Source organism: Linepithema humile, chromosome 6 (assembly GCF_040581485.1).
Source record: "Linepithema humile isolate Giens D197 chromosome 6, Lhum_UNIL_v1.0, whole genome shotgun sequence".
NCBI classification, from domain to species: Eukaryota; Metazoa; Arthropoda; class Insecta; order Hymenoptera; family Formicidae; genus Linepithema; species Linepithema humile.
In genome coordinates, this window is record NC_090133.1 from 13,104,518 (window position 1) to 13,345,235 (window position 240,718).

General features: G+C 33.9%; 7 protein-coding genes and 2 long non-coding RNA genes across 20 annotated transcripts; 3 read left to right on the forward strand and 6 right to left on the reverse strand.

Moving 5' to 3' along the window:
- Positions 1 to 15,006: 15,006 nt before the first annotated feature.
- Positions 15,007 to 99,915, reverse strand: Rat1 (5'-3' exoribonuclease 2 Rat1). Of its 3 annotated transcripts, XM_012376708.2 has the most exons (17): positions 99,660 to 99,914; positions 98,176 to 98,303; positions 97,988 to 98,099; positions 97,190 to 97,363; positions 96,482 to 96,644; positions 95,938 to 96,398; positions 94,684 to 94,890; positions 94,305 to 94,436; positions 91,475 to 91,638; positions 88,717 to 88,885; positions 88,523 to 88,612; positions 87,495 to 87,651; positions 86,931 to 87,159; positions 85,915 to 86,121; positions 82,722 to 82,798; positions 18,163 to 18,380; positions 15,007 to 16,544 (listed from the first exon to the last, which is right to left on the reverse strand). In XM_012376708.2, exons 1-17 carry the CDS (start codon positions 99,732 to 99,734, stop codon positions 16,479 to 16,481), a joined length of 2,829 nt encoding a protein of 942 aa, XP_012232131.1. In that variant the 5' UTR covers positions 99,735 to 99,914; the 3' UTR covers positions 15,007 to 16,478. The 3 variants fall into 3 exon arrangements, with proteins under 3 accessions (XP_012232131.1, XP_012232132.1, XP_067214402.1); XM_012376709.2 differs by lacking the exons at positions 15,007 to 16,544; positions 18,163 to 18,380 and adding an exon at positions 44,001 to 44,163 and having other exon boundaries at positions 99,660 to 99,915; XM_067358301.1 differs by lacking the exons at positions 15,007 to 16,544; positions 18,163 to 18,380; positions 82,722 to 82,798 and adding an exon at positions 83,944 to 84,298 and having other exon boundaries at positions 99,660 to 99,915.
- On the forward strand, positions 44,426 to 48,946 carry LOC137000422 (histone-lysine N-methyltransferase SETMAR-like). The gene is made up of 3 exons (XM_067356877.1): positions 44,426 to 44,623; positions 48,012 to 48,173; positions 48,474 to 48,946. Exons 1-3 carry the CDS (start codon positions 44,426 to 44,428, stop codon positions 48,699 to 48,701), a joined length of 588 nt encoding a protein of 195 aa, XP_067212978.1. The 3' UTR covers positions 48,702 to 48,946.
- A 7,174-nt stretch (positions 99,916 to 107,089) lies between the features above and the next one.
- LOC137000674 (uncharacterized) lies at positions 107,090 to 110,869 on the reverse strand. The gene is made up of 3 exons (XR_010890946.1): positions 110,216 to 110,869; positions 108,549 to 109,891; positions 107,090 to 107,617 (listed from the first exon to the last, which is right to left on the reverse strand). It is a non-coding gene; the product is annotated as an uncharacterized lncRNA (long non-coding RNA).
- A 2,261-nt stretch (positions 110,870 to 113,130) lies between these two features.
- Positions 113,131 to 120,728, forward strand: LOC105668105 (Cyclin-dependent kinase subunit 85A). 7 transcript variants are annotated; one of them, XM_012360286.2, is made up of 6 exons: positions 113,131 to 113,281; positions 115,993 to 116,075; positions 118,527 to 118,757; positions 118,952 to 119,063; positions 120,178 to 120,305; positions 120,482 to 120,728. In XM_012360286.2, exons 4-6 carry the CDS (start codon positions 119,005 to 119,007, stop codon positions 120,580 to 120,582), a joined length of 288 nt encoding a protein of 95 aa, XP_012215709.1. In that variant the 5' UTR covers positions 113,131 to 113,281; positions 115,993 to 116,075; positions 118,527 to 118,757; positions 118,952 to 119,004; the 3' UTR covers positions 120,583 to 120,728. The 7 variants fall into 7 exon arrangements, with proteins under 7 accessions (XP_012215709.1, XP_012215707.1, XP_067214116.1 ...); XM_067358015.1 differs by having other exon boundaries at positions 113,195 to 113,281; positions 115,997 to 116,075; XM_067358014.1 differs by having other exon boundaries at positions 113,248 to 113,385.
- Positions 120,729 to 142,865: 22,137 nt separating this feature from the next.
- On the reverse strand, positions 142,866 to 143,994 carry LOC137000710 (sericin-2-like). The gene is made up of 2 exons (XM_067358052.1): positions 143,968 to 143,994; positions 142,866 to 143,423 (listed from the first exon to the last, which is right to left on the reverse strand). The coding sequence occupies exons 1-2, from the start codon at positions 143,992 to 143,994 to the stop codon at positions 142,866 to 142,868; spliced, it is 585 nt and encodes a 194-aa protein (XP_067214153.1).
- A 5,952-nt stretch (positions 143,995 to 149,946) lies between these two features.
- On the reverse strand, positions 149,947 to 159,537 carry LOC105668103 (uncharacterized). Of its 2 annotated transcripts, XM_067358010.1 has the most exons (5): positions 157,563 to 159,535; positions 151,699 to 151,865; positions 151,309 to 151,464; positions 150,931 to 151,164; positions 149,947 to 150,303 (listed from the first exon to the last, which is right to left on the reverse strand). In XM_067358010.1, exons 2-5 carry the CDS (start codon positions 151,808 to 151,810, stop codon positions 150,275 to 150,277), a joined length of 531 nt encoding a protein of 176 aa, XP_067214111.1. In that variant the 5' UTR covers positions 151,811 to 151,865; positions 157,563 to 159,535; the 3' UTR covers positions 149,947 to 150,274. The 2 variants fall into 2 exon arrangements, 1 of the variants encoding a protein (XP_067214111.1); XR_010890945.1 differs by lacking the exon at positions 151,699 to 151,865 and having other exon boundaries at positions 157,563 to 159,537.
- A 78-nt stretch (positions 159,538 to 159,615) lies between these two features.
- On the reverse strand, positions 159,616 to 162,504 carry LOC105668993 (uncharacterized). The gene is made up of 3 exons (XR_001100195.2): positions 160,720 to 162,504; positions 160,384 to 160,565; positions 159,616 to 160,311 (listed from the first exon to the last, which is right to left on the reverse strand). It is a non-coding gene; the product is annotated as an uncharacterized lncRNA (long non-coding RNA).
- A 1,759-nt stretch (positions 162,505 to 164,263) lies between these two features.
- Positions 164,264 to 237,541, forward strand: LOC105667693 (outer dynein arm-docking complex subunit 4). Of its 3 annotated transcripts, none has more exons than XM_067358012.1 (2): positions 164,264 to 164,474; positions 237,177 to 237,541. In XM_067358012.1, the coding sequence occupies exons 1-2, from the start codon at positions 164,334 to 164,336 to the stop codon at positions 237,477 to 237,479; spliced, it is 444 nt and encodes a 147-aa protein (XP_067214113.1). In that variant the 5' UTR covers positions 164,264 to 164,333; the 3' UTR covers positions 237,480 to 237,541. The 3 variants fall into 3 exon arrangements, 2 of the variants coding, with proteins under 2 accessions (XP_067214113.1, XP_067214112.1); XM_067358011.1 differs by lacking the exon at positions 164,264 to 164,474 and adding an exon at positions 209,593 to 209,904; XR_001099972.2 differs by lacking the exon at positions 164,264 to 164,474 and adding an exon at positions 233,563 to 234,030 and having other exon boundaries at positions 237,177 to 237,317.
- On the reverse strand, positions 183,483 to 194,459 carry LOC105675538 (uncharacterized). Its single transcript, XM_067356734.1, has one exon. The coding sequence runs from the start codon at positions 193,362 to 193,364 to the stop codon at positions 191,691 to 191,693; it is 1,674 nt and encodes a 557-aa protein (XP_067212835.1). The 5' UTR covers positions 193,365 to 194,459; the 3' UTR covers positions 183,483 to 191,690.
- Positions 237,542 to 240,718: the final 3,177 nt, after the last annotated feature.

Sequence of the window (240,718 nt, forward strand, 5' to 3'; positions counted from 1 at the left end):
TTGACTAGAATATTCAATGATATACAAAGTTGCAAAATGTTATTAATAAAAAAGTTATGAAAACAGTATTTAGGCATGTCTAAAAAGTTTGTCATAAATAGAATTTACATCACCTAAAATAGTAAATTTTTTTGTTGGTATACAAAGATACACATATTAATAATGTTAATAACTTGATTCTCTTTACTGCAAATTATTTACAAATTATACGATAAATAATTAACAGAGCTTTGATACTAGTTTAGTGTAGATGTTACACGTTAGTAATGCTATTTATAATCATAAATATCTCAATTTTACAAGTTAATAAATCTTTTTATGGTTACATAAATGTTTAGATATTATATTGGTTAATATCTAATTATCAAATTTGTAAAATATCTTAAGAAGTTGATTGATGAGTGCGGTAATTACCTTCAAATACACGAGACTTCTTTATGAATTATTGCCGTATCACACGCGCAGCATTTTGTAATCACAAAAGTAAATCATTTATAATGAGAAAAGATAGTAAGGTGCACAGTGCAGTTTTTCACACAGACAGATGACATGATTTTCAATTGCCATAACGCGCGCAAGGTATTTCTTCGCGATTTGTTTTGTCGATTGTAAATTCATGAAAGAAAAGGAAGCGACACTGCGCCCTACATCAGCCCCAGGTTCATGAATACCGAAGAGACAAAATCATGGGGTTGTCTCGATCTAAGATGCCTCGTAGAAGCAGACAGCAGACAGCAAGGACCGTACTGGCGGTGGCGACGGCAGCAGCAACGGCGGCGACGGCGGCGGCGGCGGCAGCAGTGAGGTTATGGCGGTACATGTCCTTACCGAAAGGATGCTAATGCTGTTGGGCGTCCCCTCTCGCCCGATGCAAGGGGTTGCCTTGTTTGTGTAGAAGCGGGCGAGTCCGCTGCCATACTCGTAATTCATGGGATCGTTAGATTATATTGGAAACCTACCCCTGCGTGCCGCAACAAGACTCAATTAAATTCCTGTCAAACTGTTATTATAGGATTCGACGGGGACGAGCCGGTTCAAATAAAGTTTATTAATTACCGCCAAAATATCCTTTTTCTAACAGTATTTCAACGGTAATAAACAAAAGTGCGTATATTTTCTTTTTTTTTTAATTGTAATTATCTTGATCATATATTTACTATGACTTCCGTTTGAGACTGAACTCTGAGATTTTGGTTCCAAATCTGGTCGGGTTGCTAGAAAACTTTCAAAAGTATAGCATTACTTTTGTAAAATTGGTATTATCAAACTTGCATACATATATTTGCATTATGAGTGTAACTTGCACTATAGTTTTATTAAAAATTTGTTCCGTTCTTCTGACCAATAGATACTTGTAAAATTAAAACAAATTATTAAAATATAACAATATTAAATGAAAAGAAAGAAATATACATTCAATTCAATTTAAGATATCACTTTCCAATCTTTATGATATTTAAGTCTTTATTATCAAAATGTATAATAAAATTTGCCTATAATAGTTTGTTGCAATATCATAATTGATATCAGATTATCAACAATATTCTTCTAGTTTTGGATGTAGTTTTGACAATTATTTTGTCGTATAAAGATTTAACTCTAAAATTTATAACTGTCCAACATCTGTTGTTTAGGAAAGAAGAGTAGTACGAAAAATCGTACCTTTAAATGCATTGAATTTGAATGTAGTCTCAGAAAGTTTTGTGAAAATCAGAGAAAAATATTTCAAAATTAATGATAATTGTCATATATGTATATAATGCCATTTATATGCTGTAGAAGAACACATTTTTGCAACTTTGTTTATACTGTAAGAATCTCTTATGATAATGTAGATAACGGCGGATCAATTAGTGTCTATTTTATGTATGAAGGCGCTAGCCTATGTTGTATATGCGCAAAGCGCTCCGGCGTCGCCGGGAGGGAACAGATTTTCAGAATGTTCGAGAAAGAACGAGAACGTTCTTTCGAAAAGGATATATAAGAGGGCCCGAACAGGCAACGAGGCTTTTTGGCTCTGAACAGTTAAGAGATAAAGTCAGTATATTTTTAAGTGTGTGTATCCAACGACGAGAGGGACTTCGTCAAAGGGACATCATTTTCATATCGCAAAGAGGGACTTTTGCAGAATTTTCATTAACAAGCAAAGAGGGACTTTTGCAAGTTAAAATTATTAGCCAAGAGGGACTTTGGCTTAATTTCAAATTGGTTACGTGTCGCCGGAAAGCACGGTTAAGATAAGTGAATTATTTGGACAATCATTTCGTTATATCACATTTTTATTTAATCTATTATTCGTTGTTAATAAATTACTGTTACGTTAATAAGTTCTATCTCTATCCTGACATAAACGGACCTTACAATACTATCTGAAAATAATAATTTTTTTTATCAAGGATCGATGATTAAATTAATTCCAAAATATAAACTCAGAAATTTTTATATGTCTAATTAAATGTATAATTTATTAATCCTGTCGATTTAAAAATGATTCACCACTTAATTTCGTCAAAAATAAATTTTTTTAATTTAGAATTTTTAGACTTTTGTTTTTTTGCAATATTTTAAACCGGTTTATTTAAAAGAGAAAAAAACAGTTCTTTACATATACTTTTGCATAAATTAATTTTTTTGTTTTGTTATTCCATGCTTTTATTGTGTAAGATTTTTAAATTATATTTGTTGTAAGTTTAAGGTCTAAAACCGGTTAGCCGTGTGAATGACATTAATTCTACTCAATGTTACCCAAACTCTAAATTCCAGAGTGTGTGTATTTTAAAAGAAGAGTATTTTAAGCTGTAATATTTATTGAAGAAGAAAATCTAATTTATTTCGGAACAGCGTAAATATGACCAAAATCACTATTGACACATTTCTTTATTTTCTCAAAGTCCTCAAAATCCTGATGTAATTCATTTCCTCAAAATCCCGATGTAATTCATTTCTCAAAGTTTTGATGTAAACATTTGAAGTCAAAAAGATTAAATTTAATGTATGAAAATCTATGGAAAATCTTCTTTTTCATAAAAAAATGTCCAATTTTGCAGGCCAGTGTAATTTACCATCCATAAAATTTAAAAAGTAGCTGATGAGTCCATTAATTTCTTTGAATTAGCGATGTACATACATGTGCAGCGGTGTGCGATGCAGAAATCGTACTTTTTGTACATTTCGTAGATAAGCAAATTACTCAAACATATATAAGTAAACGTAAAGTATAAATAAACGAAATGTATAAGCCTCGATAAAATCATCACATTTTGTAAGACGACAACAAACTAAAGCTAATTTCTATCTTGTCAGAGGTAACGCTATACTACAGCACAGCATAGATACTTGGCACACGATGCAAGGGCAATATCGCGAATTCCCTCGTCCTCCAAAAGCAAAGGCATCCTGCCATAGCAATTACCTGTGGCACACGGGAGTCGAGTAGCAATATCTGGACCCGTTATTCAGTTCGGTTATCCCGACTGGAATGCTTTGTGTCGTCGACTGGCTGCACTTCTATCCGTATAAATGAACGTCCGCGAGATGTTCTTGTCAGAAATTTTGCATTATTTCAAGTAAGTTTAGATCCATGTTATATAGAATTCCAACAACAATCGATTACAAGAAATTGTGAAGAAAATTCATCTATTTAGAATATCTAGATAGAACTAAGTTGCGTTTAATTTAATGATTTATCGCATTTCTATTTCTTTTTGATGTATTAAAGTAATTTCGAGAACTGTCTACACACTGAAGATCGCCTAAACCCAAGACCGAAACGTTCGTTTTTAACTTTCTTACATTGTAAACATGAGGTTTAGGCACTAAGATCTATTTCATTATTATTCTTTATTATATTGCTTTTTTATATTTTCTATTTTCTATTTAACATTTTCTACTTTTTTCCTTTCTATTATCAAGATATTGGCGCTGATTTATATTTCTGATGAGCATTAAGCAAGCGATATATTTAAATACTTTTTTAAATAATTTTAGCATTACATATTTATGTATTACGATAACAATGTAATAGTGTGTTTAGCTGAACGGTTTTGAATTATCTTGAAAGTGATTAAATTAAATTTCCATGAACTCATACTGAAATGCGTGTTTCAAGTGAATTAAAACTCGAATCAGTACTATGACATTATTAATTGCTCTCGGAGAGATTCAAACTCGCTTTAGTCAAAACGAATATTATCCTAAATGTCGAATACAGTAGAGGAAAGAATTTGTATTAACATATTTTTTTATAGCATTAAAGAATGTATTTGTTATAGCTTCGTCAAAAAATTGAAATTAAGGAATAATAAAGAGAAATTTTAAAACTTTAAAATTTATTTGTTCTCTAATTTTTTTAAAGAAATGAAAAATCTTATATTTTAGATTTACAGCATAATTTCTTCACTTTAGTTCTACATAATACATCTTATAGTGGTGAAAATTATCTTTGAATCTTGTTATCTTTTATTTTATTGTTATCTTATAAACCCTTAAATTGTCTTAAGTTATGTCACTTCGATATTATTATTATCAGTTTTATAACCTTGCTAAATCAAAAGTACCGAGATGTTGAGATGTGGTACTTCTAAATTAGTCCAGAATTGCTAGTAAAATTGTTAGAGAAAATGTTGCAACATTTATTTTCGAGTTATTAGCAATCAATAAGAAAAGTTTTACGCAAATTTTGTAGATTCTAAGGAAATTTATGTGTGTGTGTTGTGCGCGCACGTGTCCATCGACATATAGTAAAAAGTTAAAAATACATTATATTTACCATTGTAATAACTTGATTAAATCTAAACGTTATGACGCAGAAAACTGTTTAAGATATTTTTCGCAAATTACTAAAGATGCAAATAAATGTAATAAATGTAATATAAAAGTAACTTTGAAATTCTCTTGGATATGAATATGTATATTCAATTATAATTATGATTTTGATATAAAAAAAATTTGGGTAGGTTGCTTATTATATAATATTTGTTGTAAATAAAAATCATCGTGTGCCTCTTCTTATTATCTTCATATCTACATATTTTTCAGCTCGTTTTTAAACGAGTTTGATATTATTTGAAGGCAAATTACAATTTAACTGCGATACAAATTTAATTAAAAAGTAAATTACGCTCATGGTTTTCGTTAATTTTTTCTTTTTTTTCAATTGATCGACAACAAAATAGAATTGGTATTTTTTTCTCCTTGCTCTCCTACAGTTTCAGTCTACAGAATCAAAAAAGGATAAATTTCTATCTAAATCTGTATTTCTTACTAGTTTCTTTACGAATAAAATATCCATTCTATAAATATTATTATTATAATATTCTATAAATATCCTTATATTTTTCCACTTTATAATCCTATCAAGTATTATAATGTTTTTAAACTTTACATTGGTATAAATATCTAGACTTAATTCCTGAACCATTAAAAACCAAAAACGCTTTATTACCAAAAATGATTTGTAAGAAGAATCAATTAAGTTTACATTAAATGTTTGCAAGGGTTTTTATACTGAAATCTGCAACCAAAGTTTTTTTCCGAGAATCGTGAACCGAGAATCGTAATAAGAAATTTGATCTATATAAATTTTATATAAAACTTTTAATTATATATTAATATTATAGAGTAATTATGTATAATATAGATTTTGTATTTAAAAAAATTTTATTACATTCAAAAATATTGTAGTTGCTGATTTTTTTTTATTGAATTTAGGTGTGATATGAAATTAATATCTCTTGATTTTAATAATTGTGATATCAAATTCAAATTGAAACATCATAAAACAACCTTAGAAACCAAGTTTGATGACTATAAAATTTTTCAAATTGCATTTATGTGCATATATTAAATCTACCATATTGATTTTGAAAATTTTAATCAGAGATTAAAATTTGACGGTATTAAAAACTTATGGATAGCATATTTTGCGAAAAAATGCCAATTAATGAAAAATAACTCCTTTTTTAAAATGATGCATATGTACATTTAAAAGAGACATTTAAATTTCAAAGAATTTGCCGATTTGTATATAAATTGCGTGATAAAAATAGGAAACTTTAGTTAACGTGTTTTGCAAAAATATTCCATTTCGTTACTGACATTTATGAATATTTTGAACCACAAAAAATATCACTTGCGATAATCGAATGGGTAGCTGGAAGAATATTGTACATTTTATATATAAATTTTACAAAAAACTAAGAATACTCTACACACGTTCATATTTAAGAACTATTTACAATACCTTACTTTACATATAATGTTTTTTTATTTATGTGGTATAAAGTAGAAATAAAATAAAAAACAAAAAAAAGAATGTCAAAATAAAATTCTATTATTTTCAAATATTAGATTAATATAATATTGTAATTAACAGAGTAGCCTATTAAATTAATATGCTTTTGTTTTAAACATAACTTTAAATCAAACTAATCACGATATTCGCACTTATCCACTACCAGTTATATCTCAGATATCAGTATTGTAACATTTAATGTCCTTCCATTCAAAATAAAGGCAAAATTCAAACAGTGAAACACTGTAATACACATTTTTTGAACAAAATAAAAATTAAATGAATACACAATCGTTTCAATATAATCATATTCACAATGTTTTTCCTTTAAAAAAATATTTGTTAAATTTGTAACATTTTTCCAGCCACCAATTCCATTCAATTATAGCAGCAGATTGATGATTCCATATATTTGACAATTGAAAGCCACGGTATCCTATCAAGTTGCTACTATAATTTTTCAGCGTGTATTTTTTCAATAAATAAGACACCAACAGATATTGTTAACACATTATTGGTAACACATTATTATTAACATATTATTAGTGAAAAATTGCGGTATACGTAAAGATTGGTCGACGAGCGGGCGAAAGTAATGAGTTATGTATTCGATCACACATCTTCCCTCGACGATGTTCGACCACGCGACATACTGTCGCAAGGAAAAAAAAGGAAACAGCCGCACTAATAAGATAACCATAAATGAAGTTTATCTTTTTCGGAGAAAAGCGTTAATGCCCGCATACTCGCAATCGAATATGCGCTGGTGTACCTCCGGCCGCGCGGATCGCGAGAAAGAGAACGCGTTGGTGGGAAGATCCCCGCCTATGGTGAGGACTCTATTCTGTCGGTGCACGCCCCCCATGGCTACGCCCCAGAAGTGAATCCGGTAGCGTGGGCGGCAGAACTATTTGGCGGAGTAAATCGTTGGAACATTCCACCTACTGACCGAGACTCTTCGGTTGCCGCGATGAGTGGTTGTTTGGAATGATTCGATTGATACGATATTACTTAAAATAACTACGCTAAAAGAATAGATAACTGCTAATTCTATTAAGTTGCACGTGAAATTGCCGATACTTGACCTAACCAAACCTGTTAAAAATTGACCGCGATTAGAAAAGTTGACACAAGATTTGTTTTTATGTTTAATTTAGATTTTATAACGTACACACACGGTCACAGGAATGCCTTAACACATGAACTTGCACGGGCGTAAATTTCACAAGCCAATTCAAATGTGCCCTGACACCCGTTGACAAATTCATGTGTTAAGGCATCTCTGTGACCGTGTGCGTACAGATCTTACAGTCAAGTTGCGAGAAACGAGCACTTATTTGTCAACTCTTTTTAATTTCTCCAGAATTATTGCGAAAATCGCAAAACAGTAAAGAACTTTTCTGTTCAACATACTCTTCTCTACTCACTCACAAGCGTTGTTGTGGTTATTCTGAGACACACTGTACATACTTTTATTCCTCATATTATTTATTGTTCGTTATTATCTGCTGATTATTACTTATATTAGATTCTGATGTTGCATCCGATACTGTTGTAATTCGATTTATGTTTTTGCGTTACCAAAGAGAGAATTGCTCCCATCAGTAAATAAGTAAGCAACATTATCAGAGCAATCGTTGTATCGAAAGAATCTGAATTTAACGTTTGTAAAATCGCGAGATCGAGGATTCTCTTTCTCTCTCTCTTTCTCTCTCTTTGCCTCTCGTTGATGGAACCAAGGTGCAGGAAGCAGCAGGCAGCAGGCGGCGGTACTCGGAAAAACAGTTGCGAGAGCACAAAAGCCCGTCGCCTCGTCTAACGAGCGATTAAGCTCGACGTCGACAACGCGACGGTTGGCTCGAAAATGTCATAAGATGGCATTGTGCTCGACGCGGTGCTCCTAGCTCCGTTGGCGCGTACACGATGGCACATTGTTTATCGAGCGGCTGGCGTAGAGGCGCGCTGCGCACTCGCGGCTTTTGTCAAATTATGCCTCTCTCTATCTCTCTCTCTCTCTCTCTCTCTCTCTCTCCATCTCTCTCTCCCTCTCCTTTTCTCCATGCTCAAGCTGGAGAGCGGGCGCGCATACGTGTATCACGCATACCTGTCTATCCATCAAGCGTACCGGACCTACCCGGACGGAGGAGAACGGAGGAGAGAATATACCGTGCGCGTGGTTCCCACACACGCAGTGGGCCTGCGGGCCCACCAGGGGCGACGACGGACCCCGCGCACCCCACGACGAAGACGAGTAGCGAAGGCATTCGGAGGCGTTTTCCGTGAACGAGAGTGTCGTTATTTCCGCGAGACTGGACAACTACGGCTACGGAGTCAAGGAGTCAACGCGGTGGGGCACACGTGGGGTGCCTTCGCTCGCACGGGGGGTCAACCGCGGATCGAATTGAACCGGTAAAGAGCCCTGTCTCGGTGCGGGACATTATCGACGGGCGGATGCTCCGCGCGGGAACATTGCGGGGGGCCGCGGGATGGGAGTCAGTCGACGCCCTGCGTCGCGACGACGGTAACATTCGTTCGTCGGATTCGCACCCTCTTCTCTATTGATCGAATTGATTATTTGGATAGAAGTAGGGACACGCGTTAACGATAGTATGTATTAAGCTATTTGGCTGTACTGATATTTTCGTCGCTTCGGTATTCTTTATAAGGAATATATTCAGCGTCAATTGGTGCTTTTCTTTGCAGTGCTTTCTAAATGGACTGTTAATATCTACATCATTTCAAGTTGCTGTTTTTTCAAAGTGACCACGTTGTATTTTCGAAAAAATTTAGTTATGCGTCATTTATTTTTATCATTTGGCATTTCAGATAATATCCCTGCCAGCACTATACGTGAAAGAGACGTTCCATTTTGGTCACAGTCACAAAAATATGATACGTCTTTCGCACGTTACCGCGACGTAATATACAAATAAAATTTAATTAATTATTTGTCTGATTTTCTGTACGTGATTGTTACGTAATAATGACATAACAATTACGTTTCGAACACCAAATGAGACGTTCTTGTAACGTAACGTGCGAGGAGTTAACACGTTATAGTGACGTAATTGTCACGTACCGATGCTGGCAGGGTATATTGTTCAAATTCTCCAATTATTACTTCTGGATTGGGAAGTAAAGCTGCTGCCCGCTCGCTGCTTACGTGTTACCGCTGAGCGACCAAACTTTTCGTTGGCGTGCGACACTCGTCGCTGTCACGCTTAGAACGTACATTCTATGACTTAGCCACACGAAATGCGTATCCCTTCGCCAATATTTTTAAATTAATTTTTCAATAATTATTGCAAAACGGTATAAGTTGCTATTAATTTCAGAATACGATTATTTAGTCATAATAATATTTGGTAATCGTTGGTCTAGGACCAAGGGAAAAAATCTTGAAGAAGAAAGATGTAAAATTACGAATTGTTAACAAAAGCAAACGAAAACATAATAATTATTGATGTACCTGCGTCGATATTTTGCTCTTATGTTAATTTTCATCTCAGTTTTCTAACATGTAGAAGAACAATTTCACAAAAATCAAGGTATTTATTAATTTATGAAGTAATCTAAATGGATTACTTTAATTAGGGTGGACTATCTTACAATGTCAAAGCAGCACTAAAGTTTCGAGTCGAATAATTAATATAAAATTTGAAATAATGCATTTAAATCATATCAAATTGTGATTTAACACTCGATGCGCATTGTTTTTTTTTTTTTTTTTTGTATATGCTATTATTATTATTAAACAGTTAAATACACATACATCTACATTGATCAACTAAATCCCATCACGCATAAATACTAAAAATGAAATTCTATCGATTATCTCTCGATTACGTATTACACAGATCTGTTTATCACCGTAAAAATCGTGTAAATGTCTAAAGTTTTATAACACAAAAAGACATACAATGTAATAATGTGTGTCAGAAAATTAAAATCCGTTTCTGTAGTGATTTATTATTATCACACTACTATATTAAAAATCATGTATTCTTTTGTCTCATTCAAAGTATTTATTGAATACTGTAGATATTTACTGCAGAATGACAGGACCGAATTTGTACCAATAATATGATTAAGAATGGATGATTTTTTAAAAATACGCATTATATAATTTATATATATATATATATAGAGTGTTTATTCATTAAATCTGAAACAATTAAAAATAGTTGTGCCAAAAATAACATCCTAAAGCATTATTTTAATAAAAGTTAACAACAAAGTATAACGCACACAATTAATTACCTTTCTAACACTCACAGTTTCAATCGTATTAAAGTTATAAATTAAAAGTTTATTTATTATGCAAATATTTTGAATCGACAGAGAAAGTGGACTATTAGACCGTTGCCAGTGTATATACTTGTTATCGTTTCGAATATCTTTCGTTAATCTATTAGTTATTACATTCAATCTACAATGCTCCTATTTAACACAACTTGGTTGCAATCTTTTTCTTATTTTTATTTGTTATAACATGCACCTAGCTAATTATATTTTTTCCAATCATCATCGATCATTAGAATAACGCTGCCCTTCTTCGATATAGTTCTTTAATATTTTTATTTTGTACTATAATGTTACGTACACAACACACACAGTTACTTAAAATTCTTAGATCCTAAGAAATTTTTGCTAATATTACCAATTTAAAGACTGATAGAGATTCCGATAGAGAATTCTACAGTATTATGATCAGTCCTTTCTCTCTGATGAATGCTCGCAGTATAAAAATGAGTCTATGATGAATTTAGTTGGATGTGCACTTGTGTGTTAACATTTGTGTACTAATCTATTTGAATGTAAAAACAGTAGCTTGGTGATGATACATACATTCTATACATGTGTGATTATTGTATATAATGTCAGGGTTCAACTCGCTTATTATATTATACATTGCTTTATGTCAATATGTATATGACAGTCTTCAGTAAATAGTCTAGTATGCGCTTCGAACGTATTCAACTTTGCTTTTACAATAAGAGATGAAACATGATTGAAAAACTCAAATGAAGAATTGACAAAGTTTAGAATCTTTGGTTTAAGTATTAATAAAACTTGAGGCTATTAATATGGTATCTCGATCTTTAGAAGGCAAACACGTTACATACATCTCTACCGCATATACATTTCTGATTGTAAAAATCATTTCCTTACTTTTTTAACTCGCATCAAATTCAGTAACTAAAACTTTTTGGAGTTATTTGTTATTTACAAGGTTAAAATGACTTTTTAAAGGTTAAAAAAATTTTTATTTAAATGCACACATGACACACACACTCACACACACATAATACGTACAAATGTAGATAAGGCCTTGAAACTTGGATAATAGTAATATAAAGCGTTGATTCGTCAAATTTTTGCTCTTATAAAAATTTTAAACATTCTCCAAATGCCTTCATCTATTTGGATGGTGAGATTTTTAAATTCTAGCAATAAAATAGATTGTAATAAAAAAAGATTGAAACAGCAAAATCGACTGGCGAATCTGACGAATTTGTTGCGGTGACTATGCTAAACTAGCTGCTTTGTGTGCAAGAAATCGAATATAGAAGCCGATATTTATATACGGAAAGGGGGTACATTTAAAAGTACGGACGCCAAGGGATCCGGGCGCTTCGAGGGTGGGTAGCGATTGAGCTCTTGAACACTTGAACACGAGCTGAGAAGAAATGCGGGGAGAACAATGGACCAGAGGTAACCAGGAGCTGATGCTGCGTCATCGTTGTGCTTGGAGCTCGTCCCTGGCTCGTCGCAGTAACGAGATGCGCTCACGGAGAGCTCACTCACCTTTCCGTGACCTGTCATGAAAATCGACCACCCACCGGCTTTCTCGGTGACGCTCGACTAACTCGGCGTAAATCTGACATTCGTATTGTCATCGACGCGTAGATATTAAAAATGTATATTGGCTGTACAATGTAAACTCAAAATATTATTAAAATTTGAAAATAATATCTTTCTTATTTTATAGTATAAAAAAAATTTATACTAAAGCATTAAATAAATAGATTTGAATTATGCAGAGAATTACAGTATTATAAACTAACAACAATTTTACGTTTTTATTGAAGAAAATATTGGCATTAATATTTTCTGTTTAATTGATAATTAATAGCGAGAGAAAACTTTAGGATGCAAATAAATGCCTGAAAATGCAAGAAACAAAATAACAAATGATTTTGATGCAGGTTTAAGCAATTAGTAAATCCAAATAAAAATTTACAGGAATATTCGTCAGAGTTTTATTAGTGTATGTGAAAAATTTAACATGGCTAACAATGTTTCTTTGTCGAATTTTTGTTGAATAAGCGATGCAGTGCACGATTTTTTTACAAGAATCAATGTAAATTAAGCAACTTTTAAACTAATTAGAGAATTGTGTCTATGTTTTTGCGCCGATATTCTAAATAAATAATAAAATTATAAATCTATGAAATTTTTACGGTGTTGCCGATTGTCTCATTATAGCTGCTATTTTTATTTCAGTCTAAATTTATATTTAAAAAAATGTTTTATTTTTTAACTGTGAAACTTAAAATATAGTGAAACAATTCTACGGATTAGAGCGAAAGTGTGAAATGTGAAGATGAAGTCGGAGATTTTGCATTAATTAAATAAGCAATAAAACAACGTATAAATGTATCAGACGTAAAGTTTTGGAAGAGAAAATGATGCAAATTTGCTGGAAGAATAGAAACGCCTCTTTTCACATATGACGTTATCGTGATTTCATTATTGCCCCTTTGATGAAATAAAGCTCTATCCGCGCCGAGATCTACCTCGTGCTGGTAGTTGCGGTTGCTTATCGCACACCACTCTCTCGATTTCTCTCTCTATTGTCCAGAGCACCGAGTGTTGCGGCGCACAATGCATCCTCCTTACATCCTCGTTGAATGTAAGCCGTCGCTCGCGCGCAATATGCTTATTTGTATGGTCGCTGCGCGGACCTCAAAACAGAGATCACCAAAATTTGATATCAAATGTTGAGGAAAACATCAATTAAAAAGGAAAGTATATTTTTGTCCTTGAAAACAATTTCGATGAATTTTGTTGAAAAAAATTTTGATTGCACTAATTGCAATTTTTTAAAGTTTAATAATTATTTCGCAGGAAAAAATCTTATATCGAAAAATATTATGAAATTATAAGTTAAAATAAAAAACCATAAAAAAGCTCGAGTAAAATTTTGAAGGAGAAATAATTGATACTTCGGTATTTGAATTTTCTTTATTTTCAACCAATACTTGACGTATGTAGATTTCAATAATGTGTGCAACGGGTAAAAGAGAAAGAAGACAGAATATGAAAAAACTTTGGTGTACGTAACTAGAGGTAGTCTGTTGGGTGGTTGAATTGCGGAGTAGAAGGCAGTGAGAGCCCTTGTGCGCACATGGAAAGGAAGGAAGGTCCAGGTGCGCCCTCACCTCGCACGATCGTGCACGATCTCTCTCACACATACGTACAGCTTCACAGCTTCGAAGCTCTCTTTTATCTTTTGTCTCATTCTTTCCTTCTTCCTCGTTCTCTCTCTCTCTCTCTGTCTCTCCCCTCTCTCTTCCTCTCCTTCCCACCCCATGTTTCCGTCTCGTTTCATATGTGCTCACGGAATATATGCACGAGAGAAGCGCATGTACCTACGCTTTTGCCGACTAATGTAAAAACGTGCGTGTACTCGTACACGAATGCAAGCATCTGAAGCTTAGAGAATAGGGGCTAAAGAGCCGTTGTGCGAAATGGATGGTGGATGTAAATGCCAAGTAACCAAATGCTACGCTGCCTGGTTTTCTTCCACCTTTCCCGTTCTTGCCTTCCGTGTCTCTCCTTCTCCTAAGAATACGCTGCCACTGTTTAATAAATAGACATTACTCGAGAATCATTTGTAAGACGCGAAACCACGCAGAAAGATCAAGCAGCTGCCGATCAATTTTTCTAGTACAGCTACAGCGCGCGGCATGTCGAGATCTCTTCTTCCCGGCTTTCTCCGGAACTCGATTATACTCTATCTCTCCAAGGCTTACCACTCGCATTGGCTTCTCAAAAATATTTTTTCAGTCATCTTCTCGAAAACCAGTCCAAATTCTCACCTTCTTTCACATTCATTTCTCAAAAGAGTATTTATTATTACCTTCAACAAAATTATGTGTCTGTAGAATCTGTTCTCAAAAAAACGGTAAAGATAATTAAGATCTTGTTAAGATTTTTTATGCTAATCAAGTACCCTAATTACCGAGATCATTATGTGTACTCCTATAAAGAATAATTCTGTGCAAATATGTTCCAGGTGGCAAATACAAGATTTTCTTCCGTTGAATGTAATTGTACATAAAATAAGGAGTTTACTATTTTTGTTAATTATATTCGCACTTGAAAAGGATTATTATTGTTGAAGTGAAAATTTAATTGCTCTTTTTGCCCCTCACATAGTTTTATTTAAAATAATAAAAAAATCGATACACAAATTACATTGTACGCTATTTTCTCGTATCTTGTGTAGGACATTTTGAGTAAATTTACTTCACTCTGTGTAAGATTTTATTTCTTTATATATTTTATTATTGGATTGATGCAATACTGCAAGAATAAAGGAATCCATAGTGCCTGTGAGAACTAGTATTAGATGTTGCAACAAAAAAAATAACAGGGAAAGTATGGAAATCTACGGATAATATAATTATAAAGCATACACAAATACATTCATTAAAGAAATATCATATATTTCAATACATGACAAGTCTCACATTTTATTCATCTTTCGATCTTTCAATCGCATTGATGTATCATTATATCAATCATTGCATTAGATTAGACGACTGTATTAGATGATACCACATAAAATTATCGATATTTGGCCAATTAAAAAGTGGCCAATTAAAAGTGACTGTGATTAATAAAGTTGATAAAAATTATATATTTTTGATTGTGTTTAATATTTATAACGATAGTGTTTTTCGATGTTTTCTGATCATTGAACTGTTTTTCTCATTTTTACCTGCAGAAGTAAGCAATATAAGCAATATTCTGGAAAGAATGACAAGTACTCTGTATAGAAATTTAAATTAGAACATAAGACTTCTGAGACAAGCAGAAACATTCATTTTGCAAAAAAAGCCTATTAGCAAAAATACTATCCGATGATGATTGGAAAAGAACAAAATATTTTCCAATCGAGAAGCAATAATTGAAAGATTTGAACATTTTATATAGATTAAAAATGCCAAATTTGATGAAAATAGAATATATATCATTAAAATATATTCTACTGCGAAAAAAACTATCGATACTAATGGCTCATATATATTTTGATTAAATTTATTATTGCGCAGCATTTACAACAATGTAATATTTTTATTTTGATCTACGAAAACGGCAATTTTGTATAGTGCAACCAAATATTTAACACATGCTACTGCGGATTGCACTTACTCACGATTGACAAATTTAATGCGATACCTGTATTCCTAATCGATACAATAAACCAATACATTTATTGAATTAATTGTAATTAATATAGATTTTATGATATTTTCTTCATCAAGATATGATGAAGTTCTAATCCTTAAATATAAATAAAATAAATAGCAAAATTAAGCAATAAGCAAATCAGTCAATTACATTCGAACATTTCTTTAGCTCGTTCTTTTCAATTCGATCTGCCATTCCGGAAATTTGCATCGTGATTGATCGCTTGTTGCTTAAGTTTTACTACTTACTTGCCGATATTATGCTTTAATCTACGAGCATTCGCTTTCATGTTATGAAACACACAGCTTTCAATATTTACAGGGTGTTTATTGTAATAGTCCGCACTTTTTCCACATATTTTCCAAGTATTTGTAATAAACTGGTAAAGAAACTGGTAAGTAATAACTGGTAAAAGAAATATACAAAACGATATCTGTTTCCAATAAGTAATAAATTGCAATAAAAAAAATAAAAAAATCCTGCTTTTCCATTAAAACATCAAAATTATCTCAAAGTATTTAATTTCCAGCACCCTATATATTTAAACACTCGTATAAATAGAATACGTATTTTAACAATGATATTAATAATCGTTAAATCTTAAATAATAATTATTATGCTCAGTGATCCTTTAGTAATGCAATCTTAATTATTACATGATGTGCGACAAAGTTAATACTTGTGCCTTTTACATTAATAATATTTACATCGATCGTCGCCAATTGTCACGGTGGCCTCCTCCACCCCCTCCTCGAGTCGAAGAGTAATTCTGTAACATGAGATAAGCATTATTTCGATCAAACTCATTATTTAGATGAAGGTATTATTTTAAGTTTGCAACTGTTAAGAAATAAAAACACTTCATTACCAACAATGATTTCTATGAAAAAATATTATAGTTAGGTTAGGTTCGAAATTTTTTAGAACAATATATTTAAAGAGTGCGACCAAATGCTCATAGACGGTTCGCCTTTCTTTCGCGTAATATTCCAATAAGAGATACATAGAATTGAAGCTTAGGATGAGTAGAATAAGAATCTGAAGCCTTGGTTAACCCTGTCAACCGTTTGGAAGAAAAACGGTCCAAAAGGATGCAATCTTAATAGATGGCCAAAGTAGCGCGTGGCCTGAACTTTGTGCGTTATCTGCTCGACTGGCGCACTCGACTCAAGTTCAAGTTTATTCAAACTACAACTTGTGTCATCTTTGTACAATATTTGCTTTTATTTAACGTTTATAATTAAAATAAAATATTTTTGATTTAGAAATAGCTATTTTTAAAATCTTTTTACTTTTGTAGACAATCTATTGAGATTGCAACCTTTTCCCAAACGGCTGAGAAAATAATACCGAGACTTCAGATTCTTATTCTATTCGTGCTAAGCTTCAATTCTATGTATCACTTATTGGAATATTCAAAGTATGAAAATTTCAATGAAAACTTGGCCGCACTCTTTGCCATCAAAATTTGGAAATTTTGAATCGTTTACCCAATAAGAAATTTAAGCAATAGATTTTATATAAATTTGTTCAAACAGTTTTTTGGTTTTTAAAACCTTTATATAAAAAATTAGGATGTAAATTTAAGAATAAAAAATGAAAATCTAAGGTAAAATATGATTAAATTAAAAAATAAATAGTTGTTGATATTCAATTTAAATGTGATATATAAAATAAAATTACATGAAATTGCAATCAATTTTATTTTGTGTTTTATAAAAATAATATTTTCTTCAATTTAATTATTTTTATTTATTTAGTTTTTTCGACATTTTAAAACTTTGATGTGTCAGATTTAAATACAAAGACCATAAAAACTCTTAAAAATCCAGTTTAATATAAATAGAATCATTTTTCAAATTTGCTCCTGCTATATTAGATCTGTTGTATTGAGTTTGAAAATTTTTATCGAAGACTCAAATTTAGCAACCTTATAAACATACAAATATTTTTGCGAAAAGGTGTCAGTCCTATAAATGAAAAATACCTTTTTCGAAATTACGCATACGTATGCGTCATTATCTTTCTATCTTACATTTGATAGATGACGTTTCTTTCTTTTTCGGCATATGATCACGTAGTTGTACAATATAGTCTGTAAAATTTCAAGTAGTGGAAAAATAACGCGGAGAAAGGAGAAGAAAAGAAACCGAAAAATCTAAGATTACTTATAGCTAAAATTAAAAAAATACTTTTGAACTTCTTTAAGATATTTTAATTTTTACGTGTCAAAACAGAAGCTTTAAATAATAATAGTAGTAGTAAATGTCGACAAAAATATTGAAAATATTTAAAAATAGTGCTTCATAGTTAAATTCTTTCGCGTAACGTTTTCCCAATTCTATCATCTATATTAGAACGCGAGCAATAAAAATAAGAAAACATACCCCTCGTTGATTGTGGTAACTTTGCTGTGTGCTCTGGTAATTGGTGGCATTTCGTGATGACTGTGACTGATTATTGTAATGATTACGATGTTGTTGATATTCCAAAGGCGCGTGAGAATAATTAGGCGAGCGAAAACCAGATGCCCATGGTCCACGTGTCTGACTCGAACTGGCACTATTGTAACCATATCCTGATTGATGGTTACTACTACGATAACCTGAAAACAAGCAAGGGACAAATATATAAAGCATAAAAAATTATGTTACAATATATATAATACATATTGTATATTGCATATATCCATGTATGTGTATTTTTATCTAAAAAATTTTGTCACATTATTCTGGATAATGTAATTCGAAAAAGAACAATATAAAATTCTATGTAAATATGTATATCTGATTTTAAATAATGCAGCTAAATGTTTCAAAAACGAGATTTTTTAGGAAAAAATTTCAGATAAAAACTGTACGATTGCCAAGGATATATAAAATAATGATTCTCAATTTGAGATATCTTGAATTTGAAAAAAAAAATCAACTTTTAAAAAAGTTTTTTAAATATCTAGCGTCATTTTTAAAACATTTAAAAAAATGTTTCTACTTCATATCTTATATGTTTATTTTTTATGAGATATTGACTAAAAACACAAAATACATATGAGAGAATTATTTTTTTCCTAATTTTTATCTCTCCTAAAATCTACCCTGTTTTCATGTTAATAATTACTCTTTTTTTGAGCGACAATGCTTCCATACTGCTTCTCAAAATTGCTTATACAGATTGTTTCTCAAAAAACGATAAAAATTAAATGTTCAAAATAAACTTTTCGCCAATTTTATTATTTGGACATTTAATTAACACTTCAATAAACTTACATGAATTTGTTAAGAATTTTTTGAGCATATTACGTTACTGAATAAGACATGGACAAAACAGACGCATCAGTCCAGTTTGATGAAAAACAACAGTTCGTTTTGAGAATGAATAAAGTATAAATAGAAAAAATTTTGCACACTATTTTAAAGAGATAATAGAAAATATAAAGTTAACTAATTATTTGTAAAATATAAACATAAAAAAGTTTTTTAGTAACCAGTGTTTTTAGAGATATTTTAATCGAGGCATTCTATACGCATATCTAGAAAAAGAAGCACAAAAACAAATAAATTCTATATCATCTCAATTCCGTGATTCTTGTGAAACATTGCGCATAGAAATAATTTAGTAATAAGAAAAGTAAAAATTTATTATTCATCTAATTCCTTAATAAATATTGCCACAAACAAATTGTGTCGAATGCGTAATTATTCTCAATAATTAACACAAGTCGAGACGCGGATAAAAGGAAGGGAAAGGGAGAGACGAACAAGCGCAATATAGCCGCCTAGATGAATGGGAGCGTGCCGGCGCGTGTCCCTAGTTCCCAAATAATATGCAGCGTGCACGGAATTCGATGCAACGTCACTGGATAAGTGCATGCGTCGCGTTTGCCTACGTCATGAGAGACATCATAATAGCGCTTACCAAGCCCGTCGTTAATAACGGATTTTAGAAAGCATACTTTGGGAGCGGGTACGTAATAGCGTAGGTACACACAAAGTTGTGCTGTAGGTAGGTAGGTGGATAAAAACGTTGCGCAGTACGAAATTTATCCAACGTATGTTAACATTCAAAGCTGGAGCAATTGATACTTTGATACTCTAATTTACGATATTTTCCGAGTCAAAATTTGAATGTTATTTTGATCCTTGATTAAGGCTAGCTTACACCTTCGGATATTACTATTGTAGACTAGTAAAAACCTATTTCCGACCTCAATTTTGAAATATTCGAAATGCTCATTTTAAACTGTCAGTTCAACCCTTTTTAACACTATTTAATCTACAATTCCTATTTAGAACTGCTGAATTGCGTTGAAATGTAACTACTTGAAGTTTGTGTCAAACAAAAAATATTATTTTTAACGATAAGAGATAAATAAAAGTTTAACACAGGCAATGAAGAGTTTGACATAGAATTGAATGGATGCGTTACGTTTGATTCTAACGAAATATTTCAATACAACTACTTTGATTACTATTAAATTCTTAATTAAACTTTCACTTTAGTTTTCTTTATATAAATATTGTTCATTCCATTTCGTGTGTGAGACATGAGTGTCACAAACACAAAAAACAATCTAGAGCATTAAATTTTGCTATTAGATTTTATTAAAATAATGCTTTAGGATATTGACTGAATTTTAAAGTGTAATTCTTTTTAGATGATTTTAAATGTTTCAAATTTTTTTATTGAAAAAAATTTAATTAATGAAAAAATGCTGATTACATTCTTTTTAAACATACTGTATCTCACATTGAAAAAAAATTCCATATGAAAGAAAAATTCTATACTCTTAACTTACTTTTTCATATAGCATCGTTGGATTGATCTGATTACATTACTAATAGCAAGCTATCTCCTACATAGAAATAAATGTTACACTTATTTACATGTATAATAACAAAGGGATGTTTCTGTCATCTTGCATTGAACAAATTTTACACATATTGTTACGTGTTGCTCTGTTATGTTTTGTCTCGTTTCAGCCGCCGCTCGCAAATCTAATATTTTTCTCAAACCATCATACCTCATACGTCAAACTTCATATCTCTTTGGATATTCCTTTTACGAGTACGCGAGTAGAGAGTAAAATTGGAAGCAAGATATAATGATCGCGCTGACAAAAGGACAAAACGATTGCTACGTCCCCGCTCCGTCGCGGTTCATGAATCCCGTTTGAATATTTATACCTTCGCTTTCGAATTGCGAGATGGTTGGTGCTTGATGGAGGTCCAAGGGGAATTCGAAATAAGAGAGAAGGCACTGAGAGTACTGGGTAGTTTGTTTGATGTGTTGCTGCGGGTGGAAATCAATTTTAATTGAATTGGTTGTGCACGTGACGCGTATGCTTCGTCGATTTCATGGAACAACCTCGCATAAATCGAAATAACGCTATGCCAGTTGATTTCTCGTTACCTTACATTTTAATCATTTGCAAAATAATTTTTCTTCCAAAAATATTGTCAAATCATATAGTGTGAGAAAGTATTGCATTTAGAAATTACGCTCAAGCAGCAGGTGCAACAGACTATATTTCTTCTTAAATATGCAGATTATAAAATAACAAGATCTCTTTTATCATCATACAGTTTCTAGATGTTACTAGAACCAGATGTAATTCACGCACACATCATGATCATTTATAATATTAATACTAAAATTAAATTTTTATTCGTTAATTAATTTATCATATGAGCTATATACTGTAACATTTAACTCTGACATATATTAAACGTTTAGAGATATTAAATTATCAAACATAGTTTTAAGTCATGATGCACACAATATCTATCACACAATGCGCCTGTTCCAAATTGTCAAATTTATTCAACTTCATACATTAAAACATTGATTCTGTTCATATAACCGTTAAAATTATATCCGATTATATGTAAGCATATACACTCATAAAAGAAAGTGTTTATAAATTTAAAACATTAAAATGTTTTATTTCTTATATATCTTCATTTTTGAAACGCTCAAAAGTGTTTAATTTTTAAACGGACATGCGAAACGTTAAAAAGTGTTTTATTCGGAAACATATAAAGGTGTTTTCGAATAAAACACTTTTCCGAATTTTAAAAAGTTTTAAAATGAAACGCCAAAAACCGTTTTATTTCATTAATTTAATTTTTTTATTTAATTTTTTAAGTTTACAAACAACACATAACATTTACAATGAAAGAATCTTAAATGAGGTCCAAAATTTGGAAAGCTTTTGATTATTGTATATAATTTTGTTCAATAATACTTTATCAAAGAAATCCATCACCGTCTTGTAATTTGCTGGATGGGAGTTCCACGCATAATAACATCCCAACAAACAAAGAGTGGATTTGGCAGCAGTTGGATTTTCAACTCTCATTTTTATAATATCGGCATAAATAAAAACTGATACTAATTTTCCCTCTTCTTCGAAAAATTTTATTATTATGTCATAATGATAAAATCTTCAAACTTTAATTCTGGTCGTCCTTAGCAACGCCTCTCAATGCAATTGTGTTACTTATAACGTCTTGAAAAAAAAACATTTTACTTTAATAAACGTTTAATTTCAGTAAGGTGTTTTGTTTTTCACTTCACTTTTTAGTGTACGCATGCAAATTCATTCGTTTCTTACATTTCCAAAAAAACTTTTAAAAACTCACTTTTAGAATGCAAATTACTAATCTAACAAAAAGATACACAAGCCTACATAGATTGTGTAATTTTTTTAGAGTGATTCATCAAAAAAGAAAAGCATCCCTCGAGAAAAAATGTCTTATTTTTCATATCCTATAAATTTTCTTTCTATATTAATAGATGTATGTAGCAAATTTAATTAGTAAATTGTTAAATGTCGGTGAAACTTTGTTTACATAATATCGAAAATTTAACTCAAATTAACGTAAATTTTTTTACTCGAAAAAGCATAATTCTAAGAATTATTTTTTGAAGCGCCAGTGAAACTTTATCCATTATTTTATAGATTTTAATTTAAATCGTGCAAACATTGTCGGACATATATTGATAATATCAAGAAAACATTTTCCTAAAGTTGACCAATTTTGAGATCGACATAGCGAATATAATTTCTTTATAAATAAAGATATCTCGAAAAGATTTTTCAAAAGCGTTTTCAAATTTTCTATGTGTATTATATATTTTCTCTCTACGTCATGCTGTAGTTGTAGTAGTCACGAAAGCCAAAAAAATGACTGTAATATCCAACTACGTTTTATCAATACATTACTAAATGTGCAGGATAAAATTCTTTTCAGCAAATTTTTTTTAAACTTTATAAACTCTTTGGTTTATAAGTTTGATTTACAAAAATATCAAGACAATCACAGGATTTGAGTTGTAAGAGATTAAAAATAAAAAACTTTTAAAGAGACAGCTTTTAAAAAAATAAATACATGATAAAATCATATTTTCAATTAATTTCAAATAGATTTTATTTTTATAAAATTTTGATGACCAAAGACCAAGACTAAAGTATACGTATAATGTTCAGAATTGGAAAATTGCAATAAATAATGTTCTGCTTCGACATTTTTGCCAAAAAATCCACAATTAAGACAAAGTGCGCTAAATGATTCTGTATTACTCAGCGATTAATTGTTTTATGTTAAACGTTGAGACTTGTCGATCGTATTATATATTAAAGCGGAAATAGCACTCGCAAAGTGGCATAACTTTTTAACCCCTGGGATTTAGCGGCTATACGCATAAAGGCTATCTGACGCACGATATAGTAGATAATCGTATAGTTTGGTGCAATCGAGCTCATAATAGGAAGCGGCAAACACCGTCGTCGAAGATCGAAGGGGTGATCTCGTGCGCGCGCGTTTAAACATTGGTTATATACTTGTATCGTATCTATGCTAGAGAAAGAGGGTGTTTCCTCTTACTCTTCCTTCCCGCCATTTCTTCCCATTCTTTCACGGCAACAATAACATCCCCCGTAGAATTCCAGGCGGTCCAAACTATTCTATCCCCACGATAATCCTCACCCTCATGCTGTGATAGGGGAACGGAAGAAGGGTTTAACAGTTTACATATCGGATCATCCCTCGTTATTGTTGCGTTTATGATAATAATGCATCGCCAGCTCACGCGTTGTTTGGTTCGTTTTTAACCCTATCGCGAACCAAAGTCATACGTATCAAATCACGTGATCATGTTTAGATCAATAATTAATTAATCTCTAGCATTTCGGAGAATTTGCATAACCACGAAATATTATAAAAAATTTTTGCAACTGCGCAATATTAGAGAACATTTGAATTGTTATCAATCTACCTACTATATACCTCGTGCAATAAAAAAACATATCGCATATGTTTTATGATATCTATTGCTTGTTATCACTGCTTTTTACGAAGTTTTATTGCATTCTGTTCCTATTAAAAGTGTCAGAAAAAAAGAAGCACATTCCCAGGCAACAATTTATATGCATCAATGCCAGAATCAATGTTATGGCAAAAGACGGCTCGACAAAATATTGATTTCTTTCAAATCCTTTTATTTTTCTAATATTAAATAGCTATAAGTTTTAATTTTAACGTAAAAAAAGTTTAAACTTAATGTTTTTAAGATAAAAAAACTTATATTAATTATTAAACAATAATTATGTTTTTTTTTATACATTTTTATTGAGTGTTCAATTTTTGTAGGTATTATATTAAATACAACACACTAGCAAAATATATTGCGCTTTTTTAATTTTTTATTTTCAGAATTAAAAGTATTTCAAGAAAAAATTAGGTGCGACTTTTTTGTCGCGCGAGGTGTATTTTACAACAATTAAATCATTATTAAATTAATTCCATATTACATTACAGTGAGATTATGCTTCAGATGTAGCAAATAAATTTATCAGTAGATTATATGTATAATATAATATATAATATTATTATATTAATATGAAGGCGTCAGCAAAATTGGTTCTAACTTTTACAGTGCTTCTATGCAATCTTTATATGAGCATCCCTCATCAATGTCAAAATGGACAAAAAGAGAGAAAAAAAAGATATAAACCAACCCACGCAAGATAAAAAATATTTTTTAAATCAAGTTTAATAAAAAATATGACGTGCAAGTTGTCCATAACATAACGCCGTTCCGCGAAATGGAATAATCGATGGGTGAGATAGCACCATAATTATTGATTTAAAACAAAAAAAACAAAAAATATTCTTAAAGTTAGTAAAATTATCTAGTAAATGAACCTAAAAAATTAAAAAAAAAAGTTCACAAAATGGCCGCACTCCAAAGTTAGAAGTCAATTTTTTGCCCTCTTTGTTATTTTAGACCCATTAAAAATAGTAATTTTTTTAAATTGTTGTATGATTTAGGTTCATGCACTAGTAAAAACTATCTATTTTACAACAAAACAAAACCGAAATTAATCGGTTGACTCGTTTCAGAGATATTACCCCACCAGTGGTGTTGAAAAACATGATTTCGAGAAAATCGCGAGTTCCGAGTACGCGTTTATGCCTTATTTCATTCGATAGCGTGTAATTCCGAGAATATTCCAAATTTCGAAAAATCCCTTTACACACATATTTTAGATACAAATAGAGAATACCTGCAGAGGATTCAAAAAATAAAAAAAATTTTCTTAACCTTTCAAAGTAGAATCTCTCCTTAATAATAAAAATAAGAAAAAAATACCTGTTTATAATTGACATCGACATAGAAATCTGCCTATGGAGTGGCAAAAATTCATAAATCTGGTATTCACTTGAGAGAAATAGCGCTTATAAATAGCCCGCTATACACACACAATTTACATACATAACATAATTTACAACAGTATTTTTACATAATTTAATATCAAAATCTACTTATTTAAAAGTCCTAATATCTAATATATAGGTAAATAGCTATAAATTTGTTAAAAAACTAAATCATACTAAATTTGAAGACAACACAATAGTATTACTTAACAAAATATCATGTTCACCAATATAGTAACAAATCTAGCAATATTTAGTGTTTCAAAAAGAGAGAAGTATATTTTCAAAAATATCTTTATTAATATCCGAAACATGTTTGTTAAAAAGTTATTAACAAAAAAAGTTTACTGAATAGAACGTAATTTTCTGACACTATGTACATTTAATAGATCATATTTTTAACAGATTTATTTATTTAAACTTGGGTGGTAAAATGTGAATGTGTGTAAGCAAGGTAAGAGCGGAGCCCCTGCACTCCCTGTACCTTCTTCATAAAAAAACCTTAATCCAACTTAATTTATATCCGAGAAGCAAAGCATTACTCGGAGTAAACTGAGTAATTTCTCAATGTATATGCAAAACAGCCATTTTATTTCATACTTAAACAATCTAAAATGGATACATAAAATACATAATTTCAAAAAAAAAATATCAATACACTTATCATAATTGTAGAGTTTTTTAAATAAAAATTCTGCAAAATAGTACATGAAACGGTAATCACGTGCCGTAACGTGGAATATTTGCTTGTATCTTTCCATAGCCCGTTCTATATTTTATATGAACAACTTTTTTTCACGTAAGAAATTCTATAAATGATAGAAATTAAGTATAAGTTATATTAATAAATGTGTAAATGCATTGTGAAATACTTTAGAATCACTCAACTGACTATGTAACGTACTGATTGAGTAAAAATGCCTAATATATATGTAGTGTGCATAATTATATTATATATAGCATGCATAATATTTCTTTCTTAAATATTGTTCCAAAATTACGAGGAATTTTCGAATTTCGAGAAATTATTTACCCCAAATAATGCTTCGCCTCTCGGACATAAGTTAGGATGGATTAGGGTTTTTTCGAGGAAGAGACTTTGCCACGCATTTACTTTACCACGTTTAAATAAATAAATTGCTAAAAATACGTTCTATTAAATGTACATAGTGTCAAAAAATTACGTTCTATTCAGTGTAAACTTTTTTTATAACTTTTTAATAAATAATGACCGTTGACTAAAACTTTTCATTGCTCTGGGTAATGATCTTGATAACATATGTCAAGATTAAGGTCATTGGCAAGTGGTTGTCTATTCAGCAGTTTCACCCAATCAACTTCTTTAATGTCAATCTCATTGTTCAATATCAGGAAATTATATTCGATTGACATATTTTGGATACTTAAATTAGAGATGCTGGAATCTGTATTCTCACCATTCGAAATCTCATAAAAAAGGCATCGTCATAGGTTTAATGGACAAAACTATTTTATTATTTTATCCAAACTTCCATCAAGAAAACCTTGAATTAATAATCGAAATTCTCAATAATAACGATTAATCCCTGCCGTTCATATTTTCTATTATAAAAGAAAGACTCCAATATCGCATTCATAAAATAAATAATATAATGCAAATATCAACAAATAATTAAAATAAAAAAAAAAGATTTTTTACGGTACCGTATGTCAAGTCTATCTAAAAAAAATTTGCTTCAGTGGTGAGAAAACACAATTTTAAAATAACACGCCAAGATTGTGACGCTATATATGTACGTAAGCCAGACAGGAGGAAAACTACAATTCATGAACATTATACGAACATAAAAAAAGCGTAATTCAAATCCTATAATAAAGAAATAAAATTTTCGACACTGAATTCAAACATTGAATAGTATTACACCGACAGTCGAACATTGCGAAACAAAATGACATTTAACGTAAAATATGATTAAACAATTAATGTGTGAAATCAAAGTTATAATCTAAATCTGTAAAAATCTCAAGTGATCTATAATATTTCAAGTCTGTAGATTCGCAATATAAAACATGATCAGATTTCAAAAAACTTTTGTTGTCTTTCTTTTTTTTTATTTTTATTAACATAAAGTGTCACTAACATATAATTACAGTTACACATATTGATAAACAATGACATACTAAAAAATATTTTGGCACCACCAAATGCGGCAGACTGTAGAGACACACTATGTATTAAAGAATTTTCTTTCAACTTTGTTTACGCAGTTAAATAAATGTAATTATGCAACATAAAATCAATTATTTTTAAATCTTTCAACTATTACAAAATGCTCCATAGATGAAGTTATATTACAACTGGATAAAACACAGTAAATCATTTCTATGTACTAAATACAATTTATGTGCTAAATATAATTAGTAAACTTACGGATAATAAATTTAATCCTTGCCAAAAAAAAAATTATTAATAAATATATAACTGACCAATCCAATTACAAGATGGAATTTCTGCCAATTTGAGTGAGAGAAGCAAAATTGTATTGAAAATCAAACGGAAAGCAAGCAGCGGCCGAGAAAGAAGGACGAACCGTTCATATGTATGTATATGTGCTACGTAGGCATTTACTCGCTACGAGTATTGGATTGGATTGGATTGCCGCGTCAGCAGTACAAACACTTAAAATCTCGATGTGGGTCGGCCTCTTCCATTCCCGTTTCAAACTGAAATTACATTTTCCCGTCTGCGTTCGACCCCGTCCGATATAGCTTCGTTTTCCCTCTTAGCCGCATCTTTTGTCCATATCGAGTTTATAAATGATATTCATGAACTAGTATCTCTAATCCCTCAACTTTTTAATGACGAATTCACGTATCGTGTCTAATAACTAACTATAAAAATAGTATCATATATAGAATTATCGTCATTATTATAGAAAAAAATCTATTATATTATAATATATTTTATCTATAGAAAAAAACTCATATATTTCATATTGTTGAAATTAAAGTCCACTGGCGCAGATATACTTCAATGGATGAAAAACCACATGATTAATAAGTAACTTGTGAGAATATACTGTTAATAACATGTGTTTATTACAGCCGTGTAAGATACAACTTATAAATCCGTTTTTAATAACAACCGAACAACTAAAAAAACCATTGAATGTTGGAGGGAAAAACATAAGAGAGAGTCACTAGCAATGAAGCAAAAACTTTAGGAACAGAAAAATTGTATTCCTAGAATCAAACCATAGAAAAATAACTAAATTTTATTTTATGTAAATTGTCCATTTTTCAACATTCATCTATTTAAAAAAGCTGTTGTATATTCTATTTGTATCATTCTATAAAAAATATATCAGAAAATTATGTCAAGTGAGAATAAAAATTATATCATTACTACAGAAATAGAAAATTGTTTTATATTTTATACAAAAAATATATTATTAAATTATTAAAAAATGGACGCCAATAAAAAATAAAAAAGTATTAAATGCAAGAAAGCTTGGCGCACTACTACACCGAATAACACGTTAACTAACATAATGTTAATTAATGTGTTATTAATTTTGAATTCATAAAAATGATAATTTTGTATTAAAATAAAGTAAATTAATTTTACGACATAAAAAAGGAGTGCGGTTCTCGAAAGGTTCAAAACAACAATACAAGAAATTATAATTTTTTGATTATATAAATTATTTTCAGCAAAGTATGAATTTGTGTTTGAACATCATGATCATTGATTAGCGAAATAACCCAAGGGCTAACCTTGACCTCCGCCTTTTCTTTTTAGAAATCGTTATCCTTTTCTCTTATGCAAACATTATTCTTATCAAGCAGTTCTCCCGGTCTTATATGCTTAGGTAGGTGTAAGTAAACATTGCACAGCACGTGTGTCTAAGTAAAAGGTAAGCTACATAAACGTTCTTTCTTCTTCTCTAGACCTTATCCTCCTTTTATTACAGGTTATGCGAAAGCATGTACGGAGTATCTTTTATCGATGAGCGACCTAACAAATTATACCTACTTTCTAATATCGATCATTATATATGCTAAGAAAATTCTCTGGAATCATAGCCGGGACTTGTACATGTATATAGGATTATTATATTATATTTGATAGTTATTATACGAGCCTTTCCCTTGTATGTATTTAAATCACGCGGGTATAAAGACGCGTCTATCTCCCACAGAATTGTTTATTTCCTTAATCAGCGGGAGATAAACGTTAGAAGCGTAAGATCTGAATAGTTTAGTGGAAAGAACAGACTGCGATTTGCAGACAGATTATATCTACATTCAAAATTATTTTTCAAGCTGATTGATATTAACTTTCTCGAGGAATATTACATATAAACTATATGTTTGCTTATCCTGCAGCAGAATTATTGTAATTAAACTTAAATTAATTAATTTTTTATAATTGTAGAAGTAAAACATTTTTTAAATTGATACATATTTTTTAAACCTAAGAAAAGATGGCATAAAACGGATCACGGAGTAAAATGGTCCATTTGCTAGATCTTGTTAGTGAGTATCTCTATCTGCTTGATGAACATAAAATTAGCTTGGTCTTTACTGTGCTTATTAACTGTTAAAAAGTTACATTATTATACCATAAAACTATCAATGAGTTTATTTATATATATACACACATATATATATATATATATATATATATATATATATATATATATATATATACAATTTCATCAGTTACATTTAAAAAATAATTTTACTACTAATAAATAAAAATGAAATAATACATATTAATGTCGTCATGTGGGGTAAAATAGACCAATTTAAATAGTATTAGTAAATAGTATTTTCTTGTATTTTTCTGGTTGTATTTGCTTTAATTCGAGAAATATTTTATCGCTTAAGTGTTCAATTTATTGTGTAATAGTTTATTTTTTTGTTTTAAAGAAATAATCATTGGTGATAAATAGTTATCAAAACTAAGAAAAAACGATCCCATCCTATTATACCAATGTACTTAGTTTTTATCTTTATAAAGCAAAATTAAAACATCTTTTTCCTTTTTGCAACAATTTCTTGTTCTTTTTCACGGGATAGTCCATTTTATCCTACGTGTGGGGTAAAACGGACTAAAATAAAGTTTTATAAAAATCTTAATAACAATTAAACTTTTGCAAGTTTTGAAAGTTTAACATTATAATCTTATAATAAACATTCTAAAGTTTCCTTATGCTAAATTACGTACTATTATTAAAGTAATTGCACTGCTCGTAGTACGTAGCGTGATAATTATTAATTTGCTAAATTAAATCTTTTTTTTATTTAATACGGTACTACACCGATAAAGCCTATGTATCATGCTTGAAAGAAGGTAAAATGGGACGAGAAAAATACGAGGAGAAAGACAGAGAGAGCCCGCATCCGCGAACTACCTGGTTGCAAGAACAATGCGTACATGTTCTCCCCATAAAACTCAGTGCCTAGTACAAGATGGCGCCACTAGGAGGCAAAGTACCACTTGGGCGATTTCCGGTGACTTTGTTCCGCCCACCACTCATGGTGGCAGCAGGAGAAGATGAAGAAGAAGGTATGGACAGGACGAGGAAGCAGAGAATGCGGTGGAGGGGAGAGATGAGGAGGAGGAAGAGGAGGAGAAGGAAGAGGAGAAGAATCGATGAAACTCGAGGAGCGTCTTTGAAGCTACCGCGATGCTCGTGATGCGCACACGAAATACAAAAAGTCTCTTGCTCTATGAAGCCAGTTAGTCAAACAGGCAATGATTCTTTCGTCATGTTTCTCGTCGCATCTTCTTCCTCCTTTTCCCTCTTATCATCTCTCCCTCATCTATGTTCGATCCACCTCACTTGGCCATTGCAGTAACGTTTCAGCTTCTTTTTCTTTTCTTTCGTATATGCGTACAAGCTTTTACGCCATAGAAAAGAAACAAATCGGTTACGACTCCATGTTCTTTCTTATTCCTTCCTTCCCCACTTCCGCCTCCTTTTAAACGGCGATAATGGAGGCCCTCGAAGGCGGTTCTTCTAGCGCCTCGACGAGTTAGCCGGTGAAACGAAATGAAATGAAATGAAACGAAATGAAACGAAATGAGACAGGACGAGAGCCGAGGTAGTATTTACTCACTACGATTCGCGCAATTCCTCTACGCTTCTTCTCTTCTTTTCTCCTCCTCTCTCTCCTTGAGCTGTGTGTTTCGCGCTCATGATCCGCGCTTAAGAAAGGAATGTGATTCAACATACATGAACATAGCAGTATTTTTGAATATTTATAAAATTAACTACGTATACTAAGTTTACACTTCATGAAATTCATCCACTGCATTTCATCCACGGATATTTTTTGAAACAAATTTAGATTCAATTTTTCTCCAACGAAGAAATCGCAGCATCATTATTTTTATAAGCGGTATTATAAGCAAGTTGAAAGTCAAATTTCAAATATTAATTTTGTCAGAAAACTTAATCCACTGAAATTGAGAACACAAGATAGATAAAAAATATTCTAAAGTGTATCTAAAAAATTGTGTTTTAAAATCGACATTTACATAAATTATTTGTATTAGAAAAAAGAATTGTTTATGTAAATTTAAATCGTTATACATAAAATTTTGATATTGCTATAGATGTACACGTAAACCATTTTTACGAAATATTTTGAAAACGACGCACATAAAAGTCAAGAAAAAACTCAATAGCATAGATGTTATTTTTACATTAAAATTTTATTTTACATTTAACATTTAAATCTATTTTCCTTTTATAAGATCTTATAAAAAATAAAAAAATTTTTGTGGAACTGATGATTGTTAAAACAAAATTTGTGATAAAAAAGTTTATGATAAAAATTTGATTATACGAAATATTCCAACACCCTGTATTTCGAAAATAAAGTTGTTTCTAAACAAATGCTCACATAAACTTTTTTTTATTTTGATAAATTTTACACACTGGTAAAGTTCGGTAAGCATTCCAAAGACAGTCTGTATATACAGAATAATTCGCAGAATAATTTACAGAATTATTGTCGCAAAAATTTGAAATATTTAATAGTGTGTATCAAAAATTATCTTATAAAAAAGTTGAAAGAGTTTGAAAGAACATGTAACATGACAATGTTTGATTTAAATGAAAGCGTCAATGTTATGTAAAAGTCATCTTGAAACTTTTTAATAAATATATTTTTCATCGCATGTTATATCTGATGTCAAAATATTTTTAAAATAATATAATTAAACTTTTTTTAAATAAATTCCTGAGATATTTTATTATTATGTTGCACAAAAAATATGAAATATTTTACAAAGTATTAACTTTCGATGCTTTTGACTAAATGTTCTTATATGTAGAATGATTAAAGAAACTGATTAATAATACTAATTTCTGTATTTGCAATTTTGCAAGATATATTAATGTATTTGCAAAATATAATAAAATTATTTTGTATATAATTTGTGTAATAATTCTTTGTATTTTTTCTTTCTTACATTAATCAATTTATTGTGATCTATTTAAATTTAATATTAGCAAAATAATTTTATGTTTTTGATCATCAGTTTTAAAAGCTGGCGAAAAACGGTCATATCTATACTTGGTAAAAGTTGTACAATAGTGTAAACTATGTCATAAATAATGTTATCATATTCTCGATTCTTTAGCTACAAATTTCGATTTCCTTGTTACGAAAACCACGTATAAATTCTACAGTAAAATCATGTAGTCGATATTGAAGCTACATCGACTAAAAAACACATTCTCATAGATATATATAACGCATGTTTATTTCGATGGACGACAATTCGATGACAAACGATTTCAAAACCATATCTGCTAAATGTTCAGCCGTTTGTCGAAACAATTCAATCTACGCCTCGATGAGCTTTGGGAATCAACGAAACCGAAACTCGAGTGCGGAAAAGCTCCGATTTCCCAACCGGCTCGTGAGTATTCAGCAGAGCTTTCCAATTGCGTTTCGATATCGATGACTGGACGAGTCCCATAACGGCACGAAAGAGACGGATGGAGAAGCCACTCGTTCTCGTTCGTTTCTATGTAATCGATTCTGTCTACATTTAACCGTTTTACGGCAGGCATTCCGTTAAAGCGAAAATACACATAATTATCGCGCCTTTCACGTCTAGAGCTGAATACAGTTCGGTTTTATATCCCAATAGATCTGAGTTTCATAATAAACAGCGCGTTTGTTTCAAATACAGTCAATATTATTTACATAATTAAATATTCGCGCATTTCTTACAGCATACAATAAAATAGTATATTAGAATATATAAGACACGCGCACACACACACACACACACACACACATACGTATATAGAAATGGAAAAATATCTTACTATACAGGGTGATAAAAAAAGGGTCTAAGACTTTAGGGGCTTATAGTACTCACCGAGAGGAGTAAAAAATGCTTCATCAACATAGGTCCTAAAATAAATTTTTTCGATGTAAAATCAACTTTTATATTTACGAGCGTTCGATATCGTAAGTGAGTCTCTTCGCAACACATTGAATGTAAACAGAAGAATTGGTTTAGAAGTACATTAGTTCAAGGTTGTATGACAACACAAGATTATTACTAATGTCAACAAAAATTACTTGATAAACGCAAACCTAGTACAAGTCTTCAGTATTCATTCATAATACGGTTATTAGTGTTATTATCGTTAACAATGTCCGCCTATTATTCTAACGTGGAAATGGCACATATGCATTTGCCGGATGCAAGTTATTGTAACTTTTTAATGAATTATTTATTCGAAGTCTCTTAGATGATATGCCTTATCGGAAGAGATTACATATGTGGTTTCAGCATGATGAGACTCCACCACCATTTTTTAATTAATGTGAGACAACATTTAAATCAAACTTTCAAAGAGAGGTGAATAGGAGGACGAGAGGAGGTCCAGTAGAATGGCCTCCTCGATCACTTGACTTGAATTCTTTAGTTTTTTTTGTGTGTTGGTGCACTTAAAAACTTTAGTCTACTTATCACCGATAAATAATGGACTTACGACAACGAATAGAAAATGCATGTCGTATACGAGACACGGAGGAATATTTAAAAATATAAATATTTAAAAACGTCGATCCACGTGATGCACGTGATCCGCAGATGTGAGTTTTGTATTGAAATGAAAGGAAGACATATCAAACATCTGAAAAAATGTGAAAACAAACTTCTTCTTTTGTATTTTTCGAAAGAATTGATTTTGGGACCTATGTTAATTATACATTTTTTACTCTTCTCGATGAGTACTATAAGCTCCTAACTTTTAAACCCTATTTTATCACCCTGTATGTATATTTTAACAAATCAGAGAAGCGTTATAACGTCTATAATTATAAAAAAGAAATGTCCTTTTAATTTATATTCTTTTAACAGAAAACGTTCAAATAATATATCTCAGAATTTACGAAGCCGCTTATCACAGATCTGAGGTCAAAATAATAAAATTCAAAATGGCGGATCCAATATGACACCATAAATTAATTGATTTTTATGCACGTACAGATCTGCAGTAAAATTTAGTATTTACGAGTTTTTGTAGTTGTTGACTGTAAATCTGAGATTTAAATTACAAATTTGCAAACTATTCTAATATAATAACTCAAAGTATTGCAAATTTTTACGATATTATTTTTATTTACATGAAATTTTATTTATAAAAATTTGTTTGTTCTAAGTTTAATGTCAAATTTATAAACACTTGTAGGTACCAACTTTGATTTCGAATCAATATGCAAAAATTAATTCATCTAATGGTGATCATATTGGATCTACAATTTTGTAATTTTAAGCAATTCATAATCAACAATCCCAAACATCTAATTGTAAGTACTTCGTATGCGCGCGTGCGTGCGTGCGTGTGTCAAATATATATATAATTCGAAAAAATTAAAAATTCTATTCATAGAGAGCTGCGAGACATTATGACGTGCCTCAACATTACAATTGTTATTATATTTCGTGACAAGTATATCATGCATTACATACATACAAAAGATATGTTGCACATTAAACTTATACATTATTTTTTAAAGCAATTTTTCTTAATTTTAACAAAAAACTCTGCGGGATCTTCTAAAGGTTAAAGATTTATTTTTGAAAGTTGGTAAGTCTAAAATTAAAGTAAAGTTTAAAAAGTGCTGTCAATATGAAATTTGCTTTTCTTTAACATTTTGTTATTAATCGTCACTTATTCATGTACAATTGTGTTGAATAGCCTTCAATTAAACTTTCTTATGATCTTTTTATAATAAAATAATCAAGTATATTTCGATTGTAAAATCATTTAATTTGGATTATTTTCTATCTCTCGAAATTAAAATATATATATATTTATACATTTATATAAAATTTTACAGTTTTTGACGAAAGTTTTTCGGCAATTTGATTTAGCAGTGTGACGTGATTTTGCAAACGCGAGCATTTCTGTTCCGAACGTTTTATCTTTGCGTTGTGCGGCGCGAGGTATTAGTAGAATAGTAAGCAAAGTACGCGCGGCACAAGAGCAAGGCAGAGCTCAGAGAAGCGGGATAAAAAAAAGGGAAAATCAGAGGAGGGACCCTTGACCCTCTGCCTGCCTGTCTGCCTGCCGCATACAGCTGATACCGATGCTACGCCAGCGAATCCTTACCGTGCAATGTGCGTTAATAAACTTGAAAATGTGTTGGTGACTTAGTCGATCATGTTCTCTTTTTTCACCATTCTCTCTTTTTCTTTGTTTTTTTCTATTTTACGTCTCTCTAACTATTTCTCCTATTTATCATTACCTTCCATTCTTTCGATATTTTCCGTTTTATCTTTTACCCGAGATTTATCACAGTCGTTTTATACAACTGTCCTTTTCTAGTTTTATTTAAAAATAGATTACTTTTTTTATTTATTATTTATTTGATAATTCTTGTGTTACATTGATCTGACAATGAGTCTTGGCCTGTTCTGATTACAAAGCGCTCCGACGTATTAATATATGTAATCATTAAACAGTTTTTTATTCTCTCTATTTTTAGTATATATTTCTTTCATTTTCTTAAAATGATAGCGTGCGTATTTCTTCAAACTAGAATCAGATTCAGTGAATAAAAATAATTGTTTCTCGATGTTGTAAACATCAGAATTCGGATCAAGCACTTCTTCTCACGTTCCCGGCATTCGGCAGTTCTTGTATCTTGCATACCCTTTCGCATTTTGTCTCTCGTTGCATACTTTCGGAATACGCGTGCATATAATATAAATAAATATAGACGTGTACATATACGGGCATTGTGTATCTTTATGATCAAAGTACAACATACAGTCACACCAAACACGTTTACAAAACAGTGTTGGAAAAAAGAATGTAGTCGAGGTATAAAAATAACTCTCTGTTAACTCTCAAACTTGTACAGCTTGTAAAATTTATTTTACTGAAATAGCCAGATTGATAATAATCGTGTGATTGGAGAATCTTTGTGACATTTAAAATCTTTAAATTCGATTAAATATTAATATTTCGAGAACAAATATCATACACCAATAGCAAGATGACGTATCATATTAAAATATTCATAACTCAGAACTATGTTTGATAATTTGATGTTTTTTGAACATTTGACATGTATAAAAGATTAAATAAAAAGCTAAGATATTAACAATATAGTATATAACACAATAAGCAAATTAATCAATAAAATAGTAATTTTAGATATTTTGTTAACAATTGTAATGTTAAATGTCTCGATACTGATGTCTCGACTTGAAAAGCATTAAACATAGCTGACATCGAGAGCTTTTTAAAACGCTATAATAAAGTTATTTTTCATTAAGAACTTTTCGAGTTATGAGGCTTGAAAGTTACGGTAGAGTGAGAGAGAGAGAGAGAAAGAAAAAATAACGCAACACATTCAACGCTTCTTTTTCTCTCACTCTACTGTAACTTTCAAGCCTCAAAACTAGAAAAGTTTTTAATGAAAAATAATTTTATTACAGCGTTTTGAAAAGCTCTCGAAGTCAGCTACAAGAATATGCAATAAAAAATGGGGGTTTCCATTTTAAAATTTCAAAGTAACTTTTACGTGATCTTAACAACACTATTCAAGGTCACACTAACATTGCCATGTAATGCGTTACTTAAAACTCTACAGCTTTTATTTGAAATATTTTTTTATAAAACTTATATTTTTCGAGATATTCCAGGGTTCCGATACTTTTTCCGCACTCTGTATATGTAGGTATTATATAAAATCAACTGTCACGTATGTAAAAATATTTATTTTTTGTTTAATATTATTGTAGAATTTTATCTCTAATATCATTCGAATAGTCTGTGTGAAAAATTATACATTTTGTCTAAACATCATTGCTATAAAGAGTACGATATACAGAGTATTCAATTTATTATATTATTTTTTAAGAACAGCAGTTGTGGATGAATGTCATTAATTTTTTAAAAGGGATATTATTGTGTATCTTAAATATTGTAAATAACTATCTTTTTAAGCGTTTTTATTTCTCGGTTGTAATAATTCAAAATAAAATTTGCGATTATAATATTTTGCAAACTACGTGATTACTATTATAAACTCTTTTTACATGTATATGTCTAAAGCATAAGAGATAAATTTAAATATTTGAATTTCTTACAATTTCTGACTTTCACTTTCTCTCTTTGTGGTAATTCAAAATTCCAAAAATTAAATTGTAAATTTCGATTGCAAATTTAAATTTAACAATTTTGTAAATCCCAAACATACGATCTTTATGTAAATTTAATTGCTTTTCCATAAATATCATTTTTTATAACATTTTTTATAAAACGTTTCTATTTCTTAATAGTTATGACATTAACAATGTAGAATACAATGTTGTGTTCGAATGTAAGTAATAATAATAAATGTCTATTGGCCATCTAAAGATAAATGACCATTTTCACAATGGTGTGAGACTTCATGAAATCAGTAGAGTTAAGTGACAAGTTTACTTCCTCCAGTACCATACGTTAAAAAAGATAAGCAATGGAATATAGTTACATTATCTGTTTATTTTTCATTCGAAAGCGCAATGACCAAAATGCAACGGAAGTTGCAAGATAATGTGTCTTAGCTTTCGTATATTATTTCGATGCGTATTCGCTGTACATGCCAAAATGCGCTCGCTAGCAAATATGAAAAAGACACAACTCGGTCGTGTCAGAGGCGACCAATAAATTTATCGAGCGGGTGTTGGCATGGAGACTGCTGGACAGAACTCGGTTGGATGGCCCGAAGGGCGATGAGAGGGCTCTCGAGAATCCTCCATGAGACCGTCACCGGAGAAATTGGAGGCAGCTACGGCACCCACGGCACCCATAGCCCAGGCAAAGGAACGAGGGGAGAAGAGAGACGTGTTCGAAGGTAAACTATATGTAGGTGCGCGGAAGTAAGAGACAGAGCGATAGGAGGAAGGGAGGGACGTGAGAGGGGGGGGGGGAGACGCTGTAAGCAGAAGAGGAAGAAGAAGGATATCGATTCTCTCGTTGTGATCCAATCAACAATGGCGCCTTATCTGACGCCTTCACCAGATTTTTAACTTATTGTTAGTTTTTAATGATAACAATACGTTTACCTTTGATATCGCGCAAACAATTTTTAACAATTGAAAACCTTATCTCACAAATTAATACAAGCTGCAAGATTTGAATCTCGAGTATTAACGCAAGAAATGTTTCATCTAATTGTGCATTGTATTTTAAAAGACATATAATTAGAAAAAGCAAAAGAAAAATATACATACATTTTCCTACATTTTTTTACTCTTGCGCAATTCTGTTTCTGCACAAATTTTATTTAAGAATTACTTATGAAAAATACCTGGTTAAAAATAAAAAAATTTAAATAAATGATTTTAATAAATACTCATATCATCGCTAAAGATATTAGTTTTAAATGTATTAAAAAAGAATTATAGTCACTATACGCACGCACGTACGCACATTGTTATAATTTTTATTTTTGTAAATAGTTCTCTCTCTCTCTTTCTTTCTCTCCTTCTCTCTCCCTTCCCCCTTTCTCCCCCCCCCCTCTCTCTCTCTAATATAATTTAATTAAGAATCAGAAACATTTGTTCAATTTTTAGATATCTTTTTAAGTAAATTATCTTATTGTGAGATGATCATACGCGTACGTTAGTTTAATTCATACATAGATAAACTAAACAAGGTAATAACTGATACTTATTATTTTCAGATAATATGCGACAGCTGCCGCCAATTTATATTTCGCCCACTTACACCGTGGAGTGAATATTTGAGTCAATATTTTCGACATTTATGACATAAGAATATCCTACTATGAGGATATCCTATTGTAGATATTTGTATCTAAACAGTGTTCCCTCTCTTCCCTCCTTTATTGTCAAAATTTGATTCTAATATTAAGACATTATTGATTTTCAATGTACATAAAAATGTGTTAGATTTTGTTCTATAAAAACTACTTATTGACTGAATAAAGTCAAGTCACAATGTAATGACACATTCACCAGGTAAATAGTAATTTTAAGTCACATTAAAATCATATATTGTAATCACACAACTTGATTTTCTGAAACATATCAAAATTTGATATTTAATATATCTGTGAATCGGGGCCGTTACGATTGTCTTAGACGTCCCTACGCTGAAATTCACCCGCGCGTTCCAGCGCAAAGCTGGAAAAAAAAGTCATATTTTTCTGACCACCACGCGATTAAACGGAGTTTTACAAGTAGGCAGCATCGAGCCGGGTAGAAGCGAGTCATCGGAGACCGAGCGATTTTTACATGTTTTTGGACACCAAAATTATTGGCGCCTATTAAAATTTTGCGCTCCTCTAAATTTTACGCCCTACGCTGGAGCGTATATTGTATACTGCCTTGTAACGCCCCCATTGCGAATACAAAAAAATCTGCAAAACATTATATATATGTAAGTATTTACTGAGAACATATTAAAAGCGAAAAATCAGATCCTTCTCCTAAAAAATTATGTTCATGTGACTTAACATAATATACGTCTAGAAGGCAAAGCCACCTTAACCATTGGGTTAATAGGGCTGCAGTTCTAGGGCGTTACGCCCGGTGAGCGCCGCGGCCGCCGTCATTTCACAAGGGTCTTTTATTTATTTAATTATTTATTTTGTACTGATGAAATTGTCTTTTACACTTTTATTACATTTTAAACAAATCGACTTTTTAATTTATTTTAATTTATATATTTATATCTTTATTGTTATATCTTTAATTTATATCTTTATGTTTTTATTGTTTTATGAAATAATAATACCAGCATTCTGATGTAAAAATAAAAATGAGATTTTTTTTAATTATGAAAAAGAGCGCCTGATATTGTTAGCCCAGAGCACTTAAATGTATTAGGCTTTGTTCTGAGGTGCTCATATAGTACAGTAGCAAATATCATAAATATACACACGGACGCGCGCATGTACACACAAATTGCTTGTATTTTATCTTTTAATGATTTTATAAACTTACATAGAAAAAAACCACACTTAGTCTATTACAACGTATGTTTGGATATAATTTATAAATACAACAAATTTTATATTTAACAAAGCTGTCATAATATAGCTGTGTACACTTATACAATCATAAATTTTTAAATTTAATTGAAATTTCGAATATCAAATTTACCGATTTTTTATAGATTACACTACAAAATTTATAAAGTAAAAATATTAGCATTTATTTTTAACTAGACAAAAAGGATAAACAAACATCACGTTTAATTGTCAATTTCACGGTAAATATATATCACAAAAATAGATTTCTCTATTGGTGTCACACTTTTTATCTGATATCACTTGAAACATTCAATACTGTATCCACTTTTCATCATTGATGTAGTACTGTTTACAGGTCGCGCGAAAATTCTAATTTAAACTATAAGTTTTGGTTCATTTTTTTCGTTTTGCTAATTTTTCATTTTAAATTATATATCTATTAATCTTTTTTCTCATATACAGGGTGTCTGAGAAAGATTACGAACCGTTTTGCAATTTTCGTAATAATTAAAGAGAAATTAATTATAAAGGATTGGCAAATAAACGCGCGTATTGCGTACTAAATTGTGAAATGTATGTTCTATGCGTGTGCTAGGCGTGCCAGCGGCGAGTGTCACATAGCAAAAGTTTGATCGCTCAGCGATGACAGATGTACACAATATGTAAGCAGCGAACGGCCAGAAGCTCTATTTTTCGTTGCCGTGCAATACTTATCGCTAGCACGCATACATCTCATAGTTTTGTCGCGCAAAGTGCGCGCTCATTTACTACCTTTTCAATTATTATTTCAATAATTATTGCAAAAATTGTAAAACGATAAATCACTTTCTTGCTCAGTTTATTGTGCTCGACCCGTTTACGAAAGGTTTCGTAATTTCTCTCAGACAAATGTACATTCTGTATATGAGAAAAAAGTAAATAGATATATAATTTAAAAAGAAAAATTAGCAAAACGAGAAAAATGATTCTCGTAAAGCCGGCCACGCACATTCAAATAAGCTTGTCAAGTATACTTGTGCAAGTCTATCGGAACGTGTGTACCGTATTTGCGATAACTGTGCAGTTTTGTCATTTACACGTTCCGGTAGACTTACACAAGCGTGCTTGTGCAAACAAGTATGTATGTGCAGCTCCACAATCAAATAATCAACATTTATTAATTTTTATAAATAAAAACTCCACAAAAATTAAAGCAATGGGAATAAAAAAAGTAATTGAGGAGCAATCGTTTTATAAGAGCAGATTTAAAAAAAATAAGTGTAAATAAAGTTATTTGCTAAGTAAAAATTGGTAACTCTTCTCTTGTTTTCGTGTAATAGCATTATTAATATTAATTAAATGAGTGAAACAATTACAGATATCAAAGGAGCATTTAAAGAGCAATTTTTTGGTATATGTTTCAACATAATTACTTTAATTCGCTAACTTTCAATTGGTCTGAACTGAGCCTGCCACGCCGCTACACACGCTCACACGTTTACTTGCGCAAGCCACTTTGACGCAAGTATATCGAATGATTTTTCATATTTGCTCTAGTCACTTGCGCAAGTCAAAATAACTGTGCCGTTTTGTTATCTACATGCTCCAGTAAACTTGTACAAGCGTGCTTGCACATGTATACTTGATAAGTTTACTTAAACGTGTGTAACCTGCTTAAACGTAATCGTTGAACATCTCGAGAAGGATGCATCATTTTGCTTCGGGGCAAAAAATTATACTATGTATATCGATACCGTAGATTATGAAACTATTCTTTTCAACCCCCAAAAATCGCTCTTCGGGGTTTTTGGGCGAATGAGGGGAGAAGTGCTATCTCGGTATTTTCAAATAGGAAGGATGTATTTTAACTTAGGATTCAAATTCTACGCAAAAAATAAGACTTTATTCTTGTCATTTTTTTCAAATTCCCACGAATTTTTTAGTTATAGAGAGTTTTCCTCAAATTTCGAGTTTTACAAAATGCGGTGTAGTTCTGATACTAACTGAAATAACTAAATTCTGAAAAAAGATTCGGAAAATGCATGTCAAGAGCTTTCTAATGGCTGGTCACAACACTCTTTTCTATTATCAGACCATAGTTTGAATGTGTTTCACTAACTAAGGAAAACCTGACCGAAACACTACCTGCTTCTGTCAAGACTTTACAAATGTAAACATTTCTCTCTCATTTTGGTCAAATTAACTGTTATGACACACTGATATATCTTGTATATGCGCGTATATAATATATGCATATATGTATAATAAAGTTTAGAAAATTTTAAAAAAATATGTAATAAATTTTTATAATTTATTTGTAATATCTCTCTTTTGAAGTATGTACTTAATATTTAATATTTGAATGTTTTTAAAATAATATAATATTCTCTTTTTATAGATAATGGATGAAGAAAATATGTTGACGCAAGGATTAGCTATATTAATAATAGGAAATCTGTGGTATAAACTTAAGAATCAGAACAGTATTCATGTTCACTCATTTCTTCTTCGTTATTGATAATAAAATGTTCAATAAAATTAAAATGTAATAATAAAATTATATATTTTACAAAAAAGATCTTTTCGATGGGTTAATTAAAAATGAGCTTAAAATGTATTATTTTCTTCAAGATTTAAAGCAATAGGAATAAAATTTGTTCTAGATATTATTTCTGGTTGCGCAGTTTTAGAGAGCTATTTTTGATTGCACAGTATTAGGGTGGAGATGTGATAAAGAGTTATTATTTAGATTCGATGTAAACTTTGGCTGTTTTAGCGAAACAGATAAGGACAAATTTGAAATAGAATTATTTGAGTTTGTACTAGAAATAAATTGATGTAAGAAATTTTCAATTGTGTTTAAATTAATGAGAAGGTATATTCAATGAATCATTTTTTTTTATTTTTAACAATCGGATTAGTCACATCTGTAAAAGATCTGAAAATTAAAATTAAGCGTTATTATTTCATATTCTATGTATTTATTTATTATATTTGCCATTAATTTAACCTTCTCCGTTTAATATGGTTTTCCAGAAACAAGATTGTTATATAAAGAAAATATGGTTCAGTGAGTGATCCCATTACCACTTGGCATTTCTAATTCTCGAAATCGTTATTCTCTTGTGAACCACTCATGTAAACGTAACCATCGATTTTGACAATCTGCAACTATAATGATTTTATCTTACATACACGCATGCACGCGCGCGTGTGTGTGCATGTGTTATATACATATATTATATATATATATACGAGGGCTGTATGATAAGTACCCGTGTTTAACGACAGAAAGCATCATTGACTCAAAGTCTGTATACCATCGTTTAACGTCATCTTTTAAACAACGCCAGTCAAAATTTCAAACAGATTTATCGAGTAGTTTTGTTTTGACAACTGTTGAAAGTGGACAAGGTTGTGTTTGTTTGCAACCATGGAAAAAGAGCAATATCGGTCAATGATTCGATTCCTTTTTTTGGATGGGAAGACGTGTGAGGAAATCAAAGTAAAGTTGCATGTCGTTTATAAGGACCATGCACCTTCGATGATTACCATCAGATATTGGTTCAATGAATTTAAGCGTGGCCGAACATCCGTTTTTGATGAAGAGCGCCCAGGTCGTCCGATTGAGGTAACTATGGAGGATAGGTCAACAAAATCCATGATATCGTGTTAGCAGACCGCCGGGTGAAGATCAGAGAGATTGCTGACATTGTAAACATCTCAATTGAACGCGTACAAAATATTCTACACGAAAAATTGGGCATGAGAAAGCTATCGGCGAGATGGGTGCCGCGTTTGCACTAAAAAAAAAAAAACGCACCAGCTCATTCGTCCGCAATCGCCACTGCAAAACTGGTCGAATTACGCTACGAATTGTTGTCTCATCCACCCTATTCTCCAGATTTGGCTCCCTGCAATTTCTATTTATTTCCAAACATGAAAAAATGGCTTAGCGGAAAGCGATTCACGTCAAACGAGGAAATCATCGCCGAAACAGAGGCCTATTTTGCGGAGTTCGACAAATCATATTTTTTGGATGGTATAAAAATGTTGGAATATCGCTGGATTAAGTGTATCGAGCTGAAAGGAGACTATGTCGAAAAATAAGTAAAAAAAATTTTTTTTTAAATGCGTTTTCTTCCCTAACACGGGTACTTATCATACAGCCCTCGTATATGTATTTTTGCATCAAATACCATGAATAAAAAATTATACAATTTTAAATCTTACTTAACATATTTATTAATGATGCAATTTCGCTCCACAAGTTTTCTTTCATTTGTACATCTTTTTATTCTTTTAAAGATAAAATATAGAAATGCAGATATTCTCTTATTGCATCTATTAACAACTCATCACCATCTCTGTGGACATTTTCTATATTAATTCATCAAACTGATTATTTTCTTCGGCTAAATCTGTGGTATAAACTTGAGAAGCAGAACAGTATTCATGTTCACTTATTTCTTCTTCGTTATTGATAATTAAAATGTTCAAAATTAAAATGTAACCGAAAATACTAGAATGTACCTCACTTTTCATGTATCACGTGAACGCTAATGTGCGTTTCGAAGATCGAATCCATAGACTTATAGAAATAAACTGCGCGTTCTTACCAGCGAGTTGACACGCCACGGATTTAAAGGACAAAGCATTAAGGGATATTATAGATTACGTTTACACGTCAACCTTAATCGGGTTTAGTAACATCCGTAGTTATAAAACTGGCCAATCGCAGTGTACGTTTGCACGGTAACGTTAATCGGGTTTGGTAACATCCGTAATTATAACTCCTTAAAAGTGATGTCCGTTTACACGCAAGAATTTATTTCATCACCATTTCTCTTACCGATGTAGTAACACGTGGTAACATCTTAGTGAGTCATATTTTGAGCATTGTTACCAACTTAAAGCAACGAAAAGATACATAATTCAAAACTGAAGTTAGCTGAGTTGGAGTCTAGATCTAAAAATGTAATATTTCAATAACAGATTTAGTACAAATATAGTACGCGTACTAAACGGTCGGTTTATCAATAAGGCCAAAATGTATAGAAATAAAAATTTCAAACACAAATAATACATATAATGAAACACATATAAAAATTTCAAATTAAGTCAAAAAGAAAAAATAAATATCATAAATACTTGTGTTATAGCATATTCTACAAACATAAAATACATGTTGATGCAATCTATAACACAACTTTTACATATATTCAATAAGCGGCGAAGATTTAGTAGAGGTTATATTGCAGTACTTAGTAAATGAAAGTCAGAGATTAGTGAAGTCAGAGATTTGTTTGGAAAAATGGAACTTTAACTAATATGTCAGTAAATAAAATACAAGTGATCACTTGTTACATCATTTATATTTTTCCAAACAAATGGTTCACTAATTTCTGACTTAATTATTGACTACAAATATTAATTTATTAATAATTGATTTGTTGGTATCCTCATCTTTAACTTCATACAACTTGAAATAAAAAAATAGTGTGCGATTATCAGATACTTAAGCGATGATAAATTAAATTTGTTAAATCATTCCGAAAGCGTCTTTAAAATTTGATTTATGTATTATATTGTAAGATGAATTCTGAAGAAAATCTAATGCAGGTCGAAACGTCAATGTTATTGTAAATGTTTTTTTAATATACACGCACGAACACTTAGCTCTGATCTCTCGTTGGCTTTTTATATTATTTATATTCCATCAAAATAACAAAAAATGTTACCCATACAGCACAGAACATTGTAATTACATTCCAACAATGTTATAATCTTGCAAGTTGCAATGTAATATTGTTGAGACATTATTGGAACATGTAATTGTAATATTTCATGAAGATGTGACAGCAACATTCTATAAACATTACAAAAGCAATATTCAGTAATTGCTAGTTCGTTCGTTTACCGCTATGCGACGCGCGTTGCGCAATCTATCTCGCATTTAAGTTTGTCATGATGATTATATAAAACTTGCAAAGAGCGGCTAGTAAGATTAAAGACATAATAATTATTTTTATTAGTTTAATTTTTCTGATACGACCTCAACACAGGGAATTCAGATATTGAACTGATTGTTCAGAAATCGGACAGATAAATGTCCGAATGAATAAAAATCGTCCTTTTATTGTATGTAGAGTCGAATTTCCATATAAATAAAATTTTATAATATAAATTATTTAAATTTAATTATCTGATTATTTTTATTATTTAATTTAATGTTTATTATTTATTATTTTTATTATTTAGTTTAATTTTTATTATTTAATTATATTAGACTAAGTGTTTTTACCATACATACATACATACATACATACATACATATATATACTGGCGCGGTGATGCGCATATCCGAGTTTGGATGCAAAAAGATTGTGAACTTACACAATTGCAACGAGTTTTTTCTTATCTCTTTTAAATGTCTATATATTTTTAATAAAGTTCATCTATTAAAATCTGAAGCGTTCTATATATTTATAGCAGCAACACGTTTCAATGTTACAAATAGATTGCACTGTAACATTACTGTAGTCTTACATTGTAATATTTCCAAAGGCGGACATTTCAACGTTGCCGCAAGCTTGCAGTTACATTGCAGAAACATTTCGCAATTTTCATGCAATATTACAATGTTTCAATGTAAGGTTTATGCAATGTTTCTGCAATCTTTCGGTGCTGTATGAGTTATGAAATTATAAGTCAATAATAAATTTATAATAACTGTAATTATATAATTATATAACTAATGCCTTAAAGTTTTAAAACGTGTTTGCATTCGTTTCCAATCTTTTTTATATCCTTTTTCGTGCATACTTTTTTCTAAGCATTTACACTTAACCATTTTGATAAAAAAATTAATTTTCTTATAATTCTCTCTTATAATAATTAATTATAAGAGTATTATAAATAATCTTATGGAATTTTTCAGATCTGTATTCATTTAGCATCGTTTATTGTTTCTCAAAATTGTTTATTTATAGTGTATAATTGTAAAATATTATTTTCAGATGGATCCCCAACAGCTTTGTATACAATGGAATTATTTTCGTGTGATGTATGAAAAAGATCATACAATACCTGGAAAAGTTCGCTTATGTCCAAAAATTACGGCAAACCATATATATCTAACTAGCTCAGCAAAAATGATGAAAGTTTGTTTGGCAGTGCAAGTATAAAAACTTATTTTTTTAGCTCTTTCTTGTCTGCTAATTTCATAAGCGACGCTTATTTGTTTCCAGATGTTCAGTAATACTATGGCGACAGCTTTAGAATTCTATACCCATTTTTTACCAGAATTAAAAGATTTTACAGCAACAATTTCATTCTGCCGATGGATGAATGATTTATTCGACGCACTAAATCGAAAATCTCCAGGTCATGGCGTGAAACCAGATGACAATGATTATAAAGTAAGATATTTTTGTCAAAATAGTGTTACAAAACTATATAAATGTATTATAATTTTACAGCTTATAGAATCCTCTTTAAAAAAATTAGATGAATGGGAAACATATTTCAAGAATGGTAACTTGCCAGAATCTTCGTTTCTTACAAGGCAAACAGCAGAAGGATTGAGAACAACCTTACGTTCGACTTTAAATTTGGTAACTTACTTAAGTAGCATCGGTTTCGAAAGTGTGCTTTCTGGAAAAATTAATCAAGATGCTCTCGAGGTTTGGCCAAATTTTAATTTGTGAATGTATTGTAAATTTAATAATTATTGAATTACATGAAAACAGCCTGCAAAGACTCAGAAAATATTTTGTTCTATTTCTTTTCATAAAAATTTGTATTATACAATATATAAATAGAATAAAATATTTTCTAATTTTTTGCATGTTTTGTAATAATTATTAAATTTACAGTACATTTACAATCAGAATATGTGGATAAACATTATATTATATTACAGTTGCACTTCAATATATTAATGTATATTAATGTTTTTGCATGCGCATTAATTCCTTGCTTGCTTTATGTAGAGATTTTTTGGTTCAGTTAGACAAGCAGGAGGTTCCAATGATCATCCAGCTATTCCTACATTTCTGCAAATTTATCGTATTCTTTTACTATATGCGGTGTTAAAACCTCCTAAAACTGGTAATTGCATGAACATCGGAACTGAATCCAAACCGTTAATTACATTGTCTGAACTAAAAGAAATTTTTAATTTAAAAAAGCATAAAAACTCTATCAATTTGTTAAAAAAAAATTCGGCTAGCAATTAAAGTTGACGATTGGCAAATTGAAAATTTCCTTTGTGAACACGATTATTCTCTTCCAAATATGGAAGATTGTTTATCCTATACGACAGAATATATATGTAATAATATATTAAAAACAACAAAATGTACAAACTGCCATAATACTTTAAAAAATTAAAAATCAGATGGTTACATTTCGAATGCACTAGCTTCTCTACTCAATTCAAAATCATCTAACTTGCTAATTCATTCAAATAAAGGTTTTCAAAATTTTATTATAAAACTCGAGACCATTTTTCAAAAACATTATCATTCAAAATTTGTTTTTGAGGATGTAATTAATGATATTATTGATCAAAATATGTAAAAATATTGACATTTCCGTGTCATCAACATGCACATGAAATGCTGACCTCAATAATTTCCATCAAATATTTTTATTAGAATGCGTTTACAAAAACATGCCACTGCGTGTAATATTGATAATATTTAAAAAAATCAATTAAAAAAGAAGCAATCCAAATTTTGTAAAACTTAGAGGTATATTGCAGTATAAAATAAATTTTTGAGTTAAATAATAGAATTCGTTATTATTTATTTACATAAATATACATGAGACAATAAATTTAAGTTTCTCATTTCCATATCTCTTTAATTTGAGCTAGATCAGAATCTGACAGCCTACGGCTAAGGCACTATAAACGTGAGTATTCTAGTCTGCGCCATTTTTGTTCCATTTCCCCATTCCTTGCCCTCTTGCCCCTTTGTCATTGAGCTAAGAAGTTTACGATGATTAGGTTATGTCTTCTAAGTTACTCGAACTTTGTAGGGACCAAAAGGGCAAGAAGTGGGGGAATAGAACGAAAATGGCACAGACAAGAATACCTGTATTTTTAGTGCTCTACTACGGCTAAGGCACTATAAAACGTGAGTATTCTCACGTCTGCTCACCATTGCGCCATTTTCGTTCCATTCTCCCACTCCTTGCCCTCTCGCCTCTGTCGCTGAGCTGAGAAGTTTATGATGATTAGGTTATGTCTTCTAAGCTGCTCGAACTCTGTGTTTACGTGTATTTTGATTATCCGACTGTGGACAAAAAAAAGATACAAAATGCCTTGCTGCGTTGTGGTTAATTGTACCAATAGAACAGAAAAAGGCGCTCGATTATTTTTGTTTCCTGCGGATGATGTTCGTCGGCAGCAATGGATACGTAATCTCCGCAGAGAGTCTTGGACACCAACCAAATATTCGCGCCTCTGTGAAGTAAGTTTATTCTCTTAAATTTCCAATTTACGTAGCTTTTTCTGTTTGTTTAGAATCATGGATCGTTTTTTTAAGTGTAGTTTAGATTTGTCACCGTTTGAAATTACATAAATATGAATAACTGTAATCAATAAGGACATTTATCTTATAAGCAGTTTTTTTATTTTAGAAACATTTTGAAGAATCACAGTTTGAGACTGGTTGAGCAGATAATTGGCGAAAATTAAAACCAAATGCCATACCAACACTTTTCGATATACCTGATCCACCTGCAATGAATAAAAATGAAACAGATGAACCAAATACAAATGCCACTGCTGAGAAAGACGTAAGTTTCTATGATACATTACAGCAGCGCTCGGAATTAGTTGCACATTTCGGGCCGATTCAAGAGACGACGCCTCCTGTTCCCCCACTACCGCCCGGCCGCTGGCGGTCGAGCCGCCGATAGCTCTGGCGCAGGAGCGTTTTATATAAGAAATAGGCTCGGTTGTTGAGGCACCTCTCAAAAAATAGTAATATTTTCTTTGCTACATAAATAATGTTTATTTTCATTAATAATTAAATATATATATATTATGTATTAATGAAAATAAACATTATTTATGTAGTGAAGAAAATGTTACGATTTCCTGAGAGATGCCTAAACAATCCAGCCTATTTCTAATATAAAACGCTCCTGAACCAGAGCTATCGGCGGCTCGGCCGCCAGCGGCCAGGCGGTAGTGGGGGGACAGGAGGCGTCGTCTCCAGAATCGGCGCGAAATATGCAACTAATTCCGAGCGCTGCATTACAGTAAGGTAAAAGAAATGATATATTAATTTGTTTGTTTATTTATTCATTTATGTATTATTATTATATTTATGGGCGTGACTAATACTCTTGTACACATCGTACGAGTGATTAAATATAAACATAAAATTAATGAAAAAATTTACGTCTTTCTCAGCAGTGGCATTTGTATTTGGTTCATCTGTTTCATTTTTATTCATTGCAGGTGGATCAGGTATATCGAAAAGTGTTGGTATGGCGTTTGGTTTTAATTTTCGCCAATTATCTGCTCGACCAGTCTCAAACTGTGATTCTTCAAAATGTTTCTGAAATAAAAAACTGCTTATAAGATAAATGTCCTTATTAATTACAGTTATTCATATTTATGTAATTTCAAACGGTGACAAATCTAAACTACACTTAAAAAAACGATCCATGATTCTAAACAAACAGAAAGCTACGTAAATTGGAAATTTAAAAGAATAAACTTACTTCACAGAGGCGCGAATATTTGGTTGGTGTCCAAGACTCTCTGCGGAGATTACGTATCCATTGCTGTCGACGAACATCATCCGCAGGAAACAAAAATAATCGAGCGCCTTTTTCTGTTCTATTGGTACAATTAACCACAACGCAGCAAGGCATTTTGTATCTTTTTTTTGTCCACAGTCGGATAATCAAAATACACGTAAACACAGAGTTCGAGCAGCTTAGAAGACATAACCTAATCATCATAAACTTCTCAGCTCAGCGACAGAGGCGAGAGGGCAAGGAGTGGAGGAATGGAACGAAAATGGCGCAATGGTGAGCAGACGTGAGAATACCTACAGCTTTAGTGCTCTACTACCAAGATCTATAGAGAGATTACCTCATACGCAAAGAGGGACGAGCGGCAAAACGGGCAAATGCAGAGAGGAGCGAACGGAGAGAGGCAATGATGATCTCATCGGCGAACAGAAGCTATCTCAAACAGCTACTGTTGGCAGATGAGATCATCATGCTCTCCTCTTTCTTCATCGTCCCTCGCCAACAAGCTGTTTCTAGCTCCCCCCTTCCTTCATCGTCTCTCGCCAACAATCGGTTTTACTCACGGACTAAGGAATAGAGGGACGGAGCACAAGCTGTACCGGTGGAGCACGTTTGCGGCGGGGGGGGAGGGGGGGGGGCCGCCATATTCGTTTAGTAATCACCACACATAGAACTCACTATTTGCGTATGTGTGAGAAATAAAAGTCAGATCCTGCGCACAATAAACAAAATAGGAAATAAAAATAGGAATAATTATTAAATATTAGAAATAAGAAATTGGAATTATTTATTTTAAAAATAAAAAGAATAGAAAAAATTAATGCATGAATTAAGAAATAAGAATTGGAACTAATTAATATATTTTATTTTCTTGTTAGATGTAAAATAATTCCTCTTTTTAATATTAAATAATTATTGCTATTTCTAATATTTTGTCTACTGTATGCAGAGCCTCAGAGTAATAAAAGTTAAAGTATTTTATAAAATTTATAGTACACCAATAATAAAACCGCCTAATCTTTTTACGCTTGTCACTCGTTATGTCTAGTGGCACCACTACACGAGTGTAACCATGTCACAGACACATAATCTCTGTGTGAGAATCGCTACATCAATATGGCGGAAAGCAGTCCCCCCCGCACGCTTGAATTACCATCCCCTCTCGCCTAAACTAGGACTTTAGACTCGGTCCCTCTATTCCTTAGTCCGTGATTTTACTGAGGTGACCTTCTCTCTATAGATCTTGCTCTACTACGGTCTATAAGAACAACTAGCGCCACACTGCGGATTAGTTCCAACTGGTGACACTAAAGGCCAATGTCCACGATGCTAGAAATCGGTCCAAGAAATCTATAACCAATCAACTTGCATTTTTTATGGAAACGGCAATTTTATTGGCTATATGTTTCTCGGACCGATTTCTAGCATCGTGGACATTGGCCTTAAGAGACATGAAAAAGTGGAGTCGGAGAAGGCTGGCCAGACTCTATCTATAGGGACTCTATATTGTACACTGAGAAGCAAAAATGAGGTCCATTTTCGGGGTAGATAGGTGTAGATAAGCGCACTATTGGCCTTTGGATAGTAGGTGCAACGACAATCCACCGATTACGCGCTCATCTACACCTATCTACACCAAAAAAGGACCTCATTTATGCTCCACAGTGTATATAATCCATTTCTTTATGCATTTGCTTATGAACCAATTTCCTTATGCATGTTTATGCAACTATGCAAGTTTGTCTGGATAGGCCCTAAGTCTTGTTGCTCAGTAAAATCCTAAAAAGTCCGCTATGTTGGCTCTATAGGCATTTTCCATTTAGTAACACAAATCGACACAAGGTGACTGCTAATACTATTTCTGCTTTCCATTATATTTGTGTCGCTTTTTGTCGATGACACAAGTCGACTTCGATTGACTCTGCTCAGATGGTGAGTCTAGCGTGGTTAAACGTAGTTGACCAAATGCTTTCCACTTATTGTATTTGAGGTTACTAACTTGAGTTGACATAAATCGACACAAGTTGACACAAGCGCATATAAATGGAAAATACCCGGTGAGGAGCGTTGTACCCATTGAGTCATTAATCAAACAAAGAAAAAGAAGTCCGCCATGTCTATCAGTATCAAAACACAAAATATCGAGAAATTAAACGATATTAATTACGAATCATGGAAGATTCAAATAAAAAGTGTACTCGTATGCAATGAACTATGGAAGTATACAAGTGGAACCGAGATTCACACACCTGAAAATAGTGATGTCTGGATATCGAAAGACGAGGAAGCATTGGCGTTGATCCTATTGAGCATTTCGAAGAAACAATTAAACCATATCAAAAAGGCAACAACATCGCAAGAGGCATGGGAAAAATTAAGAAGCATATATGAATCCAAGAGCTCGGTAAAAAAATCCGTTTTATACGAGCAATTGTATCGTATGAAGAAGAAACAAGGACAAAGCATGGTGGAATACGTAAATAATTTCGTTGATAAAGTAGGACAATTAGAAGACGCTGGAATAAAGTTACCAGAAGAACTAGCATCCATAATAATGTTGAATTCATTACCGTCCAATTATTATACCAAGAATTTTTGTGTTGCTTTAGAGTCACAGAACAATATACCGATAATGGACTTTCTTAAAACGAAACTTATTGAAGAGAAAACGCGACATATCGATCAAGATGATTGCAAAAGTCAAGATTTAGAAAACAAAGCATTAATGGCAAATAATAAAGGATCTATCAAAAATACGAAGAACAATCATACGAAACATATGAAAAACAAGTTTACAGGAAAGTGCTATAAGCGCAACAAGATTGGACATAAATCGATAGAGTGCAAAAGCAAATCAAAGCGTTCCTCAAGAATCACATCACAAATCACAAATCACACAGGAAATGATGTATAAGATGCAATGTTTGCATGTACCGCATGCATCGAACCACAAGAATCAACGCAGTGGTGTTTAGATAGTGGCGCAACAAGCTATATGTGTCACAAAGAGAAATTTTATGAACCAAATGCAAATAAGAACTGCGACGTTTATACTGCTACAAAACTCTCCGTTGAATCTGGAGGCACTGGTAATATAAAAATAAGTGAGGAGACAGTAAAATAAACGATATTAAATTAAAAGACGCAATGTTAGTGCGATAATTTAGAAGTAATCTATTGTCGGTGTCTCGTATGAGTGATAATGGCTACACAGTGACCTTAAAAAAAAAAAATGCGCATTTGTAAATCGACATGATAGTTCTATAGCATTAACCAATTGAGTGGTAATGTATCATATATGTACATTTCTAAATAACTCCACTAATTTTCAACAGATTTGCATAAAACTTGATATCCTAAGATTTTTTGGGCTGCTAAATTCGAATCTGTTGTCAAAATTGCAAAATTCAAAATGGCGGATCCAATATGGCGACTGTTAATTGTTAAAACGACTAAAATATTAGAGTTAGGTAAAATATGCATAAGACCTTATTTGTAGAGCTTTTTATGAGCTTCATTTTTTGTTTGACAACTTTTTCCGTACAATGAATACTTTCTGAAATAATTAACAAAAACAGTTTTATTTTTGAACCTTTGAGGAGGGCTGGGGGGCGGAGAGGGCATTTGCACCAAAAATCCATTTGGGAGTATTATTTACTAGATAAAATAAGTATTTAGACTGAATATAAGCCAAATCGGAGGAGATAGCTTTTCGGAAGTCCACCCCCCTTTTTTGATCCACCTCCACTTTTGACTGGAAAGTCATAGTAAACATTTTCAAAAATCATTGTTCTTGTCTTGAAGCGTCTTTTCAAATAATTCCCACTCGATCCATAGTGCCATTTAACATTTTCCACCCCTATTCTGCCCCTCCCCCCCCCCGCCCCCCAGGGCGTGAGGGAGGATCCACACTCATTCCGAAAAGTTGCTTTTTCGAAAACTTTAAACCCATGTTTCACTGTTTTTTGATATTTTAACTTTTGGCTCTTACCACTTTTGGCACAAATCTTTCGGAAAAGTCTACCACTCAGCTAGTTAATAGCTAAAAGACAAGAACAGTTATATGTATAGACGAAGTTGAACAATCACGAGTCCTGGCTGCACGTGATGTCAGGAATGATAACCTTCTACGTTGGTACCAAAGGTTTAGCCACTTGAACATAAGAGATCTCAAAAAATTGAAGTCTCAGGAGATGGTAATTGGTCTAAATATAAAAGGTCCACAGAACTTAATTGCGAAATTTGTAATAAATGCAAGACTTACCAACTTCCTTATAAAAGTTTGACTCATTGTCAGAGAGAAAAAGAAAAGCTCGGACTAATACATTCTGACATTTGTGACCCCATAAATGTCATCTCATTAGGCGGAGCAAGGTATTTTGTAATGTTTATTGATGACAAATCTAGATACGTAGAAGTCGTGATGTTAAAAAAGTGATCAGATGTAATAACGGATGTCAAGGTTTATAAAAAGCGCGCAAAAAAGAAACAGGTTGTCAAATAAAAAAAATTCGTACCTATAATGCGAAGGAGTATTTATCCAAAGAATTTAACGATTTTCTTGAGAAAAAAGGGATCAAGAGACAGCTAAATGTCGAGTACTGTCCTCAATAAAACGACATCGTTGAGCGTGCTAATAGAACGTGGAAATGGCACGCTGCATGTTACTACAAATCTGGAGTTCCCAATGGTCTATAGGCCGAAACAATTAATACTGCACCTTATATCCATAACAGATGTCCGGCGAAGATATTGGAATATTTGGAAGTTAGATATTTAAAATAAAAAAGAAGCAAGATGGAACAAAAGATAAATACAAAGCACGTTTAGTAGTGCGTGGCTGCGAACAAAGACGTGGCATCGATTACAAAGAGATATTTGCACCTGTAGCAAGATATAAGACAATATCTTTTCATCCCGATAAAAATGTATGCATTATTTTTAGATTGCACCTCATAAATTATATTATATAAAAATTTCTAAAATAAACATTTTTCATATTAAAATTTTTAATATTATCAAATGAGCAATAAGTGTAAAAAAAATGGAGTATAATAATTTTCACAAATATTTATATACCATTAATAAATAAATAAATAATAATAATAAGTGAATAAAACTAATATCTGTTTAGAAAAAAACATAAAAATTCTTGAACTTCAAATAGGCTATATCAAATATAATAATTATTACAAGAGATTATTTCGCCTTAACCCTTTCGTTACTAAAGGTGATTATAGTCACCCAACGTCAAACGCTCGCTGTATACTAAAGGCACAGATGTCTATACTAGTACTAGATCGCTAACTTTAGGCTTTGACGTATGGAAAAACTGAGGCTGGCAGGATTTCCGGTTTCGGCCATGACACCCTACAACAAAATGGCCGCTCAACAACTGCTCAACAACTGCTCAACAACTGCTCGGCATCTTTCAAGAATTTTTACAATATTATCAATTTGTATCACCACGCCGGGTATCACATGTGCATACGCACGTACAGATATAAGGCCATCACACACAAAATGACATAACTGCATATGCATAGCATAAGACCGTCTCGACCAATGAACATGCTATGTAAATCAATATGGCACCTTTATGCTAGATGTTCATTGGTCGAGACGGTCTTATGCTATGCATATGCAGTTATGTCATTTTGTGTGTGAGGGCCTATACACATTACACAAGCATTGTCGCCATTTTGTTGTAGGGTGTCATGGCCGAAACCGGAAATCCTGCCGGCCTCAGCTCTTTTGACGAAGTTAGCGATCTAGTACTAGTATAGACATCTGTGACTAAAGGTGACTATAGTCACTCATCGCAGAGCGTTTTCGAAATTTTCCATACAAAACTGTATTATTAACTATATTTTTAAAGATTATTCTAACATGTATTTTTTTATAATTTGTTATACAAAATATCCCATTTTAATTGACCACCCCTGTTAACTTCGCAAGAAATGGTCAGATAAAAAAATATTCTCCACAAAAGTTGTTGGGTTTGGAGGGGGACATCCGATGATGACATTGGTTTAACCTAGAGTGTACATGCTAAAGGTCATATGGAGATCAACTTTGTTTTTTAAAATGGAACACTCTATTTTTGATTCCAAAATCTAATAGCTGGTATCAAGAGCTTTTCAAAACACTATAATGAAGTTATTTTTTATTAAGTACTTTTCGAGTTATGAGGCTTGTAAATTACAGTATTTTGACATGAAATATAAAATATCTTGTAAAACATTCAGTTTTTGAGAATGTTACCTTAATGCTTTTATGCACAAAATAATGAGACAAATGAATTGGTATAAAGAAAACACATTGGTTTTAAAAAAAAGTATGCAGTTGCATGTTGCAAATTACATATTTTTTCTTGAAAGCAACTAAGTGTTTTCTTTATACCAAATGATTCGTCTCATTATTTTGTGCATAAAAGTATTAAGATAAGATTCCCGAAAATTGAATGTTTTACAAGATATTTTGTATTTTATGTCAAAATGCTGTAACTTTCAAACCTCATAACTCAAAAAGTACTTAATAAAAAATAACTTCATTATAGTGTTTTGAAAAGCACTTGACACCAGCTATTAGATTCTGGAATCAAAAATAGGATGTTCTATTTAAAAAAAACAAAGTTGACCTCGATATGATCTTGGCACGTACACTCTAGGTTAAACCAATATCACCATCGGATGTCCCCCTCCAAACCCAACAACTTTTGTGGAGAATATTTTTTTATCTGACCATTTCCTGCGAAGTTAACAGAGGTGGTCAATTAAAATAGGACACCCTGTATATTAATTTGAAATAATTTGAATAAAAAATCAATAATTTGCATAATACTAGATGTTACTCTGTTTGCAAAGTGTAGACTCGCGGCTCAACTGTCCCGTACAGCAGCAGCATACTGGCGGCCAACTCCGCCATAGCGAAAAGGTTAAGAGTCGCGATTACACAATATTCCGATCTTATACGTAATCATACCAAAAAATAAAGAAAAATACGCAGATAGACAAGGCTGAAAAGTTACAAAAATAGCATGGAGAGTCAAAGTGCAAAAAAAAAAACGGATATAGGCGTCCAATAAAAAACAAAATCAATAGAAAAAGAAACAAAGAAAAATATATAGTGGAACGAAAAAGAAGTAAATAACAAAGAAAAGATAGATACAGCGAAAGAGAGAAAAGGAGAGAAAGAAAAGTAAGATGAAAAAGAGAAAGAAATGAGATATGAGATTTCATATAGAAATGAGTACGTTGAAAAAGAGAAAGAGAGAAAGGAAATGGTCCTTATACAGCAAGAACCCCAGGATACTGACAAAGAGTATCCTAGAATCGTCAAGGATGCTTCACTCCCATCACCCTCTTTTTTGTGCCCCTTCTACAATTCTCCGTTCCTCTTCTTCTGGTCGCAAAATATCTCTTTCTATTATAGATTGTAAATATGCCTCACCCTGGCCTATTAGGATTATTTCTCCCAAAAGAAATCGTCGTCTCCTACAAGTTTCACCGGAGTAAAAGTACTGGTCGAAGTAACCTATCCATCTTCCTACATATAACGTATTTAGGAGTGACTTGTATTTTTTTCCTTTTCTTTCTTCCTCATTTTATGTGTCACAAGATTTTCAGTTCGAATTACGAAATTAAACTCCAAAAAACCTAAATTGTAACACAATTTTTCCACGAAATCAAAGAGCGCCAATCATAATGAATCAATCCAATCATAAGAAATCAACGAAGTCGCTTTCGTTAAGATGAAATAAGATCTGATCGACGCAAAAGCAGATAAAAGAAGAGGATCCGCCTTCACACTGTTTCCGCACTCGAATAATAAAACGCAGCCCATTACACACGATCGTTCGCTAAGTTTTCGAAAATACGAAACTAGATCTTTTAGATAGGTCAACAAGTCGAAACGACAAAAGATCGTTCGAAACGCGGGGGACTCAGCTGAAGAGATCTCTACCTATCTAGCCATGAACTTAAAGAAGAAATTTGATACGATTTGCGAGATTCTGAAAATACATGGATTCGAAGTTTGAAGTATGTATTTACGACATTTTCACACTTCCGATAGAGAAAGTCAACAAACATGAGTGGTTTTAAAGAAATAATATCGTCAAAATACCGTCAACTTACAGAAGAATAGATTTGAACGTATCAAAGTATCATTAATCACTTATAGCATAGAATTTAATAATGCTTGGAAGTACCAGAAAGCGAATATTTTAACTCCTTAATTGTTAAAAAATAAAAACGCTTCAATATAAAAAATGATTTCTATATGTAACAGTTAAATTTACGTAAAGGTTATTTAAAAACTGAATTCAATTTTGCAGGAAAATTTTGAAATTTTGATTCATAAATATATTGTAAATATAGATGTCCAAACAATAAATATAATATTATATGAAATTTTTTCAAAAAGTTTCAGAATCTTTAATTTAAAAATTAAAAAATAAGTTACACCATTCAAGAATAAAAGATAATAAATCTAAGATAAAATATGATTAAATTCAAATATAACTATTGACGACACTTTATCTAAATATAACTTATAAATAAAAATCTCAGATTGCAATAAATTTTAATTTGTTTATTATAAAAAAAAATACTTTCTTCAAAAACTTTGACGTCAGATTAAAATTTAAAAACCATGACAACTTTTAGAAATCTAGTGCAAATAGAGAAAAATTTTTCAACTTTGTGTGTTTACTATATTAAATTCAAAAATTTCAAGTTTCAATTCCAGAACAATTCCATAACAATTCCAGAAACTTAAGAATATCCATGTTTTGGATAAATTCTATAAAGTACTTTTTTGTGAAACGACGCAGTCGTATGTGTCATTACTGCGGGCAGTTTTCAAATGACGTGCATATGCGTCATGAGCATTTAAGGAATCAAACATCTTTTAAAATATAAACAAAATGTAATTAAAATATTATTAATTAGAAAAAAATTATTTTTTTACAAATTTTGATTCACTTGACATTGCGAGAAGTGAATTTTAAAGCTATCGAGAGAAACGATATTGTCCAGCTACATGAAAAATCACTCACTGTAGCGGCGCTTACAAAAATCCGATTTGCCGGATGATCCTTACCATTTACTATGGGAGGGCACAATGGAGGAGATTGAGAGAGTAGTAAAAACCGAAAAAAGAGGGCGAAAAGGGAAAGAAATCTTGAATTCTTATCCACAATCGTTGTTCCCTCTCTTCGCACGGAAATGAGGTGGAAAACCGCATCCTTCGGGGGGATCGACTCACCTTTTCTTTATTTCCACGAGGATACTAACGTTGGATTTCGAGCACCGTTGTGGTTTCTCTGATATTTCAAACGTATTTGAATCACGGAATGGATTTCCAAGGCAACCGAGCGCGAGAAAAATGTGCCAAATTGCACGAAGAAAAAAAAATGCTTTGTTCACGACACTAAAATTTCAACAAAAAAATTATAATAAAAAATAAAGTATTGTACAGCCGTGAATTAAAAAAAATTTATATGAAATTTCTTTTAATGTAAAATGTATGTACAAAACTCGAAAAAAGTGGACATGTCTAGTAAATATGTAAATTTTTAAGTCGAATAGAGCAAAGTTAAAATTAAAAAAGTTAATAAAACTTTTAGCAAGAACTTTCGAAAAAAATTCTCATCACTGAATCTTATAACAAAAAAAGTTAAGAAATAAAAACATATTACTATACACACACGCATCACAAATAATAATTTCTATAAGAAAAATTAAATTTATATAAAAATTCGGAGTTTTTAAAAAAGCTGAATTCAAATCAATAATCGGCATTTTTTAGAATTTTGAATCATAAACAATGTGGCAATTAAAACAATATTCAAACAATAGCTTTTATGTACAACTTTCAGAAAGTTTCAAGAATCTTTAACTCAAAAATCAAGATAGAAATTTTGTAATTGTAAAATAAAAATTGTTGAGATAAATGTGAAAAGAGTTAAACATTTATTAAAATTATTTTTTTAATAACAATTCTTATTCAATAAGATCTCGTTTGGTTAAATCCTGTGAATTTCTAAACTTCACATACGGAACAAGAAATGCAAAAATTCGTCGACATTTTGTAAATAATCTCATTCGACTGCTCCCTTTATGCAGCAGCTCTCTACAACACATTCTGCGGTAAGGCAATCTAACACTTCATGACTTCTTCATTAATTGGAATAAAGTTGGAAAAAAAGTAAAGTATGACTAAAACTTGGCTGTAAAAAAAACCTGTAAGAATGGAAAAATGTGAACAACTCTTAACTGCTCTTTCAATCCATTTAACGGCACATAGACTTACGAAATTATTCTATTGAATTTTAACACTGCTAATCTTAAGAAGCGTCTAAAACATTTAATTATCGACAACTACTAAACATGCAAAAAAAAGTCAGTTTTTCAACCAAAAAAGTAAGTAAAAAAATTTTGTTTTGATTAGTTTTATTTTACATAAAAGTAAAATCATTATTTTTGCATTATTGTAAATAAAATGTATGCTATAACAAATTGCTTTTTTTACTGTTTCAATATAAATATTATCTATATTCTAATATAGATGTATCCAATATATATTGGATACATGAAGATATGTATGAAAAATAAATGCAGATGGAACGAGAGAGAAAACAAATTAGAACAAGAAAATAAAAAAAAAGAAAGAAAAGAAAAATTAAAAAATGGGTGGCTGGGATGAAGAGGAAGAGAGTGTTTTTGGAATATAGCAAGCGTATTAACCTTTTCACTACGGTGGAACTGGCCACCAGTACGCTGAACGGGACTCCGTGCTATAAGCGTACGTTTACCGAGCGGACTAGTCTGGCGTTCTGAATCTGCTGTCTTACGCTTATGTATTTAAAATCATTGATACATTTTGAAATAAATACCTCCTATTTCAATATGAGTGCTTATATATCAGGCGACTGTAATCTGTATTATATAAAGATCGTTTCGTGGCGATTATGCACTCATTACAGTTTATTGTTTTTTGCTACTGTTTCGCGTGCGACGACTATAGCCGGCGCTAGTATCCACGAATTATTTCACGGAATATGCCGGCTATAGCCGGCGTTGAGAGCGAAAGAGTTAAACAGATTGCAAAAAACGTGGAATTATTTGAACTTTGACATAATGATTTAATGGAAATGTGGATAAATAAAGAAAATTAAATAAAAAGGATAAAAAATGACCAAATATGTATAGAATTGCACACCGGCAAAAAGAGATGCAAAAGAGAGAGGACAAAAGGCACAATCATCATGACAGCGAATTTAGAATACACTAAAGAATAGAGAATTGAGTAACCAAGATCAAGATCAAAATCAAGTGATAGAAACAAAACTAATATACAACGGAAATATGTGGAGAATAATAATATTGTATAGTCAAAATGTGAAAGAAATTTCGGAGATGATAATGCAAAAGATAAAAAAGAAAAAAGAAGAGTATCTAATAGAAAGAAACTACAATGCAATAATAAAAAGCAAAGGGCGATCGATCAATAAAAAGGATGAGACAAGAATAATAAGAATGTTTTCAGACAAAGTAGAGAGCAAGAAAACAAGACTATTAGTAGATAAAATTAGAAGGAAGAATATATATGAAATAAAAGCTACTATAAAAAAAGAATAAACATACATCGAAGAGGGTCTCATCTGTCATAAATTATGTAATAGCGAACGAAAAGGCAGCGAAAAAGATCAAAATGATAAAAGAAATAAACAAAGTAAAGTCAAACCACGTTTAGAAGCAGAGAAGAACTGGAGTTATGTACAACAACACACAGAAGAAAATAAGAAAAAAAAAGCACAAACAGAAGAAAGAATAAAATACAATAGTATATAATAAATATAAAGAAAAGACTTACATGCAAACGAAAGAATATGAAAGAAAATGAAGAAATTCAAGGTAAGAAAAAGGTAAAAAAATCAAGAGCAAATTATACAATAACAAATAAAAATGAGAGAATGATATCATAAAGAGTAGAAGAGAAGAAAAAAAAACTTTAAAAATACTAAAAAAAAATTTTTTTTTAATAGAAGAAAAGATTTCTTATTAGCAAAAAAAAAAAATATATATATATATATATATATATATAGAATGCATGTCCAACCGTTCATGTACAGGTAGAGCGCAACGAAAAACAACAGCGCACGGCGAGAGGAGAAACACGCGGGCAGCGAATGGCAGAAACAGCGCGTGAGACTGGATCTCCATATTGCTGTTATTTTTCGTTGCTGTGTGACATGTCGCTGATCCACCAGCTCGTACAGCTCACGGTCTAGCCGCGCGCAACGCGCTATCATTCGTCAATTCTTTTTAATTAATATTTCAATTATTATTGCAAAACGGAAAAGGACTGTTCTGTTCAGTTTATCGTACTTTACCTGAACACGAGCGGTTAGACGGACATTATGAAACACCCTGTGCGTATACAGAGTATCCCACTTTAACTTTCACACCGTAATAACTCGAAAACATAGCATTTTGGTAAAAAATGTTTCAAATAAAAGTTGTAGGGTTTGGAGGGGAAAAAAGATAGAAATATTATTTGACCTTGGATGGAGGTGCTTCGGAGATTTGAAAGTCATCTTCATTTTTTTAAATGGAACCACCCAATTTTTTTTAACGCAACCTGACAACGTTCAAAACGTCTCTGGACCTCTATTTATATAACATTTTTTTCTTATTTCTACTTATAAAACATACTGGCAAAGTTTTATTGTTTAACTTTGGAACCTCCTGTATAGATATATCAAAGAAAGAAGGTCACTAAAAGTTGTATCTAGATTCATAATATTGATTATTATTAACTCTTGCACTCGGAATGCCAGTTGTGCTGGCATGAGCATTCATTTCGATAACTCGGAATGCTACTTGTACTGGCATAAGCATTCATTCAAAGAAAGCGTGTCTAATATAAATAAAATAAAAAAAATAATGATAAACTCATAAAAAAAATAATAAATCCATTAAAAATAATGATAAACCCATAACTAATAACAAGTTTCGACAAAAGTTGTTGATGAAATCAATTAGAGATTTCTGTGCATCCAAATTACGACCAGGGTCGGATCTGACAGCGATAAGGAGCAATGCCTAAATAACAGTCCACGTATCATTTTTTAATTATTTGGAAAAATCAAAGATTCTATAGTTTGTTCCGAGTCCAATGTGAAAGAAAGCGGACGAGTTATTTTTGTGACACTTGTCGAAGAAAGGCCAGGGTTCATCCCAGCAATTATTTCAAAAAGTATCACACACACTTCAAAAACCTATAAAATGTAAAATTTGATAAATTTTGCAAAATAAATTCATGTGTAAATGATAAAATGTAGTGTTTCATTTTTTCAGCAAAAAGGTAATCGTAAATTTTTCATGACAAATTATGTTTATAATTATCAAGTGGGATTATTGGTGGGAGGAAATGTTGAAACTCGAATGCAAAGGGTTACGGATGTATGTAATGTTACAAAATGACAAAAATATAAAGTTTAAGTTTATATTTGTGTTTATATGTATGTGACAATGGTTTAACCAGAATCCATACTAAGCTGCAAAACAAAAATTAAACAAATAAATGAATAACAATTATTTTATTATATCTCATATCTGATTATACTTGTTCTTAATCGTCTCCCCCCCCCCCCCCCCCCCCTCTCTCTCTCTCTCTCTCTCTCTCTCTCTCTCTCTCTCTCTCTCTCTCTCTCTCTCTCTCTCTCTCTCTCTCTCTCTCTCTCTCTCTCTCTCTCTCTCTCTCTCTCTCTCTCTCTCTCTCTCTCTCTCTCTCTCTCTCTCTCTCTCTCTCTCTCTCTCTCTCTCTCTCTCTCTCTCTCTCTCTCTCTCTCTCTCTCTCTCTCTCTCTCTCTCTCTCTCTCTCTCTCTCTCTCTCTCTCTCTCTCTCTCTCTCTCTCTCTCTCTCTCTCTCTCTCTCTCTCTCTCTCTCTCTCTCTCTCTCTCTCTCTCTCTCTCTCTCTCTCTCTCTCTCTCTCTCTCTCTCTCTCTCTCTCTCTCTCTCTCTCTCTCTCTCTCTCTCTCTCTCTCTCTCTCTCTCTCTCTCTCTCTCTCTCTCTCTCTCTCTCTCTCTCTCTCTCTCTCTCTCTCTCTCTCTCTCTCTCTCTCTCTCTCTCTCTCTCTCTCTCTCTCTCTCTCTCTCTCTCTCTCTCTCTCTCTCTCTCTCTCTCTCTCTCTCTCTCTCTCTCTCTCTCTCTCTCTCTCTCTCTCTCTCTCTCTCTCTCTCTCTCTCTCTCTCTCTCTCTCTCTCTCTCTCTCTCCCTCCCTCCCTCCCTCCCTCCCTCCCTCCCTCCCTCCCTCCCTCCCTCCCTCCCTCCCTCCCTCCCTCCCTCCCTCCCTCCCTCCCTCCCTCCCTCCCTCCCTCCCTCCCTCCCTCCCTCCCTCCCTCCCTCCCTCCCTCCCTCCCTCCCTCCCTCCCTCCCTCCCTCCCTCCCTCCCTCCCTCCCTCCCTCCCTCCCTCCCTCCCTCCCTCCCTCCCTCCCTCCCTCCCTCCCTCCCTCCCTCCCTCCCTCCCTCCCTCCCTCCCTCCCTCCCTCCCTCCCTCCCTCCCTCCCTCCCTCCCTCCCTCCCTCCCTCCCTCCCTCTCTCTCTCTCTCTCTCTCTCTCTCTCTCTCTCTCTCTCTCTCTCTCTCTCTCTCTCTCTCTCTCTCTCTCTCTCTCTCTCTCTCTCTCTCTCTCTCTCTCTCTCTCTCTCTCTCTCTCTCTCTCTCTCTCTCTCTCTCTCTCTCTCTCTCTCTCTCTCTCTCTCTCTCTCTCTCTCTCTCTCTCTCCCTCCCTCCCTCCCTCCCTCCCTCCCTCCCTCCCTCCCCCCCTCCCTCCCCCCCCCTCCCTCCCTTCCTCCCTCCCTCTCCCCCCTCTCTCTCTCTTTCTCTCTCTCTCTCTCTCTCTCTCTCTCACATCTTATTGTTAATTGTTAAAAACTAAAAAGTTGATTTTTTAGTCTCTAAAGCCTAATGTATATTTTTGTGGATATATATATATATAATATAATATATAATATATATATTAATTCTTCTGAATTATTAAAATAACAAACTATTAAATATTATAACATTTACCTGTAATATTGTAACCGTGACTGCTCTGATCTTGGTTAAGTCTTTTATTTAAAGATACTAATAGACATAAAATAATCACTAAAAATCGGAACGTGGAATACTCAGCGTTATAACGCGTATCCATATAACAAATTCTTGTAGAAGATACCATGCAATTAAATCGTGCAAAATGAAAAAGTATACCATACATTTACCGTGTACAGGGGCGAATTTCCCATTAGGCTAGATAGGCTATAGCCTAGGGCGGCAGATTTTAGGGGACGGCAAATTTTTAATTTTTGAATTAAAAAAAAATTTATTAACACTCGATTTATATTCAAAATACATTCTGATTTTCATCAAAAGAGTCATAATATAAATATGTTTGTGATCATTACTGTTAAAGAGTGTATAAAGTGCTATTTTTTCCGGCGTTTTCGGCGAAATTTATTTCCCGTTTTTCTCCTCCAATTCTCAACCGATTTTGCTGAAATTTTTTCTTTAAGTTTTTTTAATATTAAACATTTTTTTACGTTCTTTACATTTCTGGCTTTATATGCTCGGGGTAACATTAAATATCATAGAAAAAATGTCAACAAAATCGGTTGAGAATTGGAGGAGAAAAACTGGAAACGCGCGCGCGCGAGAGAGAATGTGTTATTTATTATTATTCGAAGAATCCTATATATAAGATACCTGTTTCCTATTTTATTATCTATTTCTTATTTAATTAATAAAAAAATTTCCCCTTGCTCCACTGTCATTAAGGGGCGGCAAATTTGATTCAGCCTAGGAGCGGCAGAAACCGAAATCCGTCCCTGACCGTGTAACACTTTGTAAACTGAGATAATACTGATATAATTGAAGTTAATGGCTCATCTTAAAGATGAAAAAAGTCGTATAAATATAGATCTAGATACTATTATTTTTTTCAAATATAAGCACATTGTTTATGACAAAGTGTTGTAACAATATTGTTGTAACAATTAAACAAATTTCTAGATATAACTTTCTTCTACAGCAACACATGCCTCACATTGACAATTCTGTTTTGCTTCTGCTGCAATACATTATATATGCATTATAGTAAAAATATTTCAAAATTCCCAAAATGTTTCAAATTTAATCATACAAAGCAACAATTGTCTTTTTTGTTGTATTACCAATTTCAAAATAATCTAAAACATTCAACGGTACTAAACATTTTCTTCCTTCAGAAACATAAGAATAATGAATTTGCTTTCTCAATGATTATGTTCCTTATAAAAAAAATTGCTGATATAAAATCGTCACATGCAATGACTTTTTCAGTCTTCTGTTATTTGAAAAAGAAATGATAAACTATCATTTATCAAATAATCAGTTCAAAATTAAAAAATTTCCTAGATTATGCAATAAGATTAAATATAAAAAAAATGATCAATGCTTTAATGCAATTCTTCATCAATTGTAGTATCGTAACGTTCATCCTGCTCCGAAGCTTCAGGCATCGCAAAGAAGCGAGGGTCGCGAGAGAATAAAGAGAAGGAAATTAGAGGGCGCGGAACAGGTGTACCGCTTGATCCCAAGCGGGGTTGTCTTTTCATAGTCTCTCGGATATACGGATCATTTACCTTTATTTCGCTTTATACGAATTAAGAAGCGAAAGGAAGGTTCATTCATATAAATCGATTGAACCAAACATGAATATCAACCCCTCAAACTATAAGGCAGTTTTTTTTCAATAAATTCTGGTGAATAGTCAACCAATTAGTATTTGTTTCGAATTAGATCATGAAGATCTAATTCGAAACGACACGACATCAATCGTTATGTAAGTAAAATCGAAAGTCAATTGAATCAAGAAATGCAAAATTATACAGATTTGCCAAAATAGAAACGTTTTTATATAAAACACATGTAGTATAGTGTATACATAGTGCATATAATATATATGCACGGGTAATTCATTTTGACTTTAATAGACAATTTCTTGTTAAACAGAAAAATAAAAATAGAAGTTGTCGAAATGTCCAAAGATAATGATGTAATTTTGTTGAACCATTAATTGACCCTAATGGTGTTAAGTGACCTTAAGGTCATTTTAATTTTGTAAAATATAAATTCTAAATTTTTTTTTGTATATTTTTATAGTTGATACCACGCAATGTTTTCAAAATAATATAATTTATTATATATAAAATATTTTTTTGTTAAAAACTTTTCCAAATATTTTATATTTTATCATGAAATATTTCTCGACATAAAATATAAAATATTTCGTGAAGCATTCAATTTTCAAAAATCATATTTTAATATTTTTATACTTGAAATAACGAGAAAAATCAATTTATGTTAAAAAACATAAAAAAGTTATTTTAAAAAATTCTATTGCATTCTATTGCATTTTGTAGATGCATTGAAACTTTTTAAAAATTGCAAAACACAAAAATTAATATTACCAATCAGTTTCTCTCATCATTCTATGTATAAAAATATTTAAAAATCATTAAAAAAAAATAGTTTATGATATATTTTATATTTTATGTCAAAAATAGTTCTTAACGAAAGAACATTGAATCATATTATTTCAAAAAGCTATCGGTAGCTACAAAAATATGCAAAAATATTTAAGATACTATTTAAATAAAATTTAAATGGTCTTTATGCTACTGAAAAGATCAAAACCAACATTACCATTTTACAACTTCTTTCGAATTCTACAACTTTTATTCTCAACTTCTTTTCTTTTCCTCGAAAAATGCAATAAATTTTGCTGAAAACAATTTTTAATGTTTAAACTGTAATATAAAGATAAAAATAAATCCTACGTTATATAGACAAATGTTTCTCTATATACATACAAAGGAAAGGCTCGTATGATAACTATCAAATATAATATAATATTGGAGCACATCGAGCCATCGCGGATGTTGGTGCGAAAATTTTATTATTTTTCATATAGAAACTTATTCGTCTACATTGAAACGTTAAATTGTACACCGATCTCTGATTGAGATACATAAAGTGTACGAAAATTAAGCGTGAATTGGCTGATCTTCTTTAATTAATTTCTCATTAATTATTGCAAAAATCGCAAAAAGTAGAGGACTTTGCTACTCGGTTTAACCCGCTCTACCTGTACACGAGAGATCATCTTGCGCAGAACACCCTGTATATAAATGTAATTTTAATTTGTGCAATTTTTCTCTGAACCATTAAGGATGTTTTGTACGTACAATCGTAACAAAAAGTTGCTGAAATTTGATTTTGACGAATATATGCTCTTCTCATATAGTTTGAGTAATAAAGATTGCACAGAATCTTATCATTTATTCATAAGTAGAGTGCAAAAGTGTACTTTTGAATTTCTGTTGTTTTTTTTCTGAGAATTTTCGAATTTTCTGAATTATGCTTGACGTGCGGATAAAGATTAGTTGTGTTTATCCACAATGCCAAAAGTAGGTTTTTATCGATAGAAAGGAAAAATAGGGACCAAAAAAGTGTATGAAAAAAAACTTCTTCAACAAAAAAAAATTTTTTTCTATCCATTTTAGCCACTTAAATCAACACGATTACACGTTTTCCATAAAGTCACGGGTAAATTCGTTGCAAATAAAAATCCTTACAACTTTTGATTGCTTCAGTGAATTGACTCCGGATTTTGTCATAAGTCTCCAAACATATATAAAAACAATCTGTAAAATTTTTGTTAAATTCCTAATATTTCCTAATATTTCAAAAATAGGTACTAAACATCCTTAATAATAGACAAATTTTATCAAATTATATTCAATATCTTTTGAACCATTCAATACTTGGTAAAAATTATTTGATCAAATATTTCTTTTATATCTAAGATACACTTTTTCAAATTTTTTCTATGCATTTTAGCCACTTAAATCAACACGGTTACACGTTTTCCATAAAGTCACGGGTAAATTCATTGCAAATTAAAATCCTTATAACTTTTGATTGCTTCAGTGAATCGACTCCGGATTTTGTCATAAGTCTCCGAACATATGTAAGAATCTGTAAAATTTTTGTTAAATTCCTAATATTTCAAAAATAGGTACTAAACATCTTTAAGAGCAGTCAGAGTCGAAAAAATGAAAAACTAAGAATGCTTTATAAGTTTCGGCATTCTAGTTAATTTTTGAATTACTACAAATTGAAAGGCATCACGAGCAATCGCTGGATGTTAGTGCGAGGATTGTTAATATTTTTCACAGAAAATTGATTTCTGTCTACTAGAGACATTATTAAAGTGTACACGATCTCGGATTCGAGATATTAAAGTGTACGAATATTACATACATTGATCTCATTTTCGAGAATCTAAATGTACGAAATGAAGGAAAGAAAGGAAGTTTCTAGAAAGAAGGAAGATTGAGAGAAAAATATCAGGGTACGAGTGGCTTTTCTGTATGAAAAATATTAACAATCCTCGCACCAACATCCAGCGACCGCTCGTGATGCCCTTCAACTTGTAGCAATTTGATCCACATCACATGAGCCATTTCCTTATACATTAATGATTTTAATTTTTGAAATTGTACGCAATTACGACATGAAATTTTAATAATTTACCTCATTTTCAATTCTTATTAAAATTTTATATTAAAAATATAGACAAAAGCGGTTTAAAATTTGTTTGTTGTAAAATTTAAAAATCTTCGTTATTGTTTAAGTTAAAAATATAAAATCTGAAATACACTCATGCAATAACATTTCATGATTGAATAATAATTTCAAGTTAAATAACTGAAAAGTACTAATTGTGAAATTTTCATGTAGAATTTATTTTAAATAAGTTTTTAAACGTGCCCTTGTTCCACTAATACGAAAGACCTTCAATTTTCGATTAGCCACTAGAAATTGCATTGACCCTTCACGACACACAAACCGAAATCACGCACCGATATTGGGATGCTCTACTTAATAGAATTTCATGCTTATCGAGAATTGGACGTGTCAGGGGAGGAAAAAAGGCAAGGATAGTCTTTTCAGCTGGACGTGGGGTTCAATGAAGCAAAGAATTGATAATCAAAGCGACCACACTAAAGATCAATTGAGTTAGGTTCGAATATTATACAGTACGTATATTATACTAGTAAGGTTTTTCGAACACCACTGTGTTCCTAAACCAATGAAACAGATATTTTAACTAAAAAATAATAAATAAACGTTTCAATTTTATCAACATAACATAAAGATTACGACTAAGTTTATATCAGAAACTTAAATATTTAAAAAATAAACATATTTTATTGGTAATATTTTATCAGTATACATTTATGTAATCAATTAATTTTTAATTCCATAAATATTATAGATAATTTGAGATCACTTCATAAAATATTTTGCAGTGCGATAAAATTAACTACACTTCGGATATAGTTATGTTGAAGTTTTGATATTAACCAATGCTATTAATTTAATAAAAATAAAAATAAACAAAAAAATAACAAATTTTTTTATTTATATATTTATTCAAATTATCAAATTTTTATATTTATTTAGCTATTAAATATAAATAATTGTTTAATATCTTGTACATACTAATAATATAAATTGTTATTTCAAATAAATAAAACAATTAAATAGAAAATAGTTAAGTTAGTTTTCTATACTTATAATTTTAAAATCGATGTTTTACTTCAAGTAAAGTTCTGATATTTCCATTATAATTATTTTAAATTTTTCCAAACACAAAAACTAATCATAATTATTTTTAGTTTTATCGAAATTATTTTACACATAAATTGCTTTAATAAACTGTGTTCATCTGCAGTTTACACGCAAGATTGAGTGAAGGCGGTCTAATAAATAAGTGATTTTTCAACGCACAACTTGATTTCCAAAATTACTTCTCTCAAAATAAGAAATTTTTAGTTTAATAAACCTTTGCGGAATGATATTTTTATCTGTTTCGAATCACAGCAAATTTACAGAATTTACGAATTACAGCAAAATTACAAATGTTGGCTCTTCCCTGCATTGTGACACTCGCACTCTTAAATAAAAAAATAATGTCATCTTCGATGAAGTTCAAATAGAAGTAGTCGTACGTATTCTTAAGTGACAGCGGCGCTTTCAAGCTAATGAGGCACAGCGTAATTAGTGAGACTGTCTACCGGGTAGAGTCTTCACGAGAGAGCGGATCCCTCTCAACACTCTGAGTCGCTCACTCACTCTTCGCTCTCTATGCTCACTGTTAAACCAATCTATAATAGTTTGTCCGTTTAGATAAAAAATGCGTTTTACCAATATCAACTCTTTTCTATCGTTCTTTCAGAAAAAAAACTATTCCGGCGTTATATATTTTAGACCTTTAAAATAAATTTGTTTACTGTGTAGTTATGACTACCTTAACATACAAGATACTAACAATTGTAAATATGAGTAATAAAATATATACACAACGTTATTAAAATATATTAAGTTATAAACAAATACTAAAAAGTGTGGAACTATTAAGATTATTAGCTCAGCTTATATTACAAGTTCTCGCTTCTGATTTCATAACTTATGATACACAGTTGAGGAATTATAAATCTTAAGAGAACATTTCCATGTAAAACTTAAAAAAAAATCAATTTTTTCTACATTTTTAAAATGTTTAAATTTTTTAAATGTTTTTAAGGTCTTAAAAATAAGTTTCTAAAAGATTTTTTTTTTTTTTAAACAAAGCTATGATACAGTATTTATAAGCTGCGATGTGCAGACAGATTATATCTGCATTCAAAACTTTAAACATTTCTGAAATCACTAAATTCCTGTGTATTTATTATTTGATTTTATACATCATAATGAATTTTAACTTTATAAGAAATTCTCTTTTTACAATAACAAACTCATGTCAAATTTGTACTAAAATTTGAAAAGCCTACCAACACTTAAGCTATTAAACATTTAAATAGCACTAAATTTTGGTATTGATTCCATTTGTGTGGCAACGTTGCTAATTTCGCAGACATTAAAATTTTTCATAAGAAATTGATGTTTTTTAAAAGTGTAACAATTTTCAATTTTTTTCTTCATTGCTGTGCGAGTTATTACACTCATAATTAAAATTTTTTATTTTGTTTTAGACAAAAAAAGTTACATTTAAAATTAAAAAGCAAGAAAAATATTTTAGATTTTTACGAATTCAGAAAAATTTTTTAAATATGTGTGTAAAATTTCAAAACAATGAAACTATATAATATGTTCCTTTTCTTTCAAAAAATTCTGGAAAATAGTTTATTTTTTTGTGCTTTAGACCAAATTAACTTCTAAGATAAGAGATTTTTCAAATTATTATTAGTCGATATGTATTTAATTACACATTACGTTATGTTTAATATTATACGTCAAGAACTTTAATTATACAGGCTTTCCCCCATTATTCTCATAAGGTGCATTTTCGAATCACAGGTTATTTTGATTAATTTCCAGTTGATCTTTTTTTCTTTACAAAAATATAAATAATTTTATTCTTGCTCAAATAACATAATTTGTTCACGAAAAAGAAATTAGTGAAAAAACGGAATAAGTTTAGAGTCTATTACAGCTATTCACAGACATAACTACCACGCAAACAAAATAACTGACCCTGCTCTCTCAATGAATTCTGACGAATTCACAGAGGGGTACGCGTTCCTGATGCGTGGTTTCGGTGAGTGAGTTTGCCAGGGGGGAAAGGCCGATTTAGAACACAATGCAGCTCAATACCGAGGAAATTAGCCGCGACGCTGCCGGTGACGCCCATCATCTCCATACCACAAAAAAAAAACAAGCTTCATGCCTTATGTCCTATGCCGATGAAGCAGGTCGATATTATCATTTATCAACTAATTTACATCGCGCCTGATATCAATGTCATTGATATTTGCGATTTGCGAGATACTCTTTGTTTCGATGCAGTCTAAGTTAATCTTAGTGCAACTAATTTTCGATACAAAAAATAGATAAAATATCTCTTTGTAACTTTTGTGTATGTAATAAAGTATAAATAAAATATTTTTACCGGAAGAAACAAATTATGTGTAAAAAGTTTATATAATTTCATGAATTTTTCAAGAAAAGTAAAATAATTTTTATAAATCTCGGATTTTGCTGTAAGAAATAATATAATATATCTATGTTTAATAAATGTATAATTTTTGCCACAAAATATGAGTATTATGTATAGGTAGAATTTTTTCGAATTGTGTACAAGTCAATATTTATACAATTTTGGAATCGCTGATTGTAAATTGACTTTAAAATTTGTAATTTTGATCTCAAATTTATAGTCCGCCACCTCAATAATCTGTCACCTATAGATACCAAATTTAGCACAGATCAATATACATCACTCAAAAAAATGATCTTGCAATAATAGCTAAAATTTTCTAGGTGTAAAAAATTAACTAAAACAGATAAATGATTAGCAACTGTTGTGATATTGCATATGTAATTACTTAATCAGTTTAGATGACAGAAACAGAATATATATCTGTATTGTTTGTGAACTTAAAAAAGAAAGTTTCTCTAAAGCGCCTATCTATATAAGATCAATCACGTGTTAGATCATGCAATGAATAACATTTAGCAATGGTACCTAAATTTTTCAGAAGCTATTGCTAGAACATTACTGCTATAAATTCTATATATGACAAACAATGTTTTCACAGATACGAAAAATAGCGATACATTCTTGTTGCGATATCTAGAAATCTAACTACATCAGCGAAATATTTTTTTGAGTGATATATGTACAATAGATGCAAAAATTAACTCTACTCTTTGTCTGTAATATTGAATTCGTTTTACTTTAAATCTTGTAATTTTGACTTCAGATCTTCAAATTGATATCAATGACTTCAGAAATATTTAGATATTGAGTTTTATGCAAGTTAAGAAATATTTCCTTTTTACAATGTCTTTGATCAATGTCTTTTCCTCCCAATTTTATTGCCCATGATATCGCACAATTATGCGATTAGTAGTCGAGAAATGCGTCTATTCTCGTAAGACACAACTCGCTAAAAAACCGAGTCAATGGTGATTAAATTTCTGCTGCCTTTGGCGTCAAGGATTATCATATGTACCTCTCATCATCCCGTCTCGAAGAGAGAGTCAAAAAAGAACCGTAGACATTGACTACCTGCCAAGATCCGAGGGATAAGTTCGTCATTGCACGCGTAGGTGAATGGAACCCGTCCTTAATAGAGATCTTATGATGCGCAGGTAAACGTACCGTGAATAGACCGCACAGTGAATGAATGGTTAAAGAAGAACCGGGTAGAAGAAAAGATGCGCATCTTTGCCCTATCTTTCTTTATTTTGCGCCTTTCTTTTTTTTTTCTTTTAGAATGCTATACGCGTATAGCTGTTTTCCAGTAAGTTAGCACTGAAAGATGTGCTGTTATAATTAATTCAAAATTAACGTTAAAGTTAAAGAACAGCAAAAAAGAGAAATGCTGTCTAAAAACAAGTTTTACGTCTCTTATGTAAAATTACTGATTATTATTGCAAAAATCTGATTATATTTTCGTTTAAGCAATCATCAATAAAATATTAAGCAGCAACTCTATCCAACATTTCATGGGTCAAAATGGGGCATAAATTCTTTTTCTCAGCTAAACGGTTTTTAAAGCCTTAAATATTTCAGAGATATATTCGGTGCGTAGAACAATGCCCGTCCCCGATTATAATTCCGAAATTTAACATAAACAATAATATCTCGAAAAGTTATACAAATTTCAAGATTTCGAGATATTGTTTATGTATACTGACTTTTGAAATTCTGACTTTCCCCAAGTTTATTTTTTGTTTCAAATTTCAAAGTTATGATTTTTCGAGACATTGCTACTCACCAATACTGGTGATGGTGATGCAATATTAAGTATTAAAACATTTCTTTTATTAATTTCGCAATCCTTATAATGTAAGTTTTTTTTTCTATCACTTCCTATTTTATCGAGACTTGAAAAAAAGTAAAAGAAAGACAGAAAGTATATATAAAAAAAATTAAAATTTAGAGAACTTTGCTGGTTCGAAACGAACCGTATCAGCAGTCTCTTAGCAGTAGCTTTATAAATCCGGAGACTCGTCTTATGCCTGATTTCTACACGAATCGAGTCTCCGCTGCCGCTATTGCTGCTGCTGTTGTTGCTGCTACTGCTGCTGCTACATGAGTGTTTGCAGTCCACTTGAAACCTGTCTCGGCCGAACGACCGTGCGCGCACGTGTGTAGAGGGAGAGAAAACGGTAGATGGAGATGAAAATAGACAAAGAGAGATACAACACCGGCAGACCCGACAATACCGAGACCAAGAAGATTGCTTAATTTGTCTAACGAGAGTACCCTGCACCTGTCATTTGGACACAGAGATGGACAAAGTTATAATTTCTCCTCCCAAGTTTTATTTTTACCTGGCGGAAATTTATTTACTTGTTTACTTGTCCGCCTGTGTCATCTCGCTGCCTCACCACATCCTTAGTTATGCAAGAATTAAATAATACACACCGTGAGTGTACCTATACACCTATCGTGTCGCAAAACTCCTCGCATAAAGATAGATTTGAGGAACATAGCAACAGTACATAGCAATTAGTAATAGTGATATAATAACACTGATCTGTAAAATTATACATATTTTTGTCGTCGTCGTCATCGTTGTCGTCGTCGTCGAGAGAAAAAGAAAGAGAGAGCAAAAGAGAAATTTTCTATAAATTCATGCAAAAAATTTTTTCAAAGAGCATTGTTCATATAAAAATCACTATTTTTGGCATATTTTTCTTTGCATTTCTCAAAATTCTGATGCATTGTAATAACTTTTTAAGAACGCATAGAATTATATATGTATATAATAAGTCTATATTTTCCAATATAAGATTGTATTGATGATATTACACAACTGACATCCTTATCGCGCTCAGTTTTGATATACCAGAATATTAATAACATTGAGCGATTGTAATCTTTCCAACAGTATGAACATATCAACATATTTATCAGCGTTCGGCATAAAACTGCATCAAGTATGATATCTATCGCGAAACCCATCAAAATTTTTGCCCTCATCCAATATAATACTCTTCTAAATTTTTGCAATTTGAACAAATGTATTTTTTATAATGGCTATAACATTTAAATTTATAATTCCTTGATGGTCTGCAGCTACTGCCACATTACAGTAATTTTTAATATAAAATTTTCTCTGTACATGCTCCAACATATCGTGCCGATCGGAGTGCACGATTGGAGATCCGTTCTTGCTATATTAATTTTATTATTTTTATCTACTTTTATGTTTCTTATTTTCAATCTACGCTTCTGCTCGCATTTCTGTGTTTCTACAAGAATATTCTTTTAACAATAATAGAAATATGTAGCATTTGTTGTTCAAATATAATGATAGATTGTTTATTTTAATATTATATAATTCCATATTAGTAATATTAGTAATTCCATTCATTTAACCAACTTATATATATCAATTGTCAAAAATATTGATTTGAAATAGATTACTCAAAGTTTAATTTGTTGTTCATTGTTGCTATCTTAATGGTTGACAATGTGATAAATATTCACATAATTATTACGCTAATGTTACAATAACGTAACTTATCGATAGTCAAAACATTATCATAATAGTTATGTTCTCTAACATTTTTCACGGAAAGACCATTGCATATCTTCAACACTTACTCTCTTGAGAGCTCGCTTTTGTCTGTGCGTGGCATTTACTCCCCTCTGTAAATCAATCACACACATCCAACGAGCTTCATATAAGGCTTTGTTTTTATGTTCATGAGTAGACAGTCGGTTGTTAGAATGGAGACGTAACAAAAAATACAAGAGTAAAGTATTATGTATAAAAAAAACACAATGTATAATATTATAAATAGAATATAATACATAATTACAAAAAACCAAAAAAATTACAAATTTAAAAAAAAATTAGTAGTTAAGTACGTAAATAAAATAGAGCAAGTACTATTGCTTTTATTCATTCAAAGTAAAAATAGTGCCACTGCTATGTGTCTTTCTCAATATCTTTTCATAAAAATTTCTTGTCCCAGATATAAATAAAGACTGGAAAATATACAGCGTGTCCTATTTTAAATAAACATCTGAAATGTCTCAGAATTGTTATACAGATAGAAAAATATATTTTACATAAAGCTGAAGAAGAAAAAAGAAGAGTTACTCTTGGTTATATTAATTTTTGCATTTGTAATTTTGTAGAGCGTATATTTACAAAATGCAAAAAAAAATTTATCGTTTTTTTTTTGTTTTCTTTTATGTATGGATTTCTTTTGTTATTCCACGCATAAAAATATTAAAATGAGGCTATTAGAAAGTTAATGCCAAGATACTTCATATTTGATATAAAAAAATATCAAAATAAAATGCAAAATACATAGAAAGTTTTAAACGAAAAAGAGATCATTTTTAACGTTAAAATACTCATCATTTTGAAAACATCTCGACATCAGCATATAAAAATATAAAATAAAAAATAAAGGTTTTTATATAAAAGATAAAAGGTGATATTCAGAGAGCAACTTAGAGTGAAATCGATAATATTTTTTTTTATTCTCCTACAAATCTTACACACAACTTTTGTTTGAAACATTTATTTATATTTCCATCCAATTTTAAAATATTTTAGATCTTTATATTAAATGAGACATCCTAACAGCTCGATAAAAAAACTTATTATAAATCAATTTTTCTCAAGTTATCAGTTTATTTTCTATCATTTTTGCACACATTCTAATATAAAACAGCTTCTATGCTACGAACAAATACATCAAAAAAAACACAACGAAAATGTGAAAGAAGGGGGGAGATGAGAAGGAGACCGAGAACGTGATCTACAAGGGGGGGTACGAGGTAGGCATGTACTAATTGGATAATTACGGAGTGCGTCGCGTTTGTTTTATAATTGGGCGAAAACCAGGGAACCGTCGCTGCTTCGACGTGCCAAACAACAAAACGGCCGGAGTCACGCTCTACGTGACGAACTACCCTCGAAGCTAATCCAGGGTTAAGGGCCCCTCGGCTTTACGCCCCGCCTCCCTCACTCCTCCTCCCAATCACCCCAACCCTGCTAGCTTCCGAGCCTTTTGCATCAGTCAATACCACCCCTGACTAACCGATTCATCATTTGTTCATCTAGCAATGGCTCACCGCCACCCACTTTTATATTACAAAAGCAACGCAAAGCAACATGTCATGCCTTCCTTATCCTTTGATTGCAGAGGACATAGAGATAAAGAAGATGAAATAATGATTACTAAATATTTCTTAAAAATTTTCTTTTTTTATTTAGAAGAGAAAATAAAGTGGAAATTAAAAGTAAAAAATAAGATATTCCCAATTTGATGCATAGGATAATGTCCCGCGCGAAAGTTATAATCTTGAAAGAATAACGAAAAAGGATATAAAAACCAAAAGTACATTGCATATATATACTGAAGCGCTATAGATATTACAAATTAAAATATACGAAAAAATCACATTATTATAATATCTTTTGCGCTTCATCATCCGCGCTTTTGATTCTTATAACCTTTTTTATTATTATTTGTTTTCGAAGAACCATAAGTTACATTATTATAATCTTAAAATTTGATACATAGGACATTCCTGAAAAGTTATATAAAATTTTAAAATTATGACTTTTCAGGAGATTGTCTTAAGTTTCATATTTTGAGATATTTGTTTCCGAGATATTGCATGTCCATTACATTTCTAGTGTCAAATATGATCATCTCAAGTACTGCAGCTATTATTTAGCAATAATATCTTAAAAAAAAATTTAAAGTTTCTTCTGATTTTCATGAGTTTTGGACATGTAGAATAATGCAAAGTAAGAAACACATTTTTTATATGTGTATTTCTTCGAATGTTTAAAGGATTTGAAACCCTTAACTTAGTATTTAAAAACGAGTATTTCAAAACCTTCAAAATCTATATTCTTTTACGTTTTAACACCCACTGAACTCATTTCTGAAGGTTAAAATTGTCTAAGTTCTAGAGAAAATCCTCAAATTCATCAATCTTTGCGGAATGTGGTCTTATATAAAATACGGTGTTTTGCATTACATTAGGATCATTCATGATTGTACAAGATTGTACATGATTGTACATCTTTTTTCAAACATTTCAAAGCAAAACCAATGCATGATGCATTGATTAGATCAGTGCTCAGAATTAATTGTACATCTAATGTAAGGCGATTTTCGTAGTTAATGCTCACTTTTCTCTTGCGTGCACCATAGTAGCTAGGCCCAGCGCCACCGAGCATTAAGAGCGACACTATCTAATAAATAAGTGAGTTCTCAGATTTCCATGTCACCCATGAGGTACTAACGCGTTTCTTTTTAAATGATTTCCGCAATAGTCACCTCGTGAATCTTCGCATTATCAGCGTATATTCTACTAACTCTGGTTCTTGTATACGTTAATGTGCTCATTTAATAGTGAATGTTTTTAATTCTATATTATTTTTATCAAAATTCAATTTAAGTATTTTAATTGGTTGTTATTTTAGACAGGTTTTTAAATATTATTAGAATATTGAATTTTTAAATATCACTCATTAAAATTACTGCATTAAATTGTAATTAAACACAAAATTCTGAAATTTTTTAAGTAGCTTTTATTTGACGCCGCAGAATCTGGAGAATTCTGTACGTGCTTTAATTTTTACTCTTCTAGTTTCGGTATTATATTTATTAATGGAATAAATAAATAAAAATTAGTCTTATTGTTAATTAGAAAAAAAAGTTGATCTACTGACTATATATAATTGTGAAACACTTTTGTTAGGATAATTATCACGCGATGATTCTTCAATCCTCTAATTTAATTTCTTCCATCCTCGCACCGTATTTCATTTCATTATCAGTGTAAATACGTCTTATGTATCATAAACCTATTCAAAAGTTTCAACAATATATTATTAATCTGTAAATTATTTCCTTTTAATTTCTGATTGTGAGTCACCAGATAGGTCAAATAAATTAATATACAGGGTGATTCAAAACAATCTGATGTCCTTCAAAATGTCACATTCTTAAACGATTTCTAAGACGGTTTTTCCTTTAGCAAAATTTTGTCCAAAGGTTAGTTTTTGAGTTATAAAGGAAAATAGTTTGCTCACAAGTCCGGTATAGCGGACAAGCAGGGACGCGTAACACATTATGAGACTGTCAAGTGTTACGTCAGTCTTATGATATATTGTACTGTATGCTTTTTATTTGAAACTAGAAAAACGGCAATTTTATCTAATGATATGTAAAGAATCTAATACTGGACAGCATATACTTCTTAACATTCATTAGATTCATGTTTACTGAACATTTTTAGGTTGGGCACATTATACATAACAAATTATTCGTGCGTGATTCAGAACTGCGTATAACACTTTAGCATCTGTTAATCGATATTTGTGTTAAAAATTAACACAGTTTGACTCCTCTAATTTTGATTCGTCAATCGAGCGTATTCTCTAGTTAAATTCTTTTTCTAATTTTTATGTTAATAGTACAAAAATGAAATAAAAATGTTGCGTGCAATTTTCAATTTCGAATGAAAAAGCGAGTATTAGTAGTATCTTTAGTCTTTCAAAAACTATATAATTAAAATATAGTTTCTAGCTATAGTCATAATTGAAGTGTTATGGCTACAAATTTGTTAAAAATATATTCGCAATTGGATAATAAATATCTTCGAGTTTTCAAAGATCAATGAAAATTAAGAGTGCAATTCACAGTGTATATCAACAAAATTACTTGTGTAAATATAAGTTCAGTATATTTTTCGGTATTCTCATCTCTTTAATCGCAATTTTACATGCTTAATAGATGTATTACCGACTCTTAACACAAGATGCATGCGTATAAAAATAAAATAACTCACCATGAAATTGTTGATATAAATTCATCGGTGGCGGAATATTCGCATAGATTGGCGGTCTACTGTGGTTTGTGTGATGTCTGTAAATATAAATTTTGTTTGTTAAAAATACTTTATCGTTTTTAACATTTGCATTAATAATTGTACATTATATGAATAATTATATTTTATATAAATTAAATACTCTGTAAAGATAAATTAACTGAATATTTGCTTAGCTTTTATAATAATTTTTAAAAAATTTTTACATATATATTTTATATTATTTAATAAAAAGAAATAACAATTTTGGAAAAATCTTTGTCACATCCCTATGATGTTCATTAACACACTTTCGTAAGCATTTTCTTAGATTTAAGAAAATAAAATGTATCTTAAAATTTATTTCATATTGTTGTAAATCACATCATATAGGATCAGGTACTTGAAATCATCACCTTGAATTACTTATAAACTACTGTACGGAAAAATGTTTTAAACAAAAATTGCATAGTTTCAAGAATACACGAGATAATAATTACTTTTTTTATAATTTTTTTATATGCTAAGCTATGAAGAGATGGCTTTTTGTTTTTTATATAAATCATCCAACATTCTTTTACGAAAATTAAAGAAGCATTTAATGCTGAATAGAATAAGTATTTACTCTATTATGTTTAACTTGCAATAAAAGTTTTCAGATATTTGAATAGTTTTAGAATATTTGAAAAAGTACAAGTAGATGATTTTGATGAGAAAATCATTGCGAACAAATATTCTGTGTATTGAGCACATATTTCAGAGATATTCTCTGTTGATTAATAACATGTAAATTTTTTCTTTATTCATAAATTTCATTTCAGAGCGTGAACCATTTCAATAATATGGACTACCGTTTTAGATTATGTATAATGGAGATTAAACATCTTCAAAGAAAAAGAAATTAATTCTTAACTAACTTTTTTACATTTCTTTTATATTTCCTTCACTATCAAGAGATACGGTCGTGTCTCGAGCCAAGTTCATCGCCAATCACGCGCAATTCGCAAAATAGTGACCATGTATGTATATATCCATCCATCCATCCATCCATATGTATGTCCATATATATATATATATATATATATATATATGGACTATATCCATATATATGTATATATATATACACACGAAACTGCGAGGCGATAAAAACCGAGATTATCGAATTTCAATAACACCTGCGCCGATCGATTTGAAAACAGGCTCAATTGATTATGCATACTCAAATTATATTATAAAATATATGTTTTACTCTACGTGCTTTATAAAATTATAATAATCCAAAATTATAATAATCCAGTTGCGCTGGCGACGCTGAGAAATGTCAGCTAGCCACGCATATGAATTTAACAGTTTTTTATAAGCAATCAGATTATTAGACTGCGCCGACGATACTAAGAAGTATGAGTTAGCGTCGCTGTGAATTTGACAGGTTTACATATTATATAAAATAACCATATTAAGCTTTTAACCTTAAAAAAAAATGTTAAAAGAGTAGTAAATAAATAAGTGTAGTAAATAAAATGCTGTCTTTGCTGATGGTAATCGCAGTTTTGACAAATCTGAAATATGAAAAGTAAGTTAAGACGTAACATAAAAGTAAAATATTCTGTAAATTTTGTCATATTATCAAACAATAGAAACATTTTACTATGACCCAAAACTCTTAAAGCCTTTCTTCGAGCTATTCTAAATCAGATTAATCAGACTAATCAGACTTTATCAATCTAGCTGTTAAATTAGCTTATTCATCTGTAATAACATTAGCAAAATTTCTACAAAATTAAATATTTTATCTGATTGCCAACATTAAACATTGTTATTTACTCTCAAAATGGATTCTCAATTACGAATATTAGTAACCTTGTGTGAGTGCGTGTTTCATTCTGTAAATTTATTTTGTGTTCGTATTTAGGTGTCCTGTCAATTACTGTCCGCAAATTACATCATCCCATTTTATTTCTTCTTTCTTGGAACGAAAAGTGGGCAGGTATATGTAAGATAATGTAAGAAAGAAATCCAATTTTATTACAATTGTAAGTTTAGTACTGGGAAATAAGATTCTCAGAAAGGAGGTCAATGCCGCTCTGCTTGTTGAGTGTCTTACTTTGTCTTTTTATAAAAATCGCTTACACACAAGTGGAAAATTATCATAGGTATTGTTAATAAAATATCATTGCTGTATCCAAGGTTATAGCAGCATAATTTTGAAACAACAGAGCAAACTCGAACTATGAGTTTGACTAGAACAAACTAATAATATTAAATAATAAACTCTCATATAAAAGATTGACTTCAGAAATACACTGAACTCCTCTATAAATCTTATCTTTCAGTATTAAACTTATGACTACAATTGTAATAAATTCGAATTTCCTACATATATCTTCCCACTCTCATCCTTTCAAAGAAAGAAGAAATAAAGTGAGTTAGTGTGATTTGGGAACTCAGTAGCTGACAGAACAGCAAAATATAAAGATGAAAAAGATTTACACAACAAAATGCGCACTTACAAAGCTAACATTTGTAATTGAGAATCCATTTCAGAGTAAGTCCATAACAATTTTTAATATTATTAATAATAAGCCAAACAATATGTTAAAAAGCGATATGATATAAATTAACGAACGGACAAGATATTTATTTTTTAGAAGTTTTGTTAACTAAGTTAATTAGTTGTTGTTACTAACTATTAGTTTGTTATTACAGATTAATAAACCAATTCAACAGTTAGATAAGAGATATGAGTAAAAGTTACACAATTTCTTGTAGAATTCCGTGTTTTTTAAAAAAGGCATATCTATAAAAAATTATCTATTTAAAAAAAGGTACAAAAAAGCGATTGTTAATACAGTGTATACACGTACAAAAGAATCTATAGAAAAAACTGTCATATATTTTATTTATTAAAAAAACTGTTGTATATTCTATTTGTATCACATTCTATAAAAAATATGGTATCAGAAAAAGATGCCAAGTGAGAATAAAAATTATATACATTATTACTACAAAATAGAAAATTGTTTTATATTTCATGTATAAGATATATTATTAAATTATTAAAAATTTGACGCCAATAGAATAGTTGCTGTACTGAATAACACATTAAAAGATACACCATTAAGATACAAAGAAATGTATCATAAATATTGTTACTAATTGTAGTAATGAAACTTACTCGAGCATTCTGTGTCCTGCCTGTCCCAACGAAGCAGATTGCGTAGATCGAACAAAACCGATTTGTGGCTTCCATTGGTTCCCATTATTCCGATTCATAGCTTCAAAATCTTGCGGTTTTAAGACGCGCGGAGGTTCCTTAGCTCCTTTTAATTTACGAGCAAGAAAAATATGATTGCAGCTGTATGTAGGATCCTTGTAACTAACACTAAAAATTGAGAAAGAAAGCAATTAGATATTTATAACGATATTATTTATAATTATTTCATAACACTAGATTTAGATAACACTATAGACATTAGATAGACAAACTTGAACATATTGTTTATAGTCTGGAAAAAATAGTTTTTCATAATTTTTTTATGGGCTGAATCTGAAATCAATCTCAGCAAGTATGTATCATATTGAGATTTTTAAAAAATCTGTAAAAATCAATTAATAAAAAACATGGCAAAAATAAGGATTTTAATCATATTTACAATAATATAATAAAAAAAGAAAATTTTTCAATAAGTATTACATCATCTTAAAATACTAATTTTTTTTTAATTAATAAGCTCATGACAAATACAGTCACAAAATTTTATATAGATAAAGCATAAAATGACAAATCAAAAAATCCGTCTATGCAAAAGGACATTAAAAAATTGTCTTCTTTTCCATTAGAAAATTGTCTTTTTTCAAAATTATATAAAATATATAAATGGATTTTAAATAAACTACTAAAGAATAAGATCTACTTGAAAAAGGGGTATTTAGTATTTTAAGGAAATTTACAGTTTTCTAATGTAATACGTTTTTCTTGAGAATTTTGGAAATCTAATTCAACACATAAAAACATTTTAAAAACTGTTTTTCTTTTCTAAGCAACAGACTTATGCAGAGCAGCATAACTATATTAATTTATAAAGATTTATATATATATAATCTAATTATATATATATATATATATATATATATATATATATATATATATATATATATATATAATCTATACATGTACAGAAATATACGAACCAGTACACTTTATTATTCCTAACTGGTAAACCCCGTACAGGTGAAGGTAATGTGCCCCCGTCACTCACACAATCTTCCGATAAAAGTACAGTACCTCGCATTCCATCTACACTTATTTCAATTTCCTTATTGTATCCTAAGCGATTTGTATATAAACCCTTTACAAAACTATAGCCACTGTTTTCTGTACCAACATACAATCTGTCGTCACCGCGAATGTTCCTTTTTTCTAAAAATAGAAATAGAGATTAATTCACACATAAGACTCGTAAGTTTTGTTTAAAAAGTGTTTAACCCCCACCCTCTCCTCTCCTTCTCTCTGCAAGCGCGTACAATATTTCCCATATAAATCTATTTATGTAATCTTTATCAAGATAAATAATTAATGAAAAATATATTAAATCAAAGTTAATTTCAAAAGCGATATACACTAAAACAAAGTTACTCAGAGATTATACCCTCTGTCGGACAATTTTAATATACTTCTTTAGATAAACACTAGTTTTGAAGATAATTTGTGAGCACACTATATATATTCATTTTAAAAATAATTTTATCACTTACTTTCTGCTTCTGTCAAACTATCGTAATATGGCACTAAAGCCTTGAATAATCTTTTTTCGTCAACGAATGGAAGTAAAGCCACACCTTGCCAAGCAAATTTCTTTCCATTCAAGTCAATTTTAAAATCTTCTGGATAAAAGTCAATAATCTGAGATCTCTGTAAATAAATATTATTAAATTTAAAAAAATGCATTAAAAAAAAAAAAAAAAGAAAAATGATTTCGTGAAGTTACGGCAGTAACGCAGTTTATGGTTTTATGCAAAAAAGATTATTCTAATTAAATTGTCTAAAAAGCAAATTTATTAGAAGCATTAGCGTTACTTCTCTTGATTTAATAGTATATAATAACTATATGTTTAAAAATTTTATTGTATTAAAATATATTCAATTACTATAATGTTCTTTTCATATTTGCTTTTGATATTATTTGATAGGAGAGAATATTCAAAAGAATAAATATAATATTTTTTGATAAATTGTTTTTCTTCACAAAGATGACAACCAGCTTCTTTAACAGTAGTTGTTAGTGCTACACCTTTTAATCGATCGTAAAAAATAGTATATTGTACCACATAAAACTGTCACTATTTAATTAAAATAGAAACGCTGTATTTTAGAAAAAAACAAAAAGTTTTATTCAATCAAAATATGTATAGTATTATTAGTATTAATAGTTTTCTCACAAAGAAATTAAATAATATATTTCATTTTCATAAAATGTTTTAATTTAAATACACATGATAAAGCATTCATATTCTTTTGTCAAAGATAACAAAAAGAAATAATAATAACCAAAAATAAATCTATAATCAACAAAAATTGAAGAAAACAATACTATTATAAAAATTTTGCAATAGTATCCGAAGTACTATCCGAAATATACTTTACTTCATCTTTACTAATCAGGATCAATTTTTAACTTGATCGAAAAATAAGATAGAAGATCAACAATTTTATGTGGTACAATCCAACGTAATAGTATCATTCTTTTTTTCCCTTCTGCCGATTACAATATAAATATACGTACTGGATCAGACATTAACTTTGCCCATGGTACAGGTACATGTTTACAACTAGCAGCGGGAAATACACCCATCAATTGCTCTAACGGACGAAACTGCAAGAAAAATGATATTAAATTATAGTGATTATAGTACATTTTAAAACTGTATACTGTTTATAAAGTGCATGTACATTTTACAAAATGTTTATTATACTTACTGGTACAGTGCCCTTTTCAAATTCTGTAGAAAGACCACCGATATTAATGAAATCACTTGCAAACGGCGCATAATGATATGGAAAATACCATCTCCATGACGCACAACCTTGATAATAATATCGTAAGACCCAACATAAGCCTCGTACATATTGTAAAGCAACATTATTTCTATAAACAAACAAGTATAAGAAATATTTACATATAAAGGATCAAATATAATTACTTTATATTTATCAAATAAAACATGTTTATATAAAAATTATCCTATTTCAATAATACTTAATTCTGTGTAGAAATAAATCTGTTATTATTACACATTAATGTGTAGTTATAATATTATAATTATAACAAAAGAACTTCAAAAATTAGGAACCTAATAATATTTGTGCAATTTTTTATAACTTCACATTTAATGAGACCTTACGTCTTGATAGTAATTATCAACATATAAATAAAAACAAGATTTTACAGCAATTTAAGTAACCTAACTTACTGAATTCTTTTATATTTATAATTAAATAGATTGTTTTAATAGTTGCTGTCGAGATAAATTAAAAACAATATAAATTTAATAATACAAAACCGTTAATGATAATTTCTATATGCTTAAAAGCATAAAAATATTATTATATATATATAACTTTTCAACGTTTGGAGTCGATTTTTTCGTAAACGATTCTATAAAGAATAGTTTATTTTAATAAATAAGAATATTAGGCTCGTTATAATAATAAATTAACAATATATTATAAGAGAATAACAAGCCGGGCTAGATTTTATTGCTTATTACAAATAAAAATAATAAAATGAAAAAATTATACAATAAATATACGTTTTGATATTTTTGAAGATGGTCAGAATTTGACCATCTTCAGTGAAACTTATACTGATAATTATAAGTACCAATAGAATATTATAACATCTCTCACTTAGGCCCTGTGTACAATAGAAAAAATATTAGGAATAGGAACAAATATTAAATATTAGGAATAGAACATTGGAATTATTTCATTTCAGAATAAGAAAATGAAATGTATTAACGTATCATGAATTAAAAATTAAGAATTAGGAACAACTAATACATTTTGTTCCTTTGTTTGAAGTAAAATAATTCCAAATTCTTCTTTCTAATTTTTAATATTTATTCCTATTCCTAATATTTTCTCTATTGTGCGCAGGGCCTTATAGTATATAATACTGATAGTATTATAACGCCTCTCACAGTAGCCAGTTTCCGCCAAACTGTCAATATTAGCAATTAAACTGCTAAGATTATTAACTCTTCACGTCATAGATTCACAATTTCACAGATAAGCTCTTTTCAACACAATACAATTTTTAATTTAAGGTAATAATATTGTTATTAGTGTAAGTTTTTATTTGTTTTTTTTTATAGTCTTCTTATGTTATAACCTCGAATGCTTAATATTCTGGACATTCTATTGGTATTTTTGCCAACATAAGTTTTACTAAAGATGGCCAAATGTTGACCAAAAACGTATATTCTGTTCAAAGCGCTGCTCAATATTCTCTAATAATATATAGTTAATTTATTTTATATATATATATATATATATATATATATATGTATCTTCTTTTCGGATTATATTATATCAAATTATAAAACACTCTATAAGTATATTACTATGTTATAATATTTTAAATTAATCGTTCATCATACTGTAAAAATATTCTTCAAAATTACGTAATCAAAAATTACGTAAATTTTAAAATCTAAATAAGTAAATTATATAAATTCTATATTTTTATCTTTTAAATCACATTTCTTGTATACTTTATTTCTTTAAAAATTTTACAACTTTTTGAACAAATAATATATTATTAGAAAACGAGAGAGAGAGAGAGAGAGAGAGAGAGAAAGAAAGAGAGAGAAAAAGAGAGGGAGGGAAAGAAGAAGGGAGAGAGAAGGAGGGAGAGAGAAAGGGAGGAAAGAGGGAGAGAGGAAGATAGGGGGAGAGGAGGGAAAAAGGGGTAAAAAAGAAGGGAAAGAAAGAAAGATAAAGGAAGGGAAAGGAAGGGAGGGAGGGAGAGAGGGGGAGAGAGGAGGGAGAGGGGGAGAGAGAGAGAGAGAGAGAGGAAGAGGGAGAGAGAGAGAAAAAGAGAGGGAGGGAAAGAAGAAGGGAGAGAGAGGGGGGAGAGAGAGAAAGAGAGAGAGGGGGGAGGGAAGGAGAGAGAGAGAGAGAGAGAGAGAGAGAGAGAGAGAGAGAAAGAGAGGGAGGGAAAGAAGGGAGAAAGAGGGAGAGAGAGAGAGAGAGAGAGAGAGAGAGAGAGAGAGAGAGAGAGAGAGAGAGAAAGAGAGAGAGAGAGAGAGAGAGAGAGAAGAGAGAGAGAAGGGAGAAAAAAAGCAGGGAGTGAAGGTGAGTGGGAGAAAGAGGGAGGATGGAAAGGGGAGAGGAAGAATGGAAAGGGGAGAGGGAGGATGGAAAGGAGAGAGAAGGGGAAAAGGAAGAATCAACAGCTGTTTTCAAAAATAAAAATTTAAAAAAATGCAAAATTACAAATTAAAAGAAAAAAAAAAGAAAAATTAATGATTTGAAATATAATCAGTTAATTTGCTCAAAAATACAAATTAATTTTTACACATGTTTTTATACGTTTTTGCATACGTATTTATTCAGCCTTTCTTTCAAGTTCCGTGTCAAACAGAAAATTATTTTAAATAATAACAATACACTGTTTGAAAAGCTCTAATTACAAGATTTATAAATACTATAAAGAATTAAATTATGTTATTACCTAAATGCAAGATTATCGGGAGGCACATCAAATTTAGACTCATAGTACCGATCCTTAAAACCGTCTTCCCAAAGTCGCACCTCATCATGTGACTGCTCATCATCCGATTCATTGTCTGCTGTGACTTCTTCAATTTTACGTTTTTGTCCTCTATTACCTGCATTCTGTATAATAACAAGACAAACAGTATAATAACAAGTAAATAATTACAGTTCTGTTATACGGTAAATATGGATTAATGTTGATAGTTATTTAGAATTATTTTGTCAGGTTCAGGACGATCTTGACCTCGACATATGTTATCGATGTATAATCTCTCTAATGTCTTATAATGTCTTATAATGTCTCTAATGGTATAAAAGTGTTCTTTTAAAACAAAAATTAATGTTTAAGAATTTATGAGAACACTGATTAAAGTAAATATCTCAGTAATCACTAATGTTTTTCGAATACTTTGTATTAACTAAAACATTTAAGATTTCATCATTATTAAAGATATAGTATTTTCTATCAAAATAATATTTTTCTGATCAGTTTATATGCATAATAAAGATTACAGTTTATTTAACAGAAATAAAACTAAAATTATGATTGTTTTAATAATTAAAACAATTTTAATTGATGATTTAATTAAATATTTGCAAAAGATGTGGAATATGCATATGTACTAATATCAGGATATAATATAGAATACGTACATATACTTTTTAGGAAAAAAAAGAATAGAGTAAAGAAAATTCAGAAATTTCTTCATAAAACTGATCAAAAATGATTCTTTTCAGCGCAATTTAAACTTTACTTGCTCTTAATAAAATGGTTAAAGATCAATCTAAATTTTCCTATATAACTTTATTATACAATGTTCGTAAACATGTACGAAAAAATTTGGTTGGTGATTCCTTAGGTAATTTCTTGAAGAAAAATTCATACTAATGTTCTAAACGGCATAGTTTTAGCTCAGTGATCGGAATGAGTCGCACATTTTAAGCAATTTTTAATGCCTCCTTTCTTTTCTTACCGTTGCGGTCAACGCGAAACAATTCATAATACTCTTGGTATTCTTAAACGTATTCGTCAATCAATTAGGAGAACAAATTCGTGTATCATGGTTGGAAGTGGTCATTTCCAATAATTCCTATAATTTTGTTTAATTTTGTTTTTGTCAAAATATACTTTGTAAAATCTCATTTTTTAATCTTGAACACTCTGTAACTCGACAACTATGCTATTTAGGACATTGTTGTATGTAAACTTTTCTTCAAAAATTTACCCAAAGAATCACCACCCGATTTTTTTCGCACACATTTAAGAACACTCTGTATAATTTATACTAGTTTACTGTATTTTAGTTATAATACAAGGTGTCTCAGAATGATCGTGCCAACACTCATAAACAGATAGAGAGTAAACTGAATAGAAAAGTCTTTTACCGTTTTGCAATAATCACAATAATTATTGAGGTAGTAATTAAAAGAAATGACGGCAAATGAGCACGCGATTCGCACGGCAAGACTGTGATGTATATTTTAGACGTGCTAGCCGCTAGTGAAATCTGCACTCATTTGCTAAATTTTAAAAATTATTACAACAATTATTGCAAAAATTACAAAACGATAAAGGACTTTCTTGTTCAGTTTATTGCGCTCTACTCACTCACGAGAGGTTTCGTAATCTCTTTCAGATATCCTGTATACAAAGTATTCGAAAAGTCCCGAAACGGTCTAATATTTCAAAGAAAAAGCATTTTACAAAAAAAATGTTGTAAACAAAAGTTGTAGTATTAAAAAAATCTATTTAATGACCTTAACAGTTTGACCTTAGGTGGCGTTGTCAAGATCATATCAAGATAACCTTAAATTTTTTAAATTAAATTTTTTATTGCATATGTAGCTTTTATTGTATCTTGTAGCTCTTTTCCAGATATTTTTAAAATACTACTTATTACTCTTTTTCGATAAATAATGAAAGTTATAACTGATACAAACCGATATAAACGATACATATTGGAATGGTCGATAGAAGCTATACTTTTGATGATAATTATACCATCAAAATAAAATTTATAACAAAGAAAAACATAAATAACCTGCTGCCTTCTTCGTTATCTTGCATCCTTAGAGCCACGACGCATTCTAATATATCATATGTTTGATGTAGTTGTTCAAACAGTTCAAATTTTAAAAAATTAGTATTGAGTTATTCGAGATTATTCGGACATTTTGAATAGTTCGAAAAGTTTGACTTAAATAATAATTGATACGTAATGCTAATTCGTTATGCCTGAAGATTTGAACAATTCGAAGAGTGAAAATGATTCGGACAAACGTAATATGTATGTATTACATGCACATTTCTCAATTATTTAAGTTCTATAACAATTTATAACAATCTATAACAATTTTTTAATTTCTACATCTGAAGTTAATTCCAACAATTCGAACTGTTTGGACATATCTTCACCTTGAAAAATTCAAACTTTTGCCGTTTAATCTTGAGATTTGATACTGTCCGAACTAATCGATTACTTAAAGTGTACAAACACTAATTTTGAACTCTCAGATTCGTAATCAACGATATCAAAACCCAATAATTGCTAATACTTGATTCCAAAAATCGGAAAAAATGTTATCCATATAAAGGCCGCGAAATATTACATCTCCGTATTTTTATTTGGCATGTTATAATTAAATAGGTATATGCATTGTTTTTTAGAATTAATCTTTATGATTTCGAAAAAAACGCTGCGGCCCTCTAAGGATTATAAACCAGCTTTGGAATGTTTAATTTAATAAAATATAATAACCAATATCATAAAGATTAAATTTAATACCTCAGGTCTTAACATGCTTTCCAAGGCATTCGTATTTTCAGCAGCGTTCGTATTGTAATTCCTACCCTGCACACGCATTTGATAAGCTTCATAGCGAGCATTTTGTACAGGTTTTACTGCTTGTCCAAGAGCCTGCCAAAAATGTTTTCAAATTAAGTGTTAGTAATGCATATACATTGAGAAAAAAATTGTGACATGACTAGTTGATAATAATTTTCTTATTCAAATATTGCATTTAAGTCAAATATGTGATAGTAGTATTAACAAATTCGTTTCATTTAAAACAGCAACACAATAAAATCAATTTAAAGAAAAATAATATTTTAAGATAAAAGCAGTATTATTTCAGTGGTTTGATTCAATAAAATCGGAATCTTACAGTAGGTGCAAATTGTCCTGCGGTAATCCATTTCGGCTTAAAGTTACTGATGATTTCATGTCGCCTCTTTTTATCTTTTTCACGTTGCTTGAATGCCAATTCATTTTGTTGCCTTTTCTTGAAAATCTCATCCTCCATATCACCAAGGTCTGACATTATTAATTGAACGCGGTCCAGATTAACATCGCCACTATCGGTCAAAAAACCCTATAAAGAATTCATCAATTTTTAAGGCATAAGTCAAACTACATCTTGAATAGATTTTTAATTACATATAACATTTAAATTACGTCATGATAATTCAAAATATTTCACATTTATTGCACTCAACCCGTAAAACATTGATTGGTTAGTTTTAATTTAGATTAGTTTTAATTATAAAACTAGTTAAGTATAAATGATTTATTTACTAATTATTAGGTTATTTCATAAGTTTTGTCGTTGTTTTTTTTTAAGAAAAGTTTGACATGAAATTACAGAAAAGCATTATGAGTTCAATCATCAAAGTATTTTCCCTCGTTTTCTATCATCCCTTCCCATTTAGAAGCTAACTTTTCTATCCCTAACTTATAAAAACTCTATGATTTAGAATTAAAATAGTCTTTGATGCCATTTTTATCATCAAAATTTCCCTCCCGGGACCTCGAAAACTATCTTTGGCATGTAGGGCTTACATCTAGGGCTTGCGGATAAACCAAATTAATGTTTTTAGTTGCCACTGTTGCTTTATTTTTTTTACGAAATTCATAAAGCATACAATGTCGCAAATATTCTTGATTTGGACTTTCGGTTGCCATTCTTTAACCACTCTGTCAATCTTCTTGAAATTTGCACCAATTAAAGATTAAATACTAATACACAACTAAAAAAACAACGTGGTTTTGACAGGTAGTGAACTTTACTGAAAATCAATAATGAAAAACCGACATAACTTATGAAACGACCTAATATGTTCTTAATTAAATAAAAAGATTGTGATTGCAAAAAGAAACTTTTACTTTTTATTCAGTCTCGAGAAAATTTCCCAAATTTAAAACTCTCTTAATTTGAATAATATTATTAAACATTGCAAAAAAAGAAATTGTCGATAAAAAAATTAAAATACTGAAGAAAAATAAAATATTTGTGTGAAGATTCTGCATAATAAAATCCTTTAAAAAAAAACATAATACATAATTAAAAACATACAAATAATTAATTTTTCTCACTTATTTCACTTTTCTCACTATTCTTAAATAAAAAATATTTACGTACTCCAGTTTTATACACTGCTTTTTTGTACAGAGCAACAAGCCTGTCAATTGCGCCTTCTCTAATTTCCAGAGAAGGAAGATGAGGTAAGAAATCATTTCCTACGAAGAAACACATAAATACCCAATCATCGACAGCTCGTTCAAAATCGTATTTGAATGGTAGATTCGGCATATATAATTCTCTTTCTAAATATTCTCTGAGAACACTTAATCGCACGAATATGTACTGGCATTCGGATCCATATGCGTTTTCCTCTTGTTGCTGGTTCGGTTCTGCGCCCGTACATTCTCGCATTTCATGCCCTAACTGACCGCATATGTCACACGGCTTAGGTTTATTCGGCTTAAACTCCTCGCGAATAATAGTAAAGTTAGGCTCGTGTGTGGCGAGGCCCAACATAATTAAATCGGCATCCGCTCCGCATAAAACATGCTGTGTATTCGGATCGTGATCAGGTTGCGCTGTAATAAACAAAAGATTTTATGTTATATTTTTAATATACATACATAACATAAAATGAAATTATATAAATGTAGAAATTTACATCTTTGTCGCCGAATAAAATCCATTATTTTATGCTCTCCTTCACCGGGAACATTTGCATCGCTTAATATTACTTTAATATTTTTCCAACCTGGATCATTATTCAAACGTTCATGAATATAGTAATGTAAGCATGTTGATAATCTTGCCATAAATGGGGTACCCTGAAATACAAAGTAAAATAATTTTAAAAATCTTATTTTATTTATACAAAATGTATAAAGTATCATACTTTGAATGAAGATCTAAAATATCTTAAAATTAGATAGATACAGAAAAATGTTTCAAATAAAAATTGTAAAACTTGAAGAGAGAGAAAAAAAAGAGTAATATTGATTTAACCTTAGATTGATTCGTGAAAATTACATAAAGTCAACTTGAACTTTTTAATTTAATACAAAACTTACGAATTTTATTAAAGATTTTTGTAACTAATGTCATTCAAAATAATATAAATTAAATCCTTTTTTCTTCAAAACTTCTTGATGTATTTAGCATTTTATGATAGAATTATTTGACACATACATGAAATATCTCATAAATAATTAAATATTATAAATAATATCTTGTAAAATATTCAATTTTTGATTATCTTATTTTAATATTTTTATACATAAAATGATGAGAAATTGATTAATGTAAGAAAAACAAAAAATTATGTATTTGATAGAATTTTCATTTTTTTCTGTTATTGCAAATTGTTACAAACCGGTGTGATACAATTGCTATCAAAATGTGCTTCCTTCGGTTTCTCAGGAGGCAAAAAAGCTCCTTTGAGAGCCAATTCGGAACGTATCCTTTGTATCTCATTAATTTTTTCTGTTGTTTCTTTTGATGCTCGAAATCGTCGGGATCTTTGCTGATTCATTTTAGCTCTGGGCGCCTAGATAATGCAATGCACATAACAGTTAATTTTACATATATTCATTTCTTTTTCTGTATCTTTCATACAAAAACAGTTATGAAAAATAATAAAACTAATACAATGTTTATTAATAACATTCAAGTAATTCAGTTATATTATCTTTGTTTATAAGTCAAATATCAAGTTCAAAGTGAGATACATCAATATATATCATAAATATATGATACTGATAAAGCTCAAAATAATACAATTTAATTATTACAAATCAATATAATTAATGTGGCAATACATTAAGCAGCAATGTAATCTCATTAGTATTGATATTATTAATAATATAATCAACTACTTCATTTTCAATACTTTTCCAATACTCATTGAAACTTATTTGAATTATTTAAACATTATCGATATATTAATTCAGCCTTATCATTAAGCAAAAAATGGTAACAGTAGTATTCACACAAATATTTATATAGACAGTATTCGTACACTAAACTGTACGAAATTGCTACTTTTCAATAAATACAATTTGAATATCAATGTCATTTAACATCTGTAGATTTATTGTTTGATTAAAAGAATGATATTTTATTTCTAGATATTGATATTATTTGGAAAGTGTTATTGTTAATAACTACTTACAACTCCATCGATTGCCATATAAAGCAATTTTCTTGGCCTGACAATACGAAATAATCTATCGATACACTCAAAAATAGCTTCCATCATTTCATCTTCATCTTTGGGTGCCGGTCTATATATTTTATACAAGTAGATACATATAAACAACTTATATAAATCACTTTTATTAAAATGTTAGTCATACTTACTTATCTTCAGGGTGTGTGCAAGGATGTATTATACCATTCATATCAAGGTACAAATTATCAAATTCCACCCCATTTGGATTTGGCTCTGCAGAGTTTATAGGAATACACACTCCATCTACGCTTACTTGCTGAAAATATAAAGTGCCAAAATTTTGTTATGGATATATATAAAAACAAGCTGAGTCAATGACTGAAATAAGCGAATTTAATCCGGTTTGAGTCGTCAAATTTTAACAGTACGTTCAAAAGAAACATGTTTGCAAATATAAACATATTTGATTTGCAAATGTTTATATTATGCATGTTTTGCATACATTTATATTAAAAATTTGCAAAACTGTTTAAGACATCCATAAAGATTTGATCTTAAGACAAGTATCACTCTTCTTCCAAATTTAAAAGAATTGTTAGAAAGAATTGCCATAGCAATGTATATCCAAATGTAAACTGATAACATTATTCTATAAAAGTTTGATGTTTAGAAAACAAATTTCTGTCGTCTTACATTGAATCCAAATCTAGCCTCAAAAAGTGCGTATGACAGTTAGAATCTTTATAAAATCAAAGAAAAAATTAACCCAAAAATGTTTTCATATTTACAATGTTTACAATATTTACATGTTATTTTGAAATAAATTGTTTATTTTAATTGTGTTTATGCTATCATTATGCCAATTAATTTATAATTTTAAAAACAATATCTTAATATATTTTTATATAAACAGATCTTTTACTTTGTTATTTCATGCTTTTCCTATATAAATATATTGTCTGACTATATTTATCATAAATTTACTAACAATAAGACGAATCATATAGCTATATAAATGGCATTAATTTTATGTACTCTAAAATGTATCACATGAAGGTGTTCTACTTACATCCTATTTCTCCTTTTTTATTTAATTCAAAATACTTCATCTTTATAATAATTTTTAATCTTTAAAATAAAATAAACAAAAAATTTTATAAAATTTCCCAAAAATTCTATATTATTAAGATATTTATAAATATATAATCATATATAGATCCACATATTTTAAAATAAGACAGAGTCATTTAATTGTGCTAATCAATAATTCTATTATAATATATCATAATATTGCTATTATACTAATATATCATAGTAACAACAATAAATTTAGTCAATTTTAATAATAAATTTATAGACATATTGCTCAGAATTATGTATATTTACAGAAATAATTATGCAATAAAATGGTACTACAACTTTTGATTTTGTGAATATTAAATTTTACAAAAAAAAATTTCTATAATTATTTTAAGAAATTCTTAATGTAAATTAGCTATAAAGTTTTTATATATTAAAATTTTCTCTGTGCATATTTGTATATCACAATAGAAAAATCTACACAAACTATACAATAATTCACTAAAAAGTATTGGTTTTCCGAAAATATAATATAAATGCGATTAATTTTAATCTAAATATGTAAAAAAATTTATTAAATAATCTAACCTACCTTTTGTTCAATGCACTCGACAATAACAGAAGGATATTTTCGGCTTAACCAACGAAAAAACGCTGGTACACCCATTTTTTCTTCAGAATTTATTTAAGATAAACTTAAAATTTCTGAATCAATCACACACACACAAATCTATCAATATAAATAAAATATACACTTCTTTTAATGTAAGATGTTTAACCTAAATCGATGAGTCAAACGCAGAGTACAAGCACGGTATATACAATTGTACAGTAGAGCAACTCTTACATTTTTCTATGGAGTGCGTGGCAAAGCAGTGAGCTATATAAGGTGCGTTCCGAAATGTGCCGACCACTGAAATCAGTGTCGCCAGCAGTGAACTCTATACATACTAGGGCTGCGTTCCGTAAAGAGCATATGCGCGCATGTATCTACAGTATACGTTACGTATACTATAGATACATGCGCGCATATGTGCTTTACGGAACGCAGCCTATGAATGGGCGATACAATAGAAAATATCGATATTTTGTATCAATATGTATCGTAAATAAAATATCGATGTATCAAAAATATCAAATAAGATATATCGATATTGGTGATATCGATATTATCAACTATTTTTCAATTATAGTCGTATAAACATATGCATAAGAAAATTGATTGGTTTATTTTCTTATGCATTTACTTATGGACCAATCAATTTCCTTATGCATATGTTATGCGACTATGCAAGTTTGTCTGGATAGGCCCTAAGGTCATTAGCAAATCGACCAATCATAGTCAAGTATTCTTAGTTTCATAATGGCTTCTGCACACAGGACGCAGTAATACATGCTATAATGGGTGCGTTCCACTTAACGCCCGCAACGACCGCGACCACGACCGCAAAATTGTGCGTTCCACTAGCTCGCTAACGTCGCAAGCGAAAATTTTAGTGGAACGCATTAGACGACCACGGCATCTTCTTCTGATAATTTACTTCTATAACTGTGTCGCTTTCAGTATTGTAAAAAGGAATTATTTGCGACGACATTGTCAAACACTGTCGAACACTACGAACATTTTAGTTTAAAAACCGCGTGAAAATAGCTAAGACACGACGACCCACGTTTGAACCACGGGCGTCGTGAGCTCGACGCGGTCGCAATCATTGACGTCATCTATGACGTTTCAAGTGTGACCACAGCGACCGCGGTTGTTAAGTAGAACGAGTTAACGGGTGTTGCGAGCGCTGTGGACGTTAAGTGGAACCACGGACTAAGGAATAGAGGGACCGAGTCTAAGGGCGGTATTCATAGTCCGTTCTTATATTCAAAATTGTCTTAAGCACGGACTTATATTCGCTCTCTTCGTCACACATAGATTGTGTCTGACGAAGAGAGCGAATATAAGTTCGTGCTTAAGACGATCTTGAATATAAGAACGGACTATGGGTGCGGTCGAGTTACTGCTACAAATGCTTTGAAGCGTTTCGACTGCGGTCAATTTAGCACTTCGAAACATTTCAATGATATAAATGACGTCACTGAAACGTCATAAATATTCTCTACCATTCCGCTTCCAATGCTGCAGCCGGAGAGGTAGTACGGCTGAAGCGTTTTTTGAATTTTCGTAAATTGCGGGAAATTGTGTCGACTGTCGACTGAACAACATACATGTGTAACGTGGTTCTACGTGCTCATCTGAAGATTCTGTGTATAATAAAAAACGTTGAGCTACATTATTGTTAAAAATGCCAAATATTACGCTATTTGATGAAAGAAATCAAAGTATATGTTCAACATAATTTTCAATATTCTTAATACGGTTTTCATTTGTGATATTTTGAGAGGTTATTATTATGTCAATTTCCTCATCATCACAAAGATAAGAATATATATCTAAATAATTCTTTACAATACATATTGCAGCTATATCTTTATTCATTTTTAAAAAATTTTTAAATTTTGTTATGTTTTATATGTTAATTTATATTTTTTTTTAATTTTACACTTCAAACGCTTCAGACACTTTCAGACCGGTCAATTTTACCAACGTTGAGAACATCTGTAGCGCTACTTGACCATTCTATGAAAGCGTTGAAAACAAAAGCGTTCGAAGCATTCAGAAGCGGCAACTCGACCGCACCCTATGAATACCGCCCTAAAGTCCTAGTTTAGGCGAGAGGGGATGGTAATTCAAGCGTGCGGGGGGAACTGCTTTCCGCCATATTGATGTAGCGATTCTCACACAGAAATTCTGTGTCTGTGACATGGTTACACTCGTGTAGTGGTGCCATTAGACATAACGAGTGACAAGCGTAAAGAGGTTAGGCGGTTTTATTATTGTTGTACTATAATTTTGAAATTTATTTTGAAACTTTATTATAATGTGTTTAGTTTTTACATTTTAGTAGACATTTTATTTTTCTGTTTTTGACATTTTTTATAAAATAAATACTTTAACTTTTATTACTCTGAGGCTCTGCATACAGTAGACAAAATATTAGAAATAGCAATAAACATTTAAAAAGAGAAATTATTTTACATCTAACAAGAGAATAAAATATATTAATTAGTTCCAATTCTTATTTCTTAATTCATGCATTAATTTTTTCTATTCTTTTTATTTTTAAAATAAATAATTCCAATTTCTTATTTCTAATATTTAATAATTATTCCTATTTCTACTTCCTATTTTGTTTATTGTGCGCAGGATCTGACTTTCATTTCTCACACATACGCAAATAGTGAGTTCTATGTGTGGTGATTACTAAACGAATATGGCGCCCCCCCCCCCCGCCGCAAACGTGCTTCCCCGGTACAGCTTGTGCTCCGTCCCTCTATTCCTTAGTCCGTGAGTGGAACGCACCCAATATCGGAGGTTCAATATTTCTGTTGAAATATCGATGCATGCTAATATCAAAACAAAAAATATCGATACAAAATATCAATAATAAAGTCTAAAAAAATCGATATTTTAAATATCGATATTGTATCGCCCATCCCTAATACATACTGAAATGAGCATTACCGTTAAAACCAGCCGAACTTGTTTGTGAGACAGAAAACCGATAGAGAAACAGAGAAGGCACCTGCTATGAAGATTATTATTATTATTTTTCCATTTAGATAAACGTGCGAGACGGAAGGTTTGCTCTTTTTAGCTGAGACTGCGCTAAATTAGAGCACTAAGGGTGCCGTCACATACAGCCCGTAATCCGTAATCCGCACCGGAAGTCCGCAAAAGTTACTACAAGTTACTAGTTATTACTAGTAATGCTTTTTCTAATTTTATTTATTTAACTAAATTTGACGATTTAATTAAAACTTTTGTTAAAATTATAATCTATTCTGTAGTTTTCTTATGAATAAAATACAAATTAACAATTATAATCTGTTAAATAAAAAATAGTACTACCGTTACGTCTGTATTTACGGCTTCATGGGACAGAAGGAGATAAAAACACACGTTACGAACAAAATACTTAGTAACTTTTGCGGACTTCTGATGCGGATTACGGATTACAGGCTGTATGTGACGGCACCACGGACTAAGGAATAGAGGGACGGAGCACAAGCTGTACCGGGGAAGCACGTTTGCGGCGGGGGGGGGGGAGGGCGCCATATTCGTTTAGTAATCACCACACATAGAACTCACTATTTGCGTATGTGTGAGAAATGAAAGTCAGATCCTGCGCACAATAAACAAAATAGGAAGTAGAAATAGGAATAATTATTAAATATTAGAAATAAGAAATTGGAATTATTTATTTTAAAAATAAAAAGAATAGAAAAAATTAATGCATGAATTAAGAAATAAGAATTGGAACTAATTAATATATTTTATTCTCTTGTTAGATGTAAAATAATTTCTCTTTTTAAATGTTTATTGCTATTTCTAATATTTTGTCTACTGTATGCAGAGCCTCAGAGTAATAAAAGTTAAAGTATTTATTTTATAAAAAATGTCAAAAACAGAAAAATAAAATGTCTACTAAAATGTAAAAACTAAACACATTATAATAAAGTTTCAAAATAAATTTCAAAATTATAGTACAACAATAATAAAACCGCCTAACCTCTTTACGCTTGTCACTCGTTATGTCTAATGGCACCACTACACGAGTGTAACCATGTCACAGACACAGAATTTCTGTGTGAGAATCGCTACATCAATATGGCGGAAAGCAGTTCCCCCCGCACGCTTGAATTACCATCCCCTCTCGCCTAAACTAGGACTTTAGACTCGGTCCCTCTATTCCTTAATCCGTGGACGGCACCTTTATGGCCGGTTTATGCTTCGGTCTTAACCTTAATATTAAGAGTTGATAACGTAGAATGCCATAAGAGCGTTTATACTTCCCTAGTCTTAATCTTATAGCGTTTTCGATTATACAGGATTTGAACGACCCAGGGTTGATTAATGACGTCATTGCAACCTCTCCACCAATGAAAGACTTGCATTTATAGTAAAATAGTGATTGATCAATCCTGGGTCGTTCAAATCCTGTATAATCGAAAACGCTATTAGTCTTATAGCGTTTTCGAATAAACGGGGTTTGAACGATCTAGGGTTGATCAATCACTATTTTACTATAAATGCAAGTCTTTCATTGGTGGAGAGGTTGCAATGACGTCATTAACCAATCTTGGGTCGTTCAAATCCTGTATAATTGAAAACGCTATTAATCTTAATCTTGGAAAGATCCCATCTTTTAACTTTAGTCCCTAATGTCCTAAGGCCAGGCCAATGAGATAAGTCTGACGTCCGACGCAGCACGAAACCGCGCGAAATAATGGTTTTCGATTCTTGTAAAATACGAAAATGAGTGATGCTGATTTAATTGAATGTGTCCAACAATTCGATGTTGTTTGAAATAAAAAAAATCCAAATTATAAAAATAAATTAGTGGTGAAGAATAGTTGAAACGCTATTGGAGAAGCGCTAAATTTAAGTGGTAAGTTAGTATGTAGAATCTAACCTCGTAAATTGAAAGAACAAAAACTGTGTAGGAGTGTTTTTATAGTTTTTTTATTACAATTTGTGGTTAGGTTTTGTTACATTTGCACATGCGTAGTCCGAATTTCCAGGGAAGCATAAACGAGTCCTTAAGATTAAGTTAAAACTAAGACTAAGATTAATAGCGTTTTCGATTATACAGGATTTGAACGACCCAGGGTTGGTTAATGACGTCATTGCAACCTCTCCACCAATGAAAGACTTGCATTTATAGTAAAATAGTGATTGATCAACCCTGGGTCATTCAAATCCTGTATAATCGAAAACGCTATAAGATTAAGACCGAAGCATAAACCAGCCATTAGAGTGCAGTCTCATTGAGCACGTATCGGAATGACGGATCGAATTTCTCACCAGAATTCTAGTGAATTTTTGATCCTGCTATTTTCTTTCGATCAGAACGCGTATTTCTGTCTGTTTAGAACAGTGCTCGGAATTATTTCATTTTTTTGACCGATTCTTATGGTATACGCCTCCTTTCCTCTCCTTACCGCGCGCGCGGCAGCCGCTAGGGCCAGCGCTGCCTAGAGATCCTTAAAGGAGAGATCGGCAGAACTGTCGCCATCTTGGTGTAAAAGCGGATGTGACGTTTGTGGCGCTTTATTTTGAATGTATACAATAACTAATATATTTATTTTCTGTTGTAACTGACATTAGTGCAATAAAATAATTAAAAACAATTTTATCTCAGTACGATACTTTATGCTTATATACAGGGTGAGTCATTTTAATCTATGGATCCAAATATCTTCCAAATTACGGTATCTACAAAAAAATGGTTTAGATAAAAGTTGACCAGGACAGAGGGGGTCATTTAATTGTACCATTGGTTTTGACCTTGAGGTCAATTTTGAAGGTTATTTCAAGGTCACGATGGTTTTTTTAAATGAGACACCCTATTTTTGACTGCGGGTTTCGAAAGAGCGGAAAATTTTACAACAAACTTGTCTTATAAAAAAATTGTTTTTGCGACCTTGGAAAGGTCAAAAATGAAGGTGAAATGCCTGAAAAACGATCTGGTGTAGTTTTTCTGAAATGACGTGGTTTTTTGGGTAACACAAATGTGCATGATGCTTAAACAAAGTCAATAAATTGTAAAAGTGTAAATCACTTTGACTAGCTTGACCTTGAGGTCAATTTTCAAGGTTGTTTGAGGCTCATAACGCATTTTTTGATTAGTAAACCCTATTTTTGACCGCTGAACCTGTTTCTTGACAATGAGCTCTTAAACAATGGCACTTTTTACATGAGCATAGGGATTTTTTAGTTTTTCGACCTGACCTTTTGAAGGTCATATCAAGGTCAAAAGCACTTTTATCTTACTTTTAGCGTTATCCGGAAACAACGACGTGGACATAGTAAGTTCTGTTTCCTTTAGGGTGCTTGATTATCGGTCAATAATTATAAAAATGTTGTTTTTGCTGAACGACCAACCACAAAAGATGATTTTATGGACCGCATTCGTAGAGCTTGTGCAGCCATTCCTAGAGCTACCCTGCTTAGAACTGTGGATAGTTTTCAAAACAGATTGCAGTTATGCCTCGAAGCCAGCGGAGGTAATTTTGAACAATTACTTCGTGGGTAATTTATTTAAATTACAGTGTCAGTGAGAGGCAAGGGGACTCACGATAATCAAGCACCCTAAAGGAAACAGAACTTACTAAGTCCACGTCGTTGTTTCCGGGTAACGCTAAAAGTAAGATGAAAGTGCTTTTGACCTTGATATGACCTTCAAAAGGTCAGGTCGAAAAACTAAAAAATCTCTATGCTCATGTAAAAAGTGCCATTGTTTAAGAGCCCATTGTCAAGAAACAGGTTCAGCGGTCAAAAATAAGGTTTACTAATCAAAAAATGCGTTATGAGCCTCAAACAACCTTGAAAATTGACCTCAAGGTCAAGCTAGTCAAAGTGATTTACACTTTTACAATTCATTGACTTTGTTTAAGCATTATGCACATTTGTGTTACCCAGAAAACCACGTCATTTCAGAAAAACTACACCAGATCGTTTTTCAGGCATTTCACTTTCATTTTTGACCTTTCCAAGGTCGCAAAAACAATTTTTTCATAAGACAAGTTTGATGTAAAATTTTCCGTTCTTTTAAAATCCGCAGTCGAAAATAGGGTGTCCCATTTAAAAAAACCATTGTGACCTTGAAATAACCTTCAAAATTGACCTCAAGATCAAAACCAATGGTACAATTAAATGACCCCCTCTGTCCTGGTCAACTTTTATCTAAACCATTTTTTTGTAGATACCGTAATTTGGAAGATATTCGGATCCATAGATTAAAATGACTCACCCTGTAGAAATTAATATATTAATATATATAAAAGAAGTAATTAAATTATTAAAATTATTATGGCACATAAAAAAACACAATAAAAGTACATACAAACAAATATAAAAACCAAAATATATATAAATGTAGAATAGCAAATAAAAATATTTATAGAAGATAAGATGCAAATAATTTCGTTTATTTGTAATTGTTGTGTATACAATAAATCAATTTGTAGTATATACAACCCAAGGAAAACAGAAAATCAAAATAATGTCAATTTGGCATTGTTTATGGTAAAAATGATGTAAAAATGACGTTTTTTGTCATTTTTTGGTCAACAAGATAAATGACATTATTTTGACTTTCTATTCTCTTTGGAAATTTTATATTATACAGTACTGGATAAAATAAATCATACACCTTTCAATAAATTTAATTTATTACTGTTATTATTTTTTAAAAATAGTTACATTAACGAATTTAATTTGTTGAAAGATGTATGATTTATTTTGTCCAGTACTGTAATTTCATCATTATATCACAATTGCTCGTTCTGCAGCATAGAACAATACCTATAGATAATGTAAATTTGATTGATTAAAGTTCCCAACTGCATCTTTTGATTGTAAACGTCTCGTATACTCTATTTATAAAATTTTAATGCAGTTCCTTTGAGAGGTGGATATGGTTGTATCTGAAAGATCTGAAATAAAAGTAATAAAAGTAATAAACTTACTCAAAGTTGATTCCAAAGGAATAATAGTAAATGAAATACTTAGCCGAAAAAAGCATTGTACAATCTATCCACCTTGACACAAAAATGAAAAACTTTTTTTGAGGTTATATTGGGTGTTTTCCAACTAGAACACGCTAAATTGCACTGTGTTACACCGTGTAAAACTTTTGTTGGAACGATAAAGTGTAAATCTAATTTCTGAAAATCTCAGTAGAGGGCATTATAATTCTCCATTTTTATTACTAGGAGGGATTGACATTATTGTAATTATTGTAACAACGAAATTAGAAGAGATTGACATTGGGTGTTTACGATAATTCAAATTCGAGTTAGTTTCACTAGGGCCAAAAAATGAGATAGACAGAACCATCTAGAACCTTTATGATTTATGACAACTCGACGCTGTCTTGTATTGCTTGAGTTATATTCATTGAATTTATTGAGTTTATTGAGCAAATTTTATTGTAATAGAAAAATGTCATTTATTATTATTATTAATTATATTATTATTAATTTATTAAAGAGGTATACCAACATACATACCAACATTATTTGTTTCTTTCATAGATTGATTTGCAGTTGACATTTTTCTATTACAATAAAATTTGCTCAATAAACTCAACAAATTCAATGAATTTAACTCAAGCAATACAAGACAGCGTCGAGTTGTCATGAATCATAAAGGTTCTAGATGGTTATGTCTATCTCATTTTTCGGTCCTAGTGAAACTAACTCGAACTTGAATTATCGTAAACACCCATTATTGTAATAACAAAAAATTATTGTAATTAATTTTTATAGTTAACCAAATTTTGAATGAGGATATCTTTTGATTAAATTTTGTTTTAATTTTACTTTTATGTGAATTGCAGATGATGAATCGTAAGGTTATATTTACTTTGACTGAAACTGCTGAGATAAGTAGTGATAGTCCCACATAGCAAAATTTCATCCTACGGATGTCCGTGGGATGTAATGTAAAGGATTTTCAGATATCCCTGGGATGTCTGTACAAAGCCGTAGAATATCCGTAGGGCATCCGTGGGATATCCGAATGTCCGCTTTTCAGATATCCGTAGGACATCCAAAAATAAATCCCTGGGATATCCCTGGGATATCCTACATATGATTAAATTAGATCCCAACAATGTCCCCTGGATATTTTTTTTTATCCAGATAAAATCCAAATAAAATTATTGAATATAGGATGGTGTTAATAATCCGATCTTATATTCGAAATCATTTTAAAACCTCATTCAATCAACAAAATGGTTGCGCAACATTATTTCATTAGTTGAATGAAATCATAAGACGATTCTAAATATAAAATTGGACTATAAATACCACCCAGAAAAATATCTATTTTAAATGTTTATTTAAAATGCCTTTAAAAAATATATTTTTTTTAAAGATTTAAACAGAAATTGTTTAGTTTTAAGTTAAGGAAGCAATAAAACAGTAATCTTAATAAGTAACGTCACTCTCTTTCTCTCTCGAAAAGTTTCATATTAATTATTATTTATATTTTACGATTTAAAATTTACGACAATCTCGCTTTAATGACACCACTATCAAGATATTGTTTTATTACTATTTTTTATTACTCCTTTAAAACTAAAGAATTTTTGAAACATTTTTTCAAAATACATATTTTTTTCAAATATTTTATATAGACATTTGACATGTAAGTATCTTTATGAGCATAAAGGAAAGATTATTAGCAAAATTTCTAAAAATAAAAGCTTCTAATATATTACATTATTTTAAGAATAGACACATTTCAAAAAAGGTAAAGTACGTATAAGTAATATAAATAATAGTACATTTGAAGCACATTTTATTATAAAATATGTAATTTTTTTTAAATTTTTTATTTACTATATAATGTAAAAATAGTCACAATAAAAATAAAATTTGTATATATAAAAACGAAAACTAAAGATACGTCTTGTACATTTCAAAATTGCACTAGTCACAGTGTTAGATATAAATTAATAAACTTGATATTACTAAATATTATAACTTAATATGAATAATATTACATACATAATATTTTATACATAAAATTGCTAATATTATGTATAATTTATACACATGAACAAAATATAAAAAAAAAGTATTAAATATTTTATTGTGCAGCATTCAGTTTTTTTATTTTTTCAATTGCATGACGAAGTCATGATTTAATTGGTTCCGAAATTTCGTGCTCAGTAGCTTGCGGGTATTTTAATTGAACTGTACCTACAAATACGTATAAACATTTATATAACATAAATATAAACATATACCTCTCAATATATTTTTAATTTTTTTAAACCAGATTTAATGAATTAGATGGAAAGTTAATCTACTTTTTATAATTTAATAACTAAATCTAATGTATGTATTATATGTATATGCATTATGTATAGATTTATTAGTGTAAATATCTATGTGTTTAAGTGTTTGTTTATGTATTTGTATGGGTGGGTATATATATATATAATTGTGCTATAAATATATATATAGCACAAAAATTAATATAAAATATATAAATAAAAATTGTAGTAGCGGTGTTCTACTAACCAACATCTCTCAAACATAACCTTATTTATGATATATATAGAAAGATGACCTGCATATGATATAATAATTTTAGATTTTAATAATTATCTGTCAATTTAATAGTTCCTGACGCCTTATATTATCGCTTATGCGCCTTTTTCCGTTTTTTAAGGGAGAATCATAGCACAAAACTCACACTTCACTGTCTGCGTTAATCTCAATGTTCACCGATCTACGACACTAGAATTTGATTCGAGTTGTCGATTCGAGAAAGGTTAGGTAATCAAAAAGCGGTAATCTTATACAGTGATGGGAGAAAGTTCCGTAACGGTCAAATATCTTGGAAATTAATGATTATGGAAGAAAATGTTTAATACAAAAGTTTTAATATATTAAGTGGTCTATTATATGGTTATATTGAAATGACCTTCATGTGACCTTGAAGGACACCGCAAAGGTCAACTTTGAAATCTTAAATGGAAACTCCTATTTTCTATTACATATTCTTAAAGCTGGTGTCAAGACGTTTCCGAAACACTATAATGAAGTTATTTTTTATTAAATACTTTTCGAGTTATGAGGCTTGAAAGTTACAGCATTTTGACATAAAATACAAAATATCTTGTAAAACATTCAATTTTCAGGAATCTTACCTTAATACTTTTATGCATAAAATAATGAGACGAATCAATTGATATAAAGAAAACACATTGTTGCTTTTAAAAAAAAATATGCAGCTGCATGTTGCAAATTACATATTTTTTCTTCTGAAAGATTTCTGAAAATTGAATGTTTTACAAGATATTTTGTATTTTATGTCAAAATGCTGTAACTTTCAAGCCTCATAACTCGAAAAGTACTTAATAAAAAATAATTTTATTATATTGTTTCGGAAACGTCTTAACACCAGCTTTAAGAATATGTAATAGAAAATAAGAGATTCTATTTAAGATTTCAAAGTTGACCTTCGCGGTGTCTTTCAAGGTCACATGAAGGTCATTTCAATATAACCATATAATAGACCATTTGATATACTAAAACTTTTGTATTGAACATTTTCTTCCATAATCATTATTTTCCAAGATATTTGACCATTACGGAACTTTCTTCCATCACTGTATATACTGGCTTCTCGAACCAAGAACTCGATGACCAAGTTCTAGTATCGTCATATAATAGAAATAAATATTTTCTCTATATATACTTGTACTTTGCTCTTAACAAATGGACGGATTAAAATTATATTTGTATGTTATATGTGTGTTTACGCATGCACACAAAATTAAATTTGTTCTCTGTTCAAATTAAGCAAAAAAATGTCTTACTAAAAAATATTTATGTAAGAAATCTTTTGCTAAATTTGAAGAAACAGCAATTTTAATGTACGTATATTTTTTGTGCTAGAAATATCTTTAGGAAATCCTACGAATAACTATTTATTATCGATCTGTATCATTCGAATCATTTTGATCAAAATGGGATGTCCTGCGGAGATCGTACATAAGATATCCACAGGACATGCTACACAGGATATCCTTAGGTAATCCTACGGATAACGTTTTGTTCTGGATCAAACTGGGACTATTTCGATCAAATTGGGATGTCCTGGGGAGATCTTTGCTATGTGGGAGTGATACTTCAATAAGCAGTAATGTTAGCAAAATGATCCAATGAAGCAATTGCGTTGTTACAATGTTTGCACGTAAATTCTGAAAAATATAATAAAATATGTAACAAATGTTTTATTGATAATAATAAGTAATAAAATTTGTATTGCATATTTTTTATTGTATTTTTTAATGTTTTATTTTACCATTAACTTCCAAAATATGATCCATTGAGATTAAATCTATAGAGATAGAGCTTCGCAATTTGCAATCTTGTACTCTCGCTCTCTCGTATCGTTGTATTATTACATTTATAGGTTATGATCAAAAGTATTACCATCATTTAAAATTATAAGATTTCTTAAAATGTTGGTAACACTGGGACATTTTACACGCTTGTACTTAGCTTTTTATTGTGTCGAGCAGTGTAACATGGTGTCACTGTTGGAATAGTTCGTGTTGAACACAGTGTCACACTGTGTCATCTGTGTAACTTGTTGGAAAACACCCATTGCTTACAAACATCATATCGGAAGAGTTACGCAGATGTTTATATTTTAGAATCAAGAATATACCTTATACTTTGCACAAAGTATTTCTTAACAGTCCTCACGTTAAAACTTACAACTTACAACACGTTCACGATATCACGTTACGCAGGTTAACAGTCGTAATGCAGTATAGTTGAGTATAAGTATAGCCATAGGCCATAGCATAGCGTGGTATAGTGCCTTCTCTTTTGCTTACTCCCTGTCTCTCCCTATCTTAGTATGTTCTTTCTTTCTCACACTTCCGGGTTTACACCAGGCGACGGAACTAATCAGAAATCGTTAACATTCTGCCGATCTCTCCTTTAAGAATCTCTAGCGCTAGTTAGACCGGATCTACAATAGGTGTAGTAAGCTTTAGGCCGTAAGAAATTGTCCATTCACAGACGAATGTGTAAAGAATAATTGACTATGATTGGTCAATATCTTATGGCTTAAAGCTTACTACACCTATTGTAGATCCGGCCTTAGGAGCGGCACACAATCGACCTCCTGGGCATCGATCATATAATTTTTCCCTAGGAGCGGAAACGTGAAAAGTGAAAGTTTCACGTGAATTCGACAATGGCCTAGTTTACACCGATTGTTTAGTACGCGTACCAAATACTAAATCTGCTTCTCCGATAGGTATAAATCGTTTAGTGTAAAATCTACACCAATCAAAAAAGCTGATTTAGTACTTGGTACGCGTACTAAACAATCGGTGTAAACTAAGCCAATTCTATTGTTGAATTCACATAAAAGTTTTTATTTTTCACGTTTTTGCTTCAAGAGAAAAATTACATAATCGATGCCCTGATTGCAACTTCCATTTCTAAAAGGAAAACAGAGTTACGACTCTTGGTAATCTGTGTTATTGATGTTTAAAGTGTAACGATTTTATTCATATTTTATTTATCTAATTTAGAATTAGTGTCATTTAGTTTCTTTAGGTTAGTATTTTTAAGTATTTTGAAAAACATTTAAAATTACTTTTCTAACTACTTACTTTTAACTATAAATTTTTATTTTTATATATCTATGGATATATGATATGGTATGTTTTTAATTATGCTTGTGTACTTTTCTTTCTACTTTATATATACTTTGCTAAAATTGTTATTTTAAACAAGAAAACATGAAAACAAGAAAATAGCATAAATGTATAAAACATTTTTTTGATGAAACTTATTGCACATTTTTATGAATAATTATTTATTGAAAGTGCTGTTTTTTGAGGTTAAGAAATCTATTATATAAACACATGCAATATTATAATCAATATAGCCTTAGTGCATTTAGTTAAATAACGATTTATTTGATCATATTTATTATGAATATTCAAAAATTAACAATTTTTTTAATTTAAGTTGTGTTAAATTTTTTAAAGAATTTTTTTTTAATTTTAGCTAAATATTAAATAAAACGACATATTTAAACATTTATTATATTTTAATTTATTTAATGTAATTATAAAAAAATTGTAAATATGAAATATTTATAATTGTACTATCGAATAGCACTATCGACATGTAACACCTAGTTAATACTAATGATACATTTTTAATTGTATCGTTTTAATTATATTTATTATTTTTAGAAAAAATAATTTATTATATAGTAAGAAAAGAATATTACAAATATTGAAAGAAAATTTTGAATTACTTATCATAGTTTTTATATAAAAACAATGAATAGAACGCAATTTTTGATGGACTTGACATGTAAATTGTAAAAATGTGTTAACAGTAATGCGCAATATGTAATATGTGTGTATTTGTATAACTGATTGATTCATGTTTACATGAGCCCCTGAATAGGTAGAAACAAAAATTTACTATTTCACACAATAAAAAAATCTATTTGTGAACTTTTGCTTTTTTGTTAGTTTTTTTATTTATAATATACTGTAATTTCACATTTCAAGACATTTTAATTAAATTACTTGAAGTTTTTCTGCTATTATGCAATTTAACTTTTTAATGATACAGCACCTTAAAATCTGAGATAATTCTATTATGATGTATGAGTGTTTTGTAACATGAGTAATTTAAGGAATGGACTTAATATTTAGAAACGATAAGTTCATATAAAGATACATATTTAAAAAATGCAGTTTACATGCAAATGCATTGATGCACATGTAAAAAAATCGTTATTGGATTGATGAATTACAAAAGTTTATGTTATTGTTTTCAAGTATTGAATTTATGTTTTTACAATAACATTCTATTCTAAACATTCTATATTAAAATAAAATAAACTTTTATAAACTGTAATAAACATTTTTAGTAAATAGATATATTATTTTACTAAGCAAGATATATTATTTTAATTTATAATTATTGATTTTATTTACATAATATAATATAATATCTTAATATATATCATAATATAATATCTTCTGTTAAATAAAAACATACACTTTATGTAACGACCTATGTTCCTTCATGTTTCAATTTTATTATATCATATATACATTCTTTTCACAAGATTGTTTCTAAAATGTTAGTATTTATAATATTGCTATAAAAACTTTAATATTATAGAATTTTTTTGTAATAACTAATTGTTCTTTCTGTAAAAACTAACGTAATATATAATTATAATTATAATATTTAATTATTATTGGTAATTTTTTTTTTGCTTTTAAGTTGGTTATGTAATTAAAAGTATATCAATTTAATAATATATCTTGATTATGTCAAATAGATTTTTAATTGTTATGAACAATGATATATATGTATACTTTTACAGGATGCTCACAAGTGCCTTGACAGAAAAATTGTCTTCGAATTGTTATGAAATTGATAACAACAGATGGTATTTAACCCTTTCCCTAAATCAAAGGAGTTAAAAAAATATTTTTGAGCCTCTCCAACATCTTAAAGAGGTTTTTAGGGGAAAAACTTGTTTTTTTATTCTTTAAAATTTTTGAGTTATAAGAAGTTATTTAAATTCCTTTAAAACTTGCAGAAAGATTGGTACGCACTTGATACGCAATTGAAACTTGGTACGCACAATTAATCAGTACACAATTTTAAAGCTAAAAATACAAATTAATATTTATTTTCTGCTATCTACCTTGCAGCTTGTATCTTATCTATTTTACCAAACCATTTGCAAATGAGGAACGCATTTAATATGTTAATAATTTTAAGCGAGTGCCATGGAAATTATTTTGCAGCGTAACGACTCTCTTCTCATGCCTTCGTTGTTTTCGTTGCATTTGCATTTGAAAATGGCATGATAAGAGAGATGAGACACAAACTATACACAAACATGAGATAAACTACGAGTAGCAGAAATAAATATTAAATTGTATACATTGTTTTTGTTTTTAGTTTTATGGAATAAGATTACGAGTTATTGCACGCAAAATTTTACGAGTCTTCCCGCAAATCTTAAAGGAATTAACCCTCTATAACTTGAAAATTTTCAAAAATTAAAAGAAAATTCTAAAAGTAAGATAGTTATTTTTGTGCTTTTTTCAAATTTAAAACACATCCTTTCCATTAAAAAATGTCAAGAAACAGATTAATAGGTTTATATTAAATAAAAGAAGATCTTCACGGTACAAGGCGTTTGTGAACATTTTCTATATACATTTATACAGGGTGTACCATAACATGGTCTATGTATCAATTTAAACTTACATTTCCAGGTAGAAATTGCATATAAGGAAACAGAGTCTCGGCTCAAGTTAGAATTTCTAACCACTATCTAGGCACAGGCTTGAAAACCAAGGTTGGTCTATAAGCATAAATGTTATGTATATATATATATGCTAGATGCGATCTAAGCAAAGAAGCTTGACATGAGCTACTAATGCAAGCTTCAAACATTTTTTTCGTCAACTGCCGGGTACAAACTTACAATTTTAGATTTATCTAGTTTAATAATTACTAATAATATTTTTTTATTTTTTAATTTGTGTAATAATTTTCAGACGTATAAATGTTTTATAATATATTTTTTATTGTTTGATATACGTTTATGCAGGGTGTTTTATTTTAAGTGATACAATCGATTTTCTTGAAAATAAAGCATTTTCAAGAAAAATGTTCCATATGAAAGTTGTAGAGTTTTAAGTGGCGCATTATATAGCAATATTTGTGTGACCTTGAGATAGTATTGTTAAGGTCGCATAAAAATTACTTTGAAATTTTTTAATAAAAATCCCTATTTTTGATTACATATTCTTGTAGCTGCTGTATATCAAGCAATAAAAAATATATTATAAAACATTTGTACGTCTGAAATTATACAAATTAAAAGATAAAAAATATTAATTTTTATCGAAAGTTTATTATCAAGCAAATAAACTATGCAATAAAGTATAATAATAAAGTTAAATATTTAATTGTTACCTGGAGAAATGTAATATACAGGGTGTCTCAGTAACTCTGTTACAAGGCAATATCTCCGCTACCGTTAATGATACGCGGAAATGCTTAAGGAATAAATTGTTTGGTTTGAAGGGACACATGTTATGGTGAGAATCATTTTTTTCTCAAGGTCATATTTTTAGAGATTTCAAGGCCATTGATGTTTTTCTAAATAGGACTACATATTTTTATTATTATAGCGTAATAGCTGAGATCAGGACGAATCCAATGACCTATAATACCATGATCTTCACGTGACCTTGAATACGTAAAATTCAGAAATTTTTGGGAATGAATGCGAATGAAATAGCTACAATAGAAAGATTAATAAAGGAAAATTTATTGTAATAAGTGTTCAAAATTATTTCCATTGACTTCTAAACATTTGTTAATTCGATTATGAAAAGAGCGCCGCACATTTGCGAGCATTTGGGATATTACAGCAGCACAAGCTTGTCGGATTCTTTCTTTTATTTCGTTATGTGTCGTAGGTTTCGTCGAAAAAACTTTCTCTTTGATAAAATCTCGTAGAAAGAAATCTAGAGAATTCATATCAGAAGAACGTGGCGACCAGGGAGTCAGACTTCCTCTTCTTATCCATCTGTTTGAATATAAAATATTCAATACATTGCGAGAAGAATGAGCGTAATGTGGCGGTGCGCCGTCTGTTGAAACCACATAACCAGACGTAAGGAAAGGGGAATATCTTCTAATAATGATGGAAGTGTATTAAGCAAGTTTGTGTACGTATTGCCATTAAGAGTCGTATAAAAAAAATGTGGTCCAATTAGGTAATCACCTAAAATATCACACCATACATTCAACGACCAATTAAAACTGCACAGTTTGCATCCACCTAGGATTTACTGGAGACCAGTAATGCATATTGTGTCAATTCATTCCAATATTATTAAATGTAGCTTCGTCTGAAAAAAGTATTTTTGATAAGAATGTATCTTCCCGAGCTAATTTTTCTTCCAATTACAAAAATTCACTCTCTGGATAAAATCATTTCCAATCATTTCTTGATATAAAAAAATATGATATGAGTGCATCCTATTATTACGTAAAATCCTTGAAATAGAAGATCTACTGATATCACTATCTCTACTCTCTTAATTGTCTAGTAGACAGGTGTGCGACGCTCTTTTGAATTAGCAAATGTTTAGAAATCAATGGAAATAATTTTGAACACTTATTGCAATAAATTTTCTTTTACTAATCTTTCTATTGTAATTATTTCATTATTCACATTCATTCCCAAAAATTTCTGAATTTTTCGTACTCAAGGTCACATGAAGGTCATAGTATTTTAGGTCATTGGATTCGTCCTGACCTCAGCTATTACGCTATAATGATAAAATTATATAGTCCTATTTAAAAAAACATCAATGACTTTGAAATCTCTAAAAATATGACCTTGAGAAAAAAAATAATTCCCACCATAATATGTGTCCCTTCGAATCAAACAATTTACTTCTTAAGCATTTCCGCGTATCATTAACGGTAACGGAGATATTGCCTTGTAACAGAGTTAATGAGACACCCTGTATATTGATCCCTATCATAGTTTGTGGAAATTTCATTATTATTTAAATCTTGATTAATTTATTTTTTTCTTTAAACCACTTTTTCTTTTTCAAAGCTCGATACTTTCTCATTTTTATCTTGGATAAGTTTATCTTTTTTTGCCTGATTGTCCATTTATCGATGACTTGAATATTCTACAGTATAAAAGTATCACTATTGTATATATTTCCAGTATTTTTATTTAATTTTGTCGTAAAATATGTAATTAATTATCTTACAGATAACCGTAGATAACTGTCATTTACAGTCAATTACTCTGAAGGAAACCGATGAATACTCTTATGTAGCCAAATGTCGCATTAACTTTCGAAAACTGTCTAAACACAATAAAACACAATAAAAAATTTTGGGAATATAAGAAGTATAGATTTTTAGAGTTAAGTCTAGCTAGCTGCGAGATTTCCGTATATCTCATAATCAACTCTCAATTGTGGTGGAATATACATTGCTGGTAACAGCCAGTCAAATTTCGTCATTAAGTTTTATTTTGCGAATAATAACTTAGCTAATGCCAAGTAAACATAAAATCAATTTCTCGAACATTGAAAAATCGAGCTAGGGCTAATGTTTAATTTCATTTTGCCTAAATATATTTCTACCTGGGTTGTGCTACTTTTTATCTCATGTTTTATTTTTTTTTTTTAGATTATTACAATTCTGGAATTTGTTAGTGCAGTTATTTTTTTTTAAAAAAGAGAATGCCAATAGATCAGATTCAGTATTCTGAGAAATACAATGATGACAAATACGAATACAGGTAAGTTTGGATTATAAACTAAAGATATATAGCAGCAAAGTTATTATATTACGCACTTATATTTTGTGTTATAACTTTATTATTGTGAACTAAATTATACAATAAAAAATTTATAATGTACTATCCCAGAACATAGCTAACACAATAACGTTTTAAAAATATGTTCAAAATGTATATACATTGGATGTTTTGCACGTACTTAAAACATCCAGATTACAGTTTCAGACATTTTTAGGATATTTTAAAGATGTTCAATTTCGGAAAGAAAATGGTCAAACTATGCAAGAAGTTATTTTCCAATATTTAAGATAAGAATTATTAATTGTTGAATTTGCCCAACGATGGATTATTTGCTTTAATCAATCCTTGATTGTAGAATTAATTATATTTACTGTGCTATTTGGTACATATCGTTAAACATAAACGTTAAAACGTTAAAAAGTAAACTGATAAAGACATAGGATGTCTAGATGTTTGAGCACCATGCCTATTGGTAAAAAATCTATAATTTTTTGGTTAACTTATTTATTATATGAACCATCAAAGATATCTAATTGTCGTCAAAATATCAAACATAATCGTAAATCATGATACTCGAATATCTGGACACGATGCGCATGATCCGAAAAGTCTTAATCCCGAATTATAAAACATTATTGATGTCGTATAATAGCAACATTTATTTATTTTTATTCTATAATTTGTTTTAATGAAGTAATCAAACATCAATAAAAATCAATAATAGAAGGCAGTAGAATCCGAAGCATGGTTGTAGCGCAAAAACTAATATAAATTAATATGCAAAAAATGCAAAAAATACATTTTGGCCATAATTTTGGGCCCTTTTTAGTTTAATAGGATATAAAGAAGAAGGAAAGAAACGATTATTGATTTTAAAATATTTATTTGTTATCTTAATGCACTCTTTTCTTGTTTAAAGTTTTCTTGTTTAAAAAGATTATTTAGGATAGTCGTTGGTTCTTTTACTAACATCCTTTATCTTCATCAGATTATTTTTTAACTTTTTAACGATAGGTACCATGTATGATATAAATTTTTTAATGATGTGTACCATATGAGCCTAAAAAGTTTTAATTATGTTACTTTTAAATAGGCATGTGATACTACCAATTGATCTAGCCAGACACGTTCCAAAGACTCATCTGATGACAGAATCGGAATGGAGGAATTTAGGGGTTCAACAAAGTCCTGGATGGGTTCATTATATGATGCATGGGCCAGGTATAATTTAATAAATAAATTTATTAATGTACAAATATTATTTTATATTATATTATATTAAATATATTTATTACAAATATTATAGACATCTTAATTATATATCTTAATTATATCTTAATTATATATCTTAATTATAATTATTTATAATTACACAGATTTAAATTTTTCTTTTTTAGAACCACACGTTCTATTATTTCGCAGACTAAGAAGCGATCTAGTGATAGCGTCCAGTTGTACCGCTTTACAAAGGGAACAAACTATGCTTTGTTGTAATTGAATTTGATGAATGATGTGTAAATAATTCAGTATAAGATAATATGCAAATGTGACCAAAAAAAATGTATAAATTGTATTCTGCTATGTTTATAAATAATTATTTAAAAAAGAAAAAAAGAAATAAATATAACAATAGCATAATGTGAACATATGTTTAATGTTTTTGTGTATATGCATAATATCATTTAAATTATACATTAGTAATTAATATACTTTCTTATTTTTTCTACTCTTTCTTGCTCGTAAAAGATAAAATAAAAATTTATAATAGTATAATAATTTTTATTATTATATTTATATAGTATATATATAAATTTATTATTTAATTTGTATATTTATAAATATAATATACAACATGACTTTACGGATTTTTGGATAAAAAAACACATTGATTTGGAACATAAAAATCATTTTTATTTTATTCAAAGTATGCTCCATCAGAAGCTACAATCTTGGCCCATCTTTCGGGCAATAAACGGATTCTACGCTGGTAGAAGTCTGGTTGTTTTGAAGCGGTCCAGTTATCAAGGCAATTTTTGATTTCTTCATAAGAATTGAACCGCTCTCCAGAAAGAGCTAACGTCATGGACCGAAACAAATAGTAATCCGAAGGAGCAATGTCTGGTGAATACGGCGGGTGAGGTAGAATCTCCCAGTTCACTCCTTCTAGATAATTCTTGACGGATACACGAACATGTGGTCTAGCGTTGTCATGCTGCAAAATCACCTTGTCATGTCTATTCTCCCATTCCGATCGTTTTTCCTTCAGAGTTCGGTTCAAACGTATTAATTGTAGTTGATAGCGTTCACCAGTGATAGTTTCAGACGATTGCAGCAGCTCATGATACATCACACCCTTTATATTCTACCAGATACACAGCATAACCTTGCTGCCATGGATGTTTCGCTTTGGCGTTGATGGACCTGGTTCACCTGGCTTAACCCATGCTGGTTTGCGTTTAGGATTATCGTAGTGAATCCACTTTTCATCACCAGTAATAATTCGATGTAAAAAACCCTTTCTTTTTTGTCGTTGCAGCAACAATTCGCACATGGTTTTTCTTCTTTCAATGTCTCTTTCTTTCAATTCGTGTGGCACCCAATTTCCTTGCTTTTGAACCATTCCCATTGCATGCAGACGTAAGGAAATGCATTGTTGAGTAACATTTAATGCTGTTGCCAATTCCTTTTCTGTTTGACATGAATCCTCGTCAAGTAATGCTTCCAATTCTGCATCTTCAAATTTTTTCGGTGGTTTTCCATGTTCTTTATCATCCAAATTAAAATCATTGCTTCTGAATCGTTTAAACCATTTTTCACTCATGCTTACCGATGGAGCATGTTCTTTGTAAGCTTCCACAAGCAAACGATGACTTTCAGCTGCACTTTTCTTTAAAAAAAAATAATGAAGCAAAACTTTACGCAAATGACGTTTTTCTGGTACAAAATTCGACATTTTCAATGTGATAAAAAAAATATTTGCACTTCAATTAAATGACATATACTACGTTTGAAAGCTGACATACAGATCTTTTAAATACATATATTGCCAGCTTCATGTAATGCCGAGAGTACGTCTTATGCAATTCTATTGAAAATCCGTAAAGTCATACTTGTACACCCAATACGAATATATCAATATACAAAATATTATTTAATTTTGTATATTTACATTATTATGTAAATTTTTATGTAAATTTTTTTATATATTGGGTGTTTTATTTTAAATGCCGCAAATAAATATCTTGAAAATTAAGGACTATACGAAAAAGTGGGAAGTTTGCCCCCGTTTGCCTACAAGTTTATTGCCAATAATATCATTTGCCGACATTTCATTTGCGTGCAAAGTTTATTGTCTACAGATCGTATGCCTACAAGCACTATTGCGTACAAATAAAAAATTAATAGACGAACGCACGCTTGCACACATGACACTATTGAGTACAAGTCACATTACACACATAATATTATTGCCTACAGATCGATTGCCTATAAGCTCTACTGCTAACAAATAAAAAATTAAGAGACGAACACATGTTTGCACACACGATACTATTACAAGCCGCATTGTACACTTGATATTTTTACTATATTATATTATATTAAGTATATTATATTATTAGGTATTATTAGGTATATTATATTACTTTATTATTATATTATATTATATATTAAATTATGTTATACTATACAGGGGCTGCGTTCCAAAATTCACTGCTGAAATTCAGTACTGAAAATCTACAATATACGTAACGTAAACTGCAGATTTTCAGTACTGGCAGTGAATTTCGGAACGCAGCCAGGGTGTCCCACCAAAAGTAGTCACCTCCTTTTATCTTTTAAATTAAAAGAGATAGATCATAACAAATATATATCAAATTAAATGGTTCCAACTGAACTCTATTGTGAGCATAATAGTTTCTTACAAAAGCTAGCCGTGTTAACGAACGGAGAGATATACATAAATTTTTTTAATAATGTAGGTATTTTGATGTAAGAAAAGTTGTAGCGCTGTTCAAAAAGAATACAATGATGTATGATTTAATGTAAATATTTTACATCCCATACAGCACACAAAGATTGCATACACATTGCATCAATCTTTCATCGCAATGTTGCAATATTGCAAATTCACTGCAAAATGTTGTTGCATCATTGCTGTGGGATTGCAGCAACGTTAAAATGTCCGCTTTTAGGAAGATTGTAACGAAATATTACAGTAATATTGCAATGTAATGAATTTGCAATAATGCATTGTTATTGCAATTTTAGAATAATGTTGCATATATTTTTATTTATTCGGACATTTATCTGTCCGACTTCTGAACAATCAATTCAATATCTGAATTCCCTGTGTTGAGGTCGTATCAGAAAAATTAAACTGATAAAAATAATTACTATGTCTTTAATCTTACTAGCCACTCTTTGCAAGTTTCATATAATCATCATGACTAAAACTTAAATACGAGATAGATTTTGCAACGCGCGTCGCATAGCGGTAAACAAACGAACTAGCGATTACCGAATATTGCTATTGCAATGTTATTGGAATGTTGCTGTCACGTTCTCATGAAATATTACAATATTACAGGTTGCAATAATGTCTCAACAATATTACATTGCAACTTGCAAGATTGTAACATTGCTGCAATGTAATTGCAATGTTCTGTGCTGTATGGGATATTATACGAGTTTTATCGGCTTGAAATATCGCGGGCAACGTCTACCTTTTCACTTTCGGCACTGCGATATGGCCAACTTCTGACTCATGCGTTAGAGATTGACGTATGTCAATAATTGAAGTTGTAGCGCTGTTATTAAGCTTAATTATTAATTAATTATTAAAGTTGGCATGGATCCTCAACTTGCTACAAAAATAGTTTTTTTCGGATAAAGCGACATTTGAGCTGAATGGCAATGCATTGACCGCGTTGCCTCATTCTCTTTCTCTCTTACTCTATTGTAACTTTCAAGCCTTATAACTCGAAAAGTTTTTAATGAAAAATAACTTCATTATAGTATTTTGAAAAGCTCTCGAGATCGACTACAAGAATATGTAATAAAAAACGGGGAAGTAAAAAATTCAAGGTAACCTTGTCCTGACCTTGGTGACGCCATTCAAGATCAAAATGATAAGATCAATAAATAGATCTTTCTAAATCCTACAACTTTTATCTGAAACAGTTTTCTATAAAACTTATATTTTTCGAGATATTTCGGAGTCTCTGTATTTTTTTCTCACTTTGTATATGCATACATATATACAGGGTGGCCCAATGAAAAGTTTCCATCCCAATTATTTAGGAAATCAGCAATTTTTTTCAAAAAACGCCAAAACAGGTCAATTTTGTTTTCGAGGGAGATGTATAAGTACAATAAATTCAACGTTACTACTTCATCCCTTTCGTCGGGGTAGTTTTTCTTCCATAAAATTATTATATAATCCTTTAACCATCTTATATTCAATTTGATCTAATCCAGGAGATGACTTTTCCTTTACATTTCTGCAAGCCCGTATTAATCCCTCCATTATAAATGGTCGATCAAAATCGCTTTCTACTTTATTTTCTTGTCTTTTATTTCCTCCTTATCTTCCATCTCGTTATTAACCTAACGGTGGAGGGCTATTTCATTAATTTCTTTTTTGATGGTATTAGTACTATCATTCAATTACCACTTATTCCATTCAATGCAATTTAAACTGTTTTTAATAATCTTTATTTTATTCCATACGTATTTAATGTTTGTGTGTTTATTTAGGCTACTAGCAAAATTTCGGAAACTTTCTTTTTCTGCCTTATAGTTTTACGCGCTACTGATCTTTTGTATTCTATAAAACTTCAAATCTTGTTTTTTAATATTCTTTTTCAGATTCTCTTTTCTCTCTTTGATAGCTTTTTTACACTCTTCGTCCACCACATCACAGGGTTTCTCATTTTTCTATTACTTTTCTTCCTGATTATTTCCTTTGTTTTTTTTGTTTCCCTCCTCTTATGTTTTTAATAGTCTTAAAACTTTGTAGACGCACTGTGTATGTCAAAATCAAAGTCATTGTAAAACATAATTACCAAAGGTAATACTAACATAAGTAATAATACTAATTTAACTAATAAGTTATCAATAAAAGACAATTGTAATAGTAACAGCATTATAAATAGCGAGTTATTTTCTAACTTTGCTTTAATGTAAATTAAAAAACATTTTTAGAAAGACATTTAATTGAGTTTGTTTGTTAGTGGAGAATATGAAGATATGCACCGATATCGTCCATTGAAATGAGTAATCGTTATTGGCCTAGAAGAAGTTTTGTCAAGCACAAATAATGCGATCGAAGCGTGACATCGTCAATTTAACATGTCCGCAGGTCACGGAATATTCCATGTTTTTAACTTGATGATTATCCGTAACTCACGGGTTATTCCAGTTCTAGATTCTAATTATCTTTGGCTTGCAAGAATTATACATATATGCTTGGTGTCTCATTTTATATAATGCTCTTAAATTTTGTATAAACAAGACATGTTTAGGAAACAAGTTTGAGATGAAATGTCCAGGAGACATAAGATGATAACTTTAGTTTAACCTTAAGTTTTTTTTAATTAAAGCTAGGTCAAGGTCAACTTAAATTTTATCAATATATTAAAAAAAAAATACAAATATATTTATTACCATATTACTGTATTAGAGATATGCAAGAGTTGCAAGAGTTGTATTAGGCGTATGCAAGTTTCCATTCCTCATATATAAATAAAACCAAAAAGACTTCTCTTATCTTGATATCAATATTCATCTTTTGATTAAAAATATTGTATCATTAATCAATGATGTTAATGTGGTGGAAATCTAAACCTTTTGGTTGCTTTTATTTTTAATTTCTCTGTTTTCACGTTTTAAATAGTTTTTTAAGCTATGAGTTTAGTTTTTTCTATGAGATCTTTAATAACATAAATTATAATATTATATTATAAGTCACTTGTATTTTTTTTTTTTAAATTGTAATTTTTTAAAAATTTGTAATTAAAAAAAAAGTACATAATTTTTTTATAATAAAAATATTTTATTTTAATAATTTGTTAACATGCATATTTTAACAAAATAAAAGCAAACAAACTGCGAGCTGTAAATATATCAGAATAGCATCCATGTATTCATTAGAGAAGACACATCCGTGTTGCATTTGGTAACATTTTTAAGTTTTTTTTATACAAACCTATACACCGTTTTAATACACCATTGAGTTGAAAAAAAACTTTCAAAAAATGCTAACAAATATTTATATCCGTATGTACCATTTGAAATATTCAAGTTGAATTTGACCTAATGTTAGCGGAAGAATTCAAGGTCATTTTAAAATCATTATTTTGTGTTCTTCTGGCAACTGCACGATTTTTATCTTAAATTTTTTTCTCAAAAGTGTTTTGTTTTCAAAACATTTATTACTTAAAACATTATTTAAAATGGGACATTTTGTATATATTTTTGCTCGCAGATTTTGTGTAGTACTTGCGCACGTGTGCTTGTATGTGACATAATGGTTGTCTTTTTCTACAGTGTTTATTAAACTTTGTTGCAATTAGCGATGTATGTATGCGCGACATATTTGACGATTAAGTATCACTTAAGAGTTTGCAATATTTTTCATAATAATAAATTCACTTAGTTTTTTTACAAAAAGATTTCTGCGTGATGGAAAGCATAGTGTACTTTATAAGTTGTGCCTCTAAGTTGTTTATCAAAAGCAGTTTATCAAAAGTTTTTCCTTTAAATTCTTTATTACTACAAAGAAATACATGTTTTTCTACATGTATTACAAATTTGTACACTTTTAAAGCAAAATAAAATGCTTTAGATTGTTTTTGATTATATTGTTTTGTTAATTATAATAAAAAATAAAGATGAATCCCAAAATAACGCTCAGATAAGCAGAGAGAAGTGATGCTTTATTTAAATCCTGTTTTTTCTAAATGTATATCATAAATTTTTTATTTATGCGGATTATTGATGGAAATAACATGATAATTTATATAACAAAAAGTAATAAATAAAATTTTATAAACAAATTTAATTGCATTCAAGGATATGCATTATTTTTTAAAGCTACGAGAAGATTGGTACAAACCAGTAATCGATATATAGATTGCGTGCGTCTCTGTCAAATAATGCAAATAATCTTACAAGGACAGTAGCCATGGATTGATAGGAAGCATTCACGAAAGCATGCGAACCATTTAATAGCTTTTCCGTTAGTGATCAGAGGTGCAGTGTAGTAGTAGGTAAAGAATAAGAATTGTCATCTAGTTTCGTCTCTTTATCCTTCTTACCATCCTTTTCTAATGCTTCTTTATTGATTATTTCTTAATACTGTGGGTAGGGAGACAGCGTAAAAAGCATGGATGGGAAAGTTCTGTTTGTAAGTTAAGAATTTAAGACGCTAGATTGTGACGCGATTGGAACTGTTGTGCATTTTATCGTGGTGTAGTAATTCGCTAATACGTATGTTTATGATCTTGAAATTCTGAAGAAAAAAAGTTTCTGAAGAAAAAAAGAAAATTAGATATAATTACTGTCAATCAAATCTAATATCTTTTTTCTATTTTATAATTCTCCATTTTGTATAAGTGACGTTATAAAATTGTAAGTATATATGTTTTATTTTCAGTGAAATCTAAATTAATTAAAAAAAAAAAATAATTTTTGTGCAAAACTAAGTTTTTAATTTCAAACTAAAAAATGCTTAAATTTTTTATTAAATTAAACACTTTTTAATTTTGTTCTATAATGATTTTACAATTATTATTCTAGCGCATCAATAAATTGATTATATTAATAAAAGTAAGCTTTTTTTACAATATTATTTATAAAAAAAAACAATTATTTGTTTTTTGTGGCTAAATTCAAATTTATTTCAAAAAGTATATTACATCAAGATTTTGATAAAATAAAAGAAATATAAAGAAATAAAAGAAATATGTCAAAGTGACAATTTTGGCTATATTTACTATACTATTTTAAAAAATTAACTTTTTAACTTTTTAAAATTATTATTATGCCATTTTTTTAAATTAATTTTTTCCTTTAAAATATATAGGTAACATTTAAAAAGTATTAAAATATGCGATATAAACTACCTTCATGTAATACATTTTGCATAATATTGAACAAAATTAATATTATTCATATACTTTGTCTTACAATTAGTAAACTTATGACAAATATGATCTGAAATTTTTTACGAGTATGTCAGAAAAGTAATGAAATTAAATTCTTTTCTCAAAATAACTGACAACACTGCAAAACCCAACTGCACTGAGCCGAAGTTATATCCTCATTTTAATTCTGTGCTAATTTTAACTCGCTTGCTTGAACACGCTTATAATTTCAATCATTTGTTTAAGTGCATGCTTAATAACGCATTAATGAAAACAAAAATGAGATATATCGAACAACGTTATACTATTAATTTTTATAAAAACTGAAAGGAGAGTCTGAGTTGATATTGTGTGCGTATGCTGCTCTCGGGAAAAATTGGCATAACAATTTGGAACATATAGTTTAGTGGCATGTTTAGATTTCCATATCAGCATGCTGTGACTATTCAAATGTCCTATCTGTTGAGTCTAAGACGTTTTTCTGTGATCATTGTCGTCAGTGAGTGAAGTCCAGATGTACATAGAATTTAATGAACGTAGCAGTGTAAACGAAAGAGACATAGTGTACGTCATATACAAGAAGAAACGCACATATGAAGACTGCAGACACAAGAAGACACAGACGGAAACGGGTACAATCTTAATAATATCTTGTTTTACGTATAAGTAGCAAGCCCACATTTAAAATAATAAAATTATAGACTTTGTTTTGCACTTAAAGTATCAGTTGATATAAGAAGAATCCTGCTTCACGTGGAAAGTAAAACAATTCAGACTGTGTTTTTAATCTACTTGTCCGTTCCATCTGTGCCCGATTCTGTGTCTGTCTGCAACTTTTATGTGTACATTTTTTCTTGGTTTGTTTAAAATGTCCGATACGTTTCCGTCTCGTTTACACGTCACTGCTGTGTCCGTTAAAATCTGGGACAAAATCTGGGAAAAAATTTAGTCTAATTGCTTTTTTAACATATCTCATATAAAAAAACATAAAATAAAAAAAAATTATGCATTTTAGAGAATGTAGCTTCAATAATTTTGACCTTGATATGTATGTTGCACCTACACCTTTCGGAGAAGGGTTGGGTAAAGTTAGAGGGTGTCGCTCGTCTTCCATCTCATCATTTGATTCACTACATTAAATAAATAAATCTGCTAACAAGTAAACCGGGGAACGTTAGACGTCGATTTTTCTCAAATTTACAGTTGTTTCTCATGTCAATCCTGATGGAAATATTTTGCTGAAAGTACTATAAAATCAATGAAAAGTAAAATAAAAGTTTTTGAAAAATTACTGAATATATTTTAAAATAAATCATAATTTTCCGTATGAAAATTTAATGTAATACTATGAAATATAAGGAAAGTTAAAATATACTGCTGAAAAGTAATAAAAGAGTTTTGAAATAATTATCATTATAAAGTTTACTGAATTAAACTGAAAACTGTTACTTTTTAATGAAAAATTGCTGAAATATTTATGAAATTAATTAATGAGGTCAATTGAGAAAAATTTTCAAATACATTTCAGCAAAATTTCGTTCTATTTTCAGAAAAATATTTCCATCAAAGAAAGTATTTAAAAAATTTGTCATTGTTTTTAGCTTAAATTGAGTTTTTCATTTTTTTCGAAATTTTAAAAATTTTACGCAAATACACGACTTTACACATGTTTACAGCAGTATTTCTTAAAAATAAATTTACCCGATTTTTTGAAACTCGGCACACATATAGAACACCAAAATAATAATTTATCTGTTTTTTTCCTATCGGGTATTTTTAAGGATAGTAACTACCCTTCGAATTCTTCCCTGTTTCCATACAAGTGGTTTTGTACAAGAAAGTTGAATAAAATTATGTGGTGTGCAGGTTTTGGGATCACTGATTATGAATCATAAATTTATTTTGCAAAATGGCCGATCCAATATAGCCAATAGTTCGTAAACCCATGTGGAACCTCGCTTTGTGTAGAAAGTGTATGCGTGGAGGCAGTGTGTTCCGCCTCCCTGCGGGAGGCTCCACCATCAAAAAACTATACACATAGGGTCTGGATTGAATCTCGCTTTGCGTAGAAAGTCGTAAAGCCATGTGGAATCTCGCTTCACGTTGTAAAGTGTATGCGTAGATGCAGTGGGTGCCGCCCCTCCTATGGAGTCTTTTACAAGTTTTTTGATAATAACGACTAAAATATTGGAGTTAGGTAAAATATGTATAGGACCTTATTTGTAGAGCATTTTATGAGCTTCATTTTTTATTTGACAACTTTTTCTGTATAATGAATACTTTCTGAAATAATAAACAAAAACAGTCTTATCTTTGGTGGGAGCGGCTGGGGGACGGAGGGGGCATTTGCGCCAAAAATTCATTTGGGAATATTATTTACTAGAAAAAGTTACTAAATAAGTATTTAGATTGAAAATCAGCCAAATCGGAGGTGATAGCTTTTCGGAAGTTTATCCGACGAAATATTTATTTCTTTTAACAATATAACAATAAGTATATACACTGTCCGTCAATGATTCGAAAAGTCGTGCAATAATCCTAGCTTATCGGTCTGATTAAATAATAAATCAGACACCGATCTGTTTTACCTTCTATTTTTCGTAAAATTCTTTTTTTTTGGCTATGTAGAATGAAAAATCCTTTAAAATCGACCGTTTACCCTGTATTAGCATATGTATTTTAATTACAGAAAAGGATTTTTCATTCTACACAACCAAAAAAAAGTAGTCTATTTAAAAGGAATCGGTAAAACAGACGACTCCAGGATCACCTTAATAAGAATTACAAGTTTTTGAATAGTACCAATTTATTATATTTAATAATTAATAAAAACAAATTATTGATTATTATATTTATTTCTTAATCTTAGAATTGAATCTTGCCTAGATGCTCCTTTGTGGTGTAATCTCAAATTAAAATATTTTTGTAACATTAACTTTAATAGCTGCATTCTATGATCCGATAAGACGGTTTGCTCGAATGCATGCTTGTCGTTATCAAAGATGTGGGAGGAAACTTTAGTTAACGCGGCAGTTATGAGTTTTTGAATAAAATTTTTTGTGTGAAAAATGTTTTTGAACGATTGGAAAATTTTTTTGGCTAGCAAACACGTTTTGATTACGTCTTCCGATGTTGAAAGTAGACCTCATTGATCTTTTCTGTTTTGTAAATTTGAAAAACTTTGATTGCCGATTAAACTCTGCCAGCATATATCACAATCTAAACGTTTTAAAATAAATACTTCTGAATGAATCCTCCGATGTATGCAATAATATTTTCCGCGTATTCAGAAACACACCACGAATTTTGATAAAGCTCATCACTCATCATTGAAGTTGAAGTTGCAGGTGCATTATCAGAATTGGAATCGATTCGCAAAACAGTATCAATTCCATGTTCTTTGGCCGATGACTCGTGCGATTGAGAAATGCTTAAAATTTTTGTTCCATCGATTGGCTGACAATTTGCACCCTTTGATATGTACACATCATTTACATGGATAAGAAGTTGTCGGTAAGCGGTTTTAAATTGTCGAGCCGAGGGATTGTTATTGCAGCCACCACGACTTCGTATCGCTGCGAAAAAAATTTCCAAGTGATCTTGGGTGACCATATCTTATACGTCAATATAAGTTTTATATTTTTGTCGGAATAAAATATTTTTTCCGCAATTCCAATTGCACTCTGCATACACACAAGAAGAAGCCCTGTTTTTCTTGTTGATTAAAGCACAGGACCTGCAACTTATCATTCAATGTCAATCCTTAATGTATGTCTTGAATATTCATTTACTTGATACGAAACTTCTTCAAAATTTTCTCAAGTTATGCAGCGTTTTGTTGGAATTTTGCACAATAAGAGAGAGAGTTCTGCTATTTAATAAATCAAAAATATCATTTATTTGTATTAAAAATTCTGCTGTTGCAGTACAGCCAGCGAATTGCTCAAGTTGCAAGTTATTCTCGCAAAATTGCAAAGCATTTGCAACGCTCCTACTCAATACTTGTGCAGCTAGAGAAACTTTCATCTTCTCTTTCTCCCAGTTAAGATGTCGTCGACCTACTTTCTTTGCTGCGTGAAGGCCTTCTGTTTCTTGTAATTTGACTATCAGCTATATATAGCCACTTTATCAAATTACCATACACATCGTGCCACACTTGTAGGCTGGCAAACGCATTTCTTATAAGTTTTATCATATGGCATGCGTCTAAAAGGATGTAAATTCTCTGTCCTAATATAGGATGATCAAAATATGGTTTTAAACCGACCGAATTCAGTACCGCTCCCATCGCATTAAGCATTGAAATGTTGCAAGATGTGCCATCTACAGTTACGGAAACAACCAAGATTTTTGCATTGTGCAAGATGATTAAACACTGCTTCAATCAATTTGTTCTTTCTTGATCAGTCAAACCGTCAATGAGATAATAAGGCAATTTGAAATGCATGTTAATGCACGTGAGCAAGAATACAAGAGCGTTTTTTGCCTCAGGCAGTCCATCGTCATTGTTGCAATAATAGAAAAAAGAAATTAAAAGATTATGTTGCATTAATTGTTAGGTTTGAATCTCCCACTGTTTATTGATTCGATTAGTCGATTAAAGCGTGACGCTCACGTATCTTCATGTAAGCCTTCCTTACCGCTTTTTGTTTTTACACAACCTTTTGCTTATAGCAATAAAGACTTACTCTTTGCATTAATATTCGCCAGTTTTGTTATCCACCCTGCCTAAGTTCAACAGGTTATGGGCCCAGACACGTAAGGTGATAGATTCTTTAAAATTACATTGCGTGTATCACAAAAATCTGAAAAACGCTCAGGTCACGTTAAGGTTATTTCCAGCCACGTGCAATAGTGAAAAAGGTAATCTCGGCCACCGCTATCGATAACGAAATCATACGAATCACGAAGCTAAAAGGTATTGAGAACTGGTCCATGTGGAAATTTCAAGTGTGCATTACATTAAAAGCAAACGGTACATGGGATATAGTGAACGGCGCGTCCATGTTACCAGAACAAGGCGCGGGAACAGATGCACACACTAAAGCAGTCGCAACATGCAAGAAAAACGACAATGCAGCACAGAGAATCATCGCAACATCCGTAGAAGAACAGTCATTGCTGCACATCATAAACTGCGAAACGTCCAAAGCTATGTGGGATAAGTTGACATCGGTATACGAACAGAAATCCGAAGCAAGTATACACATGTTACTACAACAATGGTATAGCTTAAAGAAGAATCCCTCTGACGACATAGCGACGCATGTCTCCCGACTAAAGGACCTCACGTACCGTCTACAAATCCTGGGTGAAAAAATTCCAGAATCAATGATAATAACTAAAGTACTCATGACATTGCCGTCATCATATAAGCATTTTGTAAGCGCGTGGGACTCTGCACAAACTAAAGATCGCACACTCGCAAATTTAGTTTCCAGATTGACCATAGAGGAGACACAAATCGAAGGGCATGAAAAGACTGAGAATAAAGCATTCGCTGCGCGCAAACAGTCCAGTAAGGAAAACAATAAGAAATCTGAGAAACCTGGCACATGTCATTATTGTCATAAACCACTGGATCCGCGACTGTAGAAAGAGAAAATCAGCGAATACAAAGCAAACATCAGGAGGTGACAAAGGAGAAGCTTTTGTAGGGGAAGTTCTGGCCAACGCATTGAGCATCGAGAAAAGAAACGAGGCATGGTACATGGATTCGGGCGCAACTGACCATATGTCCAATAACCGTTCATGGTTCGACACATTCAATAAATTTCAAGAAGCATTACCAGTGCGCATTGGAGATGGAAAGCGCATATTTGCTGAAGGATCCGGAGATATAAATATCCTTGCATTTGATGGAGTAGAATGGAAGAAGAAACATTTGAGCAACGTCCTATATGTACCAAAATTAACGTATAACCTCTTTTCTCTAGGTGCAGCTCTCGACAAAGGAATGACACATCAATCAACTAGCAAAACATGCAAAATCATGAAAAATGGGAGTATTGTTGCAGTGGGAGAAAGGCGGAATAAATTATTCTGCATGAAATTCGAAGTAATCACGAACAAAGAAAACACTCACGCTAACATAGCATCCTTAGACTCTCTCCTCATTTGGCATAAAAAATTGGCTCACCAAAATACCCTTCAGGTAAAGAAAGTTTTAAAGAACTTATTATCATCACTTATTACACATCAACTTTCAGGATCAAAAATTCTTTTGAGGATTGTACAATTGGGAAGATGCACAGACTACCATTCACGAAAAGTGAATCCAAATCTGAACGAGCCGGTGAACTCGTACATGCAGATCTCTGCGGACCCATGCAGGAAACATCAGTAGGAGGTTCACGTTATTTTTTATTATTAAAAGATGACTACACACATTGGAGATATGGACAAGTATATTTCTTGAAGCACAAATCAGAAACAGCTAGCTGTCTGGAAGATTTTTTTAAGAAAACTGAAAAACATCTAAAGAAGAACATCAAGACTCTCAGGACAGATAATGGCCTCGAGTTTATCAATCGAGAAATAAAGGATTTGACTCAGCGCTACGGCATCAAACATCAGAAGACAGTGCCGTATATTCCTGAGTAAAACGGAGTCATTGAACGCGACAACCGGACTATCGTCGAATTAGCAAGGACATCACTGCATGCCAGCAAATCACCGATCAAGTTGTGGGCTGAGGCAGTAAACTACGCCATCTATACACTTAACCGTACAGGAACCAACGGTATCAAAACCATGACTCCAATTCAACTATGGCTGAACAAGAAGGTTAATATATTCGATCTTAGAATATTTGGAGAAGACGCATATGCCCACATCCCTAAAGAAAGAAGACAAAAATGGGACGTCAAAGCCGAAAAAGGTTTTTTAGTTGGTTATGATGAAAACACAAAAGGATATCGCATATGGTTTCCCGAGAAGAACAAAGTTAGTATACACAGAGACATTGTTGTTACTAAAAAGCAATTACAGAATCAAGAGGAACTGAAACCAGCAGAGCAAGCGGACATCAAGCTAAACGATGCATCTGAAGATGTACACAATGAAGAGGAAGATAATCAGATAACTCAAATAGAGCAAAAGCAGCCACATAACTGTGACGACAGCGATTCAGAGTTCGTTGATGCAAACAACTCCCCCAAAAAGGACAAGAATAAACAGATCAATCAAATTGAGCCGGATCAAGGATACCGATTGAGAAATCGCAATACATTAAAAGCGCCAGAAAGGTATTCCTGGAAAGATTTTCTAAGTCTAATTGCAGAATCCGACGAACCAACAAGTTACGAGAAAGTTACAACAAGCAGTGAAGCAACGAATTAGATCAAAGCCATGGATAAGGAAATTGACTCCCTTAAAAAGAACACAACATGGACACTGGTAAATCCTCCATCCGATTATCGATAATCGCTGGACTTACAGGATCAAACGGAATAGCGATAATAGTATACAACGTTTTAAAGCGAGGCTTGTGGCACGAGGATTTAAACAACAAGCTGGAATCGACTATCACGAGACTTTCAGTCCAATAGCACGTTTTAACTCAATACGAATTATTCTATCTGTTGCAGCCTCAAGAAATCTGAAACTTCAGCAATTCGACATAAAAATCGTCTTTTTGCATGGAAAGCTCGACGAAACAATTTATATGAAGCAACCGTTGAGTTATGAGGACGGAACCAATCGAGTATGCAAGCTTAATCGAAGTCTTTACGGTCTGAAACAGGCATCCAGATGCTGGAACAGTCGTTTTACAACGGTATTAAATCGTTATGGGTTAAACCCCACAGACGCTGACATGTGTATTTACTAGTAGCAACAGAAACTCAGTTAATTCTAACAATGCACATTGATGATGGCTTGATCGCAGCTGTAAACGAAAGTTTAATAGATAAACTACTGAAGGAAATAAAAACAGAACTCGATGTTACTTCAAGCAATATTGGTACTTACCTTGGACTGCAAATTGAACAACTTATGGACGGATCTATCTTCATGTACCAAGAAGCATACACTCGGAAGATTCTGAGGCGTTTTAGAATGGAGGAGGCAAATGCAGTTGCAATTCCGGCCGATCCACATCATCAAATGTGTGCAGATATGCATGAGAATGGAGACAAGGAAATGGAGAACATACCATATCGAGAAGCAGTGGGAAGTCTTATGTATCTATCAATCGAAACACGCCCCGACATCACTTTTGCAGTAAACAACGCCAGTCAGTTTCTCGAAAAACCAATGAAGATTCACTGGATCGCTGTTAAGCGTATCTTAAAATATTTAAAAGGAACAGCAAATCATGGACTGTATTATTCAGCTACACAAAGCAACCATTTAAAGGCATTTATGCAGACTACGTAGGAGACGTTGATAGTCGAAGATCCACGACTGGTTTTGTACTAAAACTAGGAGAATTAACTGTTGCCTGGAACTCTCGGAAATAGAAAGTCGTTGCATTGTCAACAACCGAGGCTGAATATGTGGCGGCTTCACAAACTGTAAAGGAAATCATATGGGTAAAGAACTTACTAAAAAGTCTTACTTTCTTTCAGAACTTAAAAACCACTTTGTCCATGGACAATGGGAGTGCCATTAAGCTGATTAAAAACCCAGAATTCCATCAGAGAAGTAAGCATATTGACGTGCGGTATCACTTTATTCGAGATGCATTTAAGATGAAGAAATTCACTCTAAAGCACGTCACATCCAAGGATCAACAAGCAGACTTGTTAACGAAGCCTTTAACAAGGACTATCCTCAAGACACAGAAAAAGATGTTAAATGTCGGAGGAAACAAGAATATTACTGATAATGTAAAAAAGGAACTGTAGATCCTTGATGATGTTCAATATTTTAATTTTTCTTTAGTGGGAGTGTTGCAATAATAGAAAAAAGAAATTAAAAGATTATGTTGCATTAATTGTTAGGTTTGAATCTCCCACTGTTTATTGATTCGATTAGTCGATTAACGCGTGACGCTCACGTATCTTCATGTAAGCCTTCCTTACCGCTTTTTGTTTTTACGGGTGTACGCAACCTTTTGCTTATAACAATAAAGACATATTCTTTGCATTAATATTTGCCAGTTTTGTTATCCACCCTACCTAAGGTCAACAGTCATTAATTCCCGTTCCATAATCTACGAAACTACTATATTCGTACTGTAAATTCGTACTAAAAATTCGTACTGTAAAATTGTTCTCAATTTGTTTGTTAGGAATTCAATAGACTATTTGTTAACGATTAACAATGAATATATTTATTAATGAACAAATCGTGAATGTCCGATATAAATAACTCAATTTCGCACGGAAATGGTAAATGTCTTAACCACTAGACTTAGCTTTCGTAGTTATGTATATTTTTCTTCTAACTCGTAACTGGCCAGCCTTTATCCAAAGTCCTTTTTGGAAAATTGACCAGTTAGTTAAAAATCGATTGGCAAAATTTCCTTCTCGTTCCATTCGACCAAATGACGTATGGCCATTTCATCGATCGATAAACTAAAATACATAACTTTATTCTGTTCTGCAGCTACTTGCGTTTTCAAGATGTTAATTGCTTGTTCAGTTATACCCGGAGATCTTTTGAAGTTCTGATGCCACCGACGAATAGTGTCAGGATGGGATAAAGACTTCATAAAAACACGACGCACGTAATTATAAGCTTTGAGAAATAAAAATGCAGTGTCGAAATAAAGGTCTTAAGAACTTGAGGGTAAGGACTTCGGGATTTCTTTTTTAATAGAGATTGTAAGAACAGCTTCATGCTATCAAGTATAGAAATCTGCAAATAAGAAAAGAAAAGGAACCAAATTATTCGGTGAAAAGGATATTGAAAAAGATTCTTTTAATTATAAAATTGTTTTATTTTATTAATTAATTAATTATTATTATTATTATTATATAATTAATTATTATTATTTATTATTATTATTATTCAAAACGCTGATAACATTACTGTTGAGATTATCTTTCTTGGACGATTCCAAGAGAATCCGGCAACGAGAGAGGATGTCCCAAGACAATTATTCCGTTATAAAGAACAAATATCGTTTATTATAATAGAATTCTTGACAATACTGATAAAACGAAGTTTTATACTTAACTAGAAAGGCGGGGCGTCAGACAGACGAAACCCGCAGCGCGCAGTACAGAAGAGAGAGAGAGAGAGAGTAAAAAAGGAATAATCTCAACAGGTCATGGGCCCAGGCCACAAAGTACGAGCAACGAAAGAAAGCACATTTTGTGAATTCGGTTTCTTTTTCGTTTAATAGACTTTTGAAAAAAGGCAGCAGTGAAAATGAGTGCATCCATTGATCTCAAGAATGTGGCCAAATTCGACGGCACGAATTTCATGGCATGGAAATTTCAAATGAGGGCAATCCTCGTGGCGAACGATATATTGAACATCGTAGAAAGATCCGAAATGAAACCGCAAGAGCAAGCACAGAGAAAGGCATGGGTTCAGCGTGATGCAAAAGCTATGTTCATACTTTCGTCATCGATGGAAACTACGCAGTTGAATTACCTCATTACATGTGAGTCATCAGCCGAAATGTGGCAAAAATTACGCTCGATCCACGCGCGCGAGCAGCAAAGTGAATCTAATAAACTACTTATTATGACTAAATTTCACGAATACAAAATGTCCATGAATGAATCAGTTACGCAGCACATCGCGAAAGTCAAAAACATGGCCCGTCAGCTGCGAGACCTAGAAGAAACAGTCTCCGATATTACTATTATGGCAAAGATTTTAGGCAGCTTACCGTCGAAGTTTAATGCACTGGTCACAGCGTGGGATAGTGTAGACGCGGACAAACAAACATTGCAAAGTCTCACGTCGCGACTCATTAAAGAAGAAAGCAGGATGACTACAACCGACGAGTCAGAAAGTGCATTAGCAGTGATAAATAAAAGTAAGTCAAATGCCGCGTCAACCATTTCTCACAAGTCTGCACAATCTAATCAACAAACCGTAGAATGTTTTTACTGTCATAAAAAAGGGCATATAGCGAAATATTGCAGAAAAAAGGAGATCTAAAACAGAAGCAACCGCAAAAGTCGCTGAAAGAAGAGGACACAGCAAACGTCAGCGCATTTATTGAAATAGGTGACTCATCTGCAAACATATCCATCTCGACTGAGAAATCTGCATGGTATTCGGATAGCGAGGCATCCAAGCACATGACCTTCCAAAGAGAATGCCTCCAAAACTTTGTTGAATGCAAAAATGAATATGTATCCCTTGGTGACGGAACCTCATGTGAAATCAAAGGCCACGGAACCGTACACATAAAATCGAACATAAATGGAAGCTGGTGTGATGGAAAACTGGAAAATGTTCTATATGTGCCTTTACTTAACAAAAATTTATTTTCAGTGGGAGCGTGTTTAAAAAGGGGCTATACTGTTATTTTCGATCAAGATGTTGTAAAAATAAGTTTAAACAATGTTCTCAAAGCTACTGGAATAAGAAAGGATAATAATTTATTCCAGATGTCATTTCGTACTGTCCTTAGGAACGAAAATTGTGCAGCCGTCGTTTCTAACCTGCAACTATGGCATGAGCGTCTTGGGCACGTAAGCTGCAAAACACTACATAAGATGAACAAGCAAGGATTGTTGCAGCTAGGCAAGGTGCCTGAGAATGTTGAATTTATTTGCGAGGCCTGCCAGTACGGCAAGCAACACAGACTTCCGTTCAAGAAAACCATCCCACCAAAGAACATGCAACCTGGTGAGCTCATCCATTCTGACGTGGGCGGACCAATGTCGGCAGAATCAATAGGAGGTTCCAAGTTCTACGTCAACTGGATAGATGATGTCTCTGGCTTCCGGCACATTTATTTCATGAAACATAAATCAGATGTTTTCGAAAGATTCAAGGATTTCCACGCAATGATACAGAATAAATTCGGTCGATCGATAAAAATCTTGAGGATAGACAACGGCAAGGAATACATTAACAATAATATGCGAAGCTATCTTGCTAAACATGGGATTCAATTAGAGACAACGCCAACACCATATACGCCAGAACAAAACGGAAGATCAGAGAGGGATAACAGAACTGTCGTTGAATCTGCCAGATCCATGTTGCATGCAAAATAACTCCCAGTTCAACTGTGGGCCGAGGCAATGAACACGGCGGTTTATGTTCTAAATCGGACGCCGACATCTCGTACCAAAGATACCACACCATATGAGATCTGGACAGGCAAAAAACCAGATCTTGCGCATATAAAGGTTTTTGGTTCTGAAGTCTTCACTCATATTCCCAAGGAACACAGAACCAAATGGGATAAGAAATCAAGAAAATTGATATTTGTTGGCTATCAGCGAGAGTCATCAAACTATCGATTGTATAACCCGGATACTGGCAAAATAATTGTGTCTCGAGCATAGACATAGGAATAAGGAGACGGAGCATAAAGTCTTACTTTAGGCGAGGGGAGTGAAGCCAGTTCCGCGGTGCGGGGAATAGCAGTCACGTGATACTTTGGTGCCACATTGATGATTGGTTGTAGCATAAATGCGCGAAATTTAAAAATAAAACAGATAATTTGTTTACAATTATAAGTATGACAAAATATTTTGAATAAAATAGAAAAACAATATTTTATCTATAAATCAACATGCTAAAATATTAATAATATACATATCATTGAGATATTAGAATTAAACAACTAAAAGTTATTAAATAATTTAAATCTATAGATATCAAAAATCTTTATTATTTTGTATATTTGAATATATTTTATTTGACAACAACGCAATAAATTTATAACAAAATTTTTCTTTTATCAATTTTATTGTTTATTATACGTACATTTATTGACCTTTAAATAAAATTAGCTTATTAAATACTTGCCGCATACTTATAGATGTATTAATAGCTTGTTTCGCAATAAAATGTAATTTTATTTTAATATATCTATTACATATTGAACGCATTAAATGAGTAATGTGATTCTCAAATGTACTTTGTTCAAATGTATGATTTTCTAAATTTTTAAATAATTTATGTCCAATAAAGATGTTTAAAACTTTGATTGTTAAATACGCAACAGTAAATTTTTTATTTATAAATGTATCACCACTTTCATATAATGCGTTTCTAATCATTTTTTCACATGCGTTACAAATAATTATTACATCATTAGATGGATATGTTAATCCGCCTCTATCTTTCTGAGCAATTAAACTGTCACTATACATAGTTTTGTTTGATTTCAATGCTTCTATACATTGATTGCATAAAATAGTTTTTTGTAATTGCATGACAACATATCCAGCGATATACACCGTCGCTTCTTTTGCAAATTCAGATAAATGTCTTATATTATTATATAATCATGTTCATTAAGGCTATTATCTGTTACAACTGTATCATCTTCAAGACAATGTAATCCACTAGACCACCAAATAACATCTTCTGAATTAACAGTCGTACTAAAAGATGATACATGTAGGATAGAAATTTCTTCTAAAACCACACAATTTCCGTTTGAAATATTTTTTAGTTCACAATGTACTAATATCTTTTTTATCGCAGCTTGAAATTGTCGAGCTGTTGGATTATTATTACCTCCTCCCCTTGATCTAATGCAACCAAATAGAAGCTTAATGTGGTCTTGATTTAATTTATAAAATGGAATATATTTTAATACGTCTTTTTCTTGACACCAAATTCTATATAAAATTTGTGCACTAGTTATACATATTAAAAATCCAAGAAATCCGGTTTTCCTACGACTTTTAAGCAAAAGATCTCCATTATTTGTTTTCAAAGATATTATGTAGGTTTTGCAAGTTTCAAATCTATCTGTAAATATTCTAATATTTTCCAAACATAACGCTTTTTTAAAATCCGTTTGTTTCATACTTTTAGAATTCAACATATCCCATACAGCACAAAACATTGCATTTACATTGCAACAATGTTACAATCTTGCAAGTTGCAATGTAATATTGTTGAGAGATTATTGGAACATTGAATTGTAATATTTCATGAAAATGTGACAGCAACATTGTAAAAACATTACAAGAGCAATATTCGGTAATCGCTATCTAGGGAGAAATACAGGTCGAAGAGACGTCTAATAGACATCGTCTATAGACGTCTATTAGATGTCTATTAGATGTCTATTAGATGTTTCTTTGACCTGTATTTCTCCCTGGGTAGTTCGTTCGTTTACCGCTATGCGACGCGCGTTGCAAAATCTATTTCGTATTTAAGTTTTAGTCATGATGATATAAAACTTCCAAAGAGTGACTAGTAAGGTTAAAAACCTTAGTAACTATTTTTATCAGTTAAATTTTTCTGATACGACCCTAACACAGGGAATTCAAATATTGAACTGATTTTTCAGAAATCGGACAGATAAATGTCCGAATAAATTGTGACGATGCGTTTCACACACCGTCCCTACAGCACCCGACCGCCCGAAGATAGGCTCGACGCCTATGACGCCCACGAGCGCTCGCGCCCATGCGACGCCCCAGCGTGGGGACCGCTCCCACCGCGCGACCGATACTCGCAGGTGGGAGGCCCAAGCCGGGTATAAAAGCCGGCTCGGCCAGCATAACGAGACCTGTCCCGATCCGAAGTCCTATCGAAGCACTGCCTCAGGGAGCTCCCGAGGCAGCCAACCGCTATTTCCGTCGACGAAGAGAGGTTGCTCCCTCTCCGAAGCCAGGGTGCTCCCGGTGTTCGGCCTTCCGCTACTTCCGTCGACGAAGAGAGGTTGCTCCCTCTTCGAAGCCAGGGTGCTCCCGGCGTTCGACTTTCCGCTATTCCCGCCGACGGAGAGAGGTTGCTCCCTCTCCGAAGCCAGGGTGCTCCCGGTGTTCGGCCTTCCGCTACTTCCGTCGACGAAAAGAGGTTGCTCCCTCTTCGAAGCCAGGGTGTTCCCGGCATTCGACTTTCCGCTATTCCCGCCGACGGAGAGAGGTTGCTTCCTCTCCGAAGCCAGGGTGCTCCCGGTGTTCGGCCTTCCGCTACTTCCGTCGACGAAGAGAGGTTGCTCCCTCTTCGAAGCCAGGGTGTTCCCGGCGTTCGACTTTCCGCTATTCCCGCCGACGGAGAGAGGTTGCTCCCTCTCCGAAGCCAGGGTGCTCCCGGTGTTCGGCCTTCCGCTACTTCCGTCGACGAAGAGAGGTTGCTCCCTCTTCGAAGCCAGGGTGCTCCTGGCGTTCGACTCTCACCGCTTCCGCCGACGAAGAGCGGTTACTCCCTTTCCGCGATCGGAGTATTACCGGTATTCAGACGCGACGCGATTTAGCGCAGCCGCGCAACTCCCCCCCGCACGCGAATTGTAAAGGCATCCGCCTACCCTCTCGCGACGCGATTTAGCGCAGCCGCGCAACCATTGTAAATAGTAAGTAAGATGAAATAATAAAGACTTTGAGTTAGATTAAATCGAGTTACGTCAGTCTGGACTTCCCCTTCTCTCGAACCCTGACTCCGGCAAGCCGATCCGCGGCGTCGAGAAAGGAGCCCCGTTACATGGCGCCCGAACAGGGACCTGACCGTAGGAAGTCCAGGCTGGTATAAAATTTGATGTCCCGGTGGATTGATTACCTGTCCAAACGACACGCGATCGAGGAATTGTCCGCCCACGGGTTACGAACCGAAGGTACCCTCGACGAATTACGGAAGCGACTCCGGCGCTTTGTCAGTCAAAACCCCGCGTTATTCGCGACACGCAGTACCGCCCCGTCCGATCCGAGTAGCAGCATGTCACTGGAAGCTAATACCCCTACCGCTGGCCCGTCCACCGCACCCGAACCGACCGTGATGGACCACGCTAAGGTCATGAACCAGATCCGAAAGTGGGGCCTACACTTCGATGGAAAAGATCCCCTCGCTTTCCTCGAACGGATCGAGGAGCTACGACACGGATACGGATATCGGGAGGATCAGCTGCTGCTGGGGCTCCCAGAACTGTTACGAGGCGACGCACTCCTGTGGTACAGGAACAATTGCGGCGCTTGGGCCACGTGGGCCGAATTCCGCGACCACCTCAAGACTCAGTATTTACCCCCGGAGTATCAACAGCAACTAAAGCGTGACGTACAGGGCCGTCACCAGCGCTCAGACGAACTTTTCCAAGTCTACGCCACCGCATTACTAACAATGATGCGCCGGGCCGGGGGTTATTCCCCTCGGGACCAAGTTGAACAGCTGTATGAGAACATGAAGCCCGGTTACCAGCTGTATCTCCAACTCACGGAGACGACCAGCATAAGTGAGCTAAGCGTAAAAGCCGCCCAGTTTGAGGCAATTAACCGGCGCCGCACCGACTCCCGTCCAGGACCATCGCCGAGCGCCAAACCCGCTGTAGCCGCCGCCGCCTATAGTCGGTCTGAGTGCTGCTGGCGCTGCAAACAACGGGGGCATACCCGTCAGGATTGCAAGCGCCCAGCAAAGAATTTCTGTTTCCGCTGTGGAAAAGATGGGGTGCTCACGCGGGATTGTCACCCGCCGTCGGGAAACGCGGAACGGGCCGGGGACGTCGCGGCCGTCGCCCAGCCCGACTCCCCTTAAGTTACAATCCCCGACCGCATCTACGAATTAGGATCCTACCCGGCCTACATCGGCCATACCCGATGGGCACTGCTCGATTCCGGATCCGAGCTGTCGTTTATCGACCCCGACACAGCCAGACAATGCGAAAGGGGTTCGTACCACCCGAAACCGACCAGCGACCAGGTCAATCTGGCCGACGGGACTTGCGTCCCCATCACCGAAACCATCGTACTACCGATAGTACTCCAGGGGCGGACCTATCACCACCGCTTCTCAATATTACCACACCTGGGCAGCCCAGTCCTGATCGGGATCGACCTTTGGGCCAAGATGGGGCTCACCTTGCCCCCTCCACCACCGACCGAACCACGACCAAGCTCAACCAACGGCGTCATCACCGCCGGCCTCAACGGCCGCACACTCAACGAAGAGACTCGTCTGAGCGAATTTTTAAACAGAGAACTGCCCGCGTTCGAGGAAATAAAAGGGCCTACTAACCGAGTAGCACACCGCATCCGCCTAAAACCCGTGGCCCCGATCAAACAAAGATATCGGCCTCGGAATCCGGCCATGCAGGCCATCATCGACCAAGAGGTCAAAAAGATGCTAGCAGAGGGCGTCATCGAGCCCTCTAGTAGTGCATGGAGCTCTCCAGTGGTGGTGGTCAAAAAGAGAGACGGGACTCACCGATTTTGCATCGACTTCCGCAAGTTCAACGCCGCCTCCGACAAAGACGCCTATTCGTTACCGCACATAGCGGCCACATTAGACAAGCTCCGAGGATCCCGATACCTTTCCACGTTGGACCTCAAAAGCGGGTATTGGCAGATACCGTTGACACCAGAAAGTCGCCCAGCAACTGCCTTCATCGTACCCGGGAAGGGTTTATTCCAGTTTAGAGTAATGCCTTTCGGCTTACACTCGGCGCCCGCCACATTCCAGAGATTGCTAGACTCAGTCTTGGGGCCGGAACTAGAGCCCCACGTCCTAGTATATCTAGACGACATTGTAATCGCCAGCCGTACCTTCGAGGAACACCTCCGGCATCTCGCGGAAGTCTTTCGCCGGCTACGAGAGGCCCAACTACGGCTAAACCGCGACAAATGTCATTTCTGTCGAGACAGCCTCCGGTACCTCGGTCACATCATCGACCGGCGGGGTATCCGTACCGATCCCGAAAAGGTGACCGCCATTACGGGATGGCCCGCTCCTACTACCGTACGCAAGGTTCGGCAGTTCCTGGGCATGGCGTCGTGGTACCGATGGTTCATACCGAACTTTTCAACCTTGGCCGCCCCAATCACGCGGCTCACGAAAAAGAACGCACGATGGGCATGGGGGGACGCAGAGAACGACTCATTCTTCCGCCTCAAGGAGGCTCTCACGTCGGTCCCAGTACTGGCCTGTCCGGATTTTACCAGACCATTCCTGCTCCAGACCGACGCAAGTTCACACGATCTCGGAGCCGTGCTGACGCAACAGCTCAACGACGGGGAGCGCGTAATTGCGTACGCCAGCCGTACGCTCAATGGCGCCGAGCGAAATTACAGCGCCACTGAATTAGAGTGCCTTGCCGTAGTCTGGGGCATCCGCTGAATGCGTGGCTATCTGGAGGGGTATCGGTTCACCGTATTTACGGATCACCAGTCCCTGAAATGGCTGCAACAACTAGAGGCACCCACCGGCCGCTTGGGACGTTGGTTGTTCGAACTACAGCAGTTCGACTTCAGTATCCGGTACCGGCGCGAGACACAAAACCAAGTGGCAGACGCGTTATCCCGGGAGCCCCAAATTAGCGCGATTAACCGTGAGCCTACCTGCCGATGGTACCGGCGGACTCTCGCTAGGGTGCAGGCTCACCCGACGGAATTTCCCGATTACAAGATCCGGGAGGGACGTCTCGTCCGCCACGTATTACACAGCCTTGATTTTAGCGACGTTCCTGCCGCAAATCAGTGGAAGCGATGCGTCCCCAAGGAACAAAGAGGGGACATCCTACAGCGCCTACACGACGCTCCGGCAGCCGGTCATCTCGGCATAGCGAAAACGGTCGCCCGCATTGCCCCGTTATATTACTGGCCCGGGATGTTCCGGGAGATCGCCAGATACGTCCGCCGCTGCCCCACCTGCTTAGCATATAAGGTGCCCCAGCAGCGACCCGCTGGGGACCTGCACGCCACGCTAGTGACCGCACCCGGGAAGCAAGTGTCCGTCGACTTAGTGGGACCATTGCCCCGATCAACCAGAGGGTATACCTGGCTACTAACAACCCAGGACCGATTCAGTAAATGGGTGGAGATGGTGCCATTACGGCAAGCCACGGCCCCAAACCTGGCCCGCGAGGTCACCAAGCGAGTCATCTACCGACACGGGTGCCCCCAGCAGCTAATATCCGACAATCGCACGCAATTTACTTCGCGCCAATTCCGACAACTGCTCGCCGCGTTCGGGATCGAACACCGAAACTCTCCGGCATACGCCCTCCACTGTAACCCAGTAGAACGGGCGAATCGCACAATTAAGACGATGATCGCCCAATATGTGAAGGAGCGTCACCGGGATTGGGACGAGCACATTGACGCCTTACAATTTGCGCTCAATACCGCCCGACACAAAGCAACCGGATATACCCCGGCTTTCCTGACTCACGGGCGGGAGCTAGCCAGGCCCAGCCCAGAGGATCGCGGACTGGTAACCCACCAAGGGACTCCGGAAGTCACCCGCCAGCGGCTAGAGGAGGCGTTCGAACTAGCCCGAATACACCTAGCCCGTGCCTTCCAACGCCAGGAACGGCACTACAATCTACGGTGCCGCGACTGGCGACCTCAAATCGGCGACCGGGTGTGGAAGCGGGACCGTCCCTTGTCCAACCGGGGCGAGGCATTCGCGGCCAAACTCGCGCCCAAATTTATCGGCCCCTTAACCGTTCGGAAAATTGTTTCGCCCGTCATCGTTGACTTACGCGACGCTAGGGGAAAGTGGCACCGCCACGTGCATGTCCAAGATTTAAAACCCGCGCCTTGATTGACCGATACCGCGGAACAGGCCGGAGAAAGAGAGAAAGAGAAGAAGGACAGACCGTAGAGTAATAAACCGAGTCACCGCGCTCAACGCAGGCCCCCCCCCCCCCACCGCCGGCCGACGCACATGTCGAACCACCCAGACACGCGCGTAAACAAGCTTCGCCCCTCTCTAACCGTATTCCAAGGGTGTTTTCCCATAAACACCGCAGTCCGCGACGCGACCGACCCCCACGGCCTATAAATAGGAGCTCGCGACAAGTTTCCAAAGTAATAGTATCATGTCCAACCGACGGCAAGCAGTTAGAAATTTGTTCGGCGAGATGTCCTCGGACAGCGCCGAAGACATTGACTCACCGAGGCCCACCGCCGCACCACCGCCCACGGCCGACAACCCCCGTCCGGCCTGCCGACTGCCGCGACCCGGGATCTCAGTACAGCGGTCCGACCGGGAAAACTGCCGGAAGGCAATTATGATCGCATCACCACCACCGCCACGACGACCCAGAAGCCGGGCCACCGTGGCCGCCGCTACGCTCGGCCGAACCCCGGCCCTACTGCCGACCAACCCGAGCCCCCGGACCCGATCGGCCCCCGCCAGAAGCCGAGAGCCGGAACCAGCGAAACGAGCCGCGCACACCGCAGCCCCGGCCGCCACCCGGTCCAGCCAGACCCCGACGTCCGCTCGGCCAGGGTACTTCACCAGCACCCGAATTGAGACCCGGCCTAATCCGGCTATGACGACGGTACAACTGGGCGACGGCACCACCGTCGAGGTTCCACTCATCGCCGCCCTCTTAGGCCGGAAATACCGCTTCACCACCGCAACCGGCCGGTGGATAGTCTGTTTCGACCGCCACGGCCGGCCCCGGGCGGTCCGTCAACTACCCAGGTCCGCGAGCGCACACAACACCGAGCATTAAAGCTCGTTTGTAAAATAGGATAAGAATAAATAGAGTTAAAATAGAAACCAGTTTTTCCTTCCTAGAATTAAGACCCATAGACCTAAGCAAGGGGATTCCGCTATACCCTCCCGTCGATTAAGAGAGGGGGTGATGTGACGATGCGTTTCACACACTGTCCCTACAGCACCCGACCGCCCGAAGATAGGCTCGACGCCTATGACGCCCACGAGCGCTCGCGCCCATGCGACGCCCCAGCGTGGGGACCGCTCCCACCGCGCGACCGATACTCGCAGGTGGGAGGCCCGAGCCGGGTATAAAAGCCGGCTCGGCCAGCATAACGAGACCTGTCCCGATCCGAAGTCCTACCGAAGCACTGCCTCAGGGAGCTCCCAAGGCAGTCAACCGCTATTCCCGCCGACGGAGAGAGGTTGCTCCCTCTCCGAAGCCAGGGTGCTCCCGGTGTTCGGCCTTCCGCTACTTCCGTCGACGAAGAGAAGTTGCTCCCTCTTCAAAGCCAGGGTGCTCCCGGCGTTCGACTTTCCGCTATTCCCACCGACGGAGAGAGGTTGCTCCCTCTCCGAAGCCAGGGTGCTCCCGGTGTTCGGCCTTCCGCTACTTCCGTCGACGAAGAGAGGTTGCTCCCTCTTCGAAGCCAGGGTGCTCCCGGCGTTCGACTCTCACCGCTTCCGCCGACGAAGAGCGGTTACTCCCTTTCCGCGATCGGAGTATTACCAGTATTCAGACGCGACGCGATTTAGCGCAGCCGCGCAACTCCCCCCCGCACGCGAATTGTAAAGGCATCCGCCTACCCTCTCGCGATGCGATTTAGCGCAGCCGTGCAACCATTGTAAATAGTAAGTAAGATAAAATAATAAAGACTTTGAGTTAGATCAAATCGAGTTACGTCAGTTTGGACTTCCCTTTCTCTCGAACCCTGACTCCGGCGAGCCGATCCGCGGCGTCGAGAAAGGAGCCCCGTTACAAAATAAAATTATATACAACATTATTCTAAGATTGCAATAACAATGCATTATTGCAAATTCATTACATTGCAATATTACTGTAATATTTCATTACAATCTTCCTAAAGGCGGACATTTTAACGTTGTTGCAATCCCACAGCAATGATGCAACAACATTTTGCAGTAAATTTGCAATATTGCAACATTGCGATGAAAGATTGATGCAATGTGTATGCAATCTTTGTGTGCTGTATGGGATCAAATAAATCATTAAAAGTGTTTAAAAATTTAATTGTAGCTTCAGCATATTTGAAACTATCCAGTTTTAATATATCTTTACAATATTGTAATGAATCTGCGACAGATCGACTCAGTGTTTGTGCAGCTAATCTCACTTTCATCTTTTGTTTACTATAATTAATATGTTGTACTCGCAATTTATTTCCCAAATGCATTCCTTCTGCTGTCTGTAAATTATACAATTTTTCAAGATATTTCCATTTGACAATTTTGCTATCTTTATTGATAAAATTTTTTAAATCCCCAAATGCATTTCTAAACAATTTTAGCATGTGGCAAGGATCTGGGAATACTACTATTGTTTCATTTGTAATTGGATGTTGAAATGTTGTCTGCAAGGATAAAACATCGTCAAAATTACATCCTAATTGTTGCATTATAGCAAAGTTAGTAGCTGTACCATCGCAAGTAACACACACAATCTGCATGCCAGCATCATGCAAAGAAGAAATACATTGCAAAGTAAGATTCTTTTTTTTTCTGCATTTACTTTGTCAACTAAGAAGTAAGCCAACGGAATTTTCCATGCACCATTTATGCACCATAAATACTAATGCCTCTTTTGCAAGAGTCATGTCAGCTGTATTTATGTTTTCACCCATATCTATATAGCCATTATATTTTTGACCATCATATTCTAAATGCTGACGGATAGCCATTTCATCAAAACAATAGTGATCCAAACAATTGATAATCGACACTATTTGCTCGTTGTCTAATAGCATTTAACGCTTCTAACATAATGCCAGGCTTTTCTTCAATGCTCTGATACCACTTAGAGATTGTTTTACAGTGTGGCAAACAATTATTAAATTCTTGACGTACATATTCATAAGCTTTCGGTGAATAATAATGTAAGGTCAGAGCAAATGATTTAAGTCGATTATCAAATTGTTTGTTTACACATTTGCCTTTATTATTACGCAATTGTCTTTCTAATATTTTAAAATTTGTCCCACCTATGTCTCGTAATATTTGTAGTTGTTCCATTTCCAATAGATTGTTTTTTTTGAGTAAATCAAGAATTGCCTTCAAAGAGATAATCCGTGATTTGCTTCGTCGAACCTTCTGTCGCAAAACTTTTATCTTTTTTGAATAAAACTTTCTTGTATCCTGCAGTTTTTTATGGAGATATATTTTCTCAAGAGAGTCATCTTCTCTCTGTGGAGACATACTTGTTGACTGATCTACAACTAAAAAATTTCAAATAATTTGTAAAACATTGTAATTTTAGAAAACATGTATATATTAAAATTGTATATATTATTAAAAGTAAAATAGTATAATATTAAAAATAAAATTGTATATATTATTAAATAAAGTTAAATATTTCTTACAATGACTGCTTCTAGGGATAGGAGATGTAGCTCTATCTATTTTAGAAGTTGTATTAAAATTATTTGAAACATGTGCAACCATATTTTCTACTGCATCTACTGCATCTACTGCATCTACTGCATCTACTGCATCTACTGCATCTACTGCAACGTGTTCTAAACAAGTAAACAAAAGATGTATGTATAAAGCGATATACAAGTCAAACTACATAATCTTGTAAATCATATAATAAATCAAAATGGGGAAAGTTACTTTATAAAAGTAATGTTATTACTAACGCGTTATTACAAAAAGTAAAATAAAAAAGTAACTTATAATAGGAAACTTATAATAAGAACAGCACTACAAAGGTATCTTTTCCCAATTTTAATAATAATATTATTTGATACCTGTGTTCGGTAGTGTATTTGGTCGAAGTCTTTTCGTATTAAATGACAAATCAAAAGCATCTTTGCTAAAATGTGCGGAGCAAATTCTAGCTCCAGGTGGAACTGACTCCATATTTAGCTTTAAAATGTCCAACTATAACATTTTTAATTTTTCATTCTTTGGAAATCTATTGAAAAAGTTATATTACATGTGTAATTTATATTATTTCTCTCATTTTGATATAATCTTAATACATGTAAATAGAACATAATTTTTTATCTGTGATATGATATTATTATTTTTCTTATTTTCTTTTAAAATCGAACGACTTGCCGTCCGATTTTTGCAATTTTTTACAATACACAGTGGCATTGTGATTTGTGATTTCTATGCACTATGTTGCACTGTGATTTTAGGTTATTCTTATTCGGTCAAAATAAAATATTACGCTTGCGCAAACTTTAGCCAATCATCAATGCGGCACCAAAGTACCATGTGACCGTAGTCCCCGCTCCCCGCAAGCGGCTTCACCCCCCGCGGCTTACACTCCGTCTCCTTATTCCTATGTTTATGGTCTCGAGACGTTAAATTCAGCAAATCTCAAGATAAAGAAGTTAAGCTGGCAAATGATGTCATATCGCTTCCATTGAATGAAGATCAGCATCAGGAAGATCAAAGGGAAATTGAGGATTTACCCCTGGAAGACCGACCAGAAAGAGCATGCGAGAACGAGAGCTCAAGAGAAGAAATTGGTCAAGAAGATGAGATGCAAGGCCGTTCCCTGAGAGATAGAAATAAAATCAAGAGACCAAATAGATATGAAGCCAATCTAGTAGAGTCAAATGAACCGACTACTTTTCGAGAAGCGATCTCAGGAAAGGATGCTGTACAGTGGACCGAAGCAATCAATGAAGAGTTAGATGCGCATGACAAAAATAAAACTTGGAGACTGATTTCTCTACCAAAAGAGAAATCGACTATAGGCTGTAGATGGGTGTTCAAACTTAAGGAAACATTGCCCGAAAGTAATTTGCGCTACAAAGCTCGATTGTGTGCAAAAGGCTTCACGCAGAAACCTGGTATTGACTATGTGGAGATCTTCTCACCGGTGGTTCGGTATGAATCAATACGGACCTTCTTAGCTATGGCGGCAGAACGAGACCTGGAGATAATGCAATTTGATGTAAAAACTGCGTTTCTGCATGGAGATCTTCAAGAAGAGATCTATATGGACGTACCAGAAGGTGTCAACGCAAGTAAAGATCAGGTGTGTCGTTTACAAAAGTCACTATACGGTCTTAAACAAGCCTCGCGGCAATGGAACTTTAAATTTGATTCTTTTCTAAAATCTTTTAACTTTGTCCAGAGCAGTGCAGATTCGTGCATATACAAAGAATATTTTAATAATGTATCTGTTTTTCTAGCCTTATATGTAGATAATGGATTGTTACTAGTTGAATCGAAGGATGCGCTCGATAACGTGCTCAATGCACTCAAAAGTTCTTTTCAAATTACTGAAGATGATCCAAGTTCTTTTGCTGGTATGCAAATACGACGAGAGCGTGACAAAGGAATAATCTCAATAATTACTGATAAGAGTTCTTGAGCATTTCTTGATATTAAATTCTTATCCTTTAATTCAAAGAGCAAACCTTTGAGATCTGTCACTTCCAGTTTCTCATTGCTTTCCTTGGAAACTTTAAATCGTTGGGATCGCAATCGCCAACGAATCGAGAATTGTCTCTTCGGATCTTTTTCGCAGAAGAGTCTCAGGTTGAGCACTAGAATAAAAGAATTGACAAAAGAAAAAATCTATTAATTTAAATTCAAATTATAAATGCAATTTAAAAATTAACTCAAATTATCCTGTTTGTTCATAACTTCTTCTGACTGTACATCTATTGCATTGAATGACACATCAAACATTGATTGTTTATGATGTATTGAGTCAGTCATGTAAACGTTTCCTCGATTGTCTCAAAACTCTCTGAAATATCTCGGAATCTTCTGAAATATAATTTATAAGTATTATGTAAATAATAATAACTAAACAACAACCCAGGTAGCAATGTTTTAATGATATCTTATTGATGTTACAAACGTAATTAAGACGTTATTAAGAGGATGCTGAAGTGACGGGCGAACTCCGACGCGAAAGCGCCATCATTTCGATAGTACTAAAAATGAAATGACATTATCGGCGCAGCCTACGGATCTATGCCGCGTAGGTCCGTGTGTACGCATTTGTTTGTAGTGGTGACTCACTACACTGACGTGTGGTCTGTGTACGTGTGTCATCGGAAGTTTGTAAACAAACGATGCTTGCGCTTGTTTCCTCGACTGAAATTTCGTTGCAAGGCTGCAATATAATGTCCGAGAAAACATAAGCGTATACAAGGTGTCAAATAAATACAAACTAAATATGACAAAATAATAAATGAAAAATATACATATAATACTATATATATCACTGAAGAAAAATGTCATATACTTTTCTTATTTTTATCCTTATGTAGTAAATACTAAATAACTAATTAATCAATTAATTAATATATACATATACACATATATTCAATAAATAGTTATCTTTATTTTGTATTTTATATGATAATGACTGAAATAATGGAAGTATATATCATTTCAGTTATATAAAATACAAAATAAAGATAACTATATTCAATATGTATATGTATGTATTCAATAATTAATTAACTTATTTATTTATTTTGTATTAATTACATAAGAATAAATTTAGGAAAAGCATATAACATATTTTTCCAATTAGATATATAGTATTATACATACATTTTTCAAATAAAATATTTTATCATATCTAACTTATATCTATTAGACACCTTGTATAAGTCTATTTTGTCTCGTATGTACATCATTCAGCCATACGCTAGAATTTTAATTGCGAGAAAAAAGGTTAAATGACCTTATAAATTATCTGATAAAATATAAACAGACCACACGTGCAGTAAATTGCTAACTAAAATAAATACGTATTTCTTCAAATCTGTCAGCTGACGTTAGATCGCCTATGACAATATTTCTTAAAATCTGCCAGTTCACGAATAAATCGTCTTTGGCTCTCTTTTTTCTAAACGGTCAGCTGACGTTAGATCGCCTCTGACAATATTTATTAAAAATTGTTAGCTGACGTTAGATCATTTCTGACAATATTTCTTACAATTTGCCAGTCCACGAATAAATCGCCTTTAGCTCTCTTTTTTCTAAACGGTCAGCTGACGTTAGATCGCCTCTGGCTATATTTATTAAAAATTGTCAGCTCACGATAGATCGCCTCTGACAATATTTCTTACAATTTGCCAGTTCACGAATAAATCACCTTTAGCTTTTTTTCTTCTAAACTGTCAGCTGACGTTAGATCGTCTCTGACTATATTTATTTAAAATTGTCAGCTCACAATAGATCGCCTCTGACAATATTTCTTACAATTTGCCAGTTCACGAATAAATCGCCTTTAGCTCTCTTTTTTCTAAACTGTCAGCTGACGTTAGATCGCCTCTGACTATATTTATTTAAAATTGTCAGCTCACAATAGATCGCCTCTGACAATATTTCTTACAATTTGCCAGTTCACGAATAAATCGCCTTTAGCTTTTTTTCTTCTAAACTGTCAGCTGACGTTAGATCGCCTCTGACTATATTTATTTAAAATTGTCAGCTCACAATAGATCGCCTCTGACTATATTTCTTACAATTTGCCAGTTCACGAATAAATCGCCTTTAGCTGTCTTTTTTCTAAACGGTCAGCTGACGTTAGATCGCCTCTGACTATATTTATTAAAAATTGTTAGCTGACGTTAGATCGCCTCTGGCTTGTCTTATTCTATATTGCCAGTCTACAAGAAAGCCGCCTCTGGCTTGAAGACAAGAATAAGAATTTTCTAATGCCAGTCCACGAGAAAACCGCCTCTAGCTTGAAAACAAGAATAAGAATGTTCTAATGCCAGTCCACGAGAAAACCGCCTCTGGCTTGAAGACAAGAATAAGAATTTTCTAATGCCAGTCCACGAGAAAACCGCCTCTGGCTTGTCTTATTCTATATTGCCAGTCCACGAGAAAACCGCCTCTGGCTTGTCTTATTCTATATTGCCAGTCCACGAGGAAATCGCCTCTGGCTTGAAGACAAGAATAAGAATTTTCTAATGCCAGTCCACGAGAAAACCGCCTCTAGCTTGAAGACAAGAATAAGAATGTTCTAATGCCAGTCCACGAGAAAACCGCCTCTGGCTTGAAGACAAGAATAAGAATTTTCTAATGCCAGTCCACGAGAAAACCGCCTCTGGCTTGTCTTATTCTATATTGCTAGTCCACGAGAAAACCGCCTCTGGCTTGTCTTATTCTATATTGCCAGTCCACGAGGAAATCGCCTCTGGCTTGAAGACAAGAATAAGAATTTTCTAATGCCAGTCCACGAGAAAACCGCCTCTGGCTTGAAGACAAGAATAAGAATTTTCTAATGCCAGTCCACGAAAAAACCGCCTCTGGCTTGTCTTATTCTATATTGCCAGTCCACGAGGAAATCGCCTCTGGCTTGAAGACAAGAATAAGAATTTTCTAATGCCAGTCCACGAGAAAACCGCCTCTGGCTTGAAGACAAGAATAAGAATTTTCTAATGCCAGTCCACGAGAAAACCGCCTCTGGCTTGAAGACAAGAATAAGAATTTTCTAATGCCAGTCCACGAGAAAACCGCTTCTGGCTTGTCTTATTTTTTATTGTAAGATACTTTTATTACGTCATATGCTCTATGTATATATATAATGTATATTATATGCTCCATATTATCTATATTCATATCAAAATATCTTTCTAAGAAATTGACATCATTTTGTATACTTTTTTTACAATAAATGTATGATATATGCCATATTTTTTATTTCTAAAGCATGAAATATAAAGATATTTTTATTTTTTTGTGTCTATTATTTGTAAAATAATCTTGATAAAAGAAACAACATTAATTTTGCGACTTGCAATAATCTGTTTTATTATATGCTTCTTTTAAATACTTACAATTAGCCTTATTTTATGTGATTAACTTGGTATTTAAAATACGTATCAAAATCGAAAATGTATTTGTATTACAGTAGAAACGAAACATTCTTGTCTTACAACAGAGAGAAATGGCAAAATATAATATTGTCTAAAGTACAGTCTAATAAAAACTGTTAAAATTGAACATTTTATAAAACCACTGTGATTCATGAAAAATCAGAACTATTATTTAAAAAATATAAACATATTTCGACTGTGTGTTTTAAACTGCACCACACATTCAAAATTCACAGAATAAAATTATTTCTGCAAAGTTGTGTATAATATCAGTGGAAAAGTGATTTATTTGTTATTACATATACATGATATTTTATCATTCCTCTCTGGTGTAAGACTACAATGTTTTTTTTCTACTGAACTAGAAATTAATTTTACATTTTGATGTGTATTTTAGATACCAAGGTAAACGCATAAAATAAGGCTAATTGCAAGTATTTAAAAGAAGTATATATTGAAACAGATTATTGCAAGTCACAAAATTAATGTTTTTTTTATCCAAATTTTTTTACAAGTGATACATACAAGAAACTAAAAATACCTTTATATTTCATGCTTTATAAATAAGTTATATGACATATACATTTATTATAAAAATATATACAATATACAAAATAATATTAACTTTTTACATAGATACTTTGATGTGAATATACATAATATGGAGCACATAATATATATAATATAAACACATGAAACACATGAATAAAAGTATTTTACAGAAATTAGAATATGAATGTATGTAACTAAATAATATAAATATTTGCAAAAATGTTGCAAAATTTATGTATAATACATACAATTTTTATCCTTCAGAGTGCCTTCAACCCATTTTTTTCAGCCGGGTTTTGTAGCACATAACACAAACACACACACACACGCACAACTAACACACATAACTAACCTAAAAGATTCTGTATATGACAGATAGCACTGAGAACTGTATAGCGCCTCTATCCCAAAATCGCGGAACTAATCTATAGCTCTTTTTTACCATTTTCTTCTATATTGCACGCATGCTTTGAATAAATCTGGAAAAGTATGGCATTTTGAAAATAAGTCTCTAAGCTCTATTTTTTTGGTTTTCCATTATTGTTTCATACGCTCTTCTTCGGCACACACTCTTGTTTTGCAGATTGAAGCAATATAATTTTGATATAAAAGATATAATTCTTTGAGGTGACATTGTCGATAAATTTTCAAAAATTTTTTTTATTTTTTGGTTTAAATTTCACTATCCACCGAAAGATTAGCATGTGCACTTTACTTACACCAAAGGATTTGTAATTCTATCAAAGCAATAAAAAATGCCATACTTTCCAGAAAATTAGAAGTTTGGTCGGTAACAATATGACTTCAGCATCCTCTTAAGATATCATTTGACGTCATCTTGCTACCTGGGAATTCTTACTTTGATTCTCGGAATCCAAATATTGTTGGTAGCGATCCTTTTTTAATGAGTCTTCATAGATTCATACCACCAGAAGGATAGAAAAAGCATTCTTTTAAAAAGTGTTAACTGCAGAGAACTGATGTTTTTGCAGGTAAAAAATTCGGACCTACAGCATTACACCATGCCTTACGGAGAGTTTCATTGTGTGGGAATCTATTAAAAACAGTTGCAAAAGACTAATAAATTTACTAAAATGTTAAAAATAAATTAATTTTTTCTTTTTTTAACTTTTTTCAACTACTGCTATGATATCTGCAAAAGATTATAAATTATTTTTAAGGTTATACTTACTTGTGAAAGGAAATATTATTATTCTCTCTAGCTTTTAATTTGAAACCGCAAATGCAATAAGTTTTCATTGTTCACACGTTACACGTAAATTAAATTAATAGGCAAAAAATTTGTATTTGCACTATCCCATACAGCACAAAACATTGCATTTACATTGCAGCAATGTTACAATCTTGCAAGTTGCAATGTAATATTGTTGAGAGATTATTGGAACATTGAATTGTAATATTTTATAAGAATGTGACAGCAACATTGCAAAAGCAATTATTACAAGAGCAATATTCGGTAATCGCTACCCAGGGAGAAATACAGGTCGAAGAAACGTCTATTAGATGTCTATTAGACCTGTATTTCTCCCTGGGTAGTTCGTTCGTTTACCGCTATGCGACGCGCGTTGCAAAATCTATCTCGTATTTAAGTTTTAGTTCTTTATGATGATATAAAACTTCCAAAGAGTGGCTAGTAAAATTAAAAACATAGTAACTATTTTTATCAGTTAAATTTTTCTGATACGACCCTAACACAGGGAATTCAGATATTGAACTGATTGTTCAGAAATCGGACAGATAAATGTCCGAATAAATAAAAATATATGCAACATTATTCTAAGATTTCAATAACGATGCATTATTGCAAATTCATTACAATGCAATATTACTGTAATATTTCGTTACAATCTTCCTAAAGGCGGACATTTTAACGTTGCTGCAATTCCACAGTAATGATGCAACAACATTTTGCAGTGAATTTGCAATATTGCAACATTGCGATGAAAGATTGATGCAATGTGTATGCAATCTTTGTGTGCTGTATGGGATATTTGTATTTGTATTTGAAAAAATGTCAAAGACTCACCGAAGAGCGTCTACGCCATGGAGGAGCATTAGGGTGAAATGATACGGAAAAGAGCTGCGGAACGGAGAGTGCGTCATTGAGACAGCCAATCACAACTATTGCGTACGATTGTATTCCGCAAGTGATTTCATTCTTAGGTCGAATTCCCACTGAGCGCGTCACGCGTCAGCGTCATCCGTTGCGTCACGAATTAACCAATCAAAACATCCTATTTTATTGCATTATTTGCCGCGCGAATAAAATGAGATGTTTTGATTGGTTAATTCATGACGCGGCAGATAACGCGACGCGTGACGCGCTTAGTGGGAATTCGGCCTTAGACGATCGAGCGTTAACCGTAGAGACCCTAAAAAAAGAGACTCGCCAACTCGTCACGTGACTGTTAGTGGACTCTGATTGGCTGGTGTATGGATCGCACATTTGTGCCCCGTGTGCACCATAAAGCTACATTGAACTACACTATAACCTATTTTAATGAAGTGTGATGTGGTTACGTACGTAATGATTAGTGATGATTATATACGGATATATATTTTTAAACATTTATTGTTGGTAAATTAATTATCTTATCTAAGTAAAATTATGAGAAAGAGCAATATATATTGTTATAAAAAAGCTTTCAATTGATAAATTTAGACGCTTTATAGTAAATAAGTAGTATGAAAGTTAGAGATCTATTTCATTAATAATATAATTCTTATCATAGATTTGGATCTTATATTTTGCAATGCCATATACATCTGCTGCGCATCGAGGTGCTTCAATAAATCCGGTGAAGGATATGCATTAGTGCGATTCCCTAAAGAAGACCAATATCAAAAAATATTCCTTGCTTGCAATTTGTTGTAAGAATTGTCAGAGGGACAACGACAGAAGCGTGATGGTATTGCATCTTTTTTTATTTCTTTCCGGCGACCCACTACCAAAAAATCGGATGGCTCAAAGTGTACCTGGAAATGGAGAAACACTTTTAAAACTATTTTTATTTGATTTTGCATAACATTCTTATGATGTACACTCACTTCACACAATCTAAGATTTTCCAGAGAACGTTTTGACGCATTCTCGCCCCAAACAGCATCTGACCATGCTTTTTGATATTGGTCTTCTTAGGGAATCGCACTAATGCATATCCTTCACCGGATTTATTGAAGCACCTCGATGCGCAGCAGATGTATGGCATTGCAAAATATAAGATCCAAATCTATGATAAGAATTATATTATTAATGAAATAGATCTCTAATTTTCATACTACTTATTTACTATAAAGCGTCTAAATTTATCAATTGAAAGTTTTTTTATAACAATATATATTGCTCTTTCTCATAATTTTACTTAGATAAGATAATTAACTTACCAACAATAGATGTTTAAAAATATATATCCGTATATAATCATCACTAATCATTACGTACGTAACCACATCACACTTTATCAAAATAGGTTATAGTGTAGTTCAGTGTAGCTTTATGGTGCACACGGGGCACAAATGTGCGATCCATACACCAGTCAATCAGAGTCCACTAACAGTCACGTGACGAGTTGGCGAGTCTCTTTTTTTAGGGTCTCTAGTTAACCGCGATGGCCTATGTACCGGAAGCAAAATTCTGGGCGGGAAATTTTGAAATGGTCATAGGCGTAATTTGTTGGTTCCCAATCTGGGTGATCAACAAATTGTATCCATTTCTTCCGTCTTTCCGGATCTTTCGGAAACCTGAAGGAATATTTTGTTACAAAGTTTTATCATTTTTAAACGTTTGTTTAGAACATAACGCTCTACATAAGCATAAAAAAGGCATTTGAAAGCAGCGTTTCCGAAGCATTGTTAATTTTATTTACTTACATGTGAAAAGTTAAAGATGTATTTTTGGATTTCGATTTTGATTGACCACAAATTTTGCAACTACCCATTTTTTAAAATAATTACAATATAAAAGGTCTGTTTTTTTTAGCTGAACTGGCTGCACTAATTCAGAGTTTATCTTTCTTCTTTCAATGTAGAGGAAAAAAGATAAACTCTGAACTAGTGCAGCCAGTTTAGCTGAAAAAAACAGACCTAAAGTCAATTTGGGTTCACTCATGTGTCAAGTGTCAACACATGGAGGCAGCCATATTAGGTTTTTTGCCCGACGGTAGCGCATTATGCGTTAAATCTGTGCGAAAAGTGGCCTGTATTTCGTCACATCCGTTACACTACCAAGCATTGTCTCCATCACCTAATGCTCTCTCCAGGTCCTCCATGGTCTACGCATTGCGCGCGCAACAAGAGTGAAATAAAAAAGCCTCTTTATTCTCACTCTCATTAGGTCTATTCTTTATAGCTGAACTGGCTGCACCAGTTTAGAGTTTATCTTTTTCCCTCCACATTGGAAGGAAAAAGATAAACTCTGAACTAGTGCAGCCAGTTCAGTTATAAAAAATAGACTTATTGGTAGTTTTCCACCAAGAGACACAAGCGACACAAAAGTATTATTCTCTCTGTTGTTCATTGAATATCGAACAAAGACAGAGTGATACTTGTGTCGATTTGTGTCAACTTGTGTTCTTTGCTGGAAAACAACCATTGTCAGTTCTGCTGCCTTCACTAGTTTACACGGGAAATAATAATGCTTGCGGGGTCCAATGCAATCGGACATAAATGCAAACCCACGTGGAATCGTATAATTATAAACTTCGTTTCGCATCTGAAGCACCGGATGATGTGAGTTGGACCTTGCTTTGCACGAAAAGTTGCAAATCCACGTAGAATCAAGTCATTAGAAGTAACGTTTTTAAGATTAGAAAAATTGTCACAGAGCATGTGTCCGATTTCAACCACCGTGTGTCCGTTTTCTATAGTGTCCGATTGGGCCTGTGTCCGATCGGGACTGTGTCCGATCAGAAAATATCTTCGTGTCCGATCGGCAGTGTACGCAATCGGAACGATTCCCTTACTCCCCTTAAAAATACCCGATAGAAAGAAAACAGATAAATTATTATTTTGGTGTTCTATATGTGTGCTGAGTTTCAAAAAATTGGGTAGATTCATTCTTAAGAAATATTGTTTTAAACATGTGTAAAGTCGTATATTTGCGTAAAATTTTAAAAATTTTGAAAAAAAATGAAAAACTCAATTTAAACTAAAAACAATGACAGATTTTTTCATACTTCGACATGAAACACAACTGTAAAAAATTTAAGAAAAATCGGCGTCTGACGTTCCCCAAAGTTTACTTATAAGAGTACGTTTTATTAACATACATAGTATCAGAAAATTACATTCTATTTTGATAACTTATTAACATTATTTGATATTATTTTGTTAATTTTTTAATAAGCAACGAATGCCGGCCAAAATTTTTTGATGATTACTCAGCATTATGAACTCGGAAATATATATCAAGGTCAAGGCCATGGAAATTGCATTCCCTGTTATACATAATTACTCAAAAAATTTATCCATACAAAAGCATGTACCAGAGAATGTTTTTTGGAATTAAACAAAAATTATTTTAGAAAAATTGTAAAGGAAACAAAATAAAACTCGTAATAAAAAAAATTAATATAATAAGATGGTATAAATAAAATTTCGAGAAAAATGTCATTTTCATAATAACAACATAAATGTTACTAAAAATTACGATTTTTAGCGAATTTTTCTTTGATTCTTTGAAAATGTTTGTGCACTTTTTGTAGCAAGATTCGGATTTAATTTTCATAAAGAGATTTCAAAAAACTGCTCTTGATTTTTAAATAACAAATGAAATGCAAAGTGGTATTATTTATTATTTTTACTTATAATGTTTTATTTAAATCATTATATGGTGCTTCTCAAACCTTTAATTAAGGTAGATCGATCAATATCGTAATAATCAAAAGAGTGTTTATACTTTTATCTTCTAATAAGATATTATTTTAATGTATTTTAAGTATTATTAATTTTATTTATTCGGTATAATCATTGATTATTTCTAATTATACATATAATAATTGATAATAATGTAAAAAGTAATTAACTTGACTACGATTAATTTTTATGTCTGACAAGAGGACATCCAACTTTTGACCCCTGGGATTTGACCGAATTTTTAATACGAGGGCTGTTTGAAAAGTTCCGGACCTTACATAGAAATAGCGCAAATAAGTTCAATATTTTAATGGTTTTACGCTCTCATTTTATTGGTTTAAGTTTAAAGTTTGAAGTCAATACGTTATTTAGCATTTGTATGACTGTCTAAAGTGAACACCTCAAGCAATTGTAAAACAATGAAAAAATTGAAAATCAGCTCACATATCAGTCGTTGCGATGGCCAAAATACACAAATTGAAGTTTGAATTGCTTCCCCACCTATCATACTCGTCAGATTTAACCCCGTGCGACTTCCATCTGTTCAACATGAAATAGTTAGATTCCCGGCTTAACCACTCCCTGATATTTTTTCTCTCTCTTGTTTTCTTTCCAATAATTCCTATATGTACATACATTATGATTCTCCATATATGAGAATAATGTACTTAAATTTTCGTACACTTTAAGTATCTCGATCTGATTGTGAGATCGGTGTACAATCTAGCTGTCTCATGTAGACTAATTTATTAATTTCTTTAAGAAAAATTAAAAATTGAGCACTAACATCCTGCGACGGCTCTTAATGCTCTTCTATTATATTTGTTAATTGTTATCATATGTGCCTTTCCATTACATATGTTTTAAAATAATTGAATTTTATTGAAAGATTGAACCAAACTTTTTTACAGACTCAATAAAAACTTCAACTTTATTGTCGAATATCTCATACACTATAGGTCAAATAATATTAATATTTAGAATTTAAATGTCTTTTTTTCATTATAGTACATATTTTAAATGCAAAGCCTTATATTGGAAATTGCCTAATGATCGAACTACTTTAACTTATTACTTTAATTTATTGGTAAAATAACTTGTTTGAGTTTTGACATTCAAACAGATGTTGTAGGTATTGAGACGATATGGTATATCATTCAAAAAAAAAATCAGCAGTACGAGTAAGGCAAGCTTCTCTTATTGTACAAAATGCAATTTTGGTAAATGAAGCAATTGTTCATGTAAAAAATGGAAATTACAACAAAGCTATATTTCTGTACAATCAAGTAAGTTTTTTAAATACTATAATTAGGCACACACACACACACACACACACATATTATATTTTACACTTATTATATATATTAATATTACATATTATTTCTAGAAAAAATTTGTTAAATATAAATACTATAATTTCAAATATATTATATTGAATATATTAAATATATTTGGCATATATTGAATTAAATAAAATCTTTTGGTAAAAATGCATTTTAGGTCATACTTCACCGATTTTGTCACCATTTAGATATGTTGTAGGGGAGGGTTGTTCTGAGTAATTCCCCGCAAAAATCAAGTGGATGACAGTATTAGTTTAGGAGATATAACGAATTAAAGTTTCGCAATTTTAATGCTCTTCTGGTGTTATAAATTGATATTACGAACAGTAAAGTTTATATATACAGGGTGTCCCAGACTTACCGTATCACCCGTTAATGGCAGATTCCTGAGGTCATTTGGAGACGAAAATCTTAATGCCAAAATGTCGAGGCTACTATAGTATTTGAATGGGAAAGGTTTAAAACTTATCAATCAGCTTGTCAAAATTTCGCGCGCTCAGGGACATCGTATCTCGAAAGGACTCTTGCACAACACTTTATTCACTTCACTCAGTTCTTATTCACTTTATTCACTTTATTCACATTGTTCGCAATACTGACGAATTTACTAACGATAATAATTTCTAAATTGTATTAAAACGCGATGCGCGTCGAACTGTCAAAGCAGTCGTGCCATTGACAAATGACGTTTCTCATGTCATGAGAGAAAATCAATACTATCGGAACGAAGTATGATCTGCTACATGAAATGTCGGTAAGAAATGTCGGTAAGAAATGTCGGTAAGAAAAAAAACTAATTTTTTTAAAAATAAAAGTGTTTTTTGTTCATTTATTAACACATATCAACAATAAAAATAATGAAATAACAACAATGAAAAATAATAACAATGAAATAAACAAGATATAACATTATCGTTATCCGGAACGTAAAATGATTAGTTACAACATAATTTTGCGACTGCTGCATCGGATGCGAGGAACAGGATTGTAGTGCCCAACAGACGAATCAATGTTGCCGTTGAACGTCACGCTCGTACAGTATCGAATGAAGAAGCGGTCTTGCAAACCGTAAACAATACACCTGGCTATAAGTGTCCGCGAATTGAGTTCACACATCAACTGCAAAAAATGCGCTAACTCGTATTAAAAGTTTAATGAAAAAATTAATGTACGTACCTATTACAAAAAATGTTTAAAATGTCCACCATCGCATTGGATGCACAATTGCGCACGTCTAATTAAGCTTTGCTGCGCGTTATGCAGCATTTCCGGTGATAATAGCGAATGCCTCAGTTATTTTTTCTTTTAACTCTTCATAATTGTTAATCCGTTAATAATCCGTTCATAATTGTTAATTCTCGATAAACATATTCTTTTATTGTGCTCCAAAGAAAAAAATCTAACGGAGTTAGATCTGGAGATCTCGCTGGCCAATTAACAGCACCTCCGCGGCCTATCCATCTATCCGGATAGCTCGCATCTAATACACGACGCGCGCGTATAGATGCGTGAGGCGGCGCTCCGTCATGTTGGAAAAACATTTCTAATCTTTGATTTAGCGGCACATTCTCCAATAATTCTAATAAATCTGCAAGAAATTGCTATAAAATTGTCCTGTGAGTCTCGCAGGCATTTCAAACGGACCAATCTGAAATGGTTACGTGAGAAATAAAATTCATGGAACTTTAAACATTTTTGTACAAAATTTTAAAACTCACTATTGAAGTGTTTAATATACCAGCCCATAAATTAATGGTGAATCGATGCTGGTAACTTTTAATATGATATTCATGTGGATTTTCGTTTGCCCAGATGTGGGTATTGTGTGTATTAAATATTCCATCGCGCGTGAAACATGATTCATCAGTAAATAGGATGTTACTCACAAAACCAGGTTGATTTTCTTCGTTATTTAACAACCATGTACAAAATCTTACTCTTGAGATATAATCTTGGGGCAACAAATTTTGCACTTTCGTAAAATGATACGCGTGAAATTGATTATCATGTAATATGCGCAGTACTGTGCTTCTCGATATCGCCAATGATTGATTTTTCTCTTCATTTACGATCTACATGGTATATACTAAATGAAAAATGTGAAAACGAGATAACATAAAACGATCAATGTTGAGCAAAATGGATTTTACGCCGGTCGAATATAGCGACATGCTAATAATTTACGGCGAATGTGGGCAAAACGCTCGTCAAGCCGCGCGCGAATACAACGTCCGTTACCCGGAACGTAGAGGGATTAATTATAACATAATTTTGCGATTGTTGCATTGGGTGCGAGAAACAGGATCTGTAGTGCCCAATAGACAAATCAATGTTGCCGTTGAGCGTCACGCTCGTACAGTACAGAATGAAGAAGCGGTCCTGCAAACTGTGGACAATACACCGACTATAAGTGTCCGCAAATTGAGTCAGGAGTTGGCGATATCGAGAAGCACAGTACAGCGCATATTACATGATAATCAATTTCACGCGTATCATTTTACAAAAGTGCAAAATTTGTTGCCCCAAGATTATATCTCAAGAGTAAGATTTTGTACATGGTTATTAAATAACGAAGAAAATCAACCTGGTTTTGTGAGTAACATCCTCTTTACTGATGAATCATGTTTCACGCGCGATGGAATATTTAATACACACAATACACACATCTGGGCAAACGAAAATCCACATGGATATCATGTTAAAAGTTACCAGCATCGATTCACCATTAATTTATGGGCTGGTATATTAAATACTTCAATAGTGAGTTTTACAATTTTGTACAAAAATGTTTAAAGTTCCACGAATTTTAATTCTCACGTAACCATTTCAGATTGGTCCGTTTGAAATGCCTGCGAGACTCACAAGACAATTTTATAGCAATTTTTTGCAGATTTATTAGAATTATTAGAGAATGTGCTGCTAAATCAAAGATTAGAAATGTTTTTCCAACATGACGGAGCGCCGCCTCACGCATCTATACGCGCGCGTCGTGTATTGGATGCGAGCTATCCGGATAGATGGATAGGCCGCGGAGGTGCTGTTAATTGGCCAGCGAGATCTCTAGATCTAACTCCGTTAGATTTTTTTCTTTGGAGCACAATAAAAGAATATGTTTATCGAGAACGGATTAACAATTATGAAGAGTTAAAAGAAAAAATAACTGAGGCATTCGCTATTATCACACCGGAAATGCTGCATAACGCGCAGCAAAGCTTAATTAGACGTGCGCAATTGTGCATCCAATGCGATGGTGGACATTTTGAACATTTTTTGTAATAGGTACGTAACATTAATTTTTTCATTAAACTTTTAATACGAGTTAGCGCATTTTTTGCAGTTGATGTGTGAACTCAATTCGCGGACACTTATAGCCAGGTGTATTGTTTACGGTTTGCAAGACCGCTTCTTCATTCGATACTGTACGAGCGTGACGTTCAACGGCAACATTGATTCGTCTGTTGGGCACTACAATCCTGTTCCTCGCATCCGATGCAGCAGTCGCAAAATTATGTTGTAACTAATCATTTTACGTTCCGGATAACGATAATGTTATATCTTGTTTATTTCATTGTTATTATTTTTCATTGTTGTTATTTTATTATTTTTATTGTTGATGTGTGTTAATAAATGAACAAAAAACACTTTTATTTAAAAAAAAAATTAGTTTTTTTTCTTACCGACATTTCTTATCGACATTTCATGTAGCAGATCATACTTCGTTCCGATAGTATTGATTTTCTCTCATGACATGAGAAACGTCATTTGTCAATGGCACGACTGCTTTGACAGTTCGACGCGCATCGCGTTTTAATACAATTTAGAAATTATTATCGTTAGTAAATTCGTCAGTATTGCGAACAATGTGAATAAAGTGAATAAAGTGAATAAGAACTGAGTGAAGTGAATAAAACGTATTGAATAAAGTGTTGTGCAAGGGTCCTTTCGAGATACGATGTCCCTGAGCGCGCGAAATTCTGACAAGCTGATTGGTAAGCTTTAAACCTTTCCCATTCAAATACTATAGTAGCCTCGACATTTTGGCATTAAGATTTTCGTCTCCAAATGACCTCAGGAATCTGCCATTAACGGGTGATACGGTAGGTCTGGGACATTCTGTATACGCCGTGTTTATATACAAACATAATATGTAAAGTTTTTGTTTATATTTTTTAAAGGATAACTACATGGTCATAGATATTTTCTCAACATTCGGCTTTACCTATTTCTTGTAGTTCATTAACAGCTTTCAACATACGACTACACGAATTTCTAAATCTTGTTGAGGATAGCAATAAGTTATTAGATTTTCTCGTTAAACGAAAAGTTATTCACGGACAATAAATGTCCACGGTGTGAAGCAGCTGTCGATTTAAATCGTGAGTGTATGCTTTTTATGTGTCACGCTGTGAACAACGCGGACACAAAAGACGACAAAAAATGTGATGTAATTTTACGTTGGCGGGGGAGGGGCTCTGCACCCCAGCCCACAAAAATCTTTTTTTTTTTTTTTTTTTTTTAAGGTGGAGAAATTTTTTATGGATACCCGTGATCCTTGGAGGAGAACCACGGATTATGTGGGACTCATCTGGAAAAGGAAATTTCCAGGTCTACCCACTAAAACTCCACCGGTGACCCACGCTGATCTTATTTGGGAGGGTCCAGGGAACCGCCTGTGGCATTACTTCCTGAACCCTCCCGGTCCGTCGCCTTGTCGGCGACCCCACACGTCCGGGTTTTATTATAACCGGACTGCCCATAACTGGGCCTTATTCATTGATGTGGAAAAGCAGGGTCACCTCTGCTTCCCCACGCCCTCCCGATGGTATTGGGGGGGGGGGGGGATTGTTGCATAGACCCCCGTCCATGCATCAACCCCCCATCCAGACCGAGGGTGGGGCCGATGGAACTCCGTCTGATACCCCGGCCCCCAGCCTAGACTCTCCCTGTATCCCTTCCCCTGTGGCTATACTAAGAGTGAACATATTCTGACCATTCCCACCACCGGAGAGGGATTTCTTAGCCTCCTCCTTTGGGGGGCTTGGAGGGCGTGCGGAGAGGAGGAAACTCCTTCTTTCCCCCCCCCCCGCCCTCCTCCTCTTGCTCTCCCCCTGTTTGGCCCTTAATGAGGGAGGGCAGGACGAGTGAATCTCGTCCATATCCTCCATCCAGGAGGAACCTGTTAGCCTCCCCCAATGGTAGGGGAGGTTTTGCCGGTTTTGGAGGCGGCCTCGGTGACTGTCTAGCCAACCTAATCTCCGAGGTGAGCTCCCAATCCACATTCCCACGAGCCACTTCCTCGGCTATCCTCTTTAATATTTGGGTCCCCAACGGATGGTCGGGGCCATAATATTCTACTGCCAAGCCCCGGTGTGTTTCTTTAAAGCATATGAATCGGGAGTCAGATCCCTTTCGACCCACATACCCCATCCACATCTGCCTGGCCACCTCCCTACCATCTGGCGGGTGCCAGATCTTCTCCTGTGGCTTTGTCCAGAATTCTCTGGGGTACTCTTGTCGCCACCGGAGGAGAACCAACGAGGGGGGTCCTCCCTCTCGTCCGTTCTTCGATAGGAGGAATTCCTCTACAACGGGAGAGGAGACACCAAAGTTATTCGGTGTCCTCTTCTCTTTTGTCCTTCCCGTGGTGACAGGAGGGGAGTACTTGTCCCCCTTTTCGTCCCTGTCCTTCCTCCTTTTTGGGGTCTTGCTACTACCCTCCCCATCCTCTCCCTGAGGGGTACGGAGGAGGGGCTGGTGCCCCTATCCTCCTTTCTCCCTCTTCGGAGGGGTGAGGAGATGCCCCCGTCTTCTTGATGGAGATCATCTCAACCCCCCTTTTCCTCAATTCTAGAGCCCGAGTTTGCGGGGGCTTGGAGTTCCCCTCCTCGGGTCTCTTGAGGGAGGAAGGCGGAGGGCCTGTCTGACCCCTCGTCGACTTCCCCTTCCTCCTCTCTAGGGTAGAGAAGGGAGAAGGGCTTTTGGTGGCCCTTTCCTCCCCAGCCTTTTCCTCCTTTCTAGAGGGGGGGGGGGGGTAAAGTTCCCTCCTCTCCCTCACAGATGTGGGAATCAGGGGTACGGCCCCCTCTTCCCCTTCCGTCTCCATGTCTTGGGGGTCGGGAGAGAGAGTTATAAGGGGTATGAAAATAATACTTCCCCTCTCGCCCCCCCCCCTCTCTCTCTTACCACCATTTCCGCCTCGTCCACCTCTATCACTGGATTGGACGGAAGGGAGGAAGGAATAATCTCCCCCTCTTTTCCCACTGGGAGGGGTTCTGAGGGGGGAGCTGGTCCTCCCCCCTTTCCCTTCCTCTTTCTCCTACGTCTCCCCCTCGGGGGGACGACCGGGCAGACTCGGCCACCTATACGGTGGGCCGAGTTTCTGCCCGCCTCCTTACACGCTGGGCAGTTCGCCCTCCTCTGCGAGTAGGCCCCAGCGAGATGGTCGGCACCCCCGCAGGTCTCCATCCGCAGTAGCCAGTTCGTCCAGGGTGCCTGCGTGGCACGCCCTGGATGGCCCGTCGCAAGATGACGACAGGGGAGGCACCGGGACCGGATGCCCCCCTCGCCGGCTTTTGGGATTCCGAAGCCCCTGAGGCGGTACGGTTATCTTCCTTGTCGCCATGCTTTTTTCATCAAATGTAATTTTTTAACAGAGTTGTCTTCTCCGGGTTTTTTATCGTGGTTTTCCTTCCACTAGGACGGTTGCCTACTATGGCTAACGAGCCCGTCCTACCCGGGTTTTATATACGGAGTTCTTCCTTCTCCTAAGGTGTGCTCTTAGACCCCTGTTGCCTCACCCCAATCCATCCTGGGACCAGCGTCCCGATCCGGAAAGGGAGATCATCGACGTGGCCTCATCCCAATCCATCCTGGGACCGAAGTCCCGATCCGGAAAAGGGAGATCATTGACCCAGGGGAGCCTTGGCACCACGACAAGGTGGCACACCGTCGCCAAGGACCCCACAAAAATCTAACCTAACCTAATCCAAACCTAATTTCAATTAATCAGTTGAATAGTAATGTATCATATATGTACATTTTTAAATAACTCCAATAATTTTTAACAGATTTGCATAAAATTTCATATTGTAAGGTTTTTTGGGCTGCTGAATTTGAATCTGATGTAAAAATTGCAAAATTTAAAATGGCGGATCCAATATGGCAACTGTTAATTGTTTAAACCAGTGCTCGGAATTAGTCTGAACATTTCAGCCGATTTCTGTGGTATACGCCTCCTTTCCTCTCCTTACCGCGCGCGCCGCAGCCGCTAGGGCCAGCGCCGCCGAGCGTTAGGAGCAGCACTATCTGATTAGGTTCTATGAGTAGGTTCTTCTCCCTATTTATTAAAATTTAAAAAAATTTATTAAAATTTATTAAAAATAAATTTTTTCAAATAAATTATTAACAACAAGCTACAGAGCCCAAGCTGGATTTTCGTGCTTAATTTATTGATATATTATAACAAATGTTTAGGTCAATCTAGACGTTTCGACCATCTGGTTGTGGTCATCTTCAGTAGTTAGTTATTATAAAATTCGGAACATATTAATAAACAATCGTTACTTATAAAACTAATTCGGATATTACAATCTTCTTATATTCGTTACATTTAAAAATTGTTTAGAAGGACAACACATCTTGAAAGTCATGCCTCTTCTAATAACACCAATCTTAAGATCATCAGGAAGGAAATCATGTTTTACATTAAACATACACGATGTCCTTTTTAAGACTTGAATTGTGGTTGATTGCAATTATTCTAAAACCAGCATGAACCAATGTCTACTTTTATCTTTATATTACTTGTTATTTATTAAAATTACTAAAAATATTCTTACCTCAATGCATAGCAGTACCGTCATGTTGTGTTTTCGTGTAAACTTTCTTATTTTAAAAAAAACTAAGAACCAAAACTAAATTCGGTGTAACGAGTCAGTTTGCTAAAAATGATATTGGAGGTCCGTGTCGTTTGAGTGGACATGGCAAACTAGTTGAATATAATAGAGGATATATTAAAGAACTCGTATGTGAAGGAGATTCGTGGTGGGAGAGTGAGTGATCTTTAAGCAGTAAACAAATTGAGAACTGGCAGATACAAGTTTGGCAGTAACTCAGTATCGTTCTGCTTATTGAGACTCGTTTTTTGCCGTTTTATGTGCAACATCTCGGAAATAAGCCTTTTGCTATAAGACATTTCCTTGTCTAATATTTCTACATTCTCCCAATCCATTTCATGGTTTTTTTTTAATCTATGACAAGAAATGACAGAAGGGGATCCCGTTCTTTTATTTATATCCGACTTGTGTTCTTTAATTCTAGTTTTCAATTTTCTCTTTGTTTGTCCCACATAACTAGCCTCGCAATCATGACACGTTACCTTATATACTACATCACATTGGCTTTACATAGATGACATAAAATACAGGTGTCTTTTGGAAACGGACGGAAACACACCTAGAGCCTACGGTTTGCCAAAAATCCATAAAGAAGGATATCCTCTCAGAGTAATAGTATCATCGATTAATAGCCCGTTATATAAGATAGCTAACTTTTTACATGGAATCCTTGCAAACAATGTACCTAATTCGAAAAGAAACATAAAAAATAGTTTTGATCTAGTTGAAAAGTTGAATGGTGTTTTTTTAGAATCGGATCATTGCCTTGCTTCTTTAGATGTTGTTTCTCTTTTTACGAACATTCCTGTTGAAAAGGCAATAGAAAGCATAAAAAACAGATGGGAATGGATTAGAAGGTACAATTCCATACCAATAGAAGAATTTTTAATTGGTATCAATTTAGTTTTAAATTCAACGTATTTTAGTTTTAATAAAGTAATTTACAAGCAAATTTTTGGCACTCCAATGGGTTCTCCTCTCTCTCCAATAATAGCAGAATTTGTGTTACAAGATTTGGAAAATTCAGCAATCGAACGTCTACCTTACAAATTACCGTTTTATTTTAGGTATGTTGACGACATACTATTTACGGCTCCAGAAAATCATTTAGACGAAGTTTTGGAGACATTCAACTCAATGCATAGCAGATTACAATTCACATTGGAAAAGGGAATAAATAATCATATCAATTTCCTAAACGTTAAACTAATATCGGAAAACAATTTTATTAAATTTGATTTGTTCCACAAACCTACTTTTTCGGGCAGATATTTAAGTTTTTATTCGCATCATCCCATGGCACACAAAAAAGGTGTTATCATTGGCTTATTTGACAGAGTTGTAAAGTTAACACACCCACAATATTGGCACAAGAACATCGAGGAAATGATTTCCCTACTTTTAATTAACGGCTATCCATTGGAATTAATTTTTAATAGTATTAACGAAAGACTTAAAAAATTTAGCAATAATTGTTGTAATAAAAACAAAAATAGCAATGATAGAACGGGTTATTTTACGATACCATATATAAAAGAAACTTTTGATAAATTCACACGGAACATGAAAAAATACAATCATTATTTAGCCTTTTCGTGTAACAATAAACTTAATAGGTTTATAAAAACAGGGAAAGACATCATTGAATCCATGAGCCAATGTGATGTAGTATATAAGGTAACGTGTCATGATTGCGAGGCTAGTTATGTGGGACAAACAAAGAGAAAATTGAAAACTAGAATTAAAGAACACAAGTCGGATATAAATAAAAGAACGGGATCCCCTTCTGTCATTTCTTGTCATAGATTAGAAAAAAACCATGAAATGGATTGGGAGAATGTAGAAATATTAGACAAGGAAATGTCTTATAGCAAAAGGCTTATTTCCGAGATGTTGCACATAAAACGGCAAAAAACGAGTCTCAATAAGCAGAACGATACTGAGTTACTGCCAAACTTGTATCTGCCAGTTCTCAATTTGTTTACTGCTTAAAGATCACTCACTCTCCCACCACGAATCTCCTTCACATACGAGTTCTTTAATATATCCTCTATTATATTCAACTAGTTTGCCATGTCCACTCAAACGACACGGACCTCCAATATCATTTTTAGCAAACTGACTCGTTACACCGAATTTAGTTTTGGTTCTTAGTTTTTTTTAAAATAAGAAAGTTTACACGAAAACACAACATGACGGTACTGCTATGCATTGAGGTAAGAATATTTTTAGTAATTTTAATAAATAACAAGTAATATAAAGATAAAAGTAGACATTGGTTCATGCTGGTTTTAGAATAATTGCAATCAACCACAATTCAAGTCTTAAAAAGGACATCGTGTATGTTTAATGTAAAACATGATTTCCTTCCTGATGATCTTAAGATTGGTGTTATTAGAAGAGGCATGACTTTCAAGATGTGTTGTCCTTCTAAACAATTTTTAAATGTAACGAATATAAGAAGATTGTAATATCCGAATTAGTTTTATAAGTAACGATTGTTTATTAATATGTTCCGAATTTTATAATAACTAACTACTGAAGATGACCACAACCAGATGGTCGAAACGTCTAGATTGACCTAAACATTTGTTATAATATATCAATAAATTAAGCACGAAAATCCAGCTTGGGCTCTGTAGCTTGTTGTTAATAATTTATTTGAATAATTTGAGCCAATATTATAGTTTTAATTTATTTAATAAATTTTTTTTTTAAATTTATTAAGTGGAAATATTTCAATAGATTTCTATGTCACCCATGAGGTACTAATACTGACACGTTTTTCAAAAAGTGGTTTCTATCTACATTATTGCATCAATTGTTCATTTTCATAAAAGGCCAAGAAAATCTAATTAAGAAAATCTTTTTTATATATATATTTTTTTAATTAAGAATTTATTTTTATCTTTAGTGGAATAGGTTTACGGGGGAAACCACTTAAAAAAAAAACGCGTCAGCATTAGTATCTCATGGGTGACGTAGAAATCTATTGAAATATTTCCACTTAATAAATTTAAAAATAAAAAATTTATTTTTAATAAATTTAAAAATAAAAAATTTATTTTTAATAAATTTTAATACATTTTTTAAAATTTTAATAAATAGGGAGAAGAACCCACTCATAATCAGATAGTGTCGCTCCTAACGCTCGGCGGCGCAGGCCCTAGCGGCTGCGGCGCGCGCGGTAAGGAGAGGAAAGGAGGCGTATACCACGAAAATCGGCTGAAATGTTCAGACTAATTCCGAGCACTGGTTTAAACCAATCATTTCTAACATATTCGCATAGTACTTGGTACACGAAGGCTTTTTTCAAATGTCGAAATAAAGAATTCTTTTTCATCTCCATCATAGCTGCTTAAATATTTTAACGACCCCCTACATTTTGGTTTACACTATCGTAACTTTTGATTGGAAGGTCGTAGTAAACATTTTCAAAAATCATTGTTCTCGTCTTGGAAAGCTCTTTTAAACGAGTCTCCACTCGATCCATAGTGCCATTTAATATTTTCCACCCCTATTCTATTCTTTCCCTCTCCCTAGGGCGTCGGAGACGATCCACACCCATTCCGAAAAATAGTTTTTTTGAAAACTGAACCCGTGTTTCACCGTTTTTCGATATTTTAACTTTTGATTTTTACCACTTTTGGCACAAACTCTTCGGAAAAGTCTACCACTGAAGTGGTTAACTAATCAGAATTAAGTTTGGGTTAAATTAGAGTTTTTTGGGGTGGGGGTGCCGCTCCTTCCCTGCCCACGCGTGAATGTTGTAAACAGATTCTTTTAAGCAAATAATAACAGATTATGCACTTTGCTGTTCGCAATATCAGTTTATAACACCAAAAGAAGAGAACATTAAAATTGTGAAACTTTAATTTGTTATATTTCCTAAACCAATGCCATCCCCAACTAATTTTTGCGGGGAATTATTCAAAACAATTTCCCCTACAACTATATCTAAATGGCGACAAAATCGATGAAGTGTGACCTAAAATGCATATTTATCTAATATTATACATATACCTATACACTTATATATATAAAAGAACATACGCGGAATAAAATGTGACTTTATTTTTAAGAAAACAAGTATTGAAGAATAAAAGAAAAAAAATATTAAAAATTCTCTTTTTTTGAGAAAAAGTACTTTTTACCATACTTGTAGTTACATAAATGCATCATATACTAAGTAAAAAGAAAACAATTTTAATTCTCAAAAATTAAATTTATTAAATTGTAAATATTTATTAATCTATATTAAATTTTATTTTCAAGTTCTTAACGTTTACGAAGCATTTGTGTGATTTTGAGTATTATAAAAAATACGCTTTAATCACATAAATTTAATAATTATTTTTTCAAAAATCAAGTTGCATCATTGCGTGTATATGTTCATATTTATACATAATTATTTTAGCTTTTTATCTGTTTCTTCTAAAATCATAGCAAAAGAATTTTTTTACTTAATGTTATGCTTTGATTATTCTGTATGGAAGAGAATAAGTAAAAAAGCAATTAATTAACGTTTAAACACGTTCAGGATAAGGGATCAAAATGTTCACTAAGACCCTGCGCACAATAGAGAAAATATTAGAAATAGGAATAAATATTAAATATTAGGAATAGAAAATTGGAATTATTTTATTCCAGAACAAGAAAATAAGATGTATCAACGTATCATGAATTAAAAATTAAAAATAAGAAATAATTAATACATTTCGTTCTTTTGTTTGAAGTAAAATTCCAAATTCTTCTAATATTTGATATTTATTCCTATTCATAATATTTTCTCTATTGTGCGTAGGGCCTAATATTCACAACTAATAACCCAGCGGATTATGTTACTCTGCAAATCATGCCCATAACAACCATAGGCGGTCCAAAATGAAATCGTTGTTATCATGTTCTAAACGCGTTAACAAATAGAACCGATCGTGAGCATCGTGAGCACTAGTGGTACCATGAGCGTGTTTCGGATCGCAGCCTTAGCTTCCTCGCATGAGGTCACCACAATCCAGTCTGGAATCGGGCCGTCACTCTTGTCGACCCTTAAGGGTGACTCTTAAGGTGTCAGCGCAAAATCCGCGGCGGCCGTATGTCAAACTACGCAAATGTCGAGCATTAGCAGCTCGAGGTGGACGTGACAAGGTGAGCCACAGAGTCCACGTCACTCTCGTAGATGGCCAACTCGGGAACGAGCGGCGTTGGTGCCAGCGACTCGAGGATGCCGAAGCTCCTCGACGACGACGACGACCTACCGGCATTCGCCATCTACCACGGCTTCCGCAATATGCGGAGGATGAGGGAGTACGCGTAACAACGTGCGGCAACATATACTCGACCTCCTCGGATTAGTTCTCGCTTACGTAAAGACGAATTATCAATTCTGCATCGAGGAAGTGCTGACTCTCGATTGACGGCATCACAATGTCGAGCAGCAACTCATAAATCTATGCGTCTTCTCGCAGCACGCCAGGACAATTACGACGACGATGCTGTTCCGCGGCGACCTCCTCTACGTGCTCCGCAACTGGCCCGATCACGTCGACAGGAGCATCGGCGAAGACCTAGACCTGCTCAACGAGCTGTAAAAACAAAAAGCTAACGTGCTTTTTGAACAAGCGCGAAAACTCCCAACGGTGAATCCACCGTGCTTTCGCTCGCCCATCGACGTCGTCGACTCGGCCAGATACGAATGCCAGATCGGCACGATAGACCGCTAATCTATCAATGTTCTTTTTCAATTGGATGCCGACGTGCCGTTCGACGAGGAGGAACGGGAGACGAAGACCCGTTCAAGTGGCAGGGAAAACGACGGCCGTCTCCGTCAAGCCTGTCGGACGTTCCTCGGGACAATCATATTCCCGGCCGCGCGAAACATGCCGGTAGAGAGCCGCACCGCTTACTACCTGCGGTATGAGATGGACCGCCACTATAGAGTGTACACGAGAAACTTTCCGATGTTCGCGGAAAATGGAATAAGGACTCTCCTGGCCGCGGAACGAAATCTCCGCGAACGCGGCAGGTTAACATACATGTGCCTGTAGACGTACCAGCACGGCATGCGTATGGATAAGCTTCCCGCCAAGGATGTACGTCAACAACTTGGCGGAGGTTTCCCATGCGCATGTTGACGTGGTACAAGTACATCGCGCTGATACCGTGCGCACGGAGGACGGCGCACCCGTCCTCGTCCACCTCGCTGCGCCGCTAACGCGGTTGTACTGCAACGTGCTTTATCTCTGCGGTGGCGGCAGGAAGTTAAAACGATATCGCGTCGGCTTCCTGGCCGATTACGGGCATTTCGCGGTCAACGCAACGCCCGCCACGATCACGACGTACGCGCAAATGTACAATTCCGCGACCAAGTTTTTTTGGCCCGGCGACGCCGGCGATCTACCGGCGTTAGTCATATACCGCGGCTTCCGCAATATGCGGAGGATGAGGGAGGCGCGTAACAACGTGCGGCAGCATATACGCGATCTCCTCGGCTTATGAATTATGAACTCCATGTCGAGAAGGTACTGACCCTCAACTCTCGGCGCCACAATGTCGAGCAGTTCCTCCTCGATCTATGCGTCTTCTCGCAGCACACCAGGATGGTTACAACGACGATGCAATTCTGCGCCGACCTCTTCCACGTGCTCCTCAATTGGCCCAATCACGTCGACAGGTGCACCGGCGAGGACCTCAACCTGCTCGACGAGCTGCACATAGGCATCTTCCAGGCCGACTTGTACGTTCCGCACGAACAAATCGTGCGGGTTCAACATGTGAAATTCCAGGTAAATTATTTCGCCCACAGACAGAACTCGTCATACTCTTATGACGCCCAGCGCATCACCTTTATGAACGGTATGGAGAACGACTCCGTCACTCACGACGGAGTCGTTCTCCTATTCCTGGCCGGAATGCCGGGTGACGAGAGCAAGACGCATGTACAGTTCTACACGCACGCGATACCAACTGACGTGATAAACGCGGTCAATCACGTATTCGCCGTCACGCGCGAACTGTGGACGAAGGATCCACTCGAATTCGCGGTCGTGTGTCTCGCGATCGTGTGTCTCGTCTCGTGAGTCTACTGTCCCTTCTACCGCAGCGCCGAGGCAGCAATCGACGGCACCATACACTGCTACAGCGCAACAGAGCTCCTTTGTCAATCGACGCCTTTTTTGGTGTTATTTTAAAGAATAGAACGGCCGAGTTGAGAATCGGCACGGTGCAGGCCAAACACAGGGCCCACAATAGTTTTGCGGAGCCAGTGACTGCAATAGCGGCGGTTGTCAGGAGCGCCTTTCACATTGACGACGAGACGTCCGCCGAGATGTGTTGCACAGAATCAGGGACACTTTTGAGTTAGTGCCCCAGAGTCTGTGTAACACGTCGGCACACAGACTCCACATCAGCCGGAGTCCAGTAAATAATGGCGCATGTAAAACGTTGCCTAATGGCCGCAAGCTCGACGCAAAATACTTACGCCAGAGTTTGAGGAGCTTGCGAACCTCAAAACGTCGACGCGAGTCAAAGCGTTATGCAGTCGACAGCGGCGGCGGCAGCAGCGACGGCGGCGGCAGCGGCGACGGTGGCGGCGGCGGTGCCTTCTCGGAGGAACAGCGATTCTGTTCATTTGACTCTATTACGCGCAATCACTAGCCGTACGGTGTGTGTGTGCGTACGTATGTGAGCGGTGCCCGCAAGTGTACGACTGGTGCGAATGATCGACCGTGCGACAACTCTGCAGAGGTAAGCGGTAAAGACAGTGCTGCAAGATCGAGCATCCTGCAACAGAGCAACATGAGGGGAACGGCCCCCACCATGCGGGCACTACACAAGCGAGAACCGCACGTCACGCGTCCGTGTGCGCACGCGTCAGCGTAGCATGCTATACTTTGTCACTTCCCCAACCCGCGAAAAATGCTAAGAAGCCAAGCGTTTTTAATCGAGTAAGGCGAATCGCTCGAATAATAAAGATTCCGTCTTCTAGACCTGTATCTTGCAACTTGTTTTTTTTCTTTTTTCGCATTTCTTTTTAACGCACAATCTAATGCACAATCGAGTAAATAATTAAATAAATTTTTTTTCTAAACAGTATTATTTTATATTCATTAAAAATATACGCATAAGTTAAATTATTAACTGTTGAAAAAGATATTAATTTGCTATGACTTGTCAATAGAAAAATAAAATATAATTTTACAATTTTTCAACAAAATGCAACTTTAACATATGCCAAAATTATTAATAAATATAAAATAATACTTTTTTGTCGAAAACATTATTAAATAATTTGATTGATTACTGTTAGAAACTCATGTGCAAAAAAAGTTGCAAGAAGCAATTTCCAAACACAATATCTTCAACATTTTAGCTAATCGCTTTACCCGTTTAGCCACGCTTGCTACTTGACATTTTCCTCTTTAAACTTAAAAGAAAGATATATTAATAATTTATTAGTAGTTAATAGTGGCCTTCCACGCCACCCATGAGGTGCCACTAATAGCGCGCTAGATTTTTTTAAAGTGGATCTTCGCCTGTAGCCCTATTATACCACATATTATTGCAAAATACCACAAAAAATATATTACTATGTAAATATTATGTATATTACAATATAAAAACTATATGTATATTATAAACATATACATATATATTAGTATCATATATTAATATCATATTCACGTATAAATAATAGATGTGTATGGTATGCACGCGCGCGCGCGCACGCACATATCTATTACTTATACTTGTGGTCTGACATATATAATGCCAGACATGAGGTTTAAATGTTTAAAATATTATGTCTGTAATAAACATGATTTTCTAAACATTTAAAGGTGTGGTCTGACATATAGAAATGCCAGACATGATTTCGTAAACATTTAAAAGTGTAGTCTGATATACATGATACCAGACATGATGTTTAAATGTTTAAAATATCATGTCTGTAACAGACATGATTTCCTAAACATTTATAAGTGTGGTCTGATATACATGATACCAAACATGATGTTTAAATGTTTAAAATATCATGTCTGTAACAGACATGATTTCCTAAACATTTATAAGTGTGGTCTGATATACATGATACCAGACATAATGTTTAAATGTTTAAAATATCATGTCTGTAACAGACATGATTTCCTAAACATTTAAAAGTGTGGTCTGATATACATGATACCAGACATGATGTTCAAATGTATAAGATATCATGCCTGATGTCACAGGCATGTATAGAATATAAAATTCTATACATCTGAAAGTGAACAAAGCAAATATTAGCAATGAGCAATGCAATAATAAATTTTATTTTAAACATTATTATTGCATATCATTAGACGAGGAGGGACCAGCAATTTCATTAATATCTGCAGCATATAGTGTTAGACGACTTTTATCTTTTTTAGGACATGCAGAATACAATTTGTCCGCGGACATTAGAGACAAATGCTTTTCTTTAATTTCTATGTCTATAGCTGTTTCCCCTCTCGCTTTCAATGCTGACTTAAGCACGCATGTAGCATTGACACTGACAGATAAAAGTGGATTTCGTTTTTCCGTTTTTATATCTGGCAGAAAGGAAAAGATTCTTTCTGAATCGGCATTAGAATTTGGTAGCGATCTTATAGCATTCAAAAGACACATTAAATTTGGATATTGATGAGTGCGTTGGAAAATTTGTTTCCACATGTCATCAAAATTCAACATTGATAGAATATCTTTTTCTGCTTCTGTAAAGCTTTGATGTAAAGCAAACCATTCTTTTCTTGAACTGTTTTCGTTAAACCCGCCAATAGTCTGAGCGACAAAAGAAACATCATTAAATGAAGTTTCTCTATTAATACGTAAAGCTGTGTCCGGTTCAAAAATTTTTAATTTTGATAAAAATTTGTCATTTATTGGTAATCTTTTACAAATTTCTTGGGCAGCAGTTATGTAAAATTGCAAACAGTTCTCTCGAACTATTGCAACTACGTTTGCGTGTCCCTCTGTTATCAACTCGTTAAGATATTTTTCACATTCATCTCCTAAATATACTTCGTTAGAAGATTTTTGATTTTCTTTGTTGGAAAATTCAAAATTATTACTTATATTTTGTAAAAGTTCTGACTTTAAGAAATGTTTACAAATAATGGTTAGGAACTGAAATGATTTCGGCTGCAATAACTGTATTCTTGTTTCTAGAGCTTGGAAAAATGCATTAAAAACATTTTAAAAATGTAAAATATGTTTTAAAAATAATAAATATGCTTTTATATCAAGTTTTTGCATTATAGATAATAAATTTTGTCCAGACTTTGTTCTTTCACTCATTACCATTTCTTTTAAAAAATGCTCGACAGTATCCCAATACTCTAGAAGTCTTTCAATACATGAATGCCGAGAAAGCCATCGTGTGTCGGACAACTTTAAAATTTTTCGGTTTGCTTCCTGAAAACATTCACAAAATTCTTCAAAAATAGCTGATCGTTTTGGACTACTGTTAATATAACTTGCTATTTTTTTTACCAATTCCTCGCAATAGTCTGGGATCTTACCACATGCAGTATGTGCAACAAGTGCAGCGGAATGACATGGGCATGAAAATGTTAACAAATTTTTACATTTTTTTTCAAGTTTTGTTTTAAATGATGAATATTTACCCGTCATGACGGGCGCATTGTCGCATGACAAGGCAACAATATTTAAAAATGGAATTTGCAGTCTATACATTTTTCGTTTAAAAACATCAAATAATTTTTCCGCACTGCTATTCCTTGCATCAATATCTATTAATTTGACTAATTGCGAGCGAATGTCTAATGTTGGATCAACATACCGAACATGAAACGTCATCCATTTTTGATTAGAAATGTCAGACGTTTCATCAATAAAAATAGTAAATTTAGTATTTTGAATAATATCGACTACACGATCCGTTTCAACCGGACACAACACGTTCGAAATAATTTTTTGACATTTAGTCCGACTCATTTTCATGTTTTGCAATACGTCAGAATCTTTTCCTATTTGTTGGAAAAAAGTGAGAATGTCTGTCGCAGTTTGATGCGAAATGTTTTTCTCAGCGATGAAAGCAGCGTATCGAATTTCTGCAGCTTTCTTTCGCTTATCGAACGACAAAATTGATTCGTCCGGCATATTGACATCTTCGTCTGTATTTTTCGTTTCCATATTAACATTTTTAGTAATTGTTAAATGTGCTATTGATTGTGCATGACGAGAAATACATGACATTTTAGCAGTAAGATATTTCACACAAGGAACAAAAACATAATGTTTTATCGTGTGATACTTCGCGTAACCATGGTTGAAAGTACTCTATTTCTAACCATTGTGGTTGAAATTTTAATGTCTTAGAAATATTTTTTTCTACAGTAATATAATTATTATTTAATAACAAAGATGTGTCTTCTTTAATATTACTTTTGTGATACGTAGAATTTGCATGTCTAGAAATGCTCGTGTTGCAAGAAATATTTTTATCACATATAATGCAATGAAATAAACTGTCATCTAATGGTACTTTTTGTATCCAATATTTATATCTATCATCGCGAAGCGAAGCTTCTGAAAAGCTTCGCTTGCATTTTTTTTTAATAAATCACACATTTTTATAATGAATACAAAATAAAACTATAGAAAACAAAAAAAAACAAAGATTCAAAAAAGAAAAAAAGTAAGGAAAAAGAAGAAAAATTACGTAAATGTACAGAAAGGTTTGAAAAACTTACAGTCAAGACTGCCTAAGCTTTTTCAACGAAAAGAAATAAGCGGCATATAAAATATTACTATTAAAATTTGCCGTGCTCTTATATATACCACGCAATGCAAACGCGGTTTACGCGCAGAAACAATTGAGAATCGCAAAAATGTTGCGCATTTAGTTTTCCTTAGTTCCTTAGTTTTCCACGAATTGTGAAAATAGCGGCGTTTGAAGAACGTGGACGCGACTTCGATGCGCAGAACGCTATGCGCATCGAAGTCGCGTCCACGTTCTTCAAACGCCGTTATTTTCACAATTCGTGGAAAAGTAAGCGCAGGTTGCCATGGAGAACGCTTCGTCCGGTAAGTAATTAATATTATTAATTAATTATTAATATTTGTGCTAAAATTAACGTTTTACGTTTTTAAAGTAATTACGTTAAGTTATTATTATAATTGTACACATAATATCTTTAAAAAAAAGGATATATATATATATTTTTTTTTTTCTTTTTACAAAAAACACAATGCAAGTAGAAGCTCCACATTTGCAGCAACTGCTGCTGCAAATGCAGCTGCAACATGTGGAGGTTGTGAGGCTGCGCCTCCAAGTGGAGCAGCAGCAGCAGCAGCAGCAGCAACAACAACAGCAGCAGCCTCAACAATAGTAGCAACAACAACAGCAGCAGCCTCAACAACAGCTGGAGCGGATGCCGGAGCAACCGCATCCAAAAAAATATAGTATGTAATAAATTTTGAATTATTACATTCTTCATACACATACAATATTTTTATTTTATTGATTATTTACATCAATCTTTATTTTGTAGGAAAAAAAAGGAGAGGAGCCGGCCGTGCACGAGCCCGCTGGTATGTCCAGCGGGCTGCTCGCGGAGCCACAGGAGGCTATCAAAATTCAATAGCCAGAGGAATTGGTGGCGGGAGGGGCGGCCGTGGCGGGAGAGGTGGTCGCGGCGGAATAAGACGGACAAAGCCGAATATTCAAAATATATTTATAAATTATTGATATTTTTTTATACATATATATATAAATAAAAATTAAACAAAAGTTAAAAAAAACAACCTTATCAATATTTATATTTGAAGTCTCTTCAACCGCTATAAAATTCTAATAATGTGTGTGCGCGCGCGCGCGCGTGTGTGTGTGTGTGTGTGTGTGTGTGTGTGCGTGCGTGCGTGCGCGCGCGCGCGTGCGTACCATACACATTATTATTTATACGTAAATATGATATTAATATATGATACTAATATACAGGGTGTCTGGCAATAATCGCCCCACCGGTCATATACAGGTAGAGGAGGTCAAATCGAGTAGAAAAGTCCTTTACCATTTTTTAATTTTCATAATAAGTACTGAGTAATTAACGAAAAAAGATCGGCGAATCCGCGCGAGTAAAGCGCGCGCGGTGAGAAGGACGTCCCACTGCTACGCGATCACTAGGACACAAGGATCTAGCGTTACGCGCCGCTCGTATGTTGCCATTGTCATTTGTAGAGCGCTCCTCCCAACGCTTCATCGCGCGCCTAGTGATCGCATAGCAGTGGGATGTCCTTCTCGCTGCGCGTGCTTTACTTGCACGGATTCACCAATCTTTTTTCGTTAATTACTTAGTACTTATTATAAAAATCAAAAAATGGTAAAGGACTTTTCTACTCGATTTGACCTCCTCTACCTGTATATGACCGGTGGGGCGATTATTGCCAGACACCCTGTATATGTATATGTTTATAATATACTGTTACGTTCCCGTAGAACGTAATGGATCGGCCGATCAATTTGAGAATAATGTTCACTCACTCGAAGGATTCACTCACACGAAATAAAGAACACTTCTTAACAAAATGAGAACTTTAATAGAACTTATCTACAATCTTTGCAACCGAAACCGATTAATACAAGAGAGCTGTCAATACGCGTCCGCACAATTTGACAGCTCCTTTGAAACTGACTGACAAACGTTGTTTACAAACAAACGTCTCCTTAGAAACGAATCTTCTACTCTTTCTATAAGACTGACAGACTAACGTTATTTACAAATAAGCGTCTCCCTGGAGACGAATCTTCTGCTCTCAATGAGACGAAATACAGGGACGCAACACTATCCCCCTCGTCTTCAGATTGTCGTCCCGACATTCTAGTTCATTTTTTTGAATCTTTAATTAAACTCCTAGCTCTCTTCTAGCTTGAGTTTAAATTTCTTGATCCATCGATGTCCAAGTCTTTGATAAGCTTCTCTGCCCTACCCTGAGCTGCTGCTACAGGTTACCAGGCAACTTATTTCCTCTGACTTAATCGATTTCCAAAATCCTTGTATGTTCTTCGTGAAGCTTCGGACAAGAGGGGGGTATTCACCGTGGTCCCATCGTCTTAAAAGACTCCTCAAGTCCCTGCCTCGGCATTTGCCCTGCGGCTCACGAGAAAACCACGGCTCAAAAACCGTGAGCGAGGCAGTCTTCGTCAAATTCGTCGTCAACTTCTTATAGAATCACTTCAGTTTCCATTTTCATTTCATTCTTTCTAAAATAAATAAATAAAAACGATCAAAACAAGTAACTTATTCAATAAAAAGAAAACAATTACTATCAATACAGAATTTATCTTTTATAAAAAGGAGCTAATCTATCAGCATGGACAACTTTCTGTCTGTGTCTGTTAGATTTTTGAATTCTAAATACAACATCATTAAGTTTATTAATTACTTTATAAGGACCCTCCCAATGACTTTGTAATTTAGGTGCTTTTCCTTTAACTCTACGAGGATTGTAAAACCACACATCTTGACCTTCTTCAAAATTAATTTGTCGAGCTTTCTGATCATAACGAGCTTTAGTACGAAGTGAACGAAAATTCAAACGTTGACGAGTTTCTCTATGAACTTCCTCTAATTTATCTTTTAATTTTTGAACATAATTTTCAACTAAAATCTCTTTTTCTTGAATTGGAAGACTCCCACGCAATAAATCTAATGGCAAACGTAAAATAGGCGAAGCAATCATTTTTTCTTTCAATTCTTCAAAGGCTTTTTGACAAGAAAAAGTTCAGTCAAATCTAACTTGTTTTTCTGTAAGAAAAAATAAAGGTTTTGCTATTAAAGAAAATCCTTTAACAAACTTCCTGTAATAAGAGCAAAACCCTAAGAAACTTCGCACTTGTTTCTTTGTTTGAGAAACAGGCCAATTCTTTACCGCAGAAATCTTTTCCGGATCTGTAGTGATTCCTTTTTTTGAAACTATAAGCCCAAGATATTTAACTTGTCTGCCAAAAAGAACACACTTCTTTGGATTTATTTTAAGATTAGCCTCACGAAAACGAAGAAATACTATTCTTAAATTATCCAACATTTCCTCAAAAGTTCTACTAAATACAATGACATCATCTAAATACACTAAACAAATTTTGGATAGAATTTTTTTAAGAACCCTTTCCATCAAACGTTCAAAAGTTGCAGGAGCGTTACACAAACCAAATGGCATCACTGTAAATTGCCATAAACCCTTTCCTATAGAAAACGCAGTTTTCTCTTTATCTTGCGGGTTAATTTTTGTTTGCCAATATCCACTCTTTAAATCTAAAGTGGAAAACCAAGAATTTCCAGCTAACTGATCTAATATGTCCTCAATTCGTGGAAGAGGATAAGAATCTTTGATAGTTAAAGAATTCAATTTTCTATAATCAACACAAAATCTTAACGTTTCGTCTTTTTTTTTTTACTAAAACCACAGGAGAAATCCAAAGGCTTTGAGATTCTTCAATTACTTCTTGAGATTTCATTTCTTGAATTATTTTATCAACTTCTTGTCTAAGATGAATGGGAATTCGACGAGGTGTTTGTTTAATAGGTGTGTTTTCTTTTAAATTAATATTATGTTTTACAATATCACAATTTCCTGCAACTATCTCTTCAGAGAATAAATCTTCAAATTCTCCTAAAAATTCTGCAAAAACTTTTCTCTGATTAAAATTTAAATTTTCAGAAATTTCCTCAAAAAGTTTCTCTAATTTTTCAGGTACCTTTCCAGAAGACTCAATTCGTGAACAAGAAAATTGTTCATTTTGAGAATCTTTCCCGAAAGCAAATTAAAAAATTCTTTCTAAATTAATTTTTTCAAGAAAATCAGCTCCTAAAATACAATCGTCTGAAATCTCAGCAACTAACATTGGAAAATTTAAAGAATATTTCCCTAATTCCACCTTTATGACAACTTTGGAATACACTTCCACCGTTTCCTCCGTCGGATATTTTAGAAAATAATTTTCTAAATTTATCTGCCGACAAATTTTTCCAACAAATCTTTTATTTACAATTGAAATATCAGAACCTGTATCTACCAAAAAATTACAAATTAATCCATTAATTTTCCCTTTATAATAGAAAAGATTTTTTTTAATTCTATTCATAGAAATTAAAAAAAAAATAATTTTCGAGGAATTCTTTCTTTCAGCCGAGTTTACCCCGTTTAACTCGACTATTCCTTGTTTCCCTCTTTAATTAAAGTAGGGCATTCTGATCGAAAATGCCCTTGTTCACCACATTGCCAGCATTCTCTCCTTGATTCGAAATCTTTCTTTTGAAATTTTTCAGTAAATTTATTTTTTTTAACAAAATTACCTCTTCTATTTTCTATTTTCTTTTCAGAACTTTTATCATTTTCTACAAATTCAAATTTATCTTTTTCAAAATCCTTTTTCAAAAAATTATTTCTTTCATCTTTTCTTTTTGAAAAGCTATTTTCCTTTAGCTTTAATAGCCATCGCTCTTTCCATAGCTATCTTTAACGATGTCACTCCTTCTAATTGAAGGGTACGTTTGATAAAACCGTCTGACAATGCGGTGATAAACTGAGCGCAAGCTATTTTATCCCTTATTTCTTTTGTACATTCGGGATAAGCCATACGCGATAATCGCTCTATATCCGCGCCTAATGTTGTTAAACTTTCAAAAAATTTTTGTTTACTGTTATACTTCACTATTAAGTAATTAAATACATGATGGGATTTATCTTATAATACAATAACTGCATTTATTAAGCTTCTTTATCTTTGCTCTCATACACTTGTCGATGCCCTATCCTGTCTCCCTCCTCTCGATATATATCGAGATATATCGAGCCTTATGGTCAGTTCCCTAACGTCCCCCTTTTCCTACAAGTTTATAAATTAAACCTTTCTGGTCGTTTCACGACTCTACCGCTTCTCGTAAGTACTGGATTTTCTGAGTTAGTGTCACTTACACTTGGCTCTATTCTTTCACTTTCTGTTTCTGAATCTTCCCTAGTCGCAGCATTATAATCCGACTCGAAGCTTTCACTTAAATCTATTGTTTCGCTATTTTCTATGCCAGTTTTGCCATTGTCGCTTCCTAGATCTATATAGCTTTTTTGGAACTCTATTTCCTTTCCTTCTTTCTTTGGTTTAAACAAACAATGGTCCTTGTCTATTTTTTTATTATTTTCCTCTTTAATTACTTTGATAAATTTTCTGTTTCTAACATACTCATGTCCATTGTTTGTTTTTACAACGTATGTTCTATCTCTAATTTTACGTACTACAATTCCTGGTATCCATCTAGATTTAGCTTTTAACTGTATTCCTACTTTTATTCCTATTTGGAGTTCTGGTAACTCTTTTATCCCTCTTTTTATTGTAATAGTTTTGTTGATTTGCCTGTTTCTTTTCTAAAGTAGTATGATAACTTTTTCTGTTTATTATTTTCGGTATTAATTCTTTCTTTCTACTCGGAATTGTAGTGCGTAATTTTCTACTCATCAGAATTTGCGACGGTGAAAAATTCTCTTCAATTGACATGTTTCTGTAAAACAATAGCGCCAAGTAAATATCTTTTTCATCTTCCAACACTTTTTTGAAGATTTTCTTAGCTGTTTGTACATTTCTTTCCGCCATTCCATTCGATTGCGCATAAGTAGGTGATGTCATTATGTGAGTAAATTCCCACTGTTTAGCAAAGTTTTCAAACGCTTGTGACGAGAACTGTGGTCCCCCATCACTAACTACTGTTACCGGTATGCCATGTCTCGCAAACATTGACTTTAGTATTTTAATTATTTGGACACTACTGGTGTCTGCTCCTAACTCTTCTACTTCTATGTACTTAGAGTAATAATCAATTACTAACAAATATTTTTTCCTTTGTAGTTCAAACAGATCACATCCGATTTTATTCCACGGTAACTTTTCTATTTCATGCGATTTTAACTGTTCAGAGGATTGTGAATTTGCGTATTTTATGCATAATTGACACGTTTCAATTTTTTGTTTTATTTCATTATGCATTGTTGGCCAAAAGATAATTTCTTTTGCCAGGGACAAGCATTTTTTCACCCCCAGGTGATTGTAATGTACTTTATCTAACATTTCTTTTCTTAGTTTGTTTGGAATGACTAAACAGCACCCTTTAAATATAAGATCTCCGCTTACTGTTAATTCATCTTTGTATTTAGCATACAGTTTTAAATTGTCTTTTAGTTTTTTATAATTTTTTGGCCACCCTTCTCTGATAACCAACTTTAAATCTGTTAGCTCTTTGTCTTGCAGCGTTTCTTTAGTAATTTCTTGTAGCTTCTGTTTTGTAACGCTTAATTCTGACTCTATGAGACATACTTGTGCTTGTATTTCATTGTCAAAATTTTCATCTGCTTTACCTTTTATGTATGCTCTTGACAACGTGTCTGCAATTATTAATTGTTTGCCCGGCTTATATCTTAGCTCTATATCGTATTTTTGTACTTGTAATAGCATCCGTTGTAGTCTTGCAGGGCACTTATTTATTGCTTTTTTAAATATAGAAATTAACGGCTGGTGATCTGTTTCAACTATTATTTTTTTTCCATAGATATACTCATGAAATTTATTTAGACCGAAGCATATTGCCGCCATTTCTTTCTCTATTTGCGCATATCTTTGTTGCGTCTCCGTCAATGCTTTCGAGGCATAGGCACACGGTAAATTATTTTGTAATAGGACGGCCCCTACGCCTGATTTGGAACTATCTACAGACACAATTGTTTCTTTTCCAACATCAAAGAATTGCAACACCGGTTTTGTCATTAATTTATTTTTTAAAACCTCTAGAGCTTTTTCATGTTTCAATTTTCATGTAAAAATTACATCTTTCTTTAATAGATTTCTTAACGGTGTTGTTTCACTTGAGAAGTTTGGAACAAATTTACTTACGTATGTTAACATACCTAACACGCGTTGTACATCTTCTTTATTTTGTGGTGTTTGCAGTTCTTTGATCGCCTTTATTTTACTCTCATCTAACGTTATTCCGCTGGCACTAACATTGTGTCCTAAATATTTAACGCTCTCTTTGCCAAACTGACATTTGTCTAAATTAAACTTGACATTATTTTTTCTCGCAGTTTCTAATACTTTTTTCAGTCTTGTGTCATGTTCCGTTGTGTCTTTACCATACACTATTATGTCATCTATGTATATATCGCATCCTTCACAGTTTTGAAAAATTTGTTTAAATCTCTCCTGAAAAACTTCCGGCGCTGACTTTATTCCGTATGGCAGTCAAAGGAATTTATATCTACCAAAAGGGGTTCCGAATGTACATAGATTCGCACTTTCTGAGTCTAATGTTATTTGATAAAACCCGCTTGTTGCATCTAATGTGCTAAATACTTTGGCTCCGGTTAATTTAGTTGTAATTTCATCCAATGTTAGTATTAAACAATGTTCTCTTTTTATATTATTATTTAAATCTTTTGGATCTAGGCAAATTCTTAGGCTGCCATTCGGTTTTTGTGTTATCACTAAAGCATTCACCCAATCGGTGGCTTCTTCTACCTTTTCTATTATTTTCTCTTTTACTAATTCTGTTAAGCATTCTTTTAATTTAGGCATTAGCGCCAGAGTTACTCTACGTGTGGGATGTATCACAGGTTGTGCATTTTCTTTTAATTTAATGTGATATGGTTTTTTTATGCAACCTATCCCTGAGAAAGTATCACTAAATTCTTTGGCTAGTTCTGTATATACGTTTTTTTCCTCTACGCTGTCGACTTTCTTAACCACATTTAATTTTAAACATGAGGGTAATCCTAGTATTGCTGGTGTATTGGTTACAACTATATAAAAATCTATCTTGTATACTCTGTTATTTCTTTTAACATTTGCCGACCAAACACCTTTGACTTGTAATTTATCACCCGTGTATGATTTGAGCATTACCTTTGTAGGTTCAATTTTAACTTTACTTAATCCTATCACCTTTAACTGATTCATTGATAATACATTACACATTGCCCCCGTATCTATCTTAAATTTAACTTTGACCCTATTAATTTCTAACTCTGTGTACCACGCATTCTCATCTTTATTGTCCTTATTTACCGCACTTATAATTAAGTATTCGCCTTTTTCGTGAGTCGTAACAGTGTCTACTTTCCCTTTTTCTTTTTCTAACTCATTTATTTTTATTTTATTATGACTTCTACAAACAGCAGCAAAATGATTTTGCCTCTTACATTTTCCACATACTTTACCGTATGCTGGACAGTTATTTACAATGTGATTCTTTCCACATCTTGTACAATTAGAAATCATTTTATCTTTTGTTTTGTGGACACTCTTACCCCTCACTTCTTGTTTTTGACTCGCTTTCTTATATAATTTAAATGCGTTGACTGTTCCCGTAGATTCTCCTAGAGCTTCCATTTCCTTGCTTTGGATCTTCGCCTTTTCTATTACTTTACACTGATGAATGGCCTCTTCCAGCGTTAGTAAGTCATCCTGCAGCAGCTTCTCTCTCATCGGGTTGCTCTGGACTCCGCAGGTGATCATACATTTGATCAGGCTGTTTTGTAGTTCTCCTAGCTTACATTTTTGCGCTTGTTCTGTCAATTCTACCACGAACTGTTCCAGTGACTGTCCGGATTTTTGCCTCATTGTGAAGAAGACGTATCTTTCATACGAAAGATTTTCCTTTGGTAGGAAGTGAGCTTCAAATTTGTCTAATAAGATTGGTAGTTTATTTTTCTCATTTTCTGCTATAGGAAAGGTTTTATAAATTTTGAACCCTTCTTTCCCTATGTAATGTAAGAGTTGCGCACACTGGGTCTCTTGTGATTTCTTCGATACTTCTGACGCCTTCAGATAGTTTTCGAATCTACTACGCCACATTTGCCAGTTCTCTGCAATGTTCCCTGCCATTCTCATAGGGCTGATGCCTCTTGCGTCTCCCATCGCGTCTCGTCGTGCTTGTACCGGTCGTCTCGTGCACGTGTTTTGAGGTTATTTTTCGTTGTCCTCGATACCGAGTGCCTGTACTTATTTCTTTACCGTATTTCTTTGGAACTTCTCTCGACTACGACTGCGCCATGTTATACTTCACTATTAAGTAATTAAATACATGATGGGATTTATCTTATAATACAATAACTGCATTTATTAAGCTTCTTTATCTTTGCTCTCATACACTTGTCGATGCCCTATCCTGTCTCCCTCCTCTCGATATATATCGAGATATATCGAGCCTTATGGTCAGTTCCCTAACATTTACGATTAGTAAACTGAATATAAAAAGTTTGAGCAAAATGTCCTTCCCCGTAACATAACTCTAATTTTGATTTCAAGTCTTTGAATCGCAAATTTTCTAATTCAGAGACCCCATCCAAAATAGAACGCGCTTTGCCTCTTAAACTAGTCGCTAATGCAACCGTTTTAACTGACTCAGTCCAAGAATTTGCTTGAGCAATCAAAGCAAATTGAATTAAAAATTCCTGCATAGGAACACTTCCATCATAATTGTCCGGTTTTAATTTATAACCTAAATCTGAATTTTCAATATTTAATCCGCGACGCGGAACTCCCTCCCTGATTCCTAATTTCGCTATTTCGTGACGCGGAACTTTCTCCCTGATTCCTAATTTCGCTATTATTAAAACGACTTAGCTGGACGATGTCTTGTTCCAAACGATGCAGTTCTGTTTGCATCTGCTCCTGTTTAACTCGTCGTTCCTCTCGGAGTTGTCCTAGCTCCTCCAGGATTGTACGCAGCATTTCCGACTCAGCCGAAACCACTGCCGTCTCATTTGACACCGCCGCAGCTTGAGTACGCGTCCTCCTTGGTGAATGGACTGTGGACATGTCGTTCTTCGATCCCGGACGAGCCCCAAAAATGTTACGTTCCCGTAGAACGTAATGGATCGGCCGATCAATTTGAGAATAATGTTCACTCACTCGAAGGATTCACTCACACGAAATAAAGAACACTTCTTAACAAAATGAGAACTTTAATAGAACTTATCTACAATCTTTGCAACCGAAACCGATTAATACAAGAGAGCTGTCAATACGCGTCCGCACAATTTGACAACTCCTTTGAAACTGACTGACAAACGTTGTTTACAAACAAGCGTCTCCTTAGAAACGAATCTTCTACTCTTTCTATAAGACTGACAGACTAACGTTATTTACAAATAAGCGTCTTCCTGGAGACGAATCTTCTGCTCTCAATGAGACGAAATACAGGGACGCAACAATACATATAGTTTTTATATTGTAATATACATAATATTTACATAGTAATATATTTTTTGTGGTATTTTGCAATAATATGTGGTATAATAGGGCTACAGGCGAAGATCTCCACTTTAAAAAAATCTAGCGCGCTATTAGTGGCACCTCATGGGTGGCGTGGAAGGCCACTATTAACTACTAATAAATTATTAATATATCTTTCTTTTAAGTTTAAAGAGGAAAATGTCAAGTAGCAAGCGTGGCTAAACGGGTAAAGCGATTAGCTAAAATGTTGAAGATATTGTGTTTGGAAATTGCTTCTTGCAACTTTTTGTGCACATGAGTTTCTAACAGTAATCAATCAAATTATTTAATAATGTTTTCGACAAAAAAGTATTATTTTATATTTATTAATAATTTTGGCATATGTTAAAGTTGCATTTTGTTGAAAAATTGTAAAATTATATTTTATTTTTCTATTGACAAGTCATAGCAAATTAATATCTTTTTCAACAGTTAATAATTTAACTTATGCGTATATTTTTAATGAATATAAAATAATACTGTTTAGAAAAAAATTTATTTAATTATTTACTCGATTGTGCATTAGATTGTGCGTTAAAAAAAAATGCAAAAAAAGAAAAAAAACAAGTTGCAAGATACAGGTCTAGAAGACGGAATCTTTATTATTCGAGCGATTCGCCTTACCCGATTAAAAACGCTTGGCTTCTTAGCATTTTTCGCGGGCTGGGGAAGTGACAAAGTATAGCATGCTACGCTGACGCGTGCGCACACGGACGCGTGCGGTTCTCGCTTGTGTAGTGCCCGCATGGTGGGGGCCGTTCCCCTCATGTTGCTCTGTTGCAGGATGCTCGATCTTGCAGCACTGGGTAAAGGTGTATATGACTATCTACTTTAATATGTGGTAGACTTATCAATATAGGAATGCGAAAAAGGAAAGCATTATGTCGCTTACATTTAAAGCTTGCGTAGAAATTTGTGCTAATCTTTATAAATTCCTTTTTTGTATTGGGTGTACAAGTATGACTTTCCGGATTTTTGGATAAAAAAACACATTGATTTGTAACATAAAAATCATTTTTATTTTATTCAAAGTATGCTCCATCGGAAGCTACAATCTTGGCCCATCTTTCGGGCAATAAACGGATTTCACGCTGGTAGAAGTTTGATTGTTTTGAAGCGGTCCAGTTATCAAGGCAATTTTTGATTTCTTCATAAGAATTGAACCGCTCTCCAGAAAGAGCTAACGCCATGGACCGAAACAAATAGTAATCCGAAGGAGCAATGTCTGGTGAATACGGCGGGTGAGGTAGAATCTCCTAGTTTACTACTTCTAGATAATTCTTGACAAATACATGAACATTTGGTCTGGCGTTGTCATGCTGTAAAATCACCTTGTCATGTCTATTCTCCCATTCCGGTCGTTTTTCCTTTAGAGCTCGGTTCAAACGTATTAATTGTAGTCGATAGCGTTCACCAGTGATAGTTTCAGACGGTTGCAGCAGCTCATGATACATCACACCCTTCATATTCCACCAGATACACAGCATAACCTTGCTGCCATGGATGTTTCGCTTTGGCGTTGATGGACCTGGTTCACCTGGCTTAACCCATGCTGGTTTGCGTTTAGGATCGTAATGAATCCACTTTTCATCACCAGTAATAATTCGATGTAAAAAACCCTTTCTTTTTTGTCGTTGCAGCAACAATTCGCACATGGTTTTTTTTCTTTCAATGTCTCTTTCTTTCAATTCGTGTGGCACCCAATTTCCTTGCTTTTGAACCATTCCCATTGCATGCAGACGTAAGGAAATGCATTGTTGGGTAACATTTAATGCTGTTGCCAATTCCTTTTCTGTTTGACATGAATCCTCGTCAAGTAATGCTTCCAATTCTGCATCTTCAAGTTTTTTCGGTGGTTTTCCATGTTCTTTATCATCCAAATTAAAATCATTGCTTCTGAATCGTTTAAACCATTTTTCACCCATGCTTACCGATGGAACATGTTCTTTGTAAGCTTCCACAAGCAAACCATGACAATCAGCTGCACTTTTCTTTAAAAAAAAATAATGAAGCAAAACTTTACGCAAATGACGTTTTTCTGGTACAAAATTCGACATTTTCAATGCGATAAAAAAAATATTTGCACTTCAATCAAATGACATATACTACATTTGAAAGCTGACATACAGACCTTTTAAATACATATATTGCCAGCTTCATGTAATGCCGAGAGTACGTCTTATGCAATTCTATTGAAAATCCGTAAAGTCATACTTGTACACCCAATATATAAAAAAATAATATAAAAAGTTATATGAAAAAAGGTTTAATTTAGTTTATGTTACATAGTTCACATTAGATTGGTTATATTTCATTAGTTTTTAACTGTTAATATTGTTCAAACGTTGATTATGTCCAAAAATGTAAGAAAATAAACTTTTTAAATTTTGTATTTTTTTTTGTTAATGATATTTTTACACATTGGTACTTATAACCGAGTAAAATACTAATAAAATGAAACATTTTAGCAAAATATTTATGAATTCTAATAATTATTTTATATGAAAATTGAAACGGTGTAGCTTTTCGATGCTTGGATAAGCTCGCCGGAGCCAGGAGTTCGTTCGATTAGAGGTACGCCAAATGAAATTCTTGGTTTTTAGTTAACGAATGAAATAATTTATTTAGTAGGTAGTTATACAGTATGACTGCGTGTTTGCGTGTAAGTATGTGTGTATAAACCCGTGTGGTTGTGTATTTGTGTACGTGCGTATTTTGTGTATGAATAGTGTAGAAAGATATTGTGCTACGGCGCGTGTGAAAATGTCGTTGAACAATGTGTGCAAGTGTGTACAGGTGATTGTGCGGAGTGATTAGTCGGCACAAGTGCGTTCGTACAGCGACCATAATCGGCGGTTCACAAAGTACTGCAAGAGCGACGCATGAACGGGAGACGCGGCTAGTTAGTCGTGTATGCGGTAGGTGCGAGAGAGAGAGAGAGAGAGAGGGAGGGAGGGAGGGAGGGAGAGAGAGGGAGAGGGAGGGAGGGAGGGAGAGAGAGAGAGAGAGGGAGGGAAGGAGGGAGGGAGGGAGAGAGGGAGATAAGGAGGGAGAGAGGGAGAAAGAGGGAGAGGGAAAATGAGAGAGAGAGAGGGGGGGAGAGAGGGAGAGAGGGGGGGGAGAGAGAGAGAGAGAGAGAGAGAGAGAGAGAGAGAGAGAGAGAGAGAGAGAGAGAGAGAGAGAGAGAGAGAGAGAGAGAGAGAGAGAGAGAGAGAGAGAGAGAGAGAGAGAGAGAGAGAGAGAGAGAGAGAGAGAGAGAGAGAGAGAGAGAGAGAGAGAGAGAGAGAGAGAGAGAGAGAGAGAGAGAGAGAGAGAGAGAGAGAGAGAGAGAGAGAGAGAGAGAGAGAGAGAGAGAGAGAGAGAGAGAGAGAGAGAGAGAGAGAGAGAGAGAGAGAGAGAGAGAGAGAGAGAGAGAGAGAGAGAGAGAGAGAGAGAGAGAGAGAGAGAGAGAGAGAGAGAGAGAGAGAGAGAGAGAGAGAGAGAGAGAGAGAGAGAGAGAGAGAGAGAGAGAGAGAGAGAGAGAGAGAGAGAGAGAGAGAGAGAGAGAGAGAGAGAGAGAGAGAGAGAGAGAGAGAGAGAGAGAGAGAACGTGTGAGTCGTACGTTGTTGGAACGGCAAGCGCACACGGACGCGTGACGTCAGCGATGCTCGCTTGTGTGGTGCCGCCATGGTGGGGGCTCTTCCCCTCATGTGGTGCTTGATGCAGGATGCTCGATCTTGCATCACTGCTATGCGGATATTCGAGCGCACGGTTTTATTCGTACGGTTTGCCTGCCGGAATCGGAATACGAGTCGGAAAGGAGCTTGCCGGGAACACCCAGTGTGACCATGGGAACGCCCGTGTCGGTAACGGGAGCGAAGAGTAAATCAGGGAACGTCCGGTAAAGCCATGGGAACATCCGTGTTGGATACAGAGCTCGGGAACGCCCGAGATAATCGCGAGAATGCTCGCGATGTAGTTTTTCAAGGTAGGAGCCGAGAACGCTCGGCGGAATCGCGAGAACGCTCGCGGCGGGAATCGGTCAGGAGTCGAGAATGCTCGGCGGGACTGCGAAAACGCTCGCAGCTCTTACTAGAAGAAAGCCCGGGAACACTCGGCAGAAACACGAAAATGCTCGAAAGGATTACAGGAACGCCCGTAGCAGAGGATCGGATGTTCGCTGTGTGAGCAGCGAACGGGATCTGGTGTCGTACAACCGGACCTCTTTTATACCCGGCTGACGGCCGACTGACATATGGATCGGTAGCAACAGTGATGCGATCTTTCCCACAGCGGTCCCGGCTTCGCTGCCTCACTCAACCTTACAGAAGCGCTACATCACGTATCCGTGTGAGCTCAGTCGTTCAACCAATGGAAGAGAGCAAACGTCTCCCTTCCACCGAGCCGACACACAGATGATAAATGCATGCTACTTGCATGTTAAAGCAAGCGTTTCTGATTCAGAAAAGAAATTCTGAGGCGAGTGGCTGGAATATTAGAGATCACCTGTTCGAGACCTGCTTCGTGCAACTTTCTTTTCTTTTTTCCGCATTTGTTTCTAACATAGTAAATCATTAGATAATATTTTTTTGCCCAAAAAAATAATATTTTCTATTTAATTAAAATCAATAGGAGCGTAAAGAGCCATAATGCTGGTTAGTCGTGCGAAGGTTAAGATATATTCATTAAATTGTTTACATCAAACGTTTCGACCTGCCATCAGGCCTTTTTCAGTGTACAATAGTAAAAATACAAATAAAACAAAATTCGCTCGCAAAATTCAAGACAGTGTGAAAGATGTGGAAGACATAAAAAACATCCTTTCCACCCGATTGTGGTTTAGTAGAAAAAAATCAGAACTACAATAAATGCAATGAAATATATGAATAATACAAAAAAATTATAAAAATAGGAAATAAGTGGACCGGAAATTAAGAACTGCAATATACATACTTGAATTGAATTTATGTTAAAACGCTGGTCCAAGTAGAGAGGACGAGGTGGAAAACAGAGAACAGATAGTCTTATCATTTTGAAAGTCAAGCTCTTAGTGAGAGAGATATACATTAGAAATTATAAAGATTCACGAGTGAAAGTATGGTAAGAAGGGGGGAGTAGAGAGGGGAAAAGTAAGTAAGAAAGGAGAGAAGGTGAGGGTATAATAGGATAGATAGAAGGAAAGGAAAGAAGAGGTATTATTTATAAAGGAGGAATTAAATTAATGATGGGGAGGTATGCCTCAGGTAAATGATCCATGTCGTTATGAATGTTAAGGCCTGCGTTTTGCCTTTTGATAAAAAGGCCTCTCCTTTATTCCCATTAATTGCCGACCTTGTTCTTCAGGATCTAGAAGCTGATGCGATTAGTAGGCTTCCGTTCAAGTTGCCCTTTTATTATAGATATGTGAACGACATAATTATGGTTGCACCTACTAACTTCATAATTTTAATCACTGACATTTTTAACTCTTATCATAACAGACTTAATTTTACAGTTGAAATCGGGGTTGACAATCGCATAGACTTCTTAGACGTGACTTTGATTTTAGAAAACAACATAATTATTTTTGACTGGTTCCAAAAACCTACTTCGTCTGGGAGATACCTAAATTTTTATTTCCACCACCCCATTTCACATAAGAAGGGGTCTATCATAAGTCTGACTGACAGAATCTTTTTACTTTTCCACCCAAAATTCCACAAAAAAAATTTTACATCGGCTATTAACATACTTTTAAATAATTGTTATCCGTTAAGTTTTATTTATTCTGTTGTCCACCAAAGATTAAAGTTTTTAACACACAATAAAAAAATTGACAATATTTTAATAGCAGTAGATTCTGACAATGATCCTGATGATAATGACTCGAAGTCTTTTTTAACTATTCCCTACATCTCATCCATTTTTAAAAACTTTAATTTTATCGCGAGAACTTTTAATTTTAAACTAGCTTGCTCAATTCCAAATAACCTAAAATGCTTTATAAAAACAGGGAAAGACAATTTAAACAAACTTGCACACTGCCAAGTGGTTTATATGATTCCGTGTCGTGATTGTAGTATGACTTATGTTGGACAGACCAAAAGACAGCTTAACACTAGATTAAAAGAACATAAGAATGACATTAATAAGAAAAGCTGTTCTCCTTCAGTCATATCTAGGCATAGGTTGGATTCCTCCCACGATTTTGATTGGGATAAAGTAAAGATACTTGACGGGGAATCTTCCTATCAAAAAAGATTAATCTCTGAAATGGTTTTTATCAAAAGGCAAAACGCAGGCCTTAACAATCATAACGACACGGATCATTTACCTGAGGCGTACCTCCCCATCATTAATTTATTTCCTCCTTTATAAATAATACCTCTCCTTCCCTTTCCTTCTATCTATCCTATTATACCCCCACCTTCTCTCCTTCCTTACTTACTTTTCTTCTCTCCACTCCCCCCTTCCTCCCATACTTTCACTCGTGAATCTTTATAATTTCTAATGTATATCTCTCTCACTAAGAGCTTGACTTTCAAAATGATAAGACTATCTGTTCTCTGTTTTCCACCTCGTCCTCTCTACTTGGACCAGCGTTTTAACATGAATTTAATTCAAGTATGTATATCACAGTTCTCAATTTCCGGTCCACTTATTTCCTATTTTTATAATTTTTTTGTATTATTCATATATTTCATTGCATTTATTGTAGTTCTGATTTTTTTCTACTAAACCACAATCGGGTGGAAAGGATGTTTTTTTATGTCTTCCACATCTTTCACACTATCTTGAATTTTGCAAGCGAATTTTCTGTTTTATTTGTATTTTTACTATTGTACACTGAAAAAGGCCTGATGGCAGGTCGAAACGTTTGATGTAAACAATTTAATGAATATATCTTAACCTTCGCACGACTAACCAGCATTATGGCTCTTTACGCTCCTATTGATTTTAATTAAATAGAAAATATTATTTTTTTGGGTAAAAAAATATTATCTAATGATTTACTATGTTAGAAGCAAATGCGGAAAAAAGAAAAGAAAGTTGCACGAAGCAGGTCTCGAACAGGTGATCTCTAATATTCCAGCCACTCGCCTCAGAATTTTTTTTCTGAATCAGAAACGCTTGCTTTTAACATGCAAGTAGCATGCATTTATCGTCTGTGTGTCGGCTCGGTGGAAGGGAGACGTTCGCTCTCTTCCATTAGTTGAACGGCCGAGCTCACACGGATACGTGACTAGCGCTTCTGTAAGGTGAGTGAGGCAGCGGAGCCAGGACCGCTGTGGGAAAGATCGCATCACTGATAGCGTTTTCGATTATACAGGATTTGAACGACCCAGGGTTGGTTAATGACGTCATTGCAACCTCTCCACCAATGAAAGACTTGCATTTATAGTAAAATAGTGATTGATCAACCCTGGGTCGTTCAAATCCTGTATAATCGAAAACGCTATGAGTAACAGTGATGCGATATGTGCCACACGGATACGTGACGTACGCTTCTGTGAGGTTGTGTGAGGCAGCGGAGCCGGGACCGCGGTGGGCGATATCGCATCAGTGATCGGTAGGCAGTCGGTGGTATCGCCGGCGATCCCCACCAGACGAGATACAGTATGGTTGGTAACGTGGGGGATCGCTAGCGAGTGACCACTTGTGTTTATTATAGGTTTATTCTTTATTGCTGAACTTTCTGCACTAGTGTACACTAGTGACACCAAAGTGTTCTCTATTGCAGTGCAACGTGCACCAATCCGTTCTTCATTGCAGTGTAACTGTTCACGGCACTTGTTGCTCTTGAGCAAGAACAAGCAGTGCAGGGCAGTGCGAGAATCGGGTAAGTTGATAATGATGGAAAATTTAAAAAGTACACATAACCTATTATAAATATTAAAGTAACCTATTTAATATTAAAGTAATTAATAATTCTCTTAAAATTAAATTATAAGCACTGAAATTATACTAATAATCTGAATTTCAGAAAATCAAGCTATGATAGTACTAACTTTTATGGGAGAGTTTCAATTGCCTACATTCCCATTTGCTAACAGCTTTGTTTGCCTACAAGCATTTTGCCGACAGCTTCAATTGCCAACAGAGCGATTGCCTACAAGCATTATTGCGCACATTTAAAAATTAAAAATACAAACGTACGTTTGCACACAAGACATTATTGCACACATACACATTGCACACATGACATTATTGCGCACATACACATTGCACACATAATATTATTGCGCACATAAAATAAAAAAATCGTATTAACACTTTTCGCATAGAATATTATTGCCCACATACAGATTGCATACATGACTTTATTGCGCACATACACATAGCACACATGATCGTAAGGCACACACAAAATAAAGGAATCATAATAATACTTGCACACAGGATATTATTTCGCACATATACATTGCGCACATGACATTATTGCACACATACACATTGCACACACAATTGTAATGCACATATAAAATACGAAAATCATATTAACACTTTGTACACAGGATATTATTACGCACATGACATTATTGCGCACATACACATTGCACACATGACTCGTATTGCACATATACACATTGCACACATGACTTTATTGCGCACATACACATTGCACACATGATCGTAAAAAATACGCAAAATAAGAAAATGATATTAATACTTTGCACACAGGATATTATTGCGCATATGCACATTGCACGCATGACCGTATTGCGCACATACGTTGCACACATGACTTTATTGCACACATACACATCCCAAGGAGAATAGAAAGTCAATATGATGTCAAACTGATATTATTTTGACTTTTTGTTCTCCTTGGGATTGCACGCATGACTTTATTACACACATACACGTTGCACACACAATTGTAATGCACATATAAAATACGAAAATCATATTAACACTTTGTACACAGGATATTATTACGCACATGACATTATTGCGCACATACACATTGCACACATGACTCGTATTGCACATATACACATTGCACACATGACTTTATTGCGCACATACACATTGCACACATGATCGTAAAAAATACGCAAAATAAGAAAATGATATTAATACTTTGCACACAGGATATTATTGCGCATATGCACATTGCACGCATGACCGTATTGCGCACATACGTTGCACACATGACTTTATTGCACACATACACATCCCAAGGAGAATAGAAAGTCAATATGATGTCAAACTGATATTATTTTGACTTTTTGTTCTCCTTGGGATTGCACGCATGACTTTATTACACACATACACGTTGCACACAAGTATTACACACATAAAATAGAAAAAATCATAACTTTGACATCAGGAGCGATTTAAATCTACAGAAAGAAAGAGAGAAAGGGAGAGAGAGATCTATGCAACTGTTAATTCGATATCTTCTTTATCTGATGTAAAATTATACAGTATTTATATCGTTATGGCGCGAATACAGTAGGTATATTTTTTACGACATAGTGGACAATTATGATCTTGCAATCGTTTTTGGCATTCATTACAAATACACAAATGTCTACATGGAACAAATATGTACGCGGCAGTAGCATTCAAGCATGTGCAGCATGTACCATTGGCGCGATCGCGCTGGCTTGATGAGGTCTACAGGGTGATTCAAAATAACCTGATGTCCTTGCAATGCCATATTCTTGAGCGAATTCTGAGACAATTTTTCCTTTTACAAAATTTTGTCTGAAGCTTAGTTTTCGAGTTCTAATTGAAAATATTTTGCTACTTACGAGTCCGATACAACGGACAGGCAGGGACGGTGCAATGCGTCATGAGACGATAGTAAACACTTGACAGTCTCATTATACGTTGCGCGTCCCTGCCTGCCCGTTGTACCGAACTCGTAAGTTGCTACCTATTTTCAATTATAACTCGAAAACTAAGCTTCGGACAAAATTTTGTAAAAGGAAAAATCGTCTCAGAATTCGCTCAAGAATATGGCATTGCAAGGACATCAGGTTATTTTGAATCACCCTGTATATAGGTGCCCTTCCCCCCCCCCCCCTTAACGCAAATCGTAAAAACATTTATATATTCGGATTGTACATCGTTTGTACATGAATGTACTATGATTTTTATTGTTTGTACATTTTTCGTTAATTTTTAAAAAAATTACAATGTTTTTGTAACCGTGCCAATGATAATTAGCCCCCCCTATATCGCAATTACGTCACGTAAACTATAATTTATGAATTTATCGTGCTTAATCGTTTGTACGTCGTTTGTACATTATTAATAATCGGTTAAATTTATAATTCCAATATTTGTTTTTGTTTAAAACGCAAGATAAATAATTTTTATTTGAATATGGCGGGTATGGAATACGGAGCAGGTGCGCATGCGTGTACGTGTGTATGCGCGCAGTTGCGTGCATATGCGTGTGTGTGCGTGCGTGTGTGTGCTGCATGTGTTCGTGTAGGTGTGTATGCGAGTGGGTGGTGGGTGTGTACGTATGTGTATATACACAACCACACAGCATATACCCACACACCCACTCACACACACAGCATCCACATTAGTCCGGCATTATATCACGGCTATGCAGTGATGCGATATCTACTACCGGGCTCGCGGCTCTCGAGCCCCAACACAAGTAAGAAGCGCTTACGTCACGCGTCTGTGTGCGCTCGGCCGTTCGGCTATAGAGAGAGAGCGGACGTCTCTGTCTTGCTACCATCGAGCCGACGTAAACACATTGCGGACGGCAAATGCTCAGAAACAAGCGCTTTTAATCGAGTAAGGCGAGTGCCTAGCGGATTCGAAGTCCCGTATTCGAGACTTGATTTTCGCAACTTTTTTTTTTCTTTTTTCCACATTTGTTTCTAACAGTGTAAGTTAGTTAATAATGTTTTTTTGGCTAAAAAATATTATTTCGTATATTAATAATATATTTGCATATGTTAAACTAATAACTAATTATTTTAAAAAGAATACTAATTTGCTATTATAAATAGAAAAATGAAATCATTTTACAACATACATATTACAACAAAGTGCAATTTAACATGTGCAATTATTGTTAATAAATATAAAATAATATTTTTTAGCCAAAAGCATTATCTAATGATTCACTTGATGGTACAGTGCTAGAAACAAATATCGAAAAAGAAAAAAAAATGTTACAAAAGCAGTTTTCAAATACAAGATTTTCAATATTCCTGCCACTCGCCTTAATCGATTAGCCACGCTTGCTTCTTAACATTTATCTCTATCGAAAGATTACACACCTGGAAAATTTTTAACTATTTATTTTAAATTACTGCATATTAGCAAAAGTTACTGTACTGTGGAGATTAGTGGAGAAACGGTAACATACAATGCAGTCAAATACATCTTACAAATGCAGTCAAATAGATCGAAGATTTATTGCACTCTTGTTAGCATGTTAAAGTATGTGTAGCGTATTATTAGTTCATTAGTAATTTTAAGTGTTATTAATAGTGGTCTTCCACACCACCTTTGAGGTTCCACTAACTAGGCGCGTTCGATTTTTTTTAAGTGGACCGTTGCCTGGAGCCCTATCGTACCACTTTTTTAAAATTGAAATTCAAGATAAAAGTAATTATTATTGTTTTGATGTTGATGGACCATCATCTGCAATATGTAACGTTATATTTTTTTTTATTTTTTCAGGATTACTGGCGTACAGTGTCTTTGCCGACATCAAAGACAAATGCCTCTCATTAATGTCTATATTTAGCACTGTTTCCTTACGCGATTTTAATGCTGATTTTAAAACACAAAGAGCGTTAACATTGGTGACCGAAAGTTTGTTGCGTTTTTTGGTTTTTAAATCAGATAAAACTGAAAACATCCTTTCAGGATCTGCATTAGAATTAGGCAGTGTTTGAATAGCATTCACCAATGATTTCATATTAGGATATTTTATAGTGTTGTTACTTCGTAAAATTTTTTTCCACATATTATCAAAATTTAAATTAGAAAAATTTATTTTGTCTGTCTCAGTAAAATCTTCATGTAATTTTAACCATTCTTCCCGCAAACCGTTTTCGTCAAATCCGCCTATAGTTTTGGCAATAAAAGAAACATCGTTAAATGATATTTCTCTATCATTATCTGATAAAGCTACATTTGCTTTTAAAACTGTCAATGTGGACAAAAATTTGTCATTAATTGGTAATCTTTTACTAATTTCTTCAGCAGCGGTGACGTAAAATTGTAAACAATTTTCTCGTACATTTGTAATTACGTCGATGGTAGCAAGACAGAGACGTCCGCTCTCTCTCTATAGCCGAACGGCCGAGCGCACACAGACGCGTGACGTAAGCGCTTCTTACTTGTGTTGGGGCTCGAGAGCCGCGAGCCCGGTAGTAGATATCGCATCACTGCCTATGTCATCACAGCATAGCAAAAGTTAAAGACTTTTAACTCTAGCTCTAACTTATATCTCTAGACAAAAACTATTAATTTTTAAGCTTCGTTACCATTGAGACTTTCGATCAGAATCAATATTATCAAGTATAGAAAATCAGAAAGCTTGTCGACATTTTTTAGAATCTCCTAACATTGAAGAAATTGTCGATAATAATAATAATAATCAAATCAGTGATCAAAAATTAAGTGAGGAGAAAAAAAATGTAAAGAAAAAATGTAGTTATTATTACAAATCTGAACCAGATATTCGTCATCGTAACAATCGTATTAAAGATATTAAAAAATTAATGCTTTTAAAAAATGGTAATAACGTCAATCAACCGACTTTAATTGATAAACAACCCTATTTTGCAAGAAATACTTGTCCATTCGATTCTATAATACAAATCTATCAGTTCATATGCTACTATCCTCGATAATCGAAAATGCATGATAAAATCCAAATTATTATAATTATGAATAATATTTTCTATTTAATTATTTAGTTTGACACGTTCAATCCTTTGTATCATTTAAAAAATTGGATGTAATAATCGTAACTCATCAAAATTAAAAAAAAAAATAGTTACTAGGTTAGATTAGATTAAATTTCCAAAAAATTTTAATTTTATCAATATACATATAACAATAAATAATATACATTGTACATAAAATACATATCTTACCACCGTCATCGTCATCTAAAAGATGTATAAATGGTGGCATTAGATTCATATTTTCTTCATCCGAAGAATCTAATAATTTATTTAATATTACGCGGTGCGTCATGTTGATCACTGCACTAAAACGTTCTTTATACTTACTTACACTAACTTACACTAACTCCCCGCTTGCACTATTTCAATTCAGTTCAGTGCAGTGTGAACTCAGTACAGCAATAAAGAACAAACCTTATATTTATTGGGCGTTAAGCGCCCTTACGGACGGTTGTTCGATCCGTGGCGGCGAAAATAGTAATGAGGCATAACGCCTCGTTACAAAATCTTAAACATCGTTAATCTAGTACATCTAGTCGGATAATTAAAATTTGAATTTCTCGGAAATTAGGCGTTTCCGCATATTAACACTTTGGATTTCGACTACATTTAGTAAGTACTACGCGCCTGTAAAATTTCATCAAAATTAGACGGAGGTCGCATACGGAAGTCTTGCTAATTTTATACTGTAATTTTATACGGTATATCTGTATTTAAGAGCAAATCGATACCTGATGGTATCCTTATTATTATATAATGTACCATGCCTGAGTGTGCAAATTTGGAATAATTTAATTGCTCAACTTCAAATTCTTTTTATTTAAAAACTATTACAGCCTCGACATTTTGATACTAGGATTTTCATCTCAAAATGATCTGAGGAATATGCCATTTCAATACGATGCGTTTGATTTGAGACATTTTGTAGAAATATTAATATAACCAATATCTTATTACAATCAACAATATCTTATTATAATCAATTAAGATATTTTAACACAATCAATAAATTTTATAAAACTTCTAATAATTTTTATTAAATTTTTTAGTTAAAAATATAAAAACAGAGGGAGAGAGAGAGAGAGAGAGAAGAGAGAGAGAGAGAGAGAGAGAGAGAGAGAGAGAGAGAGAGAGAGATATCAAGCTAGGCAAGTTGCTCATGCTAATTATTCTAATTGAAACATTTACAATATACAATTACACATATTTATAATTCCTTTCCAATTTTCTACGGAATACATTATTTGTTAGCATATTTTTACAGTTTTACTCTATGACAATATTATATACATAATTATAACTATTGTATATTATAATTCATAATCAGTAAGAATGCGCGTCTGCAATTATATAATTACATAAATTTTTTTAATTTTTAAAGTAAATAAAATATCTACATTTTTATTGCCGAAATTTGGTGTTCTATTTTAAGAACACCTTGTATATGCATTTCTCAATGTTTTGGATAAAGTGGTTTGCTTGTGTCGAATGGCTGTTGCCCGTTTCTAAGGAAACGAGCTTCCTGCTTTGAAGTGTCAATAAGAACATGTATCTTGGCACGTAGTATATGTCTTTTGCTTAGGTATCGTACAGGAGAATCTTTTGTTTCATACAGTTATGTGAAAAATAGAAACGTATAAAAAAACAAGTGTTTTGCAAAATAAATTAGTTAAATTTTGCTCCTTATAAAATAATATTTTCAGTCGAAGAAAATCAACAATTAAAAATGAGTGAGATATCGCAAACTAAAGATACAGTATGTACGAACACGGTTGAGTATCATGTTATGGACATTTTAAATCCTGCATTGCATCATCACGATTTATTGCAAAGTTACGTGCGGACACGTGCGGAAATTGGTACTGATTCAAAACAAGATTGCGAAGAATTTGAAGAACCGATTAAAGAAACGCATTTGAACAAATACCTTACGATAGCAAAAAGTGATCATTGTAATGATCGTAATGACAATGCTCGCTATGATCACGATAAAAAAAAGAAGAATAACGATATGAAAGAAAAAGAGAAATTTGATACCACTATTGAGTCAGAAATGAAAATTCAGAAATCGAGAAGAAAATGACGCCAATATGATGGTGATAGTCATCGGCAGGAAGAGATATATACTGACAAAGATCGTGCCGCTGCTGTGAATATGGGTACCACGGACATAAAACAGTCTCTAAAAATGAAACAACGTCAAGATCGTAGTAAAAATCTACAAATTCCAGAAGAAACCGAGCCCGGAGCATTACTGACACTTGGTTTGCGCGAAATGCGCATTGGTGATGTTAATGTCGCTATTAACTGTATTAATAAGGTTTATTTTTTTGCATTACTTGAGATTATTTTACTAATTTCCTAATTATCATATAATCAAAGAAAATAATTCATATTATACATTTATAATTTGACATATGCATATGCATATACAAAAGATTTTTGTATTGTGCATGAATGAATCTAATTTTCTCAATATTTAATAAACTGAATCGATTGTAATGATTTATATATACCATAAAACTATAAAATTAACTTTTGCTGAAAAGCTTTTTTTTGTATTTTATCATGCATTTTTATTTTAGTTTTTATTATAATGATTTGTAATATAAAATATTTTCAATAACTTTATCTTAACGTTGAGTGGTAATGTATCATATATGTACAAAAAAAAAGTGCCAAACGTGGTAATGTATCATATATGTACACTTCTAAATAACTCCACTAATTTTCAACAGATTTGCACAAAACTTGATATCCTAAGGTTTTTTGGGCTGCTAAATTCGAATCTATTGTCAAAATTGCAAAATTTAAAATGGCGAATTCAATATGGCGACTGTTAATTGTTAAAACGACTAAAATATTGGAGTTAGGTGAAATATGTATAAGATCTTATTTGTAGAGCTTTTTATGAGCTTCATTTTTTGTTTGACAACTTTTTCCGTACAATAAATACTTTCTGAAGTAATTAACAAAAACAGTTTTATTTTTGAATCTTTGAAGGGGGCTGGGGGCGGAGGGGGCATTTGCGCCAAAAATCCATTTGAGAATATTATTTACTAGATAAAATAAGTATTTAGGCTGAATATAAGCCAAATCGGAGGTGATAGCTTTTCGGATGTCCACCCCCCTTTTTTGATCCACCTCTATTTTTGACTAGAAAGACGTAGTAAACATTTTTAAAAATCATTGTTCTTGTCTTGAAACGCCCTTTCAAATGATCCCCACTCGACCCATAGTGCCATTTAACATTTTCCACCCCTATTCTGCCCTCCCCCCCGCCTTCCAGGGCGTGGGGGGGGGGGATCCACACCCATTCCAAAAAGTTACTTTTTCAAAAACTTTAAATCCATGTTTCACCGTTTTTCGATATTTTAACTTTTGGCTTTTACCACTTTTGGCACAAATCTTTTGGAAAAGTCTACCACTCAACTGGTTAATATTTTAATACATATAACAATGAAAGCATAAATTGAACTGATAATACCAATTTTGACATTTACAATTTTACAAAATGCAATGGAATTTTTTGAAACAATTCTTTGTATGCTTTTATATTAATAAATTTTTCTCATTATATTATTCAAAAATGTTAAGGCAAAGTGGTAGATTTTGCACACGAAAATACTCAACCGAGAGTAGTTATAATTGATCTAGATACAAATATCTTCATATACAGCAGCGCTCAGAATTAGTTGCACATTTCGGGCCGATTTCCGAAACGACGTCTCTTGTTCCCCCACTACCGCCCGGCCGCTGGCGGCCAAGCCGCCGATAGCTCTGGCTCAGGAGCGTTTTATATTAGAAATAGGCTGGATTGTTTAGGCATCTTTCAGGAAATCGTAACATTTTCTTTACTACATAAATAATGTTTATTTTTATTAATACATTATATATTTAATTATTAATGAAAATAAACATTATTTATGTAGCAAAGAAAATATTACTATTTTCTGAGAGGTGCTTCAACAACCCAGCCTATTTTTTATATAAAACGCTCCTGCGCCAGAGCTATCGGCGGCTCGGCCGCCAGCGGCCGGGCGGTAGTGAGGCAACAGGAGGCGTCGTCTCGGGAATCGGCCCAAAATGTGCAACTAATTCCGAGCGCTGATATACACAGTGGTCCATTTTAATTAATTCATTAAAATATCTCAAAATCCTTAAGTTTAAGACAAAAAGTTTCAGACAAAAATTGCTCAGTTACTACGGGAAAAAAAGATGATGACCTTGGTTGACTTTAAGAAGATGTCTTTAAGATCAGGTCAGGGTCACCTAAATTTTTTTAAATTGAAACCCTCATTTTTTATTTTATATTGATGTAGCTGACTTCAAGACCTTTTCAAAACACTAATAAAGTATTTTTTCATTAAGTACTTTACGAGTTATGAGACTTGAAAGTAAACAAGTCAGCGTTTAGTCAACTCACTATCTTAAAGCAATTAAGTTTGAGATTAAGAGACGATGATGACCTTGTTTGACTTTGACATACTGTCCTCAAGCTAGGTCGAGGTCACCTTGAATTTTTTAAATATATTTTTTATTCTAATTCTACTTTCAGTGCTACCCAGGAACAACGGCGTGGACATAGTAGTTTTCTGTTCCCTTTGGAGTGCTCTATTAACGTGAGTTCCCCTTGCCTTTCATGATTTTTTCTAGATCTATTGCAGAAGATGTTCAAAGACATATCCATTTTCTCGAATACATAATTTAATACAATTCTCTGCTGAAAATGTCTGACAGTTTGTAATAACACATCCCGTAGTATGTTTATACTAGCTGCTCGAATTCTTTCAATCATGTTTTCTCTAGTTGTTGTTGGTTTCTGTTCATAGACAACATTCTTTAAATACTCTCACAAATAAAAGTCAAGTGAAGTCAAATCTAGCAATCGCGGGGGCCATGGTATGGGTCTATTTCGTCCAATCCATCTTCTATTAAAGTACCTTCTTAAATAATTTCTTACAATTCCTACATAATGTAGTCCCGCTTCATCCTGAATCCACATTCTTTGCCTTGTATGTAAATCAGCATCTTTAAGCAAAATTGGAAATTTATTTCTTAGAAACTTCAAAAAGTTTTCTTTATTAATATTTTCATTTAAAAAATACGGACCTATTAGGTAATCATTGATAATGCCACACCAAATACTCCAGCGACATTGAGCATCTATTTGCCTATATCAACGAAGATTAATATCTGACCAGAATGACAATTATGCTTGTTTATACTCTGTCCAGCGAGAGAAGAGCCCGCGGTTTGCACATAGAAGTGTAGCGGTCAAAGTGAGAAGAATGTTGGCATTGTACTGCACAAGCAGTTACAGTCCTGTGGAATGGGGGGCTTTCTAAGCGTCTCGTGAGGGGAGACCTGCGTGAAACGGACGATTTTTCCTTTCAATAGAAATATTTCAATAGATTTCCACTTAATAAATTTAAAAATAAAAAATTTATTTTTAATAAATTTTAATAAATTTTTTTATATTTTAATAAATAGGGAGAAGAACCCACTCATAATCGGATAGTGCCGCTCCTAACGCTCGGCGGCGCTGGGCCTAGCGACTGCGGCGCGTGCGGTAAGGAGAGGAAAGGAGGCGTATACCACGGAAATCGGCTGAAATGTTCGGACTAATTCCGAGCACTGTTTTATAGCTATCGTGACCCAATGACTACCGAATGTAATAATGAACGAGGATACTAATAAGATGAATATATTATTTTCGTCAAAAGCGTTTGTATACAAGTCGATAAAAGACAGTGATTGATAATGCCACACCAAACGCGCACACTTAAATGTCTTATGTCATTTAACATTATTACTACAAATTGTCAGACATTTCCAGCAGAGAATTGCATTATATATTCGAGAAAATAGAAATGTCTTTGAACATCTTCAGCAATAGATCTAAAAAAAATCGTGAGAGACAAGGGAAACTCACGTTAATAAAGTAAGCCAAAGGGAACAGAAAACTACTACTACATCAACGCCGTTGTTCCTGAGTAGCGCTGAAAGTAGAATAAAACATGTATTTAAAAAGTTCTAGGTGACCTTGATCTAGCTTAAGGCATGTCAAAGTCAACCAAGGTATCATCGTCTCTCCATCTCAAACTTAATTGCTTTAAAATAGTGGGTTGATTAAACGTTGACCTGTTCACTTTCAAGCCTCATAACTCCTCTAGAGTACTTAATGTAAAAATACTTAATTATAATGTTTTGAAACAATCTTGAAGCTACATAAATATGAAATAAAAAATGAAGGTTACAATTTAAAAAATTTTTAGGTGACCTTGATCTGACCTTAAAGACATCTTCTTAAGGTCAATCAAGGCCACCATCTTTTTCCCCATAGTAACTGAGCAACTTTTGTCTGAAACATTTTTGTCTTAAACTAAAGGATTTTGAGATATTCTAGTGGATTAATTAAAATATACCACATATATACAGGGTGCCAAAAGTTCCGGACCGATAAAATATCTCAAAAACAAAACATTTGAGAAAAAAATGTTTTATACAAAAGTTGTAAGATTTTAAGTGGCATTAGACAGAAATATCAGTGTGATCTTGGCACAGTATATACAGTAACGCCATTCTCCTTATTTTATGAAGCCAAGCTGTCCACGGTCATGCGGGAAATTGGGCATGTGACGATAACGCCCTCTGAACCATTTAAAATGGGTCGTCGTAAATACTAATCTTTATATTATGCTCAATTTAATAAAAATAATATTTATACATAATAACAATTGTAGTAAAAATTGTAATAAAAATATTTCTTAGAATGTTGGAACAAAATTTCAATAATTAATCCCTTTATAGAATAGGTAAATGAGATAAATAATTTTTTTATTTTATATTAATAAAGTCCTTCTTAGACTATAATTCACAATAAATCTCGAAACAAGAAATTATTATAATTTTACTGTATTATACATGTAATACAGAGAAATACAACAATATAAAATATTCTCAGAATTAAAATAGTATGTATGTAAAAAAATACATGTTATATACAATATATAATTTTATAAACATATTAATATATATATATATATATATATATATATATATATATATATATATATATTTATTTATTTATTTATATAAAACTTAAACGCGTCACTTATTTCTTTTTTTTTCTGCTTATTGTGTAAATTGCAATAAAATTATTTTCCGAGAAATGTTAGTCTTAGGTTCCCGAAAATATTAATACAGCCCTAGTGTAGAGGGCACTGCCGTCACTTGCCCTTAGCTGAGCATGGCTTCACTAACATCAAAGGTGCCGACACAGAGTGGCGTTACTGTATATACTGTGACCTTGGCTAGCGCTATTAAGGTCACGTAAAAATCACTTTAAAATTTTCAAATAAAAACCCCTATTTTTTATTGTATTTTCTTGTAGTCCATCTCGACAGCTTTTCAAAACACTATAATAAAGTTATTTTTCAAATTCAAAAAGTATGTAATAAAAGTATGTAAATTTCAAAAGTATTTTCCGAATTATGAGGCTTAAATCATACAGTATACTGATATTTCCGTCTAATGCTCCACTTAAAATCCTACAACTTTTGTATGAAAAATTTCTTTCGGAAATGTGTAGTTTCCGAAATATTAAGGGGTTTCGGTACTTTTCGGACACCTAATATATAAAAATATATAATATTTAATGTTTAATGTACTGTACAATAGAAAAATAATGGAATAAAAAAATTTGTCTCTCTCTAAAAACACACACGATAAAACGCTGGGTAAAAAGGTTAATTATTGCTTCTTTTTCTTTAATGTAAAGGAATTGTTTCAATGTTAATTGATATTATTTTCTATTTGTCAGTAAAAGTCTTTATTATCAATATGATTCTAAAACAATTGCCAAATAAGAAAAGCCAGAAGCGATCTATCGTGAGCTCACAATTTAAAAAAAAGAAAAGTCAGAGGCAATCAAACATGAGCTGACAATTTTTAATAAAAATAGCCAGAGGCGATCTACCGTGTGCTAGCAAAATTTAATACATATATACAGGGTGTCCCATTTTAATTGACCACTTCTGTTAACTTCGCAGGAAATGGTCAGATAAAAAAATATTCTGCACAATGCCAATTGATTCGTCTCATTATTTTGTGCATAAAAGTATTAAGATAAGATTCCCGAAAACTGAATGTTTTACAAGATATTTTGTATTTTATGTCAAAATACTGTAACTTTGAAGCCTCATAACTCGAAAAGTACTTAATGAAAAATAACTTCATTATAGTGTTTCGAAAAGCACTTGACACCAGCTATTAGATTCTGGAATCAAAAATAGGATGTTCTATTTAAAAAAACAAAGTTGACCTCCATATGACCTTGGCACGTACACCCTAGGTTAAACGAATGTCACCATCAAATGTCCCCCTCCAAACCCAACAACTTTTGTAGAGAATATTTTTTTATTTGATCATTTCCTGCGAAGTTAACAGGGGTAGTCAATTAAAATGGGACCCTGTATGGTCAGAGGCAATCTAATCTAACGTCAGCTGACAATTTGTAATAAATATTGTCAGAGGTGATTTATCTGTGGGCTGACAATTTGTAATAAATATTGTGAGAAGCGATCTATTGTGAGCTGGTTAATTTTTATAAATGAAGTCAATGAAGAGGTGATGTATCGTAGGCTTACAATTTTTAATAAATATAATCAGAAGCGAGATCGAACGTCAGTTGACAATTTAGAAAAAGAAAAGTCAGAGGCGATCAAACGTGAGATGACAATTTTTAATAAATATAGCCAGAGGCGATCTACCGTGAGCTGGCAAATTAGAATAAATATTGTCAAAGGCAATTTATCTGTAGTCTGACAATTTGTAATATTGTCAGAGGCAATCTATCTTGAATTAACAATTTTAATAAATAATACCAGAGACAATCTAACGTGGACTGGCAATTTTTAAGAAATACGTATTTCTTTTTATTGGTAATCTACTACACATATGGTCTATTTATGTTTTATCGGATAATTTGTAAAGTTCGCACTCTTTTCCTCGACTAAAATTCTATTGTATGAATGTATGATATATTACATACACACGAGACGAAATAGGCTTATACAAGATGTTTAATAGATATAAATTAAATGTGATAAAATATTTTATTTGAGAAATGTATATTTAATACTATACGTATATATTTAATTGAGAAAATGTTATATGCTTTCCTTATTGTTACTCTTATGTAATAAATACAAAATAAATAAATTAATTAATTAATCAATATATGTATACATATACGTACATATTGAATATTTAATTATCTTTATTTTATATTTTATACTATGACTGAAATTATATATATTCATTATTTGAGTTATTATCGTATGAAACACAAAATAAAGATAATAGTATATTCAATTGCGACGTAACTAGCCTCGGAATCGCTAAGTCCGAGGGAGTACGCCTAATTAAACGACAGAGACGATAACCCTTTTCACTAGAGGAGTCCAGTGGCCAAAATGGCAATAGCGGTAACTTAAGGATACGGTAATCAGAACGATAACTTAGGTGTGCGGTAGTCAAAACGGTGACTTTATCAAAAGTGAATTCGATATGGATTGATGGACGCCAGGCGCGATTTTTTGCGCCGCATTAACGGTATCATCTGATATATTTATTACCCGGCAGCTCCTCGCTCAGTATTTGGCAGAGGGGCGCGGTTCTTAGTTACTATAGTGTAGATTCTGGAGAGGAGATGGTATAAAAAATAACACAGATTTAAATTAATTAACAATGATATATTGCAACATATAAAGAGGATGAACAGATACAGAGTTAATAATGTGATCGTAGCGAATATGACAATATGAAGTATTTCGGTGAGAACAATGATAATGAAATTGTAAATCGAGTAAGACTCGGAACCAGAATCTAAGAAATTTTACATGCACAATGCCATCGGCAAAAGAAAAAGATTGGGTTATATAAAATATGGTGTCGGATCGAGAATTACATATACTCGGTAGAATCAATAGCGGATGCGCTCTAGTTTCGGTAAAAATACTATTTAGACGGAGAAATATGTCTCGCTAATTTTTCGATAGCGGAATTACAACAAGACGTGAGCGACAAGATTTGATAGAGTGGTAACTCACTCGAATAATCGTGCACACTTGAGCGTGCCACAAACGGTGGCTCGCTCAAGAATAGTATCGGTACTCGATACCCGGTATCCAACGACACACGAATGACTTAGGCGAAAGCCAAACAAACATAAATTTGAATATTCAAAGAAAACGGTAACGATGACTTTATGATAGCCTACTGATATGCATACGCGATAATTTCATGAATTTGACTCTTTTCTCGTGGAGATGCAATTTTCACAGTAACAGCTATCTCGCCGAGAACGACCTCACGCAAATTCCGTTAACAATTGACACGATAACTCTAATTAATGCAATACTTTGTAATCACTAGGACAATTCCAAACATTTCCCACATAATTACTGGACGAAAACGATACAATACGGTATGATACCTTACGATACGGTACATGCGTTAGTTTTAGCGACTGTCGGTGACAACTTTCCCGAGAGGGATTTTATCGCGATAACTCGGAGTCGGCTGGTTTCGCGGTAACGGTAACTGTAGTGCTCAACACTCAGAATGCAATCGATATCAATTACGGTACTCAGCAACAAGAAATCAAAAAGGGTGCATTCGTTTATGCAGTTACTGCCGCAGATGTCGTTCGTTTACTCCGCCTGCGAAAACGACTGCAGCGCAGTTTATCGTTCGTTTACGCAGGGATGTATCTCATCTGCGCAAGTACTTCGGAGGTCCTGCTCTGGATGCTCTGCTTGCAGTACTGCGTAAACAAATACACCCATTGCAAATCTAGCTTAATTATCCGCATCCACATTGATTAATTAAAATGTGAAAATAAATTTTATTAAAGTAAAAAAGCAAAAAGGGGTAGAACAACTCCCCGAGTAGAAAATGAAATACGGCCCTAGTATAGGCCTGTTAGCTTTTGCCTTATTGCTTCATCAGGCTCTATTAAGGCAGCCTGATAAGGCGCCTGATCCAAAATGTAACAATACGTTCTATATGGTCCTGATCAGGCATTTATAAGGCCCCAATAAGGGCCTGTGAAGGAAAAGGAGAAGAAGGTTAAAGAATTGATTTTTAGACTTTTTTTATTTACATAAAATATTTATTTATTTATATAATATATAAAATGTGTGTAAGTTTCAAAATCATAAACAAGTATTATTGACACACATATGATAAAAAAAATGTATTAAATATGTAGGATAAGAAAATAGACCGCAATGTATGTGTATAAGTGTGATGTAAAAGCGAGAGAGAAAAGAGAGAAATGGCGTCCGACAGAGAAAATCGGCGGCATATCAAAAAGGTAGCGGCATCGTGCGAAAGACGCAGCGGTGTCGCGCAGTAGAGATAGCGGCTTTCTTTTAGATTATTCGGCGTTTTTTGAAAGCGGCACTTTTGAGGAACCCTTCCTAAGCAACTTTGATTGTTTATAAAAACAAGTAGCGTAGTGTGTGTAGTTTAGTGTCGTCGGTGTATCCCTATAAATTCGGGATACCACGAGCTCAAAAAGTTCAGTTTGATGATCGTCGCCAACGAGAAAAGTAACGAGAAAGAGTTAAGAGTAAAGAATTAAGAGTTGTGCGCTAAGAGTTGTGCGTACAAAATAATATTTAAGAGTTGTGCGAGCGAACAGTCTTGCGAGTTCTGTGTGAGCGAGCAAATGACTGGCCTTATATTTATCAATTGTACCCATTATATTTTACTAAACTAAATATATACATTCTTATAACCTACATAATATTTGGGGGCTCAAGCCGGGATAAGGCCAGCTCAGTCAAAGAGTAGTGAACGTTGAGAGTGACAAGAAGTATTACTGCGAGACATTGTGAGATACTAAGGTCGATATTGAAATATCGTTTGTCTCGACGATATGAGTGCTAGACATGCAAGTGATTTGACGGTGGTAGAGTTAAAAAAGGAACTGAGAAAGCTAGGACTGTCTTGCACGGGCAGCAAAAATGAGTTAATAGTGCGCCTAAATGAGTCAGTTCCCTCCGGTGTATGGATCAAGAAACTACCAGAAATGCAAACGGCGAAAAACACAGAGGAAGCTACTGACACAAGGGCAGACGAAGGAAGTATCCACGGGTCCGAAGCGCGACCAGAATATCAACCTCGAGATGCACGTATGCTCGAGATGGAACTAGAGATATTGAGACGAGAAGTTGAATTGCTGAAGACTCACGCAAGGACGACCGTTCATGTGCTGGACGTACGCGCGGACACAGAGACCAGATTGATGCAACCTAAGATTAATATGAGCGCCATAGCCGAGCTTCTTGCTATATTTAATGGTGCAACGGATAATTTTGAGACATGGGTAAGCCAATTAAGACTGCTGAAGCGGACTTACCGATTGGATGACGAACACACGAGGATACTGATTGGCATGCGATTACGAGGAAAGGCATTGGAATGGCTACATTCAAAACCTGAGTTTGTTGAAATATCTGTAGAGGCTTTGCTCATTGAGCTCAGAACTATGTTTGACCACAGACCTAGCAAGGTAATGCTGCGTAAAAAGTTCGAGGAGCGCGTGTGGAGAAAAAGTGAAACATTTAGTGATTACATGCATCAGAAGGTCATTCTTGGGAACCGCGTGCCGGTCGAAGACGAAGAGCTTATTGAATATATTATTGACGGCATCCCTGATCGCGTATTGAGAGATCAGGCGCGAATTAGTGGTCTTAAAACGAAGGCGTCACTAATGGAATCGTTTGAGCGAATTACGCTATGGGACAGGAAACATGCAGCGACAAAGAGCGGCGAGGAGAGATCACGACCAACAACGGACAAGGGTAACGAGAACGGAAAGAATGAGCAGAAGAGGAATTGCTTCAACTGCGGCCTGTCAGATCATTTCAGTAAAGACTGTCCGACGAAGGAGAGCGGCCGGAAGTGCTTCAAGTGTAACGAGCGTGGACATATCGCGGCGAAATGTCCTGGAAAGCGAGCGGATGTAAAGGAAAGTTATATCACGACGCAGGTAACACAGACAAAATGTAATAAAGAAGTCGCGGTAAACGGTCATAATGTTGTTGCGTTGATTGATATCGGAAGCGATTTATGTCTTATGCGTGCAGATCAATATTTTAGCATAGAATCACCCCCGTTAGAACGAAGAGAAACGCGATTCCGTGGCATAGGATTGAGGGAAAACATAGCGCTCGGAGAATTTTGTGCAAAATTGACGGTTGACGGAAATTCTTACCCCATTCTTATTCGCGTTGTTGCTAATGATATAGTAGTAGTAGTAGTTTGTTTATTGATCCCCTTAGGGTTACAATTTTCTCTCTCATTTCCGTTTCTCGCCATACATTTCTTTCTTATATAATAACCTTATTCTATACTTAATCTCTACTTATTCTATCCTTATCCTAACTTAACCTATCCGCTTATGGAGCAGGAGCGTGAGCCTTATGTGCTCACCCTCTTCCTCCCCTCATCCTATATACACACACACCTCGCTCGCTAAAGGGACTTCCGTTTCCATTGCTTTCCTTCCATCTTATATGTGTTAATACTTTTTACTTTGCCCCTTCTTTCATTCTCTCTCTCTCTCTCTCTCTCTCTCTCTCTCTCTCTCTCTCTCTCTCTCTCTCTCTCTCTCTCTCTCTCTCTCTCTCTCTCTCTCTCTCTCTCTCTCTCTCTCTCTCTCTCTCTCTCTCTCTCTCTCTCTCTCTCTCTCTCTCTCTCTCTCTCTCTCTCTCTCTCTCTCTCTCTCTCTCTCTCTCTCTCTCTCTCTCTCTCTCTCTCTCTCTCTCTCTCTCTCTCTCTCTCTCTCTCTCTCTCTCTCTCTCTCTCTCTCTCACTCTCACTCTCTCTCGCTCTTTCTCACTCACCCACTCTCTCTTCCTCCTCCTCACCTAGAATCCAGCCTATCGCCTCTTGCCAACTCCCTCCTCCCTCCTTCCACTTTCTACATACCTCCCACCATACGTGTTCCCATGTTTCCTTTTCTCCTCCACATAGTCTGCACTTCCTTTTCTCCTCTTCCTCCCAATACCTTCCCTCTCTTATTTTATTTCCCAACCTAAATCTCGCTACCCTTTTTCATCTGCTTTCCCCTCATCCTTTTTTTAAGTATCCCGGTATTCCCTCCCCTTTTACTTCTCTATACCATCTGTTAAATCTAGATTCTTTTATCCTTTCCCATCTTTCCTTCCTCTGTTTCTCCCTGTCCTTCCTCTCTAACTCTCCATACCACTCCTCTCCTTCCTCTCTCTTTCTTTCCACCTCCTCGATTGTTATATCCCTCTCTTTGAAGGATTTCTTTCTCTCCTCCTCCCAATCTGATCTTACTTTCCCTTCCTTAAATCTTTCCTTCATCTCCTCCCTACATTCCCTCGCTATTTCACTCCCTCCCCCCTCTTCTAGCCTTTTCTCAAACCCCCATGCTCTCCTGCCCGCTCTTCCCCTCATCTTCTCCCTTTGCAACTCTTCTCTTACTAAATATCCTGGTGTCCTTGCTTTTACCCCCAATACCCATCTCAAATATCTCTCTTCTATTCGTTCCATTTCCTCCCTTTCCTTCCATCCCCATATCTCTACCCCATATCCTATTACCGTCCAAACCAATTTGTCAAACATCCATATCCTTCTCCCCCAGTCCCTCCCAAATCTTCTTTTCCCTATCCCCTATACCTACCCCATCACCGCTGTCGCTTTCTTCGCCCTCTCCCTGATTTGCGCCTCCTGTCCTCCGTTCCTTTGTATTTTATACCCCAAGTAACTAAATTCTTTTACCTCCTCAATTGCCTTCCCTTTCCATTTCCATATCTTATTTTTCTATCTTCCTCCTCTCTTCCCAAATCTCATTATCTTCGTTTTTTCGGTGTTTAATTCTAATTTTTTCCTCTCTAGGTATCTCTCTAGTCTCTTCATCATGCCCCTCATCTCCTCCTCCTCCTCCGCCACCAACACCATGTCGTCTGCATACGCTAATGAGTATATCCTATTCCCTCCTATTTTAACTCCCCCCCGTTTCACCTTTCCCATTTCCTCCTCTATATCCGCTAACATTATATTAAATAATAATGGGCTTAATGGGCATCCCTGTCTCACTCCTCTCGCCGTCCAAAAATTTTCCCCCACCTCCCCTCCTACCCTTACTTTGCTTTTCGTTTCCAACACCTCTTCTACCCTCTCCACCAGTCCTTTTCTTACCTCTCTCTCTCTCATTGCCCCCACCAATACTCCCCTATCTACAGAATCAAACGCTGCCTTAAGATCTATAAATAATGCCGTCATTTTCCCTTTCTTTTTCCCTAACTGCCTGTTTACCAAGTAATTCATTATATAAATATTATCTAATGTCCCCATCCCTTTCCTGAAACCTGTCTGATTCTCCGGCACTATCTCCTTTTCCTCCACTTCCCTCCTCAACCTTTCTGCCAACGTTATCGCGTATATTTTATAACACGATGACATTAGTGTCACCCCTCTGTATTCTTCCACTCTCTCTCCATCCCCCTTCTTTACTATTGGCACCACTACTCCCTCCTTCCAGTTCTCCGGCCATCCTTCCCCTTTCCACACTCTGTTACACCATTTCCAAACCCACTCCTCCACTTCCTCCCCACCATATTTCCAAGCTTCTCCTGGTATCCCATCTGCCCCCATCGCCTTCCCATTTCTTAGCCTTTTTATCGCTTCCTTTATTTCCTTCCTGCTAATCTCTTCTTCCTCATCCCCCTCCTCTTTTTTCCTTCTTCCATTTCCTTTTACTACTTTCCTTTCTGCCCCCCCCCCCTAATAACCTCATAAAGTACTCCTTCCATTTCTCCATCCCTATCCCATCATTTATCCTTACCCTTCTTTTCCTCTCTCTATTTATTATTTCCCACACTTCACTTTCCCTTTTTACCTTCCTTGCTCTTTTTTCCCACTTTTCATTTTCTTCCTTCCTCTTCCTTTCACATAATTCCTTATATTCTTTTTTTTTTCTTTGTACTTCTTTCCTTCTCCCCCTTTACTTCTCCATCCTCTTAGTTCCCTTCTTACTTCCTTCTTCTTCTCTTCACAATCTCTGTCCCACCATCCTCCCTTCTTCCCCTCCTTTTTCCCTAATTCCCTCTCTACTTCCCTTATCGCCTTTTTTATCTCCCTCTCCATCCCTTCCCATTCTACTCCTATTTCTTTCTCCCCCAATTTTATCCCCTCCATCCTTTGTTTGAATTCTTTGCACCCCTCTTCATTCCACACTCCTCTCCATATTCTTCCTTCTCCCCTGCTCCCGTTCCTCCTCCCTTTTTTTCCTTGTCTCTCCCCCTTCACCCATACCTCCAATGGTTGATGGTCTGAGTCTATTCTGTCCCCTATTCTTAAACTTTTTATTTTTTCTCTCGTGTCCTCATCTGCTATTACATAATCTATCACCGTGTTCCCTTTTCCCCCTGTAAACGTGAACTCCTCTTCCTCCTCTCCCTCTGTGCATTCATTCAGTATTCCCCACCCTCTTTCCTCCAGGAACTCCACCATTACTCTTCCTTCTCTATTAATTTTCCCATCCTTTGATTTTCTTCTCCTTCCTTCCCCCCTCCCTATTCCATCCTCTTCCTCTTCTCCTATTTCTATACCTCCTCCCTCTACCCCCGTTCTTGCATTAAAATCCCCCCCAATTATTGTGTTTACCTCCATCTCCTTCTCCCCCACCCACTGTTCCATGCTCTGTAGCATCTCCTCCATATTTCCATTAACGTATACCCCCACTACCCTCCATTTCTGTTTCCCCTTTCTTATTCTTCCTATTATCAGCCCTTCTCTTTCCGTTTCTATTATTTTTCCTTTTTCCATCATCTCCTTTTTTATTCCCATTATCATTCCCCCCATCGCCCTTCCTTTTTTATTCTTCTTTTCGGCTACTTGTACTCCCCATTCGTAGCCTCTTGGTAACTTTTCTTTCACCACCCTCCACCCTTTCTTGTCCATCCATGTCTCTACTAGTATTATTACCTCCCAATTCTTTAATCCTTCCCAGAATTCTTTATCTTTATTTCTCACTCCTGCCACATTCCAGAACCCTATTCTCCACTCCTTCTCTTCCGCTTCCTCCCGCTTCCCCTTTTTACCCCTTTCCCTTCTTTCCTCTATCCTGTGCTCCCATCCTCCTCCCTCCTCCCTTTCCCCTGTCCTCCTACTTTTATGTTACCCTTTCCATCTCTTAATACCTGCTCCTCCTCATCCCACTTCCACCACTGTCCATCTATTCTTATTCTCCCATACCCTACCCATACATTTTTCCCCTTCCTTTCCTCTTCTCAGGCCCTCTCCTCTAATTTCCATCTCATTCTCCTTTCCTTCTATGTCCAGTCCTCTACTATCCTTTCTTTTCTACCCTTTAATGTCTTCTTCTTCTCCCATATCTCCCTTCTTTTCTCCTCATTCTCTATCCTTATCCCCACTATCTCTCTTCCTTTATCCCTGTCCTCCGCTATCTTCCATGTCTCCTCTATCTTTACCTCTGCTCCTATATCCTTCATTAACCCCTCTACCGCTTCCTTCCTTCTCCCTTTCTTCACCTCTATCCCTTTTATTACTAAATTCTTTCTCCTCTCCTCCCTCTCTTTCCTTTCCATTTTCTTTTCTATTTCTTTCAGTCTTAGTTTCATTTCTTCTCCTTCTCCCTTTTCTTCTTTCCTTTTCCCCTCCCTCTTCTTTTCTCCCTCTCCCTCCATCTTCTCTATTCTCCTCTCCAATCCCTTTATCTGCTTTTTCATCTCTTCTCTCTCCTCCTTTCATCCCTCCTCCCTCTCTCTAAACTCCTTTATTTCTCTTCTTATATCTTTTATACCCTCCTTCATTTCCTCTTTCATGTCTCATTTCCTCCTTCCAATCCTCCAGCCCTATTCTCATTACCTTCTTCATCACCTCCTCCATTTCCCCTTTCCATTTCCTTATCTCCTCCTCTCCCTTCTCTATCTCCCTCTGTTCTCCTTCTTTCTTTTCCTCTTTTTTTCCCGGTGATCTAATTGTTTTTTTACTTTTAATAAAAATCTCTTTCTCCTCCCCTTCCTCCTTTTCCCATGCCTCCTCCCTCTTCCTTTTCCACATTTCCTTTATACATCCATGACTCCCGCATCTTACTCTCCCCCTTCTCGCTTCTCTTATTCCTTCAGCCATTTCCCATTTCCTTTCCATCCTGCTGTGTCGCTACCAGTCCCCTACTCCTATTACTTTCTATTCTCTATACACTCTTTGCTCTCTTTTCTTATCCCGTTTGTGCCCGTCTCAATGTCCTATATTCTATGTCTGTCCTATGCCTGTCAACCCGTCGCCTTTTTCCTTGCCCTTTCCCTTTCTCCCTGCTCCGCCCCGTACTCCCCTCACTCACACACTCTCTCTCTCACCTCCACTCTCTCCTTCACTCACTCTCACCCCTCCTTCTGCTCTCCTCTCGCTTCTCACGTCACCCCAAAAACTTTGCTCTACTCCACGTGTCTCACTCTATCGCACCGGAAACGGAAGTCCTGCTAATGATATAATTAGTCATAAATTTCTTATCGGAACTGATTTTCTGAACACAATAGAGTTGCATATTAAAAACGGTGATATATTGATTAATCCTGTCAAGAATACGGTTGCTGATATTCATACGTTGCCCGAGATTTTTCAAATAGATTTGGGATACGAAGAGAAGAAAGACGAAGTAGATTTAACGTATATTTCGAATGACGCGCACCGGTCGATCCTTGAAAACATTATAAGCAATTACAAACCCGTCAAGACTTAAGAGACTAGTGTTGAAATGTCAATTATTTTAAAAGATGAGGGACCCGTGTATCAGAGGGCTCGACGACTATCTGTAGAAGAGAGAGAAAAAATAAATAAAATTATTAGTGAATGGATTCAAGACGGTGTTGTGCGACCCTCTTTATCCGATTACGCGAGTCCTGTGGTTCTAACCGCAAAGAAAGATGGAAGTACTAGATTATGCGTAGATTATCGACAACTTAATAAAAAGATCATATCCCCTTCCGCTTATAGAGGATCAGTTAGATCGTTTGCAGAATATGAAATATTTTAGTACGTTGGATTTGAAAAACGGATTTTTCCACGTACCGATAAATAAAGATAGTCAGAAATACACAGCGTTTATAGTACCAGATGGACAGTACGAATTTCTTAGAGTGCCGTTCGGGCTTTGCAACTCACCGTCAGTTTTCTAGCGATTCATAAATGCGACTTTTAAAAACGCAATACACGACGGAATAGTGTTAACTTATCTAGACGATTTAATAATTCCTTCTGTAGACGAAATTACCGGAATAAGAAATCTTGAAGTCATATTAAAAATCGCAAGTGAGGCGGGGCTAAATATCAATTGGAAGAAGTGCCATTTTTTACGAGCTAGGATAGAATTCCTTGGCCACATAATAGAAGACGGTCGAGTGTATCCATCTATGCAAAAAACCGAAGCAATACGTAAATTTCCGGAACCGAGTAGTGTTAAACAAGTACAGAGCTTTCTTGGACTAAGCGGTTATTTTAGAAAATTTGTGCCAAAATATTCGATCATAGCGCGACCGTTGACTAACCTGTTAAAATCAAATACGAAGTTTCGTTTTGAAGAAAATGAAAAAAGAGCATTTATTTGTCTAAAAGATATTTTGTGCGATAAACCTGTATTACGATTGTATAGAGTAAACGCTGCGACAGAATTGCATACGGACGCGTCAATCGATGGCTATGGTGCAATTCTTTTACAAAAAAGCGATGAAGATTGCGCGTTTCATCCTACTTATTACTCAAGCGGTAAGACTACACCTACAGAGCGTTGATACACCAGTTACGAACTAGAAGTACTCGCTATAATTAAAGCTCTAGTAAAATTTCGAGTCTATTTGCTAGGAATCCATTTTAAAATCGTAACAGATTGTCACGCTTTTACGCTAACAATGAGTAAAAAAGATTTGTGTGTGCATGTGGCCCGCTGGGCGTTACTTTTAGAAGAATTCGATTATGTTATCGAACACAGACCTGGTAAAAATATGATGCACGTGGACGCATTAAGTCGTAATCCCCTTCCGATTTGTATGCTCATAGATGAACGCGATAGTCTAACTGTAAAATTCAAACAGGCGCAACAAGACGATAGCCGCGTAAAGAAAGTATTCGATACAGTAAAAGAAGGAAATATGGATGGTTACATAATAAGAAACGATTTATTATTTAAAATACATAACGAAGATATATTACTGGTCGTTCCGAAATCAATGTGTACTCAAGTTATTAAGCGAACGCATGATCAAGGTCATTTCTCAGTAGCAAAGACAAAAGCGCTCCTGCGCAGAGATTATTTTATATCTAATGCAAAACCTAGAATCGAAAAAGTGATACGAAATTGCGTAACTTGTATTTTGGCCGAAAAAAAGCAAGGCAAGCAAGAAGGATACTTGCACATGATAGAAAAAGGGGAATTACCACTTGATACGTTTCATGTTGACCATTTAGGACCGTTACCTACCACGCGAAAGAGTTATAAATATATCTTTGCAGTAGTCGATGCTTTTACTAAGTTCGTGTGGCTATACGCCACGAAAACCACGAATGCGACCGAAGTTGTAGATAGACTTAAGAAACAATCATTTATTTTTGGTAATCCGAGACGTGTAATATCAGACCGCGGCACTGCCTTCACATCCAAAGAGTTTGCAGATTACTGTGCGACAGAGAATATAAAGCATGTGTTGACCACGACTGGAGTTCCTCGCGCTAATGGCCAAATCGAGCGTGTAAATAGAGTTTTGATTTCGTTGCTAACTAAACTTTCAGATCCTAAGAAAGAAGAGTGGTTTAAACATCTCAATTTAGCTCAGCTGTATTTAAATTGTGCGACACATAGAAGTACTGGCACCACTCCTTTCCGATTATTATTTGGAATACATGCGCGCACGCGAGAATCCTAAAATTTTAGAATTACTACAAAAAGAGTGGATTGATGATTTCCAAAACGATCGAAATGAATTACGCGAGCAAGCGAGAAAATGTATTGCAAAAATCCAGCACGAAAATAGAAAAACTTCTGCAAAAAGACAAAAAGCGGCGAGACAATATAGTGAAAATGATTTAGTAGCGATTAAGCGTACACAATTAGGCCCTGGCTTAAAACTAGCTAATAAGTATCTTAGCCCGTACACTGTAACAAAGGTGCTGCGAAACGATCGTTATATTGTGCAGGAAGTAGGCGAACATGAGGGACCGTTAAAAACATCTACATCTGTCGATCACATGAAGCCGTGGATAGATTTATCGAGCGATGATTCGGAAGACGAATTCGAAGACGAATTCAAAGACGAGTTCGAAGACGAGTGCGAAGACGAGGACATTCGAGGGAGAATGCCCTTGCAGAATGGCCGAATGTAGGATAAAAAAATAGACCGCAATGTATGTGTATAAGTGTGATGTAAGAGCGAGAGAGAAAAGAGAGAGAAATTAAGAAAAGAGAGAAATGGCGTCCGACAGAGAAAATCGGCGGCATATCAAAAAGGTAGCAGCATCGTGCGAAAGACGCAGCGGTGTCGCGCAGTAGAGATAGCGGCTTTCTTTTAAATTATTCGGCGTCTTTTGAAAGCGGCACTTTTGAGGAACCCTTCCTAAGCAACTTTGATTGTTTATAAAAACAAGTAGCGTAGTGTGTGTAGTTTAGTGTCGTCGGTATATCCCTATAAATTCGGGATACCACGAGCTCAGAAAGTTCAGTTTGATGATCGTCGCCAACGAGAAAAGTAACGAGAAAGAGTTAAGAGTAAAGAATTAAGAGTTGTGCGCTAAGAGTTGTGCGTACAAAATAATATTTAAAAGTTGTGCGAGCGAACAGTCTTGCGAGTTCTGTGTGAGCGAGCAAATGACTGGCCTTATATTTATTAATTGTACCCATTATATTTTACTAAACTAAATATATACATACTTATAACCTACAAATATAATATATATAACATATATTAACTGTATGATATATAAGCGGCAATATACGTTAACAAAAATAACCAAAGAAAATTAACAAAAAAAACATAATATTTAAATAAAAAAATATAAAGTTCTTACTTTTTGAACATATTGCTTTGTCCAATTTATTAAAAGTATTTATATTTATTAAAAGTATATTTAAAAAATATTTAAAAAATTTTAAATATATCTAATTTTATATTAAAAATATAAAAATAATCCAAAATAAAAATATAAAAATAATTTAGCAACAATTACTAACTAAAAAAAAAATTATCGAAATTTAAATATAATAAAAAATAAAATAAAAATTTGGACAATAAAATATGATAAAAAGCTGCTAAGACATCTAGTTGTCTTTATCTGATGAAGTATCCTTCGTGTTTTTTGTTGTACTACCTTTTTTGGCTCTAAATAGCCGATGGCCCTCCCAATCTTTTGCACTATTAATTACCGCGGCCACGCTTTCGTAAATACATTTCTCAGTGACTGGCGAAGCTTGTGAATAGTTATTTTTGTATTCAGCAACTATAATATCTGGAAATAAATTTAAATATATATCAGTCATCGTTGATGACAAAATGACATCTTTTTGATAATACTAACGTAACATATATCATTAACCAGGCCCCTCACAAATTTAATAATTCAATATAAATAAAACAATTAAAAAAGAATGTAGAATTCAAAGCATGAAACGTGGATATTATTTCGTAAAAGTCTTTTTTTTATTTTTCAATCATTTCGGTCAATACATAACTATATCCTCAGTACATATAATCTGAATAAATTGATTAAAATATATAATTGAAAAATCCTTTTTCATAGGGCCTTTTAATTATATGTTAATTTTAAATATAAAAATTGAAATTGAAGATTAAAGATTAAAATTTGACTAATCAGGACGAAGAACTTTTACATAGCACAATCTAACAGTATATTTTCGATTATTAAAAATTACCTTTATAGCAATAAATATGATAATATAAAAGATTATCTACCAGTATTAAAACGAGCTTTTATAAGATATAACACACAAGTGCCATCTTTAACACACGTAGAATGAAAAAAGCTGAAAAATAAAGATATATATATATATATATATATATATATTAACTTACTCAACGCTGCTGTCAATTTCATTTATATTTTCTTCATTAGCACTTCCACTTATATAAGGCATCTGACAGTTCTCTTGACTTTTATCAGAGCTTTTATTTGTATCAAAATTTTCCATCGATAAACAGCGTTTTTTACTAACCGTAGATGTCGATGGTTTTGATATTAAATAATTTTCATCTAAAATCAATTTTTGTATGAATAATCCTTTAAATGATCTTTGCGGTTAACCTAAACTGTTCAAAATTGTTTCTCAAATTAAACTATTATAATTTACATTCAGATCCAATAAAACGGATTCGAAATATTCGAATATATGTTTCTAGATTTGGGAACAAGTTTACAGCTTCAGAACATTTATAAAAAAATAGTAACTTTATCTACAAATAATAATATAGTATATGTACGTATCTTGTTTCCAAATTGCACGAAATCTTTTAACACGCATTCGTGTTAATTTCCGATTTCTTTCTGTATGATCTATTCCCATACAGCACAGAACATTGCAATTACATTGCAGCAATGTTACAATCTTGCAAGTTGCAATGTAATATTGTTGCGACATTATTGCAACCTGTAATTGTAATATTTCATGAGAATGTGACAGCAACATTCCAATAACATTGCAATAGCAATATTCGGTAATCGCTAGTTCGTTCGTTTACCGCTATGCGACGCGCGTTGCAAAATCTATCTCGTATTTAAGTTTTAGTCATGATGATTATATAAAACTTGCAAAGAGTGGCTAGTAAGATTAAAGACATAGTAATTATTTGTATTAGTTTAATTTTTCTGATACGACCTCAACACAGAGAATTCAGATATTGAACTGATTGTTCAAAAATCGGACAGATAAATGTCCGAATAAATAAAAATATATGCAACATTATTCTAAGATTGCAATAACAATGCATTATTGCAAATTCATTACATTGCAATATTACTGTAATATTTCGTTACAATCTTCCTAAAAGCGGACATTTTAATTGCTGCAATCCCACAGCAATGATGCAACAACATTTTGCAGTGAATTTGCAATATTGCAACATTGCGATGAAAGATTGATGCAATGTGTATGCAATCTTGTGTGCTGTATGGGTTCTGTATGATTATTACTTTATTTCAAACACAATATACACGATACGCACTACACGATATTGTAACGTAACTGTAAATTAAACTGTTTATTAAACTCTTGTCAATTAGCTTAACCATTATATAATGGTTAGTATAGGCGTATGGCCTAATGGATTGTGTTCGACTGGTGAGAAGTGAGAGAGAGTCAATGGTGTAGAAATGTGTTTATTTCTTTGTCAGAGAGAAGTATGTATGTACAAGTGTGTGTGTAACTTGAGTGCGCCAGCTGCGCATTCGCGGCAGAGTGTAAGGCCGCAAGTTTCGAATGAAAGGTGACGGGCGCGGTAAGATATTACCGGCCGCGTCTGCGTGGTTGGAATCGGGTCCTTAACAGGACGATTCATGCGAGGGTGCGTGTTGCATCCCGGCGGCGAGGTTTGCGTTGCGGTGGAGTATGTCTCCGTTGTGCCATGCGCTGCGACCGTCCGGCTCTCGATGTGAGTCGCAAGTGAGTCTGCGAGCCGAGGCGGGAGAGGCCTTCGCATTCGGATGTCCCCTGGAACGTGAGTGTCACGTGGGGGCCGAGTCAACCGGGCACAGAACTCTAAGGGAATTATTTTCCGCTGTAGAGTCTGTGGTGGCGACGGCGATGCTGGTGCGTCAGCTGACCGTAGCTGTACATCCTACGTGAGGTGTGCGGTCAGAGCTGAGACTGAGTCTTTCGCTTCCGTGCCTTCCCAGGCACTGTGAAAAGTCGAGAAGACTTGCTGGTTGCGCTCTTCGAAGCAGAGCTGTGAAACCGTTCAAGGGCCCTTAGTGAGAGCTCGCTTTGAAGCGAGTGAGTGAGTAAAGATCTGCGGAGCAGCTCTTTTATATCTCGTCGATCGAAGCTTGATCGCGAGAAAGCTCTTCACCGCCTGCGCCACCTGGCGGTGGGTCCGCAAGCTTATAACTGGTAGAAGGCCTGCGGCGCGTAGCGGCGCCGCGGCGTATTATGCCGCTTCAGTACAGCTGTGTGGCGGTGAGCCGCCACAGTTAGGTTAGGTTAGGTTAGGTTCATAAAATGGTCATGCGCACATTCGATAAAGAATTTTAGAGAAAACCTGATCAGGGCACTGTTAAGCCTTGTGTCCACGATGCTAGAACTCAATCCGAGATCTCGGTCCGAGTCCTCGAACAATAATATTTATACTTGGCTGAATATAGTTAGCGTTGTAATCGAGTTACGATTCTTTACGATAATTTTCTGATCTATGTTATATTGCCAAGTTGGTTTATAGATATCATCAAGTGATGCACCGCTTGATTTCGAATGTTTTATTTTATTTAGATGGTCCAGATATTGTGATCTTAAATTATTAATTTTTTTTTTTGCAATTTTAGTTGTTAGTGGTTGTCCTGTTAATTCTTTGTACTGATTACAGATTATCTGTAAAGCTTGATCTCGTTTCATACGATTATGATAATCAACACTTTTTGTAACATATAAACAAGAATGTTGTTGATATAACATTAATAAAATTTTAACATTTTCCTTATTATCCATTTTTTATTATAAAAGAAGTTTTTTCTGAAAATCAATTTTATATATTATTATACTTTTCTTGAAAAATAATATGTATATATAGGTTATAATATATTTTTAATGTCTAATTTAATCTGCATTAAAACTAATAATAACTACTTATGTAAATCTTATTAATTATTAATCTTATTAATTTATTTTATTTAAGAATTATATTTCTCTTACTTTTTCAATTCTATAATTACTTACTAAAATATTATTTATATTGTTCACAGTATCTCGTATCACTATAAGTATCTTATATTTTGTCTTGACAGATAGTAAAAGAAACTAGTAAAATCTAATAACTCGCAATAACTCGTACCGAAAAATGGGACGCAACGCATTTTTTCGTTCGAGCTTCTTATTCGAGTTTTGCATCCAAGTTCAGTGTGTACATGATCCGAGTTCTAGTAACTTTCCCTCGGTCCGAGATCTCGGACCGAGTTCTAGCATCGTGGACACAAGGCTTTAGGATTGCCTGAATTTGGCGCTAATAGAGCAGCCATTATCCGGCGTTGACAGAGCCGGATCAGGCTTTCCACAATAAGGCATGCCGGAAAATTACCTGATAGCGCCCGGAATAAAATTCAGGCAAACCGTAACCATTTTCTACTCGGGTCCTCGAAATCGATCCCGCAAAAGTGAAAGTAATCCAAGGTAAGTATTATATAATGGAAAAATTTTTTAAAGTTTACGATATTTGTATTTACAATCAAATTAACCTAAAAATGCACACGTATTGAATGTAGATTGAAAATTTAAACACATTATAAGATTCTAAACTGTGAATTTTTTATAAACAAATTTTGTAATGTTTTGGGATTTGTTTTTGTAAATTTATCTCAGGTACAGGTTCTGCTGCAATAGTTTCTAACCATCTAATGACTTCGTCCACAGCTGATATGGAAAAAGGATCAGAGGACTCTCAATTTAAGAATGTTTTGATCCCGTCTTCATCATTTTCGCAAAATTTTGTACAGACACAACGTAATGCAACTTCGCCAATGCTTTTAAATCCATTCACGCAACCATTCACGCAGGTGTGCGTTCGGTAAATTAGGTAACGTGACTAGCAGATGATAAACGCAGTGGATGTGCTAACCGCTGCATAAACGAATGCACCCAAAGACTCACGATCCCCATTCCAGCCTTGTCCGGGTGTTAATCTTACAGGCTACCTGAGAGGCGGCTTACAGTAGTTCGTTGGCTTGGCTCCACTGGGATCTTTTCCTGAAATTGTCCACTCACTCTCAAATCACACCGAACAGTGCTGGATCTCTGGCAGTGATGCAATATCGCCCACCGCGGTCCCGGCTCCGCTGCCTCACACAACCTCACAGAAGCGTACGTCACGTACCGTGTGCCACACGTGTGACGTACGCTTCTGTGAGGTTGTGTGAGGCAGCGGAGCCGGGACCGCGGTGGGCGATATCGCATTAGTGATCTCTGGTCTCTCTCGGAATCCCTCGAGTCCCGCGCCGATCCTTCGCGCATCCGATAGATTTTGGGGCAGGAGGGGACTTCCTAGATCCGCCTAGAGATCCTCAGGAGCGTTCACGTAATATCTGTCGATTCCGGCAACTAGCCTGGTCGTCCGCCGATCATAGATCGATGCGTGATGTAGAATTTGGGGATGAAGTTTGACAGGCTGGCCGAACCATGCTCAAACTCTCCCTATTCTTCTCGGCGACGACTGTAGGATCCTTCACCCATTCTGCAGCATGGGTCGGCCCATTGGCGTTACCCTTCATTTATTGCTGGTGACTCTACAACGATATGCACTTTTAAATCTATTTTTGGATGGCAAAAGTGATGGAAACTCGATACATGACCTGTGATGCTGTGGTCATGCTATCGTATAACCTTGATATTCCCACGATGCAGTTCTTCCCCGGGATGATAGGCTTCGTCTTCGTACGACAAAGGATGGTCACCATCCGCTCAGGTTGCTACCGCACGACACTTTAATCGCCTCAAATTATAATTATACAAAAAGTAACGCAAGAAAATACAAATAAGTGGAGATTGCTTCCTCTCAGAGGCGAGGGGCAACCCCAGATCATCCCTCTCGGTCGGACGGTTGCCCTTGTGACGGCGCACGAAAGGCGTCACGTCACACAATGTACTATGTGCATATATTATTTTATTGATTAATTTGTTAATTTTGTATTTATTACACAAGGATAAAAATAAGGAAAGCATATTTTTTTCAGTGAAATATATAGTATATATGTATATTTTTCAAAAATTATTTTGTCATATTTAGTTCATATTTATTTGACACCTTGTACATGCCTATTTTGTTTCGTACATTATATTGTAGCTTTATGAATTTCGGTCGAGGAAAAAAACGCAAGCGTCGTTTGTTTACCATCCGACACATATACGTAGACCAAATGTCAGTGTAGTGAGCTACTAACACAAACAAATATGTATATATGAACATTATGCCGATAATGTTAATGTCATTTTTAGTTCCATCGAAATGGCGCTATCGCTATCAAAGTTCGTCAGGCACTTTGGGATCCTCTTAATATTTACTGTACAACTTTTAAACTAAAACATTTTTTTATACCTCTTATGGTTTTGACAATATTCTTACAAAATCAAATACTTGTCAATTTGTAGGGGTTGTTTTAATCACTAAATGTGCGAGAAAGCACATATAAAAGTATGCATATCTTTTATTTTTAGCTACTCTATAACATATTTAAAGCCTATCAAAATCGAAAGGGTATATTTTCATATTAGAACTATATTTGATAGTTTGACACTTCTAAATGTTTGATATATGAAATATTAAATGTAAAGTAGAAATATTAACAATAAAATACAACTTACACAATCAATAAATTAACCAATAAAAATGTAGTTTTATATTTATTTATCAATTGTCATGATGCATAAATATCTAGACATGATATATTCCAACTTGTTAAATTTCATATTTTAAATACCTTAATTAATAATTCCATCTGTAAACACAAGTGATTAGTAACTAAATAGAAATCAGTTAATCACTTTAAAAATGTTCCACATAACTAATTACTACACTGTTAAAAAAAATAAAGTTATTAGTATATGCACTTATTAATATAGAAAATAAACCCAGAAACTTATTGTATACGCCACGTACATATTGTTTGAATCTGAAATTAGTTTAGATAATTCAAATTGTTTACATATGACATATGTTCAGTGGCGCACTCAGGTTTTTTTTCGGGGAAGGAGGGGTTTAAAATTCACACTCACAAAATGAAACAGTATGACCAAAAATCAGGATAATTTTATATTGCACACTAAAAAATATAAAATGTTACATCGTTTAATAAAAAGTACAATTTATTTTTATAGTAGCATAATTATAAATTGATATCGTGTTTCATCATATCATAACACGATATCATAATTATTTGTGTGCAAGGATATTGGCATAAATTTTGAATTATTAAAATTGTGACTATACTTAATAACAGACAAAAAATATAAATGTTTGAACGCATTTTATTTAACTACAGATTTTTTACTTTTTGCTGTTAAATTAATAAAAAAATAAAGTGTATTAATTAAATTTGGGGGGGTTAACCCCCCCCCCTCACATGGGTGCGCCACTGCATATATTATACTATTAACTTGAAAGGTTCTAATAATGCAATGTTCAAGTTCAATCAAGATTTAAACCATCTGAATAGTTCGATTGTCGGAAATTTCCAAGTTACTAATTTTTTTTTATACTCAATATTTTGTTAATTTTGTTAAAAATTTTAATCAAAACTTTAATTTAAAAATATTTATTTTTATAGGCACTGGATTTAAACTCTAACGACAAGAATGCTTTAATAGCACGAAGCAAATGTCATCTTTTATTGGGCAATCCACGAAAGGCGCTGGATGATGCTGAAATGGCATTACAAGTGAATCCTAAAGATTCCAGTAATGCTAAAGCGATATACTGCAAGGCAGAAGCTCTTTATCATCTGGGTGACTTTGAAATGAGCTTGGTGTATTATTATCGTGGAATGAGAATTCGTCCAGAGTTTGGCCAATTTCGTCTTGGTGTTCAAAAAGCAAAAAATGCAATACAGAAAGTGTTACGTAAGAATTAAAGCGTACTGGCTAATAAGTCTCTATGTATAAAATAGCTTAAATATACATAGAAAAAAATTAATTTTTGACTCACGTATATTTTTATTCCTAAACGCTCTTTTCAGCTATAAATGTTTACTTCCCAGGCAATACACATGTTCAAAATCGAAACATAAGATATCTTAAAGACATCACGATGTCTAAAAGACATTTTTAAGACGTCTTTGTCCCGATTTTGAACATGTGTGCTGTCTGGATTGCATCAGTAATAAATAGGTTTGTGCAGAATATATTTTATCCTCAAGATTCTCTCGTTTCTCTAATCATTATACGGTGATAACAAACTCAATCATAAGTCGAAAGTTATTTATTCTTGGATTAAGTATTACATACTCGAAAGCTCCGGTTACATCCAAAGTTCATTTATTTTCGCGCCAGCAGAACTGTTAGGCGGCTAACCGGGCTTCCCAGCAAACAAAAATGGATTAAAATAGATTGAAATTTTCAAACCATTTTTATCCTTCTAGATCCAGATTCTGAATCTACGTATATGAATTGAACGGAATTGAAAACAGTGCTAATGAATTCCTTTCTATCCATGTATATGAACAGAGTACCAATTTATTGTAATGGATTCAGGGCCCGCGTAACTTTTTTGGATTGAAATGAATAACAATTACTTACTTTTAATCCCATGTCATGGATTTAAATGGATTGCGTGGCCCGTGAAACATTTTTTTGGATTGAAAGAATAGGAATCACGTCGTTTCAATCCCACGTCATGGATTAAAATGGATTTAAAAAATTCGAAAACTTTAATTGGATAGAAATAGATTCAGAAGATCAGAATCTGGATTCGGCACGGACCAAACAAATCCATTTCTATTCATTTCAATTCCATTTTTGTTTGCTGGGTTATACACACACAGTCGAAAATCATGTATAATATACTACAAAAAAATATAATATCAGGAAATAGCGCCAAGTGAAATTAAAATCTATGAAAAAAGTTGTTAACTATTTCTATAAAACTTCTATAAAACTCTTGTACATAAAGCTGTCGTATATATTAACTTTTCAAAAAAGCTGTCGTATATATTACCTTTCAAAAAAGTTGTCGTATATATTATATTATTATATATTACTATTACATTACTATATTAACCTTATACTATATTTACTATATTTTACGTATACTATACTATATATAATATATACTATTAGGTATTAAACTTAGTTTCCGTCATTTTTCGTCTTACAAAATTCATTTATTAGAAAGAGAATAAAATAAATACATTAATCAAAATATTTTCCCTTATTTTCTATGACTTTTGCCCATCTTTCCGGTAGGAGACTAATTCCGCGACGATAAAATGCGCTATTTTTCGAAGCAAACCATTCATTCACCCACTTCTGAACTTTTTCATAACTGGAAAAGTGTGTGTCTCCGAGCGCGTGTTGCATCGATCGGAAAAGGTGATAATTCGATGGAGCCAAGTCTGGAGAATACGCTGGGTGTGGAAGAATTTCCCATTTGAACTCCAAAAGAGTGTCTTTCACGATTTTTGCAACATGCGGTCGCGCATTGTCGAGCAAAAAGATTACTTTGCGTCGATTACTAGCTATAAATGGCCTTTTTTGCATCAATGCATCATTCAATCGATACAGTTGTTGTCGGTCGCGATCAGCGGTAACAGTTTGATTTGGATGCAACAGCTCATAATAACGCCTTCTTGGTCCCACCAAACACACAGTAGAGCCTTATGTCCATGAATATTTCGTTTTGGTGTCGAAGTGCATGGTTGCCCGGGATCCACCCATAATTTTCTCCGTTTGGGATTATCGAAGTATTATATTAGGTGTTAAACTTAGTTTCCGTATCTCACAAGTAGATGGTGCTAGCTACAGACGAAATAAATTTTGATGTTTGAAGTTGCTTGTTTTATGAAGAATAAACATTGGTCAATACAATTTAGTGTGCAAAGATTGATTATTGTGTAAACAGAGAGATTTTTTAATCGATGAAAAATAAATCGTAATAAAGTATTTTTTTCGACATGTACTTCTCCACTATTTCGACATGAAGAAAACTGCAGCTGAAACGCATCGCTTACTGTCCGAGACTTAAGGCTCATCTACAATGTGCTTTTTGCGTCTTGTTTCGTGCCTTCTGCTTTTTGTTGTTTGTTTCTTGTACTTTTGTCATATGGAACTGTGAAACATTGTCATGTACAATTTGTTTCTTCTGAATTTCCAAAGAAAAATGTTATTTTACATTGATTAATCATAGATCAATATTCAACAGCACTCTTATTGACTAATGATGTTTAAGGTAATATTTTAAGATAATTTTAATGTATGAACTATGAATATCGATTAAATAAAATAAATAAATATCCGATACCATTGTTGTCATACGATGTTTCTTTGTTTTCTGTCGCTCGAGATAAAAATTGACGAACTTCGTAAGAAACAAGAAACACGTGACAAGAAACATGATTATCGGTAAAACAGTGCTGAAAATGGCAAAAAGATAACAGACAAAAAGCAAAAAACAGGAAGCAAAAAAACATGTATAGAGTGGTTTCAACGTTTTCGAAGTGGTGATTCTAGCGTGGAAGACAAAAAACGTTCAGGACAGCCGAAAAAGTTTGAGGATGCCGAAACTTCAAGCGTTTGAGATGGATTTTCATCCATCTCAAACGCTTTTAGAATTATCGAAAGTGTTAGATGTTACTCAAATGGCTGTTTGCAAACGCTTACATGCCCTCGGAAAAATTCATAAGGTAAATGGCTGCCACATAAGTTGTCCGAAAATGCCATCTTAAACCGTTTGTCCATCGCAACTTCTTTGCTTGCCAAGCAGCATAAAAAGAGTTTTTTGTGGCGTATTGTAACCGGAGATGAAAAGTGGATCTATTATATAAGACAGACAGCACTCGCGCGCGCGCGCACACACACACATATACACACACACACACACACACACACACACACACACACGCAACGATTTTTAAAAGGTAAATATGCTTATATTATTTTAAGGATATTGTTCTTTTTTTCTTTTTTTTCACAATATAACCCAAAATAACTTAAATCTGTGTCCGACTATGCAATTGCCCGTCAGCAAAGTCAGCAAAGTCTGTTTGAACAGATATTGTCAAACGTCTGCTATAAATTTTTGTCAGCAGAAAGACTGCAGATTATATGCAAAATCTGTTATTAGATTTCATCTGTCAACAACATCAGATGATGATAG

Coding starts and splice junctions, on each gene's coding strand:
- LOC137000422 (XM_067356877.1), top strand. CDS start 44,426: ATGGAAAAAGAGCAATATCGGTCAATGATTCGATTCCTTTTTTTGGAT. Junction 44,624..48,011: donor GCCCAGGTCGTCCGATTGAG/GTAACTATGGAG, acceptor TATTATTTTCAG/ATGGATCCCCAACAGCTTTG. Junction 48,174..48,473: donor AAGTTTGTTTGGCAGTGCAA/GTATAAAAACTT, acceptor ATAATTTTACAG/CTTATAGAATCCTCTTTAAA.
- Rat1 (XM_012376708.2), bottom strand. CDS start 99,734: ATGGGTGTACCAGCGTTTTTTCGTTGGTTAAGCCGAAAATATCCTTCT. Junction 88,613..88,716: donor TTGAAAAGGGCACTGTACCA/GTAAGTATAATA, acceptor TTTTTCTTGCAG/TTTCGTCCGTTAGAGCAATT. Junction 87,160..87,494: donor TAGTTTGACAGAAGCAGAAA/GTAAGTGATAAA, acceptor TTCTATTTTTAG/AAAAAAGGAACATTCGCGGT.
- LOC105668105 (XM_012360286.2), top strand. CDS start 119,005: ATGCCAATAGATCAGATTCAGTATTCTGAGAAATACAATGATGACAAA. Junction 119,064..120,177: donor GATGACAAATACGAATACAG/GTAAGTTTGGAT, acceptor ACTTTTAAATAG/GCATGTGATACTACCAATTG. Junction 120,306..120,481: donor TTATATGATGCATGGGCCAG/GTATAATTTAAT, acceptor TTTCTTTTTTAG/AACCACACGTTCTATTATTT.
- LOC137000710 (XM_067358052.1), bottom strand. CDS start 143,994: ATGCTGCTACTCGGATCGGACGGGGCG. Junction 143,424..143,967: donor TACTCGGATCGGACGGGGCG/GTACTGCGTGTC, acceptor CTGGCTTCGAAG/AGGGAGCAACCTCTCTTCGT.
- LOC105668103 (XM_067358010.1), bottom strand. CDS start 151,810: ATGGAGTCAGTTCCACCTGGAGCTAGAATTTGCTCCGCACATTTTAGC. Junction 151,465..151,698: donor AAATACACTACCGAACACAG/GTATCAAATAAT, acceptor TTACTTGTTTAG/AACACGTTGCAGTAGATGCA. Junction 151,165..151,308: donor TATCCCTAGAAGCAGTCATT/GTAAGAAATATT, acceptor GAAATTTTTTAG/TTGTAGATCAGTCAACAAGT.
- LOC105675538 (XM_067356734.1), bottom strand. CDS start 193,364: ATGGGAGACGCAAGAGGCATCAGCCCTATGAGAATGGCAGGGAACATT.
- LOC105667693 (XM_067358011.1), top strand. CDS start 209,740: ATGGGTACCACGGACATAAAACAGTCTCTAAAAATGAAACAACGTCAA. Junction 209,905..237,176: donor CTATTAACTGTATTAATAAG/GTTTATTTTTTT, acceptor TTATTTTTATAG/GCACTGGATTTAAACTCTAA.